Consider the following 288,358-nt stretch of genomic DNA (forward strand, 5'->3'; position numbering starts at 1 on the left):
CGCTGATGGACCCCGCCGATGCGAGGAGATGCCGGAACACCTCACGATCTTCCTGCTGGGCCAGCACCAGGGCTCTGAAGCGCCGCTCTTGCTCCTTTAGGAGCGTGATGAATGCCTGGTGCTGGCTTTGCTGAGCCGTGCCGAGGGCGTGGACCAGGTCCGCGAACGGGGAGGATTCCATGGGGCTGTGAGGTTGGTGCTCCACCTTGTCCTGGGTTTCGGCACCACTGTAGAGCTCTCTGAAGTGTGGGTGGAGCACAGAGGACGGCAGGACAAAGCTTCAGGTACTAATAGGCTTTTTATTGCCAGACTTTTCAGTATAACAGCCTAGTTTTATTCTGTTAGAGAAACACACACACACACGCTGTGTTCTTGTCCCGGGATGAGCTCTCCTCTGCTCTCCCTCTGCCTCCTTAAATAGGGCGCGGTTACTGGGAAGACACACAAAACACAGGTTAATTACCGTCAGGTGTAGTGATTCTGCCACTCACCTTCCCTGGCTCCGCCCTCCTGTCACAGACCGATGCTTGACCATGCCCCCGCTGCCACAATATACTACATGAGTGAATATAAAAGCTGAAAAGCTAAAATAAAAAGAGTTATTGAGAACTCAGTTCTGGCCTGCCGTGCTTCTGTGCTCCACCAACCTGGTATAATTCTACAACTACATTGTCGTTACGTATTGGCACAACGTTGTATTAGGACGTGCCTACTACGTAACAACGATGTATTTCCCTGACCATTACCAAACCACTACGCCATATATATGTTGTGTGTTTGATAGCATACAGCATGATTAGATTAGATAGAACTTTATTCATCCCTTTGGATCAATAATCAATTTAGATTAGATAGAACTTTATTGATCCCTTTGATTTTAGTAGGACTGATGATGATCTTCAGAGAAGTGATGATGACTCACTCTAATTCATTACCGCTATTGTATTGTATATAACTTGTATCATTGCTACCATTACAGTTTCACTTCCATTCACTTTGACTTGAAAAAAAATTAAATTCCATTTAATTTGACTTGAAACAAATGAAAAACAGCTAGGCAGACAAACAGAGAAACAACTTTAACACAATTATTACAATTACACAAAATGAGTAGAACACAATGTCACCCTTATGAAAAATACGGCTACTAATATAGGGTCTAGTGCCATGTTACTTCCTAAAGATGGCACATTGTTCAGTTCAGTTAGGCAGAGTGTCCTCCATGCAAGCTCTTTTTTTTTTCCACTGGAGGTTTCTTCCTGTGAACGTGCTGTTGAACTGGCCGCCAGTTTTTGAAACTTAGCTGTGAGTGTGAAGGAGAAGCAGTTGAGTTGAATTTTAAGTCACTGGAACTCCAGTGAATGAAGAACATTTCTTGTGAGGTTTTTCTTAGCCACTGAAGGGAGAATAACATTACCTGTACTTGGTATTTGAAAGATACTTTTCATAAAACCAATCAGAGTATGAAAATGTCTCATGTTTATAATGTACTTTGGTACCTATGGTGCAGGCTTGTAGTACTCGAGTCCAGGACTCGGACTCCAGTTTGACTCATGCCCTAATTTTAAGGACTCTTGACTTGACTTGGACTTGAGCACTGATGACTTGGACTCGGACTCGGACTCATGCATTAACTGCATTAGGACTCTTAAATTGGAGACAAGGACTTGGATTTTTTCTTTATTTTTTATAACATGCTATACTAATTTGGCATAAGATATTTATATCTGCATTAAATTTTGTATGAATGGGGGCGTCGTGGCTCAGGTGGTTAAGGCGCCATACCATGAATGCGGGCGACCCGGGTTCGATTCCGGCCCGAGGTCATTTCCCGATCCCTTCCCGTCTCTCTCTCCCGCTCATTTCCTGTCTCTACACTGTCCTATCCAATAAAGGTGCAAAAAAAAAAAAGCCCAAAAAAATATCTAAAAAAAAAAAAAAATTTTGTATGAATTTCATATGAGTGTCACACCTGTGCACCTTGGCGCATGCATCAGATAGACTCTTGGGCGCACTCCGGACAGCGCACGTGCCAAGCGGACTCTCGCCCGTGCACTGTAAAAGACTCACACCTGTACAGGATTAAGGCACAATCAGCATGCCTATATAAAAACTGTGAAAACACACTTACTTTGTGAAGTATTGAGTTGCGTTGCTGACACATTCCCTAGACTTGTTTCCTGAGCTCTGATTTCCTGTTTCTCATCTTTGATTCTGTCTAGTCTATGATAGCCTGTTTGTGCCTCACTTGACCTATTGCCTGTTTCACCGTTTTATGATTTTGCCTGTCATTTTGGATTGCTTACCTGTCTTCACTTGTCTTAATAAACATACCTTCTGCACTTACATCCGTCTCCCAACCATCTCTGACAGAATACTTCACACTCCTGACAAAGAGAATGCACATTCACCTGTTCATACATTATGTTCAGGGACAAACTAATGTTAATGGTGCTAAAACAGCCACCGTCAAATCATGCAGTTGGAATCTTGTTCTAGGACTCGACTCAACTTGGATCAATAGTGGACTCGACTCAAGCTCGACTCGAAATGCTTTTTTAATGACTTGGACTTGAACACTGGGGACTCGAGACTGGACTCAGACTCGGGGTTTAGTGACTCGACTACAACACTGCTATGGTATCATAGTTGTGATCATTTTTAATGCATCTGACAAGAATGTTTATATTTTCACCCTGCTGTGGTACATGTTGTATCATTGTATTAATGTTTAAAAAGAGATAGCTAACATTAATATTTAGTTAGTGCTGTGCGCTAGCTTGGTCAGTGGAGCAGCTCAGAGCATTGTGAACACTTAAAACCACATGGCACTTATTCTGTTAATATTAAAGTCATTATGTTCTCATGATGTAATGAATACTGATGATTGTAAGAAAGCTGCATTCAAATACATTGATTTTGAGTTTTCAAATGTACAATGAGTTACTAGTAATTTTCAATGAGTTGGCAGGAATATTGCAATTCATATCAATGCAGAGCATATTAAAATGGTGTCTTGAAAGGTGAAAATGTTAGTTTAAGAGTGTAAGACACAAGTAATTTACTTCTTCATTTTAAAACGGAATGGAAGTATATGTTTATAAGTAATTAATTTGTGATAATACCAGTAGTTTTGGTGATGTAAGTCATTCATCTCATTGTAATTTTAGTGCTTCCTTAGTTATTGGTTACTTACATTATAAGAAATTATGGTAGTATAACCCCCTGGTGGTTTAGACCCCAGTGTATTAGCCCCATCTTCAGGTGTTTTAGCCCCATCATTGAATTGAACTAAGTTTGATCATAATTTTGTCTTCTAAGACACCAGTCACAGTAATTTATCAGTTTTTTGAGTTAATGATCAGAAATTATATAGCCCACAGCCATTCACTGACTGGTGGCCATTTTGTCATGACCACTAATGTGCTGAACATCTTACATTCCTCAAGTAGTTTTGCCCCATCACTGAATTGAACTAAGTTTGATCATAATTTTACCTTCGATACCAATAACTGTCATTTATTAGAGCTTTTAGAATTAAGTATCACCAAAAATTATATAAATATTGATTGGCGGCCATATTGCCATGACCGTGAACATCTGACCATAGGAAGCACAAGATGTGTTTTTGTGAGTAAATACAATAAAAAAGTAAAAACAAACAAACAAAGAAACCTGGCAATAGATGTCCTTTATTTATTTTTGGACATTTATTTTTAGGTTTTATTGCTATTATTATTATTATTATTATTATTATTATTATTATTATTATTATTAACTGTAATTTCTTTGTAAAAAAAAAAAAAAACCCTCAGAAAGACAGCTTAGGTTACCAGTGATCAGACTGGGAAAAAAAAAATCCAAAAGAATGCCAGGGGACAGACTGACTAAAGATTGGGTCTCACTGTGATTTTAATTTATTTACATTTGTATACTTTTATTTTTTCATACAGGCAATATACATTTTTTTGTGATTGTGCATTTCATAAATCCTGGCTTTTATAGCATCTGGCGGCTCCTGAAGGAGACAGTTTGGTTTGGTTTGGCCACTTGGTGTTAGTGTGGATCAGCACTTAGTTGAGAACAGGCACTCAGCAGTTGCAATGCACTTTTTTCTCCTGCTTTGTATGCTGCCCACTGTTTAAAGATCTTCTTTTGGAGCTTTTCATACTTCCTGTTTTGAATTGGAGCTTCTTTACCAGCGAACCATAATATGTTTCTTAGAATGATGATCACATCCTTAGAATGTCTTTTGAAATGAGACTGTTGAGCTAGCATATATTTAAACATGCAAACCTTTGATTTGATTCAGCTAGCTAGTCAGAGTTTCTTCAACTACTTGAAATATCTTGAAATCTAGAATGATCAATCATAGACACAGGTTTGATGAACTTTATTCACATTTAAACATGGGGCTAACCCACATGAAGATGGGGCTAAAACACAAGAAGATGGGGCTAAAACACTTGAAGATGGGGCTAATACACTGGGGGCTAAACCACCAGGGGGCTAATCCACCAGATACTATTATAAGATTTTCTAAATGGAAGAAAATAAGTTAATGAGCTCTCATGTTAGAAATGGGAAGTGATCAGAACACTTATTATTCTATGCTATTTGTGCAGATTGGTTTTTGAACTACCAGATACAATCTGAAGGATTCAAGATGGCAAACCCAGCCCAGTGAGACTATGGATCATAGTGGAAGCAGTGTGGCCTACCATAGGATCTGTTCCCAGGAGAAACCTGACTTGCTTCATTCATCCCTCACGACACCAGATAAGAGCCATACACACTGTTACCTCTATTTCTACCCATAGTCACAGTAGAAGTACAACAAATACACACACCTGGATCAGGACCTGAACTCTTTAGACCGACCAACACACACACACAATCCTGAAGGAATGCATTCAAAATGGGATTTTCTTTAATTATTTTGTTTATTATTTTGAAGAGCGCTTCCTTTTATTTCACTTCTTTATCTACAAAGTTAAGTGCTGTGTATGTTGCACTGCTGTTGGAAGGCAATAAAAATTGTCAACTGTTCAACTTATAAGCTCTTCTCATAAGTTATGCCAGACCATACCACTTCCTGAACCCAGGTAGATGTTAGCACTTTTATTTTTTTTATCTGTTTAAGACTAGGGGTGCTACAAAAGCTAGTGCTAGCATTTCAACATTATATCTCATCTCATCTCATTATCTCTAGCTGCTTTATCCTGTTCTACAGGGTCGCAGGCAAGCTGGAGCCTATCCCAGCTGACTATGGGCAAAAGGCTAGGTACACCCTGGACAAATCACCAGGTCATCACAGGGCTGACACATAGACAACCATTCACACTCATGTTCAATTTAGAGTCACCAGTTAACCTAACCTGCATGTCTTTGGACTGTGGGGGAAACCGGAGCACCCGGAGGAAACCCATGTGGACACAGGGAGAACATGCAAACTCCACACAGAAAGGCCCTCGCTGGCCACGGGGCTCGAACCCGGACCTTCTTGCTGTGAGGCGACAGCGCTAACCACTACACCACTGTGCCGCCTGGGCAACATAGTCATTAAGCAAAATCTTAATCATAACAGTATAAAGGAAATTATTTGATAGATGTGAGAAATTAGCAAAACTATTAGGAATGTTACAGAAACATTTAAGGAAAAAATTTTAGTTTACAAATTAGCATATTTTTATTTTTTGTTCATTCATTCTTTTCTGATTCTTCACTGCCTGAACAGCATAAAACATCACTCAACATATGAGTCTCAGTTGCCTAGTGACAGTGTGTTACTGTAATAATACATAGCCCAACAGCAGGGATCTGCAGTCACCACATACACTCCATGCACACGACCTAAGCATGATACCATTACTAAAAAGCACTTTTCTCCACATTCCTGATTTATTTCACCCTCCATTGAGCCCAGTGTGCATTGCTTTAAAGCAAATTTACCAACAGACAAGTAGTCTTCGTTGATGGTTTTGAAACAAGCACATCTGCACATCTTAAGACCTTGATTTTTTTTTCTCCCTGCACTTTCTGTGAAGGCTGAATAATAAACATTGACGCAGTGCAGATGTCTGTTACAATTGGAAAATAAAACAATACATGGCAGGACCAACAAAGCCAAATGAGAGTAAGTAATCAAATAAATAAATAAATATGTACTATACAAATACAGTCAAAAGCAGGACATATTCCAAAGTTTGACTTGTTTTTAGTGGAGCTACTTGACACAACATTATAAAACAATTTGTGGGTCAGTGCATCTTCCTGATTCTTATGTTATTCTATTCTTTTGTGTTGGTAGAAAATATACAGCAAGGTAGAAATGTTCATCATCCTAATCCAATGGGATTTGGCACATCAAACATCAAACCAGGTTTCTCTAATCTGTCTGTGTTATGAAGATATAAACTCTCTTCTCATCATCTCCCATTTCCCCCTATGGGTGGCTTTTGTTTACAAAGGCCTTCTGTTCATTTCCCCCCCCCCCCCTCTGAGCACTTTATTTCTAATTCCACTTTCTGGCATGGATGAGGGAACATGTAAGCTCCTGAAGATTTTAGAATAAAGAAGAGAGGGAAAAAAAGAAACAGAAGAGACTTAGTATAAGACTTGTGTTGACAGAGTTGAAGTCCTTGGTTGAACTCAAGCACAGACTTTGTGTGAGAAAGGCGAATAAATTCTGAGGTTGAAATAGTTCAACGATGATTGTACTTTGAGCTGTGCACTAATCGGCACCTGCTGTTAATGATAATTCTGGTGACCTTTAGGATCACACAATCACACTGGCAAGTGAGTTGATGACCAACTGCTGTTTTATTTAATCAGTTATAAAACTAATATACTGTAATTCACACAATTGAGAATGGTTTTATTAAATGAAAGCAGAAGGGAAAATGACACATCTGCCACTTATCTATTGACCTACCTACTGACCTATACACTATACGGCCACAAGTATGTGGACATTTAACCATCGCATCCATATGTGGACTTTTCCCAATTTGTTACCCCAAAGTTAGAAGCGCACAATTGTGTAGAATGGTGTTTCACAACTTCAAATATGGCTGCCACGGACAACCACACCCATCCTGCACCTCACCACTCACAGTCTCCTGAGTTCTAATCACATGCACCTATTCACAGTCACCATTTCTCACAGTTCATTGTGAAGTATACAGTGTCTTGTAAAAATATTCATCCCCCTTGGTGTTTGTCCTGTTTTGTTGCAATACAAGCTGGTATTAAAATTGATTGGGGGGGGGGTAGCAACATTTGATTTACACAACATACCTACCACTTTAAAGGTGCAAGTTGTTTTTTTTATTGTGACACAAACAATAATTAAGATGGAAAAAAGAAACAAAAAACAGAAATCTGGAGTGTGCATAGGTATTCACCCCCCAATGTCAATACTTTGTAGAGCCACCTTTTGCTGCAATTACAGCTGCAAGTCTCTTGGGGTATGTCTCTATTAGCTTAGCACATCTAGCCACTGGGATTTTTGCCCATTCCTCAAGGCAAACATACTGCAACTCCTTCAAATTAGATGGGTTGCATTGGTGTACAGCAATCTTCAAGTTATGCTACAGATTCTCAATTGGATTGAGGTCTGAGCTTTGGCTAGGTCATTACAAGACATTTAAGTGTTTCCCTTTAAACCACTCCAGTGTAGCTTTAGCAGTATGTTTAGGGTCATTGTCCTGCTGCAATGTGAACCTTCATCCCAGTCTCAAACTTCTGTCCGACCTAAACAGGTTTTCCTCCAGAATTGCCCTGTATTGAGTGCCATCCATCTTTCCTTCAATCCTGACCAGCTTTCCTGTCCCTGCAGATGAAAAACATCCCCACAGCATGATGCTTTGACCACCATGCTTCACTGTAGAAATGGTGTTCTTAGAGTGATGGGAAGTGTTGGGTTTGCACCACACATGGCATTCCCCATTATGGCCCAAAACTTCAATTTTAGTCTCACCCGACCAGAGAATCTTCTTCCATGTGTCTGGCGAGTCTGCCACATGCTGTTGCATAAACAGCAAATGTGTTTTCTTCTTATTATTATTTTTTCTTGAAGCAATGGCTTTTTTTTCTGGCCACTCTTCCATAAAGCCCCACTCTGTGGAGTGTATGGCTTAAAGTGGTCCTATGGACAGATACTCCCATCTCTGCTGTGGATCTTTGCAGCTCCTTCAGCATTATCTTTAGTGCTCTTGTTGCATCTCTGATTAATGCTTTCCTTGCCCGGTCTCTGAGTTTTGGTGGGCAGCCTTCTCTTGTCAGGTATATAGTGCTGAAGATGTATAGGTACATCTTCTTCTTCTTTTGGCTGCTCTTGATTAGGGGTCGCCACAGCGGATCTTTCATCTCCATTGCTCCCTGTCTTCCGTATCCTTCTCTACCACACCTGCCACTTTCATGTCCTCTCTCACTACATCCATGTATCTCCTCTTTGGCTTTCCTCATTTTCGTGTGCCCGGCAGCTCCATCCTCAACATTGGCTAGAATGGATTTAATAGTGCTCCCTGGGATATTCAAAGTTTGGGATTTTTTTTTATAACCCAACCCTGATCTAAACTTCTTCACAACTTTGTCTCTGACCTGTTTGGAGTGCTCCTTGGTTTTCATGTTGCTTGCTTAGTAGTGTTGCAGAGTCAGGGTCCTTCCAGAACAGGTTGATTTATACAGACATCATGTGACAGATCATGTGACACTTTGATTGCACACAGGTGGATCTTAATCAACTAATTATGTGACTTATGAAGTCAACTGGTTGGACCAGTTCTTATTTAGCGGTTCCATACGAAAAGGGGTGAATACCTATGCACACTTCATATTTCTGTTTTTTCATATTCATTATTGTTTGTTACACACACACACACACACACACACACACAAAAAAAAAAAAATAAATAAATAAATTGCACATTTAAAGTGGTAGGCATGTTGTGTAAATCAAATGGTGCTAACGCCCCATCCATTTTAATTCCAGCTTGTAATGCAACAAAACAGGACAACAACCAAAGGGGATGAATACTTTTGTAAGACACTGTATATTTAATGCATATTTTCAAAAAGTACATTACATGAAAAACATAATTTTAGTATTCTTTACAAACTTAAAATATACTACTAAAGCACTTAAGTATACTTCCTTTTCACAAGGGCTCCATCATTCCTTTTTCCTTGCTGAGCTCTCTCCAGAACAGCTATCTCACTCACTGATAAGGTATGCAATTACCAAAAAACATATTTAAATATTCTTACTTTGTGCTTCTTCATCATGTCAAGCGTACTGTAGATCTAGAGGAAAATCTGCAGCTAAATGCAGATTTCTTGGAGGATATCCAGCCAGCTCCTTCTTATGAAACCACCACTGCAAGTCCTCTTCCCTATACCATAGGTACAGCACTCCATGTCAGAAGCTAGACAACAGGTCTCAATCTGCAACTGGAGAACATTATTTCCGCCTTATACAGCAGAGGGATTCAAGCTCCCCTGGAGCTATCACACCAAGAGCTTTTTCAGTTCTTTTGAGAACAGTTTTTATTTCCATTAGATATCACTTCTTCATCTCCAGCTAGTGGATGGAAAGTGACCACCAAAATAGAACACTGCCCTGAGGTTCCACTAACACAGCACTATCCTCCAAACTGCCGAGGGTCCAACCTGCCACCAAAGCAAGCAAAAAGCAAGCAAAAAGCAAAAATCTGTGGCTGCAACTGGCCAGCATCCTGGTCCTATCCACCTTGGCCTCCATCCGGGGAATGCTCTCAAATATGGATGCCAGAATCCATGCTCTGGAGTCCCAGCACCATTATATGACAACCCTGTCTTGGAAGCAGAGTCATCAGCAGGATCCTCCAGTAACTCCAACCTCTACCTACCCATCACAGAGGCCTCCCTAACAGTAATATAATATATTACAATATTATTGTTATTTCATATTAAGTGTTTTATAGCCTATAAAAAGTAGATATATTTTAAAGTAATGCATTTTTAAATTCTACTTTAATATGCTGGAAGGGAATAGAGTGGTGCTTGAATGTTTGTGAATCCTTTAGAATTCCCTATATTTCTGCATAAATATGACCTAAAACATCATCAGATTTTCACACAAGTCCTAAAAGTAGATAAAGAGAACCCAGTTAAATGAATGACACAAACATATTATACTTGGTCATTTATTTATTAGGAAAATGATCCAATTTTACATATTTGTGAATGGCAAAAGTATGTGAACATTTGCTTTCAGTATCTGGTGTGACCCCCTTGTGCAGCAATAACTGCAACTAAATGTTTTTGGTAACTGTTGATCAGTCCTGCACACTCAGTGCGTTTACATGCACATAGAGAAAATCAAATTTCTGCCATTGCTCGTCTGAAATCGAAGTTCTAAATGGCATGTAAACACCTTAGCTCGGCTGAAATTGAACTGAACTTGATTTCTCGGAATCGAGCTACACGACCTAGATTATGCGATTGTAACCGAGCTACTTAGTGCATGTAAACCCTATCGAGCTACATAGTCCAGCTACTTACTTCAGCACTGCCCCTTCTGGAAGTGACGAGTGACGAGACCACAAGCGGGAAACACAACAGCCTCGGTCGGAAAAAAAAAAAAAAACAGCCTCGGTCGGCATGACACTTCACCTTAGCCGCCCACTTTATTAGGAACACTTCTGTTCGTACATACAAACTACAAACACTCTTCTTAGAGTTTTGAGTTTATTTTATTTTTAAAAGGGACAGTGTACAAATTAAACATTATCCTTGTGGTAAAGACAGATGTACCAGGTTATAGCAGTACATGCTAATTTCCGCCTGTAGTCCCTTTGTTTATACTCTTGAATAGCTCTTCTTCATGACGACAACCGGAAGTGTACCAACACGATGGGGCGTGTAGCGCCACCTGTGGCTCGGGTGCACAATGCACCTCACTCAATAGCTCGATTTCACAGTATGCATGTAGGATTGGATTTCTCTGGCACCCCTGCTGGGACCCTTTGTTTGATTACCGACAGCAGCTCGATTTGGATGTGCATGTAAATGTACTGACTGGCTTGGAGGAATTTTAGCCCATTTCTCCATACAAAACAGCTTCAACTCTGGGATGTTGGTGGGTTTCCTCACATGAACTGCTCACTTCAGGTCCTTCCACAACATTTTGATTGGATTAAGGTCAGGACTTTGACTTGGCCATTCCAAAACATTAACTTTATTCTTCTTTAACCATTCTTTGGTAGAATGACTTGTGTGCTTAGGGTCGTTGTCTTGCTGCATGACCCACCTTCTCTTGAGATTCAGTTCATGGACAGATGTCCTGACATTTTCCTTTAGAATTCACTGGTATAATTCAGAATTCATTGTTCCATCAATGATGGCAAGCCATCCTGGCCCAGATGCAGCAAAACAGGCCCAAACCATGATACTACCACCACCATGTTTCACAGATGGGATAAGGTTCTTATGCTGGAGTGCAGTGTTTTCCTTTCTCCACACATAACGCTTCTCATTTAAACTAAAAAGTTCTATTTTGGTCTCATCCATCCACAGAACATTTTTCCAATAGCCTTCTGGCTTGTCCACGTGATCTTTAGCAAACTGCAGAAGTGAAGCAATATTCTTTTTGGAGAGCAGTGGCTTTCTCCTTGCAACCCTGCCATGCACACCATTGTTATTCAGTGTTCTCCTGATGGTGGACTCATGAACATTAACATTAGCCAATGTGAGAGAGGTCTTCAGTTGCTTAGAAGTTACCCTGGGGTCCTTTGTGACCTCGCCAATTATTACACGCCTTGCTCTTGGAGTGATCTTTGTTGGTTGACCAGTCCTGGGGAGGGTAACAATGGTCTTGAATTTCCTCCATTTGTACACAATCTGTCTGACTGTGGATTGGTGGATTCCAAACTCTTTAGAGATGGCTTTATAACCTTTTCCTGCCTGATGAGCATCAACAACACTTTTTTCTGAGGTCCTCAGAAATCTCTTTTGTTTGTGCCATGATACACTTCCACAAACATGTGTTGTGAAGATCAGACTTTGATAGATCCCTGTTCTTTAAATAAAACAGGGTGCTCACTCACACCTGATTGTAATCCCATTGATTGAAAACACCTGACTCTAATTTCACCTTCAAATTAACTTCTAATCCTAGAGGTTCACATACTTTTGCCACTCACAGATATGTAATATTGGATCCATCCATCCAGGGCCATCGACGGGGGGGACAACCGGGTATTTTGTCCCGGGCCCAGGCATGAGGGGGGCCCAGAACTGGTCCCTCATGAAGATGCCATTAATCATTCTGTTTCATTTCAAAATGTGTTGATTTGGGGGAGAAAAATGTGCTATATTTGCATTCAATGAATGATTTCTGGTTCTTTTGCCTTTATTGTCTTCGAAAATAGATTCAAGAACCCACGTACCACCCCTAATGCAGAAATGGTTTGGTCTTTGATTAAGGCGCCAAATAACACGGCACTATAGAGATCTTGCAGTCACGTGACCGGGAAGTACACAACCGCCATCTTGTCGGTCAAAAACACCGCTGAATACTGCTGCACTCGTGTACAGAATGGATCAATTTCAACCGACGGACTACACGGCTCATTTTTCTAATGAACAGATAACTAGATATATGTCTAAAATAAACGATCTACAGATTTGTGACCCTTATGGCTTTCCGGGCGGAGTTTTCACGACCGGATTTTGAACTGTCAGCGGAATACCCGGACGTGTAGAATTACCTCATCAACTTTCCCTCGCTGTTCAGTGGTGAAGCACTGCGTGCTTATAAATCTCTGCACAGTTATCTTTACAGAAATTCAGGATTTGTCAGCGACTCAGATGTGGCATCTTGTAAACAAAATAATCCTCATTGGATGGGTAAGTCACCTTAAGTATTGAGTACAGCACTGACCAGCCGATTATAGAATAGAATAAGGTAATTCCAAATCGTCCGTGTTGTTTACATGGATCTGGCGTTGGAGAGGTAGAGGCTTGGCAGTGGAGATTTGAGTGGCTGTTTGTATGTGTATATGTATGTGGCAATCATATCCAAATGTTTTAGGCACGCTTGCTGAGCTGCGCTGAGCTGGACTCTGGTTAGCTGAAAGCCCGTGGAACACTGCCTCTTGTTAATTAAACCTTATTTTGTTGGAAATCATCCCGTGTAGATACGACGGCATGTGAAATTGCCAGCTAGATGGAGTTTAATGTAACGAATGGGCTATAAATGGGGTGTTTTGAGGTTAGTCTGTTGCAAAACATTAAACTTTCGCTTAGACTGGATACTCTTCAAACAATTCCCTTGCTCAAGTGAAAAATGATAGGCCTGTATGAAAAGCGCAATTAATGAAAGTAGCCTAACAAGCCCTAAATGAATAAAACAACCTCTGTTTTATTGTTGCTTACACGTTAAGATTTTGAAATCTTCTCGGTCCAGTTCTATATCCAGGGAACGTTGTAATCCTTTTGGTTTATCCGTAATAAACGTGTCAGCCCCCAGGTCAGATAGGCTAATGTTACGTGGTTGGGAGGGTGTCAGTTTTTTTTGTAACATTCTAAATCGAGTACGGAAAGGACGTTTATGAAAAACAAGACAAAAAATACACTGAAAAACTCACTATACACATCACTAGTGGTGATGCTTCTATGTTCAGATTTTGGGAAAGCCATAACTCCGTTCTCATTGAGGCCCAGTTCCATCCCGTAAACAGTCATTTTGGTTTATCAACTACCTGCGCTCAAACATGTCACAGGAGAGGCTCAATGGGCTGGCTATGCTCTCTATAGAGCGCGAACTTGCAAAGAAGCTGGACTTCAATGACCTTATTGACGACTTTGCCACAGCAAAAGTCCGGCGCATTGCATTTCGCACCTGAATAGTTGCAGACTAAGGAAATGTTCAAACTGTAAATATGTTGAAATGTTGAAATAAAATGGTTGACTGTTATAATGGGCTTGGAATACCTGTTATTAAAGGGTTGGAGTGAATGGAGACTGTGAAAAGAGGGGTTGGGTGTGGGTGGTTGCTGTGTGGCGATGTGCGCGCGTATGTGTGTGTGTGGGGGGGCACTCAGATTATTTGGGGGGGCCCACTCAGATTATTTTGTCCCGGGCCCAGCGAAAGCTGTCAACGGCCCTGCATCCATCCATTATCTGTAGCTGCTTATCCTGTCCTACAGGGTCACAGGCAAGCTGGAGCCTATCCCAGCTGACTAAGGCCCTGTCCACACAGCAACGGATTCAGGTGAATCAGATACAATTGTTTATCGTTTCGGCCTGGCGTCCACACGGTACCGGCGTTTTGGGTGCCCCAAAACGCAATCTTTTGAGAACGGGTTCCAGAGTGGAAAGATCTGGCAACGTTGCCGTTGCAAAGTCGTCTGGATGAGTAGAACGGATTTGTTTACGATGATGTCACAACCACATGACTGTCAGTGCTTCACGCCAGGTAGAAGTGTAACGAACTCGATGTGAGTTGTCAACAAATCCTATAACTTGGTTCATGAAACGCGCTTACAAAATATTTTCACTGTGAATATTTATTGTGTAATGGTGCAAAGTGAGAGAGAGAGAGAGAGAGAGAGAGAGAGAGAGAATAGCCCTTCGGGCAGAGTCAATCCCACCAGCAAAAATAGTGAAAAAAAAAGGAGCAATCTCACCTCTTCAGATGTTGGTTTAAGTCCTACAATACATTCCTCAAAAAGGGCGTAGAACAGACCTGGGCATTTTACGGCCCGCGGGCCACATCCAGCCCGCTGGTTCATTCTGACCGGCCCGCGTAAGGTTAATTAGAAATTACAAAATAAACGTATTTTCTAATTTTACCTCATGCATGGATTGAATGTGCATTGCTTTTATTTTGAAGTTGTGTTCAACAAAAACGCAATGTGCACGACATGAGCATGACATGAAATCCCACGAAACCTAATCCCACGATAACTACTTCCGTAATTTGTCCAGACCAACCACAAACTTGTACGTCATCCTTCAAACAGTCCAGCCAATCACATAGTGTGACGTCACTAGCAGGCGCCGGAGCCGATCTGTAGATCTGATACCTACACCGAATCGAAGTTGTTGCGAGCAGATCACAAGAAGACTTTAGTCCCCAAAATGTCCACAAAAAGAATAAAGGTAGATGCCAAATGCAGAGCTTTCAACAAAACATGGACTGCTAAGTATTTATTTACTGAAGTCAGAGATGAAGCCATGTGTTTAGTTTGCGGAGAGCAGATCGATGTGTTCAAAGACTACAATTTGAGTCGGCATTACCAAATGAAAAGCACCAAATGAGGTGATTAGACTACAAATGTGGGCATCATTATTATAATATGATGTATCTTGTTTGATATTTGGAGTAGAAAGACAATATTGTGATGTCTTTATTGTGTTTTGGGGTGAATGTGACTGAAAAAATGGTACAAACATTCACATTTTGTTAACTGTTTTGGGAAATTTGATTGAATAAATGACATTTTTTGTAAGGCAACCTCGTTTTTTCCATACTCTTACCAGTCTTAGCAGCTTGTAAAAACAATGTTATTTACTGCTTTATATAAAGAAATACAATTAATATTATGCAGAATTTAGTTCAGCCTTTTGGTCCGGCCCTCCACAAAATTTTCTGTTTTTCATGTGGCCCCATGGAAAAAATAATTGCCCACCCCTGGCGTAGAAGAACAAATTAATCCATCAACGTGTAGCATTCAATTTATTCCGGACCATTAAAGATGCCGCCTTCTGCGTAGAATCATACATCATCCTCGCCGCCATATTGGATGGGTCAAAGCGGAGAATAAAGATGCCTCATTCATGTGCTGCGTTTAACTGTACCAACAGGTTTACCGTCCAAACGAGATCACATGGGATTACCTTTGACAGGTGAGACTGGAAAAATACTTTTCATTGTATTTGGTCATTATAATGTAATTTTACGAACAGATTTTTCTGACTTTGTGGCTAATATGAAGTCTCACGCATAATAGTTTATGCGCATGCGTCCTTACTTCTTCTATTGTTCTGGTGTCTCCGAAGGGACCGTCTTACAGCGCCCCTAGAGGTGTGGCATGTGTATTGCATCGTTTTCAGCAAGCATTGCGTTGCCATATGGACCTGATATTTTACTGATCGTTGCCCATGTGGACACGATATTTTTTTAAATAACATCTTGTTGCCGTTGTCGTGTGGATGTAGCCTATGGGTGAGAGGCAGGGTACACCCTGGACAAGTTACCAGGTAATCGCAGGGCTGATACATAGACACAGACAACCATTCACACTCACATTCACACCTACGGTCAATTTAGAGCCACCAATTAGCCTAACCTGCATGCCTTTTGACTGTGGGGGGAACCGGAGCACCCGGAGGAAACCCACACAGACACGGGGAGAGCATGCAAACTCCACATAGAAAGGCCCTCATCGGCAGCTGGGCTCGAACTCAGGACCTTCTTGCTGTGAGGCAACAGTGCTAATGTAATATTGGATCATTTTCCTCAATAAGTAATTGACCAAGTATAATATTTGTGTCTCATTTGTTTAACTGGGTTCTCTTTATCTACTTTTAGGACTTGTGTGAAAATCTGATGATGTTTTAGGTCATATTTATGCAGAAATATAGAAAATTCTAAAGGGTCCACAAACTTTCAAGCACCACTGTACATTTTAATAAGTGAATTTCTAAACATTAAAACATGCTTAAACAAAAGTATACTTTATTGTCATTTCAAATCGAGTGTATTATATAAAAAAGTATATTAGTAATGCATTTTAAATTCTACTTTAGTATGCTGGAAGGGAATATATTTTAATTTGTGTAATCCATCCATCCATTATCTGTAGCCACTTATCCTGTGCAGGGTCGCAGGCAAGCTGGAGCCTATCCCAGCTAACTATGGGCGAGAGGCAGGGTACACCCTGGACAAGTCGCCAGGTCATTGCAGGGCTTTCATAAGTGTAATTCTAAACATAATAAAACATGCTTAAACAAACTTATACTTTATTGCCATTTCAAATTGTGTATTATTTAAAAAGTACATTTTAAAACAATACCTTTTAAATTATGCTTTAGTACATCCAGTTGAATAAATGTATTTCTTCATCTACTGAAGCATTATTAAAAATATAGACTATTTAATTTTTAATGCAACTTAAGTGTATTATTGAAAATATTGTCTATTTTAGGAGAATTCCTTTAAAGTATGCTTTCATAAAACTTAGGAATTATAAACGTAAGTGTTTGTATTTCTTCAGTTATAGCCGCACCAGAATCCACTTAGGACTCCAACTCCTATGAATCCCCAAAGCACACAAACATGGCTGACACTAAATACAGATCCCATTAACACACATGCTCAAGTTAACTCAAATATATTTTTTCCATTTTGCTATCCTGGTTTTGAACCCCCCCCCCCCCTTTTTTTTTTTTGCTTACTGTTTTTTTGATATTTGTATGCTCTTTATCCTATCTGCTGACCTCTTAAACTTTGGACTGGTTTTGACCTTTGTTCTGAATTTGCTCCTTTGGATTTGTCTGCCTTTCTATACCTTGTACTGAACTGGGGTAGGTTCCCTGATAACATTGCCCTTTAGGGCTAAAGAGCAAGTTTAGATACACTCTTAAGCAACGAATGTTGTCTCTATATGTGGTTTTCCCAAACTCATTTGTAAGAAGGAGTCTTAAGAGCAACATTACTAGGAGCTTCTTTGCAATGCATGTCCGTGATATAGGTATTAGTAGTTGCTAAAGACATTCGTACTGTAGTTAATAAAGGCATTAATAGTTGCTAAATCCAGTTGATGAGGCCACATGGCATTCATTTTTAACCAAAAACCAATGAAATGTAAAGCGTTAAAATATGTTATATATTCTATCTTCATTAAGCATTACATATATAATTTGGTAATTAATAATTGAAACTATTTTACATTTTTGGACAATGACATTTTTTATTTTAAGCGTGTTTTTTAATTAAATGAATAAACATTCACATGAAAGAATGAGCAAATAACAAGCAAAATAATTAAGTAAATGTATTATATAATGTGTTATATATGTTATATATATAAATGATAGAAGTATATGTTTGGCATATGTCAGTGACTACTGAGGCAGAATCTCCCGGATATCTGTGAGGCAGAATCTCTTCAGTGGCAGAGCTCTACATTCCTAGATTGTAATCCTCCTGAGAACCAACCCATAGACTTGTGTCCTCTGTAGTTGACATTTGTTTTACATGCACACCCTCTTACTCTTTCAAGCTATTCACTTGAATCCTGGTGTTTTGTAAAGAGTACATCCTGGGCTCTCCAAAGATAAATCATGTGACTAGGAGGGTTGCTGGGAAATTCCTCGTAAGGAAATCACAACAAAAGAGAAATTGAGAGAGACATTTTTTCTTGGTTCCCAGGAGGATATAAGGAGGTCAATTCAACCTCCTTTGCTACACACTCACACAGATGTTATATATATGTACGCCTGCAACCCGCTAGCAAGTGTTACACAGTTCTCTGTTCCTTCTCTTCTCCCTTAGCTTTTCATTTATTGCGTTTCTTCTCTGGTCAAGGTCATCACAGACACCACTGATTAATCTGCGCCACTCTTGTCTATTATTGACAGTAGATTGCCATATGTCAAGTGCATGGCCACACTTCAGGACGTTCTTACAGGTGTCCTTAAAATGCAGCTTAGGTCTGCCCACTGGGCGAGACCCATGCACCAGTTCACAAAAAAGAAGTTTTTTGGGGAGCGTACAGTTGTTCATGTGACAGACATGTCCAAGCCAATGCAGACGACTTCTTACTAGCTTCAGTTCTCTGTCTTCCGCACCTACATGCCTTAAGACCTCTTCATTACTTACAAAGTGATCCCATTTGATCCCCAGAATAAGACGCAGATAACGTTGCTGAATTGTATGGAGCTGCCTGACTTTGTGCTGGTAGAGTCCACGTTTCACTATCGTACATCAAGAGAGGCATTAGACACTGATTGTATACACTGACTTTAGTCACAACATTGAGGTTGTGTGAATCAAATACTCTTTTTTGCAGTTGTCCAAATGTACATGATGTAGCTTGAATATGGGATGTCAGTTCTTCCCTCATGGAGCAGTCGCTGGTGACATAGCTTCCAAGGTATTGAAACAGGTAACATTAGCTAACTTAACACAATCTATGAAGAACTCAGCTGTGTTGCCAATGCACATGGTCTCTGTGTTCTAACACAGATGTTAGAAGTGCAGATATTTGTCTAATTTCTAACATTAAATGAGATAATCACTTACCTAATGGAGTTAATTCTGATTAAAATGTGGCAATATCAATGTGACATTACGATATCTACATGTAATTCCATAACATATTGAAATATATCCAAAATGTTTTATGTATATTCATTTAATGATTAACTTGATGTACTTGCAATGTCCAAGAAAAATAATTTAACACTGGCAGCAGATTCAACACCAGTTTCTGCCCATTAACTGTGAGTCCCTTGGAGGCACATGTGTATTCTGTGTTTCTGGCTGTGAGCGAGACACTTTTTTTTGTGAAAGAGTGATCCAGGTCCATTGTAAATTCAGAGCAAACTAAAGGACTACTTTGTCTATAATGTTGTTTGGGAAAACCACGTTAGCTTGACAATGGATCTTAAGAGGTAATTAAAGACACTCCACCCCAGATGTGGTTAAGGGCTTTGTTCAAGGACCCAGTGCTGGAACTTGAACCCATAACCTTCTGATACCAGAGCCTTAACCGTTCCACAAAAAGTTGGGACATGGGCAATTTAGGGCTAGTAATGAGGTTAAACAATTTTGAGCAGCAACAATGGGCCGAAGAGCAGTTTGTCAACAAATATATGAGAAAATTATTGAAATGTTTAAAAACAATGATTCTTAAAGAAAGCTAGGAAGGGATTTGGATAGATCACCCTCTAGGTTACATAATATCATTAAACAATTCAAAGAATCTGGTGGAATTTCGGTGCATAAAGGGCAAGAGTGCAAGCTGAAGCTGAACAACTGTGATAGCCGATCCCTCAGATGGCATGGCATCAAGAACTGTCATTCAGCTATAGCTGATATAACCACATGGGTTTGGGATTACTTTTTTATTTTTGTATTTGATCTGAGATATTACTACCTTACAAATAGGTACTCCAGGTACTACATCAGGGGTTCCAAAACATTTTGGACAAACAAGCTCAAATGGACATGATGAATTTTCAACAACTCCAAGCTTTGGCATTTTGGTTTCTCCTTGGTTTTTAAGGTCACATGCACTGCAAAAAATTATATCTTAGCATGTGAAAATATCTTGAAAATAGTTGAAACGATCTAGCATTTCCTATTAGAAGAATACAAGACACCAATTCTGAGATTATTAAACCTAGTTCTAGATTGCAACCAACTTATTCTAAGATGTCTTGTCAAGAAAAAAAATATCTGTCCATGCAGCAAGATAATTTCACTAGTATTAAGTAATTTTCTCCTCAAATTCAGTTTTCATTTTTTTGCAGTGTGGTAAATGCATACTAACTAGAAGGGCACTTGATAGAGTGCATACTTCTGCCAAGCCAGATATTATCAACATCAAAATCAAATCACATGAACCTAAGATAATACTAAAACTATTCACTGAATTTCATCAAAATCCGTTCACTACTTTTTGAGTTACATTGGGAACAGACAAAAAATAAATATAAAAATCCTGGATCCACACACGTTCAGATTTGCATCAAAATCTAATCAATTGTTCCTTGGCCCATGGCCCACCTTTCCTCAAAATTTCATCAAAATCCATTCAGTATTTTTTGAGTTACATTTGGAAAAGGCAAACAAACAAACGGAGTTGAAAACATAACCTCCTCCAACAAAGTTGGCAGAGGTAATAAATGTTTCAGCATTTTCATGTTCATGTTGTTAACTTCTGTTCTATTAAGTCAAACTAACTCAACATTGGTGAGCAACTAATGGCAGATAAACAAAGAAAAGTCAATTTTTTATTGTGAAGTCCTTGTGCAGAGTGTCAGGGTATTGCAGAAGACTAAAACAGCATACACAGTTTTCATTTAAATGTTGTAATATTTCATAATAATAGTGTACAAAATCAGTCTTGATAAATAGAGTGATATTTGTAGTATTATTTTTTTAAATGAATGAATAAATGAAAAGAGCAGATTGTTGTTTCTCTCACAGTGCCATTTGGGAAGCCCTGTACTACATAGTAAAGTACAGAATACATTGTCCCTAATTACTAACATATTAGTATTTTCTCTTATACTGCTAATCACCTGTAGGTGAGTACATTGTATTACATTTTATTATTTCCCACAGATTCACTAATAGCAATGGCATGAACCAGTGATGTACCGTAGGCTCTGACACATCTTGGGTTAATAGAGGACCACTAGACTCAAAAGCTGCTTTCTAAGTTTTGCTGCTTTTGTGAATGTGATTTTACCATTTACTGTATTCATCTGATAATCACATTCCAATGTCTCAAAATTGATTAAATTCAAGCTTTGTACTCCCTAATAATTGTAATCAAAAGCTGATTGATTATGTGAGAGTCACTACGTTTACATGCACATAGAGAGAATCGAATTTCTGCCGTTGCTCGACTGAAATCGAAGTTCAAAATGCCATGTATACACCTTAATTTGGCTGAAATTGAACCGAACTTGATTTCTCGGAATCGAGCTACACGACCTAGTTTATGCGATTTCTGCCGAGCTACCTTGTGCATGTATACCCTATCAAGCTAGTTGTCAAGCTACTTCCGGAAGTGATGAGTGACGAGACCACAAGCATGAAACACAACAGCCTCGGTCGGCATGACAACAGTAGTAGCGAGCAGCAGAAGAGGTGAGGAGGAACAAACGAAGAAGAGAAAATGGCGATGTAGAGCTCTCTGAAGTGTGGGTGGAGCACAGAGGACGGCAGGACAAAGCTTCTGGTACTAATAGGCTTTTTATTGTCAGACTTTTCAGTTTAACAGCCTACTTTTATTCTTGAGAGAAAAAAAAAACACGCACGCGCTGTGTTCTAGTCCCGGGATGAGCTGTCCCCTCTGCTCTCCCTCTGCCTCCTTAAATAGGGCGCGGTTACTGGGAAGACACACAAACACAGGTTAATTACCGTCAGGTGAAGTGATTCTGCCACTCACCTTCCCTGGCTCCGCCCTCCTGTCACAGACCGGCGCTTGACCACGCCCCCACTGCCACAGGCAAGCAGAAACGTGCACTTCTGGAGCAATGAGGAGACAGACTTCATGCTCATTCAGCTTAAGGAGTTGAATATATTAAAATTCATGGACGGGAGAAAAACACGCAATGGAGAACACGGAACTGATAACTTTGTTTACACTCTTGAATAGCTCTTCTTCATGACGACAACTGGAAGTGTACCAACACGATGGGGCGTGTTGCGCCACCTGTGGCTCGGGTGCACAATGCACCTCACACAATAGCCCGATTTTATTGTGTGCATGTAGGATTGGATTTCTCTGGCACCCTGCTGGGACCTTCAGCTCGATTACCGACAGCAGCTCGATTTGGATGTGCATGTAAACGTAGTCACTGTGTTTTGTATTGTATCTCCACACTTCTGCACTAACAGCTCAGGTAACTTCAGTTGTTGAGAACAATGTTGCACACATCAAAATCCTTTCTGAAAAGTTAATGCTAAGTGACACAAAATGCCACTTAAAAGGCAAAGCACAATTCCCAAATCCAGAGGAATTCAAGAAATACAAAAACTTAAAAGAAAATATAATTTTGTACTCCTTGTTTGGTGGCTCGATGGTGCAAGTGGTTAGCATTGTTGCCTCACAGCAAGAAAGTTCTGGGTTTGAGTCCAGCGGCCGATGGGGGCCTTTCTGTGTGGAGTTTGCACATTCTCCCCATGTCTGTGTGAGTTTCCTCTGGGTGCTCTGGTTTCTCTCACAGTGCAAAGACATGCAGGTTAGGCTAATTGGTGGCTCTAAAGTGTCCATAGGTGTGAATGGTTGAGAGGAGAAAACCTCTACAATAATCGAGTAGAAGGCAATAGGAAACCATGACTGTAATGTTCCTTAGCCCATGTTTACATTAGACCGTATCAGCGGATCATCAGATTAACGTTTTTAAAACGATTAGTGTGCACACAGCAACACCAATACACGATTTGCGTGCACACAGCATCACCAATACACGGATACGCTCGGCTCCGCAGGCATCCTGCGCTCCAAATCACTCCGCCCTGAACAGCGAGTGCCCTCTGGAGGGTGCGCACTCCGGCCCTGCGCAGCTCACAGAGCACGCGAGTGAAGTGCACAAGCTGTGATTCGGGACTGAGCCGCTGTGTGTGTGATCCCAGTGCATATCACTTACCACTTGCAAGTGGAAGGATGGCAAGCCTAAAGACAATCATAACTACACAATGGGCAGTATTTGCATCAGTATTTGCAGTATTTTCATACTTTTATACTCTTTAATGAAAGGTGATACAAGGCGGAAGTCCGCACCATTTTTCAGCAGTCGCGTCACATGACCAACGCCAGCGAATCAGGAAGGTGGATGTCGCAGCGACGTTGTCCAATGACGGCGCCAGCTAGAGCTCAGCACAGCGTATCCGCGTATTCTCAATGTTTACACAGTACCGGAGCTGACACGATCTAGATTGAATACGTGGACCCTGGCGGATTCCCGTTTCCCGGCGTTTCCAGGCGTTTTAATGTAAACGGACAGTGCATCCGCAAAGAAAACGAGACAGATACGGTCTAATGTAAACTTGGCCTTAGACACATTGATGGCTGAAGCCATCAGAGTGGCCATGTTAGGGTAGTGATATGCCAAAATGGATGGAATCCTTGTCTGTTTTCCATCCATCCATTATCTGTAACCGCTTATCCTGTGCAGGGTTGTAGGCAAGCTGGAGCCTATCCCAGCTGACTATGGACAAGTCACCAGATCATCACAGGGCTAACACATAGAGACAAACAACCATTCACACTTATGGTCACTTTAGAGCCACCAATTAGCCTAACCTGCATGTATTTGGACTGTGGAGGAAACCAGAGCACCCAGAGGAAACCCACGTAGGCACGGGGAGAACATGCAAACTCCACACAGAAAGGCCCCCATCAACCACTGGGCTCAAACCCAGAACCTTCTTGCTGTGCTGCCCCCTTGTCTGTTTTCCTCTTTTCAAACTGATTCTGTAAACAATGATATAGGATAAAGCTTCAGTGAATTTACTCCTGACCATTAAAATTCAGTGGCAACCCTAACTTTCCATGACCCAGCATGAGTTGCATGTAACTTTACAGTTAGTTTACAGAAAAATTTCACAGAATTCAGTTGCAAATGGAAACATTTTTGATCGATTTTGAAGAGTACTATGGCCTTGGTGTAGGTGGCTCTGTCACGGGGTAAGTGATGGAAGTGCTGTAGTTGTAGTTGGTTAGACGGAGGTTTGCATGGGGAGTCTGTATGTTTTCCTTCTGTCATCCTGTTTCTTCAAACTATCTTTTCATTCTTCCTTCATCCTTTTCCTACCCTCATCACCCTCTCCTTATCCCAACCTAATGGTGATGGTACCCCAAACTCTGCAGAGAGGTTATCATTTGACGGCGACAATTCTCATCAGCCTGCCATCAACCTGAGTAGAAAGAAAGGTGTGTTACGCTTTGGAACATGGAATGTTAGAACCATGAATGAATTGGGTAAGCTTAAGCTTCTGCTGCAAGAATTGGATAGGATGCCAATGGATGTAGTGGGATTAAGTGAGACAAGATGGAAAGGAGAAGGCTCCTTCACTGCAGACAACACTACTTTAGTGATTCACTCTGGTAAGGAAAGTGGAAAGAAAGAAAAAAGAGTTGCAATAATCCTCATAGGAAAAGCACGTAAGGCATTGGATGCATACATGTCAATATCTGATCAGATATTTGTGGCTAGATTGAAAGCTAAGCCAAAATCATTGACAGTAATAAAAGTGTATGCTCCCACATCATCACATGATGAGGAAACTGTTGAGCATTTCTATGACCAACTACAGAAAATACTGAACAAAGTAAAAGTGATATCAGCATTGTTATGGGTGATTTCAATGCCAAAGTAGGCAGAAGAGTAGATAATAGATGTGGCATAGCACCTTTTGGTCTTGGAGAAAGAAATGAAAGAGGGGACAAGTTGGCAGAATTTTGTCATGTAAACAATTTAGCAATTGCAAATACTCATTTTGATCATCATAAAAGGAACCTCTACACCTGGAAATCCTCTGGTGATTGATATATACAGGAACCAAACTGATTATATTATGATTCAGAAACAATGGAAATCTAGCATCAATGACTGCAAAACTTTCCCAGGGGCTGATTGTGACACTGACCACATCTTACTGGCAGCCAGGATGCATGTAAAACTCTCATGAAACAAAGCCAAAATGAGACTAAAGAAGCATGATGTGAAGATGCTGAAGGATCCTAATATCAAATCTAAATTCCAAGAAAAATTAGAGAGCCTTTTTGCTAACAGTCTTCAGCAAGTAGATGAAGAGGCAACAGTATCATCACCTGAGACACCATGGAACACCTACAAGACCATTCTCTCAGAGACAGCAAATCAAACCCTGGATAAAGTAACACAAACTCCAAAGAAACCATGGATCAGCAGGGTAGTTTTGGATTTAGCAGAATACAAAAAAAAAAAGATTGAGGAAGGAAAGACATTCTCAAGATCAAGAAGAAAGTTACAAGCACCTGAGGTCTGAAATCCAAAGGAAACGATCTATTAATTTGACAGAACCAGCAAATCAAAGGACATGTTTGAAAAAAATGAGATCTGCCAAGAAAACGACCAGGACATCAGAACAAACATGCATTAGAGATGAGAAAGGGGAAGTGCTAGACAAACCTAAGGACATTCTAAACCATTGAAAGGAATATGGTGCCCAGCTGTTTAAAAGACCAGAAGGCGAACCCCCACCGCCAGAGGAAAATATAGCAAAGGAGGAACAAGAACCACCTCCACTCAACTCTGAGGTTGAATTTGCTCTGAAAAGACTAAGCGAAGGTAAATCACTAGGAGTAGATGGCATACCGGCAGAACTCATAAAAGCCACTGGCCCCAATGGCATCATCATGCTGCATAAGATCTGTGTATGTATCTGGGAGAGCTGTCGATGGCCTGAGGAATAGAAAGTCCAAGAGTTTGCAATGTTCTTTAAATCTAGAGATCACAAACAGTGCTCTAATTACAGAACTATAGCATTCATCAGCCATGCAAGTAAAACCCTCCTGATGATCTTGGTAGACAGGATGAAAAGAAAACTGGAGGAAGAGCAACCTGAGGAACAGGCAGCATACAGAAAAGGAAGGAGAACAAGAGATATGCTTGTATGCCTCCAAGTACTGCTTGAGAAAGTGATAGCTATTGACCAACAAGTCTTCATTTTATTCATTGACTATTCAAAGGCCTTTGACTCTGTTTCTCATAGCAAGCTCTTTGACACCTTCTTGGAAATGGGTTTCCCTAAACATCTGGTTATACTGCTGCAATCATTGTACATCAACCAAAGAGCCAGAATACGCTGGAATGGTGACTACACAGATGAGTTTGAAATTGGAAAGGGAGTCAGACATGACTGCATTTTATCACCATACCTTTTTGTCACATATACAGAAAATGGGATGAGAGAGGCTGATGTTGACAAATTTGGCATTAAGTTTGGAGGTGCAGGCACATCTAACTTAAGATATGCTGATGACACAACACTAATTGAAAGCTCAGAAGCATCCATCTCACAACTCACCACCAATGTGAATGAAGTAGGAAAGAGCATGAACTTAAAACTAAATGTCAAAAAGACTGAGATAATGGTAGCTGGTGGAAATCAGGATACGGAGCATAACATTATAATTGATGGAGAGAAGGTCTCCCAAGTAGGAAGCTTGGCTCCACCAAGGACTCAAATGCAAACTGCACCATTGACATCAAATGCAGAATTGTCATTACAAAATATAGAATGATTGAGCTGCAGGATCTATGGAATGACAACAACCTGTCTATCAGCCTGAAAGTTAAACTGGTCAAGACTCTAGTTTGGAGTGCTCTACTATATGGAGCAGAGAGCTGGACTCTATTGAGATCTGATGAAAACAGAATAATGGCAGTGGAAATGTGGCTCTGGAGACATATGCTGAATGTCAGCTGGAAAGAGAAAAGAACAAACAGCAGCATCCTAACAGAACTCAGTATATCCAGAGAGCTCCTTGGCAAGGTGGTCAGCCTGAAAATGGGATATTTTGGACATACAGTATTATGAGAGGGAGTGGCAGTCCTCTTGCACTGCAAATTATTGAAGGGAAATTAGAAGGAAAAAGAAAGAGGCAGACAGAAGAAACAATGGTAATGATAACAGCAAAGAATGGACCAACCTAACCTACAACCAAGCCATGCAAACTCCACACAGAAAGGCCCTCACTGGCCGCTGGGTTCGAACCCGGAACTTTCTTGCTGTGAGGCGACCATGCTAACCACTACACCACCATGCCGCCCGATTCTTTGTAATTACTTCTACATACAGTGCTCAGCGTAAATGAGTATACCCCCTTTAAAAAGTAACATTTTAAACAATATCTCAATGAACACAAACAATTTCCAAAATGTTGACACGACAAAGTTTAATATAACATCTGTTTAACTTTTAACATGAAAGCAAGGTTAATAATATAAACTTAGATTACACATTTTTCAGTTTTACTCAAATTAGGGTGGTGCAAAAATGAGTATACCCCACAACAAAAACTACTACAGTACATCTAGTACTTTGTATGGCCTCCATGATTTTTAATGACAGCACCAAGACTTCTAGGCATGGGATGAACAAGTTGGCGACATTTTGCAACATCAATCTTTTTCCATTCTTCAACAATGACCTCTTTTAGTGACTGAATGGTGGATGGAGAGTGATGCTCAACTTGTCGCTTCAGAATTCCCCAAAGAAAATAATTTCTTTACACCACCAAGGTGAAGGCTACAAGAAGCTCAGCAAAGCTTTACTTATCAGTCAGAACACTGTAGCAAAAGTGGTACAAAAATTTAAGAAAGATGGAACTGCAGCCATCTCACAGAGACGTCCAGGTCATCCACGGAAGTTAACACCTCGACAGGAGTGTCTTCTGATGAGAAGGGTTGAAGAAAATTGGCATGCAAGTTTACTGCAGTTATCTAAAGAAGTAGAAAGCCAAACTGGGGTGACTGTTTCCCATGATACAATACGGCATACACTGCAGAGGAATGGTATGCATGGATGCTGTCCACGAAAGAAGCCTCTCCTAAAGCCCAGGCACAAAAAAGCCCACCTAGAGTTTGCCAGGGCCCATGCTGACAAAGATGAAGACTACTGGGACTCTATACTCTGGAGTGATGAGACCAAGATACATGTTTTTGGAACTGATGGCTTCAAAACTGTATGGCGTCGCAAAGGTGAGGAATACAAAAAAAAAAATGCATGGTGCCTACAGTGAAACATGGTGGTGGCAGTGTCCTTATGTGGGGCTGCATGAGTGCTGCTGGTGTCAGGGAGCTGCATTTCATTGATGGCATCATGAATTCACAGATCTATTGCTCTATACTGAAAGAGAAGATGCTACCATCACTCCATGCCCTTGGTCGTCGTGCACTTTTCCAACATGACTAAACACACATCTAAGGCCACTGTTGGATTTCTGAAGAAGAACAGGGTGAAAGTGATTCAGTGGCCAAGTATGTCTCCTGATCTGAACCCAATCGAACACCTATGGGGAATTCTGAAGAGACAAGTTGAGCATCACTCTCCATCCAGCATCCAGTCACTAAAAGAGGTCATTGCTGAAGAATGGAAAAAAGATTGATGCTGCAAAATGTCACCCACTTGTTCATTCCATGCCTAGAAGACTTGGTGCTGTCATTAAAAATCATGGAGGCCATACAAAGTACTAGATGTAGTAGTTTTTGTTGTGGGGTATACTCATTTTTGCACCACCCTAATTTGAGTAAAACTGAAAAAATGTGTAATCTAAGTTATATTATTAACCTTATTTTCATGTTATAAGTTAAACAGATGTTATAGAAGATTCAAGAAAAAACATGCTTAAAAAGTTATACCCAAGAAAACAAAAGTACACACAGGTCAGTTCCATGTCTAGAAAAAAGTATGGGGGCAAGTATGTTCCAGTTGGTTACAGCTTACTGGTACTCATATATAGGTACTATAATAACACTCATGAAACATTATGTCAACAATGACTATTTTTTATACTATGTTTATAATAAGTCTATAAAAATTGTAAATAACAATACAGTTAATTCTTACATAATAGAGTTAACATTGAGTACGAGATTCCAAGTAGCTTTGTAACAAAGTGACTTTTAAAATGACTCAAAACTAGATATGGTAATATAATTTGACATTCACACTAAAATCTGCTGGACTAGAACTTAGAAAATAGAAAAAAATAAAAACTCTATTAAAATATAAATCTACATCCTACAAAGCATACAACTATGACTGTCATTATGAATAAAAAAAAATGCACATAATAACAACATAACCATTGACTGGCAGTTTGGCACTTAATATTGTACTGCAAAGTTCCATGTAAACTGAACTCTTAATCAACTGACTGGATCAATCAGATACTGTCAACCCTAAAACACTAGTTCAAATGCATTGTGCAATAAAAACAACAAAGAATACTGAGTGCATTATTATTGTCTTATTTAGTGTGCCACTTGGGGGAGAGGGAGGTGCCAGTAAATTTTGGCAGGTCTAGGATCTTTGGTGGCTGTTATGAATTTTTAAATCCCCGTGTGCGCGTGAGTGGCTGGAGCCAGGGCTCATGCTAAAGTTTTCTGTGAGCCATGCTTGCTCCTGACATCAGCTCGGGCTGTGCCTGGGCTCTTTCGAAAGGTCTTGGGGAGCGGGATGTGCTTGTCAAGTTTGGCAGGACTAGGACCATCAGTGGCTGAATTATGAATTTTTAAATTCGGGCCCGCCGGGGCCCTCGTTTCACAGGCCATGTTACAACATAATGTATTTGTAACATTTGCAAGAAAATTAGAAGTAGATTAGACCCATATATTTACAATTTTTCATGGGCCATGTGTTTTGATGCTTTTGAAATACAGACGGGCACATTCGAATTATTTTTTATCGGCCATTCGGTCCAATACTTTTGAAATACAGATGGACAAATGTGAAAATTACTGGTAGGTGTCCGCCAGTCCGGCCTTATTTCCTACACTGAATTGGATTTGAGACATTAGGGTTTCTATTTCTAGGATGAAGAAGTTTCTCTTTTTGGCTGTATTATGCATCTCCATGTTGTAAAGTCTAGAGGCATGACCTCTAAACCAAAAATATTAAAGGGCATGATATTTAAATGATGATGGTTTCCAGCTGCCACATTTATCAAAGCCCAATCACTCTTACTCTGTGACTGGCGAGATGCAAACGTTTCATGAATTGAATGTGAACCCTGTCATACAATGATTTCTACACTTGGATCGATGCTAGTTTCTGTGTTAGATTGATAAATGAGGGCCAATGTGATTAAATTCATCATTCGAAGTAAATAAATACAAACTGCACAACAGAGCATGTCCTTGACCACAACTCTTAATATTAATACTACTTAACATCAATATGAAGTTAGGTGGTCCACTCTCCCACTTGTCTCAAAATCCTTTTCACTAGATATTCAAATATGGCTGCATCACTGAACATGATTCAGTTCAGTGATAGTAATATCTTCCTTATTAAATGGTTCTTTATGCAGCTCAGAGGAACCCAACAGGCTTCTCCTATAGATAATCCACCCATTATGTATACCGCTTATCCATCAGGGCCACAGGGGAAGCTGAAAGCCAATCCCAGCTGACTTTGGGCAAGAATCAGGGTTTACCCAAGGCAGGCTGCCAATCTGTCACAGGGCTAAGATGGAGATAAACAACCACTCACACTTACATTCACATCTATGGGCAATTAAGAGTAGCCAATCAGCCATCTCAAGTCTTTGGACTGGGGGAGGAAACTGGAGCACCCAGAGGAAACCCACACAGGCACGGTGAGAACATGCAAACTCCACACAGAAAGGCCTTAGTTAGCCACAAGGGTCAAACAAGGAACCTTCTTGCTGTGAGGTGACAATGCTAACCACTGCACCACCATCCCCCCTCCCATGCCAGGATCTTCCTAGGCAGTCTCCTGTCCCAGTATTAACCAGCCGCTTAGCGCATAGGACGGTGCCGATTTCTGTTTCCATAGCCCTTGCCTCTCACCTGTTACATAGCTAGGGTTACAGAGAGAGCTAGTCCTTTGGTAATCACAAGAGTTTGACCCTCGACTTACATCTCTATTGCGGCATGCCTTGCCAGATGGTGGTAGGTACCATTTTGATAATGGTTTTTGGTATGAGCTGACCGCAAGTAGAACTCACAATCTTCCAATTGGGAGGTTTGGGAGGTGGACACGCTAACCACTAGGTCAGCTCACTGTAATCCTGACAGGTAGACTGCATTTACTTATATATATATATATATATATAAACCAACACCAGCAATCCAGGGGAAACATCACAGCCTGTCCATAATCCAGAACTGTAGAAAAACAATGGGAATTTTGAATGTCATTAAGCTGAAGATTTCATTTAGGCAGGCGGCACGGTGGTGTAGTGGTTAGTGCTGTCGCCTCACAGCAAGAAGGTCCGGGTTCGAGCCCCATGGCCAACGAGGGCCTTTCTGTGCGGAGTTTGCATGTTCTCCCCGTGTCCACGTGGGTTTCTTCCGGGTGCTCTGGTTTCTCCCACAGTCCAAAGACATGCAGGTTAGGTTAACTGGTGACTCTAAATTGACCGTAGGTGTGAATGTGAGTGTGAATGGTTGTCTGTGTCTATGTGTCAGCCCTGTGATGACCTGGCGACTTGTCCAGGGTGTATCCCGCCTTTCGCCCGTAGTCTGCTGGGATAGGCTCCAGCTTGCCTGCAACCCTGTAGAACAGGATAAAGTGGCTAGAGGTAATGAGATGAGATGAGAGATGAACACAAACATTACCAATAAAACAAATGCAAAATCACGAAAAATGAAACATATACATGAATGAAAAATAGGCTCTTATTAAGAAATCTCATGTCTGTCGTCCATCCCCAGGCTGCATATGTTCAGGGTTTAGCCCGAGGTCTGCATTTTCATCCTTCAGTTCTTCATCCACTGTGACTGGAATCCCACAGCACACTGTAATATTGTGAACTATACAGCATGCTACAACAATTTGACAGACTCTAGAGAAGTGCTGGTTCAGTCTAAGACATGGAAATGGCTTTACAACACACCAAATGCATGCACAATAATGTTATGTGTACCGATGTGGGCCTGATTGACACACTTCTCTGATGGTGCCCTTGGATTCTGGACTGGTGTCATGGTCCAGGGATGTAAAGGGTAAGCATGTTCAGCTTCAACATTGAGAGAGTGAGGCGATTGTTAAAAAAATTAAGCCTAACATGTTGTAATAAAAAGAACAAAGAAAACATTTGGAACTTACTGAATATCCAGCCATCACCACAGTCTCCATACCTCATTTTTTGGAAAAGGCTGCAATCTCAGAAAATGAAGACATTCTGTATGGAACCTGGGTGTTTAGCCATGACATTTGTAATTAGGGTTGTGGAGTCACCCACTACCTGGACATTGATGGCATGTATGTGCCAGTTCGAGGCTTTTCATACAGTTGGACATGCTTGGAATAGACTTTGGAGGATACCTCATGCCTGGGAATTGTAAGTATTCAAACTATGGAAAGTTTGGTAGGTGAGATACTAACCCCAGTTAAAAAAAAGTTTGGTACTACAGTGGTGCTTGAAAGTTTGTGAACCCTTTAGAATTTTCTACATTTCTGCAATATGACCTAAAACATCATCAGATTTTCACACAAGTCCTAAAAGTAGACAAAGAGAACCCAGTAAAAGAAATGACACAAAAATATTATACTTGGTCATTTGTTTATTGAGGAAAATGATCCAATATTACATATCCATGAGTGGCAAAAGTATGTGAACCTGGGATTGGCAGTTAATTTGAAGGTGAAATTAGAGTCAGGCATTTTCAATCAATGGGATGACAATCAGGTGTAAGTGGGCCCATGTTTTATTTAAAGAACAGGGATCTATCAAAGTCTGATCTTCATAACACATTTGTGGAAGTGTATAATGCAGGGGTCATCAAACTACGGCCCGCGGGCTGACTCCGGCCCGCCACCCTCCTTTGACCGGCCCCTCTGCCCCCCACCACTTGAACCGGCCCTATAAGGCAATCCCCAAAAGTAGTCATGGCCTATTTTTTTTTTTTATTTCTTTTTGGCAAATAATAACATGTCTGCATCTTGTATTTTGTTGATTTTATCAATTAAAATTGATATTTAGTTATAAAATGAACTATTCATATTTTCCGAGTTTTCATCATATGCTCGCGATCAAGCAGTGACAGGCAGCGCATGCTCAGAGAACTGTCAGTGTTCAGGACAGCAAAATGGCTAGCGGTAAGCGAAAAGCTGACAGAGAGTGCAGAGTTTTTAAAGAACAGTGGACCACCGATTATTTTTTCATTCAGTATAAGGACCGTGCAGTTTGTCTTGTATGTAAAGAAAGTGTGTCGGTTTTCAAAGAATATAATCAGCGTCGTCACTACAAAACCCACCACAAAAGAGTATGCTAGTTTGCGAGGGCAAACGAGAAGACAGGATTCGGAGGATGAAATGCGAACTGGCTGCACAACAGAATGTATTCCTTCGCCAAACCCAGATCAACCAGGCTGCTGTCCGAGCTAGCTATAAGGTAGCTCACCTACTAGCTACCCATGGAAAGCCGTTTACTGATGGGGACTTTGTTAATGTATGCATGCTTGCTGTGGCCAAGGAGGTGTGTCCCGACAAGAAGGATGCACTCAACACAGTGAGTCTCTCCGCACCTACTATGACCAGGCGAACTGAAGATTTGGGGGACAACGTGTATGACCAGCTGAATGAGAGAGCGTCAGAATTCGAGTTTTTTGTTTTGGCCATGGATGAGAGCAATGACGTGCAGGACACAGCACAACTGCTGTGATCTATTGATGTATTGCTCATATTATAATTTCACTGTTTATGTATTTATAGGCCTATTTATTTGACCTTTATTAAGTGCTGCACACAATTATTATTACTAATATCAACAGGGCTACCTACAATTTATAATTTTCCACTCACCTTTGCCAGTGTCAATTACCTCAACTAGGCAGATGTTTCTTACCTTGACAGCTTTGACGTTATTTTTATTAGAAAATAAATAAATGGAATATCTGTGGTATTTTAAATTAAAACAAAGTGTGAAGACTCGATTACTACTTTTGCAAACCATTAGTAAAGATAAACAAATATGTGCCAGGAATCAAGTGTTGATATAGTAGTGTTGATATAGTAGTGGGGATATACTGTAGTAGTGTGGATATAGTAGTGGGGATATACTATAGTAGTGTGGATATAGTAGTGGGGATATACTGTAGTAGTGTGGATATAGTAGTGTGGATATACTGTAGTGGTGGGGATATAGTAGTGTGGATATACTGTAGTAGTGTGGATATACTGTAGTGGTGGGTATATAGTAGTGGGGGATATAGTAGTGTTGATATAATAGTGTGGATATAGTAGTGTGGATATACTGTAGTAGTGGGGGTATACTGTAGTAGTGTGGATATAGTGTAGTGGTGGGGATATAGTAGTGGGGATATAGTAGTGGGGATGGCTGTGCCAGGCTAGTAATCTCTACTACACAGTGAGGCCTGCTGGTGGTCATATTTGTCTGGGTCATACAATTCTATGTTACATAGCTGACCCGACCCCGGCCCCCATCACAGTCAGGAACGACAATGTGGCCCCCAGAGAAAAAAGTTTGGTGATCCCTGGTATAATGGCATGAACAAAGGAGATTTCTGAGGACCTCAGAAAAAGCATTGTTGATGCTCATCAGGCTGGAAAGGATTACAAAACCATCTCTAAAGAGTTTGGACTCCACCAATCCACAGTCAAACAGATTGTGTACAAATGGAGAAAATTCAAAACCATTGTTACCCTCCCCAGGAGTGGTCGACCAACAAAGATCAATCTAAGGTGGGGTTTACATTAGACCGTATCAGCGGATCATCAGATTAACATTTTTAAAACGATTAGTGTGTACACAGCAACGCCAATACACGATTTGCGTGCACACAGCAACGCCAATACACGGATACGCTCGGCTCCGCAGGCATCCTGCGCTCCAAATCACTCCGCCCTGAACAGCGAGTGCCCTCTGGTGGGTGCGCACTCCGGCCCTGCGCAGCTCACAGAGCGCGCGAGTGGAGCGCATGAGCAGTGATTTGGGACTGAGCCGCTGTGTGTGTGATCTCGGTTCACGTCGGGCATGCGCGTCACTTACCACTTGCAAGTGGAAGGATGGCAAGCCTAAAGACAATCATAACTACACAATGGGCAGTATTTGCATCAGTATTTGCAGTATTTTCATACTTTCATACTCTTTAATGAAAGGTGATACAAGGCGGAAGTCCGCGCCGTTTTTTCAGCAGTCGCGTCACATGACCAACGCCAGCGAATCAGGAAGGTGGATGTCACAGTGATGTTGTCCAATGACGACGCCAGCTAGAGCTCAGCACAGCGTATCCGCGTATTCTCAATGTTTACACAGCACCGGACCAGACACGATCTGGATTGAATACGTGGACCCTGGCGGATTCCCGTTTCCCGGCGTTTCCAGGCGTTTTAATGTAAACGGACAGTGCATCCGCAAAGAAAACGAGACAGATACGGTCTAATGTAAACTTGGCTTAAGAGCAAGGCATGTAATAGTCAACAAGGTCACAAAGGACCCCAGAGTAACTTCAAAGGAACTGAAGGCCTCTCTCACATTGGCTAATGTTAATGTTCATGAGCCCACCATCAGGAGAACACTGAACAACAATGGTGTGCATGGCAGGGTTGCAAGGAGAAAGCCACTGCTCTCCAAAAAGAACATTGCTGCTCGTCTGCAGATTGCTAAAGATCATGTGGCCAAGCCAGAAAGCTATTGGAAAAAAGTTTTAAGGACGGATGAGACCAAAATAGAACTTTTAGGATTAAATGAGAAGTGTTATGTTTGGAGAAAGGAAAACACTGCATTCCAGCATAAGAACCTTATCCCATCTGTGAAAAATGGTGGCGGTAGTATCATGGTTTGGGCCGGTTTTGCTGCATCTGGGCCAGGACGGCTTGCCATCATTGATGGAACAATGAATTCTGAATTATACCAGCAAATTCTAAAGGAAAATGTCAGGACATCTGTCCATGAACTAAATCTCAAGAGAAGGTGGGTCATGCAGCAAGACAACGACCCTAAGCACACAAGTCATTCTACCAAAAAATGGTTAAAGAAGAATAAAGTTAATGTTTTGGAATGGCCAAGTCAAAGTCCTGACCTTAATCCAATTGAAATGTTGTGGAAGGACCTGAAGCGAGTAGTTCATGTGAGAAAACCCACCAACATCCCAGAGTTGAAGCTGTTTTGTATGGAGGAATGGGCTGAAATTCCTCCAAGCCAGTGTACAGGACTGATCAACAGTTACCAGAAATGTTTAGTTGCAGTTCAAGTCAAGTCAAGTTTATTTGTATAGCGCTTTTAACAATAAACATTGTCGCAAAGTGGCTTTACAGAATTTTAACGACTTAAAACATGAGCTAATTTTATCCCTAATCTATCCCCAATGAGCAAGCCTGTGGCGACAGTGGCAAGGAAAAACTCCCTCAGACGACATGAAGAAACCTCGAGAGGAACCAGACTCAAAAGGGAACCCACCCTCATTTGGGCAGCAACAGACAGCCTGACTATAATATTAACAGTTTTAACATGAGAACAGTTTCGCATAAAGATAAAGTTAGCAAGACAACTGTAGTCACACAACATGCCATTGTTGTGTGTTATGCCTGATGTAAAGACTCTCGTCTCTGCAAGCCTACCACACAGATTTAATACTTGTCATTTTTAGGGCATACCTAACAACCTGTGTTTTCTTTCTCTCTCTCTCTCCCCCCCCCCCCCAGTCTGTCCCTCTGTGTTACATGTTGATCCTGGGATTGAGATGCTGGCCTCTTCTGCCCCTCGGACCTGCTTGATCCATCCTGGTGCCCTGTGTCTGGTCGGAGTTTTATCGCACCGCTCCTGTGAAGGACGGCCCCATGAGGACAGTTGAGGGTTATACCTGTTAAAACTGTTAATATTATAGTCAGGCTGTCTGTTGTTGCCCAAATGAGGATGGGTTCCCTTTTGAGTCTAGTTCCTCATGAGGTTTCTTCCTCATGTCGTCTGAGGGAGTTTTTCCTTGCCACCGTCGCCACAGGCTTGCTCATTGGGGATAGATTAGGGATAAAATTAACTCATGTTTTAAGTCATTCAAATTCTGTAAAGCTGCTTTGCGACAATGTTTATTGTTAAAAGCGCTATACAAATAAACTTGATTTGATTTGATTAGTCCTCAGCCATAAAAGCATTACTGTAAGAGTCCAGAGCATCCTCCAGGTATAACCCTCAACTATCCTCATGGGGCCGTCCTTCACAGGAGCAATGCGATAAAACTCCAACCAGACACAGGGCACCAGGATGGACCAAGCAGGCCCGAGGGGCAGAAGAGGCCAGCATCTCAATCCCAGGACCAACATGTAACTCAGAGGGACAGATTGGGGGGGGGGGAAGGGAGAGAGAAAGAAAACACATGTTAGGTATGCCCTAAAAATGACAAGTATTAAGTCTGTGTGGTAGGCTCACAGAGACGAGAGTCTTGACATCAGGCATAACACACAACAATGGCATGTTAATATGGTAAAAAATATATCATGACCTGCTCTGGCTGGATGCTTGATTGGGTGATGGGAGCACTCTCCTCAGCAATGATGAGATGCAGATGGGACCCTTAGGGCTGGCCAAGACAATTCAGTTACATTTCACCGGGTCTGGGACATGCGACAGAAGTCTGACGGCCAATTCCCTGAAGGCTACGATAGCCAGTCGAGGTCTCCACCAAAAGATTTCCTGTTGACTCCATGTAACTCAGAGGGACAGATTTGGGGTGGGGTGGGGGGGGGAAGAAAATGCAGGTTGTTAGGTATGCCCCATGTCACCTGAATAAGTAGGAGCAGTATACATATTGCACCGAGTACAAGCAGGGACTCCGGCAACTAACTATGACAGCATAACTAAAAGGAGAGAGCCAGAAGGTAACACAGGCATGAGGGAGCCCTGGGACATAAAGCAGCCAGCCACTACACCGTCAACAAACTCGAGTGAGCAAGTGAGTGGGGACTGACAGCATCCATACATCCCAGTTTACCAAAACACTATGTCTGAGGACCCTCGAGATCTACACCTTTACCTCATAAACACCATTAACAAAAGGCTTGACTAAACAGATATGTTTTCAGCCTAGGCTTAAATGCTGAGACTGTGTCTGATTCCCAAACATTACTTGGAAGGCTGTTCCATAACTGTGGGGCTTTGTAAGAAAAGGCTCTGCCCCCTGATGTAGCCTTCACTATATGAGGTACCAGCAGATAGCCTGCACCTTTTGATCTAAGTAGGCGTGGCGGGTCATAGAGGAGCAGAAGCTCACTCAGGTACTGTGGTGTGAGACCATTCAGTGCTTTAAAGGTCAATAGTAGTATTTTATAATCAATACGAAATTTGATTGGGAGCCAGTGCAGTGTGGATAAGACAGGCGTGATGTGGTCACATTTTCTAGTTCTAGTAAGGACTCTTGCTGCTGCATTTTGAACTAACTGGAGCTTATTTATGCACTTATTGGAACATCCAGACAGTAAGGCATCACAATAATCAAACCTGGAGGTAACGAAAGCATGAACTAGTTTTTCTGCCTCATGCAATGACATTAAATTTCTTATCTTTGCAATATTTCTGAGATGAAAGAAAGCTATCCGGGTGATGTTATCAATGTGAGTTTCGAATGAAAGACTGGGGTCAATAATCACTCCAAGGTCTTTTACTGCTGCACGTGAAGAAACAGAAAGGCCCTCCAGAGTCACTGTGTAATCAGAAAACTTACTTCTAGCTGTATGTGGTCTTAGCACAAGTACTTCAGTCTTGTCAGAGTTAAGCAGAAGGAAATTAATAAGCATCCAGTGTCTAATGTCCTTAACACATTCCTCAATTCTATTAAGCTGGTGTCTCTCATCAGGTTTTGCGGAGACATACAACTGTGTGTCATCAGCATAACAGTGGAAACTAATACAATGTTTATGAATAATATCACCCAGAGGTAACATATATAGAGAAAAAAGCAGTGGACCCAAGACAGAACCTTGTGGAACACCAAATTTTACCTCGGTACTTCTAGAAATATCACCATTTATATCAACATACTGATAACGATCAGTTAGATAAGACCTGAGCCAGGAGAGGGCCGTTCCCTTAACTCCCACAACATTTTCTAGTCTATCCAGAAGAATGGAATGATCAATGGTATCAAATGCTGCACTAAGGTCAAGCAACACAAGTAGCGAGACACAGCCCTGATCAGACGCCAACAGTAGGTCGTTTACTACTTTAACCAGTGCTGTCTCTGTGCTATGATGAGGTCTAAATCCTGACTGATACATTTCATGGATGTTATTCCTATGTAAATATGAGCATAACTGCTGTGCCACAGCTTTTTCAAGGATCTTGGAGATAAAGGGGAGGTTTGATATTGGCTGATAATTGGACAGCTGACAGGGATCAAGGTCAGGTTTTTTAATCAGGGGTTTGATAACTGCTAGTTTAAAGGATTTGGGTACATAGCCAATCCTAAGAGAAGAATTTATTATTTTTAGAAGCGGTTCAATTACTCCAGGCATTATCTGTTTGAATAGACGTGTATGTAAGGGATCTAGTACACAAGTTGAGGCTTTTGATGTAGAGATTAATGAAAGTAATTCAGTTTCTTTAAGGGGAGTAAAACATTCTAACTGATGATCTGATACAGTTATATAGTTAACTACAAGGTCACTTTCATTGTCTGACCTTAAATTAGTAGTTTGAATTTTTTGTCGGATATTCTCAATTTTGTCATTAAAAAAATTCATGAAGTTGTTGCTACTACATACTGCAGGTGTGCATGTGTCGATAGTGGACTTATTCCTGGTTAATTTTGCTACAGTATTAAATAGGAATCTAGGATTATTTTTGTTATCTTCTATTAGGGAGGAGAAATATGTTCATCTTGCAGCACTAAGAGCTTTTCTATACTTCAGGAAGCTCTCCTTCCAAGCTAATTTGAACACTACCAATTTTGTTTGACGCCATTTACGTTCCAATTTTCGAGTGGTCTGTTTTAATGTGCGAGTGTCATCATTATACCAGGGTGCTAATTTTTTGTCTCTGACCATTTTCCTTTTTAGAGGAGCTACATTATCTAAAGTATGGTGGAATGTTGACTCTAAGCATTCAGTTGCCTGATCAAGTTCTGCAGGGGCTGACAGTGACCCAGTCAAAGTTGACAACTCTGGGAGATCATGTATAAAGCTCTGTGCAGTAGTTGACGTGAAAGTATGTTTAATACAGTAGCGTGGTGAGGTGCATATATTATTACTCAGACATAGTTTGAATGAGATGAGATAATGATCTGAGATAACTTCAGACTGTGGAAGTATGACTATATTGTCTACATTTAATCTGAATATTAGTATTAGATCAAGGGTGTGACCACCATTATGGGTCGGTCCTATGACATTCTGCTTAATCCCGACTGAATCTAAGATGGACGCAAACGCTGTTTTTAAAGGGTCTTCTGGGTTATCGAAGTGGATATTAAAATCTACAACAACTAAAGCTTTGTCCAAGGAAATAACCAGATCTGAGATAAAATCTGCAAATTCAGAAAGAAACTCAGAATATGGCCCCGGGGGCCTGTAAATAATAAGCAATGGAATTAACTGGGTAGACTTAGTTTTCGAGGCTACATACATTATATGAGTATGAAGAACTTCAAATGTATTAAATTTATAACCAGGTTTTTGTGTTACACCTAGATAATCGTTATAAATAACTGCAACACCTCCTCCTCTGCCAGTTAGACGAGGCTGGTGTATATAACTGTATCCAGGAGGACTTGCTTCATTTAATGCTATATATTCATTTGGCTTAATCCATGTTTCAGTTAAACAAAGTACATTAAACTCCTGATCAGTAATGAGTACATTCACCATTAGTGCTTTAGATGTAAGAGATCTAATATTTAATAGCCCCACCTTTAGATCAAAGGTGCTGGCAGCAGCTGTACAGTCAGTCTGATCTAATTTTATATTGATTAGGTTACTGGAACAAACTCTCTGAAAATTTCTACCTTTTTGTTGAGCTCAGGGAACAGACACAGTCTCGATGTAGTGGACCCTGAGTGACAACTCTGTGCAGCTAGCAGACAGTTATTGCTGCACAAGGGGGTCACACCAGATACTGAAAGCAAAGGTTCACATACTTTTGCCACTCACAGATATGTAATATTGGGTCCTTTTCCTCAAAAAATAAATGACCAAGTATAATATTTTTGTCTCATTTGTTAAACTGGATTCTCTTTATCTGCTTTTAGGACTTGTGTGAAAATCTGATGTTTTAGGTCATATTTATGGAGAAATATAAAAAATTCTAAAGGGGTCACAAACATTGAGGAATTTGCCGCTGCTTTGGAAAAATCCTTGCCAGGCCCACCATCAGCAAATGCTTGTGACAGATGGGAATATTTCAGGGATGCAGTGTATTATGCCACTTTCGACACCTTTGGCAGAAAGGCCGGCAAATAAGCTGACTGGTTTGAAGCCCACATTGAAGACCTGAGACCTGTCATTGAGGAAAAGAGGAATGCCCTGGCTGCATACAAAGCCAGCCCTAGCGAGAGGAATCTGCAAGTCCTTCAGGCTGCCCGCAGCAAAGTCCACCAGATCGCCAGGCATTGTACCAATGACTATTGGCTACAGCTCTGCTCCAAGATCCAGGTCACAACAGACACTGGTAACATCAGGGGGATGCACGACAGCATCTGGGCCCAACTCAGAAGAAGACCGCCCCTCTCAAGTCCACCACAGGTCACTACTCCGAGCTCTATGCCAGGGAGAACATGGTCTCCAAGATGCTCTGAATGCCATCAAGTCAAGTTTATTTTTATAGTGCTTTTAACAACAGACATTGTCGCAAAGCAGCTTTACAGAATTTGAATGACTTGAAACATGAGCTAATTTTATCCCTAATCTATCACCAATGAACAAGCCTGTGGCGATGGTGGCAAGGAAAATCTCCCTCAGACGACATGAGGAAGAAACCTTGAGAGGAACCAGACTCAAAAGGGAACCCATCCTCATCTGGGCAACAACAGACATGATTATAACATTAACAGTTTTAACATGAAGTCAGTTTCGTTGATGTTATAACTCTTCATTGTTGTAAACTTGAGTGCAAAACTGTTCATGACAACTGCAGTCCTAAAGTTAGCTATAGTCCTTAGCCATAAAAGCATTACTGTAAGTGTCCAGAGCATCTTCCAAGTGTGACTTTCGAATGTCCATATGGGGCTGTCCTCCACAAGAGCGATGTGATAAGACTCCGACCAGACATAGGGCATCAGGATGGATCAGGCAGGTCTGAGGAGCAGAGGAGGTCAGCATCTCAATTTCAAGATTAACATATAACTCAGAGGGACAGACGGGGGGGCAACACAGGTTGTTAGGTATGCCCCATGTCACCTGAAGTAGAAACAAGTGCAAGCAGGGACTCTGGCAAAACTAACTATGGCAGCATAACTAAAAGTGGAGAGCTAGAAGGTAACACAGGCATGAGGGCGCCCCAGGACATAAAGCAGCCAGCCACTACAACATCAACAAACTCAAGTGAGCAAGTGAGTGGGGGACTGACAGCATCCATACATCCCAGTTTACCAAAACACTCTGTTTGAGGACCCTCCAGATCTACTCCTTTACCTCATAAACACTATTAACAAAAGGCTTGAGTAAACATATGTTTTCAGCTTGGACTTAAATGCTGAGACTGTGTCTGATTTCCGAACACTACTTGGAAGGCTGTTCCATAACTGTGGGGTTTTGTAAGAAAAGGCTGTGCCCCCTGATGTAGCCTTCATTATATGAGGTACCAGTAGATAGCCTGCACCTTTTGATCTAAGTAGGCGTGGTGGGTCATAAAGGACCAGAAGTTCACTCAGGTACTGTGGCGCGAGACCATTCAGTGCTTTAAAGGTCAATAGAAGTATTTTATAATCAATACGAAATTTGATTGGGAGCCACTGCAGTGTGGATAAGACAGGGGTGATGTGATCATATTTTCTAGTCCTAGTAAGGACTCTTGCTGCTGCATTTTCAACTAACTGGAGCTTGTTTATGCACTTATTGGAACATCCAGACAGTAAGGCATTACAATAATCCAACCTGGAGGTAACAAAAGCATGAACTAGTTTTTCTGCCTCATGTAGTGACATTAAATTTCATATCTTAGCAATAAAGGGTTCATTCATTCATTCATTCATTCATTCATTCATATTTCTGAAATGAAAGAAAGCTATCCGGGTAATGTTATCGATGTGAGTTACAAATGAAAGACTGGGGTAAGAAATCACCTGGAGGTCTTTTACTGCTGCATGTGAAGAAACAGAAAGGCCATTCAGAGTTACTATGTAATCAGAAAACCTACTTCTAGCTGCATGTGGGCCTAGTACAAGTACTTCAGTCTTGTCAAGTTAAGCAGAAGGAAGTTAATAAGCACCCAGTATCTAATATCCTTTATACATTCCTCAATTCTATTAAGCTGGTGTCTCTTATCTGCTTTTGCAGAAACATACAACTGTGTGTCATCAGCATAACAGTGGAAACTAATACTATGTTAATGAATAATATCACCCAGAGGTAACATATATAAAGAAAAAAGCAGTGGACCTGTAATGGAAACTTCTAATAAACACTTCAGAACACTTAGCAGTTGTCTTTTCAGTTATTTTTTAGAGTAGATCATATAAAACAGATATATAAAATAGGAAAGGAAAAAGAAGAAGAGAAGAAAACACTTCAGTGATGCCGAGAGTACGCGCACCCTGAGTTGTGTTTTAGTGGCTGTTATCTATGATCAATGTTGTCAAAGGCTGCACTAAGGTCAAGCAGCACAAGCAGCGAGACACAGCCCTGATCAGATGCCATCAGTAGGTCATTTACTATTTTAATCAGTGCTGTCTCTGTGCTATGATGAGGTCTAAATCCTGACTGATACATTTCATGGATGTTATTCCTATGTAAATATGAGTATAACTGCTGCGTGACAGCTTTTTCAAGGATCTTGGAGATAAAGGGGAGGTTTGATATTCGCCGATAATTGGACAGCTGACAGGGATCAAGGTCAGGTTTTTTAATCAGGGGTTTGATAAACTGCTAGTTTAAAGGATTTGGGTACATAGCCAATCCTAAGAGAAGAATTTATTATTTTTAGAAGTGGTTCAATTACTTCAGGTATTATCTGTTTGAATAGATGTGTAGATAAGGGATCTAGCACACAAGTTGAGGATTTTGATGTGGAGATTAATGAAAGTAATTCAATTTCTCTAAGGGGAGTAAAACATTCTAATTGGTGATCTGATACAGTTATATTGTTAACTACAGGGTCTCTTACATTGTCTGACCTTAAATTAGTAGTTTGAATTTTTTGTCGGATATTTTCAATTTTGTCATTCAAAAAAATCATGGTCATTGCTAGTCTATAGTGGACTTATTCCTCGTTAACTTTGCTACAGTATAAAATAGGAATCTAGGATTATTTTTGTTATCTTCTATTAGGGAGGAAAGATATGTTGATCTAGCAGCACAAAGAGCTTTTCTATACTTCAGGAAGCACTCCTTCCAAGCTAATTTGAATCCTACCAATTTTGTTTGATGCCATTTACATTCCAATTTTCGAGTAGTCTGTTTTAAAGTATGAGTGTCATCATTAATTTTTTCTCTCTGATCATTTTCCTTTTAAGAGGACCTATCTTATCTAAAGTATAGCAGAACATTGACTCTAAGCATTCAGTTGCCTGATCAAGTTCTGCGGGGGCTGACAGTGACCCGATAAAAGTTGATAACTCTGGGAGATCATTTATAAAACTCTGTGCAGTAGTTGAAGGGAATGTACATTTAATACAGTAGCGTGGTGAGGTGCATATACTGTATTATTACTCAGACATATTTTGAATGAGATGAGATAATGATCCGAGATAACTTCAGACTGTGGAAGTGTGACTATATTTTCTATGTTTAACCTGAATGTTAGTATTAGATTGAGAGTGTGACCACCATTATGGCTTGGGCCTATGACACTCTGATTAACCCCTACTGAATCTAAAGCCTCACTCACAACCCACCATAAGTGTTTTGGACATGCACGGGTCGCAGGGTTTGGTAGCTCGCAGCCGTGCTGCAGGGTCGCAGTGAACCCGGGGGAAAGTTTGGGGGAGGAGTATGGGCAAAGTACTTGTCAAGTACAGGTTGCACACCTGACTTCCTCGAGGCGTGGGAAAAATTGCGCCGTTAGCCCGTGGAAAGTGTATATCTGACACAAGTGATCGGTGTGTGTTCAGTGAATGTGCAGTGTGTGAGACTTGCATTTTACCAGTTTCCTGCACTATGAGTTCGGGCCACTCTTGTGAAGTGTGTGTGATGCATGTGATTAGCATGTTATAATCACTCATAACTAGCGTGTGATACAAGCCAGGAGTGGGTATAAAACCAGTGTGTCTGCAGCATTCTGCATCTGTCTTTCGGCTGAAGAATATTGGATATTTTGTGGGAAAAATTAAAAAAAATTCAGTTTAAAGTTTAGAAAATGGGACCTAAGAAGAAGCGAGCAAAAGTGAAGTAACCCAGCCTGAAACAGCAGAGGGGGAGGAGGAAGAAGAATTTGATGATTATGGTAGCAGCACCAGTGAGCCCTACACGGACAGGGAGAAGTATGCCTTCAAGCTGGCAGAAGGCACAGCACCCCGCCAGAGGTATTTTCACAGGTAAATGCTCATACTTTAAACATTCATTTCAGTATCTATATGCTTATGTAATTAATATTATATATGCTTATTTTCATGTATGTTTCAGCTAACAATGCCCAGAAGTGAGGACACTGCAATCCCATCATCACTGTCAGGCCATTGTGCCATGCTCACTGACAAGGACAAGGACATCCTGACACCCCGTCCCACCACTCAGCAGGAATAGGAGCAGGACAGTAGCTCGGAGTCAGAGTCAAAGTGTTTTTCAGTGCTCAAACTGTTGGGCTATTTAGTTGGGATTTTTTACAATGTAATAAAATGCATTATTCCCTTATACTTATGTTTTATTGTTCGACGTTTGCATTGTAAATTAACATATACTCAAATAAAAACAGCAAATGAGGTTGTCTTCACTTCTACAATGCTACATGCTAGGTTCCTTGGTTCCTCCCCCAATATATATACCCAGAGTCTTGCTCCTCGTGTCGCGTGCAGGTTGTGTGCACTGCATGCGGGTCACATGCACTGCATGTATGCCACACATAGGGGTAGAAAATGAGATGTACTTCTGTCTTGCGGGCTGCACAAATAGCAAGTGTGGAATACTTGTGTAGTACTTCTGAGGCACGTCACTCATACAATGGCCGTGTGTCACTCATGCGTCTTACTGTCATTGCAAAAAGCCCCTACTAGCTGCTCTGCTGACTTGGTTCAGGTGTACAAAAGGAATACAGGTCCTGTACCGTAGTGTATGCATTCTTGATTTGTCGCAAGATCCGTAGAATTTGCATGTGCAGGACCAAAAGTCTGGCAGAGGAGGAGCCTGCAACCTCTAATTTTATATTGATTAGATTACTGGAACAAACTCTGAGTATTTCTACTTTTTAGTTTAGCTCGGGGAACAGACACAGTCTCGATGTAGTGGACCCTGAATGATGACTCTGTACAGCTAGCAGACAATCAGTTTAGCCTTTTCATCTGCTCCCTGGCCTTGGCTCTGGATTGTCAGAAGTTAACTAGACCTGTTCTGAGACTATGACCTATGCTGCAAGAAATGAGAGCAGCATCTTCCTGAGTGGGATGGATACCATCCCACCCTAACAGGCCAGCAGTGCCCTCAAAATTAGCCCAATTATCTATAAAGCCCACACTGTTTTCAGAGCACTACCTGGACAACCAGCAATTCAGTGACCATAACCTGCTGTAAGCTATATCACCACACTGCACTGGAATGGGGTCAGAGCATACTACAGCATTGGACATTGCCTTCGCTAATTTAAACACCTCTACAAAGTTACTCTTAGTAACCTCAGATTGACGAAGGCATATATCATTAGCTCCTACATGGATAACTATCTTTGAGAACCTGTGCTTGCCTAGGACCTTAAGATTACCTGCTATGTCTGGCACCTTGGCTCCCAGTATACACCTGGCTAAAGCTGCTGGTGCCCCTAAAGGCCTAGCTAATTTCACGTGCTGTATGATAGGGTCTCCTATAATCAGAGCTCTTTCAGGTTTCTCAGCGGGTGCATCACTAAGAAGAGCAAACCTGTTTGACACATGATGTGGAGAGGAGTGGTGCTTCCATGGGTGAGCCTCAGTGGTCACTTTGGCTCTACGCTTATGCTGCCGAGTCATCACCAATTCGCCCCGCTGTACGGTAAGGGCTCTAATGCCAGAGTTGAGGGATTACTAACTCCACCTAGGGCATCCAGACTTTCCCCTGCAGAAACTACACTGTTCTCATTCTCACTACCTTTCTCTAAAGCCTGGATACACACTTCTAAAACTGCAGTCTTCTCTGTCAGAGAGTTAACTAATCTGCACTTTTCATACATAAAGCTGTTACTAGCGATGGAGGAAGAATGACTAAACATCCTGCACTCAGCACACTGAACAGGCTGAAGGTGTGCCATGATGAAAAGATTCATGTACCTTAATCAAAAATATGTTGATATTAAAGCAGATCTGATGTGGATGGCTTCCGCTTGTGGTCTTTACGCAGGAAGAGAAAAAAAGAAAGCTTCCAGTCTTGGCATTCTTCCGAAGAAAAAAATGCAGAAAAAGGAAAGCAAAAGTGAAAGTACAATAAAAAATGCAAAGGATACTGGAAAATTATTTGTAGAGAAAATAAAGATTAGTGATTAATGACAACACACGTGGACAAAAGACCGCGAGTGACTGCTCATCCAGGATGAGCTAGATAGCAAACCAAAAGTCAAAGAGCTGAATGAAGCCCTGGACTCTCTTGTCTGGCCGAAATCCTCAAGTGCTGTAGAGAGACCCTCATTACCAAACTGCATGAGATCCTGTGCCTCTGCTGGGGAGAAGGTGAAGTACCCCAAGACATGAGAGACACTAAAGCTTCACTAAGTACCCACTAAGTACCCACCATAAGTGTTTTGGACACACATGGGTTGCACGGTTTGGTAGCTGGCAGCCGTACCGCAGGGTTGCGGTGAACCCGGGGGAAAGTTTGGGGAGGAGTATGGGCAAAGTACTTGTTAAGTACAGGAAGTACAGGTTGCACACCTGACTTCCTTGAGGCGTGGGAAAAATTGCGCCGTTAGCCCATAGAAAGCATATATCTGATGCACATGATCAGTGTGTGTTCAGTGAGTGTGGAGTGTGTGAAACTTGCATTTTACCAGTTTCCTGTGCTATGAGTTTGGGCCGCTCTTGTGAAGCCTGTGTGATGCATGTGATTAGCACATTACAATTACTTATAACATGCTTGTGATGCAAGCCAGGAGTGGGTATAAAACCAGTGTGTCTGCAGCATTCTACATCTGTCTTTCGGCTGAAGAACATTGGATATTTTGTGGGAAAAATTTTTACATTTTCAGTTTAAAGTTTAGAAAATGGGACCCAAGAAGAAGCGAGCATAAGTGAAGTAACCCAGCCTGAAACAACAGGAGGGGAGGAGGAAAAAGAATTTGATGATGATGGTAGCAGCACCAGTGAGCCCTGCATGGACAGGGAGAAGTATACCTTCAAGCCGGCAGAAGGCCCAGCACCCAACCAAAGGGATTTTCACAGGTAAATACACATGCTTTAAACATTCATTTCAGTATCTATATGCTTATGTAATTAATATTATACTGTATATGCTGATTTTCATGTTAGTTTCAGCTAATGACGCCCAGAAGTGAGGACATTGCAATCCCATCATCGCTGTCAGGCCATTGTGCCATGCTCAGTGATGAGGACAAAGACATCCCGACACCCAGTCCCACCACTCAGCAGGAGTAGGAGCAGGACAGCAGCTCGGAGTCAAAGTGTGTTTCAGTGCTCAAACCATTGGGCTATTTAGTTGGGATTTTTTACAGTGTAATAAAATGCATTATTCCCTTATACTCATGTTTTATCATTTGACATTTGCATGATAAATTAAACATATACTCAAATAAAAACAGCAAATGAGGTGGTCTTCTTCCATTCTACAATGCTACATGCTACACAATTGGTTCCTTGGTTCCTCCCCCAATATATATACCCAGAGTTTTGCCCCTCATGTTGCATGCAGGTCACGTGCGCTGTGTGCAGGTCATGTGCGCTGCGTGCACACCACACATAGGGGTAGAAAGTGAGATGTACTTCTGTCTTGTGCGCTGCACAAATAGCAAGTGTGGATACTTGTGTAGTATTTACGAGGCACGTCACTCATACAATGGCTGTGCGTCACTCATGAGTGTTACTGTCATCGCAAAAAGCCGCGCTGCTGACTTGGTTCAGGCATACAAAAAGAGTACGGGTCCCGTACGTAGTGTATGCATTCTTGATTTGTCGCAAGACCCATAGAATTTGCCAAATTTGCTCAGGACCAAAAGTCTCTATGGGCAGTCTGCGGCCTTCTACGGCACTGAAGGCAAGGCAAGGCAAATTTATTTATATAGCGCATTTCATACACAGTGGCAGTTCAATGTGCTTTACAGAGGTAAAAGCAAAACAGTAAACAATAGAAAATAAAATTACATAAAATAAAGGGGGAAGAAGAGAAAAAAAAATAAGAATTAAACAATAGTAGAAATAAAATAATAAAATGAAGTAAAAGTTCAGTAAAAAAACAGCAGAATAAAATAGAATAAAAGTTAAGTAAAGTTTAAAACATGCAGAGACTGTAAAAGTTAAGTAAAGTTTAAAACATGTAAATATGGTATTTATCAGTTAGCAGAAAGCATCTGGAAACAGCTTGGTCTTTAATCTAGATTTAAAGCTGCCAACAGCAGGAGCATTTTTAATGTCCTCTGGGAGTTGGTTCCATAGCTGTACTGCATAGTAGCTAAAAGCTGCTTCACCACACTTTGTTTTAACAGCAGGTTTTACCAGTAAATTTTGCTGCTGCGATCTGGTAGATCTGATTGGGTTAGGCCGCTGCAACATATCAGAGAGGTAATTGGGCCCTGTACCATTGAGAGATTTGTACACCAGCAGCAATGCTTTAAAGTCAATTCTGTAGCTTACTGGAAGCCAGTGAAGGGACCTTAGAATTGGAATAATGTGCTCTCTTCTTTTCGTTCGTGTGAGAACCCTAGCCACTGCATTTTAAACCAGCTGAAGTCGTTTGATGGTCTGTGGCAGTGGGGGCGTGGTCAAGCGCCGGTCTGTGACAGGAGGGCGGAGCCAGGGAAGGTGAGTGGCAGAATCGCTACACCTGACGGTAGTTAACCTGTGTTTTGTGTGTGTTTTCCCAGTAACCGCTCCCTATTTAAGGAGGCAGAGGGAGCGCAACCCGGAACCAGATGCAGAGTGTGTGTGTGTGTGTGTGTGTGTATAGGCTTACGCCGCCGTTAGACTGAAAAGTTGTGTAAATAAATAGCCTTCTCTGCCTCTAAGTGTTGTCCTGCCGTCCTCTGTGCTCCACCCACACTTTATTAGCGCTACAGTGGTGCCGAAACCCGGGATAAGGTGGGGCACCAACTTTGCAGCCCCATGAAATCCTCCCCGTTCGCGGACTTGGTCCACGCCCTCACCATGGCTCAGCAGAGCCAACACCAGGCACTCGTCACGCTCTGAAAGGAGCAGGAGCGACGCTTCGAAGCCCTGGTGCTGGCCCAGCAGGAAGATCGAGAGGCGTTCCGGCATCTCCTCGTGTCGGCAGGGTCCACCAGCGCCCCGGCCGCGGGCCCGTCTCCCCTCACCATGACCAAGATGGGCCCGCAGGACGACCCCGAGGCATTTATCACCTTGTTCGAGCAGGTCGCCGAAGCCTCGGGGTGGCCGATGGAGCAGCGCGTGGCACGCCTCCTCCCCCTCCTGATGGGAGAGGCGCAGCTGGCCGCACTACAGCTCCCCGCCGACCACCGGCTGGCCTACGCCGACCTTCGCCGGGCCGTCCTCCAGCGCGTGGGGCGCACGCCCGAGCAACAGCACCAGCGCTTCCGCGCGCTGCGGATGGAGGAAGTCAGCCGGCCATTCGCGTTCGGCCAGCAGCTCCGGGATGCCTGCTGGCGGTGGCTGAGGGCCGACGATCGCGACGCCGAGGGAATCATCGATCAGGTGGTGCTGGAGCAATTCATCGCCCGCTTACCAGCCGGAACCGCGGAGTGGGTCCAGTGCCACCGCCCGGCGTGGCTGGATCAGGCCGTAGGACTGGCGGAGGATCATTTGGCGGCTGTTCCGGCGGCAGGACAGCCGACGACGCCGTCTCTTCTCTCTCTCTTTCTCCCCCCCCTTCTGTGTCCCGTCCTCGCCCCATTCCCCCACCATGGAGGCGGGGGCCGGCTCCACCCCAGCCGGCCCGCCGCACCCGTGGTGTCCTCCCGTTTCTCCCTTCTGTGTCTGTCTCCCCCCCCCCCTCAGGTGAGTGAGCCCCAGAACACAGCTGCAGAGGGAAGGCCCGGGCTGGTTTGCCGGTGCTGCGGGGAACCGGGCCACCTGCAGCAACAGTGCGCAGCAATGGAGGTGGGGGCGGTGGTATGGATCCCCGACGCGCCAGAAGCTGCCCTCGATCGGGCCGGAGCGTATCGCATACCAGTGAGTGTACAAGGGGCTACATATCAGGCGTTGGTTGATTCGGGTTGCAATCAGACCTCGATCTGCCAAAGCCTGGTGCAAGACGAGGCATTGGGGGGAGCACAAGGGGTGAAGGAGTTGTGTGTGCACGGGGATGTTCACAGATACCCGGTGGTGTCGGTCCACATATATTTCAGAGGGGAACAATCTATAGTGAAGGCGGCGGTTAATCCTCGCCTTACCCACTCTTTGATTTTGGGGACTGATTGGCCGGGATTTCAGGGTTTAATGGCATGCCTAGTAAAGAGTGGGTCCTGCTGGTTGACAGGGGACGGTCCCGGTGTTGCTTTTGCTGGAGCTGCGGTCGCAGAACCGTCTACATCATCTCCGCGACAGAGTGAGGAGCCGCCGGCTCCTCCTCTTTCTATTGGGGAATCCCTCGCAGATTTCCCACTAGAACAATCGTGAGACGAGACTCTGCAACACGCGTTTGACCAAGTGAGAGTAATCGATGGTCAAACGCTCCAGCCGAACGCCACCCCGTCCTTCCCCTATTTTTCCATTTTTAAGGATAGATTATACCGAGTGATGCAGGACACTCAGACGAAAGAGCGAGTCACCCAGTTATTAATTCCAAAGAGCCGCCGGGAATTGGTATTCCAGGTGGCTCACTTTAATCCCATGGCTGGACACCTCGGGCAGGATAAGACACTAGCCCGGATAATGGCCCGATTCTGTTGGCTGGGGATTCGCGGTGACGTCCGTAAGTGGTGTACGGCGTGCCGCGAATGCCAGTTAGTAAATCCAGCGGCCATTCCAAAAGCGCCCTTGTGCCCCCTACCATTAATCGAGACCCCGTTCGAAAGAATTGGGATGGATCTCGTCGGGCCATTAGATCGGTCAACATGAGGGTACCGCTTTATATTGGTTCTAGTGGACTATGCAACGCGATACCCGGAAGCGGTGCCTCTTCGCAATATCTCAGCACGCAGTATTGCAGAGGCCCTCTTCCACGTCTTCTCACAGGTTGGAATCCCGAAAGAGATTCTGACTGACCAAGGCACCTCGTTTATGTCACGAACATTGAGCGAACTGTATGGGCTACTGGGGATTAAGCCGATCCACACCAGCGTTTATCACCCACAGACGGACGGTTTAGTTGAACGGTTCAATCGCACCCTCAAAAATATTATCAAAAAATTCGTAAGTGAGGACACAAGTAACTGGGATAAGTGGCTCGAACCCTTGTTATTTGCAGTGCGAGAGGTCCCCCAAGCCTCCACGGGGTTCTCCCCGTTTGAATTATTATATGGGCGTAAGCTGCGCGGCATCTTAGATGTACTGCGGGAAAATTGGGAGGAGGGACCTTCACAGAGCAAAAACGAGATTCAGTACGTTATGGACCTGTGCGCAAAACTCCACACGCTCACCCACCTAACTCAGGAGAATTTGCGGCAGGCCCAGGAATGGCAAGCCCGCCTGTACAACAAGGGCACGCGCCTTAGAGAGTTCACTCCGGGAGATAAGGTACTCGTCCTGTTGCCCACGTCGAGCTCCAAATTAATCGCCAAGTGGCAAGGACCCTTTGAGGTCACACGGCGAGTCGGGGACGTCGACTATGAGGTTAGGTGAACGGACAGGGAGGGGGCACGACAGATCTACCACCTCAATCTGCTGAAACTCTGGAACGAGGAGGTCCCCGTGGCATTGGTGTCGGTAGTTCCGGAGAAGGCGGAGCTGGGGCCGGAGGTCCAAAAAGGGACATTAGTATCCCGTACCTCTCCGGTCCCCTGTGGAGACCACCTCTCCCCGACCCAACTCACGGAGGTCGCCCAGTTGCAGTCCGAGTTTTCGGATGTGTTCTCGCCCCTGCCCGGTTGCACTAACCTCATAGAACACCACATAGAGACGCCCCCGGGGGTGGTAGTGCATAGCCGCCCTTATAGACTACCCGAACACAAAGAAAAGGTGGTTCGGGAAGAACTTCAGGCCATGCTCGAAATGGGCATCGTCGAGGAGTCCCACAGTGACTGGAGCAGCCCGGTGGTCTTGGTTCCCAAGGCCGACGGCTTGATCCGGTTCTGTGTGGACTATAGAAAAGTCAACATGGTGTCTAAATTCGACGCGTACCCAATGCCTCGTATTGATGAGCTGCTCGATTGACTAGGCACGGCTCGCTTTTACTCAACACTGGATTTGACGAAGGGATATTGGCAGATCCCCTTGATTCCATTATCCCGGGAGAAAACGACCTTTTCCACACCGTTCGGCTTACACCAGTTCGTCACACTTCCGTTTGGGCTGTTTGGGGCGCCCGCTATGTTTCAGCGGCTGATGGACAGGGTCCTCCGGCCCCACGCCACCTATGCGGCCGCGTATCTAGATGATATTATCATTTATAGTAATGACTGGCAGCGGCACCTGCAACACCTGAGAGCCATCCTTAGGTCGCTGAGGTGGGTGGGACTCACTGCCAACCCAAAGAAGTGTGCGATTGGGCAGGTGGAAGTACGGTATCTGGGCTTCCACTTGGGCAACGGGCAGGTGCATCCCCAAATTAATAAGACAGCAGCGATTGCGGCTTGCCCGAGGCCCAAGACCAAAAAGGGGGTGAGACAGTTCCTGGGGCTGGCTGGCTACTATCATAGGTTTATACCTAATTATTCAGACGTCACCAGCCCGCTGACTGACCTCACTAAAAAGGGGGCGCCAGATCCGGTCCAGTGGACGGAGCAGTGCCAGCGGGCTTTCTCTGAGGTAAAGGCTGCACTGTGTGGGGGGCCACTTTTACACTCCCCTGACTTCTCTCTCCCTTTTATGTTACAGACGGATGCGTCGGACAGAGGGCTGGGGGCCGTTTTGTCCCAGCAGGTGAAGGGGGAGGATCGCCCGGTCCTATACATCAGCCGGAAGCTGTCAGTGCGTGAGGGGCGCTACAGCACAATTGAGAAGGAATGCCTGGCGATCAAGTGGGCGGTCCTCGCCCTCCGTTACTACCTGCTGGGGTGCCCTTTCACCCTCTGTTCGGACCACGCGCCCCTCCAGTGGCTCCACCGCATGAAGGATGCCAACGCGCCGATCACCCGTTGGTATCTGGCACTCCAACCCTTCAACTTCAAGGTGGTCCACAGGCTGGGGGCGCAGATGGTCGTGGCGGACTTCCTCTCCCGTCAAGGGGGGGGAGTCGGCTGCAGGCCGGACGGGCACCCGGCCTGAGTCGGGCGGTGGGGGTATGTGGCAGCAGGGGTGTGGTCAAGCGCCGGTCTGTGACAGGAGGGCGGAGCCAGGGAAGGTGAGTGGCAGAATCGCTACACCTGATGGTAGTTAACCTGTGTTTTGTGTGTGTTTTCCCAGTAACTGCTCCCTATTTAAGGAGGCAGAGGGAGAGCAGAGGGAGCGCAACCCGGGACCAGATGCAGTGTGTGTGTATATGGGCTTACGCCGCCGTTAAACTGAAAAGTTGTGTAAATAAATAGCCTTCTCTGCCTCTAAGCATTGTCCTGCCATCCTCTGTGCTCCACCCACACTTTATTAGCACTACATGGTCTTTTTTGGCAGGCCTGTGAAAAGGCTATTGCAGTAATCAACCCTACTAGAGATGAAAGCATGTACTGTATAAGTTTTTCCAGATCATTTTTTGACATAAGTCCTCTTAGTTTGGAAATGTTTTTTAGGTGAAATAATGCCGATTTAGTGATTACCTTCATGTGACTGTCAAAGTTTAGCTCGCTGTCAATGAAAACACCAAGATTTTTAATCATATATTTTGTTTTAATCCCCTTTGTGTCAAGAATAGTGGTAATCCTGAGTCTTTCATCTTTTTTCCCAAATAGAATTACTTCTGTTTTATCTGTGTTCAGCTGAGGAAAATTTTGTGACATCCATTTGTTGATTTGGTCGATACACTGGTAGAGACATTCAAGGGGGGCATAATCATTAGGTGATAGAGCAAAGTAAATTTGGGTGTCATCTGCATAGCAGTGATACAAAATTGAGTTGTTCTTGATAATTTGTCCAAGTGGGAGCATATAAAGGTTGAATAGTAATGGTCCAAGGATTGACCCCTGGGGGACACCACAGGTCAAGGACATTGATGTTGAGGTACAATTTCCCATGGTAACGAAGAAGCTTCTATCTTTTAAGTATGATTTTAACCAATTGATAACTTTACCAGTCAACCCAACCCAGTGTTCAAGTCGATATAGCAGTATGTTGTGATCAACAGTATCAAAAGCTGCACTGAGGTCCAGTAACACCAGGACTGATGTTTTGCCTGCATCAGTATTAAGACATATGTCATTTATAACTTTAATTAGCGCTGTTTCAGTGCTATGATTGGCACGAAATCCTGACTGAAAGTTATCAAAACAGCTGTTTGATATCAAGAAGGCAGTTATTTGATTAAAGACAATTTTTTCAAGGATTTTCCCGATAAATTGTAGATTTGATATTGGCCTGTAGTTGTTCAATACTGAAGCATCCAGATTATTCTTTTTAAGTAGGGGCTTTACAATGGCTTTTTTCAGGGACACAAGAAAAACGCCAGTCTCTAGGGATGTATTTATGATCTGAAGCACATCTGTAATTATAAGGTGAAGAAAAGACTTAAAAAAGTTGTTGGGCAGAATGTCCAATTCAGATGTTGAGGAACTGAGATTTTGTACAGTTTTTTCAAGAGTCTCGTAATCAATCAAACAAAATTCTGACATTGTGTTGAAATTGTCTGTCTGTGTTACTGATGATTGCAGCTTTTCAGTTATTTGCAACTGAGATATATTATGAGCAATATTCTGCCGTATTTGATCAATTTTACCTTTGAAGAAGGATGCAAACTCATTGCATTTATTAACTGAGAGAAGTTCAGGTGCTAATTGTGGTGGGGGATTAGTTAGCTTCTCTACTGTTGAAAATAGCACACAGGCATTGTTCATATTTCTGTTGATGTTGGAGAAGAAAGACTGTCTTGCTTTACCAATTTCATAATTATATTTACAAAGCATCTCTTTATGGATTTGATAATGGATGTGAAGTTTAGATTTGCGCCATTTTCTTTCAGTCTTCCTACATTCTCTCTTTAGCAATTTAACAGCTGGGTATTGCTTCTATGGTGCTTTCTGCTTGTCATTGACTCTTTTGATTTTGAATGGAGCAATATCATCCATAATTTGGGTCATATTTAAATTAAACATTTCCAGTAAGTCGTCTACAGAGTCTGACATTTTAGTTGAGATCTGAGAGAGAGCTTGCTCAAAGAGAACACGTGTTGTCATTTATGACTCTCCTACCCATAGTCGTTGAGCTGTTCTGAATGTGAGGGGACATAGAAACATCAGAGAAAACACAGAAATGTTCAGATAAGGCCAGGTCAACAACAGTAGTAGAAACAGTAAGACCCTTTGCGATACAAGGTCAAGGGTATGACCACGAGAGTGGGTCGGCCCCTGTACATGTTGTCCTAGGTTGAAGTTGTCAATAAGTGCAAGTAGTTCTCTGGCATAAGTGTTTTCAGGATTATCTACAACACAAGTGTTGTGCAAGTCTCAAACACGGTTTTGCCATTTTTTTTTTTACCATAGACCACCCATAGCAGCACGTATGGCAGGTTGTGAGTGAGGCTTAACATTGTCACCCTCTATAAAAACAAAGGCGACAGAAGTGACTAAAATAACTACTGCGGCATCTCTCTCCTCAGCATCGTGGGGAAACTGTTCGCCCGAGTCACACTGAAGAGACTCCAAGGCCTGGCAGAGAGAGTCTACCCCGAATCTCAGTGTGGCTTCCATGCAAACAGGTCCACCATCGATATGGTCTTCTCCCTATGACAGCTGCAAGAGAAATGCAGAGAGCAGAGGCAGCCACTCTTCATTGCCTTTTTGACCTGATGAAGGCCTTCGACCTGGTCAGCAGGGACAGCCTCTTCAAAATCCTCCCCAAAATAGGATGCCCACCCAGACTGCTCAGCATCATCAAGTCCTTCCATGACAACATGAAGGGCACCATTGTCTTCGATGGCTCAACATCCGACTCCTTCAGTATCCAGAGCAGGGTAAAACAGGGCTGCGTCCTCACGCCAACATTGTTCAGGATATTCTTTGCAGTCATGCTGAAGCATGCCTTCAGAAATGCCACAGAAGATATCTATCTTCGCACCAGATCGGATGGGAAGCTCTTTAACCTCTCCAGACTAAGAGCCAAGTCCAAAGTCCAGCTGAAATGCCTGCAAGACTTCCTCTTTGCTGATGATGCTGCCATCACTGCCCACTCAGCCGATGACCTTCAGCAACTCATGACCTGGGTCAGACCTGCCAAGACTTTGGCTTTACAATCAGCCTGAAGAAAACACAGGTCATGGTACAAGATGCAGAATTATCACCGCACATCTTGCATCTCAAACCACAAACTGCACGTTGTCCATGACTTCATGTACCTAGGATCTACCATCTCTGACTCCCTCTCTCGACACTGAACTCAATAAGCGGATCAGCAAAGCCTCCACCACCCTGGCCAGACTGATGAAGAAAGTATGGATGAACAGCAAGCTGACAGAGCACACCAAGGTTCATGTCTACAGCACTTGTGTTGTGAGCACCTTCCTGAATGGCAGTGAGTCTTGGACCATACGAGCCTGACAGGAACACAAGCTCAATGCCTGACACATGCGCTGTCTTCGACGCATCCTAGACATCAAGTGGCAGGACAAAGTTCCCAACACCACTGTCCTAGAGAGAGCTGGAATTCCTAGCATGTACAGCCTGCTGAAACAGAGCTGCATGCACTGGCTTGGACACATTGTGTGTATGGACAATGGCTGGATCCCAAAAGACCTCCTGTACAGCAAACTGGCACAGGGAAAATGGCCCATAGGCAGACTTCAGCTGTGATACAAAGATGTTTGCAAAAGAGACTTGAAGGCCTTTAACATCAACACAAACATGTGGGAAACCTTGGCTTCAGAGCAAACAACCTGGAGAAGAGCAGTACGCAAAGGACTCTCCAGCTTTGAAGAGACACTTGCCCAGCAGTCCGAAGCCAGGAGACAGAGACAGAAAGCTTCCAACCAGACTGACAGACCATCCTTAGTCTTCATCTGCCAACTGTGCTGGAAGGACTGCCATTCCCACATCGGACTCAGTCACACTCGACTCTGTTCCCGATCCTGATTGACAGCCAAAGTGCAGACTCATAGTCTCCCAAGACTGAAGGATGCCTACTAGCATATACTGTAACATAGCATAGCATCCGAGCATAACATGATAAATAATAGTATTTTGCTCAGTATCTTAGTGTCCCAAATTCTGCTTAATAGGCCCCCAAAGCTTAAGCAGATGCACCTGAATTGACAGGACATGCCAGCATGGGACAGCCAAAATAAGGATAATGGGGGATTTAAAGAAGTTATCCGGATGGTCTCCAGATCCCACAGGACTTGAAGGAGGCTGGATGAATGATCGGGCCAGGTGTAGGGCTATATTGCATGAACCTGGTCATATCCCATACACAAAAGTGTGCATTCATAAGTGCAGGGTGGTAAAAGGATAAACCCTTGGCCTCATTCAAGACTTTCATGGATTCACAAACCTGTAAATGGAAGACAAACTGGACCAAGTGCTGTCTGTGTCAGGAGGACAAAAATGAAATCCTGAAAATACCCCAAGACAATCCAGCTAAAAAGGACAAAGATGGCTACAGCAAACTAGCCACAAATATTCCCCTGTTTCAATCACTCAATGCCCTACCAATCAAGTTTGACCCAACAAAGCTTGATGAATGTCTTGGTATTGAGAACACCTTGAGAAATAATCATGCCAAATACCATGAGAGCTGCAGGTTGTTATTCAACAACACAAAGTTGCAGAGAGCTCAGAAGAAAGCTTCACTTTCAGATGTTGCTAGAGAAGAAAACTCCTGTAGCAAATTGCCATGCAGATCACAATGGCCAGCAACACTATAATGCTTCTGATGTGAGAAACAAGATTCAGTGACAAATCTCCAGGAAGCCATGACAATGAAGCTGAATCAGATACTCAGTCAGTGTGCCCAGACTCTTGGTGACCACAGGCTTTTGGCCAAACTCAATGCAGGAGATGTTCTGGCTCAAGAGCTAAAGTATCACCCTGCTTGCTTAGTAGCCCTGTACAATCAAGAACAAGCCCACATAAACTCTAGGGAAACACAGCAAAATGTTGAAGGGTTAGACAAGCAGAAAATATACTCAGTTGTGTTCTCTGAATTGGTCACATACTTCAATGAAATGAGGGCTGCCAGCAAGGAGGATAGTGACTCTGTCATCTTCAAGCTTGCAGACTTGTTGTCTCCATACAGTCAGTGACTAGAGCAGCTTGGGGTTGAATCCTCTGATGTGAAGGGGAATGAGACTAAAGGAGCAGTTACTGCGACACCTCCCAGAATTTGAAGCCCATCATAAAGGACGAGATGTAGTTCTTGCATTTCAGAAGGATGTAGGAGCTATTGTGGCTGATGCATCCAAATACAGTGAAGCAATTCACATAGCCAAAGCAGCTGAAATCATAAGGAAGGAAATGTTTCAGCAAACAACAACATTTGCCAATGCATTCCATGATAATGTCATTGACAATGTTAGGACTTGGGACTATCTTGGCCTCTAGAGGCCGCTGTCTTATCTTTTGTCTTGTTATGTTTGTTTTGACAGCTAGAGGCCGCTATTGTTTTGTGTTTGTTTTGACAGCCATGTGCTCCTTTGTTTTCATGTGCCTTTTGCCCCACCTGTTCTTTATTTCCTGCCCCACCTAGTTTCTTAATTACCTTGGGTATTTATACTTCCTCAGTTCAGTCTCTAGTTACTGAGTTTTTGTTCTGTTTAAGGCTAGTCTCCTCTGTTCCATGTACCTTTGCTTGTGTTTTTGGGATTTTGCTTTCTTGGGAATTTTTGGACTGTTTATTTGCCATTGTGTATCTTCTGAGTGTTGGGATTTTTTGCCTCTGCTTTCTTGGGACTTTTTGGACTGTTTATTTGCCATTGTGTATCCTCTGAGCGTTGGGATTTTTTGCCTCTTCTTTCTTGGGACTTTTTGGACTGTTTATTTGCCATTTTGTATCTTCTGAGCATTGGGATTTTTTGCCTCTTCTTTTCTCGTTTTGGATTTTTGGACTTTGAACTTTTGGATGTTTTGTTTTCCCTTGTATCTTCTGTGTGTTTGGATTTTACTTTTGTGGATTTTTGCGTTTGGATTTTCCTGATCTTCTGAGCTTGGGCAATAAACTGTTTTGTACTCAACTTTCGTCCCACTCCTCTGCACTTGAGTCATTCCCCTGATGGCCTAGTGGGGGTTTGCTGGGTTACCACACCAGCGACCCGGGTTCGATTCCCAGCAAACCTAACAGACAAAGCTGTTCCACCATCACTGCTTCAGTTTGTCTGTATGGTCAAGCATGGCACCAACATCAAATGTCAGCTACACAAAGGAGCCAGCAAGTCTGATCTTGCCATGATGCAATTCCTACAATACAACTGTTCTGGCAGATACAAGGAAGGAACATCAACCCATAGGTACTCTAAGACATGGGAGACTCTCTTACCAGTGTACATTGGACTGTCCGCCTACTCAAAGACAAGGAAGAGACAGCTTATTGAGTTGCTACATGACAATGGAATGTGCATCTCATGATAGCACTCTTGAGATCACTTCTCAACTGGGAGAAGCTGTGGTAGATCAGTATGTTGAATAAGGAGTTGCATGCTCACCAATCCTGATGAAGTATCTATTCACACTTGTAGCTGTCGATAGTATCTATCACAACCCCACTGCCACTACAACCAGTACATCCTTCCATGGCATGAGTGTTTTGCTTTTCCAGAACCCCAGTGCAGAGAATGCAGGAGTGAAGTGTGAACCTCCTCAGCCTCAAGTAGGATCTAAGGTGAAGAAAGTTCCTGAGCTTCCAGAATCATATACCAATGTAAAACCAGCATATATCAGCAAGAATCCCAATCCTCCTGTAATACAAGGTCAGTCATTGCCAGACCCTAATTCCTTCAAGTCACACCTTGAGGAGGAGTTCACTTGGCTAGAGAAGGTTCTTCATACCAATGAAGTGAATAACACTGCCAATATTACATGAGCAGCACATCATGCCTCACAGTCTAGAAGTCCCCTGTTTGAAGTTACAATTACTGTCTCCCACTTTTCCCCCTGATGAATTATTTTTGGTAAATTAAAAAAAAAAAATCTGATATTTGTTTTGTTCAAAATTATTTGTAGATCCAAAAACACAGCAAAACCTTCCCATACTGATCAGTAGCAACTAACTCAGCTAAATGAAGCACGGCAAGTGTACCCCATGCCATGGCAGTGTAGTTACCATTGCTATGGGGTCACATGATGCTGCAAAGCCTCTATAATCAAAGAGGAGTCAACTCAGAACTAAACAAGGTTATAATGTATGACTTTTGACCTTGAACAGAAATTTTGTGAATAAGCATATAAGAAATTGTGTAAGTTTGAGCAAAATCAAGTCAAAAGTCTAGGATTTATAGGCAGAAGTGTGTACACTGCAAAAATCTGAAAACTGAATTTGAGGAGAAAATTCCTTAATACTCATGAAACTATCTTGCTGCATGGACAGAATTTTACTTGACAAGACATCTTGGAGTAAGTTGGTTACAATATAGAACTAGTTTTAATAATCTCAGAGTTGGTGTCTTGTATTCTTTTAAAAAGAAATGCTAGATCATTTCAACTATATTCAAGATATTCTAACTTAAGATATCATTTTTGCAATGTAGAAGAATACAAGACACCAACTCTGAGGTTATGAAAACTAGTTCTAGGTTGTAACCAACTTATTCCAAGATGTCTTGTCAAGTAAAATTATCTGTCCATGCAGCAAGATAATTTCACGAGTATTAAGGAATTTTCTCCTCAGTTTTCAGATTTTTGCAGTGTATTTTCTTGGATATTTTGGTGGCCATCTTGAAAAAAGGGCTCCATCTTGGATTTTCAAATTCAATCATGCAGATTTGAAGAGTTCCCTATAGAGAGTATTCATGCCAACTTTCATGCTAGTATCACCGTTTGAAATATTTTTACACTTCTCTGCTCTACTAATAAGTCTCCTGCATCTCATCACACCCACAGGTGCAACAGCCCCGGAGTCCATGGGATTCCCACACATCACCCTCACAAAAATGGGGCCACATGACAATCCAGAGGTGTTCATGGAGCTATTTGAGTGATCTGTAGAGGCGTGGGGGTGGCCAGATGAGTAGCAAGTGGCCTGTCTGTTACCTCTCCTGACCGGTGAAGTGCAGCTTGCAGCTCAGCAACTGCCCACGGAGAACTGGCTGGTGTATGCAGACCTGAAGTGCACAATCCTCCAGCAAATCAGCCGCTCCCCAGAGAAACATCAGCAGCCCTTCTGTGACCTGACACTGGAGGAGGTTGGACAGCCCTTCACCTACAGTCAGCAGCTGTAGGATGCCTGCCAGCAGTGATTGAGAGCAGAGGACTGTGACATCAAGGGAGTCATCAACGTGGTAGCGCTGGAGCAATTTGCCACTCGGCTGCCAAGGGGGATAGTGGAATGGGTCCAGGGCCACTGCCTGGCTTCGCTGGATCGGGTCATTGAGCTGGCAAAGAACCATTTGGCAGCGGTTCCAGTGGCAGGTGGACATCTAACCTCTTTTCTTTCTCTCTCTCTCTCTCTCTCTCTCTCTCTCTCTCTCTCTCTCATTCTGTGCCCCTTGTTTCTCCCTCCCTCCCACCCATCCCCTCCCTGCACCACACAAGGGGGGCCGATTCCCCCGCAACCAGCTCCCTGAGCCTACGGTTCCCCTTCCCCTTATGTTTCTGTGTCTTCCCCACAGATGAGTTCTTCTCACCCCAGCAGTGCAAAGGTGATGCCTGGGCTGGTGTGCTGGCACTGCGGGGAGGCTGGGCACTTCCAGGACCAGTGCCAGGTGTTAAAGGTGGGGGCAGTTGTCCCCAATCAAGCTGGGATGTACTGCATACCAGTGAGTATTCAAGGGGGTACACATCAGGCAATTGTAGGTTCGAGTTGTAATCAGACCTCCATACATCAAAGCCTGATTCAGTGTGGGGCACTGGGGAATGCATGTTTGGTGAAAGTTAAGCATGTGCATGGTGATGTACACAAATCCGCTAATGCCAGTCACTATCCATTTCCTGGGAGAAAAGCATAATGTCGAGGCAGCAGTTAGCCTGAGCCTCACCCGTCCGCTGATCTTGGGAACCGATTGGCTGGGGTTTAAATGTATTAATGAAACAGATAGTAGTGGGAACACACATGGGTATTGCCTTGTGTTAGTCATAGTGGATTATGCAACGCAATATCCAATCCTGCAGTAGCACACCAGGGGGGAATCCAGCTGCAGCATTAGCTGGGGAGGCAGTCTCCGGCACATCTACATCAGCTCCATGTCATGATGATACAGAGTGGGAAGAGCCATCCTCCCTCTCTGGGGAATCCCTTAAGAGTCTCTGAGACACGTTTTTGACCAAGCAAAAGTAATTGATGGCCAAATCCTCCAGCCTAACATTGTGCTTTCCTTCCGGTACTTTTCTATTATTAAGGATAGGCTCTATCGAGTGATGCAGGACACTCAAACAAAAGAAGAGATGACACAGTTTTTGGTCCTGAAGAGCCATAGGGAACTTTTATTCCATGCAGCTCATCAAAATTTTTAAATCTGGCAACAAGGAGGAGATGAGGAGAGTGCAGAGGGAGCTGAAGAGGGGGATAAGGAGAGGCAAGGACAGCTACAGGAGGAATCTGGAGGAGCACCTCAAGGGGAGCAACCATCTCTGGCCACACAAAGGACAGTGGGAGGGGCACTGTATCTGAGGGCCAGGACTGGGCAAATGAGTTGAATTTCTTTTTCAACAGATTTGACTGTGCCACCCCACCCTCCTCTACTCACAATAGTCCTGACCTGTCTGTGATATCACTCCACCCCCCAATACCTCTGACACCAACAGCTCCCTCCTCACACCACATCACCCCCTCCACTCCCTGCCAGACCAATCCACACACTCCACCCCTGACCTCACTCTACAGGACTCACACCTCGGCTACACCCCTTGCCTCTCCATAACAGCTGATCAGGTGTTGAAGGAGCTGAGGAAGATCAAGATGAGGAAAGCTGCTGGCCCTGATGGTATCAACTCCAGACTGCTTAAGGACTGTGCAGATCAGCTCTGTGGGATACTTCTGTACATCTTTAACCTGAGCCTCAGTCTGGAGAGAGTTCCACTTCTGTGGAAAACATCATGTGTGATTCCAGTTCCCAAGACTGTGCACCCCAGGGAGCTCAACCACTTTAGGCCAGTAGCTTTAATGTCTCACCTGATGAAGATCATGGAGAGGATTGTTCTCTCCCACCTCCGACACCTGATGAACAGCGAGATGGACCCCCTGCAGTTTGCATACCGACCGGGCATTGGTGTAGATGACACTGTCATCTACCTGCTACACTGGTCACTTTTACACCTAGAGGGCACTGGGAGCACTGTGAGAGTCATGTTCTTTAATTTTCCAGTGCTTTCAACACAATCCAGCCATCACTGCTTGGGGGAAGCTGGAGGGAGCTGATGTCAACTGCCACCTGGCTGCATGGATCATCGACTACCTCATTAACAGGCCGCAGTATGTGAGGCTCCGCGACTGTGTGTCTGATGTGGTAGTCTGCTCCACAGGGTACAGTGCTCTCTCTTTTCCTCTTTACACATCTGACTTCAGCTACAACACAGACAGCTGCCATCTCTAGAAGTTCTCTGATGATACATCCATCATTGGACGTGTGTCAGAGGGGGATGATCTGGAGTACAGAGAGGTCATCAACAATTTTGTCGCCTGGTGCGAACTGAACCACCTACGCATCAACGCCAGCAAGACAAAGGAGGTGGTGATCAATTTCAGAAGGACAGCTCCTCAAATTGCACCAGTGAACATCCAGGGTTTGGACATTGAGATCGTGGAGGAGTACAAATACCTGGGTGTTCACCTCAACAACAAACTGGACTGGACAAACAACACAGATGTCCTGTACAAGAAGGGCCAAAGTCATCTCCACCTGTTGAGAACACTGAGGTCTTTTGGTGTGTGCAGGACACTGCTTAGGACTTTTTATGACTCTGTGGTGGCATCAGCGATTTTCTACGCTGTGGTCTGCTGGGGCTGTGGAAGTTCAGAGAGAGACAGGAAGAAACTTAATAAACTGGTCAGAAGGGCTGGCTCAGTCTTGGACTGTCCTCTGGACTCCATTGAGGAGGTGGGTGAGAGGAGGTTGTTAACCAAGCTGACATCAATCATGGATAACCCCTCTCACCCCCTACATGAGGCTGTTGGGGCTTTAAGCAGCTCTTTTAGTAGTAGACTGCTGCACCCACAATGTAAGAAGGAGAGATACCACAGGTCATTCATACCTACTGCTGTCAGACTGTATAACACCCACAACTTGTAATGTAGCACCAATAACCTGTTTGTCGGTTTTATTTGCACTACTTCACCACTACTACTTCTACCTCATTGATGCAATTATGTGCAATAATATAGGTCTTAAATTATTTTTTACATACTTATATATTACACACAGGGTCTACCTGTAATGTGCAATTTTTTTTTTTCCGAGCCTCTCAATAAGGCAACATTTCTATACTTTTCAAGGTAGATAATGCAAATGGCCCTCTGTATTTAATCTTTTGTTTGTCTAATTTTTATTTTAGTTTTTATTTGTTATCTGTATGACATTTTCTTGCTACTGTAACATGTGAATTTCCCCGATGTGGGATCAATAAAGTGAATCTAATCTAAAATCCTATGGCTGAGCTTTTGGGGCAGGATAAAACACTAAATCGTGTCATGGCCCATTTCTATGTGCTGATGTCCTGAGGTTGTGGGCGGCATGGCGTGAATGCCAGCTGGTGAATTCAGTGGCCATGCCAAAAGTGCCATTGCACCCCCTCCCATTAATCGAGATCCCCTTCAAAAGAGTTGGCATGGATCTCATTGGGCCATTAGATCAATCTGCGTGTGGGTATCACTTTGTGTTAGTCATAGTGGATTATGCAACGCAATATCCGGAAGCAGTGCCCGTCAGCAATATCTAGGCACAAAGTGTTGTGGAGGCATTCTTCAGTGTTTTCTCCCATGTCAGGATTCCAAAAGAAATTCTGACTGATCAAGGCACTACTTTCATGTCACGCACACTGCGTGAATTGTATGAATTATTGGAGATTAAATCAGTTTGCACTCATGTTTATCATCTGCAAATGGATAGGCTGGTCAAACAATTGAGCCAAACCCTTAAGAACATTATTTGTAAGTTCGTTCATGTGGATGCTAAAAATTGGGACAGGTGGCTCAACCGTCTGTTTGCAGTGCATGAGGTCCCACAAACCTCCACCAGGATTTTGCTAATTGAATTGCTGTATACAGTGGTGCTTGAAAGTTTGTGGACCCTTTAGAATTTTCTATATTTCTGCATAAATATGGCCTAAAACAACATCAGATTTTCATCCAAGTCCTAAAAGTAGATAAAGAGAACCCAGTTAAACAAATGAGACAAAAATATTATACTTGGTCATTTATTTATTGAGGAAAATGATCCACTATTACACATCTGTGAGTGGCAAAAATATGTGAACCTTTGCTTTCAGTATCTGGTGTGACCCCCTTGTGCAGCAATAACTGCAACTAAACATTTCCGGTAACTGTTGATCAGTCCTGCACACTGGCTTGGAGGAATTTTAGCCCATTCCTCCATACAGAACAGTTTCAACTCTGGGATGTTGGTGGGTTTCCTCATATGACCTGCTCGCTTCAGGTCCTTCCACAACATTTTGATTGGATTAAGGTCAGGACTTTGACTTGGCCATTCCAAAACATTATTCTTCTTTTACCATTCTTTGGTAGAACAACTTGTGTGCTTAGGGTCGTTGTCTTGCTGCATGACCCACCTTCTCTTGAGATTCAATTCATGGACAGATGTCCTGACATTTTCCTTTAGAATTCACTGGTATAATTCAGAATTCATTGTTCCATGGCAAGCTGTCCTGGCCCAGATGCATCAAAACAGGCCCAAACCATGACAGTACCACCAACATGTTTCACAGATGGGATAAGGTTCTTATGCTGGAATGCAGTGTTTTCCTTTCTCCAAACATAATGCTTCTCATTTAAACCAAAAAGTTCTATTTTGGTCTCATCCATCCACAGAACATTTTTCCAATAGCTTTCTGGCTTGTCCACATGATCTTTAGCAAACTGCAGATGAGCAGCAATGTTCTTTTTGGAGAGCAGTGGCTTTCTCCTTGCAACCCTACCATGCACACCATTATTGTTCTGTGTTCTCCTGATGGTGGACTCATGAACAGTAACATTAGCCAATGTGAGAGAGGCCTTCAGTTGCTTAGAAGTTACTCTGGGGTCCTTTGTGACTTCGCCGATTATTACACGCCTTGCTCTTGGAGTGATCTCTGTTGGTTGACCACTCCTGGGGAGGGTAACAATGGTCTTGAATTTCCTCTACTTGTACACAATCTGTCTGACTGTGGATTGGTGGAGTCCAAACTCTTTAGAGACAGTTTTGTAACCTTTTCCAGCCTGATGAGCATCAACAACGCTTTTTCTGAGGTCCTCAGAAATCTCCTTTGTTCATGCCATGATACACTTCCACAAACATGTATTGTGAAGATAAGACTTTAATATATCCCTTTTTTTTAATAAAACAGGGTGCCCACTCACACCTGATTGTCATCCCATTGATTGAAAACACCTGACTCTAATTTCACCTTCAAATTAACTGCTAATCCTAGAGGTTCACATACTTTTGCCACTCACAGATATGTAATATTGGATCACTTTCCTCAATAAATAAATGACCAAGTATAATATTGTTGTCTCATTTGTTTAACTGGGTACTCTTTATCTACTTTTAGGACTTGTGTGAAAATCTGATGATGTTTTAGGTCATATTTATGCAGAAATATAGAAAATTCTAAAAGGCTCACAAACTTTCAAGCACCATTGTAGGAGCAAGCACCATGGTGTCTTAGACATTAGAGAAAATTAGGAAGAGGGGCCTTCTCAAAGTGAAAACGAAATTCAATATGTTCTTGACCGCAGAGCCGGCCCGTGGCATAGGCAATATAGGCAAATGCTAAGGGCGCTGCATCCATCCAGGGGTGCAGAAATGGGGAGAGAAAAATTATGACTTCCACTATTCTGAAAACGAGTCAGCATTATAATGTCTTAGCCTAATTTAATTGTACAGCAAAGCATGTAGTCAGGGTGCGATTTGTCAAAAAAAGCGGGGTGGGCTGCGGTGGTGGTGGTTGTTAATCATGAAACAATAAGCGCTCAACAGTGGTTCGCCCTGTCTATAGTGTGTCTTCGGGCACGCAAGTGCGCATCCGCGGCTATTCTCTGTTTTGGCCATGTAATCGCCTAAGTGTTGTTGGCTAAAGAGTGTTTTTGCATAACGTAGATAACTGACATAGATCTGTTGCTTGTTTTGAATATGACTGCACTTGGAGCAGTCTGTCGGTGTCGTCGAGCAGTCTGGGCTGAAGTAAAGGTCTTTTATGCACCGAACACGTTTCGCAGAGAGATATTCCAATGGTGCCTGGCACGTTTTTTTTTTTTAATAAAACAAAGTTTCTTTGTTGATCTGTGTTCTCATTAAAATGACAGTTTAGCAGCTCATTCAAGCAACCATGTTCGAAGAGCTTCCTGGAGGAAAATATAATAAACGCGTTGAAAACAAGAAACAATCTCAGTGCGTCAAGACTGCAGGGAAATGAAATAAGCACTCAGATGTGTTCTCTTTACCAGCACCGGCGATTGCTATAGGTGACCTAGGCAATTGCCTAGAGCTCAAAGTGTGCCCAGGGGCGCCAAGGGCGACCAAAACCCCACCAAAAAGGAGGGATGGAGTTATTGAATGGAGATGTTACCAAGTGCATCAGTGGTGTACAGTGTTTTCAACCACTGTGCTGCCGAACTCTAGTACTGCGGAACACTAGTGTGCTGTGAGAGATCACCAAGTGCACCGTGGAAAATTATAGAATGACTGTATATTGTAAATATTGGCAACAGCGTTTTAGTTTCAGGCAACATTTTCTATTGGTGATGTGCCTTGAGATTTTTTCATTGAAAAAAGTGCGCCCTGGCTCATGAAAGGTTGAAAACCTTTTTTACAGCACCTCTGATGCGGCTGGGGATGTAGAAATATGTGCTCCTTACCTCTGCTGTTACACTACCTGTGACAGTAGCTTCTGTTGAAAGAAGCTTTTCAAAATTAAAACTGCTGAAGACATACTTAAGGTCAACAATGAGTCAAGAACGTCTGAATGGGCTTGCTCTGATGAGCATCAACCAAGAGATCTCAAGAGAAATATCATTTGATGATATTATCAAGGAATTTGCCATTAGGAAGACCAGACGAGTCCCATTGTAATGTTACTTCAATAACAAAGTACCCATAATAGCACTTTTGTTTGAAAATACAGCCCATTGATGTCCTAACAGGGTGCTTAAGTTTGCACAATTTAGAATTATAGAATTTATTCATTTAATTTGTTAATTCTTCAGAGATGACTTAACTTTTAATAGCAAAAAAGAAACTAAAAATAATTTCTTGTTTATTGTCCATGCACTACACTTTGAACAGGGTGCGGAAGAGTTTTTGCCCATTATATGGAGATATGTATTGAATTTGTGTGGTCATTTTACTTTGTGACACTTAATGTGAATAATGATAACAATAATGAAAAAGATAAAAATGACTTCTTGTTTATTGTCCATGCACCGTACATTGTTTAATAGTAATAGAATAGAGTGATTAGATTAAAGTGTTATTTAGACATTATTAGAGGGTTTTTTTTTTCTTGGGGGGGGCGCCAAAACTCAATCTTGCCTAGGGCAGACAAGGACCTACAGTAGAGCCGGCCCTGCTTGACCGGAAAGCAAAACACCATGCACGGAGTCACATAACCCAGGAGAATTTGCTACAAGCCCAAGAACGTCAAGCTTGCCTGTACAACAGAGGGACACAGCTAAGGAATTTGCACTGGAAGATAAAGTCCTCATTTTACTGCCCACTTCAAGTTCAAAATTGCTCACCAAGTGGCAAAGGCCTTTTGAGGTCACACGATGAATTGGGGAGGTCGATTATGAGGTCAATTGTCCAGATAGGGGTGATGGTACATCAAATTTACCACCTCATGGTAAGTCTAAAAAGTGTGGCCCAATTCACCATGGTCCCCTTTGGAGACCACCTCTCACTGTCCCAGAGAGGACAGGTCATTACATTGCAGGAGGAGTTCAACAATGTGTTCTCACCCCTCTCTCATCACACTGACCTCACAGAACTCCACATAAACTCCCCCAGGGGTGGTGGTATGTAGCCACCCATCTCAGCTACCAGAGCACAAGAAAAATGTGGTTCAGGACAAACTCCAGGTCATGCGGAAGATGGGGGGGGGAATGGAGGAGTCACATAGCAACTGGAACAGCCCAGTGGTCTTGGTTTCCAAGACCGACTGGTCGGTCCAGTTTTGTATAGACTATAGAAAAGTCAGCACAGTGTCTAAATTTGATGCATATCCAATGCCTTGCACTGATGAACTGCTTGATTGATTAGGCATGGCTCACTTTTACTTGACACTGGATTTAACAAAGGGATATTGGCAGATCCCTTTGACTCCATTATCCCTGGGAAAAAATGGCCTTTTCCACTCTGTCTGGTTTACACCAATTTGTCACCCTTCCTTTTTAGTTGTTTGGGGCCCCTGCAATGTTTCAGCATCTCATGGACTGAATTCTCAGTCCCCATAATGTGTATGTGGCAGCCTACTTAGATGATGCAATCATCTATAGTAATGATTGGGAGCAGCGCCTACAACATGTTAGGGCGGTTCTGAGGTCACTGAGGCATGCTGGGCTCACGGCAAACCTGAAGAAATGTGCAATTGGGCGGGTGGAAGTACAGTATCTTGGGTTCCACTTAGGTCATGAGCAGGTGTGTCCCTAAATTGATAAAACTGCAGCAATTGCAGCCTGCCTGAGACCTAAGACCAAAAAGGGGGTGAGGCAGTTCCTGGGGCTAGCTGGCTATTATAAGCAGTTCATGCCTAATTTTTCGGATGTCAGATGACTGACCTCACTAGAAAGGGCACACCAGATCCGGTTGAGTGAACTGAGCCATGCCAACAGGCCTTTAACCAGGTAAAAGCTGTACTGTGTGGGAGGCCACTTTATACTCCCCTGACTTCTCTCTACCTTTTGTGTTACAGACTGATGTATCAGACAGAGGTTTGGGGGCCATTTTGTCCCAAACAGTGGAGGGGAGGAACGCCCCATGCTGTACATCGGCCACAAGTTCTCCATGCTGGAGATGAAGTACAGCACCATTAAGACGGAGTGATTGACCATCAAATGGGTGGTCCTCATCCTCCGTTATTACCTGCTGCCCTTTCACCCTCTGCTCGGATCTTGCCCCGCTCCAGTGCCTCCACCGCATGAAGGATGCCAATGCCTGGATCACCCTTTGGTATTTGGCTCTGTAGCCTTTTAAGTTTGAAGTGGTCCACATGCTAGGGGTACAGATGTTGGTAGCAGACTACCCCTCCTGGCGGGGGGGGGGGGGGGGGGGGGGTCAGCTGCAGGTCGGATGGCTCCCTGGCTTGAGTCAGGTGGTGGGGGTATGTGGCAGTGGGTGTGTGGTCAAGTGCCAGTTTGTGAATGGAGAGAGAAGCTGGGGAAGGTGAGTGGCAAAGTGGAAGCACCTGTTGTGAATTAATGTGCTGTGTGTTTGTGTGCAGTGAGAGGAAGCAGATAAAAGGGGGAGCGGAGCAGAAAGTAAGCATCTTCCCCTGGCTGAAATCATACCTGTGCTTTAGGACATTGAAAATCTTTGAAGTCAGCTGAAAAGCATGAGGTTTTATTTATTTATTTATTTGTTTAATTCCTAGTTTTGAAATAAAACTGAAAGTTAACTTGATCCTGGATGCCTGTGATTCAGTGTCCACTGTGTCAGGGGAAATGTCACAAGCATCTTTCATGAAAGGGGGACATATGGTAGGGTCACTTTTTTGGAAGGAATGAAGAGAGGAATCACATTGGTAAGTGATCCACTGAATTCAATACTCTTCTCTGCCAGCTTGATCACCCTTTCTACTGTGTTCAGAAACAGAACCACTGCACTTTTGAGTCTGGACACTGTTAAAACATTCCCATGGCCCACCACTTCCCCCACTGCCAGGCTGCAGTCCTCCACCCTAGTGCCGCTCACCACTTTAACTGTGTGGTGTTGCATTCATGAGTCAAACTCTCCAGTACCCTGGTTCACCATGCTCCCCAGCAAAATGCTAGTGCTGACACCTGGAAACCATCCTCTATTTTTCAGAGGTGCTTGATGTGTTTTATAAAACACAATGTTAAATAGACAAAATTTAGTCAAAATAGTATTATGCATTAAGAAAAAGATAGTTGAGAGGAAGCAACAAACATGCTCACACTCCTCATGCTCAACACACTCCACCCACCCATACACAAATGTAATATCTGTACATATGTTGAATTTCCATATATGTACATAAGAAGTAATATATAGATTTAGGCACTGCCTAAAAGCAGAGCTCCCATCTGTTTCTGGGTTGAATAATTTTCTTATATCATAGCCAGCCTCTTTTGTTTTATTTCTTTACCAGCTAACACTGGCCACTAGGCGGTGTGTAGGACTGGTAATTACTAACACTGGCCACTAGGCGGTGTGTAGGACTGGTAATTGCTAACACTGGCCACTAGGCGGTGTGTAGGACTGGCAATTACCAACACTGGCCACTAGGCGGTGTGTAGGACTGGCAATTACCAACACTGGCCACTAGGCGGTGTGTAGGACTGGCAATTACCAACACTGGCCACTAGGCGGTGTGTATGACTGGTAATTACCAACACTGGCCACTAGGCGGTGTGTAGGACTGGAAATTACCAACACTGGCCACTAGGCAGTGTGTATGACTGGTAATTACTAACACTGGTATGGTGGAGGCACACACAGGACCGAAACCATCAGAAAACAACTTGATGGGTTTCTTTATATATCCACACTATTCCTATGGGGCTCAGCTCACGCAGGCCAAGCTCCACTATAAAGGCCAGGGTTCCTGCTGGCACTCCTCACACTTGTCACTGTTGAACATAATCCATCAGTGACGAAGAGAAAATCACTAGCAGTCATCACGGTGATGAATGTGTGTCATTATCATAAGTCATCTTTTATAGAAATCCCTCTGTTTCCTGAAATCCAACCCCAGTGAAGAGAATTTGGGAAGCCAGAGTGTAAACAATGAGCGCGTGCTTGTGACCAATAAAAATCGATGACACATAATGACCACACGAGCGCCAAACTTTTGACCAATCACAATGCGTCTTAATCATCCGGGAGTGGTGATGTAATCATCTCTGCGTGACCCAAACAATAGAACAGTCTAAACTGGGGATTTATTTATTCATTTATTTTTTGAGTGCACTTCTTCAAACACTGAAGATGATTTAATGGCCGAAACAGGCACAGGGGAGGAACATGAAATACACATCGGACAGGGGTCGGTTAAATAAAATTAGGTACTACCTAATAGTGGAGCTTCCATTCAAATGAAAACAAACATGCAACAGATGATGGACTTTGAGGTGTTTCAATTTTATCATGAGAAGATACATTTCTCCAAACCCACATGTATATTATTCTTTTTATTACTATAAACTACAGTGTGCTTTAGGGATTTATAGCAAAATGTTTTGAAAACAAAAGATACATGATTCATGAAAACACTGACTGGATTCAGGTCAACTTGTCAGACCCCGAAGGATTTCGCAGTGATTTCAAAATCAACATCACTATTTAGAATTAAATTCCTACAACTCATTTCTATTAATTCATTTTTTACACATTTTCTTTCTTTTTCAGCTTGTCACTTTTCTTGTGAAAGATTTCTTCACCTCTAGCTCTTTCACATCTTTCCTTTTCTTCCTCTGTCAAAACTCTCTCTTCCTGGTTTTGACTTCATCTTTCTCTCCTTGATTAACGTGTTCTGACATCTTTTTAAAGTTTGTATTAAAGTTTGTAAAAATGATTATTTTGTTGCGCTGTTTGAGTTGTTCTTGGTGGAAAAACCTGATAAATATGAAATTATCTGTAGACAAAAATAAGTTATGTAGGCACACTCACGCTTCTAGTTCCCGCCAAAATCAAACAGCCTATCAGAATCACGAGGGGCATGGATGGACGGACGTACACGGCTGAGATCCCTGTGTGTCCGTGAAAAATCAGCTTGATGGGTTACCATATTTTCTTAAGTATGGAGCTCCGCTAATATATAGCACTGGTGAACCATGATGACTAGAGCTGGGACTTCAGCTCAGCCAAAACTTAGCCAGACACACCAAAAAGGCAGTGGGGCAAAGGATTTTGCAAGGGATTAGCAGCAGGCTGCCAGGTAGCTCCACTGTGTGTAGTTGTCAATGTGGATTTTAAAAGCAATGAAGTAAATTACATAGGGAAATGAATACTCAAGTATGAGTGAAAAATACCATGGCAAGCGTGCGTGGAAGAAGCGTCTGAAGACAGAGATCTTAGTTTCTCAGTTGTTAGCCTGTGCTACTTGCTTTGAATAGCACTGCCTTGACTGCTTTATTAGCATTCACTAACATGACTCATGACCCCCACACCAGCAGGAAGCCCCCTAACTATCCTTTCAGTCACAGTGGTCAGCGACAAACAAAGCTTAATCCTATTTACAGGCATACAAACAAATGCACAACATAACTGCATTAACTTTTGACACAAACAGCAAATTAAACAACACAAACATCAACACAAAGTCCAAACATTTACAGTCCCATGAATCCCACAAGTCCCGCGGCAGCAAAACCTGGAACTGTCTGTCCCGTGCGACCACCCGGGTCGCCACAATATTAAAAAAAAAACATATATAGGTTACCATATTTTCTTAAGTATGGAGCTCTGCTTAAACCATATGTACATATTATGTATACATAAACCTCTTGGCATGTATGTCTAGCCCATACAAATATGGTTTTATATGGTTGCAACCTATAACACCATATTAAAAAAAAATCCTTATATAGATCATTTTAATACATATACACATTTTACTATGGGTATTTCATATATGTTATAAACTTATCTTCATATGTCTAGAGGATGTACAGTATGTGATAATATGTCACCCTATAGGCAGCATATATGGCAATATCATTCTTGATATAGGGCCATATATGTCATATATTACATTTTCGTATGGGCACTGACATCTAGCATGCACTCGGACAGAGAGAGAGAGAAAGTGCAAGCCAATGGAGAAATGGGAAATAAAAGAAGCAGCCAATTCTGAAGCCTCAGTTCATATTATGAGTTGAACACTTGTTCATTGAATTTCTGAGAGGGAAGGGGGAGAGTAGACAGAGAAAGACAGTGAGAACAAACTTTGACATTTTCTGTCTCTTTGGGCTGCTGGATTTCTAATCAATGGTGTGATTAGAAATCCAGTCTGATTTTGGACTATGATGCAAGTTCAGTCTAGGGTCATACTGTATTTCCTGGATGATAAGAAGGTTCTCTGCCCTCGAGCATGTACTTTTATAGAGCAAAGCTATCATACCTCAGCATACAACAAATATTAGTTAGGCTAAAGAAAAAATATAATGTATAAACATTATATTTTTTTCTTTAGCCTAACTAATATTTGTTGTTTTTTTTTTTTAGTAGTGTTTATGCTTAATACATGCTACACTGCAAGACCGAACAGTAAAAGTCTGTTAAAGAAAATGGGTTGTGTTAACTGAAATTTTTAAAAAGCTATTTCACCACTAATGTTCTAAGTTATTTAAATTGATTTTTGTTTTAAAGTACATAGTGCTCAACCATTTTGATTCATTTTTATGACTGATTGTACTCAAATAATTTTACAGTAATTTGTGATGTCACGTACACGCGTATGTGCTTCTTCACCAGCCAGTGAGAGAAGTCCACCATGTCGGTTGCTCGCTGTTGATGGGAAATATGAGAAAAGTTTGCAGCTTGTGAGTAACTTCAATATTTCGACGTTGAAGCAGTTAAAGTGATTTTTTTTTTTTTCCCCCCTCTGGACAATACGCCGTGGGACTGCTAGTGAGTATATGTGAGGTGAAACGTGCTTTGGCACACAGCAATTTTCTCAACCTGCTCAGCTAACTTTCAGCCTGTGGAAAGTCTGCTTTGTCGGCAGCTGCTCTTTGTGGATGAGAGGTGCAGAGACAAGTTTGCAGTTTATGAAGAAGTTGGATATTTTAAGAAGTTGAAGCATTAAGAGAGATTTTTTCATTGTTGGACTGCTAACATTAGTGAATATTGAGGTGACAAGTGCTGTGGCATGCAGCAATTTTCTTAACCTGCTCAGCTAACTTTCTCCATGGTCATTATTGCACTGACCACCATTACATTAATCCTCTCTTTGAGCTCACTACTATGGTGAGTTCTGTGCACATTTTAACGTTGTCTTTTATTTAATGCATAGAAATGCATTAAGTGTGTCAGCAGGTATTTTATGCATTTGAAAAGTAAATGTGATTTGAGCAAACATTAGTTTATATATAGCCTCAGTGGTGATCCTAGAGTGATTTACTCCCCGGGCAAAACCCCCTGCTGGCGCCCCCCCCGGCCCAACCCGACAACCACCTCCCACACACCACCTAAGAAAACACTAACTTCGTCCAGAACACACACGACCCCATACACAAACTCACAACAGCTATTTTCAAGAACAAATTTCCAGTTTTAATGACTAGTGCAATAAAAAATACAAAGGTAAACAATAAAAGATAAACAATAAACAAAAAGACTCAATGACTTCGCATTACAGCTATCCACAGCTATTTAAGAAAGCACAACTGCTTAACTTGAAATAAACATTGGGATATAGGCATTAGTGTTTCTGTGTGTGTGTGTGTGTGCCCAACTTGTCGTAGCCCCATAATATGCACAATCCCGCCAGCGGAACGTTGTACTAGTCATCAAAAAGACTTTACTACCATAGTACTACAATACTATGACATTACACAGAGTCTTAAGTAATACATTACGACTTGATCATTGCCATTCTGGTAACAGCAAATTTATAACGGGCCGTGTCCGCGACTTACAACACACGACGAGAAATGTTTAAACGACCCTGTAAAGCTGTTAACATTCTGTTGGCTAATACAGAGCCCAACGTTAACCCAAGGCAATGACAGCAATAACTTTAAACATTGTTGCAAAGCCTAATCGTTATGCTGAAATTAATTTCGTGTTGGGGGGCAGGCCAGGCCACGTCGTCCGACTTAGCAAGCATCAATAATATAAGGCTAATTAGGGCACTAATTCATGTCACTCACTGAAATTGATTCATAAAGCATACCTTTTTCTTTTGCTTGTTTCTCCTCTTCTTTCCTTTTCTGTCGGAATTGGGCACCTGATGGCTTTGACCTTTTCCTATCCATTAGATCTATCTCTGAGTACGACTCCGTTTATTTGTCATTCGACCTCCTCCTGAATGATTCCCCCTTCCACTAACACAAACTCACTGTCAGTGTGTAGTGGTGATCACCTAACGCGAGAGGTGAGACTGAACCATTTCAATTTGACCAATTGACCACCACGACCACAATAATCTTGGGAATTCATTTGGTTCATACACACAATCAAACGTACAGCCGTTTTGAAGTTGTTTGGATTGTTCTGCGTTTCTGTTCTCTCCTCTTTCTCGCGCACACACGCACACACAAAAGCGTTTGCTCAATGTAATGTAATGTGGTCTGCACATTTGAGAGGCATCGAGTTTGTGTCCTATGCATTGCGGCACCATATTTGGTTTGTTATTTAAATTATACGGGGTTTTGTGCCCACAGCAAACGTGACGCATGATGGCTTTTGCTGCATGTTACACTTGTGTGTGTGTGTGTAACACTGCTGCAAACCCTTAATTACAATTGAGCTACAAGAACTGACCAACGTCAGGTATTGACGCCTCTTGTTATGATGACATCACCTGCGCAACTTTGGTATTGGTCTTCCCCATCCAAAATGTTCACACACACCCCGCCCGCCTTTTTTTTTTCTGGGTTTTTTTTTTGGGGACCTTTATTTTTTTTGGGACCGTTTTTTTTTTCTCGCACCCGCGCTCATGCTGCCCCCCCCGCGATGCCACCCCGGGCGGCTGCCCGGTCGGACCGCCCCTGTATAGCCTGCATCTGCCTCTGTCATCAGAATTTTTCAAAAGCTTGGTCAGTCCATCAGTGATGCCCTTCTTTATGAATTAGTGGAAGCTATCATGGAAAGTAATGTTTTTGTCAGTGCTACCTCAGAAGGTGCAGAGCAGTCCACTGCTAAGTGGAGGAAAACATTTGTGAGGAGCAAATACCTTCTGGTAACGCTAGTGCTGTATAATGTAGATTCCAGTGGACACAAAGCGGTTTATGTTCCAATACTACAGATGCTTCAAACAATGTTTAAAAATGCTGATCATCTTGACAAGATGAAAGAAGCCAAACCATCACCACCTGGAATGTACATGTCTCATGAAGATGGGACGTATATTTCAAAGAAAATCAGTTATTGTCAGAAGCAGGAGAGCTGAAATTGTCTCTGATTTTGTATGTGGCTGACATTTGAACTAGCTAATCTTTTAGGCACAGCTAGAAAGATCCACAAGCTTTGTGCAGTATACTGGTTGCTTGCCAATTTACCCAGTGAGTATAGGTCCAGCTTACATGTCATTCAGCTAGCTCTCCTATGCAAAGTACCTAATCTGCAGAGGTTGGTTATCAGTGTGTTCTTTCACCTCTGTTGAAAGACTTGCAGACCCTTGAGCAGGATGGCATTTTAATTGAAACTGTCAGTCAGTGCATCAGGGGCACTGTGTTATGTGTGGCAGCTGATAATTTGGCTGCCCATGGTCTTGCAGGCTTTGTGCAGGGTTTCATAGCTAACTATGTCTGCCAATTCTGTTACTGTACTGCAGACCATATACAGTCCAGTGAAGTTTCTGAAGCAGAGTTTAACATGAGAATGAAGGCCTGCCATGATCTTCATGTGCAGAATGTTATGCAAGGAGAAAATGCAACTCACTTTGGTATTACAGGTGAATGTGCTGTCAGCAAGGCATTGCAGTATTTTCGTCCCATTACTGGTTTCCCACCTGATATACTTCATGACCTATTTCAGGGTATTGTGCCAGTTGAGTTGGCATTGTGCATCAGTGAGATGATTCATCTTAAATATTTCACTCTTGAATATCTAAACAAGCAAATTTGGACATTTCCATATCATCACTATGATAGGCTTGATAAACCATAAGTCATCCCAAAGAATTTTGCAGTCAAACTAAGCACTGGCAGAAATGGGCATGAAAATTACACATTGTTGAGGTTATTACCACTGATGGTAGGAAGTAAAGTCCCCGAAGGAGATGAAGCATGGGCCATAATGGACCTCAAAGACATTGTGCAACTGGTATTGTCTCCATCTTTCAGAGAGGAATCCATCCAGTACATGCAGACTAAAATAAGTGATCACAGACAGGCTCTTCATGCAGTCTTTCCAGACTCTAAACTCCAACCCAAGCATCATTATGTTGAGCACTATCCAGAACTCACAAAGTGTTTTGGGCCTCTTGTTCACCTATGGACCATGAGGTTCGAGGGAAAACATAGCTTTTTCAAAAGGGTGATACACGACACACACAATTTCAAGAATGTTTTAAAACTCTTGCTACCAGGCATCAGCACATGATGGCATATTTCAGTGCAGCAGCATTTTTCAGACCCCACACACAAGCTTCAAGTGTCACTTCTGCCCTAGTTGCCACACTGCCTCAAGTGGCAAAAGACTCCATAAAGACAAAGACAGATAGCCAAACCATATATAGTACATCAAAGGTCTCCATAAATGGCACAGATTATGCAAATGGTATGTTTGTTTCTGCAGGCCAGATTGGAGGACTTCCAAAATTCAGCAGGATTGAGCAGATATTGCTTGTGAATAACTGTTTCCTTTCTTTGCAGAAACTACAAATGCTGGTACAGTAAGCATTTAAGATCATTTGAGCTGAGATCCTCTGACAACTTCTCTGTGTATCAGCTGTCAGAGCTAAATGACAGTAAGTCTCACGGTGTACAATACTGATGGGCATTTAATGTTGACACAGAAAATATTTATTTTGATCAGAGACTTACAGGATTGAAATGTTTTTAGAAGTGGGAACCTATAGAGTCACATAGCAGTGTGAAAAAATGAACACTGGTGTAATCTCACAATCAATATGCAATCAGTGACACTGCTCAGTGCCCACCGTGACAAGCCTAGAAAGACTAATTGAACTGATTGCGTTTTTTGCAAACAGTACACATTTAAGGTTAATGATACTTAATACAGGGTGGTATAGTGGTTAGCACTGTCACCTCACAGCAAGAAGGTCCTGGGTTCAAGCCCAGCGGCCGGTGAGGGCCTTTCTGTATGGAGTTTGCATGCTGTCTGTGTGGGTTTCCTCTGGGTGCTCTTGTTTCATCCAAAGGCATGCAGGTTAGGCTAAGTGGTGGCTCTAAATTGACTGTAGGCGTGAATGGTTGTCTATGTGTTAGCCCTGTGATGATCTGGCGACTTGTCCAGGGTGTACCCCGCCTCTCACCCATAGTCAGCTGGGATAGGCTCAGTATGAATAGATGGATACTTAATCCAAACCTACCATGTTTTTCTTTCAGAATTGAACATTTCATTTCATTATCTCTAGCCGCTTTATCCTGTTCTACAGGGTCACAGGCAAGCTGGAGCCTATCCCAGCTGACTACGGGCGAAAGGCGGGGTACACCCTGGACAAATTGCCAGGTCATCACAGGGCTGACACGTAGACACAGACAACCATTCACACTCACATTCACACCTACGGTCAATTTAGAGTCACCAGTTAGCCTAACCTGCATGTCTTTGGACTGTGGGGGAAACCGGAGCATCCGGAGGAAACCCACATGGACACGGGGAGAACATGCAAACTCCGCACAGAAACGACCTTGCCGGCCACGGGGCTCGAACCCGGACCTTCTTGCTGTGAGGCGACAGCGCTAACCACTGCACCACCGTGCCGCCAGAATTGAAAATGTGCTGGAAATTGCCTGATGTGTCACCAAACCAAATGTTCCTCAATCCATTCTTTGTCTTCTTTTAATAATTGGAAATAGCAACTCAAAACTTACTACGTCATGTCCATACTTCCACAGACATTGTTAGGAAGATGACTTTGTCTTCACTTCCAGAATCAGTGAATGAGCTAAAAACCATGATAAAGGAAAAGTTTCTGCTAGACTTTGACTTCAGCTTATCATACCAAGATCCAGACTTTGACAGGCAGTTATGTTCCCCTGTAGACATCGAGGAGCTTCCACAGAAGGCGGTACTAAAAGTTATAAGGTCTGAGAGTGATGCCAATTCAGTAGCATCAGATGACACAATAATATTGCCCCATGCCATGACTCCAGACAGAGCTGAGAGATGGCCTGATGTTTTTCCAGTGCCCACTTTTTCATACAAGGTAGAACTCATACTCAGTGAGGGAAATATTGCATATGAGAGAACAGGAAAAACTCTAAAGTTATCTAAGGGTCAAAAGCATGACATCCTTGAGACCCTTGCAGCCAAAATGCATAGTTTCAAAGCATACCTCAGTGATAAGGAAGTTTCAGTGGTAGCAGAGGCACTTATCACTAAGCATGTTTGTCTGAAAGAGCCAGGATCTCGGTGTCAGTAGGAGCGCTGAAACCAACAGCACTAACCAAACTACAAACATAGCCGCCGAAGACTACAATGACCAAGATTCACAGTGCCCCCTGTCACCAGAGTACTGAACTCAGCTGTCTGTCATTAGATCAATTACCACCACGTTACTTAAACCCCCCTCTAACTCTGCCTCAGTCCGAAGTATCGTTCTGCTTTCCCAGTCCATATCGAGCCTTTGTATTCTCTGCCTGATCTCATTATTTTGACTCTCGCTATTCTTTTCACATTTCTTCCTGGTTTTGTCTACGTTACTTCGTTTGCCAATCAACTGACCCTTGCCTGCCTACTGACTACTAGTTCAGGCTGCTTACTGATTTGGCTCTACACTGTTTGTTTGTCGCTTCTTCCTGCAATTACATCAGTAAGTGCCTGCACTCTGACAGGATACTTCGCCATAGAATGGATGTAGCAGAAGAAGCCAAACAGACCACTCTGAATGCTCAGGGAAGGTTGTTAGAAGAACATCAACAGATGCTCGCTGATTTCAATACGCAGATAACACAACTTGCAACTGTAATGTCACAGGCCCTTTTTCCACACCCTGAGACAGCTTCTAATGCCATGCTACAACTCCCTGTTCCTGAGAAGTATGCCGGAGACACCACTGCTTGTAAAGGGTTTCTGCTTCAGTGCTCACTGTACTTCTCCACTGTGCCTCGTCTCTCAGATGAACACAGGATTGCCAATTTTTTGTCCTTTCTTACTGGTAAGGCACTACTGTGGGCCAGTGCTATATGAAGTAAGGGAGGTGAACATACAACTTCGTATGAAAATTTTCTCAAGTGTTTCAAGCAATCATGATCATGAAACAAGGCTCTAGAAAAGTTGTGGAGTACTCCCTAGACTTTTGGATGCTTGCTGCAGCCAGTGGATGGAACGAACCAGCATTGAAAGCTGCTTTTCGTCAGCTCCTTCGTCCTTAAATACTGAGCAAAATGGCATGTAGGGATGTCAATTTAACACTGGACTCCCCGAATGACCTCGCCATCTGGCTTGACCATCTGCTTGCCAGCTGACAATCTATCAAAGAAACCTCTGAGTCTGCTCCTTTCACTGAGGAAGGTGCACCCATGGAACTTTCTCACACTCGCCTGAAGAGGTTGGAGCAAGAAAGGAGAAAGAAAGAGGGTCTCTGTTTCTATTTTGAAAGTTCTGCTCATCAGATAAAGCAATGTCCCATCCATTCTGCATGCTCCAAGCCCGTGGAACCCACCACCCAGGCAGTGAGTCCTGATCAAAAATTTAATACACAGTCATTTAAAGTGCCTGTTCTGTTAAAGTTGGTATCTTCCAAACATGTCTTATCTGTATTCATAGACAAGGGGGCAGAGGGAAATTTAATCAGCGACACAATCGTCCAGATATATGACCTACCCGCCATCCCTCTGCAAAGCCCCATCAGCATCAGAACTATTGACAGAGGACCCATAGGTGAAGGCAGGATAACCTCCAGAATGGCTCCCCTTCACATTCAGGTGGGAGCACTCCATTCTGAACAAATCTCTCTCTATGTAACCTCTACTGAACATCATAACATTCTGGGGTATCCTTGGCTACAACTTCATGATCCTCTGATCTCCTGGCATAACAAGGAAATTCTGCAATGGTCACCCACTTGCTTCCAAAACTGTCTTGCGCACCCACAACTCAGGATCGCTTCCACATCGGTGGAGAGCCCCCAACCAGACTCCATCGAGAATGTTCCTGAGTGCTGTCTCGACCTGCAAGAGGTTTTTAGCAAGGGGAAAGCTTGTGGGTTACCTCCTCACAGACCATATGATTATGCCATCTACTTTATACCAGGTATGTCACCTCCATGTGGGCATATTTACCCTCTCTTCCAGAAGGAACACACAGCTTTGGAAAAATACATTCAGGAGGCCCTCAATCAGGGACACATCTGTCCCTCCAAGTTGCCAGCCTTGGCAGGCTTCTTTTTTTGTCGAGAAGCGAGGTGGCGGCCTTAGGCCTTGTATTGATTGATTATAGAGGGCTTAATCAAGTCACAGTTAAATACCCGTATCCCTTGCCTCTGGTTCCATCTGCATTAGAACAGCTCTGCTCAGCAAAGGTGTTCTCCAAGCTTGACCTGCACAGCACATACAACTTGATAAAAATCAAGAAGGGTGATGAATGGAAAACTGCGTTCAGCACCACCACTGGTCACTTTGAATACCGGGTAATGCCATATGGCCTTTCTTTGGCTCCCAGTGTATTCCAGTATCTGATCAATGGCGTGCTGAGGGACATGCTAGGCCACTATGTCATAGCATACATAGATGACATTGATATATTCCCCCAATGAAGAAAGCCATCAAGAACACATCAGAGCAGTTCTCCAGTGTTTACTGGAGAACCACCTCTGTTAAAGCCAAAAAGTGTGAGTTCCATAAGAAGCAAATCTCATTCCTAGGATACATCATTGGTCCTGAAGGAGTCAGCATGGACTCTTCCAAGGTAGCTGCAGTTATGTCTTGGCCAGTACCCACCTTGATCAAAGAACTTCAGTGTTTCTTGGGGTTCACAAGTTTCTATAGACACTTCATTCAAGGTTTTAGCTCCATTGCAGCACCGCTAATGGCTTCGCTTAAGAAGAGATCCAAATGGCTGCAATGGAATCCTTCTGCAGAGGAAGCCTTTAACTGGCTAAAGAAAATGTTCACTTTAGCCCCAGTTCTGCAACATCCTGACCCAGCCAAACCCTTTGTTGTGGAAGTCAACACATCTGACACGGGTGTTGGAGGAATATTGTCCCAACATTGTGGAGAAAAGCACAAACTTCACCCCGTGGCTTACTTCTCTAAGAAGCTCACATCTGCAGAACAAAATTATGACGTAGGTAACCGTGAACTCTTAGCCATCAAACTCGCACTAGAGGAGTGGTGACACTGGCTGGAGGGAGCCACTCATCCTTTCACGATACTCACAGACCACAAGAATCTAGATCAACTCAAAAAAGTAAAGTGCCTCAATCTGTGCCAAGCCAGATGGGCTCTCTTCTTCACACAATTCAACTTCATCTCATTCCATCCAAGGCCAAGGAATATGAAGGCAGATGCTCTATCATGCACTTTCACCTCCTCACAGCAAAAAATCTAACAGTTCCACAGTTCTTCCACCCATGTGCTTCGTTAAGTCTATCACTTGAGACTTAGACCAGCAAATATGAAACGCTCAACCCAGAATCGCTCCGGTAAGCCTTCCACCTGGTCTTTACTTTCCAAAGCAGTTCAGAGGATGACTCATCATCTGGGCCCACACATCTCCTGCTACAGGACATCCAGGTAGCCAACGAACCCACCAGTTACTAACCAACAAGTACTGGTGGGAAAATATGCTCACAGAGCTCCACTAGTTCATTGAGTCTTGCTCAGAATGTGTCCAAGCCAAGGTGCCTCATACTCTGCCAGCAGGTAAGCTATGTCCTCTTCCTGTACCACAGAGATCATGGTCACACGTAGCCCTCAACTTCATCACAGACCTGCCACCTTCTATGGGAAACACCACCATCATTGTGATAATAGACTGATTCTCCAAGGCACTAAAACTCTTTGTTACCTGGCATCCCGACTACATTTCAGACTGCCAAACTTCTGTTTCAGTACATATTCAGGTATTTTGGCATTCCCAAGGATGTCATCAGCAACAGAGGTTGTCAATTCATTTCCCATCTATGGTCATGTTTCATGGCACGACTTGGAGTATTGGTCAGTCTCGCATCAGGGTATCACCCTCAGCCTAACAGACAAGTGGAGAGGGCCAAGCAGGAAATTGGATGCTTCCTAAGGATTTTTTGCATGAGGAGCCCAGGGTACTGGGCACATTTCATTCCATGGGCCAAGTATGCACAAAACTCATTGAAACACTCTGCCACACAGTTGACTCCTTTCCAGTGCATACACTGCTACCAGCCCCCTTTGTTCCCCTGGGACAATGCACCTGTGTAAGTCCAAGCCATTGAGGACTGGTTCACATGCAGCCAAGCCATTTGGGAAGAGGTACATCAACATATTGAAACAGTCAACGTAAAATACAAGGAATACACCAACAAACACAGGGTAACAACCCAGTCTTCACACCTGGTGACAGGGTGTAAAGAGACCCAATTTACACCAGTGGCTATTAATGCCACCACAGGTTCTATGGGCAACTAGTGACACAGAAATCAGAGAAATGAACCAGGAGAATAAAGGTTAAGAAAATATTTTATTTTTACAAAGTCATCAATAAAAACATAATTAGAGCCAGATTAAAAAAAAATACATAAACAGGCGGACCAGACAGCAAATGCAAAGTGCTATGTGCTTAATTAAAATAAATTACAGTCTGTGAGCAGAAGGTAATCGGACGAGTGTACAAGTACTCAGCAAAATACTACGACCACACAAAAACACTGCAATTTATAAGCTGAGACAGAAATCAAAAACAACAACAATCCCTCATGTCATCATCAGTTAATCTCATTGTGCAAAAAGGGCAAACACATCCTTGCCAAAACACTGCAGGCTACTGCACTACATCAATTACAGCAGGTCAGGAAAACAATTAGGGCTAAGCAATTGTACTACCATCCTTCCCTATCTCACACAGCGGGGCGACCCAGGTTTAGATGTAGACCTTGCATACACACCGCTGATACACACATCCACTCACACACTCACTCACACACACATGCACTCAGCTTAACAAGCGGGGGAAAAATAATCAATCCCCCGAAACACATCCGCCATACACAATACAAACCAACAATACTGCTGGCCTCTCAGCCACTGCTGCCGGACGTGGGCTCCTTACAATAATTCAAGTGAAACGTGCAATACCCAAATACAACTTACCCGTTCCCGAAACGACCAACCGCACGGAAAATCTAGCCCACGCCCCAACACGGCAGCCTGTGGCAGACAGCTCAGCAGTCCTTCTCTGTCCCTCCTCTGTCGAACAATAAAATAGAACTCGCTTTTATACCAGTCCCTGCTCATCCGCCAACAACTACCACAGGTACGCCCTCATCCGCCAATTAATATAAAATGGGTTCAGGTGCACCTGTGACAGCCAGCGCGGCTGAACCCCGCCCCCAGCGCTCCACGCACCAGCCTACATCCACCCCCCCCACATCAAATGTGTCCTCACATTCCCCAAACCAAGATCACATTTGGTAGCATTGGGGCAGCTGGCCCTTAGTAGCGCGTGTAGAACGGCGCACACCCTCGGCCATCACAGGCGACGAGTCCTGAGCCGTGGAAACAGTCCGACTCGCACCTGGAAAGTGCGCCGCATCAGAAGATGACCCATGACCATCTGGAACATCCTCCTGCATCTTTTGTGGGGGTGGTGGACCTGTATAACAGCCCCAAACCTAAGGATACATGCACGCATTAACATGCGTTACCATCCGCCCCTTCAACTACCACCACCCCCTGCTGTGGAATGGGGCTTACATCAAATTTACAAGGACTAAGAATATTGCGATGCAGTACCCTCTCTTGCCGATTAACCCCCTCAGACTTCACTACATACACAGGTATATCAACATTTGGCTGAGACACCACTACATATGGAACACATTCCCACTTACTATCCAACTTCCCCCTTATCCTTGACCTCTTATTGAGGACCATCACCCTTTGCCCAGGCAACAAAGGCTCCCCTTCTTAATGCCATACAGTGTGCATAACTCTTGAATGACTTTAGACTCAAAATTAGGGCCCTGGTCCGAATGCAATTGATCAAACCCTCCATATGGCTGAATGAAATGCTTCCACAGTGCCTCAGCTGTTGTTTTTGCCATCTGATCTAAGGTCGGCACCGCAACTGCATAACATGTGAAGTGGTCCACTATGACCAGCACATTGCAGACCCCACTTCGTGCCGCTTCTAAAGATAAGAAGTCCACAGACACAAGTTGCAGAGGGTAAGTAGACTGTATGGGAACCAATGGGGCACTTACTTGAGCACTTGGTGTCTTCTGCAGGTTACAGCGCATGCATCTAGTGCAATGGTCCTCAACATCCTTCTCCATGCCTCACCAGAAGAAGCGCCTCCGTGCCCCAGCAAGAACTTTCTCTGCTCCCAGGTGACCAGCACGATCATGTAGCCACAGGAGAACCTGCTTCTGTAAACACTGGGGCACCACCACTTGCTTAATCTTCTCACCAGTTGTTAGAACCTGCGTCTGTCCTAGTTCAGATGCGTCGATATAAGAGCGCTCTGGAGCAGGGTAAAAACAAACCACACGAATGAAATCAATCTGGTTTATTCTTGCACTGCTCAGTGATACATAGAAAGAGCAGGGTTTATATACATCAGAAGCTTGCGTGACAAGATAAGTAAGGGGCTCGGGGGCACAAGGTGAAACTCGCCAGATAAGGAGTCGTTTTTGTTATACATGAAAGAGCAGACCATACACCCCCTAGAACAGGAGGAACCAGGAAGGTGGTTTCAGAGAAACTAGAAGGTACAGAGAAAACAAAAGAGTCTGTTCTCGCGATTATGCACGTTTACCAGGGTGTGAAAGGGTCATAAAGCTCAGGACAGCTATGCACGAGAACACACACAATCTTACAATCCCCTCTTTTATACTTTGTTTACAGAGTATAACTACAGTTTAGACTCTAACGTATTGACAGACATAACAAGACTGATTAGTATGTTGTTTAGCAGTCCAATTGGCAAATCGCCAAAAAACGTTGTCCTCGTGGCTGGCTTGAGCGGGATTCCCTGCTCCAAGCGCTAAGACCAATACCAGAAGGAAAGTCATACTGGTCACTGACTTTGTTCTTTCTGTGTCCACAGGATGTAGATAGTTGAAGGTAGCCCAGGCTCACGTGTCTTCCAGATTCCTCAGTTCAGAAGTCTGCGGGACGCACCGACCATCCCCTCTTTGTAGATCAGCCGAAACCGGATCACTCCGGATGCTGGAAAGGGGATCCCTGAAAAGGCCGTCAGCTATTGTCACAGCAACTTTCTGAAACACAAAAACCTGTTAAGCATCAACAATATAGATTTCTATTACATTGGAGCCTTCTTTATTCGACTGGCATGAATCCACTGTGGAAAAAGGTCAGTTAGTACAGCCGTTCGAGTTACAGCGAGCACATCCGTGGGTTCACTGTAGGGCGGTTCCTCTAGAGGAGTGCCTAATTTAGCGAATTTCTTTACCAACACTTTATCCCCTACCTCAAAGGGGTGAGTGGGTGCCTCAGGAATGGGAGGCTTTTTGGAATTTAGTCTCGTCCAGTACTCATCCAACACCCGCATGAGACCCACGGCGTACTCACTGAGATGTACATCAAGATCACTCGTTCCTATAGCCTGCATACCTCTGCGCCAGGGTGTAGGAAAAGGCCGGCCCATCACGAGCTCGTACGGAGACAGGTTGTCGAGGGCCACTTGAGCGGTCATTCGCATGTCAGCGAGAACTAAAGGCAAAACTTGTACCCAATTTTTAGTACCAGCTTCTTGCATGGCTTTACGCAGCTTACCCTTGATTGTTCTGTTTGCGCGCTCCACAATGCCGGAGGACTGCGGATGGTACGGGATGTGGAAACGCCAATGGATCTTTAAGTCTTTACACAGTTCCTGTGTCACCTTAGAGGTGAACGGCGTACCTTTGTCAGAGTCTATCCCTACCGGGAGACCATAACGCGGAATGATTTCTTGCGTCAACTTGTTTACCGCCGTGCGAGCGTCTTCTTTCCCGCAAGGGAAAGCCTCCACCCATCGTGAAAATTTGTCGACCATGACCAAGAGATACTTAAAGGGGCCCTGTTTTGGCATGTGAGTAAAGTCAATCTGCCATTCCTGGAACGGCGTGTCAGGTATGGGAAGGTGCTGATGTACCGCGCCTGGTTTAGATGGATTATTCTGGGCGCACGTTAAACATCTGTCTAGAATGTGATGTACATCGGTGTGTATTTTGTCGATGCAAAATATTTTGGATAAATCCTCCACTACCCCTCTTCGGCCGCGGTGAGTGGGACCATGAAACTCGCGGACGAGAAATGGAGTGCAATGTCTAGGCAAACAAAGGCGGCCCTGAGCATCGATCCGAACGCCGTCAGACGGCTGCGCGCCGCATGAGTCCCAGAAATGGTTGTCTGAGGCCGAAGCGGAGGCCTGGAGGGAGATCAAGTCAATGTCCGGAAGAACGGCACTAATCATACGGCTGGATGAGACCAGGGAGAGAGTAAGCGAAGGCGGAAAAACACCGGAGGCAGCCGCGGCTTTGGCAATGCGATCGGCGAGAGAGTTTCCCCTGATCTCAAAAGAGTCCCCAATACAATGAGCACGAGTCTTAACAATGGCTAAAGAGCGCGGGAGAAGACACGCTGTAATAAGATCAGTAACAAGCGAAGAATGAGAAATGGGCTTACCGTCTGCAGTGGTGAACCCACGCGAAGCCCAAATCCGACCAAAGTCGTGAGCAACGCCGAAAGCGTAACGTGAGTCAGTGTAGATAGTGACGTCTGTGTCCTGAGCAATAACACATGCACGGGTTAGAGCGTATAGTTCGGCAGCCTGAGCCGAGGAGAAAGGAAGAGAAAAAGCTTCAACAGTTTCATCAGGAAGGCGGCACACAGAATAACCACACACAAAAACGCCGTCAGAGGGGCGTGAACACGAGCCATCCACGAACAGTGAATCACCTGAAAGTAACGGGGTGGAACGTAAGTCGGGGCGGATACTTGTCTCGAAAAGAATGCTAGAAATGCAGTCGTGTGTTTCAGAAGGAAGAAAATCATCCTGTGAATTGAGGAGGCGCTGAAGAGCGTGTGCGAGAGAATCAAAGGAGGAGGAGGGCTTAACAGTAAGGTTTTCGGTGGCCAAAAGAATAGACTCGTATCCAGAGCGACGCTGCGCAGATAAATGCTGGGTACTGAGGTTCTTTAAAACGTGCACTACATCATGTGAGGTGTGGAGAACGAGCGGGTGAGACAAAACCAGCCGTTCAGCGTCCGTGACCATGACAGCACATGCAGCCACCGCCCTGAGGCAAGCAGGGAGACCCTGAGCCACAGAATCGAGAGTTTTAGAGAGGAACGCACAAGGCCGCATACCCCCCCCGTGCTCCTGCGCCAAAACCCCAGACGCAGTTCCCTGCTGGTTGCACACATATAAATGAAACGGCAAACGGTAATTCGGAAGTCCGAGAGCAGGGGCCGAGCATAAAGCCTGCTTCAGGGCCCTGAAGGCCGACAACATCTCGTCAGACCATACCAAGGGCTGAGTCAAAGGGTCCGAGTGCAGAATTGCAGAGCGCAGACACTTGTCATAGGTGGAACAGTCAGGAATCCACTGGCGGCAGTAATTGATAAGTCCCAGAAAAGCCATGAGGGCGTGTTTGGTGGCAGGCACCTGAGTGTCTAGGATGACCTGCACACGCTCGGGGCTGAGCCTGCGGGAGCCCTGGGAGAGATCGTGACCCAGATATCGAACAGTGGGGAGGCAGAACTGAAGCTTAGTTCGTGAGACCTTGAAACCTTCTTGCGCCAGAAGAGAGAGGAGAGCGAGTGTAGCTGTAGCGCAAATGTCCTTATCCTCCGCCGTTACCAGAAGATCATCCGCATACTGGAGCACGGAGGAGCCCGAGGGGAGGCACAAATCGGCCAAGGCGTCCCTCACTACGGCTGTAAAAACCGCAGGAGAATCAACATACCCTTGAGGTAACCTGGTCCAGGTGTACTGCTTACCCCTATGCGTAAAAGCGAACAGGGGCTGCGTGTCGTGGCCCACAGGGACGCTGAAAAAGGCAGAACAGAGATCAATTACAGAGAAAAAAGCATGTTCACACGGAATCGAGGCCATAAGAGAGGGAACGTCTGGAACTAATGGGGCGACTGGGATAATTAACTCATTAATCTTACGCAAGTCCTGGGTGAAACGCCACGTGCCGTTGGGCTTCTGCACCGGGTTCACTGGAGTGTTATAAGGGCTAACACAGGGAACAACCACACCTTGCTCTAGGAGAGAACACAGAACATCATCAATGCCAGACAGTTTAGCTGGGGAAAGGGGGTACTGTTTTACATATACTGGCGAAGAGTGTTTAATGACCGCCTCGTAAGGGGTACAGTTAACAAAGCCCACCTCGTCCTTATGTTCCGCCCAAAGAGAAGCTGGAAGGTCAGAAAGAGAGGGTGTGAGGTAGGTAGCGGCACAAGCAGCATTGAGAAGGTTATGGGGAAGAGAAAGAGAGGTGAGGGCAAGAGCAGCCGACGAGGTTTCGTCTGGTATGTCAACAACCATGTGTGAGCCACTAAAAAGAGCCCTAGGAGGCTCATGAGGTCCCGTCCAAGCAGGTTAAAAGGGCAATCAGGCATGCAAACAAAGGAGTGAGAAAACTTCAGTAAAGGATCAAGGGCACAAGTAACAGAAAGGGGGGGCGTGCAACTGGAATGGAAAGGAACCCCTTCTATTCCCACAGAGCTTACAGACCGTGTAGATAAAGGACCCGCATATTCCCTCCCCACCGAAGACATCGTGGCCCCAGTGTCAAGTAAGAAAGAATACTCAGTCCCTGCTAGGCATAACACAATGGTAGGGAGATCTTCGTTAAGGGGGGAGCTGAATGAAAGATTTAACATAACAACGGTCGGGGTTTCATCGCTCTGAGGGCAGCCCTATGGGCGGGAAAAATCCCTCTGCCCAGAAGGGCTCGGGGCAGCGTGAATGACAGGCTTTTCACGTTCCCGTTCATCACGCTGTCTCGCATGGCACTCTCTTATCCAATGTCCCTCTTTTCCACAATAGTGGCACTTTCCATTTCTCCTCCCTCCCCCGCCGCGCGGCCCCATTCGGCGACCCCTCTCCTGTCGTCCATCCACCCGTCCGCCCGGCACAACAGATAAACATGCTTTATTCATCTTACAGTCTAGGAGACCATCGCTCTCCAACGTGCGCACCCGCTCCCCGGCCTGACGGAGGACCAGATTATTCCGGTCACTCCAGTGATGTTTTAATACGCTCTGTATTTCGGGGCGACAATTAGACAGAAAGGTGGACAAGAACATTGGGTTCGGGTTTGCCAAATCAAGTTCAAGACCTCCCAAGTGTTGCCAAACTTCCCCAAAGCGCTTCCAGAAAGCCGACGTCAGCTCAGAACGCTCCTGTTTGCAGTTAGTGACCTGTGACAGGTCTCTATTTGCTTGTTTTAAGGCGAGCAGGTATCGCGTCAACTGCTCACGAAGCTGCTGCAGTGCGTTCGGCGTGTCCTTCCAAAAGAAGGTAGTCACGGTGCGCCGACGCGGGCGACCGTCATCCCCTTCATACTCTTCCTTAATATTTTCAGCTTGATCATTGACGGGGGCGAGAACCTGAACGTTTTCTAACAGGGCTGTCTCATCATATGCGCCTCCTAATTTATTTTGCAGAATAAACCGGTAATCAGCTCCCGTAAGCTGACAATTACGAGATATATTTTAGGAATCGTTTTTGCAGCTGACGGCGATTTACCAGTAATTTTTCCAGCCTTACTATAAGGTGGAGGTTTACTATCTAACGAGGCTGGAGGAGCAGAATGAGATTTGGATTTTCCTAGCGCCGCCTCCTCCGTTTCCTTGGTGACGGGTGCAGCCCGAGGCTTCGGGATGGATTTCAGGACTGAACGGGGAGTATAAGCCTGTTTAAAATTATCCCAAATCTTCTTCATATCATACCATTTGGCATATCCATCCCGCATATACGGGCGATCCCAGCCGGGGTCCCCTAATCCCTCATAAATCATGCGATAGGCCGATGCAAGATAACCAGGATCGAAAGTACCTTGGCGAGGATATGAAGGAATTTGAGGGTTGGCCTCGGTCCAACCTGCCAAATTATCGAGCCAAGGAGAAACATAATAAGCGAAACCGCACCTAGTCATCCATTCGGCCGGGGTTTCCCCTGGCGCAGGCTTAGGGAACGAGCTTCCCATCGTACAATGACAACAGACGGATCTGAAGAGGAACAGACGGAAATGTGTCGTAAATTTGTATAGCGCGCTCTTCCTGGACTCGAACCAGGGAAAACTGTCCTCCGTAGGACACTACGAAACTACTGTCAACCAGGTAGTCAATCAAACATGTCTTACCTGATTGAGAGTATCACGTCGGGGTCACCAAATTGTTAGAACCTGCGTCTGTCCTAGTTCAGATGCGTCGATATAAGAGCGCTCTGGAGCAGGGTAAAAACAAACCACACGAATGAAATCAATCTGGTTTATTCTTGCACTGCTCAGTGATACATAGAAAGAGCAGGGTTTATATACATCAGAAGCTTGCGTGACAAGATAAGTAAGGGGCTCGGGGGCACAAGGTGAAACTCGCCAGATAAGGAGTCGTTTTTGTTATACATGAAAGAGCAGACCATACACCCCCTAGAACAGGAGGAACCAGGAAGGTGGTTTCAGCGAAACTAGAAGGTACAGAGAAAACAAAAGAGTCTGTTCTCGCGATTATGCACGTTTACCAGGGTGTGAAAGGGTCATAAAGCTCAGGACAGCTATGCACGAGAACACACACAATCTTACACCAGTCTTATCACATACCTCTCTGCAGAGCAAGCCTCGCTCTTGGTGCAGCCAGTTCCACTCTCGCAACAAAGCTTGAGTTGCTCGTCCTTCAGCTGCCCTCTCTCTTGGGGAGGGACCCCTGCCTCTGTCCATATAGACCCACAGCCGTGACACCTCTGGATCAGCCCTCTGTGCCCCCTTCCAGTCGGCCAGTGAGCTAGGTCCAAGCCAGCCTTCCTGGTCAGCCTGCATCATGGTCCCTTCATGCGGACTCACTGTAGGCCCCGACTCTTCTGGAACAAAAGCATGTAAACAGGCCTGGACCACATCAGATTGGACACTCACCACCATGTCAACAGGTGCGGCCACTTCCTCTCCTTCCTCTGCTGTACCCTCTGATGGCCACCGTGACAAGGCATCAGCATTCCCATTCATCCTTCCTGGTCGATACTTGACATCAAACTGGAACCCCATCAGCTGGGCCACACAGCGCTGTTCAATTGCCCCCAGGTTGGCAGTATTCAGGTGAGCCAGGGGGTTATTGTCTGTAAATACGGTGAAGGGAGACACTGCAAGGTATTCATGAAACTTGTCCACAATAGCCCATTTCAAGGCTAAAAGTTCCAACTTAAAAGAACTATAATTCTTCTCATTTTTCTCTGATGGGCGGAGACTCCTGCTTGCATATGCGATCACTCGTTCCCTGCCATCTTGTTTCTGGGCCAGCACCGCACCCAGCCCTACATGGCTGGCATCAGTATAGAGCAAAAATGGCAGTTGAAAATCGGCATAGGCCAAAACGGGTGCTTCCATTAACAACACCTTCAGTTTCCGAAAAGCCACCTCTTGCGTCTCCCCCCACTTCCACTTGTTACCTGACTCAGCACGGGGGTGCCGTTTTGATGTACCCCACAACAAAGAGTTCAGCGGAGCAGCGAGACTGGCAAAGTTCTTAATAAAGCGCCTGTAATACCCAGCCAGACCCAGGAAAGCCCGGAGCTGAGTGCTGTTCTGAGGGGCTGACCATGCCTCCACTGCCCGCAGCTTCTCTGGATCCGGTGACACACCACCCTCTGTAATCACATGTCCCAAATAATGGACTTTACTCTGAAAGAGACAACACTTGTTAGGCTTGATTTTCAATCCATAGGCACCTAGTTGGGTGAATACCAGGTCCAAATGGGAGATGTATGATTCAAATGTTGGTGAGAAGGCTATGATATCATCAAGGTACAGTAATAATGTTTCAAAGTTTTGGTCCCCTAGGCAACTCTCAACTAGCCTCTGGAAGGTCCCTGGGGCATTACACAAACCCATAGGCATTCTGTTAAACTCAAATAAACCCATAGGACTCACAAAAGCAGTCTTTTCTTTATCAGCTGGGTGTACCCCCACCTGCCAATACCCATGTGCCAAGTCTAAAGTGGAAAAAATACTAGACTTTTTCAAAGAGGCCAAAGACTCCTCAATTCGAGGAAGCGGGTATGCATCTTTATGTGTGACACCATTGAGTTTCCTGTAGTCCACGCAAAAACAAAGGGTACCGCCCTTCTCTCACAAGGACCACAGGAGCTGCCCATGGGCTGTAACTTTTGCTAATGATTCCACTGTCAAGCATATTACCCAAAAGTTCTCTTACTTCTTGATACAATTTAGGTGGAATTCTGCTATAACGATCTCTTATGGGGGCAGTGTCCCCTGTTGGGATAACATGAAGCACTATATCAGTGAAACCACAATCCTCATCATGTTTTGAGAAGACATTTTGATGTTTTTGTAGCAGCTGAATAATCTGTTGTCGCTGGTCTACAGTAAACTGAGATTCATCCAATGGGACTGCTACTGGCCAAGGTGATGTTTCTCCAGGTACCTCCTGCACCTTTACCTGCCTAACCCCAATCTCCAACGTGGCTTCATCCACTGCTCTTAATTCCACCTCCCCTTGGGATCTAAGTGGGCACAGTTCAACATCAAACACCTTACCTATCTGACAGTGTCGAAACAATGTTACTGGCGATGAGGACAGGTTTAACAGCCTAATGGTGACTTTACCATCCACTACTGTGCTTAATGAACGTGCCAACAATAGCTGCCCTGGGAGGCCATTTTCTTCAACAGGTTCCACGAGACCAACATAGGTTTTACCATCCGGACATGGACGCGCATATGCTTCGATCACTACTTCCGACTGCGCTGGAATGACAGTATACTTACCCTGGGGCCAGTAAACTGAACTCATCTGTCCACTAACGTCTACAAACTTCAGTAGGTTGTCCACAATTGAGAATGTCTGCTGCCACACCTTGGCATCTGCTGCCATCAGTGGATCACTGCTGTTATTCACTCCTTGGGCCATAATTAATTCACGACATTCCTTAATCACATTCATACCAATTAGCCCTGGATATGTGGGGACTCTAGGGTCTTTAACGATAAGAATCCCCCTTTTTGGTATTACTTTTCCACAAATATTCAAATCTACTTCAATGTATCCAATATACGGGATCTCCAAACCATTTACTGCCACTAAATTAAATTTCTGTTTTGGTGGGTGTATGGTAGTCCCCTCTGTATCAAGATGCTGCCTAAAGAAACTTTCAGTCACTGTTGTTACCTGTGATCCAGTGTCAACCAGACATGTAGTTCTCACCCCCTGTATCATTACATCAACTACTGGACAATGACCAACTAAATGCTCCCTTCATTGTAAATGGCCACTAGGAGATAAACCCACTGTTTGGGCCTGTACAGTGGGTGTAATTAGTTTAAATTCTCCTGTGTGGTTTTGTGCGCTCTGCAGTGTCTTCCAATGTGCCCCGCTTTTCTACATCGTCTACAAATAGGTCTTCCTTGTTGGTCAAACTGATCTGAACTCTGACGTCCCCCTCTGTAATCATACCACCATCTTACCTACACTTGTTGTGAAGTTTGTGGATGCTCTCGCACCTCTCTCATCTCCCGCATCATTTCTGACATCATCTCCTTCATCTCACCCTTTAATTCAGTAAGTACCTCCCCCTTAATTTCTTTTACCAATTCTTTTACATCTATTGGCGCTCTATCTTGGTTCACACGGACTGCAGCTGCCATCATTTGTGTTACACTCTCGAAATCATCGACCCTTAACATAGCTTCACGTTTTATCTCAGCAAAAGTTAAGGTGGCAGTTGTTCTTACCATATTGCGCAGTTCTCGACGCAGCGCACCATCCACCAGCCCAGAAATTAACTGGTCGCGCAAAACATATCCACTTGTAGTTGTATCCCCTCTAGCCATGAGGCGATTACTCAACTCCTGTAAAATCAAGGCAAAATGTCAAACATTTTCATCAGTCCTCTGCTTACGTGTGAAAAACTGTGAACGCAAACTAGTCAGTGATGTTGTGTCTCCATAAATACCCTGCAAAAATGAAATTATATTTTGCACACTATCGCACTGATCTGCTGGCATAGCCGATACTTCACGTCTCGGTTCCCCTTCTAAATTGTTAATAAGGGTAGACACTTTTTGCACTTCAGATAAAGGGTACATGTCAAACATTGTGGTCTGTGCGGTGAGCCAATCTTGAAAACTAAACTCAGGCTGCTGTCCACCTCTAAACTTTGGACCCCATGGATTACCCATCATCAAAGGAAACATAACCATGTTTGCATTAGGGATTTGACTCTGTGCTGTACTGGTTTGGGGGGCTTCATGACTCTGTTCACTAGAGATGGTGGAATCATTAACTTGGCCTGGAATAGACATTTTCCTGACCCGTGCCACTGGCCCAACTGCCGAAGACTACGCCAAGTTGTAAAGAGACCCAATTTACACCAGTGGCTATTAATGCCACCACAGGTTCTATGGGCAACTAGTGACACGGAAATCAGAGAAACAAACCAGGAGAATAAAAGTTAAGAAAATTTTATTTTTACAAAGTCATCAATAAAAACATAATTAGAGCCAGATAAAAAAATACATAAACAGGTGGACCAGACAGCAAATGTAAAGTGCTACGTGCTTAATTAAAATAAATCACAGTCTGTCAGCAGAAGGTAATCGGACGAGTGTACAAGTACTCAGCAAAATACTACGACCACACAAAAACACTGCAATTTGTTTGCCCTTTTTGCACAATGAGATGAACTGATGATGACATGAGGAAGTGTTGTTGTTTTTGATTTCTGAATGTGGCATCGAGGGTTCTCAGCAAGGAGCACACCTCTGCATTCAGCCAAAGTTTCTGGTTTGGCCAGATGAAGATGGTCTTGGAGGTGGTCACATCCTCCATATGCTTCCTGATGTAGTGCAGGACAGAAGACATGTACTCCTCCAAATCCACACTGCTCCCTGATGTCACAGCCTCCCTGAACATCTGTCAGTTTGTAGTCTCAAAGCAGTCCTGGAGCATGGACACAGCACCTTCATGCCACACTGAGATGGTCCCCATTACTGCATTCCTGCTCCTTGACACTGGGCAGTATGCAGGAGCCAGCAGGAGGGAGTTGTGGTCTGAGGCACCAAGGTGGGGACAGGGCACTGCTCTGTATGCTCCTCATATGTTGGTAAACACTTTGGACAAAGTGTTTTCACCACGAGTGGAGACATTAACATGCTGGTGAAACATGGGGAGAGTATCCCGCAGATTCATGTGGTTGAAATTCCCCTGCCACCACATACAACGCTTCTGGATGTTTGTTCTGATGTGCATCAACACTGTTGTGCAGCTCCTGCATAGCGTCTTTAGTGGTAGTTCGCAGAGGGATATAAACAGCCACTATGACACTGTTGTGAATTCCCGCGGCAGATAGGGAGGACGACATTTCACTATTAAATGTTCCACAGCTTCAGAGCAGTGTCTGCCCACCACAGAACAGTTTGTGCACCGACCTTTGTTGACATAGATGCAGAGTCCCCCTCCTCTCATTTTTCCAGAGAGCTGCCGGTCCCTGTCCGAGCAGAATAGTAGCCACCCATTAAGCTTGAAGACAGGGTCCAGCATGTTGTTATTAAGCCACATCTCCATCAGAACAAAGACACTGCAGCTCTGCAGCTCCTGTTGGCACAGTCTCAGTCGTAGCAGATCCATTTTATTATCCAAAGCCCGGATATTGGATAAAAAGAGCGATGGAATAGCTGGCCTGCTAGCATTAGCTCTTAGCCTGGTTAGCAGGCTGGCTCGCTTGCCCCTCTTCTGCTTCCATGCACACCACCACCTCTTGACTCCAAGCCAGCTCCGCCGGACATTACGTGCCATTGTTCGCAAAATCTGAAGCCTGCTGAGCATTGCTTTGAGCTCCAGAGAAAAAGGAGCATGAAGACTGCTGTTTAGCTCCTTTAGCTTTGCTAAGCTGCACTTAATTGCTGTTTTACCGGCAGTAGTAGTGCTAACTTTTAACCCCACCACCGAGAGCTAGAGAAGCTGCTGCACTGCTGCGTGCCACCATCATCATACTGTTGGCTGTATCTCTTGGGTTTACACAGAGGTGATTTCCCAAGAGGTGAAGATGGTGTAAGCCTTGAGGGACTTAGACTCCAACTTGTAGACGAAGCTAAGAAGACTGACAAAAACCTTCCCCTGACTGCAAAATTAATGGAGAACACCTTTGCCCTGAGGGGCAAAGAAGTCATCAATGATGACCTGCCTGTTGGAGAGATCCTGGAATGCTGGCCTGCGCTTAATCAAGTCACAGGTAAAAAAATATATGTCCTGTAGTACACCTTTATCTGGCTGTGCCAGTGATACCTTGGACAGGTTTACTTATATTTACATAAAACATGGCATATGCTTTTATAATGTAAGGATCTGCATGTTTTTTTCCCCAAATTTGACAAGTATTCATAGTACCATGTCAATGCTTTGCCATTATGGTTCTGTAGTGTAGCCTGGTTCATTTCTGTTTATCTTGCTTTTGATTTTCTACAGGGCACATATACCTTATAGTCTGACTTAAAGAGTAATTTTATATTTTTGCAGATTTGTGCAGAATTTCACAAGATTACAAACATCAACCTGAAGAACCACTTCTATGCCATGTTGGATCGACATGCCCCCCATCTTCAGAGCTTGTTCAGGAAGAAAGCTGCTTGCACGGGGAAAGTACAGTAGCTGAAGTTTTGGGTCACCTCTTCAGCGCTTATGACCTCCAGGTAAGTTGGTTACACTTTGTTAGAGCTCTCATCTCTGCAGTCATGGGAGAGCCTTTTCTTGTGATGTATAGTATTGTTTGGCGATGCTGTTGAAGTGAAGCAAGAAAATGTTCTCACACTCAAGGAACAACAGTCCATGTTAGACGTGCTGCTGTCCTCTGTGCACTCCCTGCATAGCTGCATGAGGATGACTCCAGGTTTCTAAAAGTCTGGGATGTAAGGCAGCATATTAATTGTTTATCCTGGAATATAATTAAATCTTTTTTTGTCAGAGTTATCCAGGAAGAAAATTATTTTAATTTTTATAAAATTAAGATTGAGTCTGAAAAAGTATGAACTGTCCTGGTGTAACCAGAGTTTGATTGTGCCAGTGAGGAATAATTAATCAAACTTTGTCTCTTCTTTTGCTCATATCTCATTCAGGTTTTCATTGCAAGTTTTGAATAGTACCATAAGTATTGTAGTTCATCTCATCTCATTATCTCTAGCCGCTTTATCCTTCTACAGGGTTGCAGGCAAGCTGGAGCCTATCCCAGCTGACTACGGGCGAAAGGCGGGGTACACCTGGACAAGTCGCCAGGTCATCACAGGGCTGACACAGAGACACAGACAACCATTCACACTCACATTCACACCTACGGTCAATTTAGAGTCATCAGTTAACCTAACCTGCATGTCTTTGGACTGTGGGGGAAACCGGAGCACCCGGAGGAAACCCACGCGGACACGGGGAGAACATGCAAACTCCACACAGAAAGGCCCTCGCCGGCCCCGGGGCTCGAACCCAGGACCTTCTTGCTGTGAGGCGACAGCGCTAACCACTACACCACCGTGCCGCCCAGTATTGTAGTTATTGTAGGGTATAGAATAGATGCAAATCAGTAAACAAGCGGCATATTAATCATCATTTAATCATCTCCCCTTACTTTATTCAACAAGTGTTTAATATGATTTCCACTTATGGGTGTCTTCAAAGTTAAGCTAAGGTTTCAGAGTAAAAATGGGGTCCTCTGGTGTTTTGAAATTCACACTTAAGGGAGAGCTTTCTTTCATGCATTATCAGTGTTGAATAGAAAATTATCTCTAGTGTACCCGTATGTATTTTCAGCATAGTAAAAGATTACTGTTAAAATATATTCTGTTGCCAGTTTGGGTACAGCTAGCTAAAACTAACACAGTCTAATCCAGTCCTGCAATAATTCCTTCCCTCATGAAGGTTATAATGTTCAGTTTTGTTTTTTTTTTAAGAGGTGTTGAGTTAACTGTGGTCATTTTGGAGGCTATAGTATTTGGTACTGTTAAATTGTATTGTGCTATGCTAAGACCCCTATCCTCACTAAAATAATTAAGTCTTTGTAAAGGTTTTTTTTAGGCATTTTTTTACATTATAACCTTCATGAATATAGGAATTATTGCAGGGCTGTTGGATTAGACTGTTAGTATTAGCTGAGGTATTTCACCTGACGTCACAGGGTCACGTGACGCCCTGGTGTCCGCCGTTTTGAACGTCAAGCTACATACTAACGCTGCAGACAGAGAGGGAGAACCAGCTTGAAAAAAAACATGTTACAGACACCTAGAATAGATTAATTTGTCAGTAAGCGCTCTATAAATAACCATGGTGTTTGCTTGTTGTGCTGTGGGCTGCCACAACAGACAGGGACAGCATGCAGGACACTCCTTTTACCGGTTTCTAGTGATAGGAATTTCGGCTCTTTTTCGGGAGCTGGCTCTTTTGGCTCTTCTTACTATAAGAAGCCGGCTCTTTCGGCTCCCAAACGGCTCCTGAGATTTTATTTTTTATTTAATTGCTGCAATTAACTAGTTAATTAATTACATTATTATTTATATTTTATCAATAGGATGTTTTCCATTTTATTTTTTAGTTTTTTTAGCCATTGTAAAGCTTTGTAAAGTATAGCAGTGTAACAATGTTCTAGCTATAGAAATAAAACTTGCTTACCAATTAATAAATTATTTTCTCACAAACATAATGCAAAACTGTGTTATATTACCAATATAAAATACACGGCTGATTTTCCCCTCCTCAGGTGCCTCACAGACTCCTCTTCCCTGCGCTCCACAGCTTTAAGCATTACACCAATTTTCGTATTTTCACAGCTGTGAATGACATCAATCCCCCCAACCCAAAAAAGTAGGCATACACCATGCTACTTTTTTTTCCTTTGAATGGTAATAGACAACACAAAGACGCAATCGGACAGCAACTTTTTTGGTGAAAGTCTCTCTCTCTCTGAGGCACCTAAGGACAAAAAAACTAATTCGGCTCCCCAACTCGACTCCCACCGAAGAGCCGGCTCCCGTCGTTCACTTCAAAGAGCCGGCTCTTTGAACCGGATCGTTCGCGACCGACACATCACTACCGGTTTCCTACTGACCCAGACAAGAGGGCCAAATGGATTGCAGCTGTGAAGAGACAGGATTGGGAGCCAGCAGAGTACTCCAGACTTTGCAGTGATCATTTCATTTCAGGTTAGTTTATCAGTTAACGCAATTTTGATAAAATATATAGCAAAAAGTAAATGGGTCAGTGTTTGTTAACCCATCTGAGCAGTGAAACAAGGAAGTGTTAATTTGTCTAGGGTTGCATGTAGCAGACATCAGACATAAAACGCAATAACAGAGGCTAGAAAGAAACGGGACACAGAAATAAATAAACAGGGCTCCATACCAAGGCTGGGTACAGTGTTTGTGATAAAAGACAGATCCAATTTAACACGAATCACAGCTTACTTTCTTGTTAAACTGTGCAAAGGTCTCCACCATCTCATACCGCCTTGCACTGAAGGACTTAAGCGTGCCGTCCAAAATGGCTGCGTCACGTGACTTGGTCACATGGGTGAAATACCTCAATAGCCTCTAGGCATGACAGTGATCATCACATTACACATTCCAAGATTTGCAGGGGTTGAATTATATAAATGTCTGGACAAGATAATGAATAGTTGTCTATAACTGCTTACCTTATAAATAAAATCAATTGGCAAAATCAATCAAGCTTGAAGGGAAAAATACTAGGTGACAGATTTGAAGCTACAACCTGAGTGAATTCTGAGCAGCAGCAGATATAAAATATTGCCACATGAGAACACAGTGTACACTTGGCCTAGAAGATAAACATCAGGTTTATTTTACATTTCATATTGATTGACACTTGTGAAGCAAATCACATTTATGGAATGTAATTAATTTTTGATGGATTCTTTGACTGTCTTGATATGTTACTGACCCATTTTTCAGCAAACAGCTTTTTGAGATAGCTTTGGCAATCTGGGGTAATGGGTAACTTTTCTCTGTTCTTCAGGCATCAGAGTCTGATGAAGCAAACATTGATGAGATGCCAGTTGGGCTCTTCTTGATCAGTGCCAATTCAACAGATGCCATGTTCTTCAACGCAGAGAAGATTGCTATTGTTCTGGAGGGTAACATAGTTATCAAATTTCTCACATTGGCTGATGCATTTGTCATGCTTTTTGCACTGATTTATGCCCTGCATCTAAGTTACCCAAAATAATTGTTCAATACCTTTGACTTCACCCAAAAAGTCTCGATGGGCCTGGAAGATGGAAAGTTGAGACCCAGGGTGTTGAACCTTAAAAATTACCTTTTGGCAGTGAAGTAATCTCACTGTATGAGCAAACAACAAAGTTGCTGATTTACTTGAAAGACTTTTCATATGCTCAGGCACTACTGTCATTTCAGGCATACCATAAACCAATGTTGAAAGTATTGCTATTCATCTTAGTTTGAATGTGATACTGTTCAACTTAATTTTAGGGAGTTTTTGTATGGATGTGTAAAAAGGTATGGAAAACATTTTGCCATCCATTCTTTCATATTTCGTGGTGTGTCAGGTCTTAATGGGTCATGTGGTAAATCAATGAGTGGAACTGTTTAAAGCAATATTGAATTTTTACATTATTTCAGCATCGGTGTGTGATGAGGTACCTTGAATTTGAAAGGTAATTTAATTTGTTGAATTAACCAAACACAGACTTTTCCATCTGGTTATTTCATCCATAAATAGTTCCTTAATTGATTTTCCATAGAAATTACCATATCATGACGATATATTCATAAAATGACACATACCAAGTGTTCATTCACTTATACAAGTGATTGTTTAAAGAAATTCCTCAGGCCATTTTCTTAGACCTTTGCACTATTTTTGAAATACTGTTAAATTTGTGATGTCACTGTTTGACTTAAAGTTTGATGAACAAATGTTTCTACTAAATGGGATTGATTTCAGGTTTGGTGATATGTATACCATAAGAGTTGCCAAATATTTTAAAATATATTCCACAAAATCGAGTCGTACATGAGCTGATAGGTGATAAGGTGCATAGCACTGAGTTGGCTATAAGCCATGTATGATGAGATTGAATGGAATAACTGTTTTATTCGATCCACAGTCACTGGATAGAATTTTGAGAAATGGACCTTTTTTAAATGTTTTATTCATTTTATTTTTTTGCAAATTAGATAAATAACTTGATATAAAACATCCATCAAAATAATTTCCTCTTAGAATATAAACAAACCAGTGAAATGACAGTAGCAATTTGTGAAAAATGCGATAATTCTTGAAAAAGAAAAAATATATATGTTCTTACCATCAAATACTTTTATTCCTTTTTTTTGTATTTTTTGGGGTTGTTTCCGAGTAAAGTTTTTATTTCGTCCTTGGTTGGTTCAGCAACATGCTCTGCCATTTTGTTTTTCTCTACTCATGTTATATGAGCTGATATCCTAGTAGTAGAGTAGCCAATCAGAGTGCGAGATTGCTAATATCCAGTGAACGTGGATAAAATAATGTTTGTTTTGCCATCTACCTCAGTATAGGCAGTACATTTTTATCACTGCATTTATTTGGCCATTATGTGGTAAATCAGTGAGCAGAAGTTAATTTAGCATCTGTAGTAAATCCCTGATGTGGGTGGAATACAGAAGCATGGCAGGCGGGAACTGAAGTTCTTGCAAACTTTATTTTGTCTAGCTTTTCAGCTTCACTCATGCTATTTATACAGTATACTCACTCACTCTCTCTCGCGCGCGCGCACACGTTCTGGTCGGGAGTCCGCTCTTCTCTGCTCTCTGGCCTGAAGCAGACACCCCCCCCCCCCCGATGGGACAGGAAGTCCACCACCACCATCTGTGCCCCTGGCCTGTGGACCACCTTGAACTTAAATGGCTGGAGGATGAGATACCAACGAGTGACCCACGCATTGGCATCTTTCATGCAGTGGAACCACTGGAGGACTGGAGGGGTGCGTGGTCCAAACAGAGAGTGAAAGGGCGCCCCAGCAGGTAGTATCGGAGGGTGAGGACCACCCACTTATGGCAAGACACTCTTTTTCGATGGAGCTATACTTGCTTTCACGCATCGAGAGTTTACGGCTGATGCACAGCACAGGGCACTCTTCATCCTCCACCTTCTGGGACAAAATGGCCCCCAGCCCCAGCCCTATGATAATAGCCAGCCAGCCCCAGGAACTGTCTCACCCACTTTTTGGTCTTGGGCCTCAGGCAGGCCGCAATCACTGCAGTCTTGTTAATTTGGGACGCACCTGCCTATGACCCAAGTGGAACCCCAGATACCATACTTCCACCCACCCAATTGCACACTTTCAGGTTAGCTGTGAGGCCCGCATGCCTCAGCGACTTTGGAACAGCCCTCAGCTGTTCCCAGTGCCATGGCCAATCATGGCTGTAGATTATTATATCATCTAGGTATGCGGCCGTGTAGGCAGCGTGAGGGTGGAGAACCCTGTCCATGAGCCGCTGGAACATAGTGGGCGCCGCAAATAACCCGAAAAGGGAGCGTGGCAAATTGGTGTAATCCAAACAGTGTGGAAAAGGCCGTTTTCTCTTGGGACGGAGTCGTCAAGGGGATCTGCCACTATACCTTTGTTAGATCCAGTGTCAAATATAAGCGAGCAGCACCTAATTGATCAAGCAACTCATCAATATGAGGCATTGGGTATGCATCAAATTTAGACACCGTGTTGACTTTTCTATAGTCCACATGGAACCGGACCGACCTGTCGGTTATGGGAACCAGGATCACTGGGTTGCTCCAGTTACTGGGGGACTCCTCGATTATGCTCATCTTGAGCATGGCTTTGAGTTCATCCTGAACCACCTTTTTCTTGTATTCAGGCAAGTGGTAAGGGCAGCTATGCCCTACCACCCCCAGGGGCATTTCAATATGGTGTTCTATGAGGTGGGTATGACCAGGTAGAGGCAAGAACACGTCAGAAAATTCCTTTTGCAACTTGGCCACCTCTGTGAGTTGGGCCGGTGAGAGATGGTCTCCACAAGGGACTGGAGTAGTTTGAGATGTTACCTTTTTTACCTCCAGCCCCAGCTCCGCCTTCTCTGGGACTACTGACACCAACACCACAGGGATCCCCTCATTCCAGCATTTTGAAAGGTTGAGGTGGTAGATTTGCAATGCCCCGCCCCATCTGTTTGCCTCACCTCATAGTCAATGTCCCCGACTTGCCATGTGACCTCGAAGGGTTCTTGCCACTTGGCAATTAATTTAGAACTCGACTTGGGCAATAATATGAGTACTTTGTCTCCTGGCGTGAATTCTCTAAGGCGCGTGCCCCTGTCATACAGCCGGATTTGAGATACTTGTGCCTGCTGCAAATTCTCCTGGGTTAAGTCCATGAGGGTGTGGAGTTTTGTGCACAAGTCAAGAACATACTGAATTTCGTTTTTACTAGGCGAAGGTCCCTCCTCCCAATTTTCTCATAGGACATCCAAAATGCCACATGGCTTACGCCCATATAATAATTCAAATGTAGAAAACCCCGTGGAGGCTTGCGAGACCTCTCGTACTGCAAATAAAAGGGGCTCGAGCCACTTATCCCAATTACATCCATCTTCACTTACAAATTTCTGAATTATGTTTTTGAGGGTTTGATTAAAACGCTCCACTAAGCCATCCATTTGTGGGCGATAGACACTGGTGCGGATAGACTTAATTCCCAGTAACCCATATAGTTCACACAGTGTGCGTGACATAAATGTAGTGCCTTGGTCTGTCAGGATTTCTTTTGGCATCCTTATCCGGGAGATAATATGGAAGAGTGCTTCCGCAATACTGTGTGCTGAGATATTGCAGAGAGGCACTGCTTCTGGATATCGTGTTGCATAGTCCACCAGAACTAAAATAAAGCGATATCCCCATGCTGACCAATATAATGGCCCGATGAGATCCATCCCAATTCGCTCAAACGGGGTCTCGCTTAAAGGGAGAGGGTGCAAAGGTGCTTTTGTAGTGGCCGCGGGATTTACTAGTTGGCATTCGCGGCACACTGCACACCACCGATGGACATCCCTGTGAATCCCTGGCCAATAGAACCAGGCCATTATTCAGGCAAGTGTTTTATCCTGCCCTAAGTGTCCAGCCATGGGATTAAAGTGAGCCGCATGGAATATGAGTTCCCTATGGCTCTTTGAGTTTAATAATAGAGTTATTCATTCACCAGTTTGAGTGTCCTGTGTCACTCGGTACAATCTATCTTTAATAATAGCAAAATAAGGGAAGGCCGGTGTTGGACTCAGCTGGAGAGTTTGACCATCAATTACTCTCATTTGGTCAAACGCATGCTGCAGAGTTTCATCTTGTGACTGCTCTAACAGGAAATCCTCAAGGTAATCCCCGAGAGAGGGAGGAGGAGTGGGCTGCTCCTCACTCCTCGTGTCACTTTGATGCAGTGCTGATGTAGACGGCTCTGTGACAGCTTCTCCAGTCAATGCCACACTGGAATATTCCCATGACATACTAGTGCAGGGCCCACTACATGTTAAATGCTCCATCAGCTTTTTAAACCTTGGCCAATCAGTGCCCAAAACCAATGAGTGGGTGAGATGAGGATTAACCACCACCTTTATTCTATGCATTTGCCCCCAGAATAGAATACAGACAGACACTTTGGGATAACTGTGAACATCCCCATGCACACGCAACACTTTCACTACTTGTGCTCTCCCCACTGCCTCACCTTGCACCAGACGTTGGTGAATGTGAATTGAGGTGTGGTTACAACCGGAATCCACGAATGCATGATATGTATCCCCTTGAACACTTACTGGTATGCAATACATTCTGGTGTGATTGGGGGCGGTCTCTGGTGCGTCGGGGATCCGGATCACAGCTTCCACCTCCCTCGCAGAGCCCTGATTCTGGAGATGCTCCGGCTCCCCACCACGTCAGCATACCGGCCCAGGCTTTCCCTCTGCACCAGTGTTATGGGTGTCACTCACCTGAGGGGAGAAGGACACAAACACTGAAGAGGGAGACGGGAGGACACCACGGGTGTGACAGGCCAGCTAGGGAGGAGCCGGCCCCCACCTCCACGGTGGGGGAATGGGGTGAGGGCAAGAAAGAGAGAGGGGAGAGAGAAGAGAAATGAGGAGAGGTGCCTTCGTCTTGTCCGCCTGCTATCAGAACCGCCACCAGATGGTCCTCCGCCAACTTGATGGCTCACTGGAGCGACACCAGGCAATGACACTGGACCCATTCTGCCATTACTTCCAGAAGCTGAGAGATGAACTGTTCCAGTGCCACCAGGTTGATGATCCCATCGGCGTTGCAGTCTTCCACCCTCAGCCACCATCAGCAGGTGTTCCAGAATTGTTGGACAAATGCGAACGGTTGGCCGACCTCCTCCAGGGTCAGCTTCTGGAACCGCTGGCAATGTTGTTCCGGGGAGTGGCCGACCTGCTGCAAAATGGCCCTCTTGAGGTCTGGATAGATGAGCTGGCTGTCGGCAGGGAGCTGCTGTGCCATGAGCTGCTGTGCCGTGAGCTGTGCCTTGCCTGTCAGGAGCGAGAGGATGCAGGCTGCGCGCTGCTCAAGTGGCCACCCCCACGCTTGGGCTGCTTGCTCGAAGAGAGCGATGAAGGCTTCGGGCTCATCATGCGGACCCATCTTCATGAAGGTGACATGTGGGGAGTCCAGGGTGGTGACGGTGGACGCCCCTGCCAATGCCAGCAGATGTCGGAATGCCTGGCAATCTTCCTGCTGGGCCAGCATCAAGGCTTCAAAGCATTGCTCTTGGTCCTTCCGGTTCTGATGGGTAGCAGCGAGGGCATGGACGAGCTCCATAATTGGGAAGGTACTCCATAGGGTGGTTCCCTTCCATCCTCATCCTGGGTTTTGGCCCCGCTGTACATCCCTGATGTGGGTGGAGTACAGAAGCACAGCAGGCGGGAACTGAAGTTCTTGCAAACTTTATTTTGTCTAGCTTTTCAGCTTCACTTGTGCTATTTATTTATTTATTTATTTATTCATTCACACTTTCAGTCACTCACTCACTCACTCTCTCTCACACACACACACACACACACACACACACACACACACACACGTACGTTCTGGTCAGGAGTCAGCTCTTCTCTGCTTTCCTCCTCCTTTTATGCTCCTTCCCTGCAACAAACAAACACACACACATTAATTGACACCAGGTGTCATGACTTAGCCACTTACCGACCCCGCCCTCCATTCGCAAATTGTCACTTGGCCACGCCCCCATTGCCACAGCATCATTGTGATGCAGTGTCTAGTCAGGTATTGATGGATTAAAATGAGAAGCTACCGGTACATATATCATAACAGATTTGCCCTTTTTTTTAATCCACATTGTCCACTTCAAGAAGTGATGATTGTAAAAATTCCTCTCGCCATTTCTCAAGTACTGTTTGTGAGGTATGTAATATTTTGAAGTGAAGTATTTTCCAAACGGTTTATATAGTTAATGTTTGTAACGATTAATGGTTACATAATAAAACAGCGACTTGTATTTAAATTGTCTGTATTAATGTGTTTCTTGTGTTGCTGACACCAAATTCAAAATGAGCATATATTTTTCAAAAACAATAACATCTCATTTTTAACATTTGATATGTTTTTGTACTATTTTCAGTGAAATATAGGGTTTCCATGATTTGCAAATCTTCACATTCTGTTTTTATTTATGTTTTACACAGTGTCTCTTTTTTTTGCAATTGGGGTTGTAGATTTGTTTTTAGTTGCTAAAAATAGACTTAATGTCAGTTATCTTTTTATCTTTAAAGGGAAACATTAAATATCTTTGTGGCAGCGAGGGCATGGCCAAGTGTCCTTGAGTGAGGAGAAATTCATGGGTGGTTCGGTTCAGTATCCCGGTTTTCGGCACCACTGTGGTATGTCCCTGACTTGGGTGGAATACTGAAGCACGGCAGGTGGGGAATGAGGTTAACACAGACTCTACTTTGTGTTTGGTTTGATTTTTCTTTTACAGGTTTGACTTGAGACATGCACACAACACACAGATGTGCTGGTCAGGAGAGCTTCTCTCTCTTCTCTCTGTCCCTCCTTTTCTACCCTCTGTCATCTCTACAAAACTCACACACACATACAACATTAATTGGCAACAGTTGTACTGACTTTGCCACTCACCTTCCCTGGCCCTGCTCTCCATTCACAAACCAACACTTGGCCACGCCCCCACTGCCACAGTCTTGGAATGGCCTAGTCAAAGCCCCTTCCTCAATCCAATTGAGAATCTGTGGCATAACTTGAAGATTGCTGTACACCAAAGCAACCCATCTAACTTGAAGGAGTTGGAGCAGTTTTGCCTTGAGGAATGGGCAGAAATCCCAGTGGCTAGATGTGCTAAGCTAATAGAGACATACCCCAAGAGACTCGCAGCTGTAATTGTAGCAAAAGGTGCCAAGTCAAGTTTATTTGTATAGCGCTTTTTAACAATAAACATTGTCGCAAAGCAGCTTTACAGAATTTGAATGACTTATAATATGAGCTAATTTTATCCCCAATCTATCCCCAACGAGCATGCCTGTGGTGATGGTGGCAAGGAAAAACTCCCTCAGATAATATGAGGAAGAAACCTCGAGAGGAACCAGACTCAAAAGGGAACCCATCCCCATCCGGGCAATGACAGACAACATGACTATAACATTAACAGTCCTAACAAAGTCAGCTTTGTTGATGCTATAAACCCCCCACCAATGGAAAACCGAGTGCAAAACCGTTCATGACAACCGCATTCCCAAAGTCAGCAAATCAACTGCAGTCCTAAAGTCAGCAAGTCAACTGCAGTCCCCAGCCACAAAAACACCACTGCAAGAATCCAAAGCGTCCTCCAGGTGCGACCCCCAACTGTCCACATGGGGCCACCCTCCACAGGAGCGATGCGATGAGACTCCAACCAGACACAGGGCACCAGGATGGACCAGGCAGGTCCGAGGAGCAGAAGAGGCCAGCATCTCAATCCCAGGACTGACATGTAACTCAGAGGGACAGATTTTTTTTTTTTTGGGGGGGAGAGAAGAGATAGAAGACACAGGTTGTTAGGTATGCCCAATGTCACCTGAATAAGTAGGAACAGTATACAAGCAGGGACTCTGGCAACTATGACAGCATAACTAAAAGGGGAGAGCCAGAAGGTAACACAGGCATGAGGGAGCCCCAGGACATAAAGCAGCCAGCCACTATACCGTCAACAAACTCGAGTGAGCAAGCAAGTGGGGACTGACGGCATCCATACATCCCAGTTTACCAAAACACTCTGTCTGAGGACCCTCCAGATCTACACCTTTACCTCATAAACACCATTAACAAAAGGCTTGACTAAACAAATATGTTTTCAGCCTAGACTGAAACACTGAGACTGTGTCTGATTCCCAAACACTACTTGGAAGGCTGTTTCATAACTGTGGGGCTTTGTAAGAAAAAGCTCTGCCCCCTGATATAGCCTTCACTATACGAGGTACCAGCAGATAGCCTGCACCTTTTGATCTAAGTAGGCGTGGCGGGTCATAGAGGACCAGAAGTTCACTCAGGTACTGTGGCATGAGACCATTCAGTGCTTTAAAGGTCATTAGTAGTATTTTATAATCAATACGAAATTTGATTGGGAGCCAATGCAGTGTGGATAAGACAGGGGTGATGCGGTCATATTTTCTAGTTCTAGTAAGGACTCTTGCTGCTGCATTTTGAACTAACTGGAGCTTATTTATGCACTTATTGGAACATCCAGACAGTAAGGCATTACAATAATCCAACCTGGAGGTAATGAAAGCATAAACTAGTTTTTCAGTGTCATGAAGTGACATTAAATTTCTTATCTTAGCAATATTTCTGAGCTGAAATTAAGCTATCCAGGTAACATTATCAATGTGAAATTTGAATGAAAGACTGGGGTCAATAATCACTCCAAGGTCTTTTACTGCTGCATGCGAAGAAACAGAAAGGCTATCCAGAGTTACTATGTAATCAGAAAACTTACTTCTAACTGCATGTGGTCCTAATACAAGTACTTCAGTCTTGCCAGAGTTAAGCAGAAGGAAGTTAATAAGCATCCAGTGTCTGTCCTTCACACATTCCTCAATTCTCTTAAGCTGGTGTCTCTCATCAGGTTTTGCAGAAACATACAACTGTGTGTCATCAGCATAACAGTGTTAACATGTATTAGATAACTGCTAATACAATGTTTACGAATAATATCACCCAGAGGTAACATATATAAAGAAAAAAGCAGTGGACCCAAGACAGAACCTTGTGGAACACCAAACTTTACCTCAGTACGTCTAGAAATATTACTATTTATATCAACATACTGATAGCGATCAGTTAAATAAGAGCTGAGCCAGGAGAGGGCCGTTCCCTTAACTCCCACAACATTTTCTAGTCTATCCAGAAGAATGGAATGATCAATGGTATCAAATGCTGCACTAAGGTCAAGCAACACAAGCAGCGAGACACAGCCCTGATCAGACACCAACAGTAGGTCATTTACTACTTTAACCAAAGCTGTCTCTGTGCTATGATTAGGTCTAAATCCTGACTGATACATTTCATAGATGTTATTCCTATGTAAATAGGAGCACAACTGCTGTGTCACAGATTTTTCAAGGATCTTGGAGATAAAGGGGAGGTTTGATATTGGCTGATAATTGGACAGCTGACAGGGATCAAGGTCAGGTTTTTTAATCAGGGGTTTGATAACTGCTAGTTTAAAGGATTTGGGTACATAGCCAATTGTAAGAGAAGAATTTATTATTTTTAGAAGTGGTTCAATTACTTCAGGTATTATCTGTTTGAATAGACATGTAGGTAAGGGATCTAGTACACAAGTTGAAGCTTTTGATGCCGAGATTAATGAAAGTAATTCAGTTTCTTTTAGGGGAGTAAAACATTCTAATTGATGATCTGATACAGTTATATTATTAACTACAGGGTCACTTGCATTGTCTGACCTTAAATTAGTAGTTTGAATTTTTTGTCGGATATTCTCAATTTTGTCATTAAAAAAAATTAATGAAATCATTGCTACTACATACTGCAGGTATGCATGTGTCTATCGTGGACTTATTCCTAGTTAATTTTGCTACAGTATTAAATAGGAATCTAGGATTATTTTTGTTATCTTCTATTAGGGAGGAGAGATATGTTGATCTAGCAGCACTAAGAGCTTTTCTATACTTCAGGAAGCTCTCCTTCCACGCTAATTTTAACACTACCAACTTTGTTTGACGCCATTTACGTTCCAATTTTCAAGTGGTCTGTTTTAATGTACGAGTGTCATCATTATACCAGGGTGCTAATTTTTTGTCTCTGACTATTTTCCTTTTAAGAGGAGTTACATTATCTAAGGTATGGCGGAATGTTGACTCTAAGCATTCAGTTGCCTGATCAAGTTCTGCAGGGGCTGACAGTGACCCAATCAAAGTTGATAACTCTGGGATCATTTATAAAGCTCTGTGCAGTAGTTGACGTGAATGTACGTTTAATACAGTAGCATGGTGAGGTGCATATATTACTACTCAGACATAGTTTGAATGAGATGAGATAATGATCTGAGGTAACTTCAGACTGTGGAAGTATGACTATATTTTCTACGTTTAACCCGAATGTTAGTAGATCAAGGGTGTGACCACCATTGAGGGTCGGTCCTTTGACATTCTGATTAATCCCTACTGAATCTAAAATGGACACAAACGCTGTTTTCAAAGGGTCTTCTGGGTTATCGAAGTGAATATTAAAATCTCCGACAACTAAAGCTTTGTCTAAGGAAATAACCAGATCTGAGATAAAGTCTGCAAATTCAGAAAGAAACTCAGAATATGGCCCCAGGGGCCTGTAAATAATAAGCAATGGAATTAACTGGGTAGACTTATTTTTCGAGGCTACATACATTATATGAGTATGAAAAACTTCAAATGTATTAAATTTATAACCAGGTTTGTGTGTTATATCTAGATAATCATTATAAATAACCACAACGCCGCCTCCTCTTCCAGTTAGACGAGGCTGGTGTATATAACTGTATCCAGGAGGACTCGCTTCATTTAATGTTATATATTCATTTGACTTAATCCATGTTTCAGTTAAACAAAGTAGATTAAACTCCTGATCAGTAGTGAGTTCATTAACCATTAGCGCTTTAGATGTAAGAGATCTAATATTTAATAGCCCCACCTTTAGATCAAAGGTGCTGGCAGCAGCTGTACAGTCAGTATGATCTAATTTTATATTGATTAGGTTACTGGAACAAACTCTCTGAATATTTCTACCTTTTTGTTTAGCTCGGGGAACAGACACAGTCTCAATGTAGTGGACCCTGAGTGATGACTCTGTGCAGCTAGCAGACAGTCGGTTTAGCCTGTTTGTCTGCTCCCTGGCCTTGGCTCTGGATTGTCAGACATTAACTAGGCCTGTTCTGAGACTATGACCTATGCTGCAGGAAATGAGAGCAACACCTTCTCGAGTGGGATGGATACCATCCCGGCCCTAACAGGCCAGCAGTGCCCTCAAAATTAGCCCAATTATCTATAAAGCCCACACTGGCTCTACGAAGTATTGTCTTTGGGGGATGAATACCTATGCACACTCCAGATTTTTTTCCCCAACTTATTGTTCATGTCACAAAAAAAAATGCACCTTTAAAGTTGTCGGCATGTTGTGTAAATCAAATGGTGCTAACACCCCAAAAATCCATTTTAATTCTGTCTTGTAATGTGACAAAACAGGACAAAAACCAAGGGGGATGAATACTTTTGAAAGTGTATAAAGTGTGTGTGTGCGCGTGTGTATTGAATAAATTACCAGAGCTAAAGATGCCAAAAGTGAGGTGAGTATTTTGTTCGGGCAAAGTAAATTGACTGTGCTAGTCTCAAACAACACATTTTTTGTTCATTAAAATTATTTTTTTGATGTCCCAATCATGCATTTTTCATGTGTGGTTTAGTAATACTATTAGCCTTTATCGTGAATGAGTGCACAGCATGGTAGCACTGTCACCTCACGGCAAGAAGGTTCTGTGTTCAAACCTCATGGCTGAGAGGGGCCTTCCTGTGTGGAGTTTGCATGTTCTCCCTGTGACTGTGTGGGTTTCCTCCCGCAGTTCAAATTACATGCAGATTAGGTAAAAATACCCAACCACTGGGGTTGCACAAGCCAGTGCATACTTAGTGCTGGTCTCAAGTCCAAATAGATTGGGAAAGTTATTTACTTCAGTCATTTATAATCATCCTATCTGTTGTCTCTCAAATGAGGATGGGTTCCCTTTTGAGTCTGGTTCATCTCAAGGTTTCTTCCTCATGTCATCTGAGGGAGTTTTTCCTTTGGCATCACCACCACTGGCTTCCTCATGAGGGATAAATAAAGCTATGAGGGATAATATTAGCTCATGTTTAAAGCCCTTAATTTTCTGTAACGCTGCTTTGTGACAATGTCTGTTGTTAAAAGTGCTATACAAATATACTTGAGAGAGTGAGAAGGGTTGTGTCAGGAAAGGCATCTGATGTAAACACCTACAGTCAAGCTGGAAAGTCTGCACACCCCTTTCACCTTCTCCATGTTTTATTATGTTACAGACTTATTCTACAATAGATTGAGTTCATTTCTTGTCACAAAATTCTACACAAAATAGCCCATAATGACAAAGTGAAAGGTTTTTAGAAAATATGCAATTTTATTTTACTGACAAAAATAAGTTATTTAGGGGTTACATATCTGTACACACCCTTAGCCTACTGCTTGGTTGATGCACCTTTGGCAGCAATTACAGCTTCGAGTCATCTTGGGAAGGAAGCTACAAGCTTGGCACACTTGTTTCTGGACATTTTTGCCCATTCCTCTTGGCATATCCTTGCAAGCTCCATCAGGTTGGATGGGAAGCATTGGTACAAAGCCATTTTCAGCTCCTTCCACAGATGATCAATTGGATTCAGGTCTGGGCTCTGGCTGGGCCACTCAAGGACATTCACAGACTTTCTCCGAATCCACTCCTTTGTTTTCTTGACTCTGTGCTTCAGGTCGTTGTCATGTTGGAAGGTAAATCTTCACCCCGGTCTGAGGTCCAGAGCACGCTCCAGAGTTCCTTCAAGGATCTCAGTGTACTTAGCTGCTTTCATCTTTCCCTCTATCAGGACTAGTCACCCTGTTCCCACTGCTGAAAAACATCCCCACATCATGATGATGCCACCGCCATGCTTCACTGTAGAGATGGCATTAGCCAGGTGATGAGCAGTGCCTGGTTTCCTCCAGATAGGATGCTTGGTATTCAGGCCAAAAAGTTCAATTTTGTTTTCATCAGACAAGAGAATCTTGTTTCTCATGGTTTGAGAGTCCTCTAGGTGCCTTTTGATAAACTCCAAGTGGGCTGTCATGTGCCTTTTATTGAGGAGTGGCTTCTGTCTGGCCACTCTACCATAAAGGCCTGATTTGTGGAGTGCTTCCTGGATGGTTGATTTTCTGAAAGGTTCTCCCATCTCCACAAGGATACACTGGAGCTTTGTCAGAGTGACCCTCGGGTTCCTGCTCGTCTTCCTGGCCAATGCCCGTCTTCCCCGATTGCTCAGTTTGGCCAGGCAGCAAGGTCTAGGAAGATTCTTGGTGATTTCAAACTTCTTCCATTTACGAATGCCACTGTGCTCTTTGGGAGCTGTAAAGCTGCAGCAATTTTTCTATACCCTTCTCCAGATCTATGCCTTGACACAATCCTGTTTCTGAGATCTGCAGATAATTCCTTTGACCCCATGGCTTGGAGTTTGCTCTGACATGCACTGTCAACTGTGGGATCTTATATAGGCAGGTGATGGCAATCCCTAATCATGTCCAATCAATTGAATTTACCACAGGTGGACTCCAATTAAGTTGTAGAAACATCTCAAGCAGTATTAGTGGAAACAAAACATACCTCAGCTCACTTTTGGGTGTCATATCAAAGGGTGTGCACACATGAGCACATATATTTTACATTTTGATTTTTAATAAATTGGCACAAATGTCTAAAAACATGCTTTCACTTTGTAATTATGGGCTATTTTGTGGAGAATTTTGTGACAAAAATGAACTGTCTATTGTAGAATAAGTCTGTAAGGTAATAAAATGTGGAGAAGGTGAAGGGGTGTGCAGACTTTCCGGCTTGACTGTCTGTCCAAGATGGCAGTGTGGCAGTAGCATGCAGTGGCCTCTCTGGATCCAAAATGTTGCTTTTTTTGTGTCAATTTGTTCCTCTGCTCAACCCTATACAGCACATGGACATCGGATCAACTGGTGTTCATGTCTACCATTACCAGACACTCCTTCAATACAGATACCATGCAGAAAACAAAGATGATCTCCTGGAGAAGCTATATGACCTTGGCCTGCTGTGAGGAACAGGTCTCCAGTCCTCAGCCTTACCTGAGTTTGCTGACATTGGAAGTGGTGTGCGAGGAGGTGGAAATGCAGCAAGTGTGGGGGTGTCCATGCTAGGCTAACAGCTAACCCTAGCTGGCTGGCTGTCCCATCCATTCTACTCTCCAATGTCTGCTCCCTGGAAAATACACTAAACTATCTCGGACTCCAGCAGACTACCCAGTGTGAGTTTAGAGACTGCTGTGTCCTTGTTTTCATGGAGACATGGCTCAGTGACCGAGTTCCGGACACCACCATTCAGCAGGATGGGCTATTTTCATTCCAAGCCAACAGAGATGCAGCTCTGTGTGGTAAGACTCACGGAGGTGACTTGTGTATTTACATCAACACAGAATGGTGCAGAAATTTGGTCCTAGTCTCTGGTTATTTCTCATCACTTGTGGAGTTTGTGACTGTTAGATGTAGACCATTTTATTTACGATGGGAATTCACTTCCACATTCATCACCAGAGTTTACATTCCCCCTGGCGCTAATGCTAAGGAAGCACTCTGTGTACTGTATGGTGCAATCAGTGAACTGCAGAATGCACAGCCAGTTGGACTGTTTATTTTAGCTGGAGATTTCAACCACGCGAATCTCAGGTCAGTGCTCCCTAAAGTCCATCAGTATGTGGACTTTGCAAAGAGAGGGGCAAACACGCTGGATCTTCTTTACACAAACATTCCCGGTGTGTACCGGGCGGAGCCCCGCCCCCACCTCGGCTACTCAGACCACATTTCTGTTATGTTAATTCCAGCATACAGACTGCTCGTCAGATGCTCCAAACCAGTTCTAAGGCAGGTGAAAACCTGGCCAGAAGGAGCCATCTCTGCTCTCCAGGACTGTTTTGAGAGAACTGACTGGGACGTGTTTAGGGAGGCTGCAACCAATGGCGACTGCACTAACTTAGAGAAGTACACAGCATCAGTGACCAGCTACATCAACAAGTGCATTGATGATGTTACTGTCTCTAAGATCATCACCACCCACCTCAACCAGAAGCTGTGGATTACTGCAGAGGTGTGTGCACTACTGAAGATCCTGGATGCTGCCTTCAGAGCAGGTGACAGGGCAGCCCTAAGAGTGGCAAGGGCCAAACTGTCTTGGGCTATCAGCAGCAAATTGTGCACATGCCCAGAGAATCCACAGCTACTTAAAGGACAGTGGTGATACACGGCGCATGGGGCAGGGCATCCAGGCCATCACAAACTACAGGAGAACACCACCTACCTGTGACAATGATGCCTCCCTTCCAGATGCACTGAACAGTTTCTATCCATGGTTTGAGGCACAGAATGATGTAGCAGCAAAGAAGACCATCCCTCTTCCAAATGACCAGGTGCTGTGTCTGACCACAGTTGATGTTAGGAAAACTCTACACAGAGTCGAACCCTGGAAGGCTGCTGGACCAGACAACATCCCCGGTAAGGTGCTCAGAGGATGTGTGGACTAGCTGGCAGATGTTCTCACTTACATCTTCAACATCTCCCTGAGCAATGCCATCATTCCAAAGTGCTTCAAGACCATGTACAGTAAATTTTAGTGTCATACTGTTTTGTAATTTTCCTTTTCACTGACTGTTGCTTCTTCAAGGACTAATGATTTAGAACATTCTGTACCAAAACATGTTCATCTTATCATGCTTGTTACGTGCATAGCAGATGTACGTAGCAGATGGCTAGAGGAGAACCAATCAACTTGAGAGCTGATCACGCTCCTGGAGTGTGATCAGGGCATGTAATGGAATAGATGTAATGCAGTAGATGTCTCCTTTTTAGCAAGTAAAGAGTATATATATAGATTTGAGAACAAAGGGACAGTGTGAGTGATGTGCTGAACCCTCATCACTACATGTCCGTTTCTGCAATAAACCTTCTTTGACTTGCAAAAGGATAAGACTGGGGTTGGTGTTTGTCATTTTTCCCATGACAACCACTACAATCGTCCCCATGCCGAAGAAGTCTTCAGTGTCCTGCCTCAATGACGACCATCCCATTGCACTCACACCCATCATTATGAAGTGCTTTGAGAGGCTTGTTATGAGGCACATAAAGACCCTGCTGCCTCCCTCACTGGACCCCCTGCAGTTTGCGTGTCACTGTAACCAGTCAACAGATGATGCCATAGCCACCACCCTTCATCTGGCCCTTAGCCACCTGGACAAAAAGGACATACATACATACATACATACATATATATATATATATATATATATATATATATATATGAATGCTGTTCATAGACTTCAGTTCAGCATTCAACACAATCATCCCCCAGAAGCTAATTGGAAAGCTGAGCCTGCTGGGCCTTAACATCTCCCTCTGCAACTGGATCCTGGATTTCCTGACTGAGCAGTCAGTCTGGATTGGGAGCAGAACTTCCAGCACCACCATGCTGAGCACTAGGGCCCCTCAGGGCTGTGTGCTCAGTCTGCTGCTTTTCACTCTGCTGACTCACAACTGTGCAGCAACTCACAGCTCGAACCACATCATCAAGGTTGCTGATGACATAACTGTGGTGGGTCTCATCAGTAAGAATGATGAGTCAGCATACAGGGAGGAGGTGCAACTGATATTGGACTGGTGCAGAGTCAGCAACCTGTCTCTGAACATGGATAAAACAAAAGAGATGGTTGTTAACTTCAGAAGAACATGGAGTGATCACTCTCCATTGTACATTGATGGCTCGCTCTTGGAGAACATCAAGAGCACCAAATTCCTTTATGTTCACCTGGCAGAGAATCTCATCTGGTCCCTTAGCACCAGCTCCATAGTCAAAGCCCAGGAGCATCTCTATTTCCTATGGAGGCTGAGGAAAACCCATATCCCATCACCCATCCTCACAATATTCTACAGTGGGACTTTTGAGAGCATTCTGAGCAGCTGCATCACAGTCTGGTTTGGGAATTGCACTGTCTTGGATCACAAGCCCCTACAGCAGATAGTGAGGACAGCTGAGAAGATCATCGAAGACTCTTCCATCCATCATGGACATTTACACCACATGCTGCAACCGGAAAGCCACCAGCATTGTGGCCGAGCTCAAATACCCCTCACACAATCACTTCACCCTCCAGCCATCTGGAAAAAAGATACTGAAGCATTCGGGCCTTCACAGCCAGACTCTGTAATAGTTTCTTCCCTCATGCCATCAGACTCCTCAACTCTGAGGGACCGGACTGATTCTCAGACTGTTGAACACGCCCCTCACACTGTAATCTTTGCACAGTGGTCAATAATGCACTATTGCTTACAATGTTACAATGTCTCTCTCACACATGCAAGGTTTACATTTATTTATTCCCTTTTTCATATACTACCTCAATATGCACACTCAACTCTGCACCTTATATTGTTTGTGTCTGCACTTTATGTTGTTTGTGTTGTTTATTGTTTGCAGTGTTGCACTCATTACACTCTTCCACTTTATGTGTGTTGTAGAATGTAGTCCTGTGATGCTTAGATTGTAGCTTGTTGTCCTGTGATGTTTAATGTAGCATCATGGTCCTGGAGAAACATTGTTTCATTTTAACTATGTACTGTACCAACTGTATATGGTTGAAATGACAAATAAAAGAACCTTGACCTTAAAAGGCTGATGACACGAACATGACTCTATGCAATTTCTTAAATAAACTATGCAACATGGCAAACATGTTAGATTTCTGTTATAATTACGTGAAAAGAAGCTGTTGTTAGCCAAATATCCAACTTTTAATTGCACAGCGCAAGAAAACTGGGTCCGTGGCTTGCGCCCATGTTGTGACGTCAGCGGGAGAACACACTGCGGTTCACTGGCTGTTCTACTCTGGTTCTACTCAATGGAAATGGCACATGAAAACGCCAGTGAACTCTCTAGTGCTAGCTCTTCCTCTTCTGGGAGTCTAGAATTGTGTTGATCTCTTCCGAATAGAATCTATGATAGCCTACCCTCTTTACCCTTTGCCTCTCGTTGCTAGGCGGCAGTTACATGAAAGCCGCAAGCTTTCACAAGCAAATACATGATTGATATCACGCCGACTTTATGATTACATTTATGATTATCATGTAGAATCTATAGCTCTACGTACCTTTATCTTATGTCGTTTCACAACACATGTTCTGACAGGAGGACTGTCTTTGGATCCGGCATAGCTACTAGTAGACCCCCTCCGGAATACTGGCAGTGTTGCCAGATTGGGAGGAATCCCGCCCAGTTGGGCGGTTTCAAGTGCATTTTGGTGAGTTTTGAACATATTTTGGGCTGTAAAACTTCAGCAGTATCTGGCAACAGATACTGCTGACGTTTTCCAGCCCAAAATATGTTCAAAACCCACCAAAATGCACTTGAAACCACTCAACTGGGCGGGAAACCTCCCAATCTGGCAACACTGTGTAGGCACTGCTGATGGTAGTAACACACGTTTGTGCTGAACTGAACACCGAAGAGATTCTTTTAAGCTGGGAAGGGTGTCAAAACAATCCAAATCGAAGTGTTCAGAGCACAGGACGGATGTTGGTGAGGGCTCCCACTTGTCACGAGTGCACCTGACTTGCTTCACCCACTTCGCATGCAGCTCGGGATCTCTGGGAAACTTAAATAAACTTACCCCATCCTTGTAGGTTTTGGAGCAAAAGCCGGCAACACAACGCGAAGGCATGATAACTAATATATATATATATATATATATATATATATATATATATATATATATATATATATATATAATAATGTATAATAATACTAATAATGACAAACTGAACACCTGTCGCATCAACAACAAACTGGTAAGTTAGGAGGAAGGTTCTTTCGCTGACGTCATATAGCTCCTCCTCCTCTTTCGTCTCCTGGGTGCTGCAGCCCTGTCAAATTTGCCCAAATAGCCGCGTTTTTTATCATAACTTGTAAAATAGGTGCCTTCGTGAATTAATATATGGATCATCGGGAATTACTTTTTATGTTATAAAACATCGCCAAAGATGTCAAAAACGTGTCATCAGCACTTTAAGGCCCGGTCACACAGCGCTTTACGGCTTTATCACGGCCAAAACCCGTCAAAAAGTGCTCTCCCGTGAAGCAGACGATGTTGTTCGTGTTGATGTCGAAGTTAAGACGTGTTACAGCCTCATCGCGTCTGTAGCACTGCCGATCACGTGTTGAGCGCGGACGTAAAACGGGCACTCCACTGCCATAGCACTGCCAAATCACGGGTAACCGCGGCTCAGCGTCGTTGGAAGAGCGGCTTGCTGCGCATATAAAAGCGGTCGCGCACGGCTGGTCTTCACAGTTGCCGATCCAGATCTCTTAGGCTGGTGTCAGTCTCTGCACAATTTCATCGTACATCGCAGGAGGCATCCTCATAAAGTTCTGAAAGGCTCTTGGATCTTCGTTACGCAGCTCGACCATGAGACGGTCGTAAAGCCCAAGCTGAGGTCTCCTCGCAATCCAGTCACGCACCCAGATGTTCCGTACCACCCTCCTCCTCCTCCTCCTCCTTCTTCTTCTCTCAGCAAGGATATGTTGAGCCTGTATCAGTTGGTTCTGTTGGTGCTGGAGCATTAAGATGAGGACATCACAGCGTTGAGGGTTCATGTTCACCCCTTGACATCTAGACTGCAAGTGCCAAGGTCTCAGAAAATTACGGTATTTACATGCCGCAAATCAGAAGTGATGCAGAAGTGATTAGACAGTGATCAATCGAATTTAGAACTTGTTTGAGACGTCGTTTAACGAGCTTAGACAGTGCTATGTACGCGGAAAAATCCATTTCTCAGTGATAAGCCGCTAAACACACGCTATATCCCGTGATACCAACGCGTAACACCCGTCCGATGACCGTGCTCTGCCCGTGATAGACCGCCAAACTTTCGCGTCTTACCACGTCTCCCCAAGTTTTAATAACGGCCGGGACACTGATTATCACGTGTTTTTCACGTGTGTTGCACGTCTTTACCACGTGTGCCGGCCGTGGTTGTCCGCGGTCTAAAGTTTTGAGCAGTCCAAAACTTTTTGCCGCGTCCGACGCCGTTCCGATTTTCCCCTGCGTCCTGTCACGTCTGTATATCGACTGTAACACGTCTTAACTTCGACATCAACACGAACAACATCGTCTGCTTCACGGGAGAGCACTTTTTGACGGGTTTTGGCCGTGATAAAGCCGTAAAGCGCTGTGTGACCGGGCCTTTAAATTATGAATACTTTTGGTAATGCTCAGAAATTGTCTTTAGACATCACTTAATGTGTGTTTTGCAAGAGGCTGACCCAGTTGGAACAGCATCAAATATTATTACTGGAAAAATGAATAGGGTAGCATTTTCTCTTAAACTGTTTTTGGGTCAAATGCAATGTCTCCTTTTATCCTATGAACCTTATGCTGTTTTCAGGCTAGTTTCACTAACTTAACCTTTAAGCTCTTATATTGGTCATTATAAGAGCTAGCCATGCATGCTGTATTTTCATTTCTCCCCAGAATAGTCTAGGCTATCCAGATCTTCCATCATTTGATATGATAATACTTGCACATTTGTATATTAACCTTTATATCAAGGGGAAAAACAGATTGTCTTATGAAATTGTTTTTAATATGTATCTCATCAGAAAATCATGAGTAGAGATATATTTTCATAATTGTGTAGAGGAGATTGTCTGGAATCAGGAACTATCAGAACCATGAAATATCAGAACCATGAGAGTGGGATAGTACATGACATGGCAGTTTGCAAAAATATGTGCTACATGCCTAATAGAAATAAATGCTTTTGTTTTCATCACTCAAGAATGTTTTATCATACAGAGAAACTATTAGAATTATCATCAAGGGTACATTTTGCTGTTTATTTTTATATGTGATACATTGTGAAGTGATAGCTACTTTATGACTTATTCAATCAAGAAACAGGAGTGTGAAAATGGGTCAAGAAATTAGTAAAGATTTGCAGAGGTTTGATCTGTTTTCATAATATGATGTACAAATGTGACTAGCATCATTACTGGTTCATCAAACCTCTGGTTCTGCTCTTTCTTGTGATATGTTCTTCATATCTATGCAGTGACAAATTCATGAATAATCCAAACAAGAGTAATGGGTGTGGAGATGGATGCAGAGCTGTATGCAGATTGTAACTATAATCAAATTTGATGTGGGTTTTTTTCTTGCAAACACTTTGTTGCATAGTATCAAGTCCTGCTCTTCATATGATATTCATCACAGCAATGAATCCTTTGTGAGGAATTCAACCATGAAGAAGGGATGTGAAGGATGTTCCACCAAAGGGATAACAGTTCATGATACTGGTTTCAAAGTCAATTCAATTTGATTCTCAGAATATTTTGAACAAAATTTTAATGGAGAAAAAGTATGACAAAAAAGTTTTTTGTTTTAATTTCTCAATCATTAATAATGCAAAACAGTGCATTTTTGTCTATATAAAACTAGCTAAATAAAAAAATGCTACAAAGGTGTAATATAAATAAAAGGTACTATATGTTCACGATCTTAAAAATGGATAAACAAACAAACAAAGGCTCCCAAAATTTTGATTGAATAAATAACCTCTGCCCTGAGAAAATAATCGATTGAAACGTAATGAGCTCCGTAACGGTGCCTGAGGCATGATTTAAACCAGAAATAGAAAAAAAATTCACTGTAAAGAGGTGCAGAGTTGGTGTAGTTTCACAAAAAAGCTCTCCATTTCCACAATTTGAATTGCACATTTCCATGATGTACATCATATTTTTGCATCATATTGTGATGCATCATTACACCTCTAATTATTTATACATATATATAGTTGAAACACATTAGTGTCAAAACATGACAACTGCAGAAGGGCCACATGGTAAAAGTATGCCACTATGCAGAGGTGAAAAGTAACGATTCTCAAATAAGCAAATAAGTACAAATACTTAATTACTGCACTTAAGTACTTTATTTGAATATTTATTTTTCTGGCAACATTTTTTTTTTTACTTTTACCCAGTACATTTTAACACACAAACCTACACTTGCTACTCCTTACATTTTCAAATCAGGTTCACTACTTTAATTTTAATACATGAGGGGAATTATTAATTATTTTTATTTTGCACCATTGTGTGCCTTCGCAACATCAAGACCGATTTCAACCTAAATGGATGGGATGATAACACATAGAAAAAGTGACACTGATTGCACCAACTCAATCTGGCAACCCTAACTCAGAATCAAAACAGGAGCTGCGTTCAAATTCAGGAAAGTGAGGCAAATGGGTTTTCTTTGATTTTTTTAAAATTTGAAAGTTTTTGTGTCAACATTCCAAATTGCCTAATTTAAAAACTTACTGCTTTAACTGTATGTGATGTGTATACTTCAACCTCTTCAAATAAGTTATAAGCAAGCATGTAAAAGGAACAGCTAACAATAGCTATAAATTACCGTTATATACAGATGGGTTGTTGTGATTAGCATAATGTACATCGCTAATCTATGGCCCTGTCCACACGGCAACGGATTCAGGTGAATCCGATAAAATTGTTTATCGTTTCGGCCTGGCGTCCACACGGCACCGGCGTTTTGGGTGCCCCAAAACGAAATCTTTTGAGAACGGGTTCCAGAGTGGAAAGATCTGGCAATGGCGCCATTGCGAAGTCGTCTGGATGAGTAGAACGGATTTGTTTACGATGACGTCACAACCACATGTGCTTCATGCCGGGTAGAAGTGTAACGAACTTGATGCGAGTTGTCAACAAATCCTATAACTTGGTTCATGAAACGCGCTTACAAAATATTTTCACTGTGAATATTTATTGTGTAATGGTGCAAAGTGAGAGAGAGAGAGAGAGAGAGAGAGAGAGAGAGAATAGCCCTTAGGGCAGAGTCAATCCCGCCAGCAAAAATAGGGAAAAAAAAGGAGCGATCTCACCTCTTCAGATGTTGGTTTAAGTCCTACAATACATTCCTCAAAAAGGGCGTAGAAGAACAAATTAATCCATCAACGTGTAGCATTCAATTTATTCTGGACCATTAAAGATGCCGCCTTCTGCGTAGAATCATACGTCATCCTCGCCGCCATATTGGATGGGTCAAAGCGGAGAATAAAGATGCCTCATTCATGTGCTGCGTTTAACTGTACCAACAGGTTTGCCATCCAAACGAGATCACATGGGATTACCTTTCACAGGTGAGACTGGAAAAATACTTTTCATTGTATTTGGTCATTATAATGTAATTTTACGAACAGATTTTTCTGACTTTGTGGCTAATATGAAGTCTCACGCATAATAGTTTATGCGCATGCGTCCTTACTACTTCTATTGTTCTGGTGTCTCCGAAGGGACCGTCTTACAGCGCCCCTAGAGGTGTGGCATGTGTATTGCATCGTTTTCAGCAAGCGTTGCGTTGCCATATGTACCTGATATTTTACTGATCCGTTTCCCATGTGGACGCGATATTTTTTTTTAATAACATCTCGTTGCCGTTGACGTGTGGATGTAGCCTATGTTGACTGCACTTTCAAGTGGATTATTAATTTGTCACAAAGTACTTGGCAATTAAAATATTTACAGAGGAGCACCTTATAAACTACATTATGTCATAATTAATTTATGAAAGTGTGGGTTTGCCTCAATGCACATGCAAACGTCGATCCCCAGATATAATATAATCTCATTATCTCTAGCCGCTTTATCCTTCTACAGGGTCGCAGGCAAGCTGGAGCCTATCCCAGCTGACTATGGGCGAGAGGCGGGGTACACCCTGGATAAGTCACCAGGTCATCCCAGGGCTGACAGAGACAAGCAACCATTCACACCTACAGTCAATTTAGAGCCACCAGTTAGCCTAACCTGCATGCCTCTGGACTTGTGGGGAAAACTGGAGCACCCAGAGGAAACCCAGGTAGACATGAGGAGAACATGCAAACTCCACACAGAAAGGCCTTCATCAACCATTGGGCTTGAACCCAGAACCTCCTTCCTGTGAGGCAACAGTGCTAACCACTACACCACTGTGCTGCCCTCCATCCATCCATTATTTGTAGCTGTTTATCCTGTGTAAGGTTGCAGGCAAGCTGGAGCCTATCCCAGCTGACTATGGGCAAGAGGCGGAGTACACCCTGGACAAGTCGCCAGGTCATCCCAGGGCTGACATATAGAGACAAACAACCATTCACACCTACAGTCAATTTAGAGCCACCAATTAGCCTACCCTGCATATCTTTGGACTGTGGGGAACCAGAGCACCCAGAGGAAACCAATGCAGACATGAGGAGAACATGCAAACTCCACACAGAAAGGCCCCCGTCAGCCATTGGGCTCGAACCCAGAACCTTCTTGCTCTGAGGCAACAGTGCTAACCACTACACCACTGTGATGGCCATAATATAATATAATATAATATAATATAATATAATATAATATAGGCGGGCGGCACGGTGGTGTAGTGGTTAGCGCTGTCGCCTCACAGCAAGAAGGTCCTGGGTTCGAGCCCCGGGGCCGGCGAGGGCCTTTCTGTGCGGAGTTTGCATGTTCTCCCCGTGTCCGCGTGGGTTTCCTCCGGGTGCTCCGGTTTCCCCCACAGTCCAAAGACATGCAGGTTAGGTTAACTGGTGACTCTAAATTGACCGTAGGTGTGAATGTGAGTGTGAATGGTTGTCTGTGTCTATGTGTCAGCGCTGTGATGACCTGGCGACTTGTCCAGGGTGTACCCCGCCTTTCGCCCATAGTCAGCTGGGATAGGCTCCAGCTTGCCTGCGACCCTGTAGAAGGATAAAGCGGCTAGAGATAATGAGATGAGATGAGATAATATAGGCGGCATGGTGGTGTAGTGGTTAGCACTGTCGCCTCACAGCAAGAAGGTCCTGGGTTCGAGCCCAGTGGCTGACAGTGTCCTTTCTGTGTGGAGTTTGCATGTTCTCCCCGTGTCTGTGTGGGTTTCCTCCACAGTCCAAAGACATGCAGCTTAGGCTAATTGGTGGCGCTAAATTGACCATAGGTGTGAATGTGAATGGTTGTTTGTCTCTATGTGTCAGACCTGCAATGACCTGGCGACTTGTCCATGGTGTACTCCGCCTCTCTCCCATAAGCCTCGGTCACAACCGGCCGTACGTGCTCCTATGGCTGGTCTACGTGCAAAGAAACGCACGGAGGGTGCGTGTGTGACGTGCTGATTTTCGAGCCGTAGACTGACCGCAGACCAGCTGCAGAGGTTCTTTGTCATGTCAAACAAACTCTACGAGAGCTTACGTTTTTTTCAGGTTGCAAGACAAACTTACGGCCTCGTGTGTCTTCCGTACGGCTGACGTGCGTCTTTTGTATGATTTGCTGGTGTCAGGTTTGGGCAAAATGTCAATTTTTTTCGTACGTTGCACTTGCGGACTCCGTATGTGTGTTGTGCGCCCCACATACGTAATTAGTGCGGCCAACGCACGTTCAGATATTTCGTATGTCATCCATGCGTGTCAAGTAAGTCGGCCGTGCATTGGCCGTACGGCGAGAGGGCGTCAATCGCACGAAAACTCGGGTATATATGTCAGCCTCTAGCTGTGTGGGGATCTTATTTTTATTTTTGCTGTGATGGTTTGCTGTGATTTATTTGGGTTGCTGTGATTTTGGTGTGTTCACATAATTGGTTGATTGCTGTGATTTCACTGTGTGCTGCTAATTGACTGCTACCTACACTGATCTTGTATTTGCGGCTCTCTAATTGCTTAGATGGATCAGCTGTTTGGACAATCATTACCTGACCTATTGAAGCACTTGAAAGACGAAGGGGTGGGGTATAAAAAGGGGACCTTTTCAGTATTAAGGAGGAGTTCAACAGGGCATGAAATCGTTAAGAGGTGCCCGTGGACGGTGTGAGGCCGGTAACGGCCCCCGCCCCGCCGGGGACGCGGACTTCTCGGAGTCGGGTTGTTTGGGAATGCAGCCCAAAGAGGGGACGTGGATATCTCGGAGTTGGGTTGTTTGGGATTGCAGCCCAAAGAGGGGATCGGATGCCGCAGCAGATGCGTAGTTACCAGTGGAAGATCAGCGGGCAGATTGAAGGAAGGAACGAACGGACGAATGAACGAAGGAAGGAATGAACAAACAAACGAACGAACATACAGTTTTTCTCTGCCTGCGCTGTTTCCCTGATTTGCTGCCTTCTTTTGAGGTGCGTCAGCTGCGGACTTAGGAAATCGTGACCTAGCCAACGGGAATCTGGAGTCAACTGTACTTAATTCAACACTCGCTAACGACAGGGTAAAGGGACATAAGACTTCTCCTTCCCTGCTGTTTTTGCCTTGTTGTTGTGTACGTCGGCATTGTTTGATGCTTTCTCTTTTATTGCCCGAGGTGTGCGCTGACTCTGGGCGAGCCATAGACGTTTTTGGGAATCCCCCGCTGCTACCTGGATGCTGGAGCTGTGACGTCACGCGCAGGGCTTCCCTGCACATTAGGCTTCCCTGCACATTAGGCTTCCCCACGATTTCAGTGCTTCTGGGACTGAGATTCCTCTTTGCGCGGACTGCGCACTGCTGAGACAGGACAATTTTATTTTTCTTTTATTTTTTTCTTTGTAGCTTGGTGCTATTTTTAAAGGATAATTTAGTTATCTATTTACTAAATAAAGCATGCATATTTTAAGCTTCTGTTTTTGTGATCCTTCTGTGTCCTGGGCATTTGCTGTTAATTAAAGGCTTAAAAAGTGCCTTACGGCCGACATATAAAGCTGCAGGGGTGCCTACGGCCATTTGTACACGTAGGCTTTGATTGAGAGAAAATCCAATTTCATTTAATTTCATTGCATTGCATCGCTTCAATTCAATATGCAAAAGGGAAGAGGAGGATAGAAAAGATGTTGGAGACGGAGGAGAGAGAGACGGCGGCAGAGAGGGAGGAGAGAGACGGTGGCAGAGAGAGAGGAGAGAGAGAGGACAAGGAGCAGTGAGGAGGAGGATGAAGACCACGACAGTGGCCAGCAGGTCAGGAGTTTGAAACGAAGTCTTTGCGGAGGGATTGCCATTTTCACAGTGAGAAACCAAAGTATGCCGAAATATATATATCACCCTCTCCAATCGCCGCAGTGCGACAAACGAACGCCGTTGGTATGCACAATATACAGATCGTGCGCAGTTCTTGCAACCTTCATACGAAGCCTGCATGGAACACATGGTCAATACGATTAGTGCACGTTTTAAGGTGCGTTGGCTGTATGAATGAAGCGACAGCCGTACGTCCGAGCAGCCTCAGATTTCGTGCGTGGTATGCACGTTCGACTTACGGGTTGTACATTGGGTGCGCGGTGATCTTACTCCTTCATGGTCACCACAACTACGTTCTCCACGAACAAAAAAAAATGCAGCGATTTGGGAAATGCCAAAAATCGCACAGCCAAAAAATCGTACGTCCGGTTGTGACCGAGGCTATAGTCAGCTGGTATAGGCTCCAGCTTGCCTGTGACCCTCTACAGGATAAGCAGCTACAGATATAATATAATATATCTCATCTCATTATCTCTAGCTGCTTTATCCTGTTCTACAGGGTTGCAGGCAAGCTGGAGCCTATCCCAGCTGACTATGGGGGAAAGGCAGGGTACACCCTGAACAAGTTGCCAGGTCATCACAGGGCTGACACATAGACACAGACAACCATTCACACTCACATTCACACCTACGGTCAATTTAGAGTCACCAGTTAACCTAACCTGCATGTCTTTGGACTGTGAGGGAAACCGGAGAACCTGGAGGACACCCACGTGGACACAGGGAGAACATGCAAACTCTGCACAGAAAGGCCCTTGCCGGCCACGGGGTTCGAACTCAGACCTTCTTGCTGTGAGTCGACAGCGCTAACCACTCCACCACTGTGCCACCCATATAATATAATATGTGAGGCTCAGTTAGCTTTTATACTTTGAGTACATTTCAGAACCTGTACTTTTTACTTAATTCAAGAAGTTGAATCAGTACTTCAATAACCCCAAATCCAAAAAAGTTGGGACACTGCAAATCATAGAAACCCACTATGTAAATGAAAATAGTACAAAGAGAACATAGCAATTGTTGAAATTGAGAAGTATTTTTTTAATATCTGCTCATTTTTAATTTAGTACCAGCAACATGTTTCAAAAAAAGTTGGGACAGTGGCTTGTTTACTGCTGTATTACATTGTGTCTACTTTTAGTACCAATTTGTAAATATTTGTGAACTGAAGAGACCAGTTGCTGTAGTTTTTAAAGTGAAATGTTATCCCATTCGTGCCTGATATAAAAGTTTGATTGCTTATCATTTTGGGGTCACCTTTGTCATATTTTACATTTTATAACTTTTGAATTAGGGTTGTACTTTTATTGAGTCTTTTTTTAAACACCAAAATGAATATTAATATTAACCCTGTTGAGCTTGGAGACCGCATATGGTAATGCCAAGTACCAAGAGATCCTGGAGTGACACACCATTAAATGATGAGCATATGAGGAGGAGACACTTTTTATATCGTGGCATGCCCCAGTTGGGGCCAGGCATTCATTGCGATGACTTACATCAACTTGTGGCCCATTCTTGGTTTAGATGGCCCATTGTCTTTTCTCTGTGATGAATGAAAAGTTGATCTGAGGATGGAATAGCCATCTATCTGGGCAAATAATACAATAGGTACCATACTACTTTGTACTCAGCACCATAAGGAGTGACCTATAGGGTCACCTTCCTGGAATGCTCCATGATCAGTCAATCAGCTACAAAATAGTTTGATATAACATTGGCAGAAATCCCAGATTCAGCCACAAAGTCAGGCAAGGCATGCTTATTGCCAAGGCATTCAGTTCTCACACTTTTTTGCTGAAGTCATTGGCAGCATACTATAGTGTGCTTGCCAGTACAGTAGATAGCAAGCTTAGTCATGGGTCAGAATCCTGTCTCAGAGAGAAACAGGGAAAACCACAGTGGACAATGTGTTGATTTGCCATCAGAAGGGATTCACCTCTGATTATGTATTCTGAGCAGTCCAACATAAAGACATGTCAGAACTGGAAAGAAACTTGAGGACCAGAGGCACTGGTCTCAATTGCAGCTGGTTCTGATCTGACACTGAGGTTCCACATGCCTTTTGTGCCCCCTGACTGTTTGGAGGCATCCATGATATCTGTCTTTTGCTGATGGGATGCCACTACCAAGCTGACCCATTATGTGAAAAAGACCCTGTGTCTCCAGTGAGCTAGAACCTGCACCCTTGTGCCTTTGCACTGTGACAGTGAATTCCTTTGTGATTACTGCTACACACAGAACATTCCGTGTCACTATCCAATATTTTACTCAAACATCAAATGTGTAACATTGTTGAGAGGTATCAGTATGCATACGCATGCCCACAAGAAGGTATTCAGGTAATTTTCACCAGGGTTGGTAGTTAGAAGGGGTAAAAGAGAGAGTCTAATTTTTAACAGATTTACTACCTTTTTGGATGTGTGTGTGTGTGTGTGTGTGTGTGTGTGTGTGAGAGAGAGAGAGAGAGAGAGAGAGAGAGCTTTGAGTTTTAACAGAAAACAGATACAACCCCAATTCCAAAAATGTTGTGTAAACAAAATAAGCATATATTTTTTTCAAAAAAAAATCTCAGTTTCAACATTTAATATGTTGTCTTTGTACTATTTTCAATGAAATATAGGATTTCTATGATTTGCAAATCTTCACATTCTGCGTTTATTTATGTTTTACACAGTGTCCCAACTTTTTGGGAATTGGGGTTGAATATGTCTCTAGTCCAGGTGGATATTGGAGAAAAAAGATTGAGTGAATCAGGTACATTGCTTCTTCTGCATTCTTTCTCTGCTGTTATGTCTTTAACCATAGAATCATGTGTGTGTGCGCGCGTGCATGTGTGCGTGCATGTGTGGTGGGAATGGTGTCATGGGTGTGACAGATATAGTAATGTGTAGACATAAGGCAAACTAATGATGCCCATGTGCTTCCACAGATAGATTAATTGAGCTTGAAGAGGTGACCATTACTAGGCCAAAGCTTTAGCCTTCAAATGCAGATAGATGGCAAGCATGTGGCAAATAATAATAAAAAATAGAATAACAAGATGAACAGTATTCATATTTACAGGGAACACAGGGAGAGAAAATGTCTCATGGACATGGACTGCCCCCAAGAAAGCTATCAGTGGGATATAATAATCTCATCTCATCTCATTATCTCTAGCCGCTTTGTCCTTCTACAGGGTCGCAGGCAAGCTGGAGCCTATCCCAGCTGACTACGGGCGAAAGGCGGGGTACACCCTGGACAAGTCGCCAGGTCATCACAGGGCTGACACATAGACACAGACAACCATTCACACTCACACCTACGGTCAATTTAGAGTCACCAGTTAACCTAACCTGCATGTCTTTGGACTGTGGGGGAAACCGGAGCACCCGGAGGAAACCCACGCAGACACGGGGAGAACATGCAAACTCCGCACAGAAAGGCCCTCGCCGGCCCCGGGGCTCGAACCCAGGACCTTCTTGCTGTGAGGCGACAGCGCTAACCACTACACCACCGTGCCACCGGATATAATAATGCATAATATTAATATTTATAGTGGTAACATGATTGATATTAATGTTGTAACTTTGCTTATACTACAGGATAGTCTCATCTCATCTCATTATCTCTAGCCGCTTTATCCTGTTCCACAGGGTCGCAGGCAAACTGGAGCCTATCCCAGCTGACTACGGGTAAAAACTACAGGATAGTGAAATTCTCAAATCAGAAGGTATGCATTGATTTTCTATAGCAGCTCTGACAGTAGTTCTGGCTGTTACATAAATGATAGATAATAATGATAATAATACACTGCACTTGTTCTAATACTTCATTGTTCCTATAGTAAGAGCTCATCAATAAGGACTTATCTGGAAGATGCTCTATCTTAGATTTATAATCTAAGATGAATAATAAAGAGACAAAAATGTTGTTTAACAAAGAAAACAGATGAAGCTTTTTGTTAGATATTTTTTAGATCTGTGGAAGAAATGTCATGTAAGTAATTGATGGAAGAAATGTTCTATGAATCTATTTCACTTTACATCGACCATATCACACTACCCCAGGTACTAGGATTAATGTGCTATGGGGTCTCTAGGTTTGTTATTATATTTGTTTAGCCCCAGTTTTATCATGACTTATTTAGCAACATTGTTCTACACACTGACAAAATCTCATTCCCAAGCAGTACTAGAGCAGATAAGTGTAAAAATATTTCAAATGGTCATACAAGCATAAAAGTTGGCATGAATACTCTCCATAGATAACTCTTCAAATCTGCCTTATTGGCCAGTTGACTGATTACTGACTCCTCCTTGAATATTGACCCGATTTTGATCAGATTTGCTCACAATGTTCCCAAGGTGGATGTGCACAAAAATCATGCTTAACCCTTTGGTGACTGACCCCTTGAAAATGGTTCCTCCAGGAACCATGACGTTTCAGTTGTCAAGACAGCGGAAAAACTAAAATACAAATACAAATACAAGAGCATTTTGTTTTGTGCACAAGAGCATTGTGACGTATCTTTCTGTTTTTGTATTTTAGTTTTTCCGTTGTCTTGACAACTGAAACGTCATCGTTCCTGGAGGAACCATTTTCAAGGGGTCAGTCACCAAAGGGTTAAAGTCCAGGTCAACAGTCACAATTTTGAACCACCTTGCAACTTACCACAAGTAGTATCCAGGATACAGGAGAACTAGCAACCCTTTAGGGTTGAGAGCTTCGCCGGCAAAGCTCGGCAGGTTTAGAATGAGTAGGTCATGTACTGAGATAAATATCTTCACGAGTTTTTTTTTTATCATGCAAGCATGATAAACATATTGACATAAACTTTATACTTTACACTTTCCTATGTGCCCACTGCCAAATAATATTATATGTCATGGTCCTACCTGTGGGCTTCTCTCTTCAGGTACATCTCCACTTAGCATTACCGGCCCTGCCCGCACTCACTTCCTCTTATTAACTTTCAGTGACTGTCATTGGCTGTTGCCAATCACCTGCTTCCCCCTGGGTGTATTTAAGCTGCAGTTCTCCCTAGCCTCAGTGTCAGATCGTCTGCAACTCTCAGCCTGATAACCTGCTCTGTGTTCCTACTACTCTGACTCCTGAAGATTTCCCGTTCTGTCTGACTCTGTCTGCTCTCCAGCCCTGGTAACCTGATCTGCCTTCTGTTCTGTTGACTCTGCCTCTTGCCTGCTCCTCCTGTACCTTCACCTGATCTCCAGCTCACTCAGCCCTACAGCCACACCTCTCTGACTACTCCTGGTTCCGTCTCATCTCTGAAGCTAAGTAGGGTCGGGCCTGGTCAGTACTTGGATGGGAGACCTCAGACATCACCACCAGACATCCCTGCCTCTCAGTTCTCCTGTCACTGGACTTCACCCACACACATTCTTCCAACTCCCCTATTATTAATAAACTGTGGTTTGAGCGCATTTGATCTCCTCTCCTGTCTGTTCCGTGACAATTATAGTTTTAAAATTACCTAAATTAGATGAAACATAAAACTTGTCACCTTTCTCAGTAACACCAGAGTTGGAGGATTGAGTGCACAATCACATGTTCATAAAAGACTATTCACATGGTAATGGAATGATAATCACTTTCACTCTTTTGGTTTCAGTTAGGCTACATTCACACGACAACAGCAATGAGATTAAAAAAAAAAAATCGCGTCCACATGGGCAACGGATCAGTAAAATATCAGGTACATATGGCAACGCAATGCTTGCTGAAAACGATGCAATACACATGCCACACCTCTAGGTGGGCTGTAAGACGGTCCCATCGGAGACACCAGAATAATAGAAGTAAGGACGCATGCGCATAAACTATTATGCGCGAGACTTCATATTAGCCACAGTCAGAAAAATCTGTTCGTAAAATTGTTATAATGACCAAATACAATGAAAAGTATTTTTCCAGTCTCACCTGTGAAAGGTAATCCCATGTGATCTCGTTTGGACGGCAAACCTGTTGGTACAGTTAAACACAGCACATGAATGAGGCATCTTTATTCTCCGCTTTGCCCCATCCAATATGGCGGCGAGGATGACGTATGATTCTACGCGGAAGGTGGCATCTTTAATGGTCCGGAATAAATTGAATGCTACACGTTGATGGATTAATTTGTTCTTCTATGACCTTTTTGAGGAATGTATTGTAGGACTTAAACCAACATCTGAAGAGGTGAGATCGCTCCTTTTTTTTTTTTTTCCTATTTTTGCTGGCGGGATTGACTCTGCCCTAAGGGCTATTCTCTCTCTCTCTCTCTCTCTCTCTCTCTCTCTCTTTCTCTCTCTCTCTCTCTCTCTCTCTCACTTTGCACCATTACACAAATATTCACAGTGAAAATATTTTGTAAGCGCCTTTCATGAACCAAGTTATAGGATTTGTTGACAACTTGCATCGAGTTCGTTACACTTCTACCCGGCGTGAAGCACATGTGGTTGTGACGTCATCGTAAACAAATCCGTTCTACTCATCCAGACGACTTCGCAACGGTGCTGTTGCCAGATCTTTCTACTCTGGAACCTGTTCTCAAAAGATTTCGTTTTGGGGCACCCAAAATGCCAGTGCCGTGTGGACGCCAGGCCGAAACGATAAACAATTTTATCAGATTCACCTGAATCCATTGCTGTGTGGACAGGGCCTTAGTTTCTCTTTCACAGTGGGAACACCCACCATAAACAGGATAAAATCTGTCAGACATAGTTTAGGCTATTTGGAGGTAAAACTTGTTTCTAGATGGCATGTGGATTTTATGCGCTTTGGATGATTCAGGACAGCGATTCAATTCATGATTCATTTCATGATTCAGGACAGCGATTCAATTCAATCTTGACAACTGCGACACTGATGATGAGTGGTGCCTTTTTAATTTTTTTTTACTTCGAATCGATCCAGCCAAAGATCAACTCAAGTAAGTGTAAACATTTCTTCTATTTCTGATGAGCAGATTGATTGATATGCGTGCACTGTAGTGCATACACAGGAAAAATAACTGAGCAATTTTTTCCAGAGTTAAAAGTATTTTCCTCAAAATAGTTAATTTTGCTCTATTTTGAGTTTAGAGAGTAAAATTTGGAGTTGGAGCAAATTTACAGAGTAATTGTGTAACAGAGTAACAGAGTTGGTTGTTGTTCTGAACTGAGTAAGATAGTACAAGAGTTAATTTCAAGACACATTGAAAAGAGTCAAATACCAAAATAAAGTCAAATACCACATAAATGAAGCTGGTGTAAAAATCAGTTTTAGAATTGTGTTGGTAAGGTAAAAACATTACCTTACCCATTGTGACATAAACTGATGGGATTAAGAGTTAATCTGATGGGATTAAGAGTTGGCAATGGGAAGGGTTTTCATGGTTTGAATGGAATGGACATTTTTTTAAAAACTTCTCACTGAATACCCCTCCCACTGCCAACCTTTTATCCCAAAACAATAATACATTTTTTTTGATGGCCAATTAATTGTCCAAATCAGTGGAGCAGATTTAAGTTTTCGTGCTTGATACATTCCTAAGACTGAACAGAATCACCTCAAGTGACCAAAACTGTTCAACACAATGGGTAAGGTCTTTTTTTCACACATTACAATACAGTTCTAAAACTGCTTTTTACAACATCTTCATTTATCTGTTTTTTTTTTATTACAATCATGACATACATACTACATGGATTTTATTGTAGCTGAACTTGCGCTGAATACAAAAAATCATATGACTTTGAAAATACTGCTTAGATTGGTTGAAATTGACAACAAAATCAGAGCATGCCAAAATCAATACACGGAGTGCAGAATTATTAGGCAAGTTGTATTTTTGAGGATTAGTTTTATTACTGAACAACAACTATGTTCTCAATCAAACAAAAAGACTCATAAATATCAAAGCTGAATATGTATGGAAGTTAGAGTGGGGTGTTTTTAGTTTTGGCCATTTTAGGAGAATATGTATGTGTTCAGGTAACTTTCACTGTGCAGAATTATTAGGCAACTTAATAAAAACCAAATATGTAGCCATTTCACTTATTTATTTTCACCAGGTACACTGATATGACAACTCCAGATTTGCAAATAAACATATCTGACATTCAAACACAAAACAAAAACAAATCAGTGACCAATATAGCCACCCTTCTTCATGAGGACACTCAAAAGCCTTCCATCCATAGATTCTGTCAATTTCTTTATCTGTTCACGACCAACATTGTGTGCAGCAGCAACCACGGCCTCCCAGACGCTGTTCAGAGAGGTGTACTGTTTTCCCTCTTTGTAGACCTCACATTTTATAATGGACCACAGGTTCTCTATGGGGTTTAGGTCAGGTGAACAAGGGGGCCATGTCATTATTTTTTTCACCTTTCAGACCTTTACTGGCTAGCCACGCAGTGGAGTATTTGGACGCATGAGATGGAGCATTATCCTGCATGAAAATCATGTTCTTCTTGAAAGATGCTGACTTTTTCCTCTACCACTGCTTGAAGAAGGTTTCTTCCAGGAACTGGCAGTAGGTCTGGGAGTTGAGTTTGAGTCCATCCTCAACTCGAAAAGGTCCAACAAGCTCGTCTTTGATGATACCAGCCCATAGCAGTACTCCACCTCCACCTTGCTGGCGTCTGAGTCGGAGTGGAGCTCTGTGCCCATTACTGATCCAGCCACAGGCCCATCCATCTGGCCCATCAAGAGTCACTCTCATCTCATCAGACCACAGCACCTTAGAAAAATCAGTCTTAAGATATTTCTTGGCCCAGTCTTGACGTTTTATCTTGTGTGCCTTACTCAGTGGTGGTCGTTTTTCAGCCTTCCTTACCTTGGCCATGTCCCTCAGTATTGCACACCTTGTACTCTTTGACACTCCAGGAATGTTGCAACTCTGGAATATGGCAGAACTGGATGCTAATGGCTGCTTGTTAGCTTCACGCTTGATTTTCCGCAGATCATGTGCAGTTATTTTGCGCCTTTTTTTTCCCCACACGCTTCTTTCGACCCTGTTGACTATTTGCAATGAAACGCTTGATTGTTCGGTGATCACGTTTCAACATCTTCACAATTTCAAGAGTGCTGCATCCGTCTGCAAGACATCTCACAATTTTAGACTTTTCAAAGTCTGTCAGATCTCTCTTCTGACCCATTTTGCCAGAGGAAAAGAGGTTGCCTAATAATTATGCACACCTGATATAGGGTGTTGATGTCATTAGACCACACCCCCTCTCATTACACAGATGCACAGCACCTGATATACTTAATTGGTAGTAGGCTTTCAAGCCTAAACAGCTTGGAGTGGGACAACATGAATTAAAAGGATGTTGTGGTCAAAATACTCACTTGCCTAATAATTCTGCACTCAGTGTAGAGTGCCAGAAAATACCCTCAGACCCAAGAGGTTTAAATTTCAATAGTCACTACAAGTTGACACAAATGCCTTTATCCTGTTAAGCTTTGTTACTGGCATCCACATCCACAGAGTACTGTGCGGGCAAGTCCTCATCTGAAGCATTTACATCTCCTTGTGCAATCCTTCTTCCATGAACACTTCATCAACTCCTGGCACTTTGCTGCAATTAGTGCAAGGGTTGTCCAATGAATTCTCCATGTGTCTCCTTCTTTTACCCACCCATAGTCAGCAGGGGACTTGATGTTTGGCTGAGGGTCAGTTGCTTGAGCCCGGACAATTTCTGCCTGATAGGTTGCATGCTTGACATGTTCTTTAAGGGCTGCCTGTGTCAGTGGAATTGACTCATATGTCCTCTGCTTGTGTGTAAATAGATCAAGCCTGGCCTCGTTAACATTGGTGGCAGCATTAGACCTGTCATACATGAGGACAACAAACCTTTTGAGGACTTGGATGTCTTCATCATCCACTGTCACGGGGTATGGACTCAGCTTGACAAAGGTCCTACCAACTTCACCAAACACATTCTATGTCTGTCATGCTCACTTTTTGCCCTTTCCATGAAAGGTGGTGATGACATCCAGTGAAGGCATGAAAGAACAGCAACACACTTGATTTCTCAGGCCCCATGGCAAACACTACATCATGGACATAAATCCATCTGGCATTGGCTCCTTGGCCATAAGCGACCCACAGTTTCAAAAGACCAAGTTCCTCCTGGTAAGAGAAGACAGATGACAACCACATCTGTGTCATTGGCCTTGATGATGACTGTTTTGTACTTTTCCAGAATGGCATCTTAGGTACAGTATGTACAAAGAGTCAAGTCAAGTTTATTTATGTAGCACTTTTAACAACAGATATTATTGCAAAGCAGTTTTACAGACAATTAAACACTTTAAACATGAGCTAATTTTATTCCTAATTTATCCCCAATGAGCAAGCCTGTGGTGATGGTGTCAAGAAAAAACTCCCTCAGACAACATGAGGAAGAAATCTTAAGAGGAACCAGACTCAAAAGGGAACCCATCCTCATTTGGGTGATAACAGATAGCATGGTTATAAATAACTCACTTCTATAACTGTGTCTTATATAGTAACAAATTATAACTGTGAAACCAGGAAAATCATAATAGTTTTAACATGAAGTCTGTTTTTTTTAAATTATAAACTGTTAATTGATGGAAACTTGAGTGCAAAACTGTTCATGACAACTGCAGTCCGAAAGTTAGCAAGTCAACTGTAGTCCTCAGGCATTACTGTATTACTGTAAGTGTCCAGAGCCATCTTCCAAGTGTGACTTTTGACTGTCCATATAGGGTCATCCTCCACAGGAGTGATGCGATGAGACTCCAACCAGACATAGGGCATCAGGATGGATCAGGCAGGTCCAAGGAGCAGAAGAGGTCAGCATCTTGATCTCAGGATTGACATGTAACTCGGAGGGACAGTTGGGGGGGTGGAAACATAGTGTGGCAGCGGGGGCATGGTCAAGCGCTGGTCTGTGACAGGAGGGCGGAGTCAGGGAAGGTAAGTGGTAGAATCACTACACCTGAGAGCAATTAACCTGTTTGTGTGTCTTCCCAGTGACCGCGCCCTATTTAAGGAGGGAGATTGAGAGCAGAGGAGAGGATCCCCGAACAAGACGCCTGTCGTGTGTGTCTATCTGTGTAATAGAAATATTGTTCACTGAAAAGTGTGGCAATAAAAGCCCTTTTCCGAAACCTGATCTCTGTCCTGCCATCCTCTGTGCTCCACCCACCCATACAAACTGCTACAGTGTTGCTGAAACCCGGGAAAAAGTGGAGCACCAGCCGAGCAGCCCCGTGGAGTCCTCCCCGTTCGCCGACCTGGTCCACGCCCTTGCCACAGCCCAGCAAAGCCAACACCAGGCGCTCGTCACCCTCCGGAAGGAGCAAGAGCGACGCTTCAAGGCCCTGGTGCTGGCCCAACAAGAAGCTCGAGAGGCATTCCGGCACCTCCTCGCATCGGCGGGCGCCACCAGTGCTCCTACCGCGGGCCTGTCTCCCCTCACCGTTACCAAGATGGGCCCGCAGGATGATCCCGAGGCGTTCATCACACTCTTCGAGCAAGTCGCCGAAGCCTCGGGGTGGCCGATGGAACAGCGCGTGGCGGGCCTCCTCCCCCTGCTAACGGGAGAGGCACAGCTGGCTGTGCTACAGCTCCCCGACGACCACCGGCTGGCCTACGCGGACCTCTGCCGGGCCGTCCTCCAGCGTGTGGGGTGCACCCCAGAGCAGCAGCACCAGCGCTTCCGCGCGTTGCGCTTGGAGGAAGTCGGCCGGCCGTTCGCGTTTGGCCAGCAGCTCCGGGACGCCTGCTGGCGGTGGTTGAGGGCCGACAACCGCGACGCCGAGGGAATCATCGATCAGGTGGTGCTGGAACAATTCATCGCTCGCTTGCCAGCAGGAACCGCGGAGTGGGTCCAGTGCCACCGCCCGGCGTCGCTGGATCAGGCAGTGGAGCTGGCGGTGGACCATTTGGCGGCTGTCCCGGTGGCAGGACAGCAGATGGCATCTTCTCTTCTCTCCTCTTCTTTCTCTCTCTCTCCCCCTCCTCTTGTGTCCCGTCCTCGCCCCATTCACCCACTGTGGAGGCAGGGGCCGGCACCACCCCAGCCGGCCCGCCGCACCCGCGGTGCCCTCCTGTTTCTCCCTTCTGTGTCTGTCTCTCCCCCACCTCAAGTGAGTGAGCCCCAGATCAACGGTGCAGAGGGAAAGCCCGGGCCGGTTTGCTGGCGCTGTGGGGAGCTGGGCCACCTTCAACAGCAGTGCACGGTGATGGAAGTGGGCGCGGTGGTTCGGATCCCCGACGTGCCAGAGGCTGCCCTTGATTGGGCTGGAGCGTATCGCATACCGGTGAGTATCCAAGGGGATAATATCAGGCGTTGGTGGATTCCGGTTGTAACCAGACCTCAATTCACCAAAGCCTGGTGCAAAACGAGGCACTGGGGGGAGCACAGGGGGTGAAGGTGTTGTGTGTGCACGGGGATGTTCACAGCTACCCTTTGGTGTCAGTCCACATTGTTTTCAGAGGGGAAAAATTCATAGTGAAGGCAGCGGTTAATCCTCGCCTTACCCACTCTTTAATTTTGGGGACTGATTGGCCGGGATTTCGGGGTTTAATGACATGCCTAGTAAAGTGTGGGTCCTGCTATTTGACAGGGGGAGGTCCCAGTGTCTCTTTGGGGGGAGCAGCTGTCACAGAGCCGTCTACGTCATCTCCGAGTCAGAGTGAGGAGCCGCCGGCTCCTCCTCTGTCTATTGGGGAATCCCTCGTGGATTTCCCGTTAGAACAATCGCGAGATGAGACTCTGCGACATGCGTTTGACCAAGTGAGAGTAATCGATGGTCAAACGCTCCAGCCAAACGCTACCCCGTCCTTCCCCTACTTCGCAGTTATGAAGGATAGGTTATACCGAGTGACGCAGGACACTCAAACTAAAGAGTGAGTCATGCAGCTTTTGATTCCGAAGAGCTGCCGGGAATTGGTATTCCAGGCGGCTCACTTTAATCCCATGGCTGGACACTTAGGGCAGGATAAGACACTAGCCCGAATAATGGCCAGATTCTATTGGCCGGGGATTCGCGGCGATGTTCGTAGGTGGTGTACGGCATGCCGCGAATGCCAGTTAGTGAATCCAGCGGCCATTCCAAAAGCGCGTTTGCGCCCTCTTCCATTGATCGAGACCCCGTTTGAGAGAATTGGGATGGATCTCGTCGGGCCATTAGATCGGTCAGCACGGGGGTACCGCTTTATATTAGTTCTGGTGGACTATGCAACGCGATACCCGGAAGCAGTGCCTCTGCACAATATCTCAGCACGCAGTATTGCGGAGGCGCTCTTCCGCGTCATCTCCCGAGTTGGAATCCCGAAAGAGATTCTGACTGATCAAGGCACTACGTTTATGTCACAAACACTGTGCAAACTGTATGGGTTATTGGGGATTAAGCCGATCCACACTAGTGTGTATCACCCACAAATGGACGGTTTAGTAGAACAGTTCAACTGCACCCTCAAAAATATCATTAAAAAATTCGTAAGCGAAGACGCACGTAATTGGGATAAGTGGCTCTAGCCCTTGTTGTTCTCAGTGCGAGAGGTTCCCCAAGCCTCCACGGGGTTCTCCCCGTTCGAGTTATTATATGGGCGCAAGCCGCGCGGCATCCTAGACGTGCTGCGGGAAAATTGGGAGGAGGGACCTTCACAAAGCAAGAACGAAATTCAATACGTTATGGACCTGCGCGCAAAACTCCACATACTCACCCACCTAACCCAGGAGAATTTGCGGCAGGCCCAGGAACGGCAAGCCCGCCTGTACAACAAGGGTACGCGCCTTAGGGAGTTCACACAGGGAGATAAAGTACTTGTACTGTTGCCCACTTCGAGCTCCAAATTGATCGCCAAGTGGCAAGGACCCTTTGAGGTCACATGGCGAGTCGGGGATGTCGACTATGAGGTGAGGCGAATGGACAGGGGTGGGGCGCTATAGATTTACCACCTCAATCTGCTGAAACTCTGGAATGAGGAGGTCCCCGTGGCATTGGTGTCGGTGGTTCCGGAGAAGGCGGAGCTGGGGCCAGAGCTTCAAAAAGGGGCATTGGCATCCCGTACCTCTCCGGTCCCCTGTGGAGACCACCTCTCCCCGACCCAACTCACGGAGGTCGCCCAGTTGCAGACCGAGTTTTCGGATGTGTTCTCGCCCCTGCCCGGTCGCACGAACCTCATAGAGCACCACATAGAGACGCCCCCGGGGGTGGTAGTGCGTAGCCGCCCTTACAGGCTACCCGAACACAAAAAAAGGTAGTTCGGGAAGAACTTGAGTCCATGCTCAAAATGGGCATCGTCGAGGAGTCCCACAGTGACTGGAGCAGCCCGGTGGTCTTGGTACCCAAGGCCGACGGGTCGGTCCGGTTCTGTGTGGACTATAGAAAAGTCAATGCGGTGTCTAAGTTTGACGCGTACCCAATGCCTCGTATTGATGAGTTGCTCGATCGACTCGGCACGGCTCGCTTTTATTTGACACTGGATTTGACGAAGGGATATTGGCAGATCCCCTTGACTCCACTATCCCAAGGAAAAAACGGCCTTTTCCACACCGTTTGGTTTACACCAATTCGTCACACTTCCATTTGGGCTGTTTGGGGCACCCGCGATGTTTCAGCGGCTGATGGATAGAGTCCTCCGCCCCAATGCCACTTATGCGGCCGCGTATCTAGATGATATAATCATCTATAGTAATGACTGGCCGAGGAACCTTGAACATCTGAGGGCCGTTCTTAGGTCACTGAGGCGAGCGGGGCTCACAGCCAACCCAAAGAAGTGTGCGATTGGGCGGGTGGAAGTACGGTATCTGGGCTTCCACTTGGGCAACGGGCAGGTGCGTCCCCAAATTAATAAGACGGCAGCAATTGCGGCCTGCCTGAGGCCCAAGACCAAAAAGGGGGTGAGACAGTTCCTGGGGCTGGCTGGCTATTACCGTAGGTTTATACCTAATTATTCCGACGTCACCAGCCTGCTGACTGATCTCACTAAAAAGGGGGGCCCAGATCTGGTCCAGTGGATGGAGCAATGCCAGCGGGCTTTTTCAGAGGTAAAGGCTGCACTGTGTGGGGGGCCACTTTTACACTCCCCTGACTTTTCTCTCCCCTTTGTGTTGCAGACCGATGCGTCAGGCAGAGGGCTGGGGGCAGTTTTGTCCCAGGAGGTGGAGGGGGAGGACCGCCCCGTCCTCTACATCAGTAGGAAGCTGTCAGTGCGTGAGGGGCACTACAGCACCATTGAAAAGGAGTGTCTGGCAATCAAGTGGGCGGTCCTCGCCCTCCGTTACTACCTGCTGGGGCGCCCCTTCACCCTCTGTTCAGACCACGCACCCCTCCAGTGGCTCCACCACATGAAAGATGCCAATGCGCAGACCACCCATTGGTATCTGGTGCTCCAACCCTTTAATTTCAAGGTGGTCCACAGGCCGGGGGCGCAGATGGTCGTGGCGGACTTCCTCTCCCGTCAAGGGGGGGGGAGTTGTCTGCAGGCCGGACGGCTGCCCGGCCTGAGTCGGGCGGTGGGGGTATGTGGCAGTGGGGGCATGGTCAAGAGCCGGTCTGTGACAGGAGGGCGGAGTCAGGGAAGGTAAGTGGCAGAATCACTACACCTGAGAGCAATTAACCTGTTTGTGTGTCTTCCCAGTGACCGCGCTCTATTTAAGGAGGGAGATTGAGAGCAGAGGAGAGGATCCCCGAACAAGACGCCTGTCGTGTGTGTCTATCTGTGTAATAGAAATATTGTTCACTGAAAAGTGTGGCAATAAAAGCCCTTTTCCAAAACCTGATCTCTGTCCTGCCATCCTCTGTTCTCCACCCACCCATACGAACTGCTACACATAGGTTGTTCGGCATGCCCAATGTCACCTAAAGAGTAAGAACAGGATACATTTTGCACTGAGTGCAAGCAGTGACTCCAGCAAGACTAACTATGACAGCCTAACTAAAAGGGGAGAGCCAGAAGGTAACACATACATGAGGGCACCCTGGGACATAATGCAGCCAGTCACTACACCACTGGTGCTCAATACGTCAATCGCGATCTACCAGTCGATCGCAAAGGCAGTATTGGTAGATCGCATGATAGAGTGTTTTCTCTACGGCTCTGTCGCATGACATGAAAAAAATAGACGTTCCCCGGTCCCTGGAATTTCACAGACTAACTAAATATGATAGGCTGACGGTCAGCCTATCATCCATCAGTCTATGATACATCACGTCACTTGTTGATATACAGGGCAGCCAGTCAGATGACAACTGAATTTTTGACATTTAGGTCACTGCTCATGCGCAAACAACGGCGCGAAGTGCAGCAAAACTAACAAACTAGTCAGCGAGTTACCTCCAATTTAAGCTGTTGCTTTTTTCTTTTAATTTAAACTAAAGAAAGCTTATGGTCATCAAAAATGAGTGGGGGAGCTGGACCAAGTAAGAAAACAAAAACGTATCACTTTCATACGGAATGGGAGGAGGACTTTTTTTTCACTATGTCGTTTTCAAAGTGCCTCATCTGCCAGTCTACCATTTCAATACCAAAGATGGGAAATGTGGAACGGCATTTTCGGACTGTTCATGGAAAATACGACACTGACTTCCCACCGAAAAGCGATCTGAGAAAGAGAAAGGTGAAGGAACTGAAATCCCAGTTGTCCGGACAGCAGTCACTTTTCACACAACATACTTCAAAAGTGAAAGCCGCCACTGAAGCATCGTTCTGGGTGAGTCACGTCATCGTTAAAAACAACAAGTCCTTCAAAGACGGAGAGATGGTAAAAGAGGCATTTGTTGAAGAAGCAGACTCATTGTTTGGAGACTTTAAAAATAAGGAAGAAATATTGTCTTCAATCAAAGCTCTGCAGCTGTCAAGGCATACAGTTACACGGCGTTGCGAAACCATGGCTGAGGATTTAACCCAGCAAATGTGGAAGGACATCGGAGATTGCGAGTGTTTCTCACTGCAGTTGGACGAATCTACGGACGTGAGTGACACAGCCCAGGTGTGCATTTACATTCGTATGGTGTTTAGTGATATGACTGCAAAAGAGGAGCGATTAACAGTACTTCCCATGAAAGAACATGCGCGAGGAGAGGACATATTTCAGTCATTTAAAAACTTTATCGAGAAAACTCAGCTCTCAGTCTACACTGTGGGTGGTAGAAATGGGCAACTGGACTTGCTTGAAAATTCTTGAAAACGTTTCACCTCTTGTCCAAAAGGCTTCCTCAGTTCTGTCTGACTAATAGGGAGTATCAGATATTTATCTTCTCCTGGATCAGAATCAGAATTCTGATGACCAGCTCATCTAAGGTGTCATTGAGGCATCATGTTGGTGTGGGTCACTGGAGGCTGGGTGTGAATGGCGAGTTTTCAAGAATTTTCAAGCAAGTCCAGTTGCCTATTTCTACCACCCACAGTTTACTATGACCTGGATGATTGAGAATCTTCACAGACATGCTCCCAGTCTACAAATTGGTGTCTATCACCACGGACGGAGCACCCACAATGATTGGCCGCGTGAATGTTTTTATTGCCAAGTGCAGGCAGGACGATGCTTTTCCAGACTTCTTGAATTATCATTGCATAATCCACCAACAAGCGTTATGCACTAAAATGCTCAACATGAAAGAGATCATGGATGTGGCAACGAAGATCGCCTGTTCTATTCGAGCCAGATCTCTTCAAAGACGGTTATTCTGTGCACATCTGAAGAAGGCTGACTGCGACCACTCTGAGTTGTTGCTACATACTGACGTGAGATGGCTTAGTCGATGGAAATTCCTGCAAAGATTTCGAGAGCTCTGTCCGGAGATTAAGGAGTTTTTCCGTGTAGCTGGACATGCAGAATACAAGCAACTGAATGATGGTCAGTGGCTGTTAGATTGGGCATTTTTAACCGATCTGACAAACATGTTGAATGACCTTAATCTAGAGCTGCAAGGAAAAGACAAAACAGTGATCGATATGATCAGCTCAGTTAATGCATTCAAACAAAAGATGAAACATCTCTCCTCAAAGCTGCAGTGCCATGATTTGGCAAATTTCCAGAACCTGAAGTCAGAGCTGGAGACGCAAGGGAAGGTCTGTGTGTAACTTGACAGTGCACACTACACAGAGCAGATTGACAATTGTCTGTCAGAGTTTGACAGATGCTTTCAGACTTTTCTTTGCTCGAGCCAGTCGCTACATTCATGTGCTATCCTTTTTGCAAAGATGCTGAGGTTGATTCACTCGCATCAAACATTGCAACACTGTTTCACCTGAACTCTTCTGGAGTGGAAGATGAGATTTTGACTCTACAAGCCGACATTGAGCTGAAGTCCAGAGCTCATGGACAGTTCTGGAACTTACTCACAGAGATGAAGTACCCCAACATGAGGAAATGTGCTATGTCCTTGACTGCATTATTCGGCTCCACTTATTTATGCGAGTCAGCCTTTTCCCACATGAAGATCATTAAGTCCAAGTACCGTTCCACCATGACTGATGAACATTTGGAAGTGTGCTTGAGGCTGGCTGTCAGCAGCTACTGTCCGGACTATGCATCCCTGGCTGATTCAATGCAGTGCAAGTCATCAAAGTAAACTCAGGTAATTACAAAAAATTTTCATAGTTAATTATGTTGTGTTGTGCAATATTGGCTCATGCGGTTATGTAAGGTACATCAACATACATTGTACATACAGGTACATCAACATTCATTGTACATAAAGAATCCTCAATATATTTGAAAATAAATATAAATAAATGTGTTTTGCATTTTTGTAGTGGGTAGGTAGATCATTTTGACTTGGTCATTTTATAAGTAGCTCACATGCTGAAAAAGTGTGAGCACCCCTGCACTACACCATCAACAAACTCAAGTGAACATGTGAGAGTGGGGAAATGACAGCATCCATACATCCCAGTTTACCAAAACACTTTATGCCTGAGTTTACCTTATAAAAACTATTTAAAAAATCTTGAAGAAACGGATATGTTTTTCGCCTAGACATAAACACTGAGACTGTCTGAGCCCTGAACATTACTTGGAAGGCTATTCCATAACTGTGGGGCTTTGTAAAAAAAGCTATGCCTCCTGATGTAGCCTTCATTCTATGAGGTACCAGCAGATAGCCTGCACCTTTTGATCTAAGTTGGTGTGGCAGATCATAAAGGACCAGACGTTCACTCAGGTACTGTGGCACGAGACCATTCAGTGCTTTAAAGGTAAAAAGTATTATTTTATAATCAATACAAAATTTGATTGGGAGCCAATATAGTGTGGACAAGACAGGGGTGATGTGGTCATATCTTCTAGTTCTAGTAAGGTCTCTTGCTGCTGCATTTTGAACTAACTGGAGCTTGTTTATGTACTTATTGGAACATCCAGACAGTAAGGCATTACAATAATCCAACTTGAATGTAAAAAAAGCATTAGCTAGTTTTTCTGTGTCGTGTAGTGACATTAAATTTCTTATCTTAGCAATATTTCTGAGATGAAAGAAAGCTATCTGCATAATGTTATTGATATGAGTTTCAAACAAAAGATGGGAGCCAATGATCACACCGAGGTCTTTTACTGCTGCATGTAAAGAAACAGAAAAGCCATCCAGAGTTACTGTGTAATCAGAAAACCTACATCCAGCTGCATGTAGTCCTAGTACAAATACTTCTGTCTTGTCAGAGTTAAGCAGAAGGAAGTTAATAAGCATCCAGTGTCTAAGGTCCTTTACACATTCCTTGATTTTATTAAGCTGGGGTGTCTCACCTGGCTTTGCAGAAACATGCAACAGTGGAAACTAATCCCATGCTTATGAATAATATCACTTACAGGTAACATATATAAAGAAAAAGCAGTGGGCCTAAGACAGAACCTTGTGGAACACCATCTCAATATGTCTAGAAAAATCACCATTTACATCAACAAACTGATAGCGATCAGTTAAATAAGAACTGAGCCAGGAGAGAGCCATTCCTGTAACTCATACAACATTTTCTAGTCTATCCAGGGGAATAGAATGATCAATGGTTTTAAAGGCTGCGCAAAGGTCAACAAAGAGTCTTGTGTCTGCCTCTTCATGTCAACATGAGGATACCCCTGAAAGGTCCCTTGCTTTGTTACAGATAGCATCCTCACCCTTTGTCACAATGATACTGCTAGCATTGTCCGTATCTTTAATTCTGTCTGCAAGGAACAGGAACAACTCTGTCTTGTTCATGTCATCTCTCAAGAAGCTCTTCCAGTTGTTTGGAGTTCTACTTGCTCCTTCAACCCTTCTCCTGATACCTTTCCCTTGCTTGGACCTTCTCTCTGACTGAAGACTGTCCTTCTGGTAGAGGTCAAACACAACATCGATCCTCCTGTAGATGTCACAGTAAGACTCAATCTTAGTTTGGACCTTTCCTCTGGCATATTCATCAAATGTCTTTGAAGTATGCGGAGGCAGCACATTGATCAGTGTTGAGCAGAGGTGGGTAGTAACGCGCTACATTTACTCCGTTGCATTTACTTGAGTAACTTTTTGGATGAATTGTACTTGTAAGAGTAGTTTTAATGCAGCATACTTTCTACTTTTACTTGAGTATATTTGTGAAGAAGAAGCGGTACTTTTATTCCGTTACATTGGGCTATATTCTGCTCATTACTCGTTACTTTATTTTTATTGATCCGTGAGATGCGTGGTCTGTTTGGTTATGTTTTGTCAAGACTTCCAGCAGAGGCTCTGTCACATGACAGCATCTCACCGATCAAATGTAGCAGCCAGAGCCATAGTGGGAGGAGCTATGGTTTAACTCCGTTTCTCCAATCAAACAGAGTCAAGCTGCCGCGTGCGCCCGCACACAAAATTCCCGCGGCAAGACCAGTCCAGGTGGAAAAGAGCACGGAAGCAGAAGAAAAATGGCAGAGACAACGGCTAGTGTTTCTCATCAAGCTGAAGAGGCACACCCCTGGCCACACATACAAACCATGTTCACTCTCCAAACAACAAAAATTAATAGTTATGTTATGCGGTGTCACATGTGTCTCCCCAAACCAGTGGACGTTTCAGCTTATAAAAACAACGCCGAATTTGAGGAAACACATTGCGGTAAGTAGGCTGTGTGCTTTTGGCTGTCTTCGTAGGCAGACGTTAGCCCTGTTGTAACATCATAAATAACTGTAAAATACATTGTTTTGTGGAAATGTATTGACAAACTGCAGCCTCAGACGGAAAGATAACACACACACACACACACACACACACACCAGAGAACCAAGAAATAAAACTACAAAAAATCTTCCTAACAATCACTTTTTATTGATGTGAAACCAAAAAATGCTCATGAAAATAAGGTTTCTCACCTAATGTCAGTTCCTCAATAGCGTTACAGTTGTACACAGTTCTGGTCAAAAACTGGGAATGGAAGACTGGTGAAAACTTACTAAATAACAAAACGCCTAACATATCGTTTGTGAAATCTCCATTTTTCAAGCTACTGTATTTGTTGTGGATTAGAGGGATTTGTGAAGACAGGCATTTTTTTCTGTGAGGTTTTATTATTTGTCTACAAATGCTTGTTCACAAAAGGAAGGCATTAGCTTGTTAGCTTGACCGCTTGCTAGCAATCCCCACCACCACCCAGCCAAGCTGGGCACTGGCAGCTAGTTAGCAACCTTTTTGCTTATTACTTCCACTTGCTAACTCCTCTGCGAGATGGAGCCAGTAAACAACTTTTTGGGAGATGAAAAGATTAACATCATTGATCGCATCTTATAGGATTATTTCCAGTCTTTTTCATACGAGGAAATATTACGTGTGATGTTCAGCTGCTGTTAAAGCTGAACAGTCACTTCACGGAGTGAACACACACACACACACACACACACACACACACACACACACACACACACACACACAGTGTTATGGTTTATGTGCAGACTGCCTTTTTCTTCTTTTTCTTTGTAACCTCTACCCATTGTTTTGTTATGTTACTTTGTAAAGATTTAATTAATTAATATTTAATTTAATATTGTTTTCACCTGTTCACGGCTAAAAGGTCACAGCTTCACAGTGCAAAATTGAGAGCCAGCTGCTGTTAAAGCTGAACAGTCACTTCATGGAGTGAACACACACACACACACAGTGTTATGGTTTATGTGCAGACTGCCTTGAGCTTCTTGTTGTTATTGTTAATACACAGAACTACACACACACACAGTTTATATGTGTGAAATATATATGAAATCTCTGCCTGTTATGACATCCTGATCAATAAACAAAGAAGTTACTCAGCAGTTACTCAGTACTTGAGTAGTTTTTTCACTTAGTACTTTTTACTCTTACTCAAGTAATTAATTGAATGACTACTTTTTACTTTTACTTGAGTAATATTATTCTAAAGTAACAATACTCTTACTTGAGTACAATTTTTGGCTACTCTACCCACCTCTGGTGCTGAGCCATCAATGACTATGACTTCTGCCACTGGTGCTGAGTCTGATGGAGAGACCTCTGCTTCAAGTATGTTGACCAGCTATGGCTTCTGACAGGTATGCAGCCTACCACTGTCACTCAGAGATGAAGGAGTGGCCTGATTTTCATCTCATCTCATCTCATTATCTCTAGCCACTTTATCCTTCTACAGGGTCGCAGGCAAGCTGGAGCCTATCCCAGCTGACTACGGGCGAAAGGCGGGGTACACCCTGGACAAGTCGCCAGGTCATCACAGGGCTGACACATAGACACAGACAACCATTCACACTCACATTCACACCTACGGTCAATTTAGAGTCACCAGTTAACCTAACCTGCATGTCTTTGGACTGTGGGGGAAGCCGGAGCACCCGGAGGAAACCCACGCGGACACGGGGAGAACATGCAAACTCCACACAGAAAGGCCCTCGCCGGCCCTGGGGCTCGAACCCAGGACCTTCTTGCTGTGAGGCGACAGCGCTAACCACTACACCACCGTGCCGCCCCTGATTTTCATGTTGGAAGAATTATTCCAGGTCATATTGTCTACATTGGCATGAAATAAAGAGCCTTGAAAAGAGCTGACAGTCCTTCACTGATGACACCTTCTCCTTTGAACTGCTGGGCAATGGACAAGGTTTGATGAATGCAGTGTGATTCTTCTTGATGGTGTAACCCAGTGACAATAAAGGGTTAAAATTGTTAATGATGTATTAATATAATGTTAATGTTTTCTGTGTCGAACAATAAGGCTACATCCACACGACAACGGCAATGAGATGTTATTTAAAAATATATTGCGTCCAAATGGGCAACAATCAGTAAAATATCTGGTCCATATGGCAACGCAACGCTTGCTGAAAATGATGCAATACACATGCCACACCTCTAGGGGCGCTGTAAGACGGTCCCTTCGGAGACACCAGAACAATAGAAGTAGTAAGGACGCATGCGCATAATGCGCGAGACTTCATATTAGCCACAAAGTCAGGAAAATCTGTTTGTAAAATTACATTATAATGACCAAATACAATGAAAAGTATTTTTCCAGTCTCACCTGTGAAAGGTAATCCCATGTGATCTCGTTTGGACGGCAAACCTGTTGGTACAGTTAAACGCAGCTAATCTTTATTCTCCGCTTTGACCTCTCCAATATGGCGGCGAGGATGACGTATGATTCTACGCGGAAGGCGGCGTCTTTAATGGTCCGGAATAAATTGAATACTACACGTTGATGGATTAATTTGTTTCTCACCTGTGAAAGGTAATCCCATGTGATCTCGTTTGGACGGTAAACCTGTTGGTACAGTTAAACGCAGCACATGAATCTTTATTCTCCGCTTTGACCTATCCAATATGGCGGTGAGGATGACGTATGATTCTACGCGGAAGGCGGCGTCTTTAATGGTCCGGAATAAATTGAATGCTACACGTTGATGGATTAATTTGCTCCTCTACGCCCTTTTTGAGGAATGTATTGTTGGACTTAAATCAACATCTGAAGAGGTGAGATCGCTCCTTTTTTTCCCTATTTTTGCTGGCGGGATTGCACCATTACACAATAAATATTCACAGTGAAAATATTTTGTAAGCGCGTTTCATGAACCAAGTTATAGGATTTGTTGACAACTCGCATCGCAATGAGAAGATCATTGGCACTACTGGTGTTAAGAATCAGACCATTTCATAAATGAATATTTTGCTGTAGAGCTGCAGTGTTTGTACAATTGCATGTTTTTGCTTCACTATTACTGTCACTATTCTGCTTCTTGCATTACTACTGTGAACTAACACTGAACATAATAATAATAATAATAATAATAATAATAATAATAATATCCAAGCTCGTGTTTCACTCTCACTAGTGTTCTGTAAGGCTTTTTCCTGGTGATATTCGTTACACTTCTACCCGGCGTGAAGCACTCACAGTCATGTGGTTGTGACGTCATCGTAAACAAATCCATTCTACTCATCCAGACGACTTCACAACAGCAACGTTGCCAGATCTTTCCACTCTGGAACCCGTTCTCAAAAAGATTGCATTTTGGGCACCCAAAACGCCGGTGCCGTGTGGACGCCAGGCCTAAACAATAAGCAATTGTATCGGAGTCACCTGAATCCGTTGCCGTGTGGACAGGGCCTAAGAGAGATGATCAGCCCTATAGCTTTCCTGTTTTTCTCATCTGAACCAACAGTGAGATGATTAGCCACTCAGAGCGCATAGTTGGTAAGGCACATGATTGACAGGTCATGACGCACCTGCATGATCAGCTCTGTGTGTGAGACAGAGAGAAGATGTGCTTGTGACAACCGGAGCAGAGAAAGTTAAAAGTATTTAAAAGTAAAGGAAAAGTTTAAAAATATATATTTACAAGCTAATTAGTCAAAACAGCAGATAACTGATGTGTGTAGAGGTTACCTGTAGTTTGGAAAGTCCCGTTTTCCCTCTCCATCTATCTCGGTAAGCTAGCAATATTATGTTAATTTTGCTAATTGTGTGTGTGGTCCTGTACGACTTGCATGTAACTGAATTTGGTGGAAGCAGGGCCCAGCGCCAAAGTTACTGATTTCTGATGTGGTTTGAAGCAGTAATATTAATGCTACTGATATAGTTACAGTTAATAGTACAAAATGTGAGGGAGATATTAAATTGCTATGTTGTCTATTATTATTGTTATAATTTTGTGGGTGTAAATGTTTGAAAAGTGTCAACAAATCTCAGTATTAACATTTTACTGTGGAAAATATGTGTTGTTATTAGGGATACATTGATTGTGAAATGCTTGATCAATACCGATATTTAAAATAATGATTTGACTGATATAAATGTTCGGCAGACACCGGTGTGCATCCCTAGTTGTTATGTTTATATTATATGTACTTTCACCAGTGAACATTGCAAATATCAGCAGAGCCATACTGTATGTAACATGTAGTCTAACATGTATGCTGCCAATTTTTCATTATATTTGAGTGACGTAAAGCTTAATGCTACTGTCACAATAGCTATGCTATTAGTTTTGTTTAATCAGTACTGTAGTGTACAAATGTATGCTAGTGTTATAGTGAATTGATTTAGATACTGATGGAGAATTATATTGAACTAGAGTGTAATGAAAGGCCTGAACATGTTTTCACTGAGTATTATACTGTATGTGATACTTAGTGTTACATGATTGTTATGTTTTAGTATGAGTGTTGTACAACAAATAAATCCGACAAATCCTTAAAGTCCTGTCTGCAAAATCAAACAGGTCAGGTCTTAAGAATGGAGTGAGTGACATTTCTGAAGATCAATTGATGGTGAGCAGTGGCGATCCTAGAATGATTTACTCCCCGGGCGAAACCCCCTGCTGGCGCCCGCCCCCCCCCCGGCCCAACCCGACAACCACCTCCCACCCACCACCTAAGAAAACACTAACTTCGTCCAGAATACACACGACCCCATACACAAACTCACAACAGCTATTTTCAAGAACAAATTTCCAGTTTTAACTAGTGCAATAAAAAATACAAAGATAAACAATAAAAGATAAACAATAAACAAAAAGACTCAATGACTTCGCATTACAGCTATCCACAGCTATTTAAGAAAGCACAACTGCTTAATTTGAAATAAACATTGGGATATTGAGGTATTTCACCTGACGTCACAAGGTCACGTGATGCCCCGGTGTCCGCCATTTTGAACGTCAAGCTAGCTAATGTCAACAACACTAGCTGGCATGTTACTGTAGCAATGTTTACGTTCAGTCATTTGGATGACTGTTAAAATCTTTCAGTCTCAAGTTTTTCCTTTACTGGATTTACTAGTTTACTGAGCTAGCGCGCTCGGGCAAGCTGGGAGCTAGCGCGCTCGGGCAAGCTGGGAGCTAGCGCGCTTGGGCCGGCTAGCGCGCGCCGGCTGCCGGCAGGCTAGCGCTAGCTCCCAGCTTGCCCGAGCGCGCTAGCTCCCAGCCTGCCCGAGCGCACTAGCTCAGTAAACTAGTAAATCCAGTAAAGGAAAAACTTGAGACTGAAAGGTTTTAACAGTCATCCAAATGACTGAACGTAAACATTGCTACAGTAACATACCAGCTACTGTTGTTGACATTAGCTAGTGCTAACAGCTAGCTGCTGGTGCACTGCTACAACTACACCGACCCTAATAATACAGTTCTTAGTCATTGCCTGGTAACAGCAAATTTATAACGGGCCATGTCTCAACAGACTAAGAAGTTATTTCAATGACATTTAATAACATTTTGTTTATCCTGAGGACCGAAAGTAAATGAAAATGTGAACAAACCTTAGCTGTAATAAGATGGCGACCACCGGCTCCAGGGACGACCCACTGATGTAGGCATGTTACCCAGCCTGACACAAATAGGCATCCAAACTCTTATACGCTTTCAGATCAATACCTGTGTATGGCGATGGGTTTTTAACGACATAGGTATACAGATCATGTGGGCCGAAGTCAGGTAAAGACGAGGGCTTCGTGTACTTCCATACGTCAGTGAACAATCCTGGTGGAAGCAGGTAAACGTCGTTCTCTAAGCCTGCTAACCTCAATTTTTACAAATACCTCTCCCTCTGCTCGCCCTGTAAATGCCCTATGTCGCTGGATAGTGAAGGTGTTTTCTGCATCTCGCTCCTTTTTCTTTTATGTTTTTCGTTTGTTGCCTTCCTCTCATTCAAACTGATTCGAGCCGTGCCGTCCAAAATGGCAGCATCACATGACTTGGTCACGTGGGTGAAATACCTCAATAGGCATTAGTGTTTCTGTGTGTGTGTGTGTGTGTGTGTGCCTAACTTGTCGTAGCCCCATAATATGCACAATCCCGCCAGCGGAACGTTGTACTAGTCATCAAAAAGACTTTACTACCATAGTACTATACTACTATGACATTACACAGAGTCTTAAGTAATACATTATGACTTGATCATTGCCATTCTGGTAACAGCAAATTTATAATGGGCCATGTCCGCGACGTACAAAACACGACGAGAAATGTTTAAACGACCCTGTAAAGCTGTTAACATTCTGTTGGCTAATACAGAGCCCAACGTTAACCCAAGGCAATGACAGCAATAACTTTAAACATTTTGTTGCAAAGCCTAATCGTTATGCTGAAATTAATTTCGTGTTGGGGGGCAGGCCAGGCCACGTTGTCCGACTTAGCAAGCATCAATAATATAAGGCTAATTAGAGCACTAATTCATGTCACTCACTGAAATTGATTCATAAAGCATACCTTTTTCTTTTGCTCGTTTCTCCTCCTCTTCTTTCCTTTTCTTCCAGAATTGGGCACCTGATGGCTTTGACCTTTTCCTATCCATTAGATCTATCTCCGAGTACGACTCCGTTTATTTGTCATTCGACCTCCTCCTGAATGATTCCCCCTTCCCCCAACACAAACTCACCGTCAGTGTGTAGTGGTGATCACCTAACGCGAGAGGTGAGACTGAACCATTTCAACTTGACCAATTGACCACCACGACCACAATAATCTTGGGAATTCATTCGGTTCATACACACAATCAAACGTACAGCCGTTTTGAAGTTGTTTGGATTGTTCTGCTTTTCTGTTCTCTCCTCTTTCTCGCGCGCACACGCACACACAAAAGCGTTTGCTCAATGTAATGTAATGTGGTCTGCACATTTGAGAGGCATCTTGAGTTTGTGTCCTATGCATTGCGGCACCATATTTGGTTTGTTATTTAAATTATACGGAGTTTTGTGCCCACAGCAAACGTGACGCATGATGGCTTTTGCTGCATGTTACACTTGTGTGTGTGTGTAACACTGCTGCAAACCCTTAATAACAATTGAGCTACAAGAACTGACCAACGTCAGGTATTGACACCTCTTGTTATGATGACGTCACCTGCACAACTTTGGTATTGGGCTTCCCCATCCAAAATGTTCACCCCCCCGCCCGTCTTTTTTTTTTTTTTTCGGGGTTTTTTTTGGGGACCTTTTTTTTGGGGGGACCGTTTTTTTTTTTTTGCGCCTGCGCTCGTGCCGCCCCCCCCCCCGCGATGCCACCCCAGGTGGCTGCCCAGTCGGACCGCCTCCAGGACCGCCCCTGATGGTGAGCCTTCCAGTTGATTTTTCGTGGACTGCAGCTTGACTCATCGAATACTCATCAAACGCTCCACCTGGTGGTTGAGTGGTGCCAGTTTCCAGAACTGCTACACATATCCTTAAAGAGTGCACTCTTATCACAATAAACTGCCACGTGAGCAGTTACAAACATTAAGAAACGTACAGTGGACTGACAGGACAAATATACAGACTCTATTGACTACTGGCAAACAACTCATTATTTTTAAAGGGCCCATTTTTTTCATTTATTTGTTATTCATTTGTTATTCTGCAAAGTTACTAAAAGTTACAGTTGCAATTTACCTTGTTGTCTGTATACTTCATTTATGGTCATTATGGTCTGTCCCTCAGCTCCTTACGAACCTAGACTAGCAGTGAGTTTACCAGGAGTGGGTTACAATGGGTTGAGAGAATGAATTATCATCCTGCCTCTGAAGATCTTTCATGAACAATTTGAACTGGGCCTTGCCTCTTATGTGATGGGTACTGACCATTGCTGCAGTGGCTGGGTTTGCAATGTCCTTTGTGTCTAGCACCAGCAGGTCAGATGAATCTTCTTGGAAAGAGTTCCCCATTTCTCTCATCACAGAAGACAGCTTCTTCACTTTGTCAAAGAAGGTCTTCTGGGCAGTCAAGTTCTGTTCATGATGTCTCACACTACTGGCTGCTTCTTTCTTTCCTGACACTTCCTCATAGTAAGTGAGTAAGCAAATGACCTCTGGTCCAGCAACCATCCAGGGCCTGAGTGCTGCAGGATCTTCTGTAAGGCCCACTGCTCTTCCATCTCCATAGATTACAGCATTAGTCATTACAGCATTCTGCTCATGATCATGATCAATTGTTATAGCAGAGAATGTTTTTGCAGATTTATGCACAACAGAGTTTCCTTTGTGAAAGTCTCTGGCCACATTTGGATGGTCCTCTTCCAGTGACATTATACAGTGTTCAGCATAAATGAGTACACCCCCTTTGAAAAGTAAAATTTGAAACAATATCTCAATGAACACAAACAATTTCCAAAATGTTGACAAGACAAAGTTTAATATAACATCTGTTTAACTTATAACATGAAAGTAAGGTTAATAATATAACTTAGATTACACATTTTTTTTTCAGTTTTACTCAAATTAGGGTGGTGCAAAAATGAGCACACCCCACAACAAAAACTGCTACATCTAGTACTTTGTATGGCCTCCATGATTTTTAATGACAGCACCAAGTCTTCTAGGCATGGAATGAACAAGTTAGCAACATTTTGCAACATCAATCTTTTTCCATTCTTCAATAATGACCTCTTTTCGTGACTAGATGCTGGATGGAGAGTGATGCTGAACTTGTCTCTTCAGAATTCCCCAAAGAAAATAATTTCTTTACACCACAAAGGTGAAGGCTACAAGGAGCTCAGCAAAGCTTTACTTATCAGTCAGAATACTGTAGCAAAAGTGGTACAAAAATTTAAGAAAGATGGAACTGCAACCATCTCACAGAGATGTCCGGGTCATCTACGGAAGTTAACACCTCGACAGGAACGTCTTCTGATGAGAAGGGTTGAAGAAAATCGGCATGCAAGTTCACTGCAGTTATCTAAAGGAGTAGAAAGTCAAACTGGGGTGACTATTTCCCGTGACACAATACAGCGTACACTGCAGAGGAATGGCATGCATGGATGCTGTCCAAGAAAGAAGCCTCTCCTAAAGCCCAGGCAGAAAAAAGCCCGCCTAGAGTTTGCCAGGGCCCATGCTGACAAAGATGAAGACTACTGGGACTCTATACTCTGGAGTGATGAGACCAAGATAAATGTTTTTGGAACTGATGGCTTCAAAACTGGATGGTGTCGTAAAGGTGAGGAATACAAAGAAAAATGCATGGTCTCTACATTGAAACATGGTGGTGGCAGTGTCCTTATGTGGGGCTGCATGAGTGCTGCCGGTGTCGGGGAGCTGCATTTCACTGATGGCATCATGAATTCACAGATGTATTGCTCTATACTGAAAGAGAAGATGCTACCATCACTCCATGCCCTTGGTCATTGTGCACTTTTCCAACATGACTAAATACACATCTAAGGCCACTGTTGGATTTCTGAAGAAGAATAGGGTGAAAGTGATTCAGTGGCCAAGTATATCTCCTGATCTGAGCCCAATCGAACACCTATGGGGAATTCTGAAGAAACAAGTTGAGCATCACTCTCCATCCAGCATCCAGTCATTAAAAGAGGTCATTGTTGAAGAATGGAAAAAGATTGATGTTGCAAAATGTCGACAACTTGTTCATTCCATGCCTGAAAGACTTGGTGCTGTCATTAAAAATCATGGAGGCCATACAAAGTACTAGATGTAGTAGTTTTTGTTGTGGGGTGTACTCATTTTTGCACCACCCTAATTTGAGTAAAACTGAAAAAAATGTGTAATCTAAGTTATATTATTAATCTTACTTTCACGTTATAAGTTAAACAGATGTTATATTAAACTTTGTCTTGTCAACATTTTGGAAATTGTTTGTGTTCATTGAGATATTGTTTCAAATTTTACTTTTCAAAGGGGGTGTACTCATTTACGCTGAGCACTGTATCTACCAGATGGACTGATAGCCAGTAGGTGTAGTTTATGTTGTTATTAGCAAAGAAGTAGGGCAACAGCTCAGCAATTGCTTCTCTGTAAAGGTCAAAATTCCCTTCCCTGAATGATCTGATCAGGGTAAAGAGGATCAGCTCAAAGTCCAGGACCATGTTCCAGTATTGGAACTGTGGGCTCTTACTTTCTCATTTCCATCCATCCATCATCTGTAACTGCTTATCCTGTGCAGGGTTGCAGGCAAGCTGGAGCCTATCCCAGCTGACTATGGGTGAGAGGTGAAGTACACCCTTGACAAGTCACCAGGTCATCGCAGGGCTGACACATACAGACAAACAACCATTCACACCTACAGTCAATTTAGAGCCACCAATTAACCTAACCTGCATGTCTTTGGTCTGCGGGGGAAACCCCAGCACCCGGAGGAAACCCACGTCGACATGGAGAGAACATGCAAACTTCACACAGAAAGGCCCCTGTCGGCCACTGGGCTTGAACCCAGAACCTTCTTGCTGTGAGTTGACAGTGCTAACCACTACACCACCATGCTGCCCACTTTCTCATTTCTGACACTGTAATTTAAAGCTCAGAGGTGTCTCCTTGGATGCACATGTATTGCAGTAGTCAGTATAGGCTTCTTTCATTATCTGGTACAGACTGCAAGCAATTATCTGATGACCCTCCCTGGTCTTGGTGACACTAGATACCCCTAGAAAAGAATGAGCAGTACCAGTGGAGGCCATTCTGGCTTCAGCCAGTGCGCTGGTCCAACTACTGTCTTGAAGAAAGACACCGAGTGATCTCAGGCCAGCCATTTCAATGTGGAGTCCCCCAAACATGATCACAAACTTGTCGTCTCCATACTCAGGCCAGTTCCACTGCATCTGTTTGGACAGGGCAAAGAGGGGCTGGTCTGCTGCCATAACTGGAGTTTGTCCAGGGTTCGGGAATCTCACTGCCTTTTGGATCTTGTCCATTGCATGTTTGATTTCCATTGCAAATTGTCCATTGCAATTTGAACTTTCTTCAAATTAGATCCTACTTGAGACTAAGGAGGTTTGCACTTCACTCCTGGATTCTCGCCACTGGGGTTCTGGAAAAGCGAAACACTCATGCCATGAAAGGATGCAGAATTGCATCGTTCATTTCATGCGTGCGCGCGGGCGCACACACACACACACACACACCACTAGGTTGTTCAGTGTGCTCTCTATCTATTATTGAAAAAAAGTCTTGGTACCGGATTATGTCCACAAACACACACAAAGGACAAACATAAAGAAACTGCTGGCAATTTGACACAGGTGAGACTCAACACATTACCTGCTGGTTCTACCTGCCTCCACAGCCTCCACAGCTACAAAAGACAACAAAAGACAGAGCCTGAAATTGAGAAATTTTATTGTTGTTTGAAAAATATGCTCACTTTGAATTTGAGGCCAGCAGCACATTTAAAAAAATGTTGGGACAGGGGCATGTTTGCCACTGTCTTGCATCACCTCTTCTTTTAATAACACCCTTTAAATGTTTGGGAACTGAGGAAACCAATTGTTGTAGTTTTGAAAATGAAATGTCCCATTTTTTCCTGATGTAGGATTTCAGCTGCTCAACAGTTTGGGTCTCTTTTGCCATATTTTTTCACTTCATAATGAGCCAAATGATTATTTTATACTATGGAGCCATACAGGTGTAATATGTGCAAAATGGAGTTTAGCATTGTCTTGCTGAAATAAGCAAATCCAATCCCTGAAAAAGATGTCTGGATGACAGCATATGTTGCTCCAAAACCCAAATATATCATTCATCATTAATGATGTGCAAGCTACTCATGTCATGTGTACAAATACGTACATCCCCATACCAACAGATGCCTGCTTTCAAATTGTGCACTGTTATCTAGCTGGATGGACCCTCTTTAGCCAAGAGGACGTGGCATCCATGATTTCCAAAAAACAATTTAAAATTTCGAGTCTTCAGACCACAGGACAGTTCTCCACTTCACCTCAGTCCAACATAAATGAGCTCTGGCCTAGAGAAGGCAGCAGTGTTTCTGGATATGGTTTCTTGTTTGCATAGTAGAATTTTAACTTGCATTTGTGGATGCAAGGATGAACTGTGTTCAGAGACAATAATAATAATAAAATAATAATAATAAGTTCAATTTATATAGCGCCTTTCACAAACCCAAGGATGCTTTACAAAAGAATTACCACCAAAAAAAAAACTAGGAAGAATAGTGTGAGGTAAAGAGAAAAGTTTTCAAGTTGGCTTTGAAGGAAGAGAGAGTGGAACAGTCACAAAGTGATTGTGGTAATGAGTTCCAAAGTTTAGGAGCAGCAACACTAAATGATCTGCCACCCATAGATGTCAGTTTAAAACGTGAAACAGTCAGAAGTCCACAGACAGAAGATCTGAGGGAGCGGGAGGGACAGTACAAATGAATTAGCTCACAGAGATAGGAAGGAGCGAAACCATGAAGAGCTTTATAGGTTAAAAGCAGGATTTTGTATTTGATCCGAGAGATAACTGGCAACCAGTGCAGTTGCTGTAAAACAGGAGTGATGTGAGCAGTGCACTTGGTGAGTGTGAGGACTCTTGCTGCTGAGTTTTGGATGTACTGCAGGCGATTCAGCAATGTAGCAGGGAGACCATAAAAGAGAGAATTGCAATAGTCAAGACGAGAAAAAATAAATGCATTGACCAACATATTGGCATCAGTTTCCAAGAGAAAAGGGCAGAGACGTGCAATATTGTGGAGGTGAAAGAAAGCATTCTTAGTAATTAGTTTAAGATGGGGTTCAAACGTAAGGGTGGAGTCAATGATAACTCCAAGGTTTTTTATAACTTGGGAAGGATGAATAGACACACCATCAACATCAATAGTAAAACTGGAGAAATTCTGAACCTGTCTTTTGGTACCTACTAATAGAACCTCCATTTTGCCAGCATTAAGTTTAAGGCAGTTCTTATGCAATGGTTTAAACAATGGTTTGCAGAAGTGTTCCTGAGTTGATGCAGAGATTTCCACTGCAGAATCATGCCTGTTACTGGTAAAGGGAGATTATACAAAGTATTAGATGCAGGGGTGCCAATAATCTTGGAGAGCACACGTTTTTGTTGAAAACAGTTATTTTGATGAGGAATTTATTTGTCTATAATAATAATAATAATAATAATAATAATAAATTTTATTTAAAGCGCCTTTCAGGGTACTCAAGGACACTTAACAATAAAAGTGTAAAAATAAAATCAAGCAATTATAAACAATTAGAAATAATGAAAAATAAGATGAATAAAACGAAGCAGGACAGGAATATATAACAAGTAAACTATCAATAAAAAAACATAAAACAATAAAATAGCTGGACCATTCTGACACTAAAATAATAAAACCGATTAAAAAAAAAGTATCTATTAAAAGGGAAAAGCAAGAGTAAAAAGGTGGGTTTTTAATTGTGCCTTAAAAGAAGAGAGAGAGGTACACTGCCGCAATGAGAGGGGGAGAGAATTCCAGAGTTTAGGCCCAGCTACACTAAAAGCCCTGTCACCCATGGAATGAAGACGAGTAGAGGGGGTGACAAGGAGGTGTGTGTCAGTGGAGCGTAGGGTGCGTGTGGGCTGGTATGGGGAGAGGAGATGAGTGAGATAAGGGGGTGCTAGATTATGCTGTGCCTTAAAGACAAGTAGGAGGATTTTGAATTGAATGCGTGACTGAACAGGAAGCCAGTGGAGTTGGTGAAGGACAGGCGTGATGTGTTGCCATGGTCTGGTGTGGGTAAGAAGTCTTGCTGCAGAGTTCTGGATATGTTGTAATCTGTTTATTGATTTGGCTGGAAGACCAGTAAGGAGGGCATTGCAATAGTCCAGTCTTGAGGTTATGAAAGCATGGATGAGAGTTTCTGCAGTGGCAAGGGTGAGAGAAGATCGGAGTTTAGAGATGGTTTTCAGATGGAAAAATGCTGTTTTTGTGACCTGTTTTATGTGGGATTAAAAAAAAAGTGATGAGTCAATAATGACACCAAGGTTCTTCACTTCAGATGAGGTGGTGGTAAAGTAGCCTGGGATAGAGAACTGAGAATGGTTTATCTTTTTAAGGAGGGTGGGAGTGGCAATGAGTATGGCTTCTGTCTTATCATGGTTGAGTTTAAGAAAGTTACAAGTCATCCAATTGCTGATATCATGAAGGCAGGCAGCCAGGTCAGAAAGTGGGAGTGGATGTGAGGGCTTGGTGTGGATGTAAATTTGTGTATCATCAGCATAACTGTGGAAATGAAGATTATGCTGGCGGAGGATATGGCCAAGGGGGAGAGTATAAATAGTGAAGAGCAGGGGGCCTAGGACAGAACCTTGTGGTACACCATGAGCAAGGGGCAAGCTATGGGACCAGAAATCACCGATAGTAACAAACTGTTCCCTACCCGTGAGATATGACCTAAACCAAGAAAGTGCAGTGCCCGTAATACCCAAAAGTGTCTCAAGTCGAGTGAGCAGTGTATTATGACAAACCGTGTCAAACGCAGCTGTCAGGTCCAGTAATAAAAGAATGCTAAAATGGCCAGAGTCTGCAGCAATAAGTAGGTCATTAACCACTTTGACCAAGGCTGTTTCAGTACTATGCTTCACTCTAAAACCAGACTGAAACTCTTCCCACAAGCCACATGATGTAAGGTGGTCTTGGAGCTGCAGGGCCACTATACGCTCAAGAATCTTAGAAATAAAAGGCAAGTTAGAGATGGGCCGATAGTTTTTAAAATCATCAAAAGCAGCTCCTGGTTTCTTAAGGACTGGTGTGATGGCAGCAGTTTTCAAGGAGCAAGGGACAATGCCAGAAACAAGAGATGAGTTTATGATGTTGACAAGGAGAGGGCAAAGAGCAGGCAAACAGGCCTTCACAAGAGGGGTGGGCATGGGATCCAGGAGACAGGTGGTGGGCCTAGCCTTGGTGACTAGGTCGTGAATTGTAGTGTCATCAACAGGGGAGAAAGATGAGAGTGACATGGCAGGTGTGGTCAGAGATGGAATGTCACACTGGGTAGTTGGTAATGACTGGAGTTTCTTGTAGATGGTGCAAATTTTGTTGTCAAAAAAGTCCAGAAACTCACAGCAGAGATCAGTTGTGGGGGTAAGCGGAAAGGGTTTGGATGGCTGGACAAGTTTGTTAATTATTGAAAATAGAGCTCTGGGGTTATTGTGACCACTGGTGGTCTATGAATAACCCCTTCAGACATAATGTATACAATTGTACACATTAATATCCATAGCATGAACTTCCAAGGCATTTTTCCTTGTGTCTGAAGGGGGTAAATTTATTTCAATTAAAGGTTGGGTTTTTCTAATTTTTTTCAGTGTGAGATGAAGCGAATTCACCAAAAGGTGGGTTTTTCTAACCCTTTTTACTAATTTTTGCAAGGGGTGCCAATAATCTTGGAGGGAACTGTACATAATAAAAAATCATTCAGTCATCTTCAGTAACCTCTTTATCCTGGTCAGGGTCAAAGATAATCCAGAACCTTTTCCAGAAACACACTCTGGGAATACAAGGCACCTTGGATGGGACACCAGTACATTGCAGGGCACCATGCACACACATTCACAGACATTCTCTGGGAGGAAAGACTTCATCTGAAACCCCTAAGAGCTGGTCCAACCAATTAACTTCATAAGTCACAAAATTAGTTGAGCAAGATCCATCTGTGTGCAATCAAAGTGTCACATTTCAAGACGGCACCATGGACAGCTGCCTCTGAGTTTTGGTGCATTCTGTGTTGTCTTGTTTTGGTTGTAAATAGTGCTTCATGTAACCCTTCCCAGATTTCTTTCATGAGAGAAGAACTCCTAAACATCAGGGAAACAACTTCAGTGGACTTATTTCCTACATTCCTTCCACCATCCGTAAATTTGTTGTCCATTCTGGTCAAAGGTGCCTTCACCTGTGCTGCTGCTGCTAGAGTGATACACCGGAGGAGAGGTAAACGAGCTGGAGTGCTTATGTGCCTTTGCCAGTGCGGACACCGTACACTGCTGCCAGGAATATATCTCTCCAATGTGCGCTCATTGAACAATCAAATGGATGAACTCCAGCTACTTTTGGGGAAAAAAAGAGACCTTTCTTCATCGGCAGTTCTGTGCTTTACGGAGGTGTGGCTGTATGGATTGATACCAGACTTGGCGCTGCAGCTGGCAGGCTTCCAGCTCTTCAGAGTGGATTGTAACACGGAACTCTCCAGCAAAACTAAAAGTGGAGGAATCTGTTTTTACACAATAGTGGATGGAGTAACAATGTGACTGTGATCCATCAACACTGCTCTCCCGATCTGGAATCTTTTTTCATTAATTGCAAACCCTTTTACTCCCCCCACGAGTTCGCTTCATTCATTCTGGTTGGTGTTTACATTCCACCACAAGCTAATGTGCAGGATGCACAGCGCTTACTCTCCGACCAGATACTGCATGTGGAGCAGGCCAACCCGGACTCTTTAGTTATTGTCCTTGGCGACCTTAACAAAGGTAATCTCTCCCATGAACTTCCCAAACACAAACAATTTATTAAATGTCCGACCAGAAAGGAGAATGTTTTGGATCACTGTTACACAACAGTTAACAATGCTTATCATGCCGTCCCTCACGCTGCACTGGACCACTCCAATCATGTCATGGTCCACCTAATCCCTTCATACAAACAGAAGCTAAAGCTTAGCAAGCCTGTTGTGAGGACGTCAAGGAAATGGGGCAAGGAGGCTGTGGAGGACTTTCAGGTGTGTCTGGACTTAACAGACTGGGATGTTTTCAGGACTGCCACAAACAGTTTAGATGAGTACACAGAGGTGGCAACTTCATACATCAGCTTCTGTGAGGACAACTGTATACCAACTCATACCAGGGTGAGTTATAACAATGACAAGCCCTGGTTCACAGCTAGACTCAGACAGATGATATGGCAGGAGGAGGCATTCAAGAGTGGGGACAGGGACAGGTTTAAAGAGTCCAAATACAGGTTCTGCAAGGCGGTGAGAGATGCTAAATGGCTGTATACTGAGAAACTACAACACCAGTTCTTGACTATTGACTCTGTATCTGTCTGGAGAGGGCTAAGGCAAATCACGATCTACAAACCCAAACCCCCTCACTCTGTCAACAATCTTCGCTTTGCAAACAACCTTAACACCTTCTACTGCTGTTTTGAAAAACAATGGGACAGTCCTGATACCTCCTCCCACAATCACCACCTCCACCCCAACACCCCCACCTCCCCCCTCTCTTCAGGAGCCCGCTCCTCCTCATCTCTGTCCACATCAAAGGCCCCCTCCACCTTCTCCCTCACTGCACCTCTCACCATTCAGGAGAGGGATGTCACTAGGCTGTTCAAGAGACAGAACCCCTGTAAATCAGCTGGATCTGACTCTGTCTCTCCATCCACCCTGAGAAACTGCACCGACCAGTTGTCTCAGTGCTCACAGACATTTTCAACACCTCATTGGAGACATGCCATGTGCCAGCTTGTTTCAAGTCCTCCCCCATCATACCCATCCCCCAAAAAGCAAGAACCACAGGACTAAATGACTACAGACCCATTGCCTTCACCTCCATGGTGATGAAGTCCTTTGAGTGCCTTGTTCTCTCGTACCTCAAAGCCATCACAGACCCCATTCTGGACCCCCTGCAGTTCGCCTACAGAGCCAACAGATCTGTGGATGACGCCATCAACACGGCCCTCCACTTTATCCTCCAGCACCTGGATTCCCTAGGAACCTATGCCAGGATCCTGGGTGTGGACTTCAGCTCAGACAATCAGCACTGGATCCCCCCCAAGGCTGCATTCTTTCTCCTTTGCTCTTCTCCCTGTATACAAACAGCTGCACCTCCACCCACCAGTCCATCAAGCTCCTGAAGTTCGCGGATGACACCACCCTCATTGGACTCATCTCTAGTGGGGACAAGTCCACCTACAGGTGGGAGATTGACCATCTGGTGACCTGGTGCAGCCAAAACAACCTGGAGCTAAATGCTGCCAAAACGGTGGAAATGATTGTGGACTTCAGGAAGAATGCAGCCCCTCCTTTCCCATCACCCTGCATGGCTCACCAGTGGACACTATGGAGTCCTTCTGCTTCCTGGGCACCATAATCACCCAGGACCTGAAGTGGGAACTGAACATCAGCTCCCTCATCTCAAAAGCACAGCAGAGGATATACTTCCTGCAGCAGTTAAAGAAGTTCAACCTGCCAAAGACAATGATGGTGCACTTCTACACAGCCATCACTGAGTCCATCCTCACCTCCTCCATCACCATCTGGTACACTGCCTCCACTGCCAGGGACAAGGGTAGACTGCAGGGTATCATTTGCTCGGCAGAGAAGGTGATCGGCTGCAGCCTGCCTTTACTTGGGGACCTGTTCACCTCCAGGACACTGAAGTGGGCAGGAAAGATTGTGGCTGATCCCTCCCACCCTGGACATAAACTCTTTGTGACACTCCCCTCTGGCAGGAGGCTGTGGTCCATCAAGACTAAAACCTCACGCCACAGAAACAGTTTCTTTCCTACCACTGCTGGCCTCATAAACATGACTAGTGACCCCCACTTACTCTGCAACTCCCTCCCTGCCAGTATCATACCTCAGACTCCTGACCCACTCTGCCCCCCCACCTCAATAAGCAAGACCAGTGACCCCATTTACTCTGTTGCCCCCAGTTGTTTACTGTTGGTAACTTGCCAGCGCCCCATAACGATCCCACAATTCCTTGCGTGCTCCACCCGGATGTGACATAAAGTGGAACTGCTTTAACTGTATCGAGAGCGCCTCGATTCACTCTCTCATGTTCTGACTAATGGAGTGGTCGGACGGACTGTAGGCACGCTCGCTACAGTGTTGAGACTAACCACTATTGTCTGAGAACAGCCTGTTCAAATTAGTTTCATTTAATTTCAATTAGTTCAAATTAGTTTTTTGAACGACCCGCTAGGTTTCAGTGATATAGTGGTTTTGATTCTAAACCTTTGCAAAGTTTAACTACAGTTAAGGAGTTTTCCACGCTAAGAGGCATTTGCGGACAGCTTTGCTCCTCTCAGCCTTTTTCTCGTCGACGCATCACCAGAGGTTTCTCCCGAAGCACCGTGGACCAGCTAGGCCTCCATCTCCCTGCTTCGTTTAGCCGCGGTTGGACGCAACTCGCCACTAACCTCCTCTCCTCAGACCGCGACCCTCAGCGCGGACATCGGAGAATGAACTTCCATCGCATTGAGTAGGCACTTGGGCAAATTTTAGTAATTTGTAGCTTATTCAGATGGTTGTTAGGGTCATGTTTAAGCTTTGAGCTGTTTAGCATACCCGCTCAGACACGGAAGGTTTTTTTTTATTGTTTGTTTTGGTTCTGTTTTTCTTTGAACTTGTAAAACAGGGTATCTTGCATGTTTATGTCTTTCCTTAACTCCATTGCTAGCTTCCCTATCTGATTAGCAGCACAGCGACAAGTTTGTTATTTTAAGCCCCGAGGCTGGACCGCTACAAGGCCTAGTCCTCTCCATCCAACACCTATTACTCTTCCCCTCTCTCTCTCTCTCTCTCTCTCTCGCATTGAGTTCTTTGCCTAGATAGTCTGTTGGAAATTGTTGTTAAGCACAGTGTTTGGATCCAGCTGTAACGTGGCCAGATTCTCATTAGCAACTCATTGCTAGCTACCTCAGGGTGATACGCTAGCTGGTAGGCTTGTGTTCTCGACTTGGCCTGCAGGCGCCATATTCCCCGATGCCATTTTGGTTCCTCCCTCATTGAGCTACCTGTGATACGTCACCTAGTTTACGACATCTAGGCATTGACCGCCATTTTGCTTAAGCATTGCTAGAGTGGCTAGTCGTTAGCATCTGCCCACAGATACACACACACACACCTACACACACGCATGCATCAGCTTTCCCTAGTCACACACACACACACGCACACACAAGGGATTCTCTTTTCCTATCTCTCTCTTTCTCTCTCTCTTCCCCTCTCTCCTGCCCCAAACCTATGGCCCAGGTGTAATTGTTCCATTGTTGTGCCTCGTTATTACCTTTGCCCGACATTGAATGTATTTTGTGAGATTCTTATTAGTGAGTAGTAGACAAATAAAAGCTAATCAAATTGAATTACATTTTACTTGTTCCTTTTGTTTATTCACAAGGTCAACTATTTAGAACTCCTTTTTCCTTCAAATTTAGCTTTTGTATACAACTGGGTTTCCCATCTAATGCAGAGCTACCATTAATCTTGAATGTAACCATTCACGGTGAATATTAAGATTAATAATTTAAGATTTTATGAGACTGATCTTTAATTATAAATTGATTAATTCAATTATCAATTATTACATAATTTATAATTTAATTAATCCCAATTCCACCTACATAAATTGGTGCCTCGTGTGAGGAATAGTTTAGTGACCTTGTGAATTTCTCAACAATAACTTGTAAACTGCTGTATACCCAAAGACAACTGCCAAGGTATAACACAGGTGACTTTAATGGTGAATCATTAACAGTGTGTTAATCACAGAACTGAAATTCAGCTGTCAACCACAGTTAGCTGATAAACCGGTTTAATTGATTAGTACATTAGAGTAATATCTAATCCAAGTACTTAATTAATATTATTAATAATAATCATTATTGTTAACTAATATTATTAATTGAGCTAATTAATACAAGTGAAACATTAGTGAAAAACAAAGTAGCTAAGAAACCACAAATCAATTATTTAGCAACTTGGATTAAATTAAATTCTAACCTAATCAACACCTAGTATTAATTTCCTTTAAGTTAATTAATACATTTCGAACAAAATGTCGCATTCCCCAGCAAGTGAGTCAGAAGAGCCCCTCCTCTCTCTTTTCGACATTGTAGGCGATTTAGGCCAAGTCCCGGAGGATAGGAGAAATTACTTCTGTGATCTGGACCAAAAGGCTTGCTTTGACGAAATACACATAGCCATTAGGGAGCTTAAGGAGCGTACGATGACTCTCCCAGAAGGGCTACCCAAATTGTTCATGATCTACTATAAGGAAATGGAACATGTGTGTATGACCATCGAACAAGAGAAAAGAACATTAAAACGACAACTGGCCGAAGCTCAAAGGATAGCAGAAAGCGCGGAGAGTAGCCTCGTGGGCATGAGAGCCACACAAGATGAACTAAAGCGCAAAATAGAATGCCTCAGAGAAGAAGTGACACAAGCACGTCGTTCAGATGAGGGATCGGCCAAACCCTCCCAAGAACAGAGTTCCGCTCTGGAGGAGGAAGAACCTGAGCTTAGAACAGTAGATCAGACACCGCACCCAAGCTCAACTCGCGTGAAAGCCACGCGATCGCCATCTCATGGCACTGGGAGTTTTTACTTTACTCCCCACTACACCCCCTCGCGCTTCAATATCGCTGCAGCCTCTAGCACGCAGAAAACGCCGTGCTACGTACCCTCAGACTCCTCTGACGGAGAGGCCGCCTACAAGCCGAAACGCAGACATAGGCGATATGAGAGCAGCTCAAATAGCGAAGACAGCGAAGACCCCTATGGGTCAAAATCAAAATGCCTCATCGCAGAATGCAATACTAGGATCCGCCAAATCGACATCCTTGTGAAAGACATAGAGCGTTTTGAGCCGGAAAATCATAGACACCGAAGCGTTAATGATTATTTCCGGGAAATCGAACGTAGCCTCCTGGACCTGCCAGAGGCTACGTCACGTGAAAAGGCCAGACTAGTCTGGAAAACTTTAGGTAGTGGCGTACGAGCATTCGTTGAGACCCTACCACAGTCAGTCCTTGACAACTACAAGAAAATATGTAAGTACTTGAAAGAGGAATACTCATTGTACGAGGATGAGACTGCTGCGACGATGGGTGCCATTCAAATCAGACAGAAACGAAGCGAACACCCTCGCGAGTACTACCGTCGGCTCCGCTCGGCGTACTTTCAGGGCAGAAGCGAGCCCGGGCTAGAGGAAGATCGCAACTTCAAGTCCCTCTTCCTCCATAACCTTCACCCGTGCATCCGTAACCAAGTAACACTCGCGTGTCGCCAGCACCCCCATACTATGAGAGAAATGCGTCGCATCGCACAGCTAACGTGGGAGATGTTCGTCCGACCCACGGATCGCCACGAGGACGATCCCAGAGTCCTCAGCCTACATGAGCAGGAAGGTCAGTCCTTAGGCCTAGAAGGGGGTGAAGCCCCAAACAGCGGACCCCCTTGGGCGAACCCAAACACCGGCCACCGGATGTCGAGTCAACCCAAAGGTAACTGGAAAGGCCGACAAGCTGGAGCCAAGGGGGAACAGGGCCCCAACGCCAAAGGGCAAGGTAACCGCAAACCTGGCAGTCACGGCCCTAAATCTCAGAATAGCGGACAGTCAGGGCCCCATCGCAACTCCTCTCGAAGGGAGCAGAGCCCTAAGCCAGCTACCGCTAAACAAGCCAACCAAGAGCCGCTTGGGATGACAGAGCTGAGGGCCAAACTAGCACAGATTAAACAACTGCTGAGCGATAAGAAAAAGAAGGGTAAGCCGAGCAAGGACAGGGACAACCTGTCAGCATGACTAGGCCGGGACCCATCCCCACCACCACCACGTGTCTACCTCGTGGGGTGGGGAAAGGACCCCTGCCTGATAGGCAGCAATGAGGTGAAACAACCCCCTCCGGTGGTGAAGCCTGACCCGCAGGATGCACCCCGACGCAGTTTCTTGGAGATTTGGTTAGGAAAGGCAACGCCAAGCATATCTATACCCCAGTGGTGGTAGAAGGCAACGTTTCCCTCCAAGCTCTCTTGGATACTGGGTCGGAAATCACCCTGATGTGTTCCAAAGTCTTCGCAGAGGTTTCTGATGAGCGGGGCGTGCAAGGTAGACCCATCAGAACCAAACGCTGTGACAGCAACTTGGTTAGCTTCACCCAGAATCAAGCCCCAGTAACAACCATTGCATGGTTGGAACTCATGTTCCAGGGCATGTCCATCACTCACCCCACTTACATCTGCTCTGTTGGGGTAGAACCGTTCCTCATTGGCCAAGACCTACTAGATAGGCTAGCGCCCCTCATTGACTGTCGTTGTAGGCAACTGTGGGCCCAGGTCGCGTCCCCACAGACCCCAGATCCTCGTCCTCATGACCGAGCCCGTTGCGATGAAGTTAGCGTGGATGCTACTCCACCAATAGCTGAGTCAGGGCAGTTCCCCGAGAACCCCGAGACCACTCCGCTCCACCCTGAGCCGAGTCAAGAAGCACCAAACTCAACCGACACTCTTCTCAACCGCAACGCGCTCGATGGCCACCCGTCTTTCCTTTGCTTTCTTGGCGAATCTGCCCCAACCAGGTACTACCCCTGGATATCTGGCAACATTACCGTCAACGGCGTCACGGCACCGGGCATCAGGTTAGTGCTTTGGTCAGAGAAGTCAGACATCAGCCAAATGTGGTTCGACATAGTGCGTCAGAGCACTCCTTCCCCTGTCTTTGTGCAGAAGAGCCATCAGCTACTGTCAGCCGAACAACCACAGAGCCCCACCAAAGCCACGGGCATCTGCGCCGTGTCGCTCACCATCGGTCAGAGAGAATATCTTCATTTCTTGAGTGTTGTCCCCGGACTTCCTGACTCACTGGTCATCGGGGCAGACATCTTGGTCAGACTGGGAGCCCAGCTGGACCTAGTCAACCGGGTCATCTGGACCCAAGCCGACGCCGCTAAGCACCCGTTCCAAGCTGACCCGGAACAAATGCAGTCAGGACAAATGATTCCCCAAGCCTGCCATGTCGCTAGCGAATTTGACTTTGTCATTCCCGCTAGGACTGCTGGTTCCCCTCTTAAGCTGGTCATCATGAAAGACCAACAGTTTCGTAGCTCCCAGGTGTTCTTCCAGCCTCTCAAATTCTTCATGGAGCTCGACTTAGCCGTGTGTGGGACTCCGCTGCTTGAAGTGAGTCATCGTTCCGCTTACCTCCTGGTTCAAAACTCCACGCGGGACGCCCTCACGATCCCCGCCCGTCGGCCTTTAGGCCTTCTGATAGACCAGGCATTCCATGACTTTGAACTCACCATTCCAGTCATCGGTGAGCTGCCAACGCAGGACACTCATTCCGATCCAGTGGAACCTCTCTGGGTTACTGTTCCTTTCCACATGATCCGTGTCGAACCCCACGACATGCTTCGCGACGAGCGCATAGTCATGACCAAAACTGACACCCTGAAACACATGCTGGTGTACGCTCTTGCCACGCAATCGAGCAACTTCACCCCTGCAACTGAGGTCATTGATTCAGCTTTAGGTGAACCGTACCCAGGCTTCAAACAAGAAGTTCAACAACAGCTGGTGAAAGCTGACAGCCTGACCACGGACGCCCAGAGACGACAGCTCCGTGAACTGTTCTATGACTTCAAGGCGATCTGGGCACGAGATTCCAATGACTGCGGAGTCACAGACATCCACACCGTCCGAATCCCAACAGATCCGAACACTCCACCGACGTTCGTGCGGCAATACAAAATCCCATTAGCCGCATACGACTCAATACAAGAAACACTGGACACTCTGCTGGAAAAGCAGATCATTCGCGAGTGTAACTCGACTTACAACTACCCCTTGTGGCCGGTGCTGAAACCGAACGGCAAGTGGCGCCTCACCATTGACTATAGGCAGCTGAACAAGCAAGTGCCCTTGTCAAGATGGCCCATGATCCATCTGGATCAAGAACTTGCCAAGGTGAAGGGTGCAAAGTTCTTCTCCACCGCCGACATGGCGAGTGGATTCTGGACCATGCGCATGGATCCAGCTGACCAGCACAAGCTGGCCTTTTCCTTTGGGAACCGCCAGCTAACTTTCAACCGATGTCCATTCGGCTACGCGAACTCCCCCGCTGAATTTAACATCTTCTTGCATAAGGCAATGAGCGATGCCGCAGCTCATGGTAACTTGATCTATGTCGATGACATCCTCATTAGGTCACAGACTTTTGATGCACACCTCGAAGAGATACGCCACATTCTGTCTCAGCTGTCCAGAGCAGGAGCGAAGCTCTCTGTCACCAAAGGGCAGTGGCGTCGCACCAAAGTCGAATACGTTGGGCTGTGCGTCGGGCCAGATGGCATTGAACCCCAGTCGGGGAGGGTGCGGGCTATCCAAGACATCAAAGCCCCATCCAATGTACCTGAACTCAGGAGCTTCTTAGGGGTCTGCAACTACTCCCGACAGTTCATCAAGGACTACGCGGAGATAGCACGACCACTCACCGAGCTCCTCCGAAAGGATAAACCCTTCCAGTGGAGTGACCCTCAAGAACTCGTGTTCAAGAGCATGAAGCAGAAGCTCTGCTCCGCTCCCTGCCTCGCATATCCCAACAAAGACAAACCGTTCTTCTTGGAGGCTAGTTTCTCCACCCACTGCCTGAGCGCCGGACTGTCACAGCAGCATGACAAAGATTGCCATGTCGTAGCATATGCCAGTCGGCCCCTCAGTGCTGTGGAGTTGAAATTTTCAGACTGCGAAAAAGCCCTGCTGGCCATGGTCTGGGCCGTTGAACACTTTCGCAGTTACATTGGTGGCCAGAAGGTGGTGATAGAGACCAATCATCAACCGGTCTCATTCTTGAACAGCCATAGCTGAGAGAGGGAAGAGTTTTGAACAGTCGCATCGCAGCTTGGATGATGGCATTACAGGGCTATGACATCGAGGTGAAGTACACCCAGAACCACAAGATGGCGCTTGGCCAAGGCCTGGCGGAATGCCAGCATTGCGACTGTGAGAATAGTCCGGATCAAACCGAACTAACAACCGTACCTGCTCTCCCCTCCGACCACCACTACTATGACGAGAACGTCTGCAAAGACCTCCCCACCGCTTACATAGATGGATGCTCATTCTATCATGAACGCAAAGTCCAAGCCGGTGTCGGTATTGTATGGGTGAACAGCCCTATACAAGGGAAATACCAACACCGACTCGGGGCTAAGACTAGCCAATATGCGGAGGTAGCAGCCGTGCTCATCGTCCTGCAACAAGCTGCCCGTGAGAACATCAAGCAGTTAGTTCTCTGCTCTGATTCAAACTATGCCAGGCATAGCTTCGTCTCACACTTTCCCTCGTGGAAGGTGAAGGACATGAAAAACGCAAGGGGCAAGGAAGTGAAACACTCCGAACTCTTCCTAGCATGCGATCGACTCGTAACCGAACAGGGAATGTGCGTCTACTGGAAGAAGGTGAAGGGACATTCTCAAGTCCCAGGACCTGACAAAGTCGGTAACGATGAGGCAGATGGCCTCGCCAAAGTGGGAGCCGTAGACGGCCCCCTTTGGGAATTCCAGCCGTCATGGCTTCCCGAGACGCCACGCCATAACGTAACCGCGATTACTCGCTGACAGGCTAGAGCAGGTCAAACTGACGCAGTACCCCAAGCAGGAACAGTGCAACTCGGCCGACTGCCCCAGGATGCCGACTTGGTGTCTATGCAGGAAAGGGATCCTGTGATCCACCAAATCCGTAAGTTCCTTGCGGACCCCGTGGCATTCCCAATTTCCCCACAAGAGTTGCAACAGTCCCGAGACTTAAATCACCTTCACAATCTCAAAAATGGCTTAAAACTTGAGAAAGGACTCCTGGTGTACACACTACGCAACCAGGGACCTCCCCGGTGGGTCGTGCCCACAGATCATAGGGGGGTCATGTTGCAGTACGCTCATGACAACCCGTGCGGGGGCCATAGGAACGCTCAGGCGACCTACCAGACACTCCAAAAGATTGTCTATTGGCCCTTCATGATTCAGGACGTTACCGAGTATGTCAAAGGGTGCTTGATTTGCTGCCAATTCTGACCAGCCCAACCGTTGAACCGCGCCCCACTGCAAAGCAAAGGCATCTCATTCCCCTGGTCTAATCTCCAGATAGACTGGGTTGGACCGGTGCCGAAATCGGCTCGAGGTAATAAGTACCTCCTGACCATCACTTGCGCGTTCACGAAGTGGGTGGAATGCTTGCCCGCCCCGAACGAAACCGCAGAGACCACCGCTCTCCTTCTTATGAACCATGTGTTCAGCCGTTGGGGCTTGCCCCTATCCATTGATTCCGACCGAGGTACTCATTTCACCGCAGAGGTCATGAGAGTGTTGTGGGAGATGCTCGGAGTCGAGGCAAAATTCCACATCGCGTATCATCCTCAGTCTTCCAGTCAGGTCGAACGCGCCAACCAAACCATCGTGAGCATGCTTCGCAAGTATGTCAGCCACCATGGCAAAGATTGGGACATCAAACTCCCTCTGGTGCTGATGGCCATTAGGTCCACTCCTCACCGCACCACCGGGGTCACTCCATTCAAAATGATGACTGGCCGTGAAATGGTTCTTCCCTTACACCTCCTCTACCGACCAGAGGACCTAAGCGTTGCCACTGCGTACACCGCACACCAGTACGTCACCGACTTGCAACGCCACTTGCAGGCCACATTTGCGTGGGCCCAGGAGCATCTCGAAAAGAGTGCGAAAGGCCAGAAAGCTTACTACGACAGAAAGGCGACACACCATGAGTATGAAGTAGGCGACAGAGTCCTACACTTCAATTTCACCAAACCTGTAGGAGTAGCCAGAAAATTCTTACCTCGTTGGTCCGGTCCTTTCGAAATCATCGGTAAAATGTCCCCCGTCGCCTACCGCATCAAAACTTCGAAGCCCAGCCAGGCGCCTTCGTATAGATGGGTCCATAGCAACCAAATAAAGCTCTTTGAGCAGTCCACACTCCATAGGGGGGGTGGACAAACAATAAGTTATAGCCTGCCCAACTTAGTTGCATGCCTCTCAATCCATAAGCGTGCATCTATAAGTAACCACCCCTGTTACCACTCAAATCAGAATAGCAAACTCCTGTATGTTTCAGAATGGCCCCTCTCTGGATCCTCGGCATCTTCCTAGTCCTGCAGACAAGACTGGCCGGCAACATAGTGGAACCACGTCCGCCGAGCGGCATCTTTCTCCAAGATGCCCCAGGACTGCTTCTCACCAATTGCCGCATCCACACCCAGCGCGTGTACACCCGCCTTGATCCTTGGGACGTGTACCGTAAGCATTTTAGGTCGCCCACACAAACAAACCTCGAAACCGGGCCTAACTCCGAGATTGGGTCCAACATCGAAGAACACGCCAAGCGTACCACAGTTCACATGCTCGAACAGTTACAGAAGTTCATAGTCACTGAGGAGGAACTCAGCGGCAAAACACGCCCTAAACGGTTCCTCGGAGGACTACTTACTGCTGCATCCGCCATCGGCTCTCTGTTCTCAATGGGCCTCTCTGCCGTTAACACCATTAGCCTGACCGCGGTCAAATGAGAAATGAACATTCTTAAGGAAGAAATGACAGAAATCCAGGGTAGACTACTAACTCAACAGGAGGAGCTGCAGGGCCTAGGCAAAACCCTGCAGGAAACCATACTAACCGTTAACATGCATTCTACATTAATCAAGAACACAGTGCATGCCGTAGACAGGCTAGCGACAATCATGAGAAGCGAAGTCAAGTACGTCCGAGTAATCCGAGACCTAATGCAGGACCTGATGAGAGAAGTAAGTAGCTCTCTCAGCACCCTGGGTGGAGGTAAAATCCCACCATATTTGATACCCCTCAGCATGGTTGACAGCATACTCCGATCTACTACCACGACTAACATTTACTCATCACAGATTCATCTGGCTTATAGTCTTGGCAGTGCTATTCCCATTTTTGTGAACCCTCAAAACCTAGAAATAGGCTTCATCCTCAATCTCCCCGTTATTGAACGGCAAAACATATACAGAATCAAATCTGTCCTTAATGTAGGTTTCTGGAACAATGACGTACATGTACGTTTGCAGACACCTCCCACCATAGCTTATCACGATGACAACCCCTCTATCTACCTCATCCCTAACTTAGACATGTGCACCTCTACCAAAGATATCCACTGGGTCTGCCCCAGCAATCCCTTTATCCGAGACACCACAGACCATCTCTGTGGATTGACAAAAGTCCCCGATCAGAAGTGTGCAGGCAAATTGTCCATTAAAGATGAAGGAATAGGAACTAGAGTAGAAAGAGCTGGTAATCGGTGGCTAATCAACACTCCCCAAACTGAGATTCTGATATCATATGATCAACATAACACTGCCACTAGAATGAAGATCCCTAACGAAACCTCTCTCCTAAGTGTCCCACTAGGAGCCACTGTTCACGTGGGTGACATCACCCTCCATCACCTTAGCGCTGACCAGTATGAGACCGAGATAGAAATGCCTGATGCCTTCCCAGGTCACGAACTTGAGATAAACTCCACCCTCCAAGCACAACTACTGCTGGAAGGGACCAAAACCATGCAATTCAATCTTAAGCCCACTGGCATCGCTACCACTTTCTTGAATTACCGCGCAAACCCCTCATCCGATCAAGGATCTTTAATGAGCCGAATTGCGCTGGGATTTCTAGCTAGAGGTTGGGTTATCACAGTCTTCATACCCTTAGCAAAAAGTGGTATACTTAAAGTTCATTTTGTAAAGTATTCTGAAGTGTAAGTATAAGTATATCAAGTGTACTACAGGCCATGTACTTCAAGTGTACTAGAAAGCATACTAATTTAATACTTCTTCGGACTAAATTGGAACATTTTAAGTTTATAAAAGTATACTTTCAAGTCCGTTTTAAGTTTACAAAAGTACACTTTCAAGTATACTCATTTATATACTATCAATGCACTTGGTATATCCCTATTGTGTACTTGAAGTATATCATAAGTACACTTATTTATGTACTGCCATTGTACTAGTTATATACTGTAAGTATATTCATTTATATACTATCAATGTACTTGGTATATCCTTCTTGTGTACTTGAAGTATATCATAAGTACACTTATTTATGTACTGCCATTGTACTAGTTATATACTGTAAGTATACAAGAGGGATATACCAAGTACATTTACAGTATAGATATAGTATAGATGAGAGTACTTAAAGAGTACTTTTGCTAACTTAAAAGTAACTTTGAAGTATACTTTTATAAACTTAAAATGTTCCAATTTAGTCCGAAGAAGTATTAAATTAGTATGCTTTCTAGTACACTTGAAGTACATGGCCTGTAGTACACTTGATATACTTATACTTACACTTCAGAATACTTTGCAAAATGAACTTTAAGTATACTACTTTTTGCTAAGGGAAACCAGTATAAAAATGTCATATAGGCTTGCCATTGAAAAGTTGTGTGGGAAACTAAGTAACTGCTTTTGGTCTTACAACCGTTTTTTGGTTGATGGAGTTACGTACCACAGTAAAACCTATGACAGACTAAAGAAGAGATTCAACAGTGCTGCATACTTGAAAGATGGTACATTTTGTTGTATTATAGAATTGGTTGTTTTTAAACAAATATGTTCACATGAAATCTCTGCTTTTTGTCCATGTCGCAAACTATGTTGTGTTTTAGTTGATGTACTTAGTAAATCAGGCAGGCCTGTATGTAAAGATTCACAAATAAATGTACAAAGTCATTTTGTATATGATGTTCAAAAAACTGAAACTGTTCATGCTGTCTCGCCTGACATGATCAAAACAAAATGTGTCCTTGGTGAAACAGCTGACACACTGTACATAACACCATTGCCAAACCCTTTTGAAAGGGACTAGTTAAATAAATAAAGTCAAGCCAAACTTTTTTCTGTTTTCCTGTTTTTGTGTATGATGAAGTGTAAGGTACATGAAGATAATGCAATTCAGTACACATAATGACTAAGTGTTAATCTCCAGAATTATAATAAGACATTAAACAAGACATGCATGTTGACGGTTGGGTTGGCTGGTAATGTTCATCATGTGCTGTTGAGTAAGGCTGCTGCAGAGGGGATGAAGGACTTTTTGTTTATAGTGGTACATTGTAGCGCCAGCCTGATGGGAGCAGTTGGAAGGAGTGATGGAGGGGGTGAGAGGGGCCCTCTGATCAGGTTGGATTCCCTAATCACTTACCAGCTGTATAGCTCAGCTAATGTAATATAAATTATAAATATAATATATATATAAAATATAATGTAATATAAATTATAAATATAATATATACATATAGTATAAATATATAAATTAAACGTTGAGTCAATTAATGAGTTGACCTTATTGTGCTCTTGAAGCAAGATATATGCTAAGCATTCCTATTTTGTGGCAAAAAGATTTACAAAGTATACTTAGGTCCAAGTATAAGTTTTAGTATTAAAGTAATGTATAAGTGTAAGTCTTAGTATTGATATAGGTCTACTTATACTTTTTTATACTTGGTTCAGTATAAACCAAGTATACTTCCCTGTACTATGTTGTAAGTGTATCAAGAATTAGTTTATAAGAAGTAACCTTCAAGTACACTTCCTCGATTTTAGTATAAAATAAGTATACTTGTAGCACACTTGATTAAACTTCTTTTTGCTAAGGGTAGCCATCACTCTACCTAGGTACATACTGACACTACACCGCAAACTGGACAAAATGATCTACGCACCTAAGAAATTAGACCGTGGCATTGTCCGATTCTCCATCAGGCCTATGGCCTCCACTAACTTTCTTGAAGAGTAGGCTTGCTAACACGCTAACTAACCCCTCTCTTCCATTTTCTTTTATGGAGTTTTGATTATTTCTTTGTTTGCTGTGTGAAATGTTGTATGTAGAAGGTAGTTAAGTAGCCATAGTGTAATTGTTTTCATGTCCAAGTGCCTATGCTTTCATGCCCAAGTGCCTATGCATCTTATGGACTGTATGAAATGTATTGAACTGTTGAACTGTGTCTGAAAGACTTTTCACAGAAAGGACCCTTGGAACTACCTCATTGTGGAACTACCGTTGTGGATTACTAGGGACCTTGGGTCATGGACTAAACACCATGTGCCCATAGGGTATCACTCCTTTCAGCACCTATGGCCAAGGGGGGGATGTTGGTAACTTGCCAGCGCCCCATAACAATCCCACAATTCCTTGCGTGCTCCACCCGGATGTGACATAAAGTGGAACTGCTTTAACTGTATCGAGAGCGCCTCGATTCACTCTCTCATGTTCTGACTACTGGAGTGGTTGGACGGACTGTAGGCACGCTCGCTACAGTGTTGAGACTAACCGCTATTGTCTGAGAACAGCCTGTTCAAATTAGTTTCGGCCGAACTTTTGAACGACCCGCTAGGTTTCAGTGATATAGTGGTTTTGATTCTAAACCTTTGCAAAGTTTAACTACAGTTAAGTAGTTTTCCATGCTAAGAGGCATTTGCGGACAGCTTCGCTCCTCTCAGCCTTTTTCTCGTTGACGCATAACCGGAGGTTTCTCCCGAAGCACCGTGGACCAGCTAGGCCTCCATCTCCCTGCTTCGTTTAGCCGCGGTTGGACGCAACTCGCCACTAACCTCCTCTCCTCGGACCACGACCCTCAGCGCGGACATCGGAAAACGAACTTCCATCGCATTGAGTAGGCACTTGAGCAAATTTTAGTAATTTGTAGCTTATTCAGATGGTTGTTAGGGTCATGTTTAAGCTTTGAGCTGTTTAGCATACCCGCTCAGACACGGAAGGTTTTTTTTTTATTGTTTGTTTTGGTTCTGTTTTTCTTTGAATTTGTTAAACAGGGTATCTTGCATGTTTATGTCTTTCCTTAACTCCATTGCTAGCTTCCCTATCTGATTAGCAGCGCAGCGACAAGTTTGTTATTTTAAGCCCCGAGGCTGGACCGCTACAAGGCCTAGTCCTCTCCATCCAACACCTATTACTCTTCCCCTCTCTCTCTCTCTCTCTCTCTCTCTCTCTCTCTCTCTCTCTTTCACGTTGAGTTCTTTGCCTAGATAGTCTGTTGGAAATTGTTGTTAAGCACAGTGTTTGGATCCAGCTGTAACATGGCCAGATTCTCATTAGCAACTCATTGCTAGCTACCTCAGGGTGATACGCTAGCTGGTAGGCTTGTGTTCTCGACTAGGCCTGCAGGCACCATATTCCCCGACGCCATTTTGGTACCTCACTCATTGAGCTACCTGTGACACGTCACCTAGTTTATGACATCTAGGCATTGACCACCATTTTGCTTAAGCATTGCAAAGCATTGCAGTGGCTAGTCATTAGCATCTGCCCACAGATACACACACACACACACACACCTACACACACGCACGCATCGGCTTTCCCTAGTCTCACACACACACACACACACACACACGCACACACAAGCGATTCGCTTTTCCTATCTCTCTCTTTCTCTCTCTCTTCCCCTCTCTCCTGCCCCAAACCTATGGCCCAGGTGTAATTGTTCCATTGTTGTGCCTCATTATTACCTTTGCCCGACATTGAATGTATTTTGTGAGATTCTTATTAGTGAGTAGTAGACAAATAAAAGCTAATCAAATTGAATTACATTTTACTTGTTCCTTTTGTTTATTCACAAGGTCAACTATTTAGAACTCCTTTTTCCTTCAAATTTAGCTTTTGTATACAACTGGGTTTCCCATCTAATGCAGAGCTACCATTAATCTTGAATGTAACCATTCACGGTGAATATTAAGATTAATAATTTAAGATTTTATGAGACTGATCTTTAATTATAAATTGATTAATTCAATTATCAATTATTACATAATTTATAATTTAATTAATCCCAATTCCACCTACATTACTTAATTTGCACATTTGTTTACCTGCACAGTTTATTTATTTTATCTTAGTTTTATCTTGGTTATTTAGTTCTTATTTCTTAACATATTAGAATAGACTGTCTTTATTTAGCATTTATTTATTGAGCACCTTAACTCCAAGCCAAATTCCTTGTAATTGCAACAATTACTTGCCAATAAAGCTTTTTCTGATTCTGGTTCTGACATGATCTGTCACATGATGTCTGTATAAATCAACCTGTTCTGGAAGGACCCTGACTCTGCAACACTACTAAGCAAGCAACATGAAAACCAAGGAGCATTCCGAACACATCAGAGATAAAGTTGTGGAGATGTATAGATCATGGTTGGCTTACAAAAAAAAAAAAATCCTAAACTTTGAATATCCCATGGAGCAACATTAAATCCATTATAGCAAAATGGAAAGTATATGGCACCACTGCAAACCTGACAAGAAAAGACGGCCCACCAAAACTCACAGACGAGGCAAGGAAGGCATTAATCAGAGATACAACAAAGACACCAAAGATAACACTGAAGGAGCTGCAAAAATCCACAGTGGAGATGGGAGTATCTGTCCATTGGACCACTTTAAGCCATACACTCCACAGCGTAGGGTTTATGGAAGAGTGGCCAGAAAAAAAATAATTGCTTAATAAAACACATTTGGAGTTTGCCCAACAGCATGTGGCAGACTCCCCAAACACATAGAAGAAGATTCTCTGGTCATATGAGACTAAAATTCAACTTTTTGGCCATCATGAGAAACACCATGTATGGCACAAACCAAACACTTCCATGACCCTGAGAACACCATCCCAAGAGTGAAGCATGGTGGTGGCAGCATCATACTGTGGGGATGTTTTCCATCTGCAGGGACAGAAAAGCTGGTCAGGATTGAAGGACAGATGGATGGCACTAAATACAGGGCAATTCTGGAGGAAAACCTATTTGAGTCAGCCAGAGGTTTGAGACTGGGACAAAGGTTCACATTCCAGCAGGACAATGACCCTAAACATACTGTTAAAACTACACTGGGGTGTTTTAAATGGAAACATTTAAATGTCTTGGAATGGCCTAGTCAAAGCCCAGACCTCAATCCAATTGAGAATCTGTGGCATAACTTGAAGATCGCTGTACACCAATGCAACCTATCAAACTTGAAGGAGTTGGAGATGTGTTGCCTTGAGGAATGGGCAAAAATCCCAGTGGCTAGATGTGCTAAGCTAATGGAGACATACCCCAAGAAACTTACAGCTGTAATTGCAGCAGAAGGTGTCTCTACAAAGTATTGACTTTGGAGGGTGAATACTTATGCAAACTCCAGATTTCTGTTTTTTTTCACCTAAATTATTGTTTGTGTCACAAACAAACAGACAAACAATTTGCACCTTTAAATTGGTAGGCATGTTGTGTAAATCAAATGGTGCTAACCCCCCAAAAATCCATTTAAATTCCAGGTTGTAATGCAACAAAATAGGACAAACACAAAGGGGGATTGATACTTTTGCAAGGCACTGTATGCATACAGAAGACTCGTGCACTCAGCTTGAAGGCATTTAGGGAGTGCATGCTTCCTCGTTCTACTACTGCTTTATATGGTAATGTGTGTGTTTTCCACTACAAAGGGAGTCAAACAAGACTCCTCCCAGTATGCAAGGACAAACTGTTTTAGCAGAGAGGAGAACAAAGGCATTGTTATCATGTATTTCAACTGTCTTTACAAGAAACACTCTACTAGTCAACAGAATAAACAGTTATACACACACACTTGCATAAAATGAGGCTATGGTTTAATATAAATGTTAGCATTAATGTTATGATTAATATTTTCAGATACAGGTCATTTTGTCCAACGACCATTTCGTCCAATGCCATTTTGTCCAATACTTAAGACATTTTATTCAATAGTTAAGACATTTCGTCCAAAGCCTTTTTCATGCACACTACAATTATTTTATATTTCAGGAATTTCTTTCTTTGAAAAATGGAGGAATTCTCAATGGAATTTGACTGAAGCAAAACAGATTTTTGCAAAATGAAAACGAAACCGGAAATGATGGGAATCAGCGAGTGTCAACTTCAGGTGCGTTCAGCTGGGGCCACTTCTGGGGCATAATCATTTGTATTAGACCAAATTGCATAGAAAATCTATACTCGCACTTACCAGATATCTTTGGAAAGTGCGAGATAGGAGATATGATGTCCAGATATGAGAAAATGTGCGTTTTTTGTCTTTACATAGGCACATTGATGTCTCTTGATCATGTGCAGGTGAGTCTCATAAACAGCGTGTGTGCAAGAGTCCACTCGGGTGCGCTCTGGAATGTGTGCATGCCAAGAGGACTCTCGCATGTGCACTGTTAATGAGGCTCACCTGCACATGATCAAGAGGCATCAGCATGCCGATATAAAGGCTCAGACAATGCACATTCAGTACAAAGTATTACACCACATCAGTGCACATTACCGAGCCTTATTGACCTTTAAAGCACTGAATGGTCTCGCACCACAGTACCTGAGTGAACTTCTGGTCCTCTATGACCCACCACGCCTACTTAGATCAAAAGGTGCAGGCTATCTGCTGGTACCTCATATAGTGAAGGCTACATCAGGGGGCAGAGCCTTTTCTTACAAAGCCCCACAGTTATGGAACAGACTTCCAAGTAGTGTTTGGGAATCAGACACAGTCTCACTCACTACGTTTACATGCACATAAAGAGAATAGAATTTCTGCCGTTGCTCGACTGAAATCGAAGTTCAAAATGCCATGTATACACCTTAATTCGGCTGAAATTGAACTGAACTTGATTTCTCGGAATCGAGCTACACGACCTAGTTTATGCGATTTCTGCCGAGCTACTTTGTGCATGTATACCCTATCGAGCTAGTTGTCGAGCTACTTCCGGAAGTGACGAGTGACGAGACCACAAGCGGGAAACACAACAGCCTCGGTTGGCATGACAACAGTAGTAGCGAGCAGCAGAAGAGGTCAGGAGGAACAAACGAAGAAGAGAAAATGGCGATGTAGAGCTCTCTGAAGTGTGGGTGGAGCACAGAGGACGGCAGGACAAAGCTTCTGGTACTAATAGGCTTTTTATTGTCAGACTTTTCAGTTTAACAGCCTACTTTTATTCTTGAGAGAAAAAAAACACACACACACACACACACGCGCGCGCGCGCGCTGTGTTCTAGTCCCGGGATGAGCTTTCCCCTCTGCTCTCCCTCTGCCTCCTTAAATAGGGCGCGGTTACTGGGAAGACACACAAACACAGGTTAATTACCGTCAGGTGTAGTGGTTCTGCCACTTACCTTCCCTGGCTCCGCCCTCCTGTCACAGACCGGCGCTTGACCACGCCCCCACTGCCACAGGCAAGCAGAAACGTGCACTTCTGGAGCAATGAGGAGACAGACTTCATGCTCATTCAGCTTAAGGAGTTGAATATATTAAAATTCATGGACGGGAGAAAAACGCGCAATGGAGAACACAGAACTGATAACTTTATTTACACTCTTGAATAGCTCTTCTTCATGATGACAACCGGAAGTGTACCAACACGATGGGGTGTGTTGCGCCACCTGTGGCTCGGGTGCACAATGCACCTCACACAATAGCCCAATTTCAGTTGTGTGCATGTACGATTGGATTTCTCTGGCACCCTGCTGGGACCTTCAGCTCGATTACCGACAGCAGCTCGATTTGGATGTGCATGTAAACGTAGTCAGTGTTTAAGTCTAGGCTGAAAACATATCTGTTTAGTCAAGCCTTTTGTTAATGGTGTTTATGAGGTAAAGGTGTAGATCTGGAGGGTCCTCAGACATAGAGTGTTTTGGTAAACTGGGATGTATGGATGCTGTCAGTCCCCACTCGCTTGCTCACTCGAGTTTGTTGACAGTGTAGTGGCTGGCTGCTTTATGTCCCGGGGCTCCCTCATGCCTGTGTTACCTTCTGGCTCTCCCCTTTTAGTTATGCTGTCATAGTTAGTTGCTGGAGTCCCTGCTTGTACTCAGTGCAATATGTATACTGTTCCTACTTATTCAGGTGACATTGGGCATACCTGACAACCTGTGTTTTTTCTCTCCCCCTCCCAAATCTGTCCCTCTGAGTTACATGCCAGTCCTGGGATCGAGATGCTGACCTCTTCTGCTCCTCGGACCTACCTAATCCATCCTGGTACCCTGTGTCTTGTTGGAGTCTCATCGCATTTCTCCTGTGGTGGGCGGCCCCATGTGGACAGTTGGGGGTCGCACCTGGAGGATGCTCTGGATTCCTGCAGTGGTGCTTTTGTGGCTGGGGACTGCAGTTGACTTGTTGATTTTAGGACTGCAGTTGACTTGCTGATTTTAGGGCTGCAGTTGACTTGCTGACTTTGGGACTGCGGTTGTCATGAATGGTTTTACGCTTGGGTTTCCGTCGGTGGGGGGTTTATAGCATCAATGAAGCTGACTTTATTTTCAAACTGTTTATGTTATAGTCATGTTGTCTGTTGTTGCCCAAATGAGGGTGGGTTCCCTTTTGAGTCTGGTTCCTCTCAAGATTTCTTCTTCATGTCATCTGAGGGAGTTTTTCCTTGCCACTGCTGCCACAGGCTTGCTCATTGGGGATAGATTAGGGATAAAATTAGCTCATATTTTAAGTTGTTCAAATTCTGTAAAGATGCTTTGCGACAATGTTTATTGTTAAAAGCACTATACAAATAAACTTGACTTGACTTGACTTATTCTCCCATGTAGATTCCCTGGGTTTCCAATCTTCTTTCCTGTTCTTAGTTTCTGTTTTTGTCTTTGTCTGATTTAGCCTGTTTGTGCCTCGCCCGACCTTTTGTTAGTTTCATGTTTACGAGATTGCCTGCCATTTTGGATTGATTGCTTGTGTGTTTTTACAATTGTTAATAAATATTACTTCTGCACTTGCATTCATCTCCTACCACTCTTTGACAGTCATCCCTGAGCCATAATTTAAACAGTCCAAGTTCACTCAGAGGTAGAGTCATATAATTTTTCTACAAAATTGTTCAAATCATATACTTTTAAGTGTCATATACTTAATGATAGCATTCCTTGTTATATGGGAATCACAAGTCTTTGCTGGATCTTTCTTCTTCTTGACACAAACAACACATCGCCCATTCAGTGATTTTTATTGTAATGAGTTGGTTTTCAGAACTCATGATTCATTAACCATCAATTTTTCTTCACTTGTCTTATAGACCTGAAATGAAAAAAAAAAGAAATCTTGAAAAATATTTTTAAAATATTGAAATTAATGTTCATAAATAAGTTACTTTCCACTTAAAGTGATGAAATTATTGTTGTACATGACTTATATGACCTTGAAAATGGCCTTATAACACAAAACATACATAAAAAATGGATTTCTGACATCATAAAATGTGGATAAAGTTGTATTATACAACAATCTAATGTCAAAGGGGGGTGAGATATGAACTGCATTATTTCATGTAAGGGCTATATTAACTTTTGTGCCCCTAGACCACCAGAGTTTGACCCCAACCTGTTTGTAATGGCTTTTGAAAATGTTCTACCCATATCTATTAGCATGCCACAAAAAAATGTGGCACAATTCTTGTATATTCTCCATCCATCACTGCTTATCCTGTACAGGGTTGTGGGCAAGCTGGAGCCTGTCCCAGCTGACTGGACAAAAGGCAGGTTACACCCTGGACAAGTTGCCAAATCATCACAGGGCTGACACATAGAGACAAACAACAATTCACACCTACAGTCAATTTAGAGCCAACAATTAACCTCACCTGCATGTCTTTGGACTGTGGGGGAAACCAGAGCACCCAGAGGAAACCCACGCAGACACAAGGAGAACATGCAAACTCCACACCGAAAGGCCTCTGTCAGCCACTGGGCTCGAACCCAGAACCTTCTTGCTGTGAGACAACACTGTTAACTACTACACTACCATATGTAGTGAAAGTTCATTATGTCTAACTATTCAAACTATTCTTTAAGTTCGTTTCTTAAGACAAGGATTTTTTAAGATGTTACCTTGTTGTTGACAGTTTCGGTGATAAACTTCCGCCTTCTTCAAAACAGTCACCAGATGTCGAGTGGTGACGTGCCTTATCAGCTGATGTTACTCTATGGAGGCATGAACGTCCTGCCCAATTTGACAGGTAGTCCACGCCTCCTGCTGTCAGGTCGCTCCTCCAGTACTGCGCTCCAGGTGTGCGACAGCGCATATGCTCCCTCATCCCGGTTCATAGTCGTCTGCGCCCGCTTATGTATCTCCACTGCCTCTAAAATCCACCACTGGTATCTATTTTCTTCACTACACTACCATGCTGCCCTCTTGTAGATCCTCTCTCCACTAATTTAACCCTCTGTGGTCTGAAGGTATTTTCTGGCATGCTAGTGATTTTGGTATGCTCTGATTTTGTTGTCAATTTCCACAAATCTAAGCAGTATTTTCAAAGTCATATGACTTTTTTGTATTCAGCACAAGTTCAGCTACAATAATATCTATGTAGTATGTGTTTCATGATTGTACTTATAAAATAACAGATAAATGAAGATGTTGTAAAAAGCAGTTTAAGAACTGTGTTGGAATGTGTGAAAAAACATTACATTACCCATTGTGATGAACTGTTTTGGTCACTTGAGGTGATTCTGTTCAGTCTTAAGTTATCAAGCACAAAATCTTAAATCTTCTCCATTGATTTGGACAATTAACTGGTCATCAAAAAATTTGTCCTATTGTTTTGGGATAAAGGGTTGGCCGTGGGAAGGGTATTCAATGAGAAGAGTAAAAAATTCCATTCCATTCAATGAGAAGAGTTAATACCCCTCCCACTGCCAACTCTTAATCCCATCAGGTTAAGTGATCAAAATGATTCATCACAATGGGTAAGGTAATGTTTTTTTTACATATTCCAACACAGTTCTAAAACTGCTTTTAACAACAGCTTCATTTATCTGGTATTTGACTTTATTTTGGTATTTGACTCTTTTCAATGTGTCTTGAAATTAACTCTTGTACTATTTTATTCAGTTCAAAGCCACAACCATCTCTGTTACTCTGCACAATTACTCTGTAATTTTTCTCCCACTCCAACTCCAAATTTTACTCTCTAAACTCAAAGTATAGCAAAATTAATTATTTTTTAGGATAATGCTTTTAACTCTGGAAAAATTGCTCAGTCATTTTTCCTGTGTATGCACAACAGTGCACAAATATCAACCTATTTGCTCATAATAAGTAGATGAAATATTTACACTTCCTTGAGTTGATCAATGGCTGGATCGAGTTGAAGGTAAAAAAAAACAGTCACTACTCATCATCAGTGTCACAGTTCTCAAGAGTGAATTGAATCACTGTCCTGAATCATGAATTGATTTGCTGTCCTGAAATTGATTCAGTCCTGAGTCATAAATTGAATAATGTATTGAATCACTGTCCTGAATTTGAATCACTGTCCTGAATCATCTGAAGCGCATAAAATCACCGCATGCCATCTCGAAACAAGATTTACCTCCAAATCGCCTAAACTATGGCTGACAGACTTTATCTTGTTTACGGTGGACGTTCCCACTGTGAAAGAGAAACCAATTGAAACCAAAAGAGTGAAAGTGATTGCAATTCTGTTACCATGTGAATAGTCTTTTATGAATGCGTAAGTGGACACTCAGTGCTCCAACTCCAGTGTGACTGAGTAAGGTGATGAGTCTTATGTTTCATCTAATTTCGGCAATTTAAAAAATATAATATTATTTGGCAGTGGGTACGTAGGAAAGTGTAAAGTATAAAGTTTCTGTCAATATGTTTGTCATGCTTGCATGATAAAAACTTGAAGATATTTATCTAAATAAATGATCTACTCATTCTAAAGCTGCGGAGCTTTATTGGGGAAGCTCTCAACCCCAAAGGGTTAAACATTTGACTGGCTGAGTGGATTATGAAAATGTATTTATATTTTATGAACACATCTCCATTTCAATCCAGGTCATGAAATCTGATTGAACTAAAAGACTCAGCCAGTAGCCCCTGACTCTAATACCTATTCTTACACACATATTTAAAAAAGGAAATGAAAAGATCAACTAGGACTAGGAACTAACTAAACTAGGATCTCTCTCTCTCTCTCTCTCTCTTTTTACTATCTCGAGTTAAACAGTTCTGATTATGGAATTATGGCAGGGTTTTTTTCTTTCTTTTTCTGAACATAATTTGGCATGGAATGCTTACAGTCCATGCCCTGCATAGTATCCTTATTGTGATCAGCATGGTTAGCATGCTTTGCATGATAGAATAGCTCAGTTAATTTTAAATTTACATCACTTATGTAAGACATCACGTAGTGATGCCTTTAACATGAATGAGCACTTTTATAAACCACTCAAAAACTCCAATACACCATATTGTCAGTCAACAGAACAGGGAGGGATGACACCAACTGCCTCATATGTGTATCTACATTAGAATGAGAAATAAAGATTGCTCACCCAGTGCCTCACTTAATGCCATTTTAGTTTCACTGCCCTTAGCAAAAAGTAGTATACTTAAAGTTCATTTTATTAAGTATGCTTCAGTATAAGTATAGCAAGTATACTACAGACCATGTACTTTTAGTGTACTAGAAAGTATACAAATTTAATACTTTTTCAGACTAAATTGGAACATTTCAAGTTTATAAAAGTATACAACAAGTACACTCATCTATATACTATCAATGTACTTGGTATATCCCTCTTGCATGCTTAAAGTATACCACAAGTACACTTATCAATATACTTCTTTTTTGGGGCTTTTTTCACCTTTAATGGATAGGATAGTGTAGAGACAGGAAATGGATCAGGAAATTACCTTGGGTTGGAATCGAACCCAGGTCCCCAGATTTATGGTATGGTGCTTTAGTTGACTGAGCCACAACACCCCTTGGTTACATACTTCAAGTCCCTATTTTTAGTTTATTATTGTATACTTTAAGTATACTGTTATAAACGGTTATTTCACTAGTTTACTTGTTATACTTTAAGTTTGCTTGGCATATTACTTGTAGCTTACTATTTATATACTGGAAATATACTCCTTAATGTATTCTTAAAGTTTACTCATACTGTATGTACACAAGAGTGTGATGCATTTACAAAATCACAAGACAGAATGTTGAAAACAAGTTTGATATATTTTCAAACATTTCAAAAATAAAGACCTATGAAATCAAGTCCTTCCTTACTGGAGAAATTGATCAAGTCAAAAGTTTTTCTGTTTTTGTGTATGATTTTAAGGTACATAAAGATAATGCAATTGAGCACACATACTATATACTGCAAAGTTTTAAACTCCAGCATTATATGATATTAATATATAAATTAAATGTTAAGCATGAGTCAATGACTTGACCTTATTATGCACTTGGAGCAAGATATACTAAGTATTAGTACTTTGTGGCAGAAAAACGTGAAAAGTATACTAAAGTATACGTTTTAGTATTAAAGTATAAGTCTTAGTATTAATGTACTTAGTCTGAGACTTTTATTTATACTTTTCAGTATAAGCCAAGTATACTTCACTATACTATTCTTAAGTATATAAAATATAGTTTATAAAAAGTCAACTTCAAGTATACTTCTGCAGTTTTAGTAAAAAAATAAGTATACTCATAGTACACTTGAATAAACTTCTTTTTGCTAAGGGTGATGTCATTGTTTCCCTCTTCATTATGAAAACCAGGTCAATGCCAATGATGAGCTTTGCATTTTCTCTGCTGTAACACATCTTGTTTAGCTTATGTGTGATCATGAGATGACAATTTAAATCAGTTGAATTAAATGAGAGAAAGCACAGAACTGTGTAGTACAGTGCAATTAAATGGTTTGATTACAGATACTTTGACACTAGGCTTTTTTAAATATACTACAGAAAAGATTAAACAAAAAACTGAATTAAAAATAAAGTAAATTAAGTAATTAATTAAAAAATAATTTAAAAACAAAGCTTTTCCTTGGGCTAACCTAACTTCTGGACAGTCTTTGCAGCATTGGTACCTTCAATGACTAGAACTTAGACACATGGTAAAAGAAATATGAACTGTTTGAGTAATGCTAACAGACTTCAGCACTGTGAAAAAGTGGGGCACAATTTGGCAAGCCTTTCATTTCAGACATATGAGTCCTGACAAGGATGGTTTGTAATGATGCAAGTCCTTTATGGCCTACCACTGCATGATGCATGGGAAGCAGAGATAGTAAAGCACCTAAATTTTATTTAACATTTCTCCTAGAGATGTTCCTATTCCTGCACAGAATTATATCTTGTGGCTAATGGAGCACTAACTCTCTTGCAGGCAGTACTATGCATTTCATGTACCATGAAGATATTTCAAATAGCTGCCTTCTTTACAGGCCTCATAGGCTACCAATATGCACTTTATACCCACAGAGAAAATATATGGTACACTTGTGTAGGACATAGATGTTTAACATAGTTCTCTTGTCTTACATAATTAAATTGATTCTAAAACTTTCATTTCATTGTGACACAAAAACAGGTTTTATTTTGTTTTCAGTGTGATTAAAATATGTTTTTATTAATTGCAGAGGAGTAACTGACTACTAAAAAAAGACACCTATAAAGCAATTTTGGAAAGTTGTTGATCAGAGTAGCAAGTTCAGTTATTAATATTTACTCCAGGATTTACTGAAATTGTGTGCTGTTACTATACCACTGTGCTGTAGCATATTAGTTAGTTCAGTTCAGTTCAGTTTTATTTATCATATGTATGTGTAGGACTCCCTAAGTGTGGGTGGAGCACAGAGGACGGCAGGACAGAGATCAGGTCTACAATTTGGCTTTATTGCCACACTTTTCAGTTTAACAATAATCACTCGAATTTGGGACACACGCAACCGGCGTCTGGTTCAGGGATGAGAGACACTTCCTCTCTCGCTCTCCCTCCTGATATAGGGCGCAGTCACTGGGAAGACACACAAACACAGGTTAATTGTTCTCAGGTGTCGTGATTCTGCCACTTACCTTCCCTGACTCCGCCCTCCTGTCACAGACCGGCCACGCCCCCGCTGCCACATACCCCCACCGCCCGACTCAGGCTGGGCGGCCGTCTGGCCTGCAGCCGACTCCCCCCCCCCCCCGACGGGAGAGGAAGTCCGCCACGACCATCTGCGCCCCCGGCCTGTGGACCACCTTGAAATTAAAGGGTTGGAGCGCCAGATACCAACGGGTGATCTGCGCGTTGGCATCTTTCATGCGGTGGAGCCACTGGAGGGGCGCGTGGTCTGAACAGAGGGTGAAAGGGCGCCCCAGCAGGTAGTACCGGAGGGTGAGAACCGCCCACTTGATGGCCAGACACTCTTTCTCTATGGTGCTGTAGCGCCCCTCACGCACCGACAGCTTCCTGCTGATATACAGGACAGGGCGGTCCTCCCCCTCCCCCTCCTGGGACAAAACCGCCCCCAGCCCTCTGTCCGACGCATCGGTCTGCAACATAAAGGGGAGAGAAAAGTCAAGGGAGTGTAGAAGTGGCCCCGCACACAGTGCAGCCTTTACCTCTGAGAAAGCCCGCTGGCACTGGTCCGTCCACTGGACCGGATCTGGTGCCCCCTTTTTAGTGAGATCAGTCAGCGGGCTGGTGACATCCGAATAATTAGGTATAAACCTACGATAATAGCCAGCCAGCCCCAGGAACTGTCTCACCCCCTTTTTGGTCTTGGGCCTCGGGCAGGCCGCAATTGCTGCCGTCTTATTAATTTGGGGACGCACCTGCCCGTTGCCCAAGTGGAAGCCCAGATACCGTACTTCCACCCGCCCAATCACACACTTCTTTGGGTTGGCTGTGAGCCCCGCTCGCCTCAGCGACCTAAGGATGGCCCTCAGGTGTTCGAGGTGCCGCTGCCAGTCATTGCTATAGATGATTATGTCATCTAAATATGCTGCCACATACGTGGCGTGAGGGCGGAGGACTCTGTCCATCAGTCGCTGAAATGTCGCGGGCGCCCCAAACAGCCCAAATGGAAGGGTGACGAATTGGTGTAAACCAAACGGTGTGGAAAAGGACGTTTTTTTCTCGGGATAGTGGAGTCAAGGGGATCTGCCAATATCCCTTCGTCAAATCCAGTGTCGAATAAAAGCGAGCAGTGCCGAGTCAATCGAGCAACTCATCAATACGAGGAATTGGGTACGCGTTGAATTTAGACACCGCGTTGACTTTTCTATAGTCCACACAGAACCGGACCGACCTGTCGGCCTTGGGTACCAAGACCACCGGGCTGCTCCAGTCACTGTGGGACTCCTCGACGATGCCCATTTCGAGCATGGTCTGAAGTTCTTCCCGAACCACCTTTTTTTTGTGTTCGGGTAGCCTGTAAGGGCGGCTACGCACTACCACCCCAGGGGGCGTCTCTATGTGGTGCTCTATGAGGTTAGTGCGACCGGGCAGGGGCGAGAACACATCCGAAAACTCGGTCTGCAACTGGGTGACCTCCGTGAGTTGGGTCGGGGAGAGGTGGTCTCCACAGGGGACCGGAGAGGTACGTGATGCCAATGTTCCTTTTTGAACCTCCGGCCCCAGCTCCGCCTTCTCCGGAACTACCGACACCAACGCCACGGGGACCTCCTCGTTCCAGAGTTTAAGCAGATTGAGGTGGTAAATCTGTAGCGCCCCACCCCTGTCCGTTCGCCTCACCTCATAGTCGACATCCCCGACTCGCCGTGTGACCTCAAAGGGTCCTTGCCACTTGGCGATCAATTTGGAGCTCGACGTGGGCAACAGTACGAGTACCTTATCTCCCGGAGTGAACTCTCTAAGGCGCGTGCCATTGTTGTACAGGCGGGCTTGCCGTTCCTGGGCCTGCCGCAAATTCTCCTGAGTTAGGTGGGTGAGCGTGTGGAGTTTTGCGCGCAGATCCATAACGTACTGAATTTCGTTCTTACTTTGTGAAGGTCCCTCCTCCCAATTTTCCCGCAGCACGTGCAGGATGTCGCGCGGCTTACACCCATATAATAATTCGAACGGGGAGAACCCCGTGGAGGCTTGGGGGACCTCTCGCACTGAGAACAGCAAGGGTTCGAGCCACTTATCCCAATTACGTGCGTCCTCACTTACGAATTTCTTAATAATATTTTTGAGGGTGCGGTTGAATCGTTCTACTAAACCCTCCGTTTGTGGGTGATACACGCTGGTGCGGATCGGCTTAATCCCTAATAACCCATACAGTTCGCGCAGTGTTCGTGACATAAACATAGTGCCTTGATCAGTCAGAATCTCTTTCGGGATTCCAACTCGGGAGATGACGCGGAAGAGTGCCTCTGCAATACTGCGTGCTGAGATATTGCGCAGAGGCACGGCTTCTGGGTATCGCGTTGCATAGTCCACCAGAACTAATATAAAGCGGTACCCTCGTGCTGACCGATCTAATGGCCCGACGAGATCCATCCCAATTCTCTCAAACGGGGTCTCGATTAACGGTAGAGGGCGCAAAGGCGCTTTTGGAATGGCCGCTGGGTTTACTAACTGGCATTCGCGGCATGCCGTACACCACCTACGGACATCGCCGCGAATCCCCGGCCAATAGAATCGGGCCATTATTCGGGCTAGTGTTTTATCCTGCCCCAAGTGTCCAGCCATGGGATTAAAGTGAGCCACCTGGAATACCAATTCCCGGTGGCTTTTCGGAATTAAAAGCTGCGTGACTCGCTCTTTAGTTTGAGTGTCCTGCGTCACTCGGTATAATCTATCCTTCATAATCGCGAAGTAGGGGAAGGACGGGGTGGCGTTCGGCTGGAGCGTTTGACCATCGATTACTCTCACTTGGTCAAACGCATGCCGCAGAGTCTCGTCTCGCGACTGCTCTAATGGGAAATCCGCGAGGGATTCCCCAATAGAGAGAGGAGGAGCTGGCGGCTCCTCACTCTGACGCAGAGATGACGTAGATGGCTCTGTGACAGCTGCTCCCGCCAAAGCGACACCGGGACCTCCCCCTGTCAAATGGCAGGACCCACTCTCGACTAGGTGTGTCATTAAACCCCGAAATCCTGGCCAATCAGTCCCCAAAATTAACGAGTGGGTAAGGCGAGGATTAACCGCCGCCTTCACTATAAATTTTTCCCCTCTGAAAATAATGTGGACCGACACCAAAGGGTAGCTGTGAACATCCCCGTGCACACATAACACCTTCACCCCTTGTGCTCCCCCCAATGCCTCGTTTTGAACCAGGCTTTGGCGAATTGAGGTCTGATTACAACCAGAATCCACCAACGCCTGATATGTAGCCCCTTGGATACTCACCGGTATGCGATACGCTCCGGCCCAATCGAGGGCGGCCTCTGGCGCGTCGGGGATCCGAACCACCGCGCCCACTTCCATTGCTGTGCACTGCTGTTGAAGGTGGCCCGGCTCCCCGCAGCGCCAGCAAACCGGCCTGGGCTTTCCCTCTGCACCGGTGATCTGGGGCTCACTCACCTGAGGTGGGGGAGAGACAGACATAGAAGGGAGAAATGGGAGGGCACCGCGGGTGCGGCAGGCCGGCTGGGGTGGTGCCGGCCCCCGCCTCCACGGTGGGGGAATGGGGCGAGGACGGGACACAGGAGGAGAGGGAGAGAGAGAGAGAGAGAAGAGGAGAGAAGAGACGATGCCATCTGCTGTCCTGCCGCCGGGACAGCCGCCAGATGATCCTCTGCCAGCTCGACTGCCTGATCCAACGACACCGGGCGGTGGCACTGGATCCACTCCGCGGTTCCGGCTGGTAAGCGGGCGATGAACTGTTCCAGTACCACCTGGTCGACGATTCCCTCGGCATCGCGATTGTTGGCCCTCAGCCACCGCCAGCAGGTGTCCCGGAGCTGCTGGCCGAACGCAAACGGCCGGCCGACTTCCTCCAGTCGCAGCGCGCGGAAGCGCTGGCGCTGTTGCTCCAGTGTGTGCCCCACGCGCTGGAGGACGGCCTGGCGGAGGTCCGCGTAGGCCAGCCGGTGATCGGCGGGGAGCTGTAGCGCGGCCAGCTGTGCCTCTCCCATGAGCAGGGGGAGGAGGCGCGCCGTGCGCTGCTCCATCGGCCACCCCGAGGCTTCGGCGACCTGTTCAAACAACGTGATGAACGCCTCGGGGTCGTCCTGCGGGCCCATCTTGGTGACAAAGAGGGGAGACGGGCCCACGGCCGGAGCGCTGGTGGACCCCGCCGACGCGAGGAGATGCCGGAACGCCTCACGATCTTCCTGCTGGGCCAGCACCAGGGCTTCAAAGCGCCGCTCCTGCTCCTTTTGGAACGTGACGAGTGCCTGGTGCTGGCTTTGCTGAGCCGTGGCGAGGGCGTGGACCAGATCGGCGAACGGGGAGGATTCCATGGGGCTGCTGGTTTGGTGCTCCACTGTCCCGGGTTTCGGCACCACTGTAGGACTCCCTAAGTGTGGGTGGAGCACAGAGGATGGCAGGACAGAGATCAGGTCTACAATTTGGCTTTATTGCCACACTTTTCAGTTTAACAATAATCACTTGTATTTGGGACACACGCAACCGGCGTCTGGTTCAGGGATGAGAGACACTTCCTCTCTCGCTCTCCCTCCTGATATAGGGCGCGGTCACTGGGAAGACACACAAACACAGGTTAATTGTTCTCAGGTGTCGTGATTCTGCCACTTACCTTCCCTGACTCCGCCCTCCTGTCACAGACCGGCGCTTGACCACGCCCCCACTGCCACAGTATGTTAACACAGGGTCAACTTACAATGAAATGCGTTGGATGAGATAAGGACCAGAAACAAGTCTCTCAGCATTGGATTCCTACATGAATTTAACAATATAGCAATAAAAAGATTCAAAGTCCTAAATATAAAAAAGAAAGTAAAATTAAATTAAAAATAGAAATAATTAAGAGATGTGCATGGATTGTCTCAGGGGTAGTGTGGGGAGGGGGGTGTAGAACAAGCACCAATATTGCACATAGGAGAACATGACACCTGTGTGTACCTATAATTGCACATGGTTGAAGACAAATTAAGTACTAACCATGTAAACAGAGTTTTGTGATATGTTGGTCAATATGTAAACAGTAAATATCTTGGTGATATGTAAACAGAGTCTTGTGATATGTTGGTAAACATGTGATGTGACATGGTAAAAGTGAAAAAGTGCAGGTGATCCAGTGCAGTTTGAAATATACTGTATGGGATGATTAGGTGCTAGAGTTAAGAACTCTGATGGCCTGATAATAAAAACTGTTTTTGAGTCTGGTAGTCCATGCAGCCATGCTTTTGTATCACCTTCCAGACAGTAACAGGGAAAACAGCTGTTGTGCTGTTTAAGTGTGGTGCTTAATGATGCTGTGTGCCTTCCACAGGCACCACTGGAGTTAGATGTCCTGAATGGCAGGGAGACTCTTGCCAATGATGAGCAGTGCCACCTCCACTACACTCCGTAGTGAATTCTGGCTGTAGGGAGAGAAGCTCCCATACCATACTGTAATGCAGCCTGTCAGCAAGCTCTCAGTTGTGCAACTGTTGAAGTTTGAAATGATGTTTGTGTTCATGATAAACTTCTTCAGCCTCCTCAGGAAGTAGAGCAGCTGGCAATCTTTCCTGACTACAGTGTCCATGTGTGTTTTCCAAGAAAGGTCTTCTGTGATGTTCACACCAAGGAACATGAAGCTGCTGACCCTTTTAACCTCAGCTTTGTTGATGTAGATGGGCCAGGTGTGTCCTCTTTTGCTGTCTCCTGTAGTCAAGTCAAGTAAATTCCACCAATCAAGGATAAGATATGAGCCATGTGACAGTTTCAGTCTCCTCAGACTTTCTTTATGATCACACATGGACATTTTCAAGTTGTTGGCGCAATTTCTCCCGGAGCAAGGAGGAAAATTCAAAGTCTGAGGTAAGAAAGTAACTTTTTTTTTTAGAATTTTTTTTCTAGTGCTTTTACCATTGTAGACAAAGTTGCAAGAGTTATATCAGGTCAAACTATAGTTTCTCTAGAAAAGAATGGTGTAGCTCTCCCTTGCTAATATCAAAGCACCATGCTAATACAGCTTGCTAAACAATGGATGGAACCATCCCCTTACATACAAAGAAGATATTTTTTGTGATTTTAATGATTCTACAGAATGCCTAGAACATGGGTGAGGAAAACTAATCGTGGAGTGGATGCCAACGTACTAAAAAGAGCAGCAGAGGAGGTTAAAAATGGAACATCTGTCAGGGCAGTGGCAAGAAAGCATGGTATCTGCCATGTTACCCTTCATAGGTATTGGCAGAAGTTCAAACTACTGAAAGACCAGGGATCGCTGAACCTTCCTCGGGTAGGATACGTCAGTCCGAACAGAGTCTTCAACAGGGAGCAGGAGGAGATAATGGCAGATTACATTAGCCAGGCAGCTGATATACGGTATACTTTGGGCTAACTCCACGTGAGGTAAGCATGATAGCTGAGAACAGGGTAGAATAGGCAAAAGTCAAGACCTCGCAATTTGTATTAGACCTTTCAAGCAATTTAATGTTTGTGAATGATAAATACATTTACATAAAAGCAGTGAAAAGTTAAATAAATGCCAACATATGAATTTAGACAATCAACTAAAATGTGTGTTCTAACTCAGACTTCCTGTTATGCTTTTGCATAGGTCAAAAAGTTTGCATATCAACTAGCAGTGATTTTCCAAATAAAGCATCCTGAAACCTGGGACAAGAAGATGATGGCGAGGCCTGACTGGTTCAGCAATTTTCTGAAGCGGAACCACAGACTATCCATTAGGAGTCCACAGGCAACAAGCCTTTCAAGGGCCACCTCCTTCAATAGACCAAATGTCGAGGCCTTCTTCAGTTGCCTGGGGGAGGTAATACAGAAGAACCGCTTTGATGGTGCCGACATTTGGAATATGGACGTGATGCCTGGATGAGGATGAATCCAGGTAAACCGATGGCAATTTACGACATTCCAGGGATTGTGAGGACTGCCCTACCCACGGCCACAACACAAAGAAACATTCAGGCAGGCTTCCAGTGCACAGGCATATAACCTTATCATCCCAACATTTTTCAGGACTGTAACTTTGCACCCTCCCAAGTCACCGATCATCCTGACCCATCTGAGGCTTTCCTGCCACCAGGCTCCTCACTGGCTCACCTGCTGCCAGGCTCCTCACCTGCTTACCTGCCGCCAGGCTCTTCACTTGCTCAGCTGCCACCAGGCTCCTCACCTGCTCAGCTGCCACCAGGCTCCTCACCTGCTCAGCTGCCGCCAGGCACCTCACCTGCTCACCTGCCGCCAGGCGCCTCACCTGCTCACCTGCCACCAGGTGCCTCACCTGCTCAGCTGCCACCAGGCTCCTCACGTGCTCACTTGCTGCCAGGCTCCTCACCTGCTCACTTGCCGCCAGGCTCCTTACCTGCTCAGCTGCCGCCAGGCTCCTCAGGCACTCCACTGACAGGTTGGATTTATTGAATGAATGTTTCGATTGCTGCTATGTATTGTATTGTCTTCTATATTGCTGTTTATTGTATTTAAATGTATTCTTGATTGAGAACTGTAAACTGAATTGTCAATTTTGTTCACCTGCCGCCAGGCTCCCCACCTGCTCAGCTGCCGCCTGGCTTCTCACCTGCTCACCTTCCGCCCGGCTCCTCACCTGCTCACCTTCCGCCCGGCTCCTCACCTGCTCACCTTTTGTCTGGCTCTGCTCCTCCTCCAGAGATGCCGAGCACCTCTGAGTCAATCCCAGGTCAGTTCAGTCCATCAGCCATTCGGACATTTCCAAAAGCAGGCCCAAGAAAGGAAAATGGCAAGGGTAGGATGAAGGGGCGCTCAGAAATCCTAACTGATACACCAGTTAAGCTGCGATTGGAAGAGGAGGACCGGCAAAAAGGGAAAAACATTAGAAAGAATATCTTTGGGGGGTGCAAAAGGAAAGCAGAGGAAGGCAAAAAAACAGCCAAGAAAATGGCGAAAGTTGAGAATTCCTCATCAGAGGAGGAAGAAAATTTTTGTGTAGTCTGCATGGAAACCTATGGTAATTCCAAGCCCAGAGAGGTGTTGGTAAAGTGTGTCTTGTGCAGCTTTTGGGCCCACCAGGCTTGCACTCCAGGTCTGCCCAATTTTATTTGTCACCATTGTGACTCAGATTAAGAATGCATTTAATTTGTTCGGTGTTACCAAAATTAGCCATATTCTCTAAAAAAAAATGTTCTGTGAAATGGGACTAGTGGACATGTCCATTTTCATTCATTTTATCTTTGTGTGTGTGACTGTTCAGCTCTCTCTCTCTCCTCACAAGACACAAATATACACACACAAAGTATAAACTTTATGCTTTTTATAGTTTGTTTAAAACAATATGATCTTAATTCTTTATGTGAATGGACTGTATGTTATAGGCCTACAATATATGTTGGTGAATCTATTTTCAAACCCTGTTTATGCAATAAATCGGCATATCAAATGAAGTTCCATTGTTTTTCTGCATTTTGTCTATCTGTTACAACTTACCCCAGTAGGTGTTACAACCTACCCCAGTAGTGGGGTAGGTTGTAACAAAAGTACACACTGTATTTGTCATAATCTCACAAATTTTGTGATATAGTTGAGGAGATTTAAATGGTTGCCACATGTAGTAGACAAATGTGGGTACAAATGTGGCCTGAAAGTTCCAGAACTGTAGCTTTGAAAAAACTGATAGTTTTCAGTGCTGAAAAAAATGTGTTACAACCATACCCGGTCTCCCTATATATAATCTCATCTCATTATCTCTAGCCACTTTATCCTGTTCCCCTATACACTACCGTTCAAAAGTTTGGTGTCACCCAGACAATTTTGTGTTTTCCATGAAAAGTCACATTTTTATTTACCACTATAAGTTGTAAAATGAATAGAAAATATAGTCAAGACATTTTTCTGGCCATTTTGAGCATTTAATCGATCCCACAAATGTGATCCTTCAGAAACTCAATCTGCTCAAAGGAAGGTCAGTTTTATAGCTTCTCTAAAGAGCTAAACTGTTTTCAGCTGTGCTAACATGATTGTACAAGGGTTTTCTAATCATCCATTAGCCTTCTGAGGCAATGAGCAAACACATTGTACCATTAGAACACTGGAGTGATAGTTGCTGGAAATGGGCCTCTATACACCTATGTAGATATTGCACCAAAAACCAGACATTTGCAGCTAGAAACGTCATTTACCACATTAGCAATGTATAGAGTCTATTTCTGATTAGTTTAAAGTGATCTTCATTGAAAAGAACAGTGCTTTTCTTTCAAAAATAAGGAAATTTCAAAGTGACCCCAAACTTTTGAACGGTAGTATATATATATATATATATATATATATATATATATATATATATATATACACACACACACACACACACACACACACATATAAATTGGAGCAAATAAACAGTCAAGGGCACTTGAGGTATGGACCCTTTTCACGTGACGTCACGACAAACGCAGCTGCCATTTTGGACATGTACTACCAGTAGTTTACCACAGCCAGCATTGAGGAACGGCAGCAAAAAAAGTGTTTATTTTCAGCAAGACTTCCATCATGCCACTATATTGTTGTGCACCTGGATGTAGTAACCATCAACAAACAAGGCAAGGGTTATCATTTTATCGGATCCTGAAGGAGAAGATGGATAGTGGCCATTAAAAAAAATTAACAGATTGGCAGCCCTCGGCATACCAGCGCTTGTGTAGTGACCACTTTGTTGGAGGTAAGACGAATAAAATTAGCCAGAAAAGGCATTACATTGCTGTTAACATTCTGTGGCGGCGAGTGTGTAACCAAATAGGCTAAAATAACCCATTGTAACCTCTTTGTTCTTCTGTAGTAGCTATTAGCTAACGACATTAGTTAGTGTTGTGTTCCTTTGCTGTTGGTAGACTGTAGGACAGATCAGAGGCAGTGTCCTACAAACAGCGCTTAATTTGAGGGGGAGCAAGCCAGAGCGTGCTCCGGAACCTTGGGCGTTGGCTCCGGCAGCTATTTACACTGGATCCGGTGATCCGACACCTCTTTTGACTATGTAACAAAAAAAAAAAAACCCAAATAATTAAATAAAAAAAATGCAAGTTTATTTAGTGTTAATGTCTGATTTTGATATCTGTCTTGTTGGTGATTTCTCTCATGAAACGACATCCACAAAGTATCTGCAGATGAACTTAATTTGCAGTGTTATTACAAAACATGCCCAGAAGCGCAGCGCCGCGCCCCGCCCCCTTTTTTTCCGCACCGGAGCCGCTCATCCTCTGCGCTCCGGGACCTCCCACTTTACAAATTAAAGCACTGCCTACAAATAAGTGTTCAAAACAATAGGAACATGTATTTGTCTCTTAAATCCAGGCCATTCCCTGTAATCTGTAACACTGGGTTGGAGAAAGTAATGGCAAATAGCGAGTGCACAAGCCATAGAAGGTAAACTGTACACAGCGCCAGGGCAGTGTGATGGTATGTCTACTTTTAGATTGTGTTAGCTTATCAATGAACACACTCGTCACTCAATGAGTTTCACGTCTTTACGACGGATACTTAAATCTGTGTTGGGTATTATTGTTGCAGTCTAAGCAGTCATTGTAGCAGCTAGATGAGCGAGAACCGAAAGGGTTTGTGCCATAAACCGTTATTTCTGTACGGCGTTGCTAATGTGTCGTTACTGTTGTTATTTCTCCCTCTGCTTGCCCTGTAAATGCCCTACGTCGCTGGATAGCGAAGGTATTTTCTGCATCTCGCTCCTTTTTCTTGTATGTTCTCCGTTTGTCGCCTTCCTCGCATTCAAACCAATTCGAGCCGAAGTCCGCTACATGTCCAAAATGGTGGTCGCGTTTACGAAGGTCACGTGACTGAAAAGGGTCTATAGCAGGTAAACATGAAATAAGCAGTATAAACAATAAACTAATAACTGTTAAGGTGAGGTAGTGCAGAATAGTGCAAATGAGTGAGGTAAAGTGAAATGTGCAGTCCCTGAGTTCAGTGTGTGAATGAATGTTGAGAGTATGTGTGTGTATGTGTGTGTGTGCATGTGTTGGGGGGGGGAACTGTGAGGGTGACATGTCAGATGCTGAAGGGGGGGCAGGGGGGCAGAGGGGGGAGGGAGTTGAGCCTCCTGACTGCCTGGTGAAAGAAACTGTTCTTGAGCCTGCTGGTTTTGGCCCGGAGACTCTGCAGTCTCCTCCCCGACGGCAGCAGACTGAAGAGGCTGTGAGATGGGTGGGTGGGGTCACTTGCAATCCTGATGGCTTTGCGGGTGAGGCAGGAGTTATAGATATCCATAAGAGAAGGGAGAGAGACACCAATGATCCTCTCAGCTTTTCTCACGATGCGCTGCAGAGACTTGCAGCAGGACACGGTGCAGGCGTCGTACTACACGGTGATGCAGCTGGTCAGAATGTTCTCGATGGTGCCTCTGTAGAATGTGTGCATGATGGGGGCTGGGATTCTTGCTCTCCTCAGTTTATGGAGGAAGTACAGATGCTGTTGGGCTTTTTTGGCCAGTGATGCGGTGTTGTTGCTCCAGGACAGGTCTTCAGAGATGTGCACACCCAGAAACTTGGTGCTGCTCACCCTCTCCACTGCAGCACCATCGATAGATAGTGGAGCATGCTGGGTGTGCGCAGAGGCGATTCTAGGGTCTGGTGGGGCCCCAAGCAGAAATCCCACCCCACAGAACAGAAATTCACCAGGACAAACTCTTTATTTTAATAAAACATCAACAAATTCTAAGCAATATAGTTTTTTTATTTCACAAGTTACAAATTGTGAAGTTACGAACACATGCAGTTCAATACATCAACAACAAATTGTGAACAGTAATGTTTTTTTATTTCACACGCTACAAAAAGTGAAGTTACAAAAAGTTACAAATAGATGTCAGCATTTTCATAAATGTTTCATAAAAACAACAATTTGTGAGCAGCGTTTTCTATATTTCTTAAGTTACTGTAAGTTTCTGTTCATTTTAACAGACAGTGCAAGGTAATTGCCAATTATATTAAAACAAACAAACAAAACAAAAAACTTTAAAGGCTTTTAGCCTTTGTGTAAGGGATATATCTTCACAGTATCTGTTTCCGGGCCTTGGCTTGTGCAAATGCGGTGAGTCATTCATTATTATTTCGACTGACTTACCACTGTCTTGCTTTCTTCTCTCCTCTTCCTCTTTTTTCTTTTTACATTCCCGGGTGGATAGCTCCTCTTCATTTTCTTCTTGACGTCGTAATTAGAAGAATAGCTGGTTTATGTACAACAGGCACAATTTTCTATTTGCAGGTTAATACGCGCAATGACTTTTCAAAACGCAAGTGTCAAATCTCGACTCTCTTTCGCCACCTAGTGGATCAGGGGCCCCAAGCAGCTGCCTGCCTTGACTGGTGACAAGATGCGCCTCTGGGTGTGCGCTCTCCTGAAGTGCACAACAATCTCCTTTGTCTTCTCCACATTCAGACAGAGATTGTTGTCCTTGCACCACATGGCCAAGCAGCTCACCTCACTCCTGTAGATTGTCTCATCGCCATTGTTGATGAGACCCACCACAGTTGTGTCCTCCGCAAACTTGATGAAGAGATTTGAGCTGGATGTTGGTGTGCAGTCGTGGGTCAGCAGAGTGAAGAGGAGGGGGTTTAGCACAAAAAAACTGATGGACGCGACAAAGACGAACAGATACACACTGTTTTAAAACATAAAAAACATGAAACCACCGTTCTGTCGGGACAGAGAGGAGCTGCTGCATGTGTGCGTGCCGCCATCTTGGAACAATCTTTTGGAACTGGTTTGCCTGTGACTTTACAAAGAGATGGAAATGGAAGCAGAGAGCCACAGTGACATTTCAGGCACCATTACCTATTGAACAATTTATTGAGTATGTACAGTTGAAGAGGATTTTTATAAGCTCTTTTGGATTTGGACACACTTGGAACGGGGTTGCCTGTGACAGACTGTACATGGGAGCAGAGAGCCACAGTGACACTTTCTTTGCAGTAGCTTGCAAAGATTTGGGGGAAGGTAACAACAGTGCCCTGGCAGAGCCATTGACAGGACAAAGACAGCCATTGAAAGATTGACAGCCAACACCACATGGACAGTGACGGGGTGGGGGCAGTTACAGGTGTGATACACCCATCTAATCAGTATTCATTTGAAATAGCCACTGGCTTCAGTTTGTCTGACTTTTTTGCAATTTGTATTGAAACTACGTAACATTACTGAATGTTCTTCTTACTTTTATGTAGCCAATACTTATGTTTACAAGGTTCAGACTTCAAAAGTCTTGGCTAGATCTATTTATAGTGTGTTTTTTTTTTTTTTTACAAGATTTGAAGACCTTTGAAAATAGGTTTTTGTCTAGTTGTGTTGACACTGAATTTTAATAAAAACTAATTTCATTACATTTACTTTACTCTCATACTGTTATTGTTGAGGTTTTCTAGAATATCACCATATGTGCCACATTTGCATAGATGCTTTTAGTTAGATGAAAAACTTAAAAATGTCAAGGTGTAGCAGACTGCCTCAAACTGTCTGAAAGGCCCTGGACCTCTGAGTGTTAGATATCAATATCAGTATCGGCCCTAAAAAAAGCGTATCGGTCGACCCCTACTTCAGCCATTCAATTACAATACTTGTCTGTCCAGATCTAACTCAGGGACCTGCATGTATTATGTGCATGGCACATAAGCACCTTTTAACACAGATGGCACTTTACCGCGAACACAGCATAAGGAAGGAGGTAAACCAGACAAGCATGATCAGTGACAAACTCCACAAAGAACTACTCAGGCAGCTATAGTGGTGCTTGAAAGTTTGTGAACCCTTTTGAATTTTCTATATTTCTGCATAAATATGACCTAAAACATCATCAGATTTTCACACAAGTCCTAAAAGTAGATAAAGAGAACCCAGTTAAACAAATGAGACAAAAATATTATACTTGGTCATTTATTTACTGAGGAAAATGATCCAATATTACATATCTGTGAGTGGCAAAAGTATGTGACACTTTGCTTTCAGTATCTGGTGTGACCCCCTTGTGCAGCAATAACTGCAACTAAACGTTTGCGGTAACTGTTGATCAGTCCTGCACACCGGCTTGGAGGAATTTTAGCCCATTCCTCCATACAGAACAGCTTCAACTCTGGGATGTTGGTGGGTTTCCTTACATGAACTGCTCACTTCAGGTCCTTCCACAACATTTCAATTGGATTAAGGTCAGGACTTGGCCATTCCAAAACATTAACTTTATTCTTCTTTAACCATTCTTTGGCAGAATGACTTGTGTGCTTAGGGTCATTGTCTTACTGCATGACCCACCTTCTCTTGAGATTCAGTTCATGGACAGATGTCCTGACATTTTCCTTTAGAATTCGCTGGTATAATTCAGAATTCATTGTTTCATCAATGATGGCAAGTTCTCCTGGCCCAGATGCAGCAAAACAGGCCCAAACCATGATACTACCACCACCTTGTTTCACAGATGGGATAAAGTTCTTATGCTGGAATGCAGTGTTTTTCCTTTCTCCAAACATAACGCTTCTCATTTAAACCAAAAAGTTCTATTTTGGTCTCATCTAGGTTCTGGGTTCGAACCCAGTGGCCAGCGACGGCCTTTCTGTGTGGAGTTTGCATGTTCTCCATGTGTCTGCATGGGTTTCCTCCAGGTGCTCCGGTTTCCCCCACAGTTTAAAGACGTGGTTAGGTTAATATGGGACAGCCTTGGGCTGGGGTGCCCTTGAGCGAGGCACCTAACTCCCAACTGCTCCCCGGGCGCTGTTAGGATGGCTGCCCCCTGCTCTGGGTATGTGTGTGCTCATTGCTCACGTGTGTGTGTGTGTGTGTGTGTGTGTGTGTGTGTGTGTGTGTGTGTGTGTGTGCGCATGTGTGTGTTCACTGCTTCAGATGGATTAAATGCAGAGAGGAAATTTCACAAGTGTGTGATGAATAAAGTTGTGCTTTCTTTCTTTCTTTCTTTCTTTCTTTCTTTCTTTCATCCATCTACAAAATATTTTTCCAATAGCCTTCTGGCTTGTCCATATGATCTTAAGCAAACTGCAAACGAGCAGCAATATTCTTTTTGGAGAGCAGTGTTGTTCATTGTTGTTCAGTGTTCTCCTGATGGTGGACTCATGAACATTAACATTAGCCAATGTGAGAGAGGCCTTCAGTTGCTTAGAAGTTACCCTGGGGTCCTTTGTGACCTCACCAACTATTACACGCCATTCTCTTGGAGTGATCTTTGTTGGTCGACCGCTCCTGGGGAGGGTAACAATGGTCTTGAATTTCCTCCATTTGTACACAATCTGTCTGACTGGATTGGTGGAGTCCAAACTCTTTAGGTTTTATAACCTTTTCCAGCCTGATGAGCATCAACAACTTTTTATGAGGTCCTCAGAAATCTCCTTTGTTCATGCCATGATACACTTCCACAAACATGTGTTGTGAAGATCAGACTTTAATAGATCCCTGTTCTTTAAATAAAACAGGGTACCCACTCACACCTGATTGTCATCCCATTGATTGAAAATACCTGACTCTAATTTCACCTTCAAATTAACTGCTAATCCTAGAGGTTCACATACTTTTGCCACTCACAGATATGTAATATTGGATCATTTTCCTCAATAAATAAATGACCAAGTATAATATTTTTGTCTCATTTGTTTAACTAGGTTCTCTTTATCTACTTTTAGGACTTGTGTGAAAATCTGATGATGTTTTATGTCATATTCATGCAGAAATATCGAAAATTCTAAAGGGTTCACAAACATTCAAGCACCACTGTATGCACTGGGCGCTTATGTGGATGGGGAGTGGAGCATGTGTGAATATAGAACATTTCCATGGTGGCGCTCTGTCACATGCACTCAAAAAAGTAACTCATTAGATGAACTCAAATTGTGGGCAGGATTTCTGTCCAATAGAAATACGTAGCCCCAATTCAAACTAAGTACATCTATGCAATATTATTTGAGTTGGTCCCACTGATTTTATCAAATACAGCCAAAATAAAATAATTACATTAACTAAGGTAAATTGATTTACATTTGTCCAACTCAAACTAGTATAATTAATCTGAAATGAAATCAGGCAAAAACTTTCATTTTACCCCCCACAATAAGACACACATAAGACAAAACCCAGTTGATGTGTTTTTATTTAACAAACAAACAAACAAACAAACAAACAAACAAACAAACAAACAAACAAACAAAACAAACAAATAAGCAAACAACCAAAAAAAAACTCACAGGATTTATATAGTGAACCAAGAAAACATCAAAATGGAAATAATCAATGACATTTTATTTATTGCAACAATAAATGCCTGCTAGCTAGTTCTACACTGCATTCTTTACACTGTCACATTCATTATCCTGAAAAGGAGAGTAAAGACAATTAGCACAATTCTAGTTGAACATGTGACAATGATACAGATCAACTTGCACCAGCATTAAGCAAGCAGTCTATTACTTGCAATCACTGAGAGTGTTTTGTTACAGTTGTTAAATCAGCGTTTTGTATGTTTTATTTTGAAACAGGAAATTACCTGTAACATGTCAGGTGACTTAAAAACCAGGAAGTAAAAAAGATGAGCAGGGCCCAGAGCCATTGTTTTCGTCAGTTTTCCAATCCTTTGAATCTGTCTGCATCTTATGCCCTTTGATAGCATTGTTGGTATGTATTGATTTGTTTCATTGTTATTGATGATCGTAGATGATGTTTTTGTGACAATTTTGAGTTTGGGAAGTTTTATGAAGAAAGTCTCTTGAGTCGTTACAGTTACTGTGTCTACTCAGCTAGGACCGTTGTTAAAGTTCATATGAGAGAATAAATACAATAAATATGAGTAAATAGTGGATGATATGTTAAAATACATTAAAATACAGTGGTTTACATGAACATAATTGATAAACAAGCCATAAATACATAAAAGGTAGCAGTTAAAACAAACAAAGTAATTTAGTTCATTTAAAAGTCAGTATATTTACATTGTGTGAATGTGTAAGCATAAAAGAGAGCGTTTCATTTGTACTCATTATACCTTTTGTGTGCTTTAGTTTTACTCTTTCTTGCGTCATTAAACCTGTGGATAATGGACAACTGTCTCCAGAGTCGTGATATCAGAAAGGAGTTTGTCTAACTGCCAAGGTGTATCACAGCACATATACTGAGGGCAGCATAGTAAAACAACGGCTTTCTAACGGGCAAGATAATGCAACAAACTGACAGATGCTACTAACATCATCACACACAGCCAGTGGATGACCATCACAGCAGTGTCTAAACAGACGTACGTCACCAGACAACGCCATGTCCGAGAAAGCAACTTCATTAAAGACGCGGTCCCACGCTACATGTTCTGCTGCACACTCAAGTGTATCATCAACAGGGTCCGCTGCAGCCAGGGCAAGAGTGAGAGCAGAGGCAGCAAAGGCAGGCCTGTCCTATGCCGAAGAGGAAATGAACCTAAAGCTAGAAAAAGCTAAGCTAGAAGCCTCAATAGAGATGCTCAATTATAAAAAAGAGACAGCTGCTGCTGTAGCTGAGGCAGAAGCCCTTGAAGCTGCAGTAGATGCAAACAGTGAAAGACATAGTTTCATGTTAAATTTGGACTCTAGTCCTTTGGAAGCTGCACAACGCACACAACAATATGTTCTTGACCAAGCCAAATCACAAAACACAGACGCTCAGCTACTAGACGATGGTGTTGTAACAAGAAGAGAGCCAAGCCCTAGCTACAAAACTCCGGCTTCAACTATTAAATCGGAAGCCAGCTCATTCCATCAGGCCCAAGCCAATGCTGCTTCCCCTAATACACATGACTACAATGCAGCTTCTCAACTAACTCCTCTCACCTCACAGCAGTCTCACATCTATGTAGATAAAAAAGTCGATAGGACACGCAATGTTCGGTTTGACAACCACAATGCCACTCCTGAGTACAGTCTTGGACTTCAAAACGACAAAGGTTGTCCTGCTCTTAAATCCTATCCCATATCTTCAAACACCAATAATGACAACTCCAACATTAGCGACTTTGTGAGGTACTTTGCTCGTCTTGAGCTTGTGGCAACAGGCCTACTTCAATTCAGCGACAAACCTCAGAACTACAGAGCCTGGAAACGTTCTTTTCAGAACACAACCAGAGGTTTAAACTTGACACCAAGCGAAGAGATGGATCTTCTGTTTAAGTGGCTTGGCAAAGAGTCGTCAGAACACGTCGAACACATAAGAGCAATACACATCAATCATCCAGCAGCAGGATTGGCTATGATATGGGACAGACTTGAACAATTTTATGGCTCTGCAGAAGTGATAGAAGATGCTCTGTTCAAACGTATTGATGCCTTTCCAAAAATAACAAACCGAGATTATTCTAAACTAACAAAGTTGAGTGATCTTTTAATGGAACTAGAGTCAGCCAAGGCTGAAGGAGACCTACCTGGCCTCTCTTTCCTCAATACAGCAAGAGGTGTCAACCCAATTGTACAGAAGCTCCCCTTCAGTCTGCATGAAAGGTGGGCGTCAGTTGGGGCATCCTACAAGCGGCAACATTGTGTTTCATATCCCCCCTTTACCTGCTTCGTAGACTTTGTTTGCCATGAAGCAAGTGTCAGAAATGACCCAAGTTTCAACTTCGTCCCTCACTCAGACGCATCTCCCAGGACAGAAAAAGCAGTTTGGAAGCCAAACAGACAGCGAGAAGTCTCTGTTCACAAAACAGAGATATTCCCCAAAGCCAACTCTGATCCTAGAGAGCCTTCAAAGAAGTTAGATGACTGTGACAAACTGTGTCCAATACATAAAAAACCTACCCACTACGCAAATGCCGTGCCTTCAGAGAAAAGCCCGTCGAAGACCGTAAGACATTCTTGAAAGAAAATAATGTCTGCTTCAAATGTTGTGCTTCGTCAACACACGTTGCAAAGAACTGCACATTTAATGTCCAATATTATGAATGCAAAAGTGAAAAGCATCACATAGCGCTTCACCCTGGACCTGCACCCTGGGTTAAGGGCACGGAGCATGGCGGGGAGGAGGATACCTCTCCACAACCTCACATCACCACCAAATGCACAGACGTCTGCGGTGGAGATGTGACGGACCACTCCTGCTCTAAGATATCTCTTGTAAAAGTGTATCCAGCTGGCCATGCTGACAATGCAGTGAAGATGTATGTGATTTTAGATGAACAGAGCAACAGATCACTAGCTCGCTCACAGTACTTTAAAGTCTTCAATGACCAAAGTCCAAGTGCTCCTTATTCATTAAAAACATGTGCTGGAGTAAAGAAAGCAACAGGAAGAAGGGCCAGTGGATACATCGTGGAATCTCTGGATGGGACTGTAAGCGTCCCACTGCCCAGCCTCATAGAATGTGATGACATTCCAAATAACAGAGATGAGATTCCAACTCCCAATGCTGCTTTTCATCATGCACACCTAAAATCAGTTGCACACCTCATCCCAGATATCGACCAACAGGCCCCAATTATGCTCCTCTTAGGTCAGGATATTATCAGAGTACATAAGGTGCACAAACAGATAAATGGCCCACACAACCTACCCTATGCTCAGAAGTTGGACCTGGGATGGGTCATCGTGGGTAATGTATGCTTAGGCAGCGTTCACAAACCGCCGACAGTCAGCACCTTCTACACAAACGCCTCAGAACGGGGACGCCCATCCCTCTTTGACCCGTGTCCTAACGTGTTCCATGTGAAGGAAAAATACAGTGACACCCAGGTCACAAACCACCTCCTAACACATTCTGAGGAGATATCAAACTGTGATGTCGACAGCCTTGGACATAACATTTTCAAGCAGACCAAAGATGACAATAATATAGCTCCATCTATCCAAGACATCATCTTCATGAAAATAATGAAAGAAGGACTAACAAAAGATGCAAATAACGGTTGGGTAGCTCCACTTCCCTTTAAATGCCCATGTCAACGGCTCCCCAATAACAGGCAAAAGGCATTGGACCGTCTCAGGTCACTCAGGCGCAACTTTGAAAGGAAGCCTGAAATGAGAGATCACTTTCTCATTTTCATGGACAAGATGTTCAAGAATGGTCATGCTGAGTTAGCCCCTCCTCTCAGTGAGGACGAAGAACAGTGGCACTTGCCAATATTTGGAGTGTACCATCCAAGAAAACCAAAACAAATACGAGTGGTCTTCAATTCCAGCACCCAGTACAATGGTGTGTCACTCAACAACGTGCTGTTGACTGGGCCTGATCTGAACAACATGCTGCTCGGTGTACTGATGTGCTTTAGAAAGGAAGCAATTGCCTTTACCGCAAACATAGAACAGATGTTCTATTGTTTTTCAGTAAGGGAAAACGATAGGAACTTCCTATGTTTTCTATGGTTCCAAGACAATGACCCCTCCAAAGACATTGTGGAGTACAGAATGACAGTCCACGTCTTTGGAAACAGCCCCTCGCCCGCAATGGCTATTCATGGACTGCACCAGTCTGTTCAGGTCAGTGAGCTACACATTGACCCTGATGTTCAATGTTTTTTGATGCATGACTTCTATGTAGATGACGGGTTAAAGTCCCTGCCCACAGTCGAAGCTGCAGTCAACCTGCTGAAAAGGACACAGGATGTTCTCTCCAAATCAAACCTAAGACTGCACAAGATTGCAGCAAACAACAAGGAGGTCATGGAGGCCTTTCCAGCTGAAGATCATGCTGAAGACCTTAAAGACCTTGACTTCCATGCAGACACACTGCCAATGCAGCGCAGTCTTGGAATCAACTGGGACCTCCAGACCGACTGCTTCCACTTCAGCGTCTCTGATGAGATAAAACCCTATACTCGACGGGGTGTCTTGTCTACAATTAACAGCCTTTACGATCCTCTAGGTTTTGTAGCGCCAGTCACAATACAAGGCAAGGCCATTTTGAGAGAACTCACTACTGAGAACGGTGACTGGGACTCGCCCTTGCCCCAAGAAATGGAGGAAGCATGGACGTCCTGGAGAGCTTCTTTGAAAGAACTGTCTCAGCTTTCTATTCCCAGAGCTTACACTACAACTTCACCCTCAGCAGTTGTCAGAAGGGAATTGTGTGTTTTTTCTAATGCATCCACAAAAGCTATCGCCGCTGTGGCATATCTAAAAGTAACTGACTCTGCTGGAAATAACCATGTGGGATTTGTAATGGGCAAAGCCAAGCTGCCCCCCCCCCCTTCCTGAGCAAACAATTCCAAGACTGGAACTTTGTGCAGCAGTGCTTGGAGTGGAGTTAGCAGACTTAATCTCGGCAGAACTAGACCTTCAGCTTGATGCTACAACCTTCCACTCAGACAGCAAGGTAGTCCTTGGTTACATCTTTAATGAAACCAGGCGGTTTTGTGTATATGTAAGTAACCGGGTATTACATATCCGAAGGTCCTCTCACCCAGATCAATGGCGCTACGTGGCAACAGAGCAGAACCCTGCAGACCACGCTACACAATCTGTCACTGCAGACCATTTGAACGACACAAACTGGCTGAGTGGACCCAAATCTCTGTACACACTGGAGACAAGTGCCTTGGAGAGCACCTACGAGCTTGTAGACCCGGGTTCAGACCCAGACATTCACCCTCTGGTGTCCACTTTGAGTACTACAACAGCATCCAAGCAACTTGGGTCTCAAAGATTCTCAAAGTTTTCATCCTGGAAGTCTCTAACTCGGGCTATAACTCGCCTCATTCACATAGCCCATCTTTTCAACACGAACTTGAAAAAGGACAGTCCTTGTAAGGGCTGGCATCATTGCAAAACAGGATGCACTGTTGTGGAGTCTGATCAAGTGTCGCACATCATTATTTGAGCAGTACAGGAGGAAGTCTACAGTCAAGAGATTAAAGGTATCCAAAAGCATGAGCAGATCCCTAGAAGTAGTCCTCTCAAACATCTGGATCCTTTCATTGACGCACACGGCCTTCTGCGAGTCGGAGGCCGCCTCCACAATGCAAACCTTAGTCAGAGTGAAAAGACTCCGGTGATTATTCCTGGCAAACATCAGGTTGCAGCCTTACTCATCAAACACCACCATGAACAGATCCATCATCAAGGCCGTCTGTTTACAGAAGGGGCTGTCCGTACAGCTGGCCTTTGGATGGTTGGTGGCAAGAGAAGAGTGAGCAGCATCATTCACCAGTGTGTAAACTGCAGAAGGCTTAGAGCCCCACTTACAATTCAAAAGATGGCCAGTCTTCCAGCAGATCGTCTCTCGACAGAAGCTCCCTTTACAAATGTCGGGCTTGATGTGTTTGGCCCTTGGAGCATCTCTTCACATAGAACAAGAGGAGGCCTTTCACACAGTAAACGGTGGGCTGTAATCTTCACGTGTATGAGCGTAAGGGCAGTTCATATTGAAGTCATAGAATCCCTTGACACATCCAGCTTCATCAACGCGCTAAGGCGCTTTCTTGCTGTGCGCGGTCCAGTCAAACACATCTGCTCGGACCATGGCACCAACTTTGTTGGTGCCTGCAAGGAGTTGAAGATACCCTCAAATATTGACGACATAACTGTGAAAATTTACCTGTCAGGCCAAGGTTGTTCTTGGACCTTTAACCCTCCGCACGCTTCCCATTTTGGCGGTACATGGGAAAGAATGATTGGTCTTGCAAGGAGAATCTTGGACTCCATGTTCCTTCAGCTGAAGGACAAACTTACCCATGAGGTGCTGGTGACTTTCATGGCAGAAGTGGCAGCCATTATCAATGGCAGGCCTCTTGTTCCTGTGACAACTGACTCTAAAGACCCATTTATACTCACTCCAGCTGCTCTTCTCACTCAAAAAGTAAATGTCCTTTCTGCTCCTACCAGAGAGTTTGGAGTTTCAGACCTCTACAAGCACCAGTGGCGGCAGGTCTAGCACCTGCCCAACACCTTCTGGGACAGGTGGCGAAAGCAATACCCCCCAACACTACAAGCATGCAAGAAGTGGCAGTTCACTCATCCAAACATCAACCCAGGAAGTGTTGTTCTCCTCAAAGACAGTCAAGTACCAAGAAATGAATGGCCTCTTGGACTGGTAACACAGACCTTTCCTAGCAAAGACGGGAAGGTGAGAAAGGTTGAGGTCAAGGTCACAAGGACAGGAGTTAGCAAACTCTTTCTTAGGCCTGTTTGTGAGATAGTACTTCTCTTCCCCCCAGAGGCCCAGTGAAATAGACTGTCTAGGATTTATTTAGTGGCCTGTATTCATGCCAGGCGGGGAGTGTTTTGTTACAGTTGTTAAATCAGCATTTTGTATGTTTTATTTTGAAACAGGAAATTACCTGTAACATGTCAGGTTACTTAAAAACCAGGAAGTAAAAAAGAAGAGCAGGGCTCAGAGCCATTGTTTTCGTCAGTTTTCCAATCCTTTGAATCTGCCTGCATCTTATGCCCTTTGATAGCATCTGGTGTGTATTGATTTGTTTCATTGTTATTGATGATCGTAGATGATGTTTTTGTGACAATTTTGAGTTTGGGAAGTTTTATGAAGAAAGTCTCTCGAGTCGTTACAGTTACTGTGTCTACTCAGCTAGGACCGTTGTTAAAGTTCATATGAGAGAATAAATACAATAAATATGAGTAAATAGTGGATGATATGTTAAAATACATTAAAATACAGTGGTTTACATGAACATAATTGATAAATAAGCCATAAATACATAAAAGGTAGCGGTTAAAAAAACAAAGTAATTTAGTTCATTTAAAAGTCAGTATATTTATATTGTGTGAATGTGTAAGCATAAAAGAGAGCATTTCATTTGTACTCATTATGCCTTTTGTGTGCTTTAGTTTTACTCTTTCTTATGTCATTAAACCTGTGGATAATGGACAACTGTCTCCAGAGTTGTGATGTCAGGAAGGAGTTTGTCTAACTGCCAAGGTGTATCACAGCACATATACTGAGGGCAGCATACAGTGGTGCTTGAAAGTTTGTGAACCCTTTAGAATTTTCTATATTTCTGCATGAATATGAACTAAAACATCATCAGATTTTCACACAAGTCCTAAAAGTAGATAAAGAGAACCCAGTTAAACAAATGAGACAAAAATATTATACTTGGTCATTTATTTATTAAGGAAAATGATCCAATATTACATATCTGTGAGTGGCAAAAGTATGTGAACCTTTGCTTTCAGTATCTAGTGTGACCCTCTTGTGCAGCAATAATTGCAACTAAATGTTTGCGGTAACTGTTGATCAGTCCTGCACACCGGCTTGGAGGAATTTTAGCCCATTCTTCCGTACTGAACAGCTTCAACTCTGGGATGTTGGTGGGTTTCCTCACATGAACTACTCACTTCAGGTCTTTCCACAACATTTCGATTGGATTAAGATCAGGACTTTGACTTGGCTGTTCCAAAACATTCACTTTATTCTTCTTGAACCATTCTTTGGTAGAACGACTTGTGTGCTTAGGGTCATTGTCTTGCTGCATGACCCACCTTCTCTTGAGATTCAGTCCATGGACAGATGTCCTGACATCTTCCTTTAGAATTTGCTGGTATAATTCAGAATTCATTGTTCCATCAATGATGGCAAGCCGTCCTGGCCCAGATGTAGCAAAACAGGCCCAAACCGTGATACTACCACCACCATGTTTAACAGATGGGATAAGGTGGTTATGCTGGAATGCAGTGTTTTCCTTTCTCCAAACATAATGCTTCTCATTTAAACCAAAAAGTTCTATTTTGGCTCATCCGTCCACAAAACATTTTTCCAATAGCCTTCTGGCTTGTCCACGTGATCTTTAGCAAACTGCAGACAAGCAGCAATGTTCTTTTTGGAGAGCAGTGGCTTTCTCCTTACAACCCTGCCATGCACACCATTGTTGTTCAGTGCTCTCCTGATGATGGACTCATGAACATTAACATTAGCCAATGTGAGAGAGGCCTTCAGTTGCTTAGAAGTTACCCTGTAGTCCTTTGTGACCTCGCCGACTATTACATGCCTTCCTCTTGGAGTGATCTTTGTTGGTTGACCACTCCTGGGGACGGTAACAATGGTCTTGAATTTCCTCCATTTGTACACAATCTGTCTAACTGTGGATTGGTGGAGTCCAAACTCTTTAGAGATGGTTTTGTAACCTTTTCCAGCCTGATGAGCATCAACAACGCTTTTTCTGAGGTCCTCAGAAATCTTCTTTGTTTGTGCCATGATACACTTCCACAAACATGTGTTGTGAAGATCAGACTTTGATAGCTCCCTGTTCTTGAAATAAAACAGGGTGCCCACTCACAACTGACTGTCATCCCATTGATTGAAAACACCTGACTCTAATTTCACCTTCAAATTAACTGCTAATTCTAGAGGTTCACATACTTTTGCCACTCACAGATATGTAAGATTGGATCAGTTTCCTCAATAAACAAATGACCAAGTATAATATTTTCATCTCATTTGTTTAACTGGGTTCTCTTTATCTACTTTTAGGACTTGTGTGAAAATCTGATGATGTTTTAGGTTATATTTATGCAGAAATATAGAAAATTCTAAAGGGTTCACAAACTTTCAAGCACCACTGTAGAGAGCTTGCCTCAAGTACCTTGGTACTGCTGATGAAACTGCAAAGGATGAGATAAATATATTGAGTACAAGTGCTGGAATACTCAAAATTTCACCAAGATGACAAAATTTCATTAAAGCACTCACTAATTCAAACAGATAAAATGTTCATCTCCAGACATGTAAAAAAAAAACTCTGCGATGATTAATATTTAGTTACATATTATTTTCCAGGGGCGGCACGGTGGTGTAGTGGTTAGCGCTGTCGCCTCACAGCAAGAAGGTCCTGGGTTCGAGCCCCGGGGCCGGCGAGGGCCTTTCTGTGTGGAGTTTGCATGTTCTCCCCGTGTCCGTGTGGGTTTCCTCCGGGTGCTCCGGTTTCCCCCACAGTCCAAAGACATGCAGGTTAGGTTAACTGGTGACTCTAAATTGACCGTAGGTGTGAATGTGAGTGTGAATGGTTGTCTGTGTCTATGTGTCAGCCCTGTGATGACCTGGCGACTTGTCCAGGGTGTACCCCGCCTTTCGCCCGTGGTCAGCTGGGATAGGCTCCAGCTTGCCTGCGACCCTGTAGAAGGATAAAGCGGCTAGAGATAATGAGATGAGATGAGATATTATTTTCCCACATAAAAAATAAAATTAAATTAAAGCTGCTGTGGCCTTGATGGGCCCTCGCATGTGTGGTTCCGCAACCCAGGACATTCTGCCACCCAACAAAACAGTCACATCTCATATATTCATCAAATGTTCAAAGGTGATGTGCATGTTGCAAATACCATGACTGCTTGACGGATGAGAGATAGACAGACAAAGACTGTGTGTGTGTGTGTGTTTCTGTGGTGTGAAAATGTACATTTATATATGTACAAAACTTTACATGTGTCCTTATCTCTATCTCACGCTGTAATCTTCAGTCATCTTTGCTTTCCTGTGTCTGCAGTGTGTGTGTGTGTGTGTGTGTGTGTGTGTGTGTACATGAAGAGTTTTCAAATGTCTGCAACAAAATGCACAATGATGGCAGGTCACTAATATATAGATTTAGGCACTGCCTAAAAGCGGAGCTCCCATCTGTTTCTGGGTTGTAGAATTTTCTCATATCCTAGCCAGTCTCTTTTGTTTTATTTCTTTACTGGCTAGCATTGGCCACTAGTTGGTGTATGACTGGTAATTACTAACACTGGCCACTAGGCGGTGTGTATGACTGGTAATTACTAACACTGACCACTAGGTGGTGTGTATGACTGGTGGTACACATACACGGACAAACCACAAAAAATCGACTCAATGGGTTTACCATTTTTTCTGAGGTATGGTGCTCTGCTGGAGCTCCGCTATTATTGTGTGTGTGTGTGGGTGTGTGTGTCTGTTTGTCAGAGGGAGAAAGAGAGAGAAAGTGTGTGTGTGAAAAAGAGTGTGCTCATAGATGTTGCATGTGCATGTGAGTGCATACTTGTGAGAGTGTATGTGTGTATGCATAAATATGCATATGACTGTGTGTATGAGTGTGCACAGAATTGTATATGTTATATCATCAGACTCACGATATCCAATATTTTGTAAAGTTTCAGATCAATCCATCAATGAATTGAACATTTTTCCCCCATTTCCTGCTTGGCCAGATGGTGGCGCTGTGCTAGGCATCTGAATTACACGTGAATATCATCACAATCATAATACACAATATATTGTAAAGTGACAGATCAATCAGTTAAGGCATTGCCAATTTCTGGCACATTTCCTGCTTGGCCAGGTGGTGGCGCTATAACAGGCAGGCCCATTGGGCATCAGGTTATCATAATAGTCATAATATCTATTGAAGTAAGAAGTGTCCAACCATACAGTCAATGCACTGTGGCTTTCTGACACGTTTCCTGTTTATGCGGCAAGATATTAAAATCATAAGGCCATTTCAACATATTACAAGATATCAAAAATCCCTTTGCAATTTAATATCAGCGACATCTTGGCATCACGTATAACAAATTTCACATGAATCTCATGAACCGTCTAGAAGGAGCATGTTAAAATTCATCATGTGTCAAAACACACATATTCAAAACGCTATTCTGTCCTTGGCCAGTTGGTGGTGCTATACCAGACAGGCCCATAACGGCTAAAGAGTATCAGAATCACAATCATATTACAAGATATCATGTTCAACATTCAGCAATATCTTGGCATATTATATGTTATAATATTTCAACATATTACAACATATCAAAAATCCCTTTGCAATTCAACTTCAGCAATATCTTATGTTTGCCAAGTTTGACATGAACTTGATGAAACGTCTAGGAGGAGTACATTAAAAATGACCATGTGTAATTTCACTCCAAACGGCCTTATGACATCATCATTCCAAAGTTCTACCCATTCATTTCAACAGGAAATGGAAAAAGGGGCGCTATGGGTTCTCTTTATCTACTTTTAGGACTTGTGTGAAAATCTGATGATGTTTTAGGTCATATTTATGCAGAAATATAGAAAATTCTAAAGGGTTCACAAACTTTCAAACACCACTGTACCTCCTTCGTCTCAGTAACCACCATCACTAGAGCCAAGGGAACCTCCTCTCTCCATGGGTTTTGGAGATCAAAATACATTGCCATCACCACTTTATCCATTTACCTAACCTTAAAGTCAATTTCTTTGACTCGTTGTGTTCCATCAAAGTGTCCTTGCCACTTTATGAGTAATTTAGAGCTCAAGGTGGGGAGTGAAACAAGCTTTTTATCTCCTGTTGCAAATACCCATACCCCTCAAACTGTGAATAGTAGAGGATCGAGCCACTTATACCAATTCCATGTCATTATACATGAACTTACAAAAAAAGGTTTTAAGCATTTCATTAAATCATTCAACAATCATGTCTGTCTGTGGATGGTAAACACTGAACTGAACTGATATAATCCCAAACAATTTATGCAGTTTGCAAAGTGTGCATGACATGAATGTCGTGCCTTGATCTGTCAGGATCTCTTTTGGGATCCTGACTTGGGAGATAACATGGAAGAGTTTCTCCACAACACTGTAAAAATGCTGTGCAGAGGCACAACACAGGCTTCTGTGTACTGCGATGCATAATCCGCTAGGTCTAATACAAAGTGATGCTCTTGTGCAGTCCAGTCTAATAGCTCAACCAGATCCATACCAATTATTTTGAAGGGGATCTTGACCAATGGTGAAAAGATGCAGTGGTGCTTTTGGGGTAAATTCACCAGCTAACATTCATGGCATGCAGCACACCAACTGCAAACATCGCAGTGAATGCACAGCCAATAGAAACAGCCCATGATATGGTTCAGTGTTTTATCCTGTCCTAAATGCCCAGCTATGGGATCACAATGAGACACAAAGAACTGAAGTGGATCAGTGAGTCATCTCTTCTTTAGTTTGAGTGTCCTGTGTCAGTTGATATAATCTATCATTAATCACTATGTACAGGTGGGAGAGCATAACATTAGACTGGAGGTTTTGACCAGTGATTACTTTTAATTATTCAAAAGCATGTCTCAGGGTCTCATTGCATATCTACTCCAGAGGGAAAGCCCCCTAATGCCCCACCTTGAATCAGGCTTTGATGGACTGTGGTCTGGTTATACTTTGACTCCACCAAGGCCTGCTGTGTACTCCCAGACATGCAGTATATTCTTAATCAATTGAGAGAGCCCTGAGGCATGTCAAGAACAGTGTTGCCAGATTGGGCAGTTTCAAGTGCATTTTGGCGGGTTTTGAACATATTTTGGGCTGGAAAACGTCAGCAGTATCTGGCAGCACTGGTCAAGAATCAAGATCAGAATTCATGCTTTGTTGAGGGAATGGTGTTCTCAGAACTGCTTGGCTTTCCTACCACACCTGTGGACCTGCCTACCTGTGGATGGTTCAACCTGTGTAGAGAGAGAGGGAGTCAGTGGAGACCTTGGAGCAGAGGGACATGGAGGTGAAGAAAAATGCGGAAAGACAGGTTCAGGGAGCTGGTTCTGGGGGAATTGGCCCCTATTTCTGTGGACCAGGGACAGGGGGAAAGTGGGGAGAAGCAGGGGAAGGAGAAGAGCAAGATAGATAAAGAGAGAGAAAGGGTGGGAGACTTGCCTGCCCCAGAAACACCTTCAGGTGGTCTTCCACCAGCTGGATAGTCTCTTCCAGTGATGCCAGAGGGTGGCACTGGACACACTTCACACTCCCTTTTGGCAGCCGGGTGACAAACTGCTCCAGCACCACCTGATCAATGATGATGTCATACCCCTGTCATACTCCTATTGCTGTCATACCCTCAGCAAGCAGCCACCTTTGGCAGGTGTTGCAGAGCTTTTGTGCAAAGGTACAGGCATGAGGCCGACCCATTATGTGATAGCCCATTTGAGCCAGGTATTTAAAGAGACTCAGAACACTCATGCAGCTCGAAGTATCATCAGTGTTATACTAAACTCTGTTTACCAAGCCATTTGATTTATATGTTAGATGTTCTGGCTCTTTGTTTTTTTTCACCTCGTGCCCTAGCATTGCCTTTAAAATCCTGTTTGTAGTTTGCCCAAACTGCATATATTTTTGACCATGTTTCTGCTGTCTATTTTGGATGTGTTTACCTGTGCTGTTTTTTAATAAACCGTTTTACCTGCAAGTGCATCCTGCTTAAACTGTACATGACACAGCATAATATTAGGTTCACATTTAACTAAATTTGACTGCCACATGGAGACCCAGGAACTCAGGATTGCATGTCAGATGATCTGACTGAGTTAAAAACTTTGAACTTTTGATCTCAATTTCAAAGAACTCTGGAATGGTACAGCATTGGATTGAAAGACATACATATTTCAATTCCTTTTAATTACAACATGAAAATGGTATCAAACTTTACTATCATCACATTAAACATTTACAAATTAGGATTTATTTGCAATAAGCATAATTATCAGCTTAAAAATATGCAAGTTACATTTACATGTATAACACACGATTGTCATACTTTTAGATGAACACAGAGATGAACATAACAATTAGTCCAAGTAATAATTTTCAGAATCCTTACCTTCTTTAGAAAGGGAAAAAAAATCTCTTATTTTGTGTCCTGGGGTAGAGATGTGTGTGTGTGTGTGTGCGTGTGTGCATGTGTGTGTACATGTGTCTGTGGGTGCATGCACATTTCATGAATGCTTCGCTGTCCAGTGATTCCTGAATGCTTCATTGCCAAGTTCAGTTAAACATCTGTTTGTGAATGCAATAGAACTTTCAGAATGTCTGTAAAATACTCAGATTATATTTGTTGATGCTTGAAAATTCTTGTTTGTATAATATTCTATTTTGAGGATTGCATGTTCTGAGAGTCAGTTGAATCATCCATTGTTAGCCAAAGGTTTCCTGTTATGGTAAGGCACCAGGATGTCTATCCTTTGTGAGCCCCAGGCCATAAATTACAACTTGTGGTTGTAAACCTTTGCTCAGGAAAGAACATTTAGATGGTTTCTGTCCTTACAGGGGTAATTAATTGAAAGAATGTGTCACAAGCATGTCTGAAGTCCTAGTCATAAAATGAGGGAGTCTTTGTAAGCAGAAATATAGGGGCCATATCATAAGATGCAAACTACTCATCAGCAGTAAGAATCAGAAGGCCAGATTGGAATTTGCAAAGAAATGCAGAGGTGACCCTTAGCAAAAAGTAGTATACTTAAAGTTCATTTTATTAAGTATGCTTCAGTATACAGTGGTGCTTGAAAGTTTGTGAACCCTTTAGAATTTTCTATATTTCTGCATAAATATGACTTAAAACATCATCAGATTTTCACACAAATCCTAAAAGTAGATAAAGAGAACCCAGTTAAACAAATGAGACAAAATATTATACTTGGTAATTTATTTATTGAGGAAAATGATCCAATATTACATATCTGTGAGTGGCAAAAGTATGTGAACCTCAAGGATTAACAGATAATTTGAAGGTGAAATTTGAGTCAGGTGTGTTCAATCAATGGGATGACAATCAGGTATGAGTAGGCACCCTGTTAATTTAAAGAACAGGGATCTATCAAAGTCTGATCTTCACAGCACATGTTTGTAGAAGGGTATCATGGCATGAACAAGGGAGATTTCTGAGAACCTCAGAAAAAGTGTTGTTGATGCTCATCAGGCTGGAAAAGGTTACAAAACCATCTTTAAAGAGTTTGGACTTCACCAATCCACAGTCAGATAGATTGTGTACAAATGGAGGAAATTCAAGACCATTGTTACCCTCCCCAGGAATGGTTGGCCAAAAAAGATCACTCCAAGAGCAAGGCATGTAATAGTCGGCAAGGTCACAAAGGACCCCAGGGTAACTTCTAAGCAACTGAAGGCCTCTCTCCCATTGGCTAATGTTAATGTTCATGAGTCCACCATCAGGACACTGAACAACAATGGTGTGCATGGCAGGGTTGCAAGGAGAAAGCCACTGCTCTCCAAAAACAACATTGCTGCTTGTCTGCAGTTTGCTAAAGATCACATGGACAAGCTAGAAGGCTATTGGAAAAATGTTTTGTGGATGAATGAGAGCAAAATATAACTTTTTTTGGTTTAAATGAGAAGCATTATGTTTGGAGAAAGGAAAACACTGCATTCCAGCATAAGAACCTTATCCCATCTGTGAAACATGGTGGTGGTAGTATCATGGATTGGGCCTGTCTTGCTGCATCTGGGCCAGGATGGCTTGCTATCATTGATGGAACAATGAATTCTGAATTATACCAGTGAATTCTAAAGGACAATGTCAGGACATCTGTCCATGAACTGAATCTCAAGAGAAGGTGGGTCATGCAGTAAGACAACAACCCTAAGCACACAAGTCATTCTACCAAAGAATCGTCAAAGAAGAATAAAGTTATCATTTTGGAATGGCCAAGTCAAAGTCCTGACCTTAATCCAATTGAAATGCCATGGAAGGACCTGAAGCGAGCAGTTCATGTGAGGAAACTCCCCAACATCCCAGAGTTGAAGCTGTTCTGTACAGAGGAATGGGCTAAAATTCCTCCAAGCCGGTGTGCAGGACTGATCAACAGTTACTGGAAACATTTAGTTGCAGTTACTCCTACACAAGGGGGTCACACCAGATACTGAAAGCAAAGGTTCACATACTTTTGCCAATCCCATGTATGTAATATTGGATCATTTTTTTCCACTAAATAAATGACCAAGTATAATATTTTTGTCTCATTTGTTTAACTGGGTTCCTTTTATCTACTTTTAGGACTTGTGTGAAAATCTGATGATGTTTTAGGTAATATTTATGCATAAATTTAGAAAATTCTGAAGGTTTCACAAACTTTCAAGCACCACTGTAAGTATAGCAAGTATACTACAGACCATGTACTTTTAGTGTACTAGAAAGTATATAAATTTAATACTTTTTCGGACTAAATTGGAACATTTCAAGTTTATAAAAGTATACTTTAAAGTTCATTTTAAGTTTGAAAAAGTACACTTTAAAGTATATAACAAGTACACTCATCTATATACTATCAATGTACTTGGTATATCCCTCTCGTATGCTTAAAGTATACCACAAGTACACTTATCGATATACTGCCATTGTACTAGTTATATACTTCAAGTCCCTATTTTTAGTTTATTATTGTATACTTTAAGTATACTGTTATAAATGTTGGTTATTTCACTAGTTTACTTGTTATACTTTAAGTTTCCTTGGCATATTACTTGTAGCTTATTATTTATATACTGGAAATATACTCCTTAAAGTATTCTTAAAGTTTACTCATACTGTATGTACACAAGAGTGTGATGCATTTACAAAATCACAAGACAGAATTTTGAAAACAAGTTTGATATATTTTCAAACATTTCAAAAACAAAGACCTATGAAATCAAGTCCTTCCTTACTGGAGAAAATGAAAGGAAAAAGTGCACATTTGCATGTAAAAATGTAAACATAATAGTCTCTTGATCAATAAAGTCAAGTCAAAAGTTTTTCTGTTTTTGTGTATGATTTTAAGGTACATAAAGATAATGCAATTGAGCACACATACTATATACTGTACATTTTTAAACTCCAGCATTATATTATATTAATATATAAATTAAATGTTAAGCATGAGTCAATGACTTGACCTTATTATGCACTTGGAGCAAGATATACTAAGTATTAGTACTTTGTGGCAGAAAAACTTATACTTTAGTATACTTTTTAAGTTTTAGTATTAAAGTATAAGTGTAAGTCTTAGTATTAATGTACTTAGTCTAAGACTTTTGTTTATACTTTTCAGTATAAGCTAAGTATACTTCACTATACTATTCTTAAGTATATAAAATATAGTTTATAAAAAGTAAACTTCAAGTATACTTCCTCAGTTTTAGTAAAAAATAAGTATACTCATAGTACACTTGAATAAACTTATTTTTGCTAAGGGGAGCCACAAAATTTCTGATTAACCTCTACCAAAGTGATGGAAACCCCAAGTGTGATAAAAAAAAGGATCTGTTCATCATTCAAAACATACAAGCTCATCGGTCAAGCAGGTTGGAAGTTGCTTGGGCTTGCATGGCTTCTGGAACAGGCACACTAATCTTTATTGTCGATGGAACTCATGATGGTAGCAGCAGAATACATTCATAAGTCTGCAGTCTGCAAATTTCCAGATAAATAGATTCAGTCTAATTGGGAGGAACTTCATCATGCAGCAAGACAAATCACCCAAAACACTTTATCAGGGGAAAAGTGGAAAGTTTTAGAGTGGCCAAGTCATGTGGGATATGCAACCAAATATTCAGTGTCAATGATTTTAATTTACTTGAAGAACATCTCTGTTCTCATGCTTTTACTCACCTAAAATTAGATGGTCTGCCACCAAAGGTGCCATGTCTTAAGATGTTTAACACATTTAGATGTAAATATTAGATGTGATCTGTGATCTCATATTCATCTTTTGAGCTCAAACCCAAATGTCTTCAATGCATTGAAAAAAAAAGCCCTTCTGGCTGTTCCAGTACTTTCAGAGGGGACTGTATATGTGGACAATACTTAGACTTTTTAAATCTGTATTCAAGCAGATATTTTGCAGCTCATTATGATCCTGCACTGATGATATGGACAGGGTAAATATGATGCATACAGAGAGATTATGATAATGAGGTTATGAGGGCATTTGGGTGCATGAAGAGATCTCTGGCAATAAAGCAGAACTGTTGCAATTTTGCTTCACTGAAGCTATCTGTGATATAATTACTGGCATGTTTGAGTCAATTCCTACTGTAACACAAAGAGGGAGTTAATTTGGCTGTCAGTTTCAAAGCACATGCCTCTCCACCTCTCTGTTTCGCTCGTTGTTTCATTGGAACATCATGTGATTTGCTTTTGTTCAAATAATAATGTACTGGGATGATAAAATATAGTTTTGATGATTTAATAAAGGGTTTAATAGAATTATAAGTCTGTCAGAGCCTTTAAGTTGGAGGTTGCAGATTCAGTTATCGTAGAAAAGGAACTGATGATTTTATACATGTCCTAATTGGAAATATCTCTCTCTCTCTCTCTCTCTCTCTCTCTCTCTCTCTCTCTCACACCCCTTTTGTTTATTTGTTGCATACTCTGTAAAAAATAACATTAATAGGCAAAGTTGTGTTTACATCATCATACTTAGAAAATTATCACAACTGTTAGAGTAAACAACTACTATCAAATCAGTGACAGTCTGGCATACACTGTTGCCACAGCAGATTGCTGAACCCATGATGAACCCATGAAGAAATCTTCACCCATGAAGTGGTGGGCAAATTCTCCCCACTTTTGTCCAGTGTTTCCAGGATTATCTCCAGATCTGCCATTTACTCTGACCAGGATATAGTGGTAACTAAAGATAAATGAATGAATGAATATTTTTAGAGATTGCATTGACATAGTATTGTAAAGACTTCTAGAAATGGCTTAAAGAATTGCAGGCTATTTTATTCCACCTTTTTTATGATACTTACTTTCATGTTCTGCATTAAATAATTCATTTTATAACACATGCACATTTAATGCACCTCTTACTACATAAGCGTGCCTGCTGTTCATATGTGGGAAAAAAAGGTTTATAAGAATACCATGTATAACAACATATCACAAAGAACAGGCATAATCAGGTTATGCTCTATAGTTGTTAAACAAACTGTGCATAGCTGAAGACTGAAGTCACTTATTGTAGGTTACAAAGTGCACCCACGCAACACTAAAAGCATAGGAAACAAATTCATAATATCACAGTTAATAAGTGTTTTCCTTGTTTCCATTCCATTTTTAATGTTGGCTCCGCTCAGTTAACCATATTGAAATATTCTGTGTAGAAACAGAACTCAACTTGAGGACCTTGGTTAGTTATGCACACATGATGTGATGCATACACTCAAACACAAAACACACATTTGTATGATATTCATATGTATAGACTTGTCAGAATATGGGTCATTGCAGTGCACAATGAGCAATGAATGCTGGGAACCTGCTGTTTTTCCCACAGATGTTCTTTTTAATGCTGACCCTGCAGCATTAATACATAACTTTTGTTTATGGTTAGTGTTTTAGAGAGAGAGAGAGAGAGAGAGAAGGTTCCCAAGGGCTCTCTCACACACACTCAGTTCCTTTCTTGGTCTGATTTAACATAGTGGGAGTGAAAGAGTCAAGGCAATAAAAGGAGATTGTCAGTGTAACAGAAGATGGCACTGGTGTATCACTCATTCAAATCAGCACTGAGACACCAGCGAGTGAACACAGGAAGAGAGAGACTGTTTATTTTTTATGATGTGGTTTCTCTTCTGATAAGCTCTAAATTCAAAGCTGAGTCACACATCTAAAGTTCAGCATCATGTATCTGTTTAGCATGTGCTATGAGAAATTAAATGAGGTGATTAAGAGAGAATATTACAGTGAAGCAACACATTATCAACTGAACATGGGGGGAAAAAAGGGCCACAGCTCAACTGATAGGCATTCGATTTAATACTTAGTATAACCCCCAAATTAGAAAATATGGGTTAGGACGTTGACATTTAAATTAAAACTGAAAATAATTATTTATAAATCATATTTTATATCAATTGGACTCAAAACAATACAACAGCACAATATTTTATGTTTTACCTCATGAATTTTATGTTGTTGGTGGTGTTGGTGTTTTAAAAAAAACACATTTCAATTTTGATTCTTGCAACACATTTAAAAAAAGTTGGGATGGTAAAGCATTTACCGCTTTATAATGTTGCCATTCCTTTTCACATAACTTGAAAGATATTGAGGGACTGAAGACAGCAAATGACAGAGCATTTCAAGTGTTATTTTGTACCATACTTCCTGCAAGCAGGTCTGAAGGTGTGCAAAAGTAGGGGTCATCAATGTCATATTTTTAATTTCAAAATTTGCCACGCATTCTCTATTGGGGATAGAGAGGACAGGCACCTTCTTCTTCTGCAGCTATGCCTTTGTAATGTGTGCAGAATGTGGTTTTTGCATTGTCTTGGTCAAGTATCCCTGGAAAAAATGCACAAGGAATTTTACAAAGGTTGTGACAAAGCTACAATATAGCAAAAAGATTAGTGTTTAAATGATACATCAGTATTAAGTATGAGCAATTCCAGCATTATGGACGTGACACTTGAACTCAAAATGGCAACAAATGACCCAGTGCATGTTTTATTGTCTCCCAGTATTTAAACAGGTGTTGCATATTTTAAGGCTGTATCATACTGGAGAAGTGATAGAACAAGAACAATTCCCATAGTACATCTAGGGCATGCCAGAAAATGCCAATAAAAGATGCGTTATGGATGTGACAGAAAAAGTATCACTTTTCTTGGGTGACTGTACATTTTTATCAAACTCTGTGAAATTGTAAACCTAATGTCGAAATGGAAATATTCATTTGATAGAGGGGTCCAAGGTGAATATTAAAAAATCTTTGTTTAAAATATTTTGTATTTCATGCAGAGTTTCGGAAGGAAAAGTCAGCGTTATGGATGTGACGAAATTCCGTTATGGATGTGACGCGTCTGAAATAGACATGGCGTATGTTTAGAAAATCAGCAATTTAACCACCATAACCCTTTGAAAAACTCTCTAAATATCAGCTAAAACTATCAAAGTTCTTAAATAATATTTAGGATGGCTATTGTTTTGCTGTTTTGTGGATTTTAGCATACATTTCTGTGGCTTGTGGCAATAATATAGAATTGTACATGATCAAAGTTGGTTTTAGCTTGGGTTTTACATTATAAGAAAGAAAGACTGACAGTGACACATTAGGTTGGTTACAAATTGGTTCAACTTATTCACATCTGTAAAATACAGGCCTAGGTGATATCTCTGGGAGTGGTTTTGATGTATTACATGTTGCTTTATTTTTGCATGGTGAGGTTGACATTTACATGGAATTGCCCGTATAGTAATTTCCTATGTGTAACAAATGGCCTGTGAATAGCAAAACACAAGACAAATCCCATGAGTCATTCTACTTTTTAAAGGAACAGTCCACCATACTTCCATAATGAAATATGTTCTTCTCTGAATTGAGACAAGCTGATCCGTACCTCTCCGAGCTTTGCGCGACCTCCCAGTCAGTCAGACGCACTGTTACTCCTGTTAGCAATGTAGCTAGGCTCAGCATGGCCAATGGTATTTTTTGGGGCTGTAGTTAGATGCGACCAAACTCTTCCACGTTTTTCCTGTTTACATAGGTTTATATGACCAGTGACATGAAACAAAGTTCAGTTACACAAATTGAAACGTGGCAATTTTCTATGCTATGGAAAGTCCGCACTATAATGACAGGCATACTAACACCTTCTGCGCGCTTCGACAGCGCATTGATACCTTCACGAGTGTGCTGTCAAAGCAGACTAACAACTGCGCATAGGAACTAGACAAAAAAAAAGCATGTTATGGAAATACTGCAATTTGCTGCAACTTTCATCACCATGAGTCACCATCACAGTGTGTTCTTGGATATTTTGGGCCATAGAGCTCTCTCTCTCTGTCTCTCTAAACCTGAGACCTCTTAAGAATACGATTTATTCATAACACAATGTTGTACAATAGTATCCCTGCTTTTTGTTCATTGCTTTCGTAGCAACTGGTTCAAAAATTTCACTTTTCATCTTCTTTGAGCGATGACTGTGAGGTCAGAGGTCAGATTTAAGGTTACTTGTGGTGAAATCTGAAACAATATCTATTTCTCCGACATAACAAAATGAGCTAGAAGTGGGAGGAAGAGTTGTGGTTGGTTTTGTTAATACAGTGACTCATTCATGGTTGCTGCTATGAATAAACAAACTATTCTTTTCATTTTCACTTTCACATTACTTAGCATTGGTTTTTATTCTTTGTCAAGTGGTATAATAGTGTTTTAAAAGAAACCTAGAAAAACAGTAGCACTGTTTAAAATATCCTTTTATAGCCTTGCATTCCTAAGTACTCCCATGATGCAACAGACCTATCTAGCTCATCAAACATAGTCGAGATTACAGTTTCCATCATGGTGCTAAATGCTCCATGCCTCATTATTAATTTATAATTAGAGGTGCAACTGAAGGGACAAAGCATTATACTAGAAATTGTGTTTTTTTTCTTTTTAGTTTCTATCTATCTATCTATCTATCTATCTATCTATCTATCTATCTATCTATCTATCTATCTATCTATCTATCTATCTATCTATCTATCTAGATCATAGCACAGGATATAGGCCTGGTGTAAACCATTTTATTTGTCAGCAGGTGTGGATTAATTTCATATAACAGCATAGCTCTGATAAAAGACCCTACTGTAACATAATGCTTTCCATAATTTTAGCCTAAATTGTTTCACGAACAAAACATAATCATTGCTTTTTGTGGTGAAGCTTTCATTTAATAGATGTTTACTTAACATTTCTGAAAGAAGTTTCTAGTGTTGAGAGGAGTTTGCACTTTCTGGTTTCTCAGTAACATGACAAGCAAAAATTATTATTATTTTTAAACTTAACTGAGAGAGAGAGAGAGAGAGAGAGAACAGAAGCTGGTAAGGGAACAACTGTAATAGTTGTTATCAAATAAGCAATAACAGGAACCAGGTTTCATTCATGCTGCTTCAGGCATAGGTATAGTCATAGTTGTAGTTATATGTATAGTTATGATTATCAGTGGTGTGCGACCGGGCCCTTACTCATCCATCCATTATATGTAACCACTTATCCTGTGCAGGGTCATGGGCAAGCTGGAGCCTATCCCAGCTGACTATGGGCAAGAGGCGGGGTACACCCTGGACAAGTCACCAGGTCATCACAGGGCTGACACAGAGAGACGAACAACCGTTCACACTCACATTCACACCTATGGTGAATTTAGAGCCACCAATTAGCCTAATCTGCATGTCTTTGGACTGTGGAGAAAACCCACACAGACATGGGGAGAACATGCAAACTCCACACAGAAAGGCCCCTGTCAGCCACTGGGCTTGAACCCAGAACCTTCTTGCTGTGAAGCAACAACTCTAACCACAGTGCCATCTTGGCCTTTACTCAGCCAAATAATAATTGAGGTTCATTTTTTATTTCCTTGATTCGAAACTGTCATAAATTTGTCCCGAAATTTATCATTACACAATATGTCATAACATGCCTAGTTATCAGTAACTACAGAGATATTTTCATGAAAAATAATAAAAATAATACATTTTTCTTCTGCAAAACTGCAATTTTTTTTTTTGATGGACAGTCATTGTGGTGTCACTCCCTCAATATATTTAGCATCTCTCTCTCTGTATATATATATATATATATATATATATATATATATATATATCTTCTTCTTTTGGCTGCTCCCGATGAGGGGTCGCCACAGCGGATCTTTCATCTCCATTGCTCCCTGTCTTCCGAATCCTTCTCTACCACACCTGCCACTTGCCACTTTCATGTCGACTCTCTCACCACATCCATGTATCTCCTCTTTGGCCTTCCTCGTTTTCGTGTGCCTGGCAGCTCCATCCTCAACATTCTCCTTCCAGCATGCTCTGCATCTCTTCTCAGGATGTGCCCATGCCATCTCAGTCTCATGTCTCTTTGCTTAATTCCCAAGCTCTCCATATGTGCTGTCCCTCTGATGTGCTCGTTCCTTATCTTGTCCAACCTTGTCACTCCCATGGCAAACCTTAACATCCTCAACTCTGCTACCTCCACCTTTGCCTCCTGTCTCTTCATTAAGGGTACAGTCTCCAATGCATACATCATAGCTGGTCTCACTACTGTCTTATACATCTTACCTTTCACTTTTGCTGGGACTTTCCTATCACAAATGTCTCCCGAAATCCTTCTCCAACTGCTCCACCCTGCCTGCACTCTCTTTCTCACCTCACTATCGCAGCCCCCATTTTCCTGCACAGTTGACCCCAGGTACTTGAATTCACCAACTTTCTTTATGTCTACTCCTTGCATCTTCACTACACTCTCATCCCCATCCTCACTGATGCAAACACACACACACCCCGATTCCAAAAAAGTTGGGACAAAGTACAAATTGTTAATAAAAATGGAATGCAATGATGTGGAAGTTTCAAAATTCCATATTTTATTCAGAATAGAACATAGATGACATATCAAATGTTTAAACTGAGAAAATGTATCATTTAAAGAGAAAAATTAGGTGATTTTAAATTTCATGACAACACATCTCAAAAAAGTAGGGACAAGGCCATGTTTACCACTGTGAGACATCCCCTTTTCTCTTTACAACAGTCTGTAAACGTCTGGGGACTGAGGAGACAAGTTGCTCAAGTTTAGGGGTAGGAATGTTAACCCATTCTTGTCTAATGTAGGATTCTAGTTGTTCAACTGTCTTAGGTCTTTTTTGTCGTATCTTCCATTTTATGAGGTGCCAAATGTTTTCTATGGGTGAAAGATCTGGACTGCAGGCTGGCCAGTTCAGTACCCGGACCCTTCTTCTACGCAGCCATGATGCTGTAATTGATGCAGTATGTGGTTTGGCATTGTCATGTTGGAAAATGCAAGGTCTTCCCTGAAAGAGACGTCGTCTGGATGGGAGCATATGTTGCTCTAGAACCTGGATATACCTTTCAGCATTGATGGTGTCTTTCCAGATGTGTAAGCTGCCCATGCCACACACACTACTGCAACGCCATACCATCAGAGATGCAGGCTTCTGAACTGAGTGCTGATAACAACTTGGGTCGTCCTTCTCCTCTTTAGTCCAAATGACACGGCGTCCCTGATTTCCATAAAGAACTTCAAATTTTGATTCGTCTGACCACAGACCAGTTTTCCATTTTGCCACAGTCCATTTTAAATGAGCCTTGGCCCAGAGAAGACGTCTGTGCTTCTGAATCATGTTTAGATATGGCTTCTTCTTTGAACTATAGAGTTTTAGCTGGCAATGGCGGATGGCACGGTGAATTGTATTCACAGATAATGTTCTCTGGAAAAATTCCTGAGCCCATTTTGTCATTTCCAATACAGAAGCATGCCTGTATGTGATGCAGTGCCGTCTAAGGGCCCGAAGATCATGGGCACCCAGTATAGTTTTCTGGCCTTGACCCTTACGCACAGAGATTCTTCCAGATTCTCTGAATCTTTTGATGATATTATGCACTGTAGATGATGATGATATGTTCAAACTCTTTGCAATTTTACACTGTCAAACTCCTTTCTGATATTTCTCCACTATTTGTCGGTGCAGAATTAGGGGGATTGGTGATCCTCTTCCCATCTTTACTTCTGAGAGCCGCTGTCACTCTAAGATGCTCTTTTTATACCCAGTCATGTTAATGACCTATTGCCAATTGACCTAATGAGTTGCAATTTGGTCCTCCAGCTGTTCCTTTTTTGTACCTTTAACTTTTCCAGCCTCTTATTGCCCCTGTCCCAACTTTTTTGAGATGTGTTGCTGTCATGAAATTTCAAATGAGCCAATATTTGGCATGAAATTTCAAAATGTCTCACTTTCGACATTTGATATGTTGTCTATGTTCTATTGTGAATACAATATCAGTTTTTGAGATTTGTAAATTACTGCATTCCGTTTTTATTTACAATTTGTTCTTTGTCCCAACTTTTTTGGAATCGGGGTTGTGTATATATATTAGTGCTGTCAAGCGATTAAAATATTTAATCGCGATTAATGTCGCGACTGTCATAGTTAACTCGCGATTAATCGCAATTTAATCGCACATTTTTGTCACATGAAAAACCATTGTAATTCTCTTATCAGCATAAAAAAGTGAATGGGCTTGCTTTGTACCAATGTTTTTTTTTTTTTATTGCAGAGCATAACACGTCTTGTCACAGCCACTGACATCCATAACTTCCATATTAGATGAGAAAACCAAGGGATGAAAAATAAAGTGCATATCACTGTGAAAATAAAAAAATGTTTCATTTTACTCTTCAGGGCGGCACGGTGGTGTAGTGGTTAGCGCTGTCGCCTCACAGCAAGAAGGTCCTGGGTTCGAGCCCCAGGGCCGGCGAGGGCCTTTCTGTGTGGAGTTTGCATGTTCTCCCCGTGTCCGCGTGGGTTTCCTCCGGGTGCTCCGGTTTCCCCCACAGTCCAAAGACATGCAGGTTAGGTTAACTGGTGACTCTAAATTGACTGTAAGTGTGAATGGTTGTCTGTGTCTATGTGTCAGCCCTGTGATGACCTGGCGACTTGTCCAGGGTGTACCCCACCTTTCGCCCATAGTCAGCTGGGATAGGCTCCAGCTTGCCTGCGACCCTGTAGAAGGATAAAGCGGCTAGAGATAATGAGATGAGATGAGATTTTACTCTTCATTAGTTTCTTTTGAAGAGAAGTATTTGCCATAAAAGAAGAAAAAAAACAGATAACAAAAATAAAAACATTCATCATACGTTCAAAAACGTTCATCATAGTGTGGCATAGTGTTCATCTAATTCTCACTGCTTATAACTCTACACCTACCCAGTGGAGATGAGCTGGGAAACTGAAGACTGAAGGAACAGTATTGAAAATTATTTTTCCAGTCTCACCTGTGAAAGGTAATCCCATGTGATCTCGTTTGGACGGTAAACCTGTTGGTACAGTTAAACGCAGCACATGAATGAGGCATCTTTATTCTCTACTTTGCCCCATCCACTATGGCGGTGAGGATGTTTATATGTCTATGCCTTTCTCCATCACTCACATGTACTCTTATTGAAGCAGCGCGCGACAAGCCTCAACAGCAACTATGGGTGACTCGCAGGGCCAAATTAGAATTTGCGTTAACGGCACTATTTTTTAAAATCGCGTTAAATTGAGATCGCGTTAACACAATATTATCTTGTTAACTTTGACAGCACTAATATATATATATATATATATATATTTGGTTAGAAGTTTACATACAGTGACATGAATGTCATCTTGGATATGAATGTCATGTCAATATTTGGGCTTTCAGTAATTTCTTTGAATTGTTCTTTTTCTGTGGCAGAATGATTGGACAGCATACATCTTTAATTTAAAAGAAAAAAACACTATAATTTGGTGCACAAGTTTTAATTTTCTTTGGGTTTTCTGAAATCATCACAGGGTCAAAATTATACATACAGGGTCAAAAATTTACATACACTCACTTAAATTATTAATTCAGAGGTGCTGAAACTTCCAAAATGTCTCTTTTCTTGCCAAGGCCAAGGTATCTTAACTTCCTGTTAGTGATCATGATTGAATACAGCTGATAGCTTATCTGTGCCTTCATAAAAAGGGTTTGTTTACAGCACACATTGGAATGACCAACACACAGTAAAATGGGAAAGTCCAAGGAGCTCAGTGCAGATCTGAGAAAGAAGATTGCAGATATACACAACTCTCAAATTCCTTTTGGAGCCATTTCTAAACAACTGCAAATTCCAAGATCAGTTCAAACAATTGTATGCAAGTTATTCTGAGGTGTAGTCACTTTGCCAAGCCACTTTGCTTCAAGAAAACTCAAATTGTCACCCTGTAGTATGTTGAGCAGGTGGGTGGAGCACAGAAGTATGGCAGGCCAGAACTGAGTTTCACAAAACTCTTTATTTGCAGCTTTTCAGCTTTTTTAACAAACTTCCAGTCACACAGACACGCACACACCCATCAGTCATCTGGTTAGGGAGCGAGACACTTCTCTCCTCTCCCCCTCCCTTTATACTCCATCCCTGCAACACACACACACACACACACACACACACACACACACACACACAAATTAACATCAGGTGTAATGACCTAGCCACTTACCTTCGCCGACCCTGCCCTCCATTCACAGACTGCTGCTTGGCCATGCCCCTGCTGCCACATACCCCCACCGCCCGACTCAGGCCGGGGAGCTGTCCGGCCTGAAGCTGACTCCCCCCCCAATGGGACAGGAAGTCCGCTACCACCATCTGCATCCCTGGCCTGTGGATCACCTCGAACTTAAATGGCTGGAGCGCGAGTTACCAACGGGTGATCCGCGCATTGGCATCCTTCATGCGGTGGAGCCACTGGAGGGGCGTGTGGTCTAAACAGAGAGTGAAAGGGTGCCCCAGCAGGTAGTATCGGAGAGCAAGGACCACCCACTTGATGGCGAGACACTCCTTTTCAATTGTGCTGTACTTGCTCTCGCGCATCGACAGCTTCCAGCTGATGTACAGCACCGGGCGCTCCTCACCCTCCACCTCCTGGGACAAAATGGCCCCCAGCCCCCTGTCCGATGCATCAGTCTGTAAAATAAAGGGGAGAGAGACATCAGGGGAGTGTAAAAGTGGACCCCACACAGTGCAGCTTTTACCTCCGAGAAGGCCTGTTGGCACTGCTCCATCCACTGGACCGGATCTGGAGCCCCCTTTTTAGTGAGGTCGGTTAGCAGGCTGGTGACATCCAAATAGTTAGGTATAAACCTACGATAATAGCCAGCCAGCCCCAAGAACCGCCTCACCTCCTTTTTGGTCTTGGGCCTCGGGCAGGCCGCAATCGCTGCAGTCTTGTTAATTTGGGGATGCACCTGCCCATGACCCAAGTGGAACCCCAGATACCGTACTTCCACCCGCCCAATCGCACACTTTTTCGGGTTAGCTGTGAGACCCGCTCGCCTCAGCGACTTTAGAACAGCCCTCAGGTGTTCCAAGTGCCGCGGCCAATCATGACTATAGATTATTATGTCGTCTAGATAGGCGGCCTCGTAGGCAGTATGAGGGCGGAGGACCCTGTCCATAAGCCACTGGAATGTAGCGGGCGCCCCAAATAACCCAAAGGGGAGCATGACGAATTGGTGTAAGCCAAACAGTGTGGAAAAGGCCATTTTCTCTCAGGATAGAGGAGTCAAGGGGATCTGCCAATATCCCTTGGTTAGACCCAGTGTCGAATAAAAGCGAGCAGCACCTAACCGATCAAGCAACTCATCAATGCGAGGCATTGGGTACACGTCAAATTTAGACACCGTGCTGACCTTTCTATAGTCCACGCAGAACCGGACCGACCCATCAGTCTTGGGAACCAGGACCACTGGGCTGCTCCAGTCACTGTGGGACTCCTCGATTATGCCCATTTCGAGCATGGCCTTGAGTTCATCCCGAACCACCTTTTTCTTGTGTTTGGGCAAGTGGTAAGGGTAGCTACGCACTACCACCCCCGGGCGTGTTTCAATGTGGTGTTCTATGAGGTGGGTACGACCCAGAAGGGGTGAGAGCACGTCGGAAAATTCCTTCTGCAACCTGGCTACCTCCGTGAGTTGGGTCGGCGAGAGGTGGTCTCCACAAGGGACTGGAGTGGTCCGGGATGTTATCTTTTTTACCTCTGGCCCCAGCTCCACCTTCTCTGGTACGACCAACGCCAATGCCACAGGGACCCCCTCATTCCAGTGTTTTAAAAGGTTGAGGTGGTATACTTGCAATGCCCCACCCCATCTGTTCACCTCACCTCATAGTCAATGTCCCCGACTTGCCGTGTGACCTCGAAGGGCCCTTGCCACTTGGCAACTAATTTAGAACTCGACGTGGGCAATAATACCAGTACTTTTTCTCCTGGTGTGAATTCTCTAAGGCGCGTGCCCCTGTCGTACAGCCAGCTTTGATGTTCTTGTGCCTGCCATAAATTCTCCTGTGTTAATTGCGTGAGAGTGTGGAGTTTTGCGCACAGGTCAAGAACGTACTGGATTTCATTTTTACTCGGTGAAGGTCCTTCCTCCTAATTTTCCTGCAGCACATCCAGAATGCCCCGCGGCTTACGCCCATATAATAATTCGAAGGGAGAAAACCCTGTGGAGGCTTGCGGGACCTCTTGTACTGCGAACAACAGGGGTTCGAGCCACTTATCCCAATTACACGCATCTTCACTAACGAATTTCCGGATTATGTTTTTGAGTGTCTGGTTGAATCGCTCTACTAATCTATCCATTTGTGGGTGATATACACTGGTGCAGATGGACTTAATCCCCAGTAACCCATACAGCTCGCGCAGTGTGTGTGACATAAATGAGGTGCCTTGGTCTGTCAGGATTTCTTTCGGAATCCCGACCTGGGAGATAACGCGGAAGAGCGCTTCTGCAATACTGTGTGCTGAGATATTGCGGAGAGGCACTGCCTCCGGATATCGCGTTGCATAGTCCACCAGAACTAAAATAAAGCAATATCCCCGTGTTGACTGATCTAATGGCCCGACGAGATCCATCCTAATTCTGTCACGGAACAGACAGGAGAGGAGATCAAGTGCTCTCAAACCACAGTTTATTAATAATAGGGGAAAAAGGAGTTGGGAGAATGTGTGAAGTCCAGAGGCAGGAGAACTGAGAGGCAGGGATGGCTGGTGGTGACATCTGAGGTCTCCTATCCAAGTACTGACTGGGCCCAACCCTGCTTAGCAGCTAAGATCTGACAGGATCTGGCATAGTCAGAGAGCTGTGGCTGTAGGCAGACAGAACTTGGGTTTCAGGCAGTCTCCAAGCGAGCAGTCCCTCAGCAGGCAGGAGTTAGAGAGCAAACTGGAGCACAGAGTCAATGGGACAGAAGGCAGATCAGGTTACTGGGGCTGGAGAGCAGACAGAGTCAGATGGAACAGAAGGCAGGTCAGGGTACTGGGGCTGGAGAGCAGACAGAGTCGAACAGAACAATTTCAGGAGTCAGAGTAGTAGGAACACAAAGCAGGTTATCAGGCTGAGAGTTGCAGACGATCTGACACAGAAGCTTGGGAGGACTGCAGCTTAAATACACACAGGGGGGAAACAGGTGCTCGGTAACAGCCAATGACAGCCACTGGGAGTTAATAAGAAGTGAGTGCGGGCGTGGCCGGTAATGCTGAGTGGAGATGTTACCTGAAGAGAGAAGCCCACAGGTAGGACCATGACAGAACCCCCCCCCCAAGGGATGGCCCCAGAAGTCCCTAGCCACAGATCACCAAAGACGGCCGGGAGGAGGGGGAATACCGGTGGAGGGTTAGAACTCCTCAGACTGGTCAGTGTCCATAGCCTCCACACCCTCTTCACTGCCAGAAGAATCATCATCCCAGGACCCCCACCCAGGATTCGGTTCGGTGTCAGGCTCAGGCATTGGAGCAGGGGCAGGGTCCGGGAGTGGATCCGCATGTGAGAACCCCTACGTTGGCCCCGTCGGATGGAGGGCTGGTCGGGGTGTAGCTGATGGAAGTTGGCGATGAGGGCCAGATCCAGAATCCTTCCAGCAGGAACCCACATCCTCTCCTCAGGACCATAGCCCTCCCAATCCATCAGGTATTGGAGGCCCCTGCCCCTGCGTCATGACTTCAGCAGTCACCGGAGGGAGTAGACCGGGCCACCGTCGATGAGACGAGGAGGAGGAGGTGCAGCTGGGATCAGCGGGCTCTCATGTACTGGCTTGATCTTAGAGACATGGAAGGTGGGGTGCACTCTCATGGACTTGGGCAGTCGGAGCCGGACAGCAGACTGGCTGATTATCCTCTGGACAGGGAATGGTCCGACGAACCGAGGTGCTAGCTTACGAGACTCCACCTGGAGGGGCAGGTCCTTGGAGCGGGCAGAGCTGGCAGGTGGAGTACGGGGGGTTAGAGTGGCGGCTCGTAAGCAGGTCCGGTGGCAGTCCTTGCCCCATTCTCTTATCGCGCCAGTGGCCCAGTCGAGGTGAGGACTGTGTCAGCGGAGCCATGGATAGCCCAGGATGAGAGGTTGGTCGGGGGAACGGAGCAGGTGAAACTGGATGGTTTCGTGGTGGTTGCCTGACAGAGTCATTGGGACGGGGCAGTGAGGTGGGCAACGGTGCCAAGAAGATGGCCATCCAGCGCCCTGGCTGGAACAGGAGAGGATAAGTAAAGGCTTTGCAGACCCAACTGGCATGCAAGCTCGGTGTCCATGATGTTCACCTCGGCGCCAGAGTCAACCAGGGCAGCCAGGGTGTGGGTGGAATCCAACAGACGAAGATGAACTTGGAGCATAGGTTTCTGGCTGGTGGAGGACTGGATGATCATTGAGCCCAGCCAGACCCCTCCCATGTCCAGTGAGCTCGTCGCTTTTACTGGGCAAGAGGCAGCATGGTGACCATCACCCCCACAGTACAGGCACAGATTGGAGGTGATTCGATGCTGGTGCTCTGCCGGGCTGAGGGAAGCATGGCTGATCTCCATGGGCTCTGCCTGGTCCAGAAGGCTCGGGGAAGAAGCAGCTGGAGACGTAGAAGGGGCTGGGTTACTCTGTGCGCTGGTGACTGACTGAGTCTGGCGGGCCCTCTCTCGTCAACGGGTCTGGACCCGGCGGTCAATGCGGACGGCCAGGGCAATGGCCTCATCGAGTGTCGATGGTTGTTCGTGCAAGACCAATTCGTCCTTAATGTAGTTGGCCAAGCTGTGCAGAAAGGTGTCCACCAGCGCCTGCGTGCCCCACTTGCTGCGCTGGGCCAAGGTCTGGAAATCGATCGAGTAGTCAGCCACTGTTTGTCTGCCTTGGCGAATACTCATCAGTCCTCCGGATGCCTCTACTGACGATGAGCCCAGGTCGAAGACCTTAGTGATTTCCGCTGAAAACAAGGTGAAGGAGGCACACACCGGTGTCCAGTGTTCATACTCAGCAGTCCCCCACAGGCGGGCGTGGCCAGTCAGACGAGTGATGACGAAGGCCACCTTCGCTGCCTCCGACACAAAGGTTCTGGGCTGCAGGTTGAACAGCAACCGGCAACTGGTCAGGAAGGCATGGACTTGGGAGGGGTCACCGTCAAAACGCTCCGGACTGCCGACCTTGGGTTCCGGGGCCTCGAGTGTAGCAGGAGCACCTCCCGGAGCTGGCACGTCAGTGGCAGGTATGACAGGGGCTGATGCAATGAGGGACTGCGGTGGTTGGGCGGTGAGCAGCTGGAGTGCTTGGTCCAGTCGTTGTTGCTGCTGCTGGAGCTGTTGACCAAGCTGGATCAGGGCTGCAATGTCGGCAGACATCCAACTGACATCATCTTCGATGCACTGCAGCCGGTCTAGGGCAGAGGGTTCAGGTGCTGACTCCATGTTGTGGTCAGATTGTTCTGTCACGGAACAGACAGGAGAGGAGATCAAGTGCGCTCAAACCACAGTTTATTAAAAATAGGGGAAAAGGGAGTATGTGTGTGGGTGAAGTCCAGAGGCAGGAGAACTGAGAGGCAGGGATGGCTGGTGGTGACGTCTGAGGTCTCCCATCCAAGTACTGACTGGGTCCAACCCTGCTTAACTTCTGAGATCTGACAGGATCTGGCATAGTCAGAGAGCTGACAGAACTTGGGTTTCAGGCAGTCTCCAAGCGAGCAGTCCCTCAGCAGGCAGGAGTTAGAGAGCAAACTGGAGCACAGAGTCAATGGGACAGAAGGCAGATCAGGTTACCGGGGCTGGAGAGCAGACAGAGTCAGACGGAACAGAAGGCAGGTCAGGGTACTGGGGCTGGAGAGCAGACAGAGTCAAACAGAACAATTTCAGGAGTCAAAGTAGTAGGAACACAAAGCAGGTTATCAGGCTGAGAGTTGCAGACGATCTGACACAGAAGCTTGGGAGGACTGCAGCTTAAATACACATGGGGGAAACAGGTGCTCGGTAACAGCCAATGACAGCCACTGGGAGTTAATAAGAAGAAGTGAGTGCGGGCGTGGCCGGTAATGCTGAGTGGAGATGTTACCTGAAGAGAGAAGCCCACAGGTAGGACCATGACAAATTTGCTCAAACGGGGTCTCAATTAGAGGAAGAGGGCGCAACGGCTCTTTTGGAGTGGCCGCGGGATTTACTAATTGGCATTCATGGCACACTGCACACCACCGACGGACATCCCCACGAATCCCCGGCCAATAGAACTGGGCCATTATTCGGGCTAGTGTTTTGTCTTGCCCCAAGTGTCCAGCCATGGGATTAAAGTGAGCCGCATGGAATATGAGTTCCCTACTGCTCTTTGGGATTAACAACTGGGTTACTCGTTCCTTGGTTTGAGTGTCCTGCGTCACTCGGTACAATCTATCTTTCATAATAGCAAAATAGGGGAAGGTTGGCGCCGCGCTCGGCTGAAGAGTTTGACCATCGATTACTCTAACTTGGTCAAACGCATGCCACAGAGTCTCATCTTGCGACTGCTCTAATGGGAAATCCCCAAGGGAATCCCCAAGAGAGGGAGGATGAGCGGAGTGCTCCTCACTCCGATGCGGTGTTGACGCAGATGGCTCTGTGACAGCTTCTCCAGCCAATGCCACACCAGGATCTTCCTGTGACCTACTAGGGCAGGACCCACTGTGTGTTAAATATTCCATTAATTCTTTAAATCCCAGCCAATCAGTACCCAAGATCAACGAGTGGGTAAGACAAGGATTAACTGCCGCCCCCATTTTATGCATTTGGCCCCGGAATAGAGTATGGACAGACACTAGAGGGTAATGGTGAACATCCCCATGCACACACAACACTTTCACTGCTTGTGCTCCCCCCAATGCCTCACCTTGCACCAGGTGTTGGTGAATTGAGGTCTGATTGCAACCGGAATCCACCAAAGTGTGATATGTATCCCCTTGAATACTCACCGGTATGCGATATGCTCCGGCCCAATCGGGGGCGGTTTCTGGCACGTCGGGGATCTGGATGACAGCCTCCACCTCCCTTGCGGGGCTCTGATTCGGGAGAGGCTCCGATTCCCCGCCGCGCCAGCACACCGGCCCAGACTTTCCCTCTGCACTGGTGTTATGGGTGTCACTCACCTGAGGGGGAGACAACACAGACACAGAAGAGGGAGATAGGAGGACACCACGGGTGCAACGGGCTGGCTGGGGAGGAGCCAGCCGCCGCCTTCGTGGCAGGGGAATGGGGTGGGGAGGGGGACAAGAGACAGGAGAGAGAGAGGGGGAAGAGAAGCAAGGGGAGGCGCCTCGTCTGCCTGCTGTCAGCGCCGCCTCCAGATGGTCCTCTGCCAGCTCGATGGCTCGTTCCAGCAATGCCGGGCGGTGACACTGGACCCATTCCGCTGTTCCTTCCGGAAGTTGAGAGATAAACTGCTCCAGTGCCACCAGATCAATGATCTCCTCGGCGTCGCGGTCTTCTGCCCTCAACCACCGCTGGCAGGCGTCCCGGAGTTGCTGGCCGAATGCAAACGGCCAGCCGACCTCCTCCAGTGTCAGCGTCCGGAAGCGCTGATGGTGTTGCTCTGGGGAGTGGCCGAGCCACTGCAGGATGGCTTTCCTCAGGTTGGCAAAGACCAGCCGGCTGTCAGCAGGGAGCTGCTGCGCTGCGAGATGTGCCTCGCCAGTTAGGAGCGGGAGGAGGCGTGCCGCGTGCTGCTCCAGCGGCCACCCCCACGCCTCGGCTGTTTGCTCAAAGAGAGCGAGGAATGCTTCCAGATCATCCTGCGGTCCCATCTTCGTGAGGGTGGTGGCAGCGGCGGCCGGTGGCCCTGCTGACGTGAGCTGGTGCCGGAACGCCTGGCGATCTTCCCGCTGGGCCAGCATCAAGGCTTCGAAGTGCTGCTGTTGCTCCTTCCAGAGGGTGATCAGCTCTTGATGCTGGTTCTGCTGGGCGGTAGCGAGGGCAAGGATGAGCTCCTTGAACGGGGAGGACTCCATGGGGCAGTTCCCTTCTGTGCGACCCAGGTTTCGGCACCACTGTAGTATGTTGAGTGGGTGGGTGGAGCACAGAAGTATGGCAGGCCAGAACTTTTACAAAACTCTTTATTTGCAGCTTTTCAGCTTTTTTAACAAACCCCCAGTCACACAGACACGCACACACCCATCAGTTGTCTGGTTGGGGAGCGAGCCTCTTCTCTCCTCTCCCCCTCCCTTTATAATCCATCCCTGCAACACACACACACACACACACACACACACACACACAAATTAACATCAGGTGTAATGACCTAGCCACTTACCTTCCCCGACCCCGCCCTCCATTCACAGAATGCTGCTTGGCCACGCCCCCGCTACCACACACCCTCAGCTGAAAGGAAATTGGTTTAGATCATCAGGAACAACCTGGGAACCACCATCGCACAGCCCTGCCATGAACTAGAAGCTGATGGATCACTGTCTACTGTTCAGATCACCATTGACTAAGAGGCTGCTATCCAAGAAATAAACCTCTGCTCCGAAATTGACACCTTCAAGTTTAACTAAAGGTTGTAGCTGACCACACATACAAAGAAAAAGCCTTCTGGAGGATAGCTGTATGGTCAGATGAGACAAAGATTGAGTTGTTTGGCCACAATGACCACCATGTACAGAGGGACACTGTACCAGCTGCTGTTGGTGGTAGGGTCATCATGCTCTGGGGTTGTTTTGCTGCCAGTGGAACTGGCTCATTCCACAAAGTGGATGGAATAATGAAGAAGGAGGACTACCTCAGAATTCTTCACCATAAACCATCAGAAACTTGAAAAGGATTTGGGACTTGGGAGTTACAACAGGACAATGAACCCAAACACACATCAGAGCTGGTTGTGGAGGATAAACCAGGCTAATATTAAGGTTTAAACAAGTCCTGACTTAAACCCAATTGAAAATATATGCACCGTGCTTATAAGTCAAGTCCATGCCAAGAAAAAAAAAAACTAATTTAATTGAACTCTACCAATTTTACCATGAAGAGTCATGAAATATCCAACTAGAATTCTGCCAGAAGCTTCTTCATGGTAAACAAAAATGTTTGGTCAAGGTGAATCTTGCAAAGAAACATTTTACTTAAATATTAGGTGTGCTGTTTGTATATTTTTGACCCTATATGTATAATTTTGACTCTGTGTAGATTTCAGAAAATCCAAAGAAAATTAAAACTTGTGCATCAAATTCTAGTGGTTTTTTTTTATTAAAGATGTATGCTGTATATTTTGTCACATAAAAAGAATGGTTCAAAGATATTACTGAAAGCCTAAATATTGCCATGACATTCATATCCAAGATGACATTCGTGTCACCGTATGTAAACTTCTGACAACAACTGTGCATATATATATATATATATATATATATATATATATATATATATATATATATATGTGTGTGTGTGTGTGTGTTCCTCAGTATATATACTCCCCTACTGTCACATCTGCATGCACAACAGACTTTCACTTATGCACTTTCTGTCTTTCTGTATAGTGCACGCCTCTAATGACAAGCACCTGTGCTGGATTAAGACACAATCAGCACACATATAAAAGGACACTGCACACACCTAGACTTTGCGAAGTATTACACTGCTAGTCACCCTTACCAAGCCTTTATTATTGTGTTGTGTTCCTGATTTCCTGACTCTTGTTCTGTGTTCTGATTCCAATCTTGTTGAGCCTAGTTTAGCCTGTTTGTGCCTCACCTGACCCTTTGCCTGTTTATTCATCACTGATTTAAAATGCCTTTTTGGACTTCATGCCTGTTTATTATTTCTCTTACAATAAAGACACTCTTCCTGTGAATATATCCACCTCCAATCTACCTACCCTCTCTAGCAGAATACTTCACCAATGCATGGATGTAGCGGCAGAGAACCGGCATGTTTCTCATCACCATACCTGGGTTTCCATTGCCTCTACCCAAATCAATATTTTACCTGCAGCAATTTTGGTTGGACATCCCAGCATCTTCTGATGGAGTGGATTATCCTGCAAATGGGTTCCTACTACAATGAGCCCTCTTTTATTCTGACCTGGTGGAGCCCAAGCCTTCAGAGCACATCTGGGTCAGCTGATGATTCACTGGTTCATGAGACAAGCATGCTGACGGGCTGAGTACCTGATCCGAGAGGAATACCCATGCCTCAGAAACTCCCAGTTATATGGTTCCATGCTCTGTCACTTGTTTCAGGCTCTAGGGAAAGAGGATCCCCATATTTTTTTTTTTTGGGGGGGGGTAAGACACTCAAGGTCAACACAGCAGCAGCAGAGAAGGCCATTGCTCCAGAGTTTCCTCCAGTGGAAAAGCAGCAGCAGAAGAGGAGGCCTTCACTCCAGAGCTCCTTCCAGAGGCTGACGCAGTGTCAGAGGAGGAGACTTATGCTCCAGAGCTCGCTCCAGAGGTCAACACAGCATCAGAAGTGGAGGCCTTCACTCCAGAGCCCCCTCCACAGGCCAATGCAACAGCAGAAAAGGAGGCCTTCAATCCAGAGCACCCTCCAGAGATTGATGCAGAGAAAGTGGAGGAGGCTGCAGTTCCAGAGCCTACACCAGAGACTGACAGGGCAGCCTCTGCTCCACTACACATTCCAGAGCCAGCACCCATGCCAGAGGCTGACAGGGTGGCCTCTGCTCCACTGCCAGTTCCAGAGCCAGGATCAGTGGCAGAGGCCGACAGGGCAGCTGCTGCTTCAGATTTCAGTGCAGATGAGCTCTTCATCCCACTACCCAGCTTTGAAGACATTGTCCTGCTGCCCAGCTTTGAAGATGTTGCTGCCATGCCACCCAGCTTTAAAGATTTCGTTGCCATGCCACCCAGCTTCAGCTTCAAGGAAGATATCGCCATCCCACCACCCAGCTTAGGCTTCAAGGAAGATGTCACCATCCCTCCATCTGGATTCAACAAAGACAAGAACATTGCTTAGACAAAGCCCATGCCTGTCCCTGAACCCATGCCAACATCTGCACCCATGCTGATGTCAGGGTCCATGCTTGAGCCAATGTCCAATCTGGAAACAAAGTCCTGTCAGAGTCTGAGTCCATGTCCTGTCCAGAGCCCAAGCTCAAGTCCATGTCCACGTCCAGTCTGGAGCCAAAGCTCAAGTCCATGTCCTGTCCAGAGCACGAGCCCAAGTCTCATCTGGTACCCAAGCTTCTGTCTGTGTCCTTGCATCTATTTAAGGCCTGAACCAAGCCTAAGCCCCCACCTGAGCCGAGAATCTGGTGCCACGTCCACCCAGAACCAGAGTGGAGTGCCAATGGTATGCCATCCAGCACCAGGTCCTCATCCCAGGGGCCATTAAAGATGGGTTTTAGCTCCCAGAGGGAGCTCTTTGGGGGTGTTCTGTGACATCAACATGCTTTGGCACGTGCAACATGCCAAACGATTTTCACTCATGCACTCTGTACAGCACGCACCTCTAATGACTAGCACCTGCCCCAGATTAAGGTGCAATCAGTGCACATATAAAAGGACGCTGCACACACAGAGATTTTGTGAAGTATTGCACTGCTAGTCACCCTTACTGAGCCTTTGTTATCCTCTTGTCTTCCTACTTTCCTGACTCTTGTTCTGTGTTCTGATTCCTATCTTGTAGAGCTCACTTTTGCCTGTTTTTGCCTCGCCCAACCTTTGCCTGTTTATTCATCACTGATTCAGCCTGCCATTTTGGATTTTATACCTGTTTATTATTTCTCTTACAATAAAGACTCCCCTCCTAGAACTGCCACCTTATTATGGTGGAGGGGTTTGTGCACTTGAATGATCCTAGGAGCTATGTTGTCAGGGGCATTATGCCCCTGTTAGGGTCTCCCAAGGCAGACAGGTCCTAGGTGACAGGCCAGACCAAGAGCAGTTCACCAAAACCCCTTATGGATAACACTCAATCAAGGACCGTGAATTTTGTCACTCACAGATATGTAATATTGGATCATTTTCCTCAATAAATAAATGACCAAGTATTATATTTTTGTCTCATTTGTTTCATTGGGTTCTCTTTATCTACTTTTAGGACTTGTGTGAAAATCAGATGTTTTAGGTCATATTTATGCAGAAATATAGAAGATTCTAAAAAGTTCACAAACTTTCAAGCACCACTGTATTTGAGTGGTGGAGTGTTAATCAGCTTAAACATTGAATGGTATTGGGTAAATCTGTGAAAAATCTGGAATGCTGTGCTCCTTCTTGTCTGACACTCCTGCTGTAAAAAGATATACAAAGACAAACAAGTGATAACCTATGAGTCTGACATGTTTGAAAAGAACTTGTGAATTTGGTTTCCATCTGTTATGTGGTTCTGTATGAACTGGTATCTTTCAGCATTTTTATATAAACATCTTTGTTGTATGAGTTCCGCAAATGTTGATTTGGTTTTAGACACTGCCAGGAATCAGTTGAGCAGCCTCCACTCTTTACTTCAATACTACTTGATCCGAGAACATTTGGGTAAATGTTGACTTTTCCTAGACACCATCACACATTGGATTTTTTAGAATCCTTTCACCCATAATAAAATGGTTTATCGGAGTCAGCAATGAGCATTTTCCGATCAACAAAATGCCATGGTGGAGTGGAGAGAATAAATAGGCTGTAGGCATCACACAATTTTAGAAGAAAAAACAAGTGTTCCATGAAATAGGCTATACACATAAATGTCATCAGCCTTTGATTGTGCAATAGCTCACATCCATTTAAATGGAGATAAGCTCCAAATGCAGAATGGTCCAGAAAGTTAAAGGACAGACACAGAACAATGACAGTAATGTGATATGTAAATAAAAAATGCATTTCATATCTGGTTTTAACTTTAAAAGACATTTGTGGGCTTAGTGCTAAAAGTGTTTCAGACATCTTAAATAGAATTTGTTTGTGCAGATTTCAGATTGCATATATAGGTATTAAGGTATAAATAATAAAAAAAACATTGATATTCATGTAATGAATTCAGCAGTAATGACTTACTAATATAAAAACAAACTGTCACTTTAGTGAACATTTAGTGCTGCTCTAAAGGAGAAACTGAACAAACAAGGCAGTCATTAATCAGCTATTTGTTTATTTAAGCTACTTTTCATTCATACTATTATTTAAGGGTACCTTTAAAGGAAAATGATGAAATTGTCACAGCTGCATGCTTTAGGGTGACTTATACATACAAATAGACATTTCTCCTCAACAAAGTGGAGATGCACAGGAGAACTACATGATCTACTGCACCCTTTCCAATACTGCCAATATTGAAGGGCTATAAACGTAATCATTTCTCTCGGTGAACTAGAGGAAGTTTTTGTTGCAGTTGATCTTTTATGCACTTGATATTGAAGTGTGGCAGCCTGGAAAACTGCAGACCATTCTGAATTGAATTGGTGACTTATTTGCACACTTGCATGTATGAATCACAATTGCATTTATAGCATTTTAAAAGTGTGTTTAGCCCAAAATTTAGAAAAGGAGACAAGTGTCTTTAAAGATTTTGAGTATTTAAAACTACCATGCCAAATCCACTGAACAACACCCCCAGAACAACACTTTGCTGCTCACAACAGTCTTTTCTTTGTATCATCAGAAAAAAAAATAATTATTTGAAAATTACTGAGTTTTGACCTGTTTGTCCTAAACTATATCTAAAATTATGCTAAAATAAATCAACCTTAGGCAAATTAAAGTGTTGCAGTGGGTTAGCACTGTTGTCTCACAGCAAGGTTCTGGGTTTGAGCCCAGTGGTCGATGGGGGCCTTTCTGTGTGGAGTTTGTAGGTTGTATGCATGGGTTTCCTCCAGGTGCTCCAGTTTTCTCCACAGTCCAAAGACATATGGCCAGGTTACCTGGCGACTCTAAATTGTCCATAGGTGTGTGATTGATTGAGAGGAGAAAGCCTCTATAATAATCCAGTAGAAGGCAATGGGAAACCACTACTGTAATTCTTCCTTAGAGGCTTTGATGGCTGAAGCTGTCAGAGCAGCCATGTCACTGTAGTGATATGCTAGATAGAGAAGGCAAATTATCCTGTCCAGTTTGAGAATAGCAAGAGAAAAGCAGGAATTATTTTGCTGTGCTCATAGGGGTATCCGGTCATTTAGCACAAAAGTCTTTTCGCACAAGTCTTTAAGCACAAATCTAAAGTCCTTTCACACAATTGTTGGAAACAACCCTGCAGATGCCCGAGTGTCAAGCGTTTGGGTGTAAAAATAATCCCAACCATTGAAGCCATGAGCACACACACACACACTTCATAAAATGGCATCTGTTGATTCGCATATTTCATTGCCAGTAAAAATTACATGATTATAGAAAATTTCTGATGGGGTTTTTAGAATTAGAAACCTTTGTCACATATTCCTGACAAACCTGAAAGTTGACTGACATTGAAATGGCATACTGTGTTAAATTGTTTGGAGGGAGGATTGGTGACTAACATGGGCTACATCAAACATGGTGGTTTCAAGATGGCAGATTGGTGAAATACAATTACTCGTATTCAATCGGAATCTCAGGAACTTCCATTTAAAAAAAAATCAAACATCTTTAAACATGATCAGTGGGTATTTCTAATAAATAATAAATGGTTTTAGGACGTGTGCTAAATGACTTTAGATTTATGATAGAAGACTTGTGAGAAAAAAGACTTTTGTGCTAAATGACGATAAACCTTCATAGGCTTCTCAGTTTTCTCATTGACAACCTTATGGAGAAGTAAATAGATAAGAAAAAAAAAACATTGCATAATTCAGCCCTCAAAATTTTTCTAACTTTGTTATCAGTTATATCTTATGTATGTCTGATAAATTGCTTGGGGACAACAATTTAAAAACACATGAAAAAATGTGTGAGATATAAATGTTGTGAAACTATCCTAATGCATAATTTTTTTTTCGTTATAAAGTTAACAGAATTATGAGTAAAACTTCGATAGAAACAGATGTGCAATGAAAATTAAAGCCTCACTCACAACCTGCTGTACGTGCTGCTATGGGTGATCTATGGTAAAAAATTTGGCAAAACTGTGCTTGAGACTTGCGTGACACTTGTGTGTGTTCAGCACCATAGAAGGTCACAGACCGCCCATGGAGACTTTTGGTCCTGCACATGCAAATTCTATGGGTCTTGCAACAAATCAAGAATGCATACACTATGTATGGGACCCATACTCCTTTTGTACACCTGAACCAAGTCAGCAGCACCGCTAGTAGGGGCTTTTTGCAATGACAGTAAGATGCATGAGTGACACACAGTCATTGTATGAGTGATGCGCCTCAGAAATACTACACAAGTATTCCACACTTGCTATTTGAGTGGCCCGCAAGACAGAAGTACATCTCACTTTCTACTCCTTTGTGTGGCGTGCATGCAGTGCATGAGACCTGCATGTAGTGCACGCGATCTGCACGCAGTGCATGCGACCCGCACGCGACACGAGGGGCAAGACTCTGGGCATATATATTGGGGAGGAACCAAGGAACTGATCATGTAGCGTGTAGCATTGTAGACAGGAAAAAGACAGCCTCATGTGCTATTTTTTATTTGAGTATATGTTAATTTACCATGCAAACGTCAAATAATAAAATATGAGTATAAGAGAATAATGCATTTTATTACATTGTAAAAAATCCCAACTAAATAGCCCAACAGTTTGAGCACTGAAACACACTTTGACTCTGACTCCAAGCTACTGTCCTGCTCCTATTCCTGCTGAGTGGTGGGATGTCCTTGTCCTTATCACTGAGCATGGCACAATGGCCTGATAGTGATGATGGGATTGCAATGTCCTCACTTCTGGGCATTGTTAGCTGAAACATACATGAAAATCAGCATATATAATATGAATTACATAAGCATATAGATACTGAAATTAATGTTTAAAGCATGTGTATTTGGGCGGCATGGTGGTGTAGTGGTTAGCGCTGTCGCCTCACAGCAAGAAGGTCCTGGGTTCGAGCCCCGGGGCCGGCGAGGGCCTTTCTGTGCGGAGTTTGCATGTTCTCCCCGTGTCCGCGTGGGTTTCCTCCGGGTGCTCCGGTTTCCCCCACAGTCCAAAGACATGCAGGTTAGGTTAACTGGTGACTCTAAATTGACCGTAGGTGTGAATGTGAGTGTGAATGGTTGTCTGTGTCTATGTGTCAGCCCTGTGATGACCTGGCGACTTGTCCAGGGTGTACCCCGCCTTTCGCCCGTAGTCAGCTGGGATAGGCTCCAGCTTGCCTGCGACCCTGTAGAAGGATAAAGCGGCTAGAGATAATGAGATGAGATGAGCATGTGTATTTACCTGTGAAAATACCTCTGGCGGGGTGCTGTGCCTTCTGCCGGCTTGAAGGTATACTTCTCCCTGTCTGTGCAGGGCTCGATGGTGCTGCTATCATCATCATCAAATTCTTCCTCCCCCCTGCTGTTTCAGGCTGGGTTACTTCACATTTGCTCACTTATTCTTGGGTCCCATTTTCTAAACTTGAAACTGAAAATTTTTAAATTTTCCCACAAAATATCCAATGTTCTTCAGCCAAAAGATAGATGCAGAATGCTGCAGACACACTGGTTTTATACCCACTCCTGGCTTGCGTCACACACAAGTTATGAGTGATTGTAACGTGCTAATCACATTCGTCACACATGCTTCACAAGTGCGGCCCATACTCATAGTGCAGGAAACTGGTAAAATGCAAGTGTAACAGAGGCCAGATAATTTGTACTAGTTGACTATGCCACCTGAGGGAGGTTCACCTCAGGCCAACTACTAACCCCTTTTTTTTTACTTCAATAGACACCCAAGTTCGTTCACACTTCAAGGAAGAGACGCGAGTTCCACAAAAAACAATTTATTAATTCTTTTCAATCAGTTCTTAAATTCAGAACAGACATGCACTTAAAATCTTGGAAGACTGTGGTAATCCACTATCCAAAAAATATAAAAAAAAGAAAAAAGAGCTTAAAACACAGGATTTAACACAGTGCATACAATGCCAATACAAAACCAACTGGCACAGTACAAACTACTTAGCTTAACTATGGCGAAGCTGCTTGCAAAGACACTCCAGCCCGCCGTAGGGGTGCAGACACCCTTATTAACAGAACGGGGTAAACAACTGTCAGTCAACCACAAACACTCACACACACACCAACACATACACACACATACACAAACGTGCACACACGCACCAATACACCAAACAAACAAGACAAAAAAAAGAACATAAACGTTATTACATACAATCTCATACAGCCATTAAATCAAAACATGCATGACTGACAGTCTTCTGACATCAGTAAAACTCAAGGGGCAATACGACCCATCCACATCAATGAAAGGCATCAAACAAAATGGGGCTACAATCCAACTCCAACAGAACAGCAGCCTGGGGTAGCGTGGAGTTGCCCTAAACGCTGGCCACTGCCCACCCTATAAACATTGAGTACAAACCGATTATTACTAATACTACTGTACTGACACAGAATGTTACAAACATCCGTATGTTATATATACACATACTGAATGATTGGATGCTGTGTATTTAGTCTTACTCTGAACCAGTAATGATGCAAGGAAATCTCTGTAGCGAAAGCTAAAATAATAATAAAAAAAACAGTTTGACCCAAGCTTACGGGTCTAAAATACTAACGGTGCATGATAATAAAATCAATTAACCTACCTCACAAACGCTTCAGCCCGCAATAACTTGAATGCCACAGCAACAAGCTAGACTACGAGCAATCACAGCAGGAAAGACTGCGCGACAAGGAAGCGAAGGTTACAAAATAATCCAGCAACCCTCCCCAAATGTTAAGCATTATAGCGAAAAGAATCATGCTTACCAATGTGAGCACAAACACTCATTTGTAGTGAGGAGCACCAGCCAGTGTGTACCCCACACCACCAACTCAACCCCCGGGCTATTAGAAGTGATGCAGAAGGAAGCAAAACAACTACCAGGGACTCAGTCCAGTCTAGTTGTAGCAAAATAAAAGTCTGCCCTGTAGTTTAAATGAACCTGCTCCTCCAATCCAGGCAGATCCCAGGGGAATTGCGAAGTAGATGCAATTCCACCTGATACATTCTACCCCCCCCCTTTTAAGTCGTCTCCCCGATGATGACCCACAAACCAGAGGGGCCAGTGTTCACACAGGAATGCTAGCTGTTGATGCTGGAGAAGCTTGCTCATCCACTTGGATCACTGCAGGCCTAGGAAGATGGTGGACATTGGAATGATGACCTGCCATAGAACAAGTTGTCCGGCGCAACACCGGTTGCGCCTCTCTAGGGGACTCAGGGGCAAGTGACACTGTAGTACTCTCTTCTGCTATGGGAGGGTTTAAACTAGGTACAGCTGCCAAGACAGAGGGCCCCTGGGGCGCCATGAAATAAGGGATACCAGGGTCCGGTGCAGGGTGAAATGGCACTACCGTGGAGGACAACAGCAAGATATCCTCCTCACCAGGAGGATCATCTTCCAGTGTAGTAGCAAACAAAGCCAGAGGAGCCCTATCTGGTGGGGCTGAAGAGATGGAAGGAATTTGTGCTTTCAACAAATCCTGGTGAACAGTCCGTACCTTTTGCAAGTTGTCCAGCGGGGCAATGGTGTAGACGGCTCCACCCTGGCTTGGTGCCATAAGTACCGGGTACACTACCAGACTCCAAAGATCTTGAATCTTATGTCACCCCCGGGCATTATGGTCCCGGAGATAAACCAACTGCCCAACCTGCAATGGGGCTTTGCAGACTCTCTGATTGTGCTGCTCTTTCCGGCGGCTAGCAGCCACTGCCAAGCGGTCTCTTGCCCCCTAAAAAGCAAGCCTTAGTCTTGTCTGATGCTTGATCATCCAATCATGTACTGTTCTAGGTACTGGGTCCTGGATCCTGCCCAAGAGAAAGTCTACCGGCAGGTTAGGTTCATGTCCAAACATTAAAAGAAACGGGGACTCTCTTGTGGCCTGGTGAGGGGTGGTGTTATAACAATACAGAACCTGAGGGAGGCAAGCAGTCCAGTCATGTTTCCGTGTCACTGGCAGTGTGCGCAACAGATTGTGAAGCGTTCTGTTAAAATGCTCACACTGCCCATTACCAGCCAGGTGGTATGGGGTTGTGCGGGACTTTGAAACCCCATACAGGGCACACAGTTGCTGGATCAGGCTGCTTTCGAAACTCCAACCCTGATCTGAATGGATGCGTCCAGGAACCCCAAAGCGGTAAAACCATTCATTCAGTAGTACCTGGGCCATGGTGCAGGCATGCATGTGTAGGCACAACCTGAGTGTATTTACTAAAAAACATCGGTCATGACAAGCGCATTTTCCATTCCATTCTGGGCTGGCTCCAACTGTGTAAAATCAATGGCTACAATTTCATTGGGCCTGGATGCTAGCAAATGGCCCATGAAACTGTGCTGAGTTGAACCAGAGTCCTTGGCCACTTGGCAGCGATCGCATGCCTGACACCACTGCTGGACATCTGTCGCCATACCTGGCCAGTAACAGCGCTGACGCACCAGTTCAGTAGTGCGCTCAACACCTTGATGGCCATGATCCTGGTGTAAATGTTTCAAGACCTCTTGCTGTAAAACTGCAGGCAAAAGGAGCTGCAAAATTTCCTCCCCACCATCAGGACAAAGAACTCGGCAGTACAAAACCCCTTCCTTGTCCACCAAGCGGTCCCACTGTCGTAAGAGCACTAAAACTCGTTTGGGGAGCAGCCGCTGCTCCTCGGAGCTAGGCTGAGCTCGTCTCTTCCAGAACATCAACAAGTCCTTCAGGAGAGGGTCCGTCTCGTGCATAGACTTTATATCTGAGGGGGAGTGACGCGGAAGGACAGAAATCACTGATTGGGTAGCCATTATCGCAGCATTCTGAATAGGGGCCTGCTGAATACACTCTGGAACTAAAGTGCTGGGAAGGGCATGTTCCCTCAAGCCAGCATTAGAAATGTACTGCCAAGAGAGTGCATCGGCATTCCTGTTACTCCGACCAGAGCGGTATTTGACCTACGTGTGGATGCTCCATAGCCCCCAGCTTAGCAGAATGGATATAGCTAAGTGGGTTGTTATCAGTGAAAACAATACACTTATGCCCCAGGAGGTATTCCCGAAACTTCTCGGTCATGGCCCACTTGAGCGCAAGAAACTCCAACTTCATGGAGCTATAGTTAGTCATGTTGCACTCAGTGGGCCATAAACCTCTACTAGCATAAGCCACTGGCTGCACCCTACCTTCCTGTTCCTGAGAAAGAACAGCCCCAAGGCCGCTAAAACTAGCTTCCACTTCTAGAATAAAAGGTAGAGAGAAGTCAACGTATGCCAACACTGGGGAGGAGACCAACTGTGCCTTCAAGGCCTCAAAACTCTCCTTGCACTGAGGTGTCCAAGCGGCCTCGAGACTCCTACTAGGCGCCTTCCTGGATTTCGTGCCTGAGAGATCTGCCACCAATTTGTGCAGGGGGCTAGCCAGTTTGGCGAAGCCTTCGACAAAATGTCGATAATAACTGGCGAAGCCCAAAAATGACCTTAACTCAGTAACACACCGGGGGTGCTGCCAGTTAGCCACTGCTTCCACCTTGGCGGGGTCAGTAGATACACCCTGGTTGGAGATAACATGTCCTAAATAACCCACCTCCTCCCGAAAAAAGGCACATTTTTCCAATTTGGCCTTCAGGCCCTCTGTATGGAGCCGACTGAGAACAACTTCAAGTCACTCTAAATGTTGGCCAAAAGAGGAAGAAAAGACCACGATGTTGTCCAAATAGAGAAGCAATGACTGATACTGCTGATCCCCAAACATTCTTTGCATCAACCGTTGAAACGTGCTTGGTGCATTACACAAACCAAACATCATTCTGTTCCATTCAAAGAGTCCAAACGGCATACAGAATGCAGTTTTAGGTTTGTCTGCTTCTGAGATGGGGACTTGGTTGTATCTGCTCGTGCGATCGAGTGTAGAAAACCAACGGGCCCCTGCAAGTGCATCCAAGCTCTCCTCGATATGAGGCAAGGGGAATGTGTCTTTATGCGTCTTACTATTCAGCAGATGGTAATCAATGCACATGCGAAGGCTTCCGTCCTTCTTTTTAACAAGGATGATAGGGGTGGCGTAGGGGCTACTACTCTCCCTTATTACCTGCGCCTCAATGAGTTGATTGATGTGGGCTTTCACCACATCATACTCCAATGGTGGAATATGTCGATACCTCTGCCGAACAGGCATGTCATCCAACAACAGGATGTCATGCGAGATCAGGTTGGTACACCCCAAGTCACCATCATTGGCTGAAAATACAGAAGCATACTTCTGCAAAAACCCCTCACATCACTCTGTTCTGATTCAGACAACGCAGACAAATCCACGGACTCAATCCTATCCTGTATGGAAGTAGTCACGGTCTGTGATGACATCGTGGCGATGGTCGGCCTCACTTCAGAGACTCCGGTGGGCAAGTTGACGATCTGTACACTGCTGAGCAAGCCCAGATGAGTCCGTGGATAAAGCAGGACATCAGCCACTCTGACATTGACCACTGGGACATAAGCAGTGCCCCTAGTAACCTGGACGAGGCAGGGTAATGCCAGCAGCCCTGCTGGCAACCCAGACTCTGGGGGTTCAAAAAATGCAGTCTGGCCAGCCAATTGCTCCAAACAGGTGCTGGGAACAAATTTCATGGTACCACCTGCAATGTGTACAGCCCGCGTGCCCCGAGTCCGTGCCAGGCCATTACATCCCGAGAGGTTCTGCACTTCTCCCTGGTGGCAACGCTACAGGGCCACAATAACAGGGCCTGGGGCTTGGGAAACTGGAGGAGACTCGAACAAAGAGGGGCCATAGGTGCCAAATAGTTCATGGTAACATTGGCTAATAACATTCATCCCAAGGACCCCGGAATAGTAACTGGGCCCCCAGGCGGGTCCTTCACAACCAAAATACCACAACGGGGAATGACTTTTCCACAGAGAGCCACATCCAATTCCAAATAACCGATGTAAGGGATGGCAAGGCCATTGGCAGCCTTCAGCTGGAGCCAGTGGCAAGAATGGAGACGTTCTTGGCCCCACGGCTCAAACTGTTGTAAAAAGAAACCTTCAGTAACTGTAGACACCATGGATCTAGTGTCTAAAAGACATGAAACATTGACTCCTCCTATAGACAAATCAATATAGGGGCAAGATGACATAAGCCTAGATAGGTTGTTGCCTGTTGAGCCTAAAGACACCCCAACTGAGCTTTGGCCCAGCAGCTCAGTGGGCTTCAGTTTCCCTGTTGGTGAGGTTGCTGAGAAGGCCTTGTGACACCAGAGGACTCACCAGAAAATGAATTGGCCCTAGAACGAAAGGGAACTCGCTCTCCATCACATTCCCTGGCAAAATGACCTGGCTGCTGGCATCGCCTGCATATTAAGGGGCCACTGTGTGAGGATCTGTTAGGAAATGAAGGATGCTGCAAGGAGGCCACTGTTTGAATGAGCCGATGTAGCTACTCCTGCTGCTGTTTCAATAAATTCATCATCTCACTCAATTCACCACTTTGAGAAGATGCTTGAGTCACTGTCTGCGAGTAGCCTTGGGTAGCAGAATGGGGGTGGCATTGGACCCTATACTGTATACCATATGCAGAGGGGACAGAGAAACTACGCCCCCTAGCGCCACCAGGGAACCCCTCTCGCTCCCATGTAATAGCCTCACTGCGCACCTCCAGTAGAGTGGCTTGTGGCTGCCGGTGAATAAACTGCTTCAACTCCCATCGGAGCGCACTGTCCAAGACATGCTCCATGAACTGATCATGAAGGATGTCAGCATTAGTCATACTATCAGGGGCCCTTTGCTTGACCTGCTCCATTAAAGCCATTAAGGCTAAAGAAAACTCATGCAAAGTCTCCCCTTCCTGCTGTTGCCTAGAAAAGAAAGATTGCTGGAGAGTCATATATGACTGAGTACAGCCATACAAATCTTTTAAGATGCTAAAAATCTTTTCTGGGTCCGTTCTCTCTGCTCTGGGATGGTATTTGATTTCCTCCTTCGCTTCTCCCTCCAAGTGATCAAAAATGAACAATGCTTGATCACTAACCACTAGGTGGCGAGCACACATGCAGGCCCGGACTTCTTTGATCCACTCTAAAACTCTTAAACCCGTTTTACCATTAAACATTGGGCACTTACAGTACGATCTCGAGGGATCACCACCAGTCGTTCCAGGGCTGCTGCACCACTCCCAGCTCCTGGGTTAGACTGAGCATTCTCCCCTGTACCTGTGGATGAACCTACAGAGTCACCTGATGGACAGCCTGCTCCTGCCGCAATTGCTCATTGTCCTCCCTAAGTTGCTGTACCATCTCTGAGTTGTTGCATTTCTTCTTCCATACTAACAATGCAAAGAGACCTACAATTTAGAAAATAGTGTTAGCTAAACGTCTAAGAACCAGACCCCCAGGGTTGACTTTCTTCAGGCTGCTGTTCTGTTGCTGCACAAAAACAAAGAAACAAACACTGCACCCCCAATATTTCATTTGAGCTTTCAATCCATATAAAAAAAAAATAAACAAAACGAAAAAGAAAAAAAACCCTCACGTCTCTGCCTACAAGAAGTGTGATCCTGCTGACTATGCACCAATACACCAAACAAACAAGACAAAAAAAAGAACAAACGTTATTACATACAATCTCATTGTGAGGTTTCAGAGACAGAGACCCAAATGCAGATTAGTTTGGCAGGTTTATTCTTTTAACACAGTCACAAAGGTCAGGACAGGTGAAAAGATTATGTTTCAATGCAGTCCTCAACATGCCCAAAAACAAAAAGGCGCAGAAGATCACGGTGGGCTTCCTGTTCAAAGTTACTCAGTCAGCTCACAAAAATCCAACAAAAAATCCAGCAAAGCACAAAGGTTAGAAGTAGTACTTTCAGATTCAAAACGTCATTGAGGCAGTCCACAAAAATCCATAAGAACAAAAACTCAATGGTTCCAAGCAGAATTCCAGATTCCACTGGTTACTCACGGACAAACAGGGTAATCTTCACAGGCAAAAACAGGTTCATAAACATCAGAGTCAAGGACAGGCGATCAGAGACAGAGCAGAGAAATGACAGAGCTTAAGTAGCAGTCCAGCACACAGAATTAAACAGGAAACAGCTGACACTGATTACAATGGTGATTGAGTCAGGTGACAAAGGTGCGGCATGAGGGGGCGTGGCAGGAGACCAAAACAAAGGGCACATGGGACATCAAAACAAACACACTGTCAACACACCCGCAGTACTACAACTGTCCAGTGGGTGGCCAGAGTTCAAGAGATTCAGACTCTAACACTCATACAGCCTGTAGCGGCCAAAGTAGAATTCATATAGATGTGAATTACAATTTATATTAAAAGGCATATATAATTTCATTTGAGTGTGTAATTTCATATAAGTAGTTTATTTCATGATTAAGATGATGAATAATATGTGGCAAGGTTAAAAGAATTAGAATTAGAATCGGAATTCATATGTTAAGAATTAGAACTGTCTCATGCTTCTTAAGAATTCATATGTGAAGAATTAGAACAAGAATTAGAACTGTCTCACGCTTCTCAAGAATTAGAATTAGAATTCATTCAGCTATATAAGAACGGTCTCACGCTTCTCAGGGGAGATCTCGAGAAGCCGTGGAAGAGAACAGTTTTTCTTACCTGACTCTCTGACTCACCGACTCTCTGTATCTTAGAACCTTTGTAATTGTTAAACAAGGATTAAAGTTCAACTTTCAAGACGTTTCAAGTGGATTTATTGCAAGGCACACGGACACTGAGAGTGGAAACAGTTACTTTGGGACAGAGACTTCGTCAGCGTAAGCTATAGCACTTTTCTCAAGGTCTCACTACGAACGAGCCTCTACAATAGTAAGAAAAACTCGCTTGACATCGGATTACAAAACGCTGGAGAGGTTCGTTGAAACTGGAAAGAAGATTCATCGAGGGATTTACCAAGGGACTTCTGAACTAGCACGATCACGTGCTACACTCGTGGCTGGTGATTGACAAGTGGACGTGGCTGCAACGTGACTGTCGCAAGTGGAATTGGAACAAAAAACCGGACCGACGTTCAAAGTAACCATGATGGATGAAAAAGAAAAGACGGTAAGCCTTCCGAGGGAAAAACGTCAGCGTAAACCAACACAACGGTCATTGGAAAATAGTCTGCAGACAAGAATTGACTCCAGAAGAGCAAAGCTAGGAAAACTGACTGAGAAAAAAAATGAATTGCTTGATTTAATGGATAATGATGCAAACGTGGAAATTATAACAAAGAAAGTGTTAACCAAGTATGAAGAGCTGATAGGAGAATTCAGTAAGATAAATGCTGATGTCAAAGACCTATTCAGTCAACTTGAATGCACAGAGAATATGAATGCAGATCAAAGTAATTGGTTTCAGCCAAGATATGATGAGCAATGCAATTTTGTGCAAAAGGTTAGGTCATGGATACAAGAGGCAACGCTTCTCATAGAAGAGTCTGAAAGAGTGAACAATGAGGTAAATCCTGAAGATAGCATTTCAGTCACATCCAGAAAGAGTAAAAAAGCCAAGTCTGTCTCTTCTGCTTCTGTAGTATCATCAGTTCGCGCTGAGTGCGTAAAAGTTGAAATGGAGAAAGCCACTTTGTTAACCAAGACAGCTGCATTGGAACAGAAAAGGGCTTTGGAGAAGCAGGAGCTACAGCTCAAAGCCGAAAAGGAAAAACAAAAAAGGGCCTTGGAGGAGCATGAGCTACGGCTCAAGGAGCAGGAGCTACAGCTCAAAGCTGAAAAGGAAAAACAAAAAAGGGCTTTGGAAGAGCAGGAGCTACGGCTCAAAGCTAAAAAAGAAGAGTTGGAGGTACAAGCAGAGCTCGCTGCATCAGATGCAAGATTAGCTGTGTTAAGAAAATATGAAGACTCAGATGTGTCAAATGGCTCTAAAGGCAGTAGAGTGGATTCACTGATGGCTACTCAGAGACAACATGTCAGCCACAATAGGAGCAGTGGGGCTAGTAATGTATCTCAGCATAGCCATAGTAGTGGAATAGCTGCCGATGCAACGCCTGTTGTGCGACAAGAGCCTGTTACTTCAAAGGGCAATTCTGCAAACACAGATAAGCTGGCTTCTGTCAAGCAATGCCAAAATGAGATAACTGAGAGTCTAATAAAGCAACAAAAGCTATCTACATTGCCATCGCCGAATATTCCAGTTTTTAAAGGAGATCCAATGGAATACCATCTATTCATGAGAGCTTTCGAGCATCGCATAGAAAGCAAGACTGAAAACAGCAAAGATCGGCTTTATTATTTGGAACAGCATACAAGTGGTCAGCCTAATAGCTTAGTGCGCAGCTGTTTTCATATGGACCCTGAACGGGGCTACCCTGAAGCCAAGAAATTATTAAAGGAGTGCTTTGGTGACAAATATAAGATCTCGATGGCATATCTGGACAAGGCTTTAAATTGGCCTACTATCAAGTCGGATGAAGCTAAGGCACTTGAAGCATATGCTCTGTTTCTGATCAACTGTAACAATGCAATATCGGATCTAGAGTACTTGGATGAGATGGAGAATGCCGCAAACATGTGCACAGTTATCTCCAAGCTCCCATACAGGCTGAGGGAGAAATTCAGGAGTGTCGCCATTGACATTCAGAAGAAAGATCGGCGAACAAAGTTCCAAGACATGGTGTCATTTGTAACCAAACAGGCTGAAATGGCAGCACACCCTGTGTTTGGTGAAATCTCAGGTCAAACAAAGCGCCAACCTGAAAAATCAGCTGGCAAGAAAACTATCATAACGCTAGCCACTGAAGCTAAAGAGCAGAAGGTAGTGAAAAATGTTGCTGGTGCCGAGAACAAGAAAGCTAAAGAGAAGAAACCAAACATGAACATGGCTTTCGTGAAACCGTGCATCTTCTGTCAGGGAGAGCATACCATGGAACAGTGCAAGAAACTTCAAAAAAAGCTGCACAAAGAAAAATTGGAATTCCTTAAAAGTAAAGGACTCTGCTTCAGCTGTCTTATAGGAGGACACATGAGCAGTGCCTGTGAAGAAAAGAAGAGCTGTGAGATGTGTTCAGCTAAACACCCTACACTGTTACACATAAAGCAGACCCCTAAAGACATACCAAAAGAAGACACTTCAAGGGAGGAACCAAAAGAGGAGTCTTTACAGGAAGAACAAACTGTGGTCAGTGGATTCGTGGATGCAGGGAAAACTTGCTCTCAGATGGGGGCTGGGGGTGCAGGAACCGTCCTCGCCATCGTTCCGGTGAGAGTGAAGGCAAAGAAAGGCAACAAGGTGCTGACTTGTTATGCGTTCCTGGATCCAGGGAGCAACGCCTACTTTTGCACTAACAAGCTAGCCAACAACCTTAACCTGCAAGGAAAAAATGTGAACATCCTACTTACTACTATGGGAGACCAAAAGACCGTCTTGTGCAAGGTGTTGCCAGACCTAGAAATCAGCAGTCTGGAGGGGGATGACTTTGTCGGACTCACTGGTGTGTTTACGCAAAGGGCCATACCTGCTAGTCAGGAAAATATCCCAACCCAAGAGGACGTGGATAGGTGGCCACACTTACGAGGTGTACGAATTCCATTGATCAAGGTGGATATCGATCTTCTAATTGGGACTGATGTCGCAAAAGCTTTAGAGCCAGAAGAGGTAATCCGCAGCGTGAAAGATGGACCGTATGCAGTACGTACAGTCTTGGGATGGACAGTGAACGGGCTGCTGCGTGAGAACATCGGAAGCTGGTCAAAGGACGGATACCCACAGATCCAAATGAATCGGATATCGGTGGCTCGACTTGAAGAATTGTGGACCCAGCAATTCAAGTATGATTTTCCCAAGAATGCTCAAGGAGAGCAGCTTAAGATGTCAAAGGAAGATCAACTGTTTATGGACAGAGTCACCACATCCACAAAACTGGTCGACGGTCACTACTCTATCGGACTGCCATTGAAGAACAAAGATGTGAAAATGCCTAACAATAGAGCAATGACAGAGCAACGAGCGCTCAACATGAAAAAGAAGCTTCAGAGAAACCAGACGTTCCGAGAGGAATACATCAGCTTCATGAACCAGGTCATAACCAAGGGATATGCCGTCAAGGTCCCAGACGAAGAGCTTAACAGGAGTGATGGAAAGGTGTGGTTTATTCCACATCATGCTGTCTACCACCCCAAGAAGCATAAACTTTGAGTGGTATTCGACTGCGGCGCTTCATATCAGGGAACCACACTCAATGAGCAACTACTGCATGGGCCTGACATGACAAGCAGTCTGGTTGGAGTCTTAACACGATTTCGTCAGGAGCCAATCGCAGTTATGGCAGATGTGGAGGCCATGTTCCACCAGGTCAAGGTCCCATCTGAAGACGCAGACCTTCTCAGGTTTTTATGGTGGCCTGACGGGGATATCTCCAAGGAGCTGCAGGAGTACAGAATGTAGGTACACTTGTTCGGAGCCACCTCTTCACCCAGCTGTGCGAACTATGCACTGAGAAGATGTGCCGAGGACAACAGGAGTACCTTTGATGCAGCAGCTGTGGAGACAGTGTTGAACAATTTTTACGTCGACGATTGTCTAAAGTCAGTTAACTCAGAACAGGAAGCGATCAAGCTACTCCACGACTTGACGGCCATCTGTCAAACAGGAGGCTTTAGACTGACAAAATGGACGACCAACAGTTGAAACGTGTTGTTAACCATTCCGCTTGAGGACCAAGCAACAGAAGTCAAAGATCTTGATCTCGACCAGGACTCACTCGCCATCAAGAGAGCCTTGGGAGTACAATGGTGCATCTGGTCAGATCATTTCAAGTTTCAGGTGAACATCGAGCAGAAGCCTTTTACCAGGAGAGGAATCCTGTCTACAATGAGCTCTGTCTATGATCCACTAGGAATGTTGTCACCAGTCATACTACCTGCTAGAAACATCTTGCAAGAATTGTGTAGACTAAGAACAGCCTGGGATGACACTGTGCCAGAACACCTCGCACAACAATGGACCAAGTGGACTGAAGAACTCCAAGAGCTCACTGACTTTCGAGTAACACGATGCTTTAAGCCACCTGAATTTGGCAAAACTGCGCAAGCTCAACTGCATCACTTTTGTGACACATGTGAAATAGGTTATGGTACTGTCACGTACTTAGTCCAGAAGAATAGCAGCAACCAAGTACACTGTTCATTCATCTTGGGGAAGGTGAGGGTCGCCCCTCTGAAACCAACTACCATCCCGCGGTTGGAGCTGACGGCGGCTGCCTTAGCTGTGAAGGTGGATGTCATGCTGAAGAAAGAGCTTCAGTTGCCACTATCAGATTCCAAGTTTTGGACAGACAGTACTGCCATACTCAAGTACATAGCCAATGAGAACATCAGATTTAAAACATTTGTGGCAAACAGGATTGCCACAATTCTGCAAGCATCAAAAGTGCATCAATGGAGCTATGTCAACACTCAGTTGAATCCTGCCGATTATGCCTCGAGGGGTCAAAGGGTGAATGCCTTCATGAGGAATGACATCTGGATTGCTGGTCCCAGCTTCCTCAGTAAACAAGAAAGGGAGTGGCCAGATGAACCCAATCACCTAGAAGAGCTCACGGCTGAGGACCCTGAGGTGAAGAAAGGCGTGCTGGTTAATGCTACCACAATAGAAAGCACTGATGCAATGCAGCAGCTAATCCAATACTACTCTTCATGGATATGTCTCAAGAAGGCTGTGGCGTGGTTCACGCAACTCAAGCAAACCCTGGTGAATCTGTCTAGGAAGAGAAAAGAGTTGAAAGGATTGTGCAGGGATGAACAACAGCTGAACAAAGAGATGTTGAGCTACAAAAAGGGTCTCAAACATACTTACTTGACTGTGGATGACCTGCAAAAAGCAGAGATCGCTATTATTAGCCATTGTCAAAATGATAACTTCCAAGAGGAGATATCTGCTCTTCAGAGAAAGGACTCCATTAAGAAGAGTAGTTGAATCTTCAGACTCAATCCGCAACTGGAAGAGGGAATCCTTCGAGTTGGAGGGAAGCTCAGTCGAGCATCCATGCCAGCCGAAGCCAAGCATCTGATGATCATCCCTAAGAACCATCACGTGGCGGACTTGATTCTCCAGGATGCACACCAGTGTTTAGGACACAGTGGGTGTAATCATGTCTTGTCTCACACACACCAAAGGTACTGGATCATTGACGCTCCCTCATCAATCAGAAGAATGCTGTCTCGGTGTATTACCTGTCAAAAACAACATGGTGCCTCAGGCACACAAATGATGGCAGACCTACCAAGAAACAGAGTTCTACCAAATGAACCACCCTTTACCAGAACTGGTGTGGATCTATTCGGGCCATTCAGCATCAAGCGGGGAAGAGTGTCTGTAAAAAGATATGGGGTGATATTCACCTGCCTTGCATGTCGTGCGGTCCACATAGAAATGGCAACATCATTGGAGACCGACTCCTTTATTCAAGCTCTGCGGCGCTTCATTGCGAGAAGGGGTCAAGTGAAGGAAATGAGATCCGACAAAGGGACCAACTTCGTTGGAGCCGATCACGAGCTGAGAAAGGCAATAAAGGCATGGAATACTTCACAAATTGAGAACAGCTTGCTCCAACGTGACATCACTTGGTTATTCAATCCACCATCTGGATCCCACCATGGAGGGGTGTGGGAAAGAATCATCCGCTCCATCAGGAAGATCATGGATGCCACTTTGAGAGAACAAAGCTTGGACGAGGAAGGTCTTCAAATGTTCTTCTGTGAATGTGAAGCCATCTTGAATAGTAGGCCTATCACTACACCTTCTAATGACATTAATGACTTGGAAGCCCTTACCCCACAGCACTTACTCTTGCTCAAGACTAACCCCAATCTACCACTAGGTGTCTTTGATAAGGATGATACTTACGCATGCAAGAGATGGAGGCAAGTCCAATACATGAGTGATCTGTTCTGGAAATGCTGGACCAAAGAATATCTGCCTCAACTCCAGAAAAGACAGAAATGGAACAATCCAGTGCGCAACTTCATCCCGGGAGATATAGTCTTGATCATCGATGAATCAGCCCCTAGAGAATCATGGGTAATGGGAATAATCATGAAGAATGTGGAGGATGAACATGGAGTCGTCCGCAAGGTTCGAGTCAAGACGAAGATGAATGAACTTGAGTGGCCGATCACCAAACTCTGCCTGCTTCAAGAAGCAGAATGAAAAGGACTGTTAAGTACATTCAATGTTGTAATTGTTTCTAGGATAGAAAGCAATTAGGGGCCGGGTATGTAGCGGCCAAAGTAGAATTCATATAGATGTGAATTACAATTTATGTTAAAAGGTATATATAATTTCATTTGAGTGTGTAATTTCATATAAGTAGTTTATTTCATGATTAAGATGATGAATAATATGTGGCAAGGTTAAAAGAATTAGAATTAGAATCGGAATTCATATGTTAAGAATTAGAACTGTCTCACGCTTCTTAAAAATTGTGAAGAATTAGAACAAGAATTAGAACTGTCTCACGCTTCTCAGGAATTAGAATTAGAATTCATTCAGCTATATAAGAACGGTCTCACGCTTCTCAGGGGAGATCTCGAGAAGCCGTGGAAGCGAACAGTTTTTCTTACCTGACTCTCTGACTCACCGACTCTCTGTATCTTAGAACCTTTGTAATTGTTAAACAAGGATTAAAGTTCAACTTTCAAGACGTTTCAAGTGGATTTATTGCAAGGCACACGGACACTGAGAGTGGAAACAGTTACTTTGGGACAGAGACTTCGTCAGCGTAAGCTATAGCACTTTTCTCAAGGTCTCACTACGAACGAGCCTCTACACAGCCATTAAATCAAAACATGCATGACTGACAGTCTTCTGACATCAGTAAAACTCAAGGGGCAATATGACCCATCCACATCAATGAAAGGCATCAAACAAAATGGGGCTACAATCCAACCCCAACAGAACAGCAGCCTGGGGTAGCGTGGAGTTGCCCTAAATGCTGGCCACTGCCCACCCTATAAACATTGAGTACAAACAAGTACATTAGTAATACAGTAGTATTACTAATACTACTGTACTGACACAGAGTGTTACAAACATCCGTATGTTATATATACATACAAAATAATCCAGCAACCCTCCCCAAATGTTAAGCAGTATGGCGAAAAGAATCATGCTTACCAATGTGAGCACAAACACTCGTTTGTAGCGAGGAGCACCAGCCAGTGTGTACCCCATGCCACCAACTCAACCCCCGGGCTATCGGAAGTGACTCAGAAGGAAGCAAAACAACTACCAGGGACTCAGTCCAGTCTAGTTATAACAAAATAAAAGTCCACCCCGTAGTTTAAATGAACCTGCTCCTCCAATCCAGGCAGATCCCAGGGGAATTGCGAAGTAGATGCAATTCCACCTGCTACACAAGTCACATGCACTCCACACTCACCGAACACGCAGTGATCACGTGCATCAGACATATGCTTTCCACGGGCTAATGGCGCAATTTTTCCCATGCCTTGAGGAAGTCAGGCGTGCAACCTGTACTTGACAAGTACTTTGTCCATACTCCTCCCCCAAACTTTACCCCAGGTTCACTGCGACCATGCGGCACGGCTGCGAGCTACCAAACCCTGCGACCCATGTGTGTCCAAAACACTGACGGCAGGTTGTGAGTGAGGTTTAAAATAAAATGGACAGTGGAAAATGTATTTGCTTACAGTTCAGAATTGCTTATAGAATAGTATATAGTAAATTTGCTTATGCTGATCAAGTAGTTTTCTTACAGTGTTCATTTTGGGTCTTTACATACATGACAACATATGTAGAAATGTTCAAACTATGTTAATTCTATATTTTTGTACTTTGTTCATGATACTTTGCCACACACAGTAACCTGTCTGCTTCTAGTTGACTACCTGAGGCTGGTTCTGCATGCACATTGAAAATGATTTTCTCTCAGTGAAAAAAAAACATAGGCTGCATATGAATCCTCAGTATATACTAATGATGGTTAAGTACCTTTCTATCCAACTGTAACTGAAGTACATTCTATGAGTATGCAAGTGAATAGTAATGACAAAGTTTCGAAATACTGCCATCTTACCTGTATTGGATCAAAATCGAGACATACCCCAAGAGCAGTATTTCTAATATCATTTTAACCTGCAAATTCATGTGTCCCTCAGACATTCCAAAAACACAGGAAATCTCAGCACACAGACCCCCCCCCCAAAAAAAAGTACAAATTGCTGATTTGGAAGGAAAAACACAAACTCCTTTGTTTCCAACACCATGCAGATTCCTCCTGTCCCTTATCTATACCAAGGCAATTTACAATCCTGGGAAGATGCTGAAATGCACAAGATGTTTATGCTAAACCTAGTCTGAACAGCATCTTGCTGAGCATATGGCTTCTAGGACATGATGGTTTACAACCCCTATTGACCTCAAACTGACCCCCAAGGAAATGAGTCTCCCATGGATCTAAGAACAATGATGATTTTATGAAATTTCCACTTAACCCTTTGGGGTCAAGAGCTTTACCAGCGAAGCTTGACAGGTTTAGAATGAGTAGGTCATGCATTTATATAAATATCTTCATGAGTTTTTCATCATACAAACATGACAAACATATTGACAGAAACTTTATACTTTACTCTTTCCTATGTGCCCACTGCCAAACAATATTATAGTTTTTAAATTACCTAAATTAGAAGAAACATAAAACTCATCACCTTACTCAGTCACACCTGAGTTGGAGCGCTGAGTGTGCAATTATGTATTCATAAAAGACAATTCACATGGTAACGACCTGATATTCTCTTTCACGCTTTCATTTCGATTGTTGTCTCCCAGGAACACCCACTGTAAACAGGATGAAATCTGTCAGACATAGTTTAGGTTATTTGGAGGTAAAACTTGTTGCGAGATGGCATGCAGATTTTATGTGCTTTGGATGATTCAGGACAGTGAATCAATTCATGATTCAATTCATAATTCAGGACAGAGATTCAGTTCAGTCTTGAGAACTGTGACACTGATGAGCGGTGGCTTTTTTTTCTTTTTTTTTTTACTTTGACTCGAGCCAGCCAAAGATCAACTTGAGTAAGTGTAAATATTTATTCTATTTATTATGAGCAGATTGGTTGATATGTGCTATAGTGCATGCACAGGAAAAATGACTGATCAATTTTTCCAGAGTTAAAAGTATTTTCCTCAAAATAGTTAATTTTGCTCTATTTTGAGTTTAGAGAATAAAATTTGGAGTTGGAGTGGGAGAAAAATTACAGAGTAATTGTATAACAGAGTAACAGAGATGGTTGTGGCTCTGAACTGAGTAAAATAGTATAATAGTTAATTTCTTGACCTGATGGGATTAAGAGTTGGCAGTGGGAGGTATTTCACTCTTCTCATTGAATGAATGGAAAATTTTTACCCTTCTTATTGAATACCCTTCCCACTGCCAACCCTTTATCCGAAAACAATAGGACATTTTTTGATGACCAGTTAATTGTCCAAATAAGTGGAGCAGATTTAAGTTTTTGTGCTTGATACATTCCTTAGATTGAACAGAATCACCTCAAGTGACCAAAATGGTTCATCACAATGGGTAAGGTCTTTTTTTTCACACACTCCAACACAATTCTAAAACTGCTTTTTACAACATCCTCATTTATCTGTTATTTTTTTTTAAAGTACAATCATGACACATACTACATGGATATTATTGTAGCTGAACTTGTGCTGAATACAAAGAAGTCATATGACTTTGAAAATACTGCTTAGATTTGTTGAAATTGACAACAAAATCAGAGCATGCCAAAATCATTAGGGTGCAAGAAAATACCCTCAGACCCCAGAGGGTTAATCAATTCAACAAACTTTTTCAATGACTCAGAATCTGTGATGACCTGGCGACTTGTCCAGGGTGTACCCCGCCTTTCGCCTGTAGTCAGCTGGGATAGGCTCCAGCTTGCCTGCGACCCTGTAGAACAGGATAAAGTGGCTACAGATAATGAGATGAGATGAGATGACTCAGAATTTTATGGACTCTGCTGCAATGACCTTTATCTCAACAAATATTTGGCCAAACTGAAACAATTAATAATTTCACACACACACACACACACACACACACACACACACACACACACACACACACACACACCATGTGGTCACCATGAACAAAGGAAGCTGTTCCTTTATCAGAGAAAAGTGTTTAAGAATGGAACCAATGTGTTCAATTCATCTGGATGTTCATCTAAAGGTTATACAAATTGGTATTTTAAACCATGTAAATGTATTCTGCCTAATTCTAATCTAATAAATATATTTATGCTAAATAACTAATATTTTGTGAGTGGATAGAAATTCTTGAAATGTTTTGATGTGGTTGTAAAGCTCTGACTCTTCCCAGTATAAATCTGATATTTAATTTGGATTAATATGTGTTTATCCAGGGGGCAGCACGGTGGTGTAGTGGTTAGCGCTGTCGCCTCACAGCAAGAAGGTCCGGGTTCAAGCCCCGTGGCCGGTGAGGGCCCTTCTGTGTGGAGTTTGCATGTTCTCCCCATGTCCGTGTGGGTTTCCTCCGGGTGCTCCGGTTTCCCCCACAGTCCAAAGACATGCAGGTTAGGTTAACTGGTGACTCTAAATTGACCGTAGGTGTGAATGTGAGTGTGAATGGTTGTCTGTGTCTATGTGTCAGCCCTGTGATGACCTGGCGACTTGTCCAGGGTGTACCCCACCTTTCACCCATAGTCAGCTGGGATAGGCTCTAGCTTGCCTGCGACCCTGTAGAAGGATAAAGTGGCTAGAGATAATGAGATGAGATGTGTTTATCCATGAGATCTGTTGCAAAGTATAAAACTAGTTTAAAATTTGTGCATGTGGAATGTCTTGGATCATATTCCCCTAGACCACCTCCCAAGGGGTAAGATCAAAAGCCCATTGGCCAGAACACTATTTTGCATAATTAAATATGCATGAATAGCTCACAACAAAACTACCATGCAAAGCCATCTTGAATCTTGAAGTGCATTTTTGTTTTTGTTTCCTTTCAGTACGAATCTCCACTCTGTAACATAAGCTTCACCATTTGAGAACCCTTGAACTTTTTGTTGTTTTCCATTGATAAAAATTTCCACTGTTGCAAATGCACTGCTTCAATCTGCAACACAAAGATTCACTCTTCAAGAAACTTTATCCATGATACCGACAGGAATCCTAAAACCTCAAGAAGACTTAAAACTCCAGCCACTCAAATACTTTTTAATGCTTCTGCCATGAGTTCATCTTCAAAGCATCATGAGAACTTCCAGAGCAAATGCACAATTAACAAACTTTCATGCAAACATTTTGATAATCTAGGTGCTTTTTGTTGTTTCTCTATAAGTTCCTCTGCATAAGTTGTTACTTTATTTAAATATACCTCCACTTTGCTGAGCTGGATCTCAGGCATCTAATGCCCCTTTTCCACCAAAGCAGTTCCAGGGCTGGTTCGGGGCCAGTGCTTAGTTTGGAACTGGGTTTTCTGTTTCCACTGACAAAGAACTGGCTCTGGGGCCAGAAAAACCGGTTCCAGGCTAGCACCAACTCTCTGCTGGGCCAGAGGAAAGATCCACTTATGTCAACGGGGGTCGGAGTTGTTAAGACCAACAACAATAACAAGAAAGATCGCCATTTTTAAGCGACGAGAGGCAGCAGCTGTACAAATGCAAAGTCATCCGTTATTATTGTTGTTGTTGTTGTTGCTGCTGCTGCTGCTGCTTCTTCCATGTTGTTTTTGCTTCGATATTTGCACCAAGGTTTATGCAAACGTAGTGATGTAACTGACGTATACAGCGACGTAACTGACGTATACAGCGACATAATGACGTGGCTCCGCTTAGCACCATGAGCTATGGAAAAGCAAACTGGTTCTCAGCTGGCTTGCAAGTTGAACGAGTTGTGAACCAGCACCAGCACTGGCCCCAAACCAGCCCTGGAACTGATTTGGTGGAAAAGGGGTATAAGTGGTGAAGATGGCAACCCAGTCTTACAGTAATGTCAATCTTTAATAATTTCCTTGTCAAAATCCATCCATTCCTTTCATATAATTTGTGTTTGCTAAGGTTTGTGTCTTAGTTGTGTCATAGTTTAGGAATAAGTGTTGCTTGTGTTATAAAAATTTGTGACTCAGTGTTTATTTTTTCTCATGATTTCACTCTGTGGATTGCTTGCTTTTCATTACCTAAGCTTTTAACACAATTATTATTTACCCTAAGTTACAAAGGAACTCTTTTTGGCTGCACTGTAAGAGGAGTTTCACTATGGTAGTTTTACAGACACCTATTTATGACTAATTTTGCTGGATGGAATAGTTCCCTTTTAGGTCATGCAATAATTTATGTGTTTATGTGTTACTATTTAATTTCTCCTTTAATTTGAGCTTAAAAATTCCTGCATCTGTCCTCTCACCCAGATTTTCACAGAGGATATATACCCCACATATGCTGTGAAATTATATATATATCACTCATCCCTTGACTGGCATCATTGGGGAGATATGGCAGCCGCTGAGGTCGATATCCTCTTCCAATTCTTCCAGTTGCTCCTCTGGGTCCACTTGGTGATATTGTTCATCCAGGCTTTCCTCTGCCTTCCTCTTTGGCGTGTGCCTTCAACCATTCCCTGCAGGATCGTTTTGCTGAGGGTGTTGTGGCATGTTGTGTGGACAAACCAAGCGAGCTTTCTCTTCTTTACTGTGATGAGGAGAGGTTCGTAGGGTCCTACTAGTCTCCTGACTTCAATCTTAACAAATTTGTTGGTTTTCCACACCCTGTAGCCTATCCATAGGAGTCAGTGAAAGCATTTGGTCTTGAATGCTTGGATTCTTCTTTCACTCTCAGCCAACAGTGTCCAGGTCTCACAGCCGTAGAGGAATATAGAGATGACAAGTGATTGAAACAACTTGAATTTGGTCTTAAAACTCATGTTACTTTTCCATATCCTCTGGAGTCTTGCCATTGCTGCCATCACTGCCCTGATTCTGATCCAGATTTCCTTGGAGCTAGTGCCATCTTGTGTGAGTGTAGCACCCAAGTACTTGAACTCTGACACAACTTCCAAGGGTTCACCATTCATGATGATGCTGGCTTGGCTGCCCGCAGTGGAGTTCACCATCACCTTTGATTTCTCTGTACTGACTTCCATTCCATAAACTCAAAAAAATAACTTGCTCAGTGAACATAAGAAAATTATGGAAAGTATTTCCACCCAAGTAAAAGGCATTAACTTAGCCAGAAACAATTTTGTTGAGTGACCTAAATGTCAACCATTACATGTTAGACTTAGGTTCATGTAACAGACACCCATGTTGTTGTTGTTATTTTTTTTTGAGTGTATGCTGCTGTGCTTCTTGCCAGTCTGTTGGTCAGGTCTTGAAGCTCCTGGTTGCTCCCAGCTAGCAAGTCAATGTTGTCAGCAAAGCGTAAGTTGGATAGGTTGCGACCTCTGATGGAAATGGTGCTGTGGTGGTTTTCTAGCATGTTCTGCATGATCTTTTCTAGGAACTGGCTGAAGAGGATGGGGGAGAGTAGGCATCCTTGTCTCACTCCGATGGTGGTGCAGAAGGATGCTCCAACCTGTCCATTCAATAGAACTGCGCTGTGGGCCTGATGGTAAACCACCTGGATAACTTGGATCAGGTCTTCTTCTATATGGAAGTCTCTCATGACCTGCCAAAGGCCACTGTGCCACACACAGTCAAAAGCCTTATTAAAGTCAATGAAGTTATGAAAAAGGTCTCGTTGATGTTCAAGGTGTTTCTCAATTAGGATCTTGCAGTTGAAGATTTGCTTCACAGTGCTGCGCTTTCGTCTGAAACCTGCTTGTTCTTTGGCCAGTAATTCTTCTGTTTTTGGATTTAGTCTGCTAAGGATGACTTTGAGCAATACCTTGCTGGCATGGCTGATCAAACTGATGGTTCTGTAGTTGGAGCATTGATGCAGGTTCCCTTTCTTGGGAAGTGGGATGATGAGTGACTGCACCCAGTCTGCAGGCCACCTCTTCTGCTCCCAGACCTTTTGGCAGAGGACTTGGAGCAGCAGTTTCTCTTCTCCATGCTTGATCAGTTCAGCGGGGATATTATCTATTCCAGGGGATTTTCTTGGCTTGAGATGGTGGATAGCAGCTCTGACTTCCTCTTTCAGGATTGGTGGTCTGGTTTCATGGATGTCTTTTGGGTTGGGATTGATCAGAGATGTGTCTGGGTTCAGCTCGTGGTTGTAAAGTTCTTCACAGTATTTTGTCCACCTCTTCAGTATGTCAGCACTGTCTGTCAGCAATGCTCTGTCCTTACTTTCAATTACTGCAGTTCTTGGCTGGCTTGTTTTTGTTAGGAGCTTCAAAGTAGTGTATGCTTTTCTGCTGTTGTTGGACTGCAACCCTTGGTTGATCTCCTGACACTGCTTCTCTATCCAATCTTCTTTTGCTGCTTTCATCTTCTGCCTGACTTCTATGTCCACTTCTTAGTATTCAGCGTGACTTCTCCCGCTCTCATGCTTCTTCTTCCTCAGCTCTCTTCTCTTGTCACACAGATCCAGCACTTCGTTGGTAACCCATGGCTTGTTCCTCTTGCGTTCTTTCCCGAGCACATCTTCAGCTGTTGCAGTCAGGGCATCTCTCACATTTTTCACTAGAGTGTCCATGTCACAATCCACAATGTTGAGAGCTGCAAATCTGCCTCCTACTTGAGCTTGGAAGGCCTCTGCAATGCTTGGATCTTTCAGTTTTTCCAGGTCAAAATGGATGCGAGTTCCTGCTGGTTTTCTTTGGCAGCACCATTTCAGTTGGTAAGTCATCATGACTAAGTCATGATTGCTGCCAATGTCAGCACCAGGGAAGGTCCTTGTTCTAGCCTTGTTGATGCTGGATTTAAACCTCTGCAGGGCCAGTATGAAGTCAATCTGTTTGTGAGTGCGGTAGTCAGGGGAGTGCCAGGTTGCTGTATGTGATGGTTTATGGGGGTGGAGGGTATTTGTCAGTGTCAGGCAATGGCTGCTTGCAAAGTCTAATAGTCTTAGACCTCTGTTGATGTAGTCTGGGGCCAATTCTGAAAAGGGCTTCCATTAAGACTTTTGCGGACATGTTTTGGTACAAGCTGTCACATTTAGTTTGGGGGCCAATTCTGAAAAGGGCTTCCATTAAAACTTTTGCAGACATGTTTTGGTACAAGCTGTCATATTTTTTTTAGTTAGAAGACACCCATAGGTAAGATATTAGGGTGGTTGTCAAGCTGAAAAAAATATTTTTGTGACTTTTACAAGCAATTTCAGGCCAATTTTTAGTTTTCCTGCTCAACACGACATGCCAACAATAAATGTTGAATATCTCCATAACCACAAGGACCATATCCATAAAAATAGTATCAAATGAAAGCTAACACTCATGGGATGTCTGCTGCAGTGTCAGAATGAACAGTTATTATACAGTTTAAGAGAAAACAGAACTAGAACATGAAAAAATCAATCTCTGCCTAAAGAGAACCAGTTTTCAAAGTGAATATCACACTGTAAAAAAAAATCTGTCATTTTAACAGGAAAACCCTGGCAGCTGGGGTGACCAGAAAATCCCTGTAAAAAATACAGCACCCCAGTAGATCACTTTACTGGCAAACATGTAAAGTGATTTACAGTGAATGAAATCACGGCTGAAATCACAATAAAACACTGTTAAACCTACAAAGGAAAGTTGTTGATTTTGCATCAATGTGTTGTGCACACATAGATAATTTCCTGTATTTCCTACAAGTAATAATTGTTGGTTGTGCATCAAAAATTGATCGAAATGAACCAGAAATATTGTACAAAAAACTAATTTAAAGTGTTAGATCAACAGTAAATCTTTGCATTACATCCTTACTTCTTTTGTTCTAATGACAAAGTTATAATGTAAAAATTACTAGCACACACAGTGCTATTACACTTGAGAAAGGAGGACAGGAAAATGTTCCATTTTTAAACTTTATTTTACTGCCACTGCAGTACACAAATTTGCCTTTTCCAAAGTATACAAAAGTATTTTCTACAAAAAGTTATTTTACTGATCAAGTTGAAATAAAAGGTACGTCTTTAGACATGGTTATCTGACATTTGTCAGTTTAACAAAGTTGAGGCACCATTCCTACAACTCAAATAAAAAATAATAGCTCAGAGTTAGGCAGATATATTCAAATCTTATAAACAAAGAAAAAAGGATCCAGGATGTACATGTTATGCAAATTACCTAAAAGAAACAGCAACAGGCACTTCAAATTTACTTCTTCACATATAACTAACAGTTTAAGTGCCATGCCCACAACAGGCCCAATTCAAATGAAAAATATTCCATCATAACTTGAACAGGTAAACAGGTAACAACCCCAGTTACACTGGACATTGTTGGGGTCATATAACTGCATAAAAGCAAAATATCTTTTTCCAAACCAGTACACAGAAAGAGTCCATTGTTAATTTGCACGCCACTCATGGTCCGAGATGTCCTGTATCAGGGTGAGGACTCGAGGATTCACGTTCAGGCGACGCTTTGAGTTCTTCTCCACTTTGGTCCCCTTTTCTGGGTTTATGGAGAAAAAGCACCTGTATAATGAAATCATATGAGCATAGGTTAAGAAATTGGGTCTTTCCACACCACTTGAACAAAATTGAATGTGCACTGGTGTCTACAAATATTCTTAGACATCCAAAACTAAGCATTAAAAGGATTTAAGTGAAGTTGTATACCATGTCATTATAGACAATTTTATAGGGAGAAGAGGGTGCTGATTTTGTACAGTCTTTTTATGGCAAAGTTCTCAGGCAAGAACTGTACAATGTACAGGTCTAATTTGTTTCATGCTGGTAGGTATACACTCCCCATCACAATCTTCAGTTAAAAAGTGGCAAGAATTTGAATTTTACAGTTTTGGATCTTAAAGTTATAGAACTAACTTCAAAATGCAAAAAGAGCAAACCAGAACAAGAGAATACACATTTTGAGCAGGCAATTCATTGATAATTTAAATGGGCTGAAATGGGCTGTTGATCAGCTGATCAGAAGTTGAAGAGCCCACACCAAAAAGCCCAGAAAAAAATCTCTAAAATACAAATTCAAGTGTCAAAAACAGACTCAGTGATGAGTCATTGAGTTATGGTTGATCTCTTCAAAAATGCGTTTTGGCACATGCTTGATGCAAGTGTTTCCAAAAGACTAATGGGAATATGTTGCTTCAAGTGGTGAAGAAGGCTTCATAGAAGCCAACTTCCCAAGCAATATATTCCCAAATGTTAACAATTGGATTTTGATTAGAGGAGAATGCAGGATGTACCAAAAAACCTAACCTTCTCTCTCAATAAAAAACCCTTCTCATGTGGAAAATGTGAATTACAACATTGCCCAGCTGAAAAACCCAGTCATGATCACACAGGCGAGGGCCTTCAGTCATGAGGGACGCCTGATTCAACATCTCCCCGTAGCCAGCTGCTGTGATGACCCAGCACAACCTGGAGCTCTATTGTTCCACTGAAGAAAAAGGCACCCCACACCACTGCCACATAGAAGACAGTTCAGGTGGTCTTGATGGCATCCAATTGTACAAGCATGGCCACTTGAGATGTTTATTAATCGACACAGTGGAGGGGGGAACCTCATAGTCTGGGGTGCCTTCTCCTTCAATGGAACAATAGAGCTCCAGATTGTGCTGGGTTGTTGAAAAGCAGCAGGCTATGAGATGTTGCAGCAGGCATCCCTCATGACTGAGGGCCATAGTCTGTGTGGGTTCATCAGCTGGACAATGCTGTAATTTACAATTCCCAAATGAGAAGGGATTTTTTTCCAGTGCGAAATATCAGTGCATGCATACTCCCCTGATCTACAACCAATTGGGAATGTATTGTAAGGAAGGTTCACGACAGTTCCAGACAGTGAAGGTCTTCCACTGGAAGCCATCTTCACCACTTAGAACAACATTCCCACCAGCCTTTTGTAAACAATTGCATTTAGCATGCCAAAATGAATTTGTGAAGTGATCAACAATAACTCTGTACTCATCACTAACTCTGACACTTAAATGTTTCTTTTAGGGGTTTTTCAAGCATTCACAAATGAGTCTCTTTAGCTGGAATCATTCAATTTTTGAGAAGTTCCCCACCTGACCGCCTCAGATTTGACTGACAAAATTGTATGTGATGGGTGACATCCTCAAGAAATCATATCCAAAATTTCTGATCTCTGCTGTGCATACAAACATTAAAAATGCTCTTCCTTTACACAGTTTTAGGAATTCCAGTGTGAGTGACCATGTTCAGATTGAAATATCTCCCATCAATGCCAGGTCCATGACATTTTCTGGGCCAAGAGTCCTTGTCCATAGACGAATGAATTACCACTCTCAGCATAGTTACTTATTTTATGCCTCAAAGCTGGCCCTCTACTTGTCTTTAATTTTTAAGTTTCAAGGGTTTGAAGATTTCCATTGCAAAACAGTTTAAACCTTTAAAACTAACAAAGATGTAGAGGGACAGTGTAAAGATAAAACTTTTGGCCAATTTCAACATACAGTTGTATAGCTCACACTACCCTTGATTTGTCAGTACCTCAAAACATATTTTTTGTTCAGCCCTTTCAGAGATCCTAGCACACTAACTGGGGCTAACTGGATTCGTTTACATAGTGTTTGAAACGTTTTAACATACTCCAAATATTATCCCAAAAGTTCTTTAACATCAACAGACACCTTACAACATGGCACTAACTTTTGGGATGCTATCTGAAGTAGGTTAAGACATTTCAAACACTACGTAAAGAAACCCATGCACCCAGTTACCTTGCTAGGATCTTGGAAAGGGCTGAAAAAAAAAAGAACTATATGTCTTTGGGTACCAACAAATCAAGGTTCACTAGTTCGCCCTTAGAGTGCTTGGTGTGTACAGTAATGCATATTTGGCATGGTAGCTGGCCTTGGTCCTGGGATGGTAACAGCGGAGATCATACAGGATGATGTCCACTCGCACCCCCCTATGGAATAGAGGGTTTAAAAGTGTAACTAGTGGAATGTGTAACTAGTGGAGTAAGGGGAGGAGGTGGGACAATTCGGTAAGCCTTTGCGCATGACAGGTCAAATCAGAAGGAGGGATTAAATCTGCGAGAAGGCAGGAGGAGGTAAGACAGCTGTCAATCACTCCACGGGCAGGAGAGACTGAAGCCCGGCACAGCCGCAGGTTGCGAGCTGGAGACTTTTAACTGGGCTGGGATGAAGGGAATTAAATCTTCGGTGTCAACCTCGAAGCCGGAAGCACAGAGCTCAATTTCCATGATGCTGGTGGGGCGTGAGTGAGAAGCAAATGCTGCGGGATATCAGGTGAGTGGAGAATAAGAAAGCTGGAAAGTTAATTGGGGGTGTGCCAAATTTCGTTTCCACCAAATGATGGTTGAGCGGGGTAATTGCGGCGTAATTAGTTTAATGCGTCAAATTTCTTAACGTTTCTCCTGAACTTTTTTTTTAAACAAAACTGCATTTATTACTCACCACAAAGATGTTTTTCAGACAAATCTGAGGGGGTCATGTGGGGACCATTTTATTCCTCCTGGACAGACTGAAATCATGGGAGAACTAAGACATGTTTACTTACCTTTGAAGAAACTCCAGTGTTGAAGCAAGCTCAGATGGGTAGTGTATGTTGAAGCAGTAATAACTGCCGAACATGAGGCACAGAGCGGAGATGAAGGAGCCGATGTTTGTGGTGATGTTCCGGTCCAGACTTAGCATATACCTTCTGGCAGAAAAGCAGGTCTCACCTATGAACAAACAATTTGTTGTATTGGTAAGCACTACACTCACATGGCAAATTGTATTTACACAATATGATTAAAAAAAGACATTTGAAGCCGACTTACCACAGACAACAAGAGCAGGTGTCAGAGGCACTTGCTCCAATTGGACCTCCACTGCCAGACATGCTTCATCCACATAACAGAACATGGATGACTCCTTCTCATCAAAGTAGGAAAGTAGCAGGAGGAGCATTTCCTTCACATCCTCGGAGCAGCCACTCTCCTTTCCCCAGATTCTCTGAATTTTTGCGTAAGTGTCAAGCAATCTCTTGTTCTTATTGACACACACTGTGGTCAAGTAGCTGTGAAGCCTTTTTCCTTTCAGATCTAAATTTCTCAGGAAACTGTCTTTGAGGTCCACTCTGGTAGGTTCCTTAAAGTGGACTGACAATCCGACCTCCTCAAACAAAAACGGCCACTCTTCTGTAAGCCACTTGATACTTTTGCCTTGATTGACGTGTTGCCGTTGTGTATAATAGGTCAACTCCATCAAGCTTTTGATTTCATCTAGGTTGTCATCACTGTTTTGGAACATCACCTTGAGTTTCTCCGATTTCTGGTGCTGGCTCTCCTGAGTTTCTTGAAGGGGCAGGAATTTCACATTCCATTTAACACACCCGTAGTGTCTTGCATGGCTGCTCTCTCTTCTAAAGGAATCACGTCTGTGTCATCCGACTTATCGCCACACTGAAGTCTTCTTTTTCTCAATTTTGGTGTTACACTGTGTCTAGCATTTTCAATCCGGTATAGCAGCTGCTTCACGAGGGAATGGTAGCCTGCTCCGACTACATCACCTTCTATAACATCTTGTAACGACCGAGGATATTTTGCCACCAATTTCTTCGCAACAACAGTTGCATGCTTTTTACCTACATGAGGGCTTTTCTCCATCATCTCTGTAACAACTATCTGTACCATCTGCCTCCTAAGTTTAGGCCCTGACCTCTTTCCTCGCTCCAAACAATGTATTAATTCATCAAGGAACTTGCGATAAGGAACTTCAAAGTCATCCCACTCTATGTCAACTGCTGGGCTGGAGGATGATGAACTTCGGGGCGATGACAGCGATTGGGAGGGTGAGGCTTCCACAGAGGAGAGGAGGGTGTTCTCAGGA

The sequence above is a fragment of the Neoarius graeffei genome, chromosome 6 (assembly GCF_027579695.1).
Source record: "Neoarius graeffei isolate fNeoGra1 chromosome 6, fNeoGra1.pri, whole genome shotgun sequence".
NCBI lineage: Eukaryota > Metazoa > Chordata > Actinopteri > Siluriformes > Ariidae > Neoarius > Neoarius graeffei.